Genomic DNA, 288358 nt, shown 5'->3' with positions numbered 1-288358 from the left:
CGCGATCTGATATATTTATATACAGGGTGTTACAAAAAGGTACAGAAAAACTTTCAGGAAACATTCCTCACACACAAAGAAAGAAATTATGTTATGTGGACATGTGTCCGGAAACGCTTACTTTCCATGTTAGAGCTCATTTTATTACTTCTCTTCAAATCACATTAATCATGGAATGGAAACACACAGCAACAGAACGTACCAGCGTGACTTCAAACACTTTGTTACAGGAAATGTTGAAAATGTCCTCCGTTAGCGAGGATACATGCATACACCCTCCGTCGCATGGAATCCCTGATGCGCTGATGCAGCCCTGGAGAATGGCGTATTGTATCACAACCGTCCACAATACGAGCACGAAGAGTCTCTACATTTGGTACCGGGGTTGCCTAGACAAGAGCTTTCAAATGCCCCCATAAATGAAAGTCAAGACGGTTGAGGTCAGGAGAGCGAGGAGGCCATGGAATTGTTCCGCCTCTACCAATCCATCGGTCACCGAATCTGTTGTTGAGAAGCGTACGAACATTTCGACTGAAATGTGCAGGAGCTCCATCGCGCATGAACCACATGTTGTGTCGTACTTGTAAAGGCACATGTTCTAGCAGCACAGGTAGAGTATCACGTATGAAATCATGATAACGTGCTCCATTGAGCGTAGGTGGACGAAACTAAAATGAGCTCTAACATGGACATTAAGCGTTTCCGGACACATGTCCACATAACATCTTTTCTTTATTTGTGTGTGAGGAATATTTCCTGAAAGTTTGGCCGTACCTTTTTGTAACACCCTGTAGATCACTCTGTACAAAATTATTCCAATTAGTCTTCATTTTTTCCCTTTTTCTAACCACCTTCAGAGATGTTCCTGAAACTGAATAAGTTCTGATTCACCCTGCAGACAGGCTGCTCCTTACCGCTCTTCTTAACATTCACGTAATTGTTTTGTGAATGGCCTCTTCGGATCATACAGTTTTAAAACTCGTACTTAATTGAAACCAACACCTTTCCCGTACTTAGTATTTTTTAAATAAACTGCTTGCATGTTGTCCACTTTCAATAAAATTTACATAATAATTTTTTCCTTAATAGTGGGCTATCAGTCGACCATAATATTACTGCACCTGGAAGTGAGGTCGCTTCAGTCGGCTTATATGAGTTTTTACAATATTTGAAAAAAAAATGGTTCTGAGCACTATGGGACTTAACTTCTGAGGTCATCAGTCCCCTAAAACTTAGAACTACTTAACCTAACTAACCAAAGGACATCACACACATCCATGCCTGAGGCAGGATTCGAACCTGCGACCGTAGCGGTCGCTCGGTTCCAGACTGTAGCGCCTAGAACCGCACGGCCACTCCGGCCGGCCGATAATGACAACAGAAGCGCAAGTGGAATAATATCGTGGTCGCGTAATACGTCGGTGACTACTCAAGAGACTACTACAGTACGCAAGATTGTAGATCTACCTTTTGTTATGGACACTGTAAATGCTGTTATCTTTGATGAGACATTAAAGAAATCATAGAATATTTTTCATTCAAGCTTTGTGAACACGGGAAAGTACAAAGTTTATCTAGACAATGCAGTCTAGCAACTCTTCCTCCTACCGACTTTTTAGTGACCTGCACTGCCGCTTGACAGACAATCACTGGACTACCGTGCAGAAACTTGCTCATTCAACATGAAACAAACAAAAGGAAACAAATTTTTTAATAAAGTTATTCAGAATGCAGCATAATAGCTGACGTCGCTAAAGCACAGAAATAAGGCGGCGCTTCGTATCAGAATCTGAATCACCACACATTGAACTGAAAACATCTGTACGACAGTACAAATGTCGGCGGTGTGAGCATTGTGCCTCCTTTGGTATCTAACTTGTTCCATTCATTGACGTTACTTGCTGTTGCTCTGTTCTGTTTTCTCGATAACGTTAATTGTGCGTTGTCAGTCATACGTATGTAGTTATACGCGTAGATTTTCTGATAAAACGTTGCCCTATGTGCACCTGGCGTATTGGTTTACTGAATGCAGTGTCAAAGTGGCACAACGACACTATGCTGGTTTGTTCTCGCAACGACAGCAACCCCATAACATTAATCTTGCATCTGTTCACAATATAATATCTTAAATTATTTATATACCCTTAGCTATCTATACTTGTATCTTCCTTCCGTATGTTTCAGACTGTATCATTTCCTTTTACTTTGCAATCGCCTCGAAAAATTATGTTCGCTTCGCTTCAAGGAAATGGCAACTTTGTCGAGCAAATGCTAAAGGTTGATTTGTAGATTTTTCTGTAACAAAATGTGCGGGATTTGATTAATGCAAATAAAGGACGTGGAAAGTGGTGTTTGTATTAAGAGCTCGTCCACTTATTTAAAGCTAATGTTGCAGTTCAGAAACCTCAAAATATACAGTGAGGTGACAAAAGTCATGGAATACCTCCTAATATCGTGTCGGACCTCCTTTTGCCCGCCGTAGTGCAGCAGCTGGACGTGGCATCGACTCAATAAGTCGTTGGAAGTCCCCTGCAGGAACATGGAAACATGCTGCCTCTGTATCCGTCGTTAATTGCGAAAATGTCGCCTGTACAGGATTTTGGGCACGAACTGACGTCTGGATTATGTCTCATAAATGTTCGATGGGATTCGTGTCTAGAGGTTGTAATGGTACTTGAATTACGCAACCATTACGGCACCTCACCTGAACCTGTCGATACCAGCAATGTTCTACTGTGTTTCTGTAAAGTAGTTGACATATTTCTGAGACAACATTCAGATTTGATTTCATTAATGTAGAGGTACTTTGATACATCGATAGTGTTTATATTGCAATGATATTATTCGTATGTATATTCTTTCTTTTGTCACTATGATCTTTGACGTACTTGTAACTCTGATTTTTGGGCGCGTAAGCGATTATTAGTTGTTAGAGACTCGGACCTTGAGAAGGTCAAGTCTTGGACGTCATGTTGGAAAGACGCATATTGCAGTCAGCTTAAAAAATGTGAACTTTAACAGTGAGGAAGATGTTTTCAAGTATGTTTTGTGTTGTGAAGTGATGTTTTGTGTGTTACGTGATATTGCAACAAAAGCAATAAAAAGGAAGTGTAACTTAAACTCGGAGTGCTGATTACTTTTTTACGTCACCATTGTGCTAACTTTCAAAGGTTTAATCTTCAATAATGGTTTGTGAAACACATCTATAAAACTTTTGAATATAGCAGAATAAAACCTAGGCCTCTTTGCATCCGAGCTTGGAATCACCACCACCTATATTTTCGACGATTGAGCCATGATTTTACAACGAAACCATCGTGGGAAACACGAAAAGATGAGTGCCAAGTTTATTCATTATTACATGAAATGACTTTATTAACTGTCCTCTAATGACTCCTGCTACATAATAACTTTGTTGTTGCCCGAAAATGCAGTATTTAGCAGCGTGAGCAACACCAAAATCGTTATTAAATTTAGACCTTTGTTGTGGTAGGGTTGTGGCTAAATTATTCGCTCGAACTGCACAGAACGTTCTTCAAAGCAGTCGCGCACAATGATGGCCTGGTGACATGGCACATTGTCATCCCTAAAAATTCCTTCGTTGTTTGAGAGCATGGGGCCCATAAATGGCTGCAAATGATCTCCGAGTAGCCGAACATGAACATTCCCAATCAATGATTTGTCCGGTTGGACCACAGAACCCAGTCCATTCCATGTAAACACGGCTTGCACAATGCCTTGTTGACAACTTGAGTCCATGACCTTGTGGGGACTTCGCCACACTCGAATCCTGCCACCAGCTCTCACCAGCTGAAATCGGGACGCATTTGACCAGGTCACAGTTTTCTAGTCGTCTCGGGCCCAACAGATGTGGTTATGAGCCGAGGAGAGGTTCTGCGGGCAATGTCCCGCTGCCAGCAAAGTCACTCACATCAATCGTCTGCTGCCACAGCCCTTTAACACCAGATTTCGCCGCACTCTCCTAACGAATACGTTCATCCTACGTCCCACGTTGATTATTTTACGCAGTGTTGCATGTCTGGCAGTACTGACAACTCTACGCAGACGCAGCTGCTCTCGGTCGTCAGGTGGAGGGCGTCGGCCACTGTGTCGTCCGTGGTGATATGTAATGCCGGAAATTTGGTGTTCTCGGCACACCCTTGACGCTGTGGATCTCAGAACATTGAATTCCCTATCGATTTCCGAAATGGAATGTCCCAAGCGTCTGGCTCCACCCACTATTTTGCGTTCAAAGTCTGTTAATCCCCGTCGTGCGGCCATAATCACGTCGGAAATCCTTTCACATGAATCACTTGAGTACAAATGACAGCTCCGCCAATGCACTGCCGTTTTATATTTTGTGTACGCGATACAGCCGCAATCCGCACATGTGAACATCGCTGTCCCATGACTCAGGTCACTTCAGTGTACATAATGAGTCTTTCTTGTATGCCTTCCAGAAAACAGAAGTCTACTATCTCCGTCAGGCAAAATGAGAATGGCAGCAGGGATATAACTCCTGCCGGCCGTGGTGGCCGAGCGGTTCTAGGCGCTACAGTGTGGAACCGCACGACCGCTACGGTCGCAGGTTCGAATCCTGCCTCGGGCATGGATATGTGTGATGTCCTTAGGTTAGTTAGGTTTAAGTAGTTCTAACCTCAGAAGTCCCATAGTGCTCAAAGCCATTTGAACCATTTTTCGATATAACTGCTCAAAGATAGCAAGATTACTCGAAAAACACCATCATGAAACGACATAATCTCCTGGGAATCTTAACGGAAAGATTACTGTCGATGATCGGGAGGTGTACATATCACAATAGGCGCCTACGAGAAACCTGCTACTTCTGTGTCATGTTTGGTGTTGGCATATTACCGGCGTTTTTACTGTTGTGAAGATATTTTACTTAAGGTAATAAATAGACTAACTGTCACAATTACATTATTTCCTGTAGCAAGCCACCAGAGACCACAGGTGCTTTACATTAAAATACTCAAAAAATATTCTCGAACAACCTAAGAAATTTTGTCGGTGGAGTTCGCGTTCACCCTGAATATCGTAATCTCCGCTGACAAGAAAAGTGTCTTTTAATTTGTGTTCATTACTTATCTCCTACTGATCTGAGCGCTGGATTTGCGGAACGCACTAGTGTCAAAATTAGCCATAATCAGGAATAGAGCGAAATGGTAAAACAGTGAACACACTGTTAGTGACTATAAGGTACCCTGCAAAGTAGAGTTGTGCTTTCCATATATGAAAGGAGCACTCCCTGCTCCATACAAAGACAACAGAAGAATGTTTACCGGGCTCTAAATCAGTGAACGATGTATGGACTTTCATTATAAGCACAGTGTAGCAATGTCACAAAAACACCGACTGTGCCCTATTTCACGGTTTAGATTCTTCGGACTCTTGAAACACAGAGTTGAATGTATTACGAAGTGTCATTCCCCAGCTTTTGTCGACGCTTTCGAGACAAAGCAAATGTCTGAGTAATCGCTGGGCAACAGGACCGACATCTGACCTGAATCGTCTAGAGAGATCCAGTGGTCTCTGCAAGACAATTGTATTGCAGAGCTTACAGTTGCCTAAGTTGTTGCAGTTCCCTAACAAACCACGTCTCGGCTCAAAGCATTTAGTGCGTGCGCCGTACACCCGTCTGCGTTGTCCCGTTCTAGGCAATGCATAGACGGGCCAGTATACTGCGGAGAATACGATATCAAGATCCGTCCGTGAATGAATGAAGTAATCTGTTCCTCAGTTGCTTCAGATTGTAGAATAATTCTCGTCGCATATTCGCCTGGAGAGACATTGGAACCGTGTATAATCACAGGAACATCTTGGCAAGAGACTAGTTTGGTTGTGATGATGTCCTGGTGTAGCGCCAGACATGTGGAGATCTTACGATATTCCAGAGAGAATGACTCGAAAAAGTAGACAAGCCGTGGCTGGATCAGTTTGATTCACAGGTATAGCCGTTACAGAGGCAGCGAGTGGTACGATCAATACGTCATGTGCAGCAAGACACGTGTTTGGAGCCGGAGCGGCACGAAGACCAGCTAACCGACCGAAAGAGGGGAAAGTCAACGTGCGACGTATGCATAAGCGGGGAATAGGAGGGAAACTGTGGATATTTTCGTTTAAGTGTGACCCTTGATGCGTCGATGTGCACATAGCCACGAATGCTAGACGGGCGTTCAATCAGTAAGGCAACACATATTTTTCTTGGCCAATTTGGGATGAAAAAAATGCGAAGTTTGTTGTTGGAATCGCGGAATATACCCGCTTCAGACCCTAAAGTTTCATAAAGTTGCGGTAGGTGGCGGCGCGATAAGCAGCCTTCAAAACGACGTCACTACAGCATTCCGTTGTGATTCGGCGTGAACTTAGTGAAACCTAACGGCTGAATTTGCCCAAGTACTAGCATGATATGTAATTTCGTAGTTTTAGTACTTCCTGATTACACTACTTTATAATCCTTAGTGATAGCAGTATGAAATTTCTTAAAATTTCAGAATGGTGGGTAACATCCTAGAGTATACACTCAGCGAAGGATCCATCAGTAATATAATTTTCTGGCAGCAAACATACTGGTGGAAGCTAAAAAGAAATTTAACAATTATTACTTCTAAATAGGTACATTTTATATAACAAGATGTTTTGTGTAAGGCGAGTATAACTATGGATTCCACCCAGGGTTCTAAACAAAAACATACTAAACAAAAGAGTTCCTGTCTAATAGAGCGTAAATCCTATACATATTTTATATGGTAGTACGTTTATTGTCAGCAAAAACTTACCAGTTACCTTTGGCATATTTAACAATTTTTACTTACTGAATTAATAAGCAGCAAAAGGGAAATTGTACGTCAAATTCGATGTAATCTCACATTTTCTGTTTTCTATTCCGTAATGTACTGTACACTCTCCCGAACATTTTGGTATATACTGAAGAGCCAAACAAACTGGTACACCTGCCTAATATCCTGTAGGACCCACGCGAGCACGCAGAAGTGCCGCAACACGACGTGGCATGGACTCGATTAATGCCTGAAGTTGTGCTGGAGGGAACTGACACCATGAATCCTGCAGGGCTGTCCATAAATCAGTAAGAGTACGAGTGGGTGGAGATCTCTTCTGAACAGCACGTTGCAAGGCATCCCAGACATGCTCAGTAATGTTCATGTCTGGCGAGTTTGGTGGCCAGCGGAAGTGTTTAAACTCAGAAGACTGTTCCTGGAGCTACTCTGTAGCAATTCTGGTCGTATGGGGAGTCGCATTGTCCTGCTGGAATTGCCGAAGTCTGGCGGACTGCACAATAGACATGATAAGAATGGATGCTGGTTATCAGTCAGGATGCTTATGTATGTGTCACCTGTCACATTCGTATTTAGACATATCAGAGGTCCCATATCACTCCAACTGCACACGCCCCACACCATTACAGAGCCTCCACCAGCTTGAAGAGTCATCTGCTGACATGCAGGGTCCATGGATTCATGTGTTTGTCTCCATACACGTATACGTCCATCCGCTCGATACAATTTGAAACGAGACTCGTTTGACCAGACAACATGTTTGTGTCGGTGTTGACGGGCCCAGGCGAGGCGTAAAGCTTTGTGTCGTGCAGTCATCAAGGGTACACGAGTGGGCGTTCGGTTCCGAAATTCCATATCGATTATGTTTCGCTAAATGGTTTCGCAGGCTGACACTTATCGATGGCCCAGCATTGAAATCTGCAGCAATTTGCGGAAGGATTGCACTTTTGTCTCGCAGAACGATTCTCTTTAGTCGTCGTTGGTCCCGTTCTTGCAAGATCTTTTTCCGGCCGCAGTGATGTCGTAGATTTGATATTTTTCCGGGTTCCTGATATTCATGGTGTACTCGTGAAATGGTCGTACAGGAAAATCCCCACTTTATCGCTACGTCGGAGATGGTGTGTCCCATCGCTCGTGCGCCGACTATAATACCACGTTCAAACTCACTTTTATCTTGATAACATGTTATTTTAGCAGCAGTAGTGGATCTAACAACTGCACCAGGCACTTGTTTTCTTATGTAGGCGTTGCCGACCGCAGCGCCGTATTCTGCCCGTTTACATATCTCTGTACTTGAATACGCATGCCTATGCCAGTTTCATTGCCGCTTCAGTGTATCATACACTAATAACATACAATTTTAAGAAGTTCAAGTAATGTTTTTAAATCTGACTAACGACTGACGCTTTTTAACACATCGTATACACTATCAGAGCTGAAAGCTTACATCTCGGGAACCACACAGTCTAGAAGACTCTGAATTGCTTGTTTCGATGCCCGTCTTGAAGTTGGCATTACGAATAAACAACTCATTCCTTTGCTTCTGGCATTACTTTGTTTGAAAATGATCTGCTAGCCAGTGTCTTTTGTAGGGAACTTGTATATATCGTTCTTTTATACGTATATAAAATGACCAAGCGTAAAAGAAACGCGATTTAACGTTGGCAGATACGTTAGATCTGAATTTGTGTCTGAAGCTGTAGAAAAGACTCTCGCAGACATTGAAAGAAGTGTAACTAACCAGAATATTGTTTATGAAGTGACCACACTCCATGGAGCTTGAAGTCAGCATAGGCAAGCTGAATTCTCTGGTAACTTTGACGCATTTATAAATAAACATTCTCTACCCTTGACAATAATGCAGGCAATCAAACCTATAGTCAAAGACTTGTTAAATCCAGAGATACTCAAAAATGTTTGCATGGATGACTCATAATGTGAACGTTTCCTTCAATAATGTTGTGTGGTGCTATGTGCCTAAAAATGTTTTTGTTATCCTTATCACTCTGAAGTTAGCATTTTCTGAAACTGTAATAACATTTAACTGTAGGAAGTATAAAAGTCTGAAATTTCAGGAGAAGTTAGGGCTGAGATTAGGGCAGAATATACATACAGGACTGTGAGAACTGGATGTGCCTCCTGTACGCCAAGCCGATTTTTCTGCTGAGCAGATGACAGAAGCAGCAAGAAAGTAAAGAAGCAGACGAAGAGAAGCACTGGGCGATGTGGCATTGAAGAATACAGAGAATATGGGCCAGAACAATTCTAGTCCATGAAAGAGTCAGTACTGTAGCTCTGTATAAAAATTTATAATTAAAAAAATGTTGGACTTCAATTGCTGAAAACTACGTTCTCTGCTAGAAATGGCTGGTTATCTCAGAAAGTGCTGCATGTAGAAACATGAACCTGTCACACTACGCAAAGAATAAGGTTCAACACTTGTGGAACTAGAATAATAAAAATGTCCTATGTTGTTTAGCTTTTATGTTCATTTATCTACAAAATTCAGACAGAAAAATTGTTTGAGAAAAATTTCATAACACGCCTCATAATACAAATTTTGCAACAATTCTCGTTCAGCATACCTAAAAAATACATTCATAAAGTATGGAAAACTGGAATTCGGCGTTGTAAAACTTTTCAAGAGAGTGGATCACAGAATTTGATAATTTAATATCGGTAGCTTAGGACAAATAATCTCCCATTAAGGGGACAGCCTGCTTAACTGAGAATGTTGCCATACCCTCCCCCCTTACATACATACCATACTTACATACATATGTAAGTAACGGTACGTTTACGTTTACGTGGCTATGTGCAGAGGACTCTCCATGTGTTTAAGTCTTCTACTATCTGTCTCTAATTCTCCAAGACCACAAGTTGCATCAGATTTTATCTCACTCCACCAATTCATCACTTCTTAGGTCTTCCCATTGGCCTGTTGTGTAATGGTATCCACTCCATTGCAGTTTTGGGCTATCTTGTTTCTTCTATTCTCATTACATGTCCAATCCAGTGAAATATTTTATTTGTCATCACTCCAATAACGTTAAGCTCCTTGTCTATATCTTCTAGTTCTGTGTCATGGTGCCTCCTCCATTCTCCAGTACATGGGTCCCGAAATGGTCCACACATTTTCCTGAGGACATTTCTCTCAAATGTAAACAGTCGGTTAAAGTCTCGTTTTCGAGTTCTGTAGCTTTTAGAACAGCATATGACCACGGTATTTTTGACGTTTTATACAGTTTTAGTTTTGGATGCTGAGATGTGCTTCTAGATTTTAATACAGGGTTTAGAGAATAATAGCATCTATTTCCCACCTGCAGTCTTGCTTTTATCTCTGCTTCAGTTGATGTCAGTTCTGTAAAAACGGAGCCAAGATATATTATTTGTTTCACGTGCGTATATCTGATACATTTCACTGTTAGATCTGGAGAGTTATGGCGCTTTCTTCCTATGGTCATGTACTCGGTCTTTTCAGTACCAATTTGTAGTCCGAACTTCGCTCAATGCAGGGTCTGCATACTTCTTTTCACTTCATCTTGTGTGCATGCATATTAGTGCAGTGTCATATACTCAGCCCAAATACGTAATATCTTCATTGTTGGCTTCAACACCGTGGAAGGACACCAGCATTACCTTTTCTAGAGACATTTCCAAAAGAGCATGTGATAATACATCTCTTTGTCTTAATCCTGTTTCAACTTGGAAATTTTCTGTCATTTTATTGCCTGTCTTAGTCTTGGCTTTAGCGCTATTTAAGCATATCTCCCCAAGTCTAACCAACTTCTTTACTATGCCAAACTTCGTCATGTTTTCAGTCATTTACGGTCTATGGATAGTGTCCCAAGTTTTCGTAAAGACTACAATCCTGGCCTTATTCATAAATTTTCTCACAGACCTCTTTTAAGACAAAACTCATGCCCTTGGTTGATCGTCCACATCGGAATCCTCCTGGGTACTCACCAACTATTTCTGTCACCAGGGCTTTGATTCGTTTAGTAGACAGTTGGAGAAGATTTTATAGCAAACTTTGAGTAGCCCTAAACCACTGTAGTTGTCACATACTGATTTATCTCTCTTTTTATGTACGTATGACTCAGTGTGCTTATGGATTTTGGAGCAGAGAGCTTCGTCTCAAGCCCTAGAAGTTCAGTGGGAAATCCATCCTCTCTTGGACTCTTGCCGTTTTTAAGGTTTGACGTTTTTAATTAGTTTTCGTATCTTCTCGATGGTGGCTGAAAGATACTCTGGATACATTGTTATTGGATCGTTAAACTCGAACCCTTTGTTCCTCGTAATTTAGTAGCTCCGTAAAGTTTTCCGCCCATCTTCTCACAATTCTCTGATCTTCGGTTAGCAACTTTCCACTGGCATCTTTTATGAATTTAGGTTGGTGGTTTTATCCTTCTTTAAACTTCTCCACTTTTCTACACAGCGTCTCCTAGGAGGAATGGTTAATATTCAGTTACATGACAGGAACGATAATTCAAAACTAAAGATGTCTAGCAAACATGGGCACTAAAATCCATACATTAAGAGCTATCATCACTTGTTCAGAAAAAAAGAGATGTGTTTCATAGTAGCGAATATGAGCAAGCGCTCATTGCACTTACGTTATGCATTTTAGAGTCAATATTTAGTCGACAATATTTTCTTGTTTTGGCCCATACTGCCTTCTCCCAAACCATGGAAATCGGAAGACTTGCAGTAGAAGAGGTCCACTGTTAAAAGCATCAGAACGATTCTCGCTTATCATTTTCGACTCAGTCATATTCGGGCTATCGTCCTTTAGCTGGAATTGATACATTTATCCTTCTCCATCATCATCTTCTCCTCTAAATCACCTTGTATATAAGGTGAACAGCTTAGCTGAATAACCATACTTGTGATTGATGGTCTGCGGAACTTCGGCCGTTTACTTACGTAATGAAATGAGATACCTACAGCAATCGTTTATATATTTTTTATTATATTGTAATAAGTTTCGGTGACTCAATACGCCACCTTCAGGCCTTGACCGAAGCTGAGGGTGAACTCCAATCGTAAACCCGATCCCATCAGTAGCCAACATCTACGAACTGCCTTCGGCAGAATACCATCAAAACGATGTGGTGTCCCCAACCATCAAATACCAACTACTGACTTGGTAGTTTTACGATTGGAGTTCACTCCTTTACATCAATTAAGGATTGAAGATGTTGTATTGAGTCACCGAAAGTGGTTGCAATATAATAAAATAACACCAAAACGACGCCTGTAGGTGTTTCATTTCTTTACGTAAAAATATATATTGTTAACGTGAGATATTTTTACTTAATATCATATTATTAAGCACTTCCATATGCACCCGTTAATAAACTCCAGCTGCAGTGTAACAATAATATTACAGAGGGATTCCGCCCGGAAAGGCAACGTGTGTCAAACACATCGCGCTGCCAATCATACATCGCATCAGATTTTTCTGATCATTTTGTGGAGTAGAATGCTTTTTGTTTTCAGTCGCCTACATGTAAACTGTACTAGTATCGTGTTTCCGCGTGTAATAAATTTTCGGAAATACAGTCAGCGTCCCATTTCATGGCAAAACTGAATCATCACTTTACGGTCGATGTAGTTCTGCTGGTCGTAAATAGCAAATGTCTGTGAAATAAGCAAACTGGATGTTATCGGTCACGTCATACACGGTAATAGATGGGCGGTAGCATACACCGTGCAACACTGCTTCGCGTGTTCATACCGGCATTCTGTCATAATTCTTAAAGCGTTGTCAAAATAAAAATAACAGTATTAATGTCAGTGTGGTGTAGGGCAACTGTAAAGATACCGCGTAATGATTACGGAACACTGCGGATTCGTGTTACGGTCGCATAACCCACTGATAATTGCTGTGCAATCGACTATGATGTCAGCGCGTATTGGTATTCACCTGATACTGATATGTGAAACGTAAAATGTCGTGATCCTGGAATTAGAGGATAACAGAAAACTTTGCAATGCATGAATACCTCGGTACTGAAGCATGTATATGGCTATCCCATCCAAAATGGATCTCTTGAAGCAAGCCATGGTGTGAGCCATTCGAAAGCAGTATGTATTTGTACACTTAAGCTATAGGTTTATACATTTGGAAATCATTTTCGTAGAGGAATTTTCACAAAAGAACAAAATTCTTGAGTCGACAGTTATTCGAAAAATAGCGATATGGTTCTTAGAATGACTGCTTAAATTCTTTTTAGAGGAAGAGTGAGAAATACGTCAGATCATCTAGCGGATGCGTCAGCAAAACTCTACTCTGCTTGATGACGTACAGATGTTTGAGACGCAGTTCTACCACTATAATTTATTATTTTCTGCAGTAAATCGCTGTATGCATTAGCTCCAGTGGTTTTCAAACAATGTTACGATACGTTTTTCTGCAATTTCACGGTCTAAACAGTAAAAACCGATCATTCCGAGGATTACAATATCAACATGTGATTACCATCGTAATTCACTGTACGCGATGCTATACCAACTGGATATGATAACCACAAAACATACCACTATCGAGTATCCTTGTACGCTATGTAACTGTGTTGCGAAGACACGCAGTATTTTCAAACACTACCCATTAACTAGGTAAGCTACGTCAGAGTCCCTCAGTATGAGCTACTTTCGGGATAGTATTTTTCACTTCATTAACTGCAAATGACTTACCTGCTAGAAAACGCTTATTACAGCAGATACTCATATTTAGTAAGTTTAATTTTATCTCTTACTGCTTTCGCAGAGCGAGTATACATATCCCCTTTTACTTTTGAGAAGTAATAATTTTAGATTATTTGATAATTCGATAATACAGCGACTGCAGAATCTTGACTTCCATTAAAAAAGAAAAAAGAAAACACATACGCACCTAATGTTTTATTATCTCTGACTCCTTTCTTTCATACTATATGAAACTAAAAATATTATTAGCTATTGTTATTATTACAAATATGACTGGGATATTTTACTAGTCCATCGCTTGCCGGGGTGGCCGAGCGGTTCTAGGCGCTACAGTCTGGAACCGCGCGACCGTTACCGTCGCAAGTTCGAATCCTGCCTCGGGCATGGATGTGTGTGCTGTCCTTCGATTAGTTAGGTTTAAGTAGTTCTCAGTTCTAGGGGACTGATGACCTTAGAAGTTAAGTCCCATAGTGCTCAGAGCCATTTCAACTAGTCCATCTATCACTTCTTATCTTTTTAGTTTTTATCTAGCGTAGCCTTTCTTGTCTTGATATTTTATTTATTTTGTTTGGAACATAATATTTTTTTAATATTTGATTATTTTTCTTTCTTTTTAAAAATATTTTAATAACAAGTTTTTTTTCTGTAACAAGAATATTATTTTTTCATTTCTTATATTGCACCCCGATGTGTGAACCATAGATATATACCACTTTGCCTGTAGTGTCTACCTACGCAGAATATTTTTCAAATGATACAAACTATTTTGTGCTACTCAAAAAAAAAAAAATACTTCGTCACTTCAGGCGTCAGCTTACTCGCTAATCAACTTCGCAACCTACTTCACTGATGATTCCATAAACCAGAAATTAAAGACATCGAAAATGCAGTTTAAGTCTTATAGACTGACGCAAAAGAAATCTCAGCACCAAGAAGGAGTTGTGAGAGATAAACGAAAGTTCGTAGGCGTGTTTCTACATCTGAAAGATGGCGTCTACTCCGATTTCGCGCCAGTCGCTTAAGAGTGGCGCCAGTACCGCCACTATGAGGCTGCAAAGCCGGCCGCGGTGGTCTCGCGGTTCTAGGCGCTCAGTCCGTAACTGCGAGACTGCTACGGTCGCAGGTTCGAATCCTGCCTCGGGCATGGATGTGTGTGATGTCCTTAGGTTAGTTAGGTTTAAGTAGTTCTAAGTTCTAGGGGACTGATGACCACAGATGTTAAGTCCCATAGTGCTCAGAGCCATTTGAACCATTTTGAGGCTGCAAATCAGGGTTGCTTTAAATAAACGCTGCAACGGTCGTGAGCGTTAGTTACCTTTGAGACCGGACGTAGTGCATTGATGTTAGTCAAGAATGACGTTGTTATCAACAAGTCATTGAGTGTGAACGAGATCGTGTGTATTGGCTGCGAGAAACTGGACGTTCCTTCCGCAGTATTTCTCTAGGTTCGAATGAGCAGTTGCCAGCGGGCTCGTGCGCATGCGCAGAGCTGAATTCGCGTATGAGGAGTGCCTTCCTCCCGCTTCTGGCTACTTGGAGCGTGGCTGTTTGCTGTATGAGCAGTAGCAGCAAGTAGACAGATGCTACCCGGAAAAATTTTTCCGGCACGCCCAAGCTGCCAGATTTGCGCATGCGCAGAGCAAGCTGAGTAATAATGGGGAGGGGGATCCTTCCCCACGTGACCCGTGTATATGTTTCGTGCCTTCGTAATATTGCCGGTCTCTTCGTTTACAGCACCCACGTCCAATGAAATCAAAACAGATTTCTCTTGCCGGGAGCCATCAAGTGAATTAACATACATTCTCATAACCATGAAAGACCAAAATAAGTTATTAGTTTCAATTTTCTGATTTTATATTATTTCCACGTTATTATAAATCAACCATTAATATCTTAATGAAGCTATTTCTGTCTGTTTTGTAGAGAAATTTGCTTCTACTAATTTTTTTTCCGCTGGGGCAGTTAGTTTATTTGAGATGAAGTGTTTCATTCGCACTATTGGCTACTTTCAACTTCGTTCAATTTCAAGTGCAAATTTTCATTTTCTGGGACGAATGACATTATACCATAATAATGAACCAAACATGAGAATACAGTAGTGGACCTCCGAGAAAACTGGTATCACGAAAACCACATGAAAAGCTGAATATCAGGTACTTCAGAGTGCATCTGGACATAGAAATGTGCAATTAGAGCGGAATGAAGCATTTTAGTATGGTTTATGAAATTCCGATGCTGGCTGGAGTAGTCTCTGATGTCCTGTTCCTTTTATGACACTGTAAGATCTCTTAATGCTATATACGTGCGAACAGACGTAAACATTTACTTGAAGCTGACTAAGTACGCAAATTTGGTCAGTAGTTTTGAACTAAATATTTTGTTTCAAATATAATGACAGCTGTAGCAGAATTTTAAAAATCTGCCTTCTGTGAAAGTGTTTTTCGATCACAAGGCACTTGTCTAGTACTAGAGTAGAATATAAACTGCCAGTTGTATAGTTTCTTTGCCTCACAGACAACCTTGTTAATTTTTTGCACATTTTGAATTTGAAATAGTCATGAAATTTATTGTCGTTTATTCCGGTGTAAGCTACACAAGAAACTTTTTTTTTTTGCAAGAAATTTGTATTCCATCCTACTAGCTTTTTGCAGTGCTGCCTAGACGTAAACCTGTTGGAAATGCTACATAACAACATTGCAGAGTACGGATTTAGAAAAAAAAAATCTGTCCAATTCACCCCATAGCAAAACGTTATGGTATTTCGGGCTGTGGAGTCTAATTTTGAAATGATATTTTACCATGAACTGCTTCCTTATTTGCTTCCTTTATCTGGGTGGGATATGATAAAACAATTGCTCTAAGTAGAACTCTGCATGTCCTCTCAACAACATGCCGCAGGGCTGCACATGGTCACGTGAGGCTCCACCACGCACGAAGTTCCACCAGAATTGCGACGAAAAGTGTAGGAGCAGAGCAAGCACCAAGCGCGGGCTGCCTACGTCATCGTAGCTGCGCATGTGCAGTACAGCCTGTTGTCTGGCGCTGTCTGGTAACTGCTCAAACGAATCTTCTGAGTCTTGGCAGGAATACGGCTACTATAGAGGGTGGTTATAATTAAACTTTCGCTACCTGAGAGGGCCCCTTTGCAAAACGAATGATCGTAGGACAATGAAATATGTGGAATCGTTTGTAAGGACATGCGAAAGAGTAATAACGAATAAACCATTGATAAAAACACATTTTCATTGCCACAGGAAAGGGTAACATTTGTTAACTGCGTACCATGTTAACGTTCCAGGTTAGAATTGTTGCTTAACGTGACGACCATCTGCATCTACGATAGCCGGGAACCACACTAGATGTATGATTTTACAACTGTTCGCAGCACTTTTAGAAGGGGGTGGACCATGAAATGTTCAGCTGTCGTGGACACAGCTTTTGCACTGGTTTAAGATCACACGTTGCGTCTAGAATTTTCAGCCATGGCAACAGCAACTTCTTCAACAATTTGTGGCGTAGTTGGCCATCGGTCTCTCGCAGAACAAGTTCCCAAATCGCCAGTTAATTCCATCCCCCGAATCGTGTTCTCCAACCACGGTGCGGAAATAAGATTTCTCCGTATTCCTTTAATGTGTCGATACTCGCGAAGAGAAGCAGCCCTATTGGTGTTGTTTTTATAAAACAACTTTGTGGGTAAAGCGCTGGTCACTTTGTCCAGAGCCATGTTGACTGACTGCAACTGTAGCGCATACTGATGCTTGTGTTTCAATCCTACGTCATCGTACCGGTACCGGCGCCTAACGGTAAGTCATGACACTAACACTACTAACAAGACAATCCTGCAGAGCACAGTCTGAACATCATTCATTTAAAATTGGGTACCAGTATGGCAAATAACTTTATGTCTACACTGGCTCAAGTAGCGAAACTTTAATAATAACCACCCCGTAGATCATTTTTGGCAGCGGTGGTAACGGACACACTGGCGTTTTGGTCCAGGGTGTGATTTCGTATGATAGTAGGAGCACTCTCGTAGTCATCCCAGTCACCCTGAAGGCAAGTTTGGACGTCTGCCTGATGATTCGTCCTGTTGTTCTGCCATTCAAGCCGGCCGCTGTGGCCGAGCGGTTCTAGACGCTTCAGTCCGGAACCACGCTGCTGCTACGGTCGCAGGTTCGAATCCTACCTCGGCATGAGTGTGTGTGATGTCCTTAGGTTCGTTAGGTTTAAGTAGTTCTAAGTCTAGGGGACCGATGACCTCAGATGTTAAGTCCCATAGTGCTTACAAGGGAACCTCCCCATCGCACCCCCCTCAGATTTAGTTATAAGTTGGCACAGTGGATAGGCCTTGAAAAACTGAACACACATCAATTGAGAAAACAGGAAGAAGTTGTGTGGGACTATGAAAAAATAAGCAAAATATACAAACTGAGTAGTTCATGAGAAGGTAAGCAACTTTAAGGATAATGGAAACGCAGGAGCGCCGTGGTCTCGTGGTAACGTGAGCAGCTGCGGAACAATAGGTCCTGGGTTCAAATCTTCCATCGAGTGAAAAGTTTAATTTTTTATTTTCAGTTTATGTGACAAACTCTTATTTTTTCATCACTTTTTTGGGAGTGATTATCACATCCACAAGAAAACCTAAATCGGGCAAGGTAGAAGAATCTTTTTACCCATTCACCAAGTGTACAAGTTAGGTGGGTCGACAACATATTCATGTCATGTGACGCACATGCCGTCACCAGTGTCGTATAGAATATATCAGATGTGTTTTCCTGTGGAGGAATCGGTTGACCTATGACCTTGCGATCAAATGTTTTCGGTTCCCATTGGAGAGGCACGTCCTTTCGTCTGCTAATCGCACGGTTTTGCGATGCGGTCGCACAACACAGACACTAAACTTATTACAGTGAACAGAGACGTCAATGAACGAACGGACAGATAATAATTATGCAAAAATAAAGAAAGTAAAATTTTCAGTCGAGGGAAGACTTGAACCAAGGATCTCTCGTTCAGCAGCTGCTCACGCTACCACGGGACCACGGCGCTCCTACGCTCACTTTGTCCATTATGTTGCTTATGTGGTCCATGGACTACTCAGTTTGTATATTTTGCTTATTTTTTCACAGTTCCACACAACTTCTTCCTGTTTTCTCAATTGATCTGTGTTCAGTTTTTCAAGGCCTATCCACTGTGCCAACTTATAACTAAATCTGAGGGGGGTGCGATGGGGAGGTTCCCTTGTTAGAGCCATTTGAATCATTTGAATCTACCATTCATGAACGGCATTCCAGGGGGTGTTAAACAGGATAACCCGCACTCACATACCGCTCTTGTAACCCGACAAGCTCCACCGAGTGCCGGCATGTTGCCTTGGCCTGCTCCATCACCAGATCTGTCTCCTATCGAGCACACGTGGGACACCGCCGGACGACAACTCCAGCGTCATCCTCAACCATCATTAGTCGTTCCTATATTGACCGGCTCTGTGCAGCAGGCATGGAACTCCGTCCAACAAACTGATATCCGGCACCTGTATTACACAACGCATACACGTTTGCATGCTTGCTTTCAACATTCTGGCGTTTACATCGGTTATGAATGTATCACCATTTAGCATTAATCTATGATCTTGCAACGTTAATCGCTTATATGTTACCTAGACAAATGTACTCTCGAGATTTCATTGCTCTACATTAATTATTTCTTGGCGTAGGATTTTTTTTCCCGTCAATGTACACTGCTGGCCACCGTAAATGCAACACCAAGAAAGACAAGAGGTGGCACAACAAAATTTATTTTGTAGATAACCTGTAGACCAAGTATCAAATGATTACGTTTACGGACGTCTGTGACATGTGGTTCCTGCCAGAATCAGTAGCCGGAGTAGCCGCCATTGTTGGATATCACCGCTGCCACACGTCTCGGCATTGAGTCAAAGAGACGTTGGATGTGTTCCTGGGTTACAGCAACCCAAGCAGCTTCCACACGTTGCCAAAGATCATCTGGTGTGGCAGCTGGGGATGTAATCTGGGTCACTCGTTGAGCAACCATGGACCACATATTTTCTATCGGCGAAAGATCCGGAGAGCGAGCCGGCCAGGGAAGCAGTTCAATCTGGTTATTGACGAAGAACCTTTGGACAATGCGTGCCACGTGTGGTCGCGCATTATCCTGTTGAAATATGGCTGTGGCCGAGCCCTGAAGGTAAGGAAGGACAACTGGCTCCAGCACCTCGGATATGTAGCGCCGGCTATTTAAAGTACCGGCAATGCGTACTAGAGGCGTGCGAGAGTAATATCCAATACCGCCCCATACCATAATACCCGGTGCAAGACCAGTGTGGCGGTGCATAATGCAGCTGTCCAGCATCCTCTCTCCACGGTGTCTCCACACTCGAATCCGACCATCGTGGTGCAGCAGACAGAAGCGTGCCTCGTCAGTAAAGACAACTTCATTCCATTCTGCCGTCCACATCCGTCTGTCATCACACCATTGGCGACGGAGATGTCTGTGGTTCTGCGTCAATGGTAGACGAAGCAATGGACGTCTTGCAGACAGACCACTCTGCTGTAAACGGCGTCGAATGGTACGCGCAGACACTGGGTGATGCGTTACAGACGCAATGTGCTGTGCTATGGTTCGGGATGTCACTGAGCGATCCGTCACTGCCATGCGCACAATTTGCCTATCAGCACGTGCAGTGGTGCACCGAGGTGAATGCGATCGACCACGGCGGTCCGTCGTACCCTCCTGCATCCAACGGTCACATATCCGCATTACAGTTGTTTGGTTTCGTCCAACACGACTAGCGATTTCTCTGTATGATAATCCACAATCTCGGTAAGCCACTATCCTTCCTCTGTCGAACTCGGATACTTGATCAAACGATGTTCGCTGTTGTCTACGAGGCATAACTGATCGTCTTGTGAAACAACCACAAGGTAAACACACGTGCCGAACGTACACTCGTCGAAATCGCCAAGCCTTAAATGGCGCTATGAGGTGGCGCCACAGGCGCGCGTGATGTGCGTCTGCGCTGAAATTCTAATCAGTTGCATATCTCATCGCTGCAAACCCATGGTGTAAATTTCACTTGATTCGGATGCTTCCTTCAGGGTGTTGCATTTACGGTGGCCAGCACTGTATTTCCTTAGCAATAATTTGTGAGTTGCGATTTTGTCATATGATGACGTGATTGGAGACCGTGGCTGTTATTTGAAGACAGATGTTGATGGTGTTGAGACAGCATTCAGTGACAAATCTGAAGCGCTCAATTATGCAGGTTTATGTGTGCAATGATGTGAATGCGGCGAAAACTACAAAAGTTGTCTGCTGGACGAAAACCATGAAAACAAGTACTCCAAACCGATATTTCATATGAGTCACATCCCAATGCAAATCTGTAGCTGAACCATATTCGTGAGGTGCTTATAATCATATATTATTTATACTTTAGGATAACTAATCAGTAAGAAACGCAGCACATGCTGTAATGTAAGGATCAAAGCCGTCTGATTCGTAATGATTCGAAACCGGTAACGGTACCCTTTGAATAAAGAAACTTAAAATAAATTTGTGGCTGGTGGCTGTCTCAACACCATCAACAATTGTGAACTGTCTTTCGTCAACTAACAACCACGGGCTGTTTTGTGTTTCAGATGCGGAATCAATCGACCTATAGCCTGTACATTAGTGGACATCATTACACCATTTCAAAACTCTGAGCCAAATTACGGCAATACTACATTTCAACAGTTCGGAATCCCATTGAAATTGTACAAACATTAATGAAAGTCTTAGTGTACTTATCTACTCAGCGGCGGACACAAACTTCTGCACTGAAAGTGGCTACTCCGTCTCGCTGCACTTCAGACTGTTCCAGACGAGCTCTCTACTTCACCCAATTAAAACGTCATGTCTTACAAAGCACACAACGCTTCATATCAAAGTTCCACTTGCAACTTACGTTCTAAATTATTTTGTGGATATATTCCAGTCTCTGTCCTCCCCTGCAGGTTTTACCGTCAACTGATCCCTCTAGCAGTTTGGAAATATCTCCTGATGTCTAGAAAAACGTCGTGTCATCCTGACCATTCTTCTTGTTGATGTTCTCCGTAAGTTCTTCTCGGCGCCGATTCTTCGGAGAACTTCTTCAATTCTTCTCTGATCAATCCATTTAATTTTCAACATTCTTCTGTAGCGCCACATCTCAAACGCTTCGATTTTCTTCTTTCCCGGTTTTCCCGTAGTCCATGATTCATCTCTATTTACTGCTGTGCTCGGGATGTAAATATATTATCAGAACTTCCGTCACTTCAAGGTCGATGTTTGACACTGGTGGACTTCTTTTAATAGTGGATGCCCTCTTTGCCTGTGCTAGTTTACTTTTTATGATATCATAGCCTCGCCAGTCATGGGTTATCTTGCTTCTAAGATAAAAGAATCCCTTCACCTTGTCTACGTCGGGGCCCTAATTCTGGTGTTATGTTTGTCGGTAATCTCATTTCTGCTACTCCTCAATACTTTTGTCTTTTTTCGATAAAATCTCAATGCATGGTGAGTGTTCATTAGACTATTCATTCTATCCAGCAGCTTCCATAATTCTTCTTTACTTTCTCTGAAGATAGCACTACCGTCAGTAAATCTTGACATTGATATCCTTTCACACTGAATTTTAATCCCACTCTTCAACCTTCCTTTTATTTCCGTCATTGCTTTTTTCATATATAGAATGAACAGTAGGATGCAATCACTGCATTCCTGTCTTAAACCATTTTTAATCTAAGAACTTCATTCTTGATCTTCCATTCGTATTGTTCCCTCATGATACCTGTAAATTTTATATTTTATCCCTCTTTTCCTGTAGTTTACTCCTATTTTTCTCAGAATTTCGAATGTTTTGGGCCATTTTACAATAGCGAATGCTTTTTTTAGATCGACGAATCCTATGAACGAGTCTTGATTTTTCTTCATTATTGCTTCCATCGTCAACCTCAACGTCCGAACAGCCTCTCTGGTGCCTCCACGTTTCCTGAAGTCAATCTGAGCGTCATCTAACACATCCTCAACTTTCTTTTGCAGTCTCTCGTATATTGTTCTTGTCGGCCACTTGCATACATCGGTCACTAGGCGGATTATGCAATAATTCTCCCACTTATCTGTTGTTGCTGTCTTCAGGATTGTGTGAATGATATTTTTCCGAAAGTCTGATGGTATATCTTGATTCTCATAGATTCTATACATCAACTTAAACAGCCGTTTGATTGTCGCTTCACTCAGTGTTTTTAGAAGTTCTAAAGTATTTTATCTGTATCTTCTGCCTTCTATACCTTTTGCCTTATTTCTTTGCAAATCATTCAAAGTTCTGTTAAACTCAGATTCTAATATTGCAACTCCTGTGTCTTCCATATCGAATCCCATTTATTCTTCTGTCACATCATTAAGGAAGTCCTCCCCATCATAGAGGGCTTCAACGCGCTCTTAATACTGCTTTTAATATTACCGAAGTTGTTTTGTGTTTCTATATGCAGAATAATTTTTTTTCCAAGAACATTTCTTGTTGGATCTCATCACGTTTCTCCTAAAGACATTTTTCTGTGGCTTCCCAGCACTATCTATTTATTACATTCCCAAGTGACATATTGTCGAGTTCCTATGTTTCCCAAAACATTGTATCCACCGTTCGTCGATTAGTTGACATATTTAATATATTACCAACGTTTCTTCGTAGTTAAGTTTTTTGTATCTATATTTGTCTACCTATTTCTTGTGATTTACCTGTTTATCTTTTCAAAAACGTCGATTCCTCTTCAACTGAACTGCAAATGGTATCATCGCAATATCACCAGCCTTGTAGAACGTCAAATTGATCTCTCTCTTTCCTCTCACTACAGTATACCACTTCTTTCCAAATTGATTCTTCCGGACGATACCCTTAAACTTTTCTACTCTTCGTCATTACTAAGTGGCGATCTGAGTCTGTACCTGCTTCTTAGTACGTCTTACAATGGAATATCTTTTTTCGGAATCTCTGTCTGACCATGATGTAATCCAGCTGGTATCTTTCGTATCTCCGGGAATTTTCCAAGCGTACCTCCTTTTCTTGTGATAATTAAACAAATTATTTGCTATTTTTAACTGAAATTAACTGCAGAACTCCAGTTTTCCTTTCTCTTCTCTCGTTACTAGTGCCGAGCTCGTAGTGTCCTGTTGTTCTGTCTCCTATTCCTTCCTCTATTACCATATTCCAGCTCCCTATGATTTTTCGATTATCACCACCCTTTGTCATACTGATGAGAACAACTCATTAATGAACTGTTAACTTTAACTCACTCTCCGACCTACCCCCCCTATTTCCGTTATACCATGATCTACTGAAGTTGATATTATCCTGCATTCATCTGACCAGAAATCCTTATCCTCTCTCCATGTCACGTCACATTCCACTCCCCGATTCGTAGAATGTTACAGTTTCTCATTGAAGCCTCCTTTTTGACAGTCCTATCCCGGTATCTGAATGGGGAAATAATCCGGAATCTTTTCCCAACGGAGAATTCATTAAGCTATCTCAAAATTATCGCGGGAAGATAGTACACTCATTTCGCTAGTGGAAGATGTCGAGAACGGAATACGTACGGTTTTACATAACTTTATTTTACCAAATAAAAGCGGCAAGCTTAAAAAAAGAACTGAACACCACAATAGAGGTCACCAACGGAAGCAACAATATTTCTTTACGACATGTACAGTTTAATCATTAAATTAGATACAAACCCTTGTTGGAGTACATCATCAAGCAACAGCTTGAAAATAACCGCCGGGTTCGGCCTCCCAAAATGCAATAGACTGTCTCAAGCAGAATAATTATGACATACTATTCAGTGATCTAAAACACACTTAACAAAGAATTTTAACACACGTCTTAAAATTAAATAAACAACTACATCCTTTATATTCTTAAAGAAGGAGGAACACTTTCTTGGGGAATGTTACCTGAAAACCAAGTAACGGAGCTGAAATAGATCTTAAATCAGGGGCCCCACTGAATAAAATTAGACTCCTTAACTATGATTTAAATAATTAGGTTTGCCGGCCGCAGTGGCCGAGCGGCTCTAGGCGCTTCAGTCTGGAACCGCGCGACCGCTACGGTCGCAGGTTCGAATCTTGCCTCGGGCATGGATGTGTGTGATGTCCTTAGGATAGTTAGGTTTAAGTAGTTCTAAGTTCTAGGGGACTGATGACCTAAGATGTTATGTCCCATAGTGCTCAGAGCCACTTTTTGAATTAGGTTTTCCAGTATTTTAACGAAATTTCGGATATTAAAAGATTAAAATCATTTTCCCAATATACGATTTCAAAAGCGCCTTGCATGACATGAATCACTGATTATCCAAATCTCTCGCTCTAAGGTAAACAGTTCGCAAATCTTAACCAAGAGATGAGCTATAAAAATATAATTGCCTTTAAAACAATAAAAAACCCTCAGCAAAGACAAATGTGGCCGCTCATTTCTAGTTTCTAAAGCCACAGCACCAAAAGGCATCAATATGAATACACAAAACTAAACGTTACTTAGCAAAAACAAAACACAGTTACCCACTCACAACATAGACTTGGACGCAATGCTCCCAAACACCGTGAGACTATTAAACAAGGGGATGGGCATGATTAACAACATACTTAGTACGCCGCAGTCTCAGGAAATACACTTTTATTGTTCCAAGATGACCGGTTTCAACAGTTTTATGCTCCCATCATCATTTTAAGAAGTGATGATTGTTAAAATTGTTCATCTTGGAGCAATAAAAGTTTCTATACTACGATCGCAGCGTACCAAGTGCGACCTTCATGTCTATTTAGATCGCCCCACAGCACAACATGCGTACTTTATACTATTAAACAAGATTAATCGGTGGCGTACGTTAATACCACGTACTGACAAATGTTTGCACATCAAACAGTACGGCGAAATCCAACCAAACTACCGAATGACATGAGTCGTACATGTTGTGCCTGTTGACCATTAGATAAAACAGACATCACATTCAGCGGCACGTACGCAACTCGTAATCTCGATGGAGAATTTGCTGCGCCAGCAAGCATAACACTTGCAGCTCAATGCTCAGTTTAAACTCCAAACACAATTCAAACTCTACTCTATTTGCAGGTGACCCTGCGAACATCTACTATTAATGCTGCTGCTGTGCTGTGTGTGATTTTCTAAGGGACCAAACTGCTGAGGTCATCGGTCCCTAGACTTACACACTACTTAAACTAACGCATGATAAGAACAACACACACACCCATGCCCGAGGGAGGACTCGAACCTCCGGCGGGAGGAGCCGCGCAATCCGCGACGTGACGCCACCAACCACGCGGCCACTCTGAGCGGCACTGTTAATGCTGCCACCGAACTGGCGTCCAAGGTAACACTGTGCCAACACCGCGGTATCAGGTCCACGGGAGAACTGCTATCCCTCTGTCCCGCAAGAATCACTCGCTCTTCCATTCGCTGGAGGTGACAAGAACAATAAGCCGATCCGTGTACAGCGCTTTCAATGCATCATCGCGCGACCCCACCGCCGCCAAACGGAACACAGGTGAAGCCGTTGCCACGAGACGCTGTTTTCGGTGTGTTCGAATATCGATCGCGGACCGGCTCAACCATCATCACTAGAGAGAGTTGCGCTATATCAGAGTTGAGGTTCGGTAGTTTTGATACAGTGCATAAATGACGTGCCAAATGGTGGGATCATTGGTAATGATAGAAACGTAACTGAATATATGAGAGAGAAAGTGGTACCCGACGACTCCTCTTTTTTTCCACATAAATAGAATCGTACATCGTTTAGTGTTAGTCCATTCTGTATTTTATGTCATTAAAAACTACAAACTGTATTTTGTAAGTAAAGAGAATTAGTTGATTGCGTAACTTCTGTACTCAACATACACATTTATTTCTGATGCAAGTACAGTTTACATGCACAAACATAAAAAATATATAATTATTGTTGTTATTTTTTACTCAAAGGAACGTTCTTCATTATGATCAAAGGCTAGAGTTTCCTGTTATTACTGATAAGTGTAAAAGTTGTTTATGAATAGCAGAAACGTGTTTTGTATAAGCTCAAGGAAGTATTGAAGTGATGTTTAACTTTTTTATATAGAAAATTGCATTTTCTAGAGCTATATGATAAATCTGTACAGCTTGCTTTTAATTTTTGGTATATCATCCGTCTGTTTCGTGTCATAAATCAACATCTTTCAAATAAAACCTAAATTAAACACTGACAATTTCAATTTTGCTATAAATACTGTTTATTTTTAAGTAACAGACAGGAGGATAGCTATGCATAGCAAAGATGTTCTGTAGGATACATAGCCCTTTACATATCCTCAATGTGTTTCTCGATAGTTCACCACTTCGGTTTCTAGGGGAACCTTACGAGACTGATCGCCTACGGAGACAAAGTGCTCGAAATAGGTGTGCAACACACCTAACGTACAGGTAATGCGATTACGATCTTAACTCATCAAATCTACTGGGAAAACTACAGTAGTCTACACTTTCTTCTTGTAGTTTACGGTAGCCTACGATAGCTTTACAACTCTAATCACGACACTTTTTTAAAATTAAATGCCACATATCCTATACATACACATTTTGTTATTTTAATGGAGGGGTTTCAACTGCTTTTTGCATCCTCATTCATTGCTGATTCTTTCGTCTTTTTGGAGCAGTTTCCCATCCCAAGAGCAAGGCATTGCTCTGAAACTCCGCCCGCTCCTCCGACCTCTTTGACAATATCTTTGGCAGAGGGTGTTTACTTACATCGTATGTCTTTGGCCGCCACTGTTGATAATGTTTATTGAAAATTTAAGGAGTGACAGCGCTATTAACAATAAACAAATTTTCATGCAGGTTCCGAATAAAGGGATTCATTTCTAGGTAAGCGCATGTGAGTAAGTACATTTACAGCCACGTCACGTTACCTCCGAAGCACGCTTGTATTAGGGATTTAATGAATGCATGGCGCATATGGTCCAACAAAAAAAGGTAATTCACTGTTTAGTACAACGGATACAGGAAAACTAAACAAGCATGTCAGGGAAGCCAACGTAACGGAAATCGTACTGAAGTACAACGCTTTCCACATTTTTCATTCTGTTAATTTCTTTCTTCAGATCTATTCCAATATTGCCTGCACATTGATCATTTGGAAATAAGTGCCTGTGTGAGAATGGAAAGTGGAATGGAATGTTGTAAAGTATTGACGGAGTCGGTGAGATTCTTTCATCACGAACCGTGAGAATTTAGTTGCTGCACATGGGGGATTGTCACCAATAACCCTGCTGTACTTATGTAACCAATGTATTAACCAATATTCGTCTGGAAATAAGAGAACATGATCATAAATGATTATTACGTAGGAGTTATGGGTCCCTTAATATAATGTTAGGTTGGGTGTGTAAGGCTGCAAGGTTTTTGATGTTGTATTCTTACTCACATCACAAATGTCAAAGTTGCAAACTAGGACACAAAAGAATCACGCAGTTTCATGCAAATTCGCACAGTGAAAAGGTGTGCAGCGATATTTTTCACCATAGTACTAATACCACAAGAAGAGAGCAACTGGAGAGATCAGTAGCCGCATTTAGCTCAAGTACACTCGGTGTCCAGCTTTTTATTAAAAAGAAAAAGCAGGAAAATGCATAAGGTACAATATTTCTCCCTGGGTATAGGGGTTCGTTCGGAACAGAACCCCATGCACCACCACAAAGTGCGTAGCAGCATACACAAAAACTGCGAGATCGCGAATACGTGGAGATCTTATGCTCAAAGGCCACGATGTAAACACAAAGAATGGCCTATTAAAACTGCATTAACTTTTACATGCCTCATTAACGAAACACATTTAATAAGATATGGAGCTTACAGAGCCTGACTTTGGCCCCGCGACGTGGTTGTTCAAGTCTGAACAAAGCAATGAGCATCAATTTACTCTCGGTAAAAAAATTGAATCTAATGGTCGTAATATGGGGTATCGAGACGTTTTTTGCCTAAGATAACTAGCGCTGAAACAGACCAGACTCAACGTTTCTGCAAGTCAAATTAGCACATGCAGATACTTGCATAGGCACTTGAACAAGCCAACTCTGTATAGGGTGACTGTTAACTTGCCCAGACACCGTCAGTGAGATGGGAATGGCGCCCAACTGAAAAACGGCTCAGCTTTCAAACTAGGTGGAAGGGAGGGAGGTACCACTGTGTCTGACCTACTACTACGCTACAAAGTTTGAAGGTAACGTCTATCTTGGTTCTGCTCTCAACTTTCGTTCTGTGCTAAACTATCCCATCAGGTTACGTCGGCAACGACTCCACGCCACGCATGCTTACTGTGGTTGCCCGCGAAAACATTTGAATTTCAGACACACACGCACTCTCTCATGATCAGTTGTAGGATACATGTGAAAATCAGCGCTACACGTTGACGAGATTTGTCGCGAATACATAGTTTATGAAGCGATTCTGACTGACCCGTTTCTGACGGTTCCAATTCCCCTCCGGCCACCAAGATTTAGGTTTTCCTTGATTTCCCTAAATCGTTCCAGGAAAATGCAGGGATGGTTCTTTTCAAAAAGGGCACGGCTGATTTCCTTCCTCGATCCTTCTGTAATCCGAGCTTGCGCTGCATGTATAATGACCGCGCTGTCCACGGGACGTTCAACACTAAACTTCGTCACGTTCTAGGCCAACAAATATTACAATACAACAAAACCATGTACTGACACTATATCATTCTTCTTCACGTACGTAAGATACTGCAACTCTCACACTTGTGACGTGCTCCAGGATATTTTGAACCGTCACAAACGTGAAGTCAAGCTGTAAGTGAAAGAAAAGCCTAGGGTACTTTTTCTGGCATTTGCAAATTTAACTGACTCAACAACGCATACAGGCCATTAAGATTTCATACCGAATGACTCAAGGTAGCACCTCTCATGTACTCAATAAATGACCACACTGACAAACACAATTCTGAACGAATATAATGCTACTAAACTGAATCATATTATTAATACCTACTAAGATACTCCAATGCGTCACACAAACGATAGTTATGAAAATTCCATTTTTTGTTAATTGTTTCATTGCAGAATAAATATACAGTAACTTCTGTGACACATGCTGCTGTAGATTTCCAGACAATTCCTCTCTCACACCAATGTGTTCCTTTGTCAGAACATTACGAATTTCTCGACAGAGATGACGAAAATATTAATTTAATTTGGTTAAAGCATCCAGCGTTTGATCACTTATTTCATTAGGAGTTTTCATTATAGAACAATAGCGCTCCACCTTCACTGAATCCCGAATATGAAGATCTAATGAGGTGACAACTTGCTTTCGTAATGATCATGAGGTGGAACCATTAAGCCGTAGGAAAGCCAATGTAACTGGATGTCGCTATCATGGAGTGATGGCTTACCATGTGTTATAACGTATGATAGTGTATCGTCAAAAATACCTTTTTAAGCAATAAACACGCGTTCTTCTTTCCGATGTTTATTTCGAATAACGGGTGCATTAGATATTCAGTTAAGCTTACATTACGACACAATCAAAAATATTTTGTTCGCATATTGACTTTCACTGCATATACTGATACTCGTAACATGTATAAATATGTACATTTTTAATTTTATTACTTTCCATCGGGATAAATACACTACTGGCCATTAAAATTGCTACACCATGAAGAAATGCAGATGATAAACGGGTAATTATTGGACAAATATATTATCCTAGAACTGACATGTGATTGCGTTATCACGCAATTTGGGTACATAGATCCTGAGAAATCAGTACCCACAGCAACCACCTCTGGCCGTAATAACGGCCTTGATACGCCTGGGCATTGAGCCAAACAGAGCTTCGATGGCGTGTAGAGGCACAGCTGCCCATGCAGCTTCAACACCATACCACAGTTCATCAAGAATAGTGACTGGCGTATTGTGACGAGCCAGTTGCTCGGCCACCATTGACCAGACGTTTTCAATTGGTGAGAAATCTGGAAAATGTGCTGGCCAGGGCCGCAGTCGAACATTTTCTGTATCCAGATTGGCCCGTACAGGACATGAAACATGCGGTCGTGCATTATCCTGCTGAAATGTAGGGTTTCGCAGGGATCGAATGAAGGGTAGAGCCACGGGTCGTAACACATCTGAAATGTAACGTCCACTGTTCAGAGTGCCGTCAATGCGAACAGGAGGTGATCGAGACGTGTAACAAATGGCATCACATACCATCACGCCGGGTGATACGCCAGTATGGCGATGACGAATACACGCTTGCAAAGTGCGTTCACGGCGATGTCGCAAAACACGGATTCAACCATCATGATGCTGTAAACAGAATGTGGATTCATCCGAAAACATGACGTTTTGCCATTCGTGCATCCAGGTTCGTCGTTGAGTACACCATCGCAGGCGTTCCTGTCTGTGACGCCGCGTCAAGGGTAACCGCAGCCACGGTGTCCGAGCTGATAGTCCATGTTGCTGCAAACGTCGTCGAATTGTTGTTGTAGATGGTTGTTGTCTTTCAAACGTCCCCATCTGTTGACTGAGGGATCGAGACGTGGCTGCACGATCCGTTACAGCCATGTGGGTGAAATGCCTGTCATCTCAACTGCTAGTGATACGAGGCCGTTGGGATCCAGCACAGCGTTCCGTATTACCCTCCTGAACCCACCGGTTCCATATTCTGCTAACAGTAATTGGATCTCGACCAACGTGAGCAGCAGTGTCGTGATATGATAAACCGCAATCGTGATAGGCTACAATCTCACCTTTATCAAACTCGGAAACGTGATGGTACGCATTTCTCCTCCTTACACGAGGCATCACAACAATGTTTCACCAGGAAATGCCGGTCAACTGCTGTTTGTGTATGAGAAATCGGTTGGAAACTTTCCTCATGTGAGCACGTTGTAGGTGTCGCCACCGGCGCCAACCTTGTGTGAGTGCCCTGAAAATCTAATCATTTGCATATCACAGCATCTTCTTCCTGTCGGTTAAATTTCGCGTCTGTAGCACGTCATCTTCGTGGTGTAGCAATTTTAATGGCCAATAGTATAATTTTAGTACTTTCCCGAATCCGGCAAAATTGCCTCTGTGTCACTTTTGGTAGCAAGAAGAATGTAACGTCAGAGAGGACGTTTCGCATTAGTTCATAATCTTCTCTTGTTGACTCGAAGATAAATTCTGTTGGCATCTTTGACTTTAGAGGTCAATACAGACAGTGAGCCGCATATTGGGTATCATTAATTTTTCATTTGCGCAAGCTTGTAAACGGTTAATAGCACGGGAGTTCAGTCAGATAGGCAGGAGTGTAACAAAATAACCTAAATCATATTCGTGTTCACTGGTGAGTCGTTCGTGTTGCGGATGCTGATCATCCAGTCTTCAGGATCTGTTCTTCGCGGGACAACGAAGAAGGGCTACAGCCGCGTTTGTAAACGTGATACATAGGGTTTCCCCGCTGTAAACACTGTACAAATTGGTCTCGGCGTCTGGTTATTGCGCCCCTGGTGAGCTCTGACTGGCTTATCGCCTTCAGCTACTCGGACCCGACGGCGGCATCGCCCGGATGAAGCTCTCTGTCCTCGTCTTTCTTTTTGCGTCGCCGCCGCCTAGTACAGACCTGCGCCAACGGTGCCGTAAAAGCGGAAGATTTAAAGAGAGTCGCCGGGGCGTGCTGCGAGATGAAGTAGAGCTGGGCCACGCCGCTGCTGGTATTTCGTGTGGGCAGAGTGAGGGACGGGCCACCACGTGGCGGGCCTTTTGTCCACGCGACGGCGCTAAATTATCGGGAAATCATTACAGCGCCGCTTTTGTGTCGGCTCTCTTTTCTTCACTGACCGCGCGGAAACCGGCGGCTAATTGAGCGCGCGGGCTGCGCCGCTGTCAGGGGTGTGGCTGGACCCCCTCTGTCCCTCTGGGCCCACTGCCCACTACTTTAAAGACCTCTGCAAAGACCCGCTACCAACGTCCTTCGCTATCGACGAAGTTTGTAACTTGGACATTACTGGAATTTTTATGAGCTCTCCTTCTCAGTGTGTCGTGAATAGCGTTGATCTAGCACTTTTTCAACTACAAAGTGCGAAAACTGTGGAATATATACGTCTGCATCTATATAGATACTCCCCAAGCCATCGTACGCTGCGTGGAGAAGGATACCCTGTACTATTACTACTAGTCATTTCCTTTCCTAATCTACCCGCAAACACGGCTGGTCCCGGCGGAGGTTCGAGTCCTCCCTCGGGCATGGGTGTGTGTGTTTGTTCTTAGGATAATTTAGGTTAAGTAGTGTGTATGCTTAGGTACTGATGACCTTGGCAGTTAAGTGCCATAAAATTTTACACACATTTGAACATCTTTTTTTTTTTTACTCGCAAATAGAGCGAGGGAAAATCGACTGTCTATATGCCTCCGTATGGGACCTAATTTCTCTTATCTCTGCGGTCCTTACGCGCAACGTGTGTTTGCGGCAATAAAATCGTTCGGCAGACGAGATACTGGCAGAAGTGAAGCTGTGAGGACCGGGCGTGAGTCGTGCTTCGGTAGCTCAGTTGGTAGAGCACTTGCCCGCGAAAGGCAAAGGTCTCGAGTTCGAGTCTCGGTCGGACACACAGTTTTAATCTGCCAGGAAGTTTCAGTTCTCTAATAGTTCGACAGTCAGCTTCAAATGCCGGTTCTCTAAATTTTCTCAGTACTACTTCTCGTAAAGAACATCGCCTTGCCCTCCATTTGAGTTCTCAAAGCAGCTCCGTAACACTTACGACTTGTTCGAACCTACCGCTAACAAATCTAGCAACCCCCTCTGAATTGCTTCGGTGTCTTTCTTTAATCGGAGCTGGTACGGATCCCAAATACTAGAGCAGTACTCAAGAATAGGCAGCGTCCTATATGCGGTCTCCTTTAAAGGCGAACCACTTCTTTCTAAAATTCTCGCGGTAAACCGAAGTCGACCGTTTGCCTTCCCTACCACACTTCTCACGTGCTCGTTCCATCTCGTATCGCTGTGCAGCGTTACGCTCAGGTATTTAAACGACTTGACTGTGTCAAGTGAAACACTAATAATACTGTGTCCAACCATTACAGGTTTGATCTTACTAGTCATCCGCATTGAATTACATTTTTCCACATTTAGGGGTACCTGCCATTCATCACACCAAATGGAAATTTTGTTTAAGTCGCCATGTATCTTCCTACAGCTTCATAAATATTCATCTGATTTCACAAGGCTATATCTTCTGCACCCATGCACATACATTTAGCATCAGAGCTATCATTTAACTTTAACAGATGTTCAGTCTGCCGTCCACAGTAGGAACGAGAAAAGTAGAGAACTAGAACAGGCAGAAAAGAAGTGGGCTTGTCTTAGTTTGCTAACAGTACCAATTGTGTTACATTAGATTAACATTGTCCGTTAGGAATACCATGTGTTCTACGCAGTTGTCAAAAAACAAAAAAACAAAAAAAAACAATAAAAAAGGAAGTGTGGAGAAGCCACACCATTCAGTGCTAAATGAGATTTCTTTATTTTTCGTACAGTTTTAGTGCCAAGCAAAATGCTTAGTACGCCATTGCACGACTATGAGCTGGAAAAACATTCATTGGAACATCATTACAACACCAGCGACAAAGATGATACGATGCATTTGTCTTCCAACTAACGAGAGTGAATGCTGGCTGAAATTAAGATGGCCATTAGGAAAAAAATTGAGTTGAAGGTAAATAGAGCAGTGATAAAATCTTCGATTGTGTGCATCATATGTTGTTTGATTCCATTTAGTCTTTTAACTCAAGGGGAGAATCATTTAGTAGCAGGTATGACGGACAAGACTGATGTTATCAAACAGAAATTAATCATGTAGAAAAATCACATTCAGATCCATGACCTGAAGCATTTCCCGGAACTCAGTACAGTTATTTAGAGGCAAGGCATGCCTGACTATGTTTCAATAACTGAAACATTTCATAATGAGTTCTCAAAAGAGATTCCAAGACTTTGCACGTTGAAGACTGATTTAGATTTATTTGTCAAACCGTTCTCGCTTTTGGCTGTTGGTATACCTCCTTATTGCATCCAACTTGAGTTGAGAGATGTACAGTGTGGCACTCGATTTAGTGACGTGATTGTGCAGTCGGGAAATTTACAAGAGAAATATCTTCGAATGAACACACAAGTCGCTAAAGTTATTTCAAAGTTTAGTTTAACGTATTTTTTCCGTTATAGAATTGCGACAGTCCTGCCAGCTTTCAGATTTAACAGATATTAATCTGCATAACACCATACGTTTGTGTAATGAATCATAGTTCCACATATATTACATATTATAAAATCGAAATGTGCATAAATTTATAAACATTGCAACTCAATGCTAAATATATGTATATAAAGGTTTCCGCGATTCTACTTACTGTATTACTTCTGTCTAATGTACTTATTGCATTAAATAGCAAAATTATTGCTTTGGCAGAAAAATAAAAAGCGTTAAATTAACAAGACCCAGTTTGGGTCTTTAAATGACTGTTACATTGTTTTTATTTATAGTTTTCTTCAGCGAGAGCAAATGTCGAAACTTCGAAATGGGATGCTGTGCTGCACCGAATTGTAGCAGCAACTCGGCAAAAGAGAAATGGCTATTCATATTTCCTACAGAAAACAGTGGGAGACCAAAATGATTGCAAAATTGTAGGGGAGACTAATGCAAACCAACCGTACATTCCAAGTTCTGTGAGACAAAAAATTGACTTGATAATTACAGCCATGAGGTCGTATTTTTCTGTAGAGGGTAAGTGCATGTGATTGGCTTAAGCGTCACTTTGAGGTTTCACAGCTGTAGCTTAATATAACTAAAGGAAGGAAGCTGTTAAAATGGAATGCAGTGCAATAAAATTGGTACCAGTATTTGGAAATTTCAATGTGAACCTTTTCCTGTCCCCCATCATTTGAAATGCGGATTTGTATTGAAATAGTTAAAGCAAAATCAGGACTGTTGCCCGTTTCTAGTTTAATTAATGACCAGTGAATTGCACCCTTCATTCGAAGCAAAATCCTTTGGTTTTTGCATCGATAGTATTGTATGTTCTTATAATATTACAGAAATTTTTTTAAATAATTATATTTATCGCTTTTGCTATTGGCAAAGCTTCTGAAATGGTACAATGGTGCATAGAAAAAATTTTCTTGTTGATAATGAAATTGTATTCCGCAAACCAGCATCAGATTCCCATCAGACCGACGAGAACATTGACCGACGGCATTGTTTGGAGGCCAGTGACTGATCTAAAAATTACGCAGGTTGCGTAATTACATTGCCCGGATAGTGATTGAAAAGATCGGTAAAATAGGTCTCAGGGACGCTGAAATAAAAGTTTGGTGAAGTAAATGCCGACTGAACACTAACAGCGTTCGCCTGTGGCCATCAGACAATTCGTCGGTAACTCTCCTTCGCTGCAGCCTGAAAAAGTTCTAAAATGCAACCTAATAAATTGAGATTGACATTAATGGAAGAGGAAAGTAGGTTCTAAATTCAAACACGGCTATTGTAATTATTTAACCAAAAGTTACAGATACGAGAGTGACAAATGTTGTGAAACAACCATCGAAAACAAACGAGGGAGTGTTGGGGGAGGGGGGGGGGGAGCTCTTATATATAATCCAAAAACAAATTACGGCGACTGCTTTCAACTTGCTTTACAGAGCGTAAAGTTTCAATATCGTATAAATATTTCTCTGGAACATTCTTTATCGGAACAGCAAAAAAATCCATTCCTTACATTAAATCGCGACCTTTTCTACTTTAAGGTTTATTTACACACAGGAAATTTATGTATTTTAGCCTTAATCAAACGATTGGGGCATAATCTGTTGATTATTCAGAAAGCAACATTTCATTCTGTTTTCTCTAAAGCTATATGCTAAGTTTTAATTTAGATCCTCTGTCCCTGTCTTCCAGTCACTTAGTTAAAGAAGTATGAATTAGAAAAACGTATTCGAGTGCTGTGTCTACAGAACAGTTGTGGACGGTATGTTCCACCTGCGTGCATTTAATATGCACATGTTTAGAAAAGGGGATCATTACTACTTATTTTCAAAATTTATACGTGACATATTCGTAGTTACAATACTACTATTTTGCTGTTGTTGTAAATTTGTGTTTAGATCTTATGGGTCCAACTGCTTTCATCATCGGTCCCTAAGCTTACACACTACTTAATCTAACTTAAACGAACTTACGCTATGGAAGACACACACACCCATGCCAGAGGGAGGACTCGAACCTCCGACGGGGGGAGCCGCGAGGACCGTGACAATACGCCCTAGACCGTGCGGGCCGAGACAAGACGTCCTTGACCGCGCGCCTACCCCGCTCGGCTACAATACTACAATGAAATGCATATTGTTCACTGTATGGATTATGAAGATACACATGTCATAAAACTCCTAAGCAACACTCGCAGTTTACTTTTTATGTATAGCTAGGGAAATAATCTCCTGTAAATCTTTCTTTCATAACGATGCACACAAATTTCTCGACACGAAAGCTAACGCTGTAATTTGTACCGTATTCACAATGGTTTCTATACAATGAAACGTGACAGCTACGCAATGATGGTGTACATGTGGTTGACGACTTCTTAAGTGAATTGCGATTTTTGTGTAATAAAATTACGAAATCGGCTTGATATGATGTCCACGGTTTATTTGTAAACATAGCAGTGCAAACTAACCTTACGACTTATCTTAGAAGAAAGATTAAGAAAAGGCAAACCTACGTTTCTAGCATTTGTAGACTTAGAGAAAACTTTTGACAACGTTAACTGGAATACTCTCTTTCAAATTCTGAAGGTGGCAGGGGTAAAATACAGGGAGCGAAAGGCTATTTACAATTTGTACAGAAACCAGATGGCAGTTATAAGAGTCGAGGGGCATGAAAGGGAAGCAGTGGTTGGGAAAGGAGTGAGACAGGGTTGTAGCCTCTCCCCGATGTTATTCAATCTGTATATTGAGCAAGCAGTAAAGGAAACAAAAGAAAAATTCGGAGTAGGTATTAAAATTCATGGAGAAGAAGTAAAAACTTTGAGGTTCGCCGATGACATTGTAATTCTGTCAGAGACAGCAAAGGACTTGGAAGAGCAGTTGAACGGAATGGACAGTGTCTTGAAAGGAGGATATAAGATGAACATCAACAAAAGCAAAACGAGGATAATGGAATGTAGTCAAATTAAATCGGGTGATGCTGAGGGGATTAGATTAGGAAATGAGACACTTAACGTAGTAAAGGAGTTTTGCTATTTAGGGAGTAAAATAACTGATGATGGTCGAAGTAGAGAGGATATAAAATGTAGACTGGCAATGGCAAGGAAATCGTTTCTGAAGAAGAGAAATTTGTTAACATCGAGTATAGATTTAAGTGTCAGGAAGTCGTTTCTGAAAGTATTTGTATGGAGTGTAGCCATGTATGGAAGTGAAACATGGACGATAACCAGTTTGGACAAGAAGAGAATAGAAGCTTTCGAAATGTGGTGCTACAGAAGAATGCTGAAGATAAGGTGGGTAGATCACGTAACTAATGAGGAGGTATTGAATAGGATTGGGGAGAAGAGAAGTTTGTGGCACAACTTGACTAGAAGAAGGGATCGGTTGGTAGGACATGTTTTGAGGCATCAAGGGATCACAAATTTAGCATTGGAGGACAGCGTTGAGGGTAAAAATCGTAGAGGGAGACCAAGAGATCAATACACTAAGCAGATTCAGAAGGATGTAGGTTGCAGTAGGCACTGGGAGATGAACAAGCTTGCACAGGATAGAGTAGCATGGAGAGCTGCATCAAACCAGTCTCAGGACTGAAGACCACAACAACAACAACAACAACAACAGCAGTGCAACTTACGATTCACAACTACCTACAAAGTAACACATACTGCCGAAAATAATTATCTGTTAACGTCTTTACATTGTGTCATCTGTTTTAGCCCAGATATGGAGCCTCCATAACGACCACTGGTGTCCAGCCCTCTCCATATCGTCATTGGCTATCTAACTGCATAGCGCAGACCCATTCCGATGACCAAATAAACCGTCAACTCACAACAGGCACCATGGTAAACTTTTAAATTTTGTGCGAACTCTAAAATTCACCCGAAATTTCTATCTTCATTCATGTGGAAGAAACAGTTTTGTGAAATGGGACGAGTCTTTTCGAGACGCTGTGTAGTTTTCGTGTGTTTCACGGTACTGCGATCACACATTAGAGTTGTTGAGAATGGTCCTGACAGAAATATGCGGGACGTGGACTTCGTGGTGGCTATACCATGCTCAGAAACGATCTATCAGACTCCCACAGAAATTATTTCTCATTACCGACACTCGTCAAACAGGTGTATTAACGTTATAATGTGAAGATGAACGGAGCGAAATCCCAAACAAGATTCTTGAGACGTGAATTGATTCCAAGTCTGCTTTGGTAACAGAGCTTTCCATTCTGGAGTCTAACAGTTTTTTCGCTTTACGAACGATTCTTTTGGTCGGATGGCTTCCTAACTTGCGACACACAGGATCAGCTAATAGTGGCCTCATCCTCGAGTGGTATTCCACAGCGTCCGTAACAACTGTAGCATTCCCCTTTTTTGCTTTTGTCATCACGATGCTTTCGTTTCTGGAAGTCATTAAGAACTTCACTGTCCAGTGCCGATATGTTGCTGTTGGGTGGTTTCGATTTCCGTGGCATTCTCGTCAAATCCTGTCTTACTTCTTCGATCTGTACCTTCGGAAGAGGAAACGAGGATGCTCTGACGCCACTGACAATTTCTTCTCTTAGACGTAGTTGCGAATTTCGGACTTTTGCCCAGAACTGAGACGGCGGCTTCATCGAGTTCCTCTGACAAAAGGTTCACCATTACTTATTTCGCATCCAGAATGGCGTCTGTTTTGTGTACTTTGTGTGTAAGCTTCTCGAACTTGTGTTTTCATTTCCTAACACTGAAGGTGATAATCTTGCCGGATGATTAAACGTTATACTGTTGACTTTATCCCAGTCTTAGGGTGAGAGAGTTGTCGTCAGTGAAAAATGCAAGGCAGTTAAAATGGAGCTAACATAATTGACGTCCCTGCATATTTACTGGATTCATTCACCGAAGAAGTGCTTGGCCCGCCCTATGGTAGACTCTCCTGGCTTTCACTGTCTGCACATGGTGACTAATTCTGGCTAAACTTGGGATAAACTCATTATCACGGGAAAGAAAATCCAAATCAGTAAATAATTTGCCTATTCTACTGCCTGGTTCTCCAGTCTTCTGGGGTGGTGTAAACATCTCGCCCATACAAGCAAACTTTTGTTTCTGAGGTCACTTAGCGCATAAGCATAATTCTAAGGAGAAATGGTGTACAGACCTCTTTCGTCAGTCAATACGTAATAAAAGATTTTGTTCTACACAAAAAGGATGCACTCGATTACGTCCACACCACGGGCACCTGTGAAATGATATGTGGTTACGGCAATGTGTATGGGGTGCGTCAGAGAAGTTATAAGACTGACTACACTGCGAGCGATCTGGCAACGCTGTGTTGTTCCACTTGTGTAGGCCGATGTGTTCATCCCTACCAGATGCTCAGCCCGAGTTACGGATCCGTACAACCATCACGTGATGTTTTGAGAGCTCCATCAGTGACATTGTGTTTTTGTTGTGTGCTACGAAAATGGAACAGCGGAATTTAGAGCAACGTTATGCCATCAAGCTTTGTGTAAAACTTGGGGAAACCGCGAGTGTGACCTTTGACAAGTTGGAATAGGCCTACGAGAAACATTCCTGTCCTTTGTCAATACCTTCCTTGCCGTTTCACTTACCCGCAACCCTATGAGGGGCATTCAGAGAGCAATGATCATCTCATCTGTGTAAGAGGTCGTATTACGCTTCCTTGGGACACATCCGACAGTAATTTCGTTGCTTGGAATGTTCTCCGTCCCGTGTAATGTACTTAGTTTTATTATTCAAATTTTCCTCCAGTCCACCACATGTTTGTGAAGATAATCTCATCGCATCTTGGTTAGTTGTCGTGGAGGTGGTACAGTATCGAACGTCTCACTGAAATATAGGAAGACTCAGTCTATCGGTTCTTCTGCGCTTGTTGTTTGCAAGACGCCGTCTATGAATAAAGCAAGCTGTGTTTCACACTTGTGACATTTTACGAATCGGTGCTGATTCACAGACAGAAGTTTGTTTTCCTCCAGGAAAACCATAATTTTTTAGGTCACAATAGGCTCTAGTGTAGTGCAACAGATGGACACCTGTACGTCTGTACATCCGATATATTACTCTTTCTGTAAACAGGAGAGACCTGTGCTCTCTTCCAGTCAAAAGGTACTATTCGGTGACTAAGCGATTCTCAATAAATATGAGGGCGAAAAGGAGTTAATTTCGTGGCGTATTGAATTTAAAACCTAACTGGAATCCTGTGAGGGCCTGGTACGTCCTTCACTTTAAGAATTTTTAATTTTTTCGATGTCGAATGTGCTAATATCGATATCGCTCAGACGCGAGCCTGTGTGGCGATCGCACATTGATATCGTAGTAGGATCCATCATGAATACGTTTTTAAATACGCAGTTTAAAATTTTTGCTTTCAACATGTCGTCTTCAGTATCGACGCCATAAGGTTTCACGAGAGATTGAATAGAAGGTATCATCGACACGTTGATTGACGTTACGTATGTCAAGCAAGCGGGCCGCAATAAGACCTCGGCAAGATTCTGCAAACTGGCAGTTGTGCAGATAACTCACGAGTGAAGCTGCGAGGGGCATGCAATAAGTAATACAACACATTATTTTTTCTTAGCCAATTTCGGTTAAAGAAATGAAGAATTTGCTGTGGTACATCGTGATATATTCCCGCTTCAGCCCGTCGAGTTTCATGAATTTGCGATGGGTGGCGGCGCTTTACGTAGACTTCAAATGGCTCTAAGCAGTATGGAACGTGACATCTGAGTTCATCGGTCCCCTAGAGTTAGAACTACTTAAACCTAACTAACCTAAGGACAGCACACACATCCATGCCCGAGGCAGGATTCGAACCTGCGACCGTAGCATCAGTGCAGTTCCGGAGTGAAACGCCTAGAACCGCTCGGCCCCAACGGCCGGGTACGTAGACTTAAAAATTGCGTCTGTAACGAAGGTACGTTCGAAGCAGAGAGCTGTCGTAGAGTTTCTTTTTGCGGAAAACCTGGCAGATATTCATAGGCGCTTGCAGAATGTCTACGTAGACCTGGCAGGAACAAAAGCATGGTGAGTGCTGGGCGAGCCATCTGTCATAATTATAACAAGGCCGCGCTCACGTGTCCGATCTCACATGTGCCGGCCAGCTGAACACAGCTGTGCTCCTGAAATGTTGGAACGTGTGGATTCTCTCATTCGAGGCGATCAAAAGCTCACAGTCACACACATAGCTGCTGAACTGGACGTCTCTGTTGTTAGTGCTGACAGCCGGCCGCGGTGGTCTCGCGGTTCTAGGCGCGCAGTTTGGAACCGTGCGACTGCTACGGTCGCAGGTTCGAATCCTGCCTCGGGCATGGATGTGTGTGATGTCCTTAGGTTGGTTAGGTTTAAGTAGTTCTAAGTTCTAGGGGACTGATAACCACAGCAGTTGAGTCCCATAGTGCTCAGAGCCATTTGAACCATTTTTTTGGTAGTGCTGACACACCAGTTGGGGTACTCAAATATGTGTACTCGCTGCGTTCCTTATCGCCTCACAGAATGCCGTGAAGAGCAACGAAGAACAATCTGTACGGCATGAAACTTCCTGGCAGATTAAAACCGTGTGCCCGACCGAGACTCGAACTCGGGACCTTTGCCTTTCGCGGGCAAGTGCTCTACCAACTGAGCAACCCAAGCACGACTCATGCCCCATCCTCACAGCTTTACTTCTGCCAGTATCTCGTCTCCTACCTTCCAAACTTTACAGAAGCTCTCCTGCGAACTTTGCAGAACTAGCACTCCTGAAAGAAAGGATATTCCGGAGACATGGCTTAGCCACAGCCTAGGGGATGTTTCCAGAATGAGATTTTCACTCTGCAGCGGAGTGTGCGCTGATATGAAACTTTGGAAGGTAGGAGACGAGGTACTGGCAGAAGTAAAGCTGTGAGTACTGGGCGTGAGTCGTGCTTCGGTAGCTCAGTTGGTAGAGCACTTGCCCGCGAAAGGCAAAGGTCCCGAGTTCGAGTTCGGTCGGGCACACAGTTTTAATCTGCCAGGAAGTTTCATATCAGCGCACACTCCGCTGCAGAGTGAAAATCTCATTCTGGAATCTGTACGGCATTGCTTGTGTGTTATGAGGTTGTTCCTGACAAATTTTTGTCGAACATTGTCACATCGATTCATCACTTCGAACCACACCCAGCCGATAGGGTCATGACGTCAGTCTTCTGGAAATCTGAAGGGGTAATTCTGTTGATGTCCTCCCTCATGGTGCAACAATCAACTCTGAAGTGTACTGTGATATCCTCAGGAAATTGAAGAAAGGATTTCAGTGTGTTCATTGCCACAAAAATCTAACGAACTTCCCTTCTCCTTGACAACCAAGCCGTCACACAAGTCTGCCCATCCAAGAGGAGTTCACAAGAATTCATCAGACTGTTCTCCCTCATTCACCCTACAGCCCTGAGCTCACACCTTCTGACTTTCATATGTTTAGCTCAATGAAGGATGCACTCCACGCGAAGTACTACGTGGCTGATGGGGAGGTTATTGATGCAACAAGCTGTTGGATCCATCCTGGACCAGTAGAGTGTTACCCTGCCAGTAATATGGCGTAAAGCCATCACATTGAACAGAGATTATGTGGAAAACTAGAGTTTTGTAGGCAAAAGAGTAGGGAAGAACATGGTGTTTTGGAATCCTGAATAAAACCAACCATTTTTTTAGAAAAAAAATATTGCATTGCTCACTGAACGCTCCTTGTAGCTGCCTTCACCACTTCCGCCCGTTTCTGGTAAGAGCTGAGAATGGTCTCTGAGCCGAAGCGACAAATGTCGTTGGTGCCGAAGTGAGCGACGATCTGCAGCTGACTGAAACCCGTGCTCTCAGTTGCTCCTTGAAAGCCGTCCTCCAATTGGTGGGAAGTTCCTGCCGGGATACTCAGCGTGAGTGCATCCTGTTTCTCCCCTTCCCGTGACGGTACTTTCGTCAGAGGGCCCATAATGCGTCACTCCATCTCAGAAACACTATGAAGCCGGTCGAGAGTGTCCAAGGCGGCTTCCAGCTATTTGTGGCCAACATACAACTCTTTCATCGAGATCGCACAACAGGCATATTTTATGGAGGTTTGTTGCGTACAGGTGTAGATTTGTCTAACTTCTAGCTTTGGTCAACGTTTCATTATTAATTGCTGCTTTTCCTTTCATGAAAAGTATGAGAAATATAGAGATGTCGCAGCATTAAAACCTAATACCGAAGAACATTCTGCACCTAGCAGTAGTTCGAGGGCAGTTATTAAATATTTTGTCACTTTTGTGTACGGTTCTTGAGTCTGCCGTCCGGCCACGTTTTGGAGATCTCATACTATGTGATCGAGGCAACTGCTCGACATCTTCAGTTGGTTGCTGCTGCCGCCTTGTCGGTCGCTGCTTGCCAGCAGCCGCATCACACCACATACAGCTGGTTTTGCTTCTCCCCAGTTGCTAAGGAACAGCAGTCACCAGAAGCAGCTACGAGCGGCTTTCTCGTGACTTTGTGGCAAACCCGAGAGTCGTGTATTTGACAGATCACCAGGAAAACCTGAAGTATCACATTTCGTTACGCGCTAATAACATAAATGTCTCGTTTTACAGCTATAATAAAATATGTGTTCTTCATCGCAGTTTTGGTTTAACGCAGCCTATTTCATATTTCCTTAGTAGTAGCATCTTCACAAATCGATATCCGTCATTGATATGTATTTTCGCATGGTAGCGCGTAAACCGGTTGCCCGATGACGACACAACGTGCGAAGTCTCGCGAGGAGCAGCTCCGCCTGTGGAGACTTTGTGTATGACTGACACGTATTTCCCGTACACGGAGATGAACCTTCACGTTGCGTTTAGTGCTACACAGGGATCAAAGTCGCACGTTTACATGGCAAACATTTCATATCATTTTTAGAAAATAATTTAGTCGACTCTAGCACATGTCATAATATTGCAGTCCGCAGGTGCCTCTAAGAGAACTGAAATGAATGAAATAAAATAAAACGAATGGAAATTGTTATGGTACCAGGCACAGATCCCGAATAATTTCTTCTTTCGTTTCGATGTATTCTTCCGTTTGTATGATGATGATCACGTCAAACGAACCAATTATTAACTGGTACTTCCTTTCCATTTGTACACAATGTAGCATTAAATTATTTATGAATGAAATGGATTGCAAAATTCCTAGAACATCCAGATACATGGACATTATGTTGGAGAGCTCACTGATACACCAAACCCGCTGCTCATACAAATAGGCAAAAATATCAGCTCAGTATTTGCTGCTTTGCAGACTGATGAGATCGTGTTGAAGTGTGCATCGTCAAACTCTAAAGAAACAAACTAGCGCTCTAATACCCGGCCTGGATGATGTATTTGTCCTCTATGGCATAAATGAGGGTGTCCAAGATACGATGGTTTAGCTGTAAATAAATCTTGAACAGAGATATTCATAACTACCCCCGCGGTTTCGGAAGACTACTAAATGGTTCAAATGGCTCTAAGCACTATGGGACTTAACATCTGAGGTCATCAGTCCCCTAGAACTTAAAACTGCTTAAACCTAACTAACCTACGGACATCACACACATCCATGCCCGAGGCAGGATTCGAACCTGCGACCGTAGCAGCAGCGCGGTTCCAGACTGAAGCGCCTAGAACCGCTCGACCACACCGGCAGGCCGGAAGACGACTGCGCGAAACCAGAAGATATACAGAAAAGTGACACACATCGGGCAATAGGACATCTCTCCGAGTTTCAGTTCTCGATAAGCACCCGTGACGTAGCTTCAAAGAGCACCACTATGAGGCAGGCGTGTCAGAATATGTAGACAAATCTCCCGCTCCGTATTGCTACATTGAATTAGTTTGGCCCTGAAGGTGGGCAACCAAACGAACAGGTTTGCAAAGCGGTATCCTGTCGTTGTGTACACATACACGTCGCACATACGTGTGGCCGTTTGCCACGTTGTAGAGGGTGCCCATACTGAGCAAGCAAGGGCGTCAGTAAAATCACCCCGTTCCTTGGGACGTCGATTCCCACACAATTTGTGTCCGAAAGTGATAGTTTGCAGTGCGATGAGCAATATTTAAACGTTCTCGACAATCTTTGATACTGCTGGCATCTCCCTGACACATCAACTCTTCTCTAAGGACATTGTGGCCTAGAAACGGTATTGAACGTGATCTCGCCCCTTTGGGGTGCAGTGCGACCGCAGTTTTTATCCTGATGCGCAGGCTGCAACAACTAGGAACCGTTCAGAACCATTCAACGACATTCTAGCTTGATCAGAAGTAGCAAGTGTGCTTATGCTTTCTTAGTGCCCGTGTTCCACGGACTCGTGTGCTGTGATCATGGAGGGGTGCAACATTGACACATGCATGAAGGTTTTATTGAACTGGAGGGCCACAGAGAGACCCCTTTGCCGTTGTGTTTACACATGTGTCAATGTTGCAGCCCTCTGTGATCAAGTCATACTAGAGTGTGGAACTGAAGGCCTGGAAAACATAATCACCCTTGGTTGCTTCGGATCACGTTCAAATTTCGTCGAATGGTTTTGAACTATCCATAGTGCTCCCACCCTGTGTACCAGAGCAAAACTTGCGGTCTCACTTCACTCCGGAGGGGTGAAATCAAGTTCAGTGGGGGTTGCAGCACTGTAATGTCCGTGGAGAAGACTTGAATCGCCCAGGAGGTGTCAACAGTGTCAAACATTGTCAACAACGTCGTGCTGTTGCTCATCGTACTGCGGACTGTCGTTATCGACCGGGAAATCTGGGGAAATCAATGTCTCAAGAAAAGATGGGTTTCATTGACCCCAATTGTGCCACTCCATGAACGTCTTTCGTGTCGATTCTGATCGGCGGTGTGTCTGAAAATGCTTTTCTAGGCCGCCCATAAGAAAAACACATGATTTCAACGATGGGCGTCGGAGTGCTGACCTCCCTCCCAGAAGCGTCAAAAGAAGGAATGAAATGTGGGTAAGATGATGACAAAAATGGTTCAAATGGCTCTAAGCATTATGGGACTCAACAGTCCCCTAGACTTAGAACTACTTAAACCTAACTAACCTAAGGACATCACACACATCCATGCCCGAGGCAGGATTCGAACCTGCGACCGTAGCAGCTGTGCTGTTTCGGATTGAAGCGCCTAGAACCGCTCGACCACAACCGCCTGCAAGATGATGACAACTTTCCTATCCTGTGGCAGGACCACGGTGGCGTTCAGCATAATTGTGGTGAATTTTAGAGCCAGTATATGACACCGTTAACCATCTTTAGACGTCACACAAACTTCTGAGCTCCGGTCTTTTTTCCGCATGTGGCAAAACCTTGCTGTTTAAAGCGTCGCCGAGCCTGAGGGAGATGTCGCAGGGCGCCACGCCTTTGGACTATTAGAGAGGAAGGTTATAGCCACCTGTGAACCACATTTGCAACTTGAGCGTCGCAGTGGGACACAATTACGCCGTTTCGAAAAAGTGATTCTTTAATTCTGTTGGGCAGTGTATTTGAAACTAAGCGACAAACGAACTATATTCGCTTCCAAGTGACGTGCAAAGTGTGTGTAATGAAACTTCAGAGAGGTTAAAGGTTTCTATCCCACTAGATTGTCAATGATGACTTTGTTATCCAGCGCGTAGTTTGAAACCCAAAAATAGTTATCTAATACATTTGTAAAAGCCCCATGTTCTATGAAAAAAGGTTTGTTCCTTACGACTCAAGAATTCTGGGTGTGAAGAACTGGGCACTATTGGAAACAGCTGAAGGAGTAGAAATAATGGAGAAGAAGCAAAACTGTTGCAAATATGATGAGTTGGAGATATCGCACATGTTCCAGTTACAGTAATCTTACAGAAGGACCCACTGAAAACAGAGCTCATTCAACTTGGGGTGATATCAGTTGTAGTGCTCAATATTGGCACTTAATACTGTGCGAATGGTACTAATATCCAAACAGGAATGTATAAATTCAGAAGGAGGTGCCATCCGATATACGAGGTGTGTGTGTGTGTAAACAAAAAAAAAAAAAAAAAAAAAAAAAAAAAGAGAGAGAGGCAAATTTTTTTTATTCGTATACATCAATATCATGTCCATCAAATTCGTCCTGTTAGATATTATACACTTTCGCCAGCGCTTTTCCAATCCTTGAAACACTTTTCGAGCTCGATTTCAGAAATAGCTTTCCAGCCTTCTAATCGATGTGTTTGCAATCTCGTCTACGAGGGCTTCTTTGTTTGGAGAATCAGAGAAAAGTCTCATGGGATCAAGTTGGTTCAAATGGCTCTGAGCACTATGGGACTTAACATCTGTGGTCATCAGTCCCCTAGAACTTAGAACTACTTAAACCTAACTAACCTAAGGACAGCACAAACATCCATGCCGAGGCAGGATTCGAACCTGCGACAGTAGCAGTCTCGCGGTTCCGGACTGCGCGCCTAGAACCGCTAGACCACCGCGGCCGGCCATGGGATCAAGTCTCTTGAGTTTGGAGGCAGGGGCATCTTTACAACATTTTTTGTCAAAATTTCACGATAAAGCAACGAAGTGTCTGCGGGTACATAACCGTGGTCCAGAAGCCATGAATTGTTTCGCTATAGTTCCGAGCGTGTTTCGGGATTCAAGCAAACGGCGTTAAACGTGTAGTCAGTACTCCCTATTGACAGTCTGTCCTTGTTGCAAGAACTCACTGAGTTTTATGTCGTTAAAATTGAGGAACGCAGTAAGCATAGCCTTCACATTTGACCACGCTCGTCGAGATTTTTTCAGTCTTGCCGATTCAGAATGCTTCCACTGAGATGATTAAACCTTACTTTCGACATCCGTAAACCCATGTTTCATCAGCTGTTATGACACGTTCAGTGATTCCGTATCTTTGCTGACTTTTTATAGTGATTCCTCAACAACTTGCATTCTTCGCTGCTTTTATTGGAAATCCAACAGTGTTGGTGCACGTTTTGCTGTCACATGGCTCATATCCAAAACATCCGAAAAATTTCATGTTATGAGTCTTTTGAAATGCCAATATCATTAACGACTTCTCTGACTGCGCTCGGCGATCGTTCATAATCATTTCTTTCACTTTTTCCACGGTTTGATCTGTTGATTCTGTACCGTGGAGACCAGGACGCTCATCATCATCATCTTGACACCCTTTTTGGAAACGCTTATATCACTCGTGAATCTTTGTTTTACTCATAACAGACTCACCAGAAGCAATATTTAACATTTATAAAACTTCGCCGCCCATTATTCCGTTATTATAGCAAAGATTAATGCAAATCCTCTGATCCGTTATAATACAAAATAAATAGTCAGCGATACTACCATAAAAGGTATAACGGTTTTGACTGCTGAGAACACACTAAACATCCATTACAGCCACCACTGTACAGATACTTTTGAGACATGTTTATCATCACGACGAAAATATCACGTGAATCGGATCAATATAACATGCGAAGTAAGAAAATTCTAATTACTTTTTCTAACACAACGTAGATGTTTGCTAGCGCTGCGAAATTCATTGACTTCCCACCTTATTTGTTATCTTCACTGAACAATGGAGAATAACTGGAGTACCTTGTGCATCATAGGTTAGTTCATGGTACAACTTTCTTCTTAACAGTTGATCTTAGGTAGTTATTATCAGTCATGTATTCTTATTGATATTACTAAGCTGTTTGGTTTTAAGTATTTATGCGTGATATTTAATTTTGTATTATTTGCTGAAGCTAAGATCACGACAGATTAAAATTTTAAAGCTAATCTCCACTTTATAGCATTATTTCAGTTTCTTATGTCACTTCGGAAATAACTATTTAATTCGAACTTTATGTGAAGCAAAATTGTGTTACCAGAAACTGATGCTGGAGCAAACCAGAGACAGATAGAAACTCATTTCTCTTACTTCTACGATAAATTGTTCTTGAAACTATTCTCAGAAACATTAGTATTTTGCCTTCCTCTGCCTTCTTTCTTAAGTTTCATCATACCTCAAGGTACGAGAACATTAGTTGAGGAATTGCGAACGGAGCGTCTCTTGCAGGTTTTAATTAAATTCTTCTTTGCTCTGTTTTCTGAGCACGTCCACTTCGCGCCATTGCGTCTTTTACCTTATTACTTTATTATTATCTTGCATGTCATGTGTTATTTAAATTTTACTAATTATGACTCTTACACGAAAAGAATTGCGAAGAAGATAAGATATAATTCTTATCTCATCTTCAGTGTGTTTTTAATGGCATTAAAAAGTTTCATGTACGAACCTCTGCTAGTTGTTCTGTGATCTGAATGAGAAATGCTTAACTTAAATAAGATGCCTATATTTTACGTTCGTAATTGACGACTTCTTTTTCAAGTAATGTAAAAACATGTAACTTGTTGATTTTTACTCTTGCTTGTAACTACGGAGCGGCCAATACGCAGTTTTAATTAAATAGTCAAATGGATATATTTATTATGGGATGTAGTGTTCAGTTCAAGAGACGTATTGATAGGTAGCTAACTGATATTCATTAATGGTTCATCTAAGCACGCGTCTCTGACAACTCCTGATCTAAAGCGTTATTCCTTATTCTCGTTAATTACGAGGTTTTTCTTGGAGAGGAATTAGTTCAACGAATCAGTACTACTGCTGATTCGAATTAAACAGTTTTTATGTATGACGATGTTCCCTGCTCATCAACAGCCATACGCATGTTACTGATTATTGACCAGCTCAGTAATGTCGGACGATACCAATCTGTTCTTTGTTATCCAGATTTAATTGCAGCTCGACTTTTGTTAGCCTTCCACTTCTGCTTGGTATGCAATAACAGATTCGTGTTGAGTATCAAACTGTGCTTGGTGGCTTTGACGTAAATTTCGTATAGCTGGTCCTAAATTGGCAACGGCTTGCCGCAGTGGTTACACCGGTTCCCGTGAGATCACCGAAGTTAAGCGCTGTCCGGCGTGGTGGGCACTAGGATGGGTGACCATCAAGGCCGCCATGCGCTGTTGCCATTTTTCGGGGTGCACTCAGCCTTGTGATGCCAATTGAGGAGCTACTCGACCGAATAGTAGCGGCTTCGGTCAAGAATACCATCATGACGACCGGGAGAGCGGTGTGCTGACCACACGCTCCTCCTATCCGGATCCTCCACCGAGGATGACACGGCGGTCGGATTATCCCGGTAGGCCACTCGAGGCCTGAAGGCGGAGTGCTTGTTTTGCTTTTTTTTTTTTTGGTCCAAAACAGAACGACATTAAAAAAGAGTTCTGTCAAACTCCAGATCGATTTTCCCTTCAATTTAGTTAAAGAAAGTAGCGTATTCAAATAAGGATCATTAACTACTTTTCGTTGTGAGGGACGTGAAATTAGAAGAAATTTTTTTAGTGAAATTTCAGCTTGCAATAACACAAAGAAATGTAAAAGATATGTATAATCACCATCTGAAGACGACACACGACCTTCTAAACAGGTCAAACGTATGTAAATAATAAACCATCATTTATAGCTCACACTAAATATAATCTTCAGAACCTTCTGTCGTTTCTTAGTCACGAAATTGATCTTTAGTATCTTCGCCCGCATCTCGTGGTCGTGCGGTAGCGTTCTCGCTTCCCACGCCCGGGTTCCCGCGTTCGATTCCCGGCGGGGTCAGGGATTTTCTCTGCCTCGTGATGGCTGGGTGTTGTGTGCTGTCCTTAGGTTAGTTAGGTTTAAGTAGTTCTAAGTTCTAGGGTACTTATGACCACAGCAGTTGAGTCCCATAGTGCTCAGAGCCGTTTGAACCATTTTTAGTATCTTCTTAGTGTATAAATTCTTTTTCTCCGTCTAATAAAAGGTCTTTTGATGACTGCCGGTCGAGTGTCGCTTTTATCACTTTCGAAATATTTCCAGTGGCCTAAAATACAAATTTTACCTCTTATTGTTGTATAGGATGTCCCTCCTAAGAGTCGTCAGATATTTTCTCTGATGTTTCTGCAGATATTTGCCATTTAGTTTTTGCGATGTGTAGCGAAAGTCGTCCCAAACAAATACTGTTCAATACGTCTTTCGTGTGACACCCACTGTCGACGGAAAGTGCCGGTTTATTTCTCGTTACAAACGAAATAATTATTTGAGGCAGAATTTTACGTGTCCAGTCGATCGAGCAGTTCCAGATTAGTCTAGTGCGATATTCATTTTATCAGTATATTTTAAAAGGGATAGTAAAACGGGAGCAATAACCTGTACTCCAAAAGTGACTGCCCCGCCGTGGTCCGCGCTAACTGCTCCCACCAAACAGCGGCGCTGCTCAGTCGCTGCGGCAGTACTGGTTATTCTTCTTGACGATTCCTTTACGCCTCAGTGTGAATCTGGTTTAAAAGCAGTTTTTATATGTACAAGTAGCTATAGGACATTAACAGTTTTTCGTTCTGCTTACAGTTTTGTATGGTCCTTCTGTCACATTGAGCAGGGATAAAACTGTGTTGTTATTCAGAGTGATTTTTTCAACCGTGTACAAACTGTAGGGATTGGTCGATGACACGGTACGGAACAAAAGAGGTCTAATGAACTTATGTCAGGAAATGCATGGTTTCCATGGTAGCGACCATTTATTCAATCATACATTGTTACAGAGATTACGGTCTAATATGCGTAGTACTACGCAGCCTTATTTACAGTATGTACTGAAAATGGTTTCCATGTTCCTCAACACGTGCGTGTACGCCCCGTAGTATGTTCTGTCTCACACGTTCACATCGGCCAGGATGCATCCGAACAGTGCCAAGGCAGCATGAATGCGCTGCTTCAGTGTCTCCACATCTGAAATGGACTCTGCATACTCGATACTTTTGAGATGGATACATAACCAGAAATCGCGCTGATTGAGATCCGGTGAACGAGCAGGCCATGCAATTGCACCCCTTCGTCTGATTCATCGACCAGGGAAGCCACGATTGAGATGCGTCCTGACGTTAACGGCCAAGTGGGCTGGAGCACTATCATGTAACAGCCACATAACCCTTCGAATCATCAATGGCACTTCTTCCAGCTGGGGACACAAATTCACCCGCAAGAAATGCTGATAGTTCCGGCCTGTTAGGCGACGTGGAAGGAAGCCTCGTCCCAAAATACAGTCGCAAATTGTATTGGCCCGCATACTCCGGCTGTACCGACGCTGATGACATGCTGTCACCATGCCATGGGGATTCTGCATACTATCCCACAGATTACTGCCTGTTGTGAAAGTTGAAGATATCACTCGGCGTAAAGGTGGTCCACCTGTGAATAGGATGGATGATACAGATCCTTGAATCGTGGTTGCCTGGTGAAGAAACCAGTGACAAAACTGCTCCCGATGTGGAAAGTCCGTCGCTAGTAAGCCCTGCATACGCTGTAAGTGAAAAGGGTAGTAACAATAGTCATGGAGAATATTCATACGGTCGTCTGGCTTACTGGCGGGCCACCTGTCTGGTATTGACACGGCGGTGGCCTTCCATAGTGTTAATCTCATTTTCCTCCAAGTCTGGTGTCCGAACATTTCGGGTACGTCCTTCATCATTTCTTGCTTCCTGAAACGACCATGTCTCAGACTAACGGCGAAATACTGTTACAGAGAATCAGTACTGTGGTTTTTGTCGGATAGGTCTCCTAATACAACCTTGCTCCCGCCGCCCGTTTCCATTTGCTTTTCCGTAAGTAAATACTATGTCGGCAAACTCTCGATTCGAATATGGAACCATTGTGTACAACATTGTATTACTTCCACTACGAGATGAGTCAGCAAGAGAAGTGAATTGGACACAAACTTACCAGTTACTGTGGCAGGAGAGGGCGCTAGGAAATGACGTATGAGGAACAATACCACCCTCTAGGAGGAAACCATGAATACTGTAGCTGTGGGTGCATGAAACAGCGCGTATTAGACTGCAGTCTCTGAAACAAAGTACAGGGTTATTACAAATGATTGAAGCGATTTCATAAATTCACTGTAGCTCCATTCATTGACATATGGTCACGACACACAACAGATACGTAGAAAAACTCATAGAGTTTTGTTCGGCTGAAGCCGCACTTCAGGTTTCTGCCGTCAGAGCGCTCGAGAGCGCAGTGAGACAAAATGGCGACAGGAGCCGAGAAAGCGTATGTCGTGCTTGAAACGCACTCACATCAGTCAGTCATAACAGTGCAACGACACTTCAGGACGAAATTCAACAAAGATCCACCAACTGCTAACTCCATTCGGCGATGGTATGCGCAGTTTAAAGCTTCTGGATGCCTCTGTAAGGGGAAATCAACGGGTCGGTCTGCAGTGAGCGAAGAAACGGTTGAACGCGTGCAGGCAAGTTTCACGCGTAGCCCGCGGAAAATTGGCTCATGCCACAACTGGAGACCGACAGCGCCGACTTCATCTTTCAACAGGATGGTGCTCCACCGCACTTCCATCATGATGTTCGGCATTTCTTAAACAGGAGATTGGAAAACCGATAGATCGGTCGTGGTGGAGATCATGATCAGCAATTCATGTCATGGCCTCCACGCTCTCCCGACTTAACCTCATGCGATTTCTTTCTGTGGGGTTATGTGAAAGATTCAGTGTTTAAACCTCCTCTACCAAGAAACGTGCCAGAACTGCGAGCTCGCATCAACGATGCTTTCGAACTCATTGATGGGGACATGCTGCGCCGAGTGTGGGAGGAACTTGATTATCGGCTTGATGTCTGCCGAATCACTAAAGGGGCACATATCGAACATTTGTGAATGCCTAAAAAAACTTTTTGAGTTTTTGTATGTGTGTGCAAAGCATTTTGAAAATATCTCAAATAATAAAGTTATTGTAGAGCTGTGAAATCGCTTCAATCATTTGTAATAACCCTGTATAATTGAACAAATGGTCTCTAGCATGGAAACCATACACTTCCAGACATAAGTTCATTAGAACTTCTTTCTCAGTATCCTCTCATCGATCAATCCGTAGAGTTTCTACACGGTGGAAAAAATCACCCTGTATAGAGTTCACGGGGTCCTAATCTGGATATTTCCCTGCACGTTCCTCTATGTGTACCAAGTGGTTGTAATTAAATTAGCGATGTTCTGAGTACTGCACTGCAGGCTGTATAGATCGTAGGAATCTGAAACATCGTTGATATGTTCATCACTCGGCGTGCGCGTGGAGTATGCTGAAAAAAAGGAAGTTTCATCTTCTGTCATCTGGTGAAAGATATGGCGCTGTAAGGGGTCAGAGTATGGTGTGGGTGCAGAGAAAGGGGAGAAACGACCAAACACAACATAACGGGACTTCTAGCACGTTTCCTAGGATATGTTCACAAGTCACAAAAAGTATTCGATATGGTCTCTCGATTCAGCAACATACTACATCCATAACACAGCATGGTCGACAGCTGCCTGCAGCACATCCGGTGTTATCAGAGTGACATGTCGTTGTATACTATCCTTTTGGGAAAATACCGTTCCAATGAACAATGTGAATGATATGTGGGATCAAGTATCTCACTTAAGATTTTTATCGTGATGCCCGTGGAATGCTAACGCTCTGGGGAAATTTGTAATGAAATCGGCGGAATTCATTTCTGACTTGCACTTCGAAACGGTATGCATGAGAAATGATTTAAAATTACATTTTTGAACATAGCGTATGCCGTATTGTATAAATTGGCTAAATTGTAATTCTCTGTGCCTAATCAGTAGATCAATCTTAAGTTCATGAAGTGGTTTATTGAATATAGCATATAATTTTTAACTTGGCAGCTAAACAAGAAGAAAGGTGTTAGTTATACACGCCACTCGACTTTCGTCTGGTATCTGAATGGCGGCTCGTGGGCTGATTGTATGTAGTACGAGTAAATATACTCGCCTGTTTTACTCTCGAACAGGCACTACGAAGAGAGGAAGCAGTTCCTGTAGAATAGCTCAGATCCGCAAATGTTCATCTTTGTTCAATGTAAGAGCCACGGGGGCGACCATAAATAGTGTTTGGGGAAACCCGTACACAGCATTCACCAGACTCGCCGAATTACACTCACCGGGGATGAACATCTTTCGTCGCTAGTTCAGTCTTTCGATTGATACATACTGGAAATATTCAGTTAAACATAGCTCTACACGAAAATTCGCATGGATTTCAGAAACAGCCAAAACGAATCTAACGAAAAACTGAACCAGTATCGAATTTAACTTACTGGCACTAAGTTACTAGGTGCGTGGCATGAGGAGTCTAAGTAAATATTTGTATACTGGGTGAGTGCGAATTCCATGGACAGAATTGCTGAGGTTGTTTCTGACTATTTTCTGAGGATTTTGTTACAAGGGATCCGTGGTTTGTGGTGGCTCATTTCAGAGTAGTAATGTACGAGGGCAAATCAATAAATACGTCACACATGCCAGAATACGGCATATCGTTTCAAATTTCGGGCCTATACGTATCTAGAAGGTAGCAGCACCTGTCGCGTGGAAGGTAGCCGATACATATTACTCCACGGCCAATGGCTGATAGTTACAACTGTATTTAATGCAAATTTTTGTTCAATTGGATGCAGCAAATAACAAAAACAAAACAAAAAATCACAACCCAGGAGTGCCCTGGCCGCTGTGATGGTACGTTCTTTCCCTGTCTAGGGATATTTCCCTAACACCAGGACTTATCGGTCTTGGGGCTTGCAGCAATTTAAGGAACCAAATAAGCATATTGTATTCAGAGAGGTCATTCGTTAGATGCGAACGCTGCCACAAGAATTCTACGCTGCAGGCTTTTAACGCCTTGTCGAACGATTGGATATGTACGATAATGATCGAAGCAGACGAAATGAATTAAAAGTTTGTGCTGCAGCTGGGACTCGAACGCGGTTCTTCTTGCTTGCTAGGCAGAAATGCTCAGGGAAACATTTAATTAAAAGATCTACAAGATCACCAATGGTCCAAGGACGACCCATTACGTCCAATGCTGGGGTGCTTGCCAATGGCTCTGAGCACTATGGGACTTAACAGCTATGGTCATCAGTCCCCGAGAACTTAGAACTACTGAAACCTAACTAACCTAAGGACAGCACACAACACCCAGGTGCTTGCCAATATCGGAGAGCCCTGGCAGTAGTGACAATACATAAATGAATTGAAGTTTGTGTTGGGGAGGTCACTCAGCTTAGGTAGATCGTGCTGCAATATTGACCATCGTCCTGCGGTGGTGTAATGTTTAACATTTCTGGCTAGCAAGCAAGAAGACCCGGGTTCGACTCCCGGTGGCAGCACAAACTTTTAATTCATTTCTTCTGCTTCGATCATTATCGTAGATAATTAAATGAGACTTAAATGTATCATGAAAACATTTAATTATTTAATTAATTTAATTAATTTAATTTAATTATTTAATTAAGTTTACAAAGGGAATATGTTAAAGAGGAAAACAAATTTCAGGCTAGTACACGTGGTTCTGAAGTCTTATCTCAGTTTGCGAGGTTCAAATGGCTCTAAGCGCTATGGGACTTAACATCTGAGGTCATCAGTCCCCTAGACTTAGAACTACCTAAATCTAACTAACCTAAGGACATCACACACATCCATGCCCGAGGCAGGATTCGAACCTGCGGTCGTAGCAGCCGCGTGGTCCCCGACTGAAGCGCCTAGAAGCGCTCGGCCACAGTGGCTGGCAACTCGCACCCGTAATTATGGTACATTCAACTTATTTCTGTGGAAATATCTTCACAACAGTGAAAACGACCAGCAATATATTATCACTCAAACTTTTAATGCAAATCACAGAGAAATGCAATAATCCTAAGACGAAACGCTTACATTGTGTTCCCATCACTATTAGGACAGCTCTAAATGCGTCGTTACGTCACTGTTCCATTACATTCAGTGAACACATACACGATGTACAGTCGACCAGCTCTTCATCAGGAAATGTATCCATAATGATGCACATCAATGTTAACATACAAATAACTCTGCCAAGTGAACAAACGCCGGACAGAAGCGAGCAGTAGGAAATGAAACGAAGACTAAAGTGGACATTAACATTGTCAAAAGCAAGCACCATGAGTGAATGGAATACGTTTGTTTTTAAATAAGACACACAGCGCATATTGTCAACATATGCACTGTTGTCCAAATATTTTCAATGGAATACAGGTACAATGATGAAGGGGCAAGAAAACAAACGAACTGCAATTACTCTGCAACGAGCCACCCATTAGTTCCCTTATACATCAATATTCAGAAAATAACCCTGCATAATCTCAGAAATTCTATCGGTAGAGAAGAGGTTCGCCCTGTGTTGTAATAGCAGTGTAAGAAAAATAGATTAGGATGTAGTGGTCCGTCGATGCCGACGTCATTGTAGGCAGAAAAAAAGTCCAATCGAACTATAAGATAATCACAACTGGTTGGCACTGTTAGCGTGTACCATAGATCTTAGCTCAAATCTGTTTCACCACGAGATAAAAGAAAGCTACTGAAGATCGAAGATTTCGCTTATCGCTGTTTAGCCTATGAGACAATATTACAGAGAAAATGAAATTTCGTGATAAAAAAACGGAGTGTAAATATTCCGGCCAGAATGGCATGTAAATAGACCGAGACTCACTCTTGCCTGCGAATTAGTTCGGTCACACATTGCAGAATGCAAATAGAAGCAACACGTCCAGTCGAATTACGGCTGTCCATGCATGTGAATCCATTCCGGTACTGTCTGTATTGCACACAGTGATACCGAATCTGAATATCCCTGCCATTTTCTGCTATCGCCAGGAATAGCCCATCATACGTCAGAGGTAGCTTTCACACAGCCTGCGACCTGTAATGGAATGCATGACTTGAATCTGATATCTCACTCATGCAATACGTGTTGTGCAGTTCTCACCATAGTCTAGTGATGATGTTGCAAGCGAACAGCACCAAAATTTATAATTTTTGCGCCACGAGTTTATGCAGCACTCTTACAGCCATGTTATTAAAATACATGAGCAAGCAGAAAAATCTCTAATTGACAATCGTCGAAATGAAAATGATTTTTGTTCCAATATATATTGTCGTGTTACAGTCTTAGGAAGTCAGTTGTCCTGCCTCTGAAATATGACTCTGAAAAGTTGTCACACACACTTACATTTCGATAAGCGAGCTGGTGGAAGAGGGTTCGAGATCTGGGGAGAAGGGAGAACGGTGCAACAATTTGTTCCTCGTATTCTTCGGTTTTAGAATTTCTAAAGCACCTGCTATTCTGACGTACGATGATAATTTTCGTTTGTTAGTTTAGACCTGCTATCCCTTATCCGTTCATCCAGTCGGTATAAAAGACGTGGGTAATATTCAACTGTCACCTTTTATTACGCTATATGAAGCAATCGATAGGAAAATTCTTTATACATTCCAGAAAACATTTCCTATACTTTTCCAGAAGTCTAAATCGACCTCAAAGTTTTGGCACGTCCACTTGCTTGCACTGCTGTTACGTTTAAGACGTGAGGCTGTAGACGGAGGTTCCATTCACCGTAACGAATCGGTGCACAAAAGCAATTGAATTCTTGTTAAAACGGCTGAACTGCTGAAAATTGTTTTTATTTAATTTTAGTCTGCTTTCGGGAAATACGGCACCAGTCTTGGTAAAGTTTTCTCCTCGTTTGTTCTTCGTGTTAATTTTGCTACCGTTTTTCTGGTTGTGTGCCTCGAGCGTCACTTTTTACCGGTCCCACCCGCTTCGTAACTAATTAATAAATTAAGAAGTGAGATGGAATATTCCTGCTATGACACATTACTGCATCGGACGCGCTAACCGCGCAAGTTCTGGTTTAGGAATGGTTGCTTCTGGAAGGCCAAGTTGAGCATTTCGTGAGTAAATGCTCTAGCAGTTTACCTCCGTTTCTTCCCTAGAAGAGGTTTCTTTGCGTCACTAGTTCTGAAGTTGATCGATGTCCACATTGGATGCTTCTTCGTCGACCGCAGATCCTAAAGTCGTGTGCAGTACACGGAGAATTTTGGAACGGGTCGTGGAAATATTTCGACATTAGTACAATGAAAGTATCAAAATATTGAGATGTCACCTGATTTATTGCTTCAGTCTGAAAATCAGGAAAAGAGTTTTTATAACGAATACTATCTGAGAGCCAGTCTAAAATCACTATTAACACGAAAACGGAGTCTAATAACAACTTACAACGATCATTCACAAAAACTGTCTCCACACGATTTTGATGGCAGAACGAAATTGTATATAGGATGAAAAGTATTTAAACCGACAAACTCTGGGAGGTTGTAGGGGACATCAAAACAAATATTTTTCCCGAATGCCATTTTTTCCTATGAGGATTATTTAAACCGGTGGAGGCATTATTACGCTCTTCACTTTTTAGAGGCCGTATTACGATCTTCAGTTGTAGGCAACTGCTGTCCACCAGGGTAGTAGTGCATTGTCTCTGTTTGCTAATGGAGCGATACACATGGAGTGAGTACACTGATATGGTTGGTGCGTACTACGTATCGCACCACAACGGACGAGCTGCACAGCGGGTTTATTAACAACAATATCCTAATCGCCGTATCCCGCATCATACGACCTTTGCTGCTGTGTACCAACGTCTGCGTGAGACCGGGTCATTTAGCAGGTTACCTGGACAGGGACGCCGTCACACGGTAAGAACGCTGCAATTTGAGGAAGCTGACTTACAGCATGTGGAGCAGGGTCCTTCAATCAGCACTCGTGCAATTGCACGTTAACATGGGGACGAATCAGACGACTGTAAGAACAGTCCTTCGAGAGCGATTGCTACTTCCAATTCACTTACAGCGCGTCCACAACCTGGAACCAGTTGATTATCCACCCAGAGCACAGTTTTCGCAGTGGTACCTGGAACAGTGTGAAATGCATCCTACATTTCCATCCTCTGTGTTGTTTACCGATGAAGCGGTTCTTCGTTAATGTGTGGGTCGGTGTTGTTGGGGACTGTTTAATTGGGCCGTATCTGTTACCTAGGCAATTAAATGGCAGACACTATTACAATTTTCTCGCCAGAGCATTGCCAGAATTGCTGGAAGACGTCCCGCTCCGTAAAAGACAACGCATGTGCTTCCAACATGACGGGGCGCCGGCACATTTCAGTCGTCGTGTGCGTCGATTCCTGGATCGACGGTTCCCAGAAACGTCGATTGGCAGAGGTGGTCCTGTACCATGGCCTGCTCGATCCCCAGACATGTCCCCTCTGGACTTTCTTGTGTGGGGAGAGATGCGCAAACTTGTTTACGCAACTCCTGTTGCGTCAGAAGAGAATCTGGTTGCCCGGATAGTAGCAGCAGCAGGAACAATTCACGATACTACTGGTGCTTTTGCCCGTGTCAGACAGAACAGGATCCGACGGTGTAACCTTTGTTTACGTGTCAATGGAGGCATTTTTGCAAATCTACTGTAATTGAAGTTGGGTTGTGTTAATGTGTTGTCTCTTGGTAGCAAAAAATGGAAAAGTGTTTGTTGGTTTAATTAATTTGCCGCCAGAGAAATCTTTCTCTGCCGGTTTAAATACTCCTCATAGGAAAAAATGACGTAAGGGAAAAATATTTGTTTTGATGTCCCCTACAACCTCCCAGAGTTTGTCGGTTTAAATACTTTCCACCCTGTATAAACGTACATTAAACTTTAAATTAATCTTGGTCAAACGAAACAAGTTCTCCTATCTGAACATGTTGCTTTTAAGAATTCCAATGGAAGACTGTTTTACAAACGTTTCGCAGTGTAGAATTCTACTTTAGTTCACTTTCAATAATGGAAAACCCCAGAGAGGTTACTACCTGATGTTGAGTGTGTGCCGGCCACCGTGACCGAGTGGTTCTAGGCGCTTCAGCCCGGAACTGCGCAACTGCTACGGTCGCAGGTTTGAATCCTGCCTCGGGCATAGATGTGTGTGATGTCCTTAAGTAGTTCTAAGACTAGAGGAGTGATGATCTCGCATAGTCCCATAGTGCTTAGAGCCATTTGAACCATTTGTTGAGTTTGTGTCCTTGTTAATATTGTACTATTGTTCAGCGGTAATCATACACTACAGTACAGAATGCAAGCTGTACGTACATTCCATGTTTTGTGTGCTGCTGTTGACTGTGGTGAATTACACCTTTAGGGAATACATTGACACAATGTTACTGTATGGCGAAGCTCTGTGCAGTGGGAGGACCGCTCGTCAATTGTACGCGGGACATTTTCCACATCACCAGGCACCTTCACACTCACTCTTTGCTACGTTGTACCAGCGGGCCTCGGAAACTGGTACGTTCACCTCATGGATGACCGACTGTTGTCCTCCATGGCGGCGCCGCAAATCCGTGTTTGAAGACGCTGTATTCGATACACTGGGAGAGGACGCGTCGACTACCAGAAGCGTAACAGGCAGACTGAATGATGATCTCCAAACTGTCTGGCGCGTTCTGCACGAGCAGTAGTTAAACCCGCACCATCCCCGGAAGGTACAGGCAATGCAGCCACAGGATTGTGCGTCACGAGCCCACCTCTGCGGCGGTTCTTGCGTCGTCGTGCGATGGAGCCCAACTTCCCACGGCAGATCCTTTCCACGGTTGAAGCTAAGTTCAGCAGGGAAGGTTTTGTCAGCTGCCACGTCGGGGCTGATGAAAACCCGCATGCTACGTGCCCACACTGGTTTCAGGGACGATACGGTCTGAACATATGGGCAGCTTTCATCGATAGATGTGTAACTGGGCCATACTTTCTTCCACGACATCTCACAGGTGCTGCGTAATTGCGATTCCTTGATAGCGTACTGCATGGGCTCTTGAAAAATGTCCCACTACAAGTGCGTGAAACCCGACCGCTGTGACCGAGCGGTTCTAAGCTATTCAGTCCGGGTCAAATGGTTCAAATGGCTCTGAGCACTATGGGACTCAACTGCTGAGGTCATTAGTCCCCTAGAACTTAGAACTAGTTAAACCTAACTAACCTAAGGACATCACAAACATCCATGCCCGAGGCAGGATTCGAACCTGCGACCGTAGCGGTCTTGCGGTTCCAGACTGCAGCGCCTTTAACCGCATGGCCACTTCGGCCGGCATTCAGTCCGGAACCCCGCTGCTGCTACGAACGCAGGTTCGAATTCTGCCTCGGGCATGGATATTTGTGATGTCCTCAGGTTAATTAGGTTTAAGTAGTTCTAAGTCCAGGGGACTAATGACCTCAGATGTTACGCCCCATAGTGCTTAGAGCCATTTGAACCATTTGAAGTGCGTCGAAATATGTGGTTCCAGCATGATGGCGCACCTCCTCATTTTTTACATACGGCCTGTGTTCATCTGGACCAGTGATTTAGGCAACAGTGGATAGGCCGCGGTGCCTCGATTGCTTCGCCTGAATGTTCTCCCGACTTGAACCCGCTAGACTGCTACTTGTGAGGTGACATGAAGTCGTTGACTTACCACATCCCTGTGGCATCCGAGGGAGCCCTACTGGCCCTGCGGCGGATGCTGGAGGACCAGGGCTTGGTGATCGTATATACCGGAGCGTGCTACAGCGTATGTGTGTTTATGTCGGCAGTCGTCTTGTAAGTGGACCCACACGAAATGAGCAGGAGTGAGAGTGCAATGTGTGTTGTGTGCATTTTGCGTGCAGCTGGAAAACGGCACATTCGTGGACAAGAGTTAGTATGCTAAACTTAACCGTCTTTATTCCCACTACAAGTCCCCACAGTTTGTGAAGGGAATTTAGTTACTCTTTGTGGAGGGTAAGTCATGGTTCTTGGCGGCAAGCCTAACAGGCGAACAGCTACTCTCTATATACGTGTATGTACCAATGCAACAAGCCATCGTCTGCATTCTTCCTAGCCTAAACGCCACAACCTGTTAGCTACATCTTCTGAACTGTGACCTCCAATTCTCGATATCTTCGTCTGTGGCTGCAGTCTAACGACATCATTGACGAAAGTCATCGCCAAGAGAGATACGGGAGCGTTTGAATTGAGCAAATAATTTATCAGCTATCATAAACGAAGAATCAGACTTCTTCATCATCTTTTCGTGAATTTCTGTTTTCGATAAACCAAACAAAAAAACGAGTTTAATGGCGACAGGGTATTCCTATTTATCCATTTGAGCGAAACACTCACAGCGCGTGACTACCTTAAATGTCTGCATAGGCAAAATATTTCTGTAGATCAAGCTGATACTTACGTTATTGTGCAACATATACCAACATAACAAAAGTGACATTTTCATAATGCAATGTACACATGGCTTTTCAAGGCCTATGCGCCGAACCTCTAAGGGTTGTACATCATGTCATGGGTACCAACTTTTGTTGGAGAAAAAATGTGTGCTGAAACTTCCTGGTGGCTAGCCGTCCTTCTGTATTTGTTATGCCCTTGTGAGGAGGCAAGGTCTAAGCACTCTGTAGTGTCCATATGTCATGTGTGTTGCCTATAATCCAGTCACCCGCTCCTAATGAAAGGAAGTAGTACCAGCAAAAGTAAAGCTTCTGATTATCTTCTAAAATTTCATTTTTCGCTTAGAGACACATATTCTTAAAGTTTTCTTGTTGAAAATCCCTCTATCAATTTACTGTGGTAGGTAATATGCTGCACACCTGATTAGTATCTAAAGTGCATAAGTGGTGTGCAGGCTTTTGGTGTGTTGGGCGCAAGGCATGCCACCACCCTCTACTGCACCATAGTCCAGCTCAGTGACAAAGGGAGAGTGCAGTAAGTAAATTAAATCGATGGTTTTAGCATCTGATCTGGGGTATTCAGAAAATCACCTTTCGCTTGATATGAATCTGGAGTTGATGAAATTGTTATTTCAAAAGTCGTCATAATAAATCTTTAATTATTCGATATCAAACTAATTTTACATGTCGATAGAGATCACCATCAGTTTGCCTAACCAGCGGACGATAGGCACGTGATGGGTGAGGAAGGTGGGGTGGGGTGTACATATTTTCTGGGTCCTAAATTCATTAATACTACAGTATCGCAACATGAGGAACATTGGTAGAGGCCAGCCAGCCGTTAGTTTCTAATTCAGGCCTCGGCTACTTGCCGAGGAAAGACACAATAGTACCCACCGCTTACGCGGAACTTGCTGCCACTTCAGCAGTGCCAACCCCTGGGCCTGGGCTGCAGGCTCCACCCGGCAGATTTGTGTCGAGGTCCGGTGAGCCGGCCAGTCTGTGGATGGATTTTAGGCGGTTTTCCATCTGCCTTGGCGCATGCGGGCTGGTTCCCCTTATTCCGCCTCAGCTACACTATGTCGGCGATTGCTGCGCAAACAAGTTCTCCACGTACGCGTACACCACCATTACTCTACCCCTGAGGGGAGCGGGGGGGGGGGGGGGGGGAGGAGCGATCCGTCGGTGCCCGAACCGCACAATAACCCTGTGTTCGGTGTGAGGCGGCGGAGAGGTGAAAAGTGGATTGCGGTAGTCGTCGTGGGGTTGCGGACCATTGCGGCTGCAGCGGGGACGGAGCCTCTCCGTCGTTTCTAGGTTCCCGGTTAGTATAACATAACATAAAATAGGATGGTTATACGCCCCTCTTCTTATCAGCGGAAGCTTACTGTGTCGAGGGCTTCTTGGTCGCAAAAGTGGTGAAAGATGTCGTGATCGCCCAGTTACTACTAGGGGATCCGAGTTGAATGGAGGTGAGCATTTGACGACGGCCATAAGTTTGGGACAAGCCAAAATCCTAGAGTCGGAGAGCATACTCCGTGCACCGTTTGTCTCCATGAACCGTTACACTCACGAGGATGCAGTTTAGTTAAACTTATCTGCGAGTTTACAGTCAACAGCGTTCGTAGTTATGATGTTAATCGTTAAGAATGCAGTAGACTGGGCGCTATTTGTGATGACACCAGACTAGTTGTTCGAAGCGCCGTGCCCGGGCTTCCGTTACCTCTCATGCTAGTGGAGAAAGTTCTCCGTGTTTTGTCTCCTGGAATCCTCTCACAGTTCAGGGACTGGACCGTTTTAATTCAGTGCTAGTCACACGACTGAACGCCTTATATTTGTATTCTTGTCCCACTTTGAGAAGCATTAGGAACTGGCCCTCATAAATTTACAGTTACAGTGTTGTATCAGTATTCCTCGCCAATTCATTGTTATTGGAGGCACGGTATAGTAGATGTTACTAGAACAGACGTATTATCTCTTGTTTATTGCTTCCCTCTGTTGGCCTACCCATTACGTTAACTAACCATCAATTGAACCCCTGCTAAAAGATTATTAGTATGGTGCCAACCACGATCGGGCAGGACCCGACTGGTAGGTGAGCGATAACCCTCACCACTTGCAGCGAAACAGAGAAATCGTCTGCACAAGCAATTATTTTGCTACATCTCTGGAAATGAGCATTCATCAGTATCCACGACATCGTCTACAAGTACATATTGCTAGTTCGGTGAAATTTCGTCCTCCCAGGGCCGGTGAATATTGAAGAACAGCAAAATCGCAGCGAAGTGTATGCGGCGTTTTGTCTCTAAGAAAAACTGTTCATCATGTCGTAATGTACCACCGCTAGACGTTTGACCTAAAGAGTACGAAACACCCTGTATGCCTCTGCCAGGTTGCAAAGATAATACTTTACGAGGAATGTTGGATAAGTAATACGACACATTTTTTTCTCAGCAAACCTAGGTTGGAAAAATGCGGAATTTGTTGTGGAACATGGGGGAACATTTCCGCTTAAGCCCCTCTAGTTTCATGTAGCTCCGATAGGCAGCGGCTCTGTACCAAGGCTTCAACATGGCATCTGTAACAGAGGTGCGTTCCAGACAGCTGTCATTGCGTTCTTTTGGCGGGAAACCAGAGCATCGCAGATATTCATAGGCGATTGCAAAATGTCTGCGGAGACGTGCAGTGAACAAAAGCACGGCTAGTCGCTGGGTGTGGTGTCTGTCATCATTGCAAGAAACTCGTGTAACCCTGCCCGATCCCCCGCGTGCACGTCGTCCACACACAGCTGTACCTCTTGCAATGTTGGAACGTGCGCACGCTCTCATTCGACCTGATCGACGGTCCACATTCACGCACCTCGCTGCACAACTGGACGTCTCTGCTGGTAGTATTGTCACTCGTCCACCAGTTTGGGCACTCAAAGATGTGGGCTCGCTGGGTTTCTCTCCGGTAACAGAAGACCACAAAGAGTAACGAATCTGTGCGGAAGTGCTTGCGAATTCCGAGGCCGATCGTGAGAGATTTTGTCGAGTATCGCCACAGGCGATGAAACGTACGCTCATCATTTCGATCATGAAGCAAAATGGCAATCCGTGCAATAGTGACACACCACATCTCCTCTGAGGAAAAAGTTCAAAGCTGCACCCTGAGTCAGTAGAGTCATGGCGACGGTCTTCTGGGACCCTCAAGGGGCTATTCTCTTTGACTTCCTCCCTCATGATGCAACGATCAATTCTGAAGTATACTGTGTTACCCTTAGGAAACTGAGGAAACGATTTCACCGAGTTAGTCGCCACAAAAATGCAAACAAACTTCTCCTTCTCCATGACAACGTATCGCCTCACACCAGTCTGCGCACCAGGGATTAGTTTGCAAAGCTTCATCGGACTGTTGCTCCTCATCCGCCCTTCTGCCCAGATCTAGCACCTTCCACCTGTTTGGCCCAATGAAGGATGCAGTGGGATGGAGTATGTGGATGATCTAATAGAGAGCGTCATGACGGATACAGGGATCAGTCAACACAAGGTCATTGTAGCGAGGCTCAAAACAATGTCAACCAAAACCACTAAAAATAGACGCAAAATATATCTATTTAAAACAGCAGATAAAAATTCACTTGATGCCTTCCTAAGAGAGAGTCTCCATTCCTTCCAAGCTAATTATGAGTAATGTAGACTAGATATGGCTCAAATTCAAAGATACAGTATCGACAGCAACAGATAGATTCATACCGCATAATTTAATAAGAGACGGGACTTATTCACAATTGTACACAAAACACGTTAGAACACTGTTGCAGAAGCAACGAAAAAAGCATGCCAAATTCAGAAGAACGCTAAATCCCCAAGACCGGCTATGTTTCACGGTAGCTCCAAATTTAGTGCGAACGTCAATGCGAGATGCTTTTAAGAGTTTCCACAATGAAAAATTGTCTCAAAATATGGTAGAAAACACAAAGAGATTCTGGTCGTATGTAAATTACACCAGTGGCAAAAGAACAGTCAATACCGTCACTGCGTGATAGCGATGGAAATTTTACCGATGATGGTGCTACTAAAGCGGAGTTAGTAAATACAGTTTTCCGTAATACCTTCACGAAAGGAGACGAAGTAAATATTCCAGAATTCGAAACCAGAACAGCTGTTAGCATGAGTGACATAAAAGTAGATATCTTAGGTGTTGCGGAACAACTTTAAGAAAGGCAAGTCTTCCGGTCCAGATGGTGTACCAGTCAGGTTCCTCTCAGAGTATGCAGACACAATAGCGCCTTTCTTAGCAATCATATACAACCGCACACTTGACGAAAGGTCTGTTCCTAAAGACTGGAAAGTAGCACAGGTCACACCTATATTCAAGAAGGGAAATAGGAGTAACCCATTGAATTACAGACCCATATCACTGACCACAATTTGCAGTAGGATTTTGGAGCATATACTGTACTCGAACATTATGAATCACCTTGAAGAAAATGACTTATTGATACACAACCAACACGGATTCAGAAAATATCGTTCTTGTGCAGCACAGTTAGCTCGTTATTCCCATGAAGTAATGAGTGCTGTCGACGAGGTATCTCAGATCGATTCCATATTCCTAGATTTGCAAAAGGCTTTTGATAACGTTCCTCACAAGCGACTATTAATAAAATTGCGTGCATATGGAGTATCGTCTCAGTTCTGTGACTGGATTCGTGATTTCCTCTCAGAGACGTCACAGTTCGTAGTGATAGACGGGAAATCATTGAATAGAACAGAAGTGATATCTGGCGTTCCGCAAGGTAGTGTCACAGGCCCTCTGCTGTTCCTGATTTATGTAAATGATCTAGGTGACAATCTAAGCAGCCCTCTTACATTGTTTGCAGGTGACGCTGTAATTTACCGTCTAGTAAAATCCTCAGACGATCAATTCCAGTTACAAAATGATCTAGAGAGAATTTCTGTATGGTGCGAAAAGTGGCAATTCGCACTAAACAAAGAAAAGTGCGAGGTTATCCACATGGGTACTAAAAGAAATCCGATAAATTCTGGGTATACGAAAAATCGCACAAATCTAAGGGCTATCAATTCGACTAAATACCTAGGAATTACAATTACGAGCAACTTAAATTGGAAAGACCACATAGATGATATTGTGGTGAAGGCGAAACAAAGACTGCGCTTTGTTGACAGAACACTTAGAAGATGCAACAAACCCACAAAATAGGCAGCCTAGATTACACTTGTCCGTCCTCTGCTGGGATATTACTGGGCGGTATAGGATCCTTACCAGGTAGGGTTGAAGGAGGACATCGAAAAAGTGCAAAGAAGGGCAGCTCGTTTCGTGTTATCGCGCAATAGGTGTGAGAGTGTCACTGATATGATACGCGAGTTGGGGTGGCAGTCACTGAAACAAACGAAATTTCAATCAATAATTTTCTCTCCCGAATGAATAAATATTTTGTTGCCACCTACCTAGGTAGGGAGAAATGATCATCATAATAAAATAAGAAAAATCAGAGCTCGAACGGAAAGATTTATGTGTTCCTTTTTCCCACGCGCCATTCGAAAGTGGAATGATAGAGAAGTAGTATGAAAATGGTTCAATGAACCGTCTGCCTGGCACTTAAGTGTGAATTGCAGAGTAACCATGTAGATGTAGTTGTAGACTGATACACAAAACGTTAGCTCCGACGTCGACCAGTAGAGTGGTACCATACTGGCTTAGAGACCCTCCCAGTAAAGGGGCGTAAGGCCTCGCACTGACCGAAGATTATGTTGAGAACTAGGGTCTTGAAGCGGAAAGAGTGGGGAGTAGTATGGTGTACTGGAGCTCTGAATAAAACCAACCTGCTTTCAGAAAAAAAAGTCTTGCATTAGTTATTGTCGACCGTCAAAGTGATTGAAAGACTTCCGTGCAACGACTCATGTCAAATTTATTCGTGGGAGACACCTGTCACAGATTTCCCGTAGAGTGCCGTTCCAGTCGCGGCCGACAGCACGTTCGGCCGCCGCCGTATTTCGCGTGCCTTCCTCCTGCCGCGGTGGGAAGGGCGCCAACCGCCAGCGGCCAGCCGGCACCCCGCGGTGGCGAAGCGGCGTTCCGGCGCGTTTTTTCGCGTTCTTCCTGAGGCGCGAGGCCCGCCCCCTGTCCCCTCCCGTGCGCCGGCCTGCGGTTCGCCGCGACGCTCATAAATCTCGATGCAAACAGGCGGCCACGCTTTTCTGCACCTCCTTGGACAGCGGCGCGCCTTTTTGTGAGCTCGCGGCCGAGACAAATAATAAAAAGCGAGCGGGAGTGTAGGCGCACTCCGGCGCGTGACGCCGTTCTCGCTAGGCTACGCCGCTTCTCACCGTCGTGAGACCGGAACGCCCGCCCGTACCGTAACGGGGCCTTTTGGATTCCGACCACTCTCAGTTTTGTCGTGTTCACATGGAAATACTCACCAAACGCTATAGCAGTGTTCCTGTTGGTTCGCGAGATCGTGCATCTGCTTCGACATTTGTGCTTCCAAACCACCGCACGGTGTGTAGCACGGGTTACACGCGAGAGGTGATCATAAAGTTTTAAATGTCATCTCGGAAAGAATAAAACTTACGTAACTGATTATTTGGTTGTTTCCAGGTACATCTCTACAGGACTGGAACAAACTGGAATCCCTGTACAAAATATTCGATCGGAGGAGCATCCGCAGCTGAAGAACATATCTGTAGAATAAATTCCTCTTCAGTTCCTAGTAATTGACTGTATTTGTTCAAAAAAAAAAATGGTTCAAATGGCTCTGAGCACTATGGGACTCAACTGCTGTGGTCATCTGTCCCCTAGAACTTAGAACTACTTAAACCTAACTAACCTAAGGACATCACACACATCCATGCCCGAGGCAGGATTCGAACCTGCGACCGTAGCAGTCGCACGGTTCCGGACTGCGCGCCTAGAACCGCGAGACCACCGCGGCCGGCGACTGTATTTGTTCCACGACCCTTTGGATGAAGGGTATCAGACGGATTCCATATTCCTTGACTTCCGGAAAGTTGCCGGCCGAAGTGGCCGTGCGGTTCTAGGCGCTGCAGTTTGGAACCGTGAGACCGCTACGGTCGCAGGTTCGAATCCTGCCTCGGGCATGGATGTGTGTGATGTCCTTAGGTTAGTTAGGTTTTAACTAGTTCTAAGTTCTAGGGGACTGATGACCTCAGAAGTTGAGTCCCATAGTGCTCAGAGTCATTTGAACCGGAAAGCGTTTGACTCGGTGCCCCACTGCAGACTCCTAACTAAGGTACGAGCATATGGGATTGGTTCCCAAATATGTGAGTGGCTCGAAGACTTTTTAAGTAATAGAACCCAGTACGTTGTCCTCGATGGTGGGTGTTCATCGGTGGTGAGGGTATCATCTGGAGTGCCCCAAGGAAGTGTGGTAGGTCCGTTGTTGTTTTCTATCCACATAAATGATCTTTTGGATAGGGTGGATAGCAATGTGCGGCTGTTTGCTGATGATGCTGTAGTGTACGGGAAGGTGTCGTCGTTGAGTGACTGTAGGAGGATACAAGATGACTTGGACAGAATTTGTGATTGGTGTAAAGAATGGCAGATAACTCTAAATATAGATAAATGTAAATTGATGCAAATCAATGCGAAAAAGAATCCCGTAATGTTTGAATACTCCACTAGTAGTGTAGCGCTTGACACAGTCACAACGATTAAATATCTGGGCTTACGTCGGATTGAGGGAGGACGTAGAAGCAATTCAGAGGCGGGCTGCTAGATTTGTTACTGGTAGGTTTGATCATCACGCGAGTGTAACGGAAATGCTTCAAAAATTCGGGCGGGAGTCTCTGGAGGAAAGAAAGCGTTCTTTTCGTGAATTGCTACTGAGGAAATTTAGAGAATCAGCATTTGAGGCTGATTGCAGTACAATTTTACTGCCGCCAACTTATATTTCGCGGAAAGACCACAAAGATAAGATAAGAGAGATTAGGGCTCGTACAGAGACATATAGGCAGTCATTTTTCCCTCGTTCTGTTTGGGGGTGGAACAAGGAGAGAAGATGCTAGTTGTGGTACGAGGTACCCTCCGTCACGCACCGTATCGTGGATTGCGGAGTATGTAGGTAGATGTAGATGTAGAAGTTTGAACTTTTATCTTCAGGTGCCACCAAAAGATTGTGAAGACAGGAGTGTTTAACAGTCGGGCCAGTCAGTCATTGATGATCAAACTCACGTCAAACAAGCGCATGGAAGCGTAGGACCACCAATCATGGCGCCCGCCACACGTGTCTTGCTGTCCAGGTGGGCGCTGTGGTAACTGGTCCTACGTCCCTATGCGTTTGTTTTCCATGGGTTTGGTCGCCCATGACAGACTGGACCGGCTGCCAAACCCTCGCGTCTCCTCAATCTTTTGGTGGCACCTGAAGATGAAGCTTCAAGCTTCGAAAACGGTCGTGGAACAAATTAAGAAAATTACTAGGAACTGAAGCCAATTTTTATTCTATATTAAACATAAAAAAAGACATCACCTTGCCACAGTAGCGCAGCGCGCCAGTCAAAACGTCACACCCCTCTTGGTAAAGGGGTCTATCTTGTGGTAGTTCGGTTTCGGCAGCAACGGAAATGTGGCACCTTTGTCAGGTCAATCGGCACGGCTAAATAAGCAATCTAAACTGGTATGACACAGCTCCAACATTTCCGATGCTGACAAAATGTAATTACCACGTGATACTCGACTTCACCAATGGAATGCGCCACATTTTTTTCAGCAATTCCAGGGTACAGATGGGAAAAACCGTCCAGTTAAAACGAATGCCGGTATTTTTCCATGTTTGTTTGGTCTCGCTTAGAACAGTTTTTTTTTCCTAGTAACTGGATTAAGAAAGGCGTACCTTTTGTCATAGTAGCAGTGCCACAATTTTCTATTTTTAAATACATTTTTTTAACCCAGTAATGTTTATTACTAAAATTTCCATTAGTTTAAAATACTGCAATATTATAGACACTGGGGAAAACGATGAACACTGTTTTAATAACAAAGCCTACAGTTAGAAACTATAGCCCGATTAAGCTTAGTTGACATTTCTTGTCTGTCACTAGGCACTATAGTGTTGCCACATTGACTACTGCTCTATTAAAGGCGACACGAGAATACGGCGGGTCACTTCACAAGCGCTGAAGTGCTGTTCGTTTAACGCGGAGCAACGTTCGAATTGGCTGCCGTCAGATACAGCTGGAATGCGAAATTCTGTGTCCACGTGTGATTTTAAGTGAACAATGACTGAACAGGTATAGACGACGCGTGCTGTAGCCCTGAATTTACTTTCGTCTCCTGATCTAATCACAACCTCATTATGTGCAAAGTATCGAGGTCACGGCGGTCAGCAGCCTGCGGCAGAGCCGTAAATCGCGCTTGCTTTGTTCACAGCGGTTAAAGCTGACCCGTACGAGCAAGCTCAGGATAGAACAATTTCAGTTTCAGCGCTAAAAGCGAACTGTAACTCCTAGCTTTGGCTACACGAGCTGACGCGATAGCAACCAATGATCAGTCCTGGTTGGCACTCACTTATAGGTTGAAGACGACATACGCAGAGCCCAGATGAAAAACGAATGACAGGAAGAAAGTAAGGTGAAATAAAAAGGTCAATACGATGATGAAAATGATGTGAGAAAAAGGGTCTTCTGCACCCCAGGCAGTGACTTTACCACTGCGCTATGGGAGATCTTTACATGGCAGTGTTATCTTTATTCTTCTATAGAACCAGTTGCAACGATCATTTGCTGCCTTCCAAACGTTCAGTTTCAAGCAATGACGTATGAAGCTTACCTTCTGTAGGCCCGTCTCTGTGATGATAATAACTGAATATGCGACGCCGAATCACGCCTTGTGCGGAAGGATCCAGTAATCTTTGACTAATGGTGTGTACGAAATGTGCATATTTCGTTACCACGGTTTTGTGTGTGTGTTGGTTTGGAAGTGGTTATCATGTGTGATGAAATGCGAAACAAAAGGGCCTGACTAAGGATTTAGGTCCAGACACTAGGAGAAAAAAGCCAGACAAGGAACTGGAACTGAGCTGACATTTGTCGTGGCTGTTTGGCAATGGCGAACAGTTCGGGCTCAGCCGGCCGAAGTGGCCGAGCGGTTGTAGGTGCTACAGTCTGGAACCGCGCGACCGCTACGGTCGCAGGTTCGAATCCTTCCTCGGGCATGGATGTGTGTGATGTCCTTAGGTTAGTTAGGTTTAAGTAGTTCTAAGTTCTAGGGGACTGATGACCTCAGAAGTTAAGTCCCATAGTGCTCAGAGCCATTTGAACCGTTCGGGCGCGACAGTGAGCGATGTGACTGTACGCCAGAATTTTTTCTCGGCCAATTTCGTTTGAAAAAATGCGGAATTTGTTGGGGGACATCGGGAAATATTCCTGCTTCAGCCTCAATAGTTTCATGAAGTTCCGACAAGTGACGGTACGTTACGTAGTCTTCTAAATGGCGCCTTTAAAAGATGTGCGTTTCAAGCAGAGAGCTATCACATAATTTCTTTTGGCGACAAATCAGAGGTTTACAGATATTCATAGACGCTTGCAGACCGCTTACGGAGTCCTGGCAGTGAAAGACACCACGGTGAGTGGTTGCTTGTGGCATCTATAATCATCGCAACAAGCTCGCGCAAACCTTGTAAGGTTCTCAATGTTTTCTGCTATTGTAAATAATTTACCTTTACTGTTCCGGGACAAAGACGAACGAGCGCACTCCATTGGTTGTGTATAAGATGCCTGACGCTTAGTTTAGGGTGGTTGACTTGCTAGTTAGTAGGGTTGTGCAGCCCTGTGGCATTCTTATTTGAATCATAGTAGCGAGCAGTTAAGTTTTTCAGACAAAGAAATCTGTTATTTGTGAATCTGGGAGAATGTATATGAAAACTGATACATAATACTTTCCTGTTCTTTATATTAATAGAGATGAATTTGGAGGAATTTTAATGGTATGTTTGTAATTTTTGTAATCGTAGAATCTTGTAATTGTCAGAGTCTTCTTATGTTATGCTGTCTTTTTCTCAATAATCAAAATTCGATTTCTCAAGAACGATTTCATTCAGAGTAAAACCCACCTTCATCATTTATAGTAAAGTTTACAACGTTTTGTTGTGTGCGCATCACACGTTACGCCACACGAGGTTACAGATTGTGACAAGCAAAAAGAAAGAAATTAGTTGTGAGTACTTTACTTTTCGCCGAGCGGGATTAGATTAGCGGTCCAAGGCGTTGTAGCTGTGTCGTCTAACACGCGAGCATGAAGAGCAACGACGGACAGTCTGTGCAGAATTGCGTCCGCGTTACGAGACTGAACGTGACAACTTTTTGTCGAAACTCGTCACAGGTGATGAAGCGTGGGTTCATCTCTTCGAATTGGAAACAAAACGGCAATCCATGAAGAGGCGCCACACCACGTCTACTCCGAAGTAAAAGTTCAAAGCAGCAACCTCAGCCCGTAAAGTCATGGCAACGGTCTTCTGAGACTCGGAAGGGGATATTCTTTTTGATTTCCTCCGTCACGCCGGCCGCTGTGGCCGAGCGGTTCCAGGCGCTTTAGTTCGGAACAGCGATGCTGCTACGGTCGCAGGTTCGAATCCTGCCTCGGGCATGGATGTGTATGATGTCCTTAGGTTAGTTTAAGTAGTTCTTAGTCTAGGGGACTGATGACCTCAGATGTTAAGTCCCATAATGCTTAGAGCAGGGCTTCACAACATACGTGCTCGCGGAGCAAGCTGTGAGCAGCAAGGAGCGAGCACGGAGCAGCGCGAGCACGCTACCCCCACTACCGGACCAGAGCGGAGAGTAGGGAGAGTCACGTGGGGCACACACCAGCTGCCGCCAGTCAATGTAAATCCACGGCCACCTGCAGGGATATCACTCACGAATTATTACTGCGACAAATGAGACAAATAAAGGAGAATGTACACGTGCCACATAATTTTATTAGCTTAGTGTATACCTCTGCATTCGTATTAATTTGTGAACTGTTACACAATAAAAGGTGTCACTGAAGTGTGGGATTCTCGGTTATCTTGTACTTTTTGCCCTTTAAAATTGCGTCTGCGTTCGGAGTAATTGTTATTGTGCATTGTAGGCGCAGCGTGCAGTTTAAATTTCGATCAGGCAGTGCGTTTCTCAGGCGCATCTTGTTACATTTCATTGCAGAGAACAGTTGTTCACAAACATACGTGAAACCGAACATTGATAGTATTGTAGCCGCCAGTTTGTGCAAACGAGGAAATCTATCCTGAGGGAAGTGCCTGTAGAGTTCCAAATTTTTTTCTTGTTCTGAAATTTGTCTCTTTATTCTCTGTCACACTTCAGGTCAATAATTTCTAGTTCCAGCTCAGGACGAATCTCTTCAATATTCGCTGAATATGGAGAGGAGAACAGATCAAAATCACTGTCTAGTGCTGTCGGATCTTGAAAGCGTTGATCAAATTCTTCCTTAAGGGCAACTAAACTATTTTAATAACGTTCACAGTCTTTGTGAACATCTTGCATGGATGATAATTTAGGAAAATGAGCTAGATTTCCTGTTTCCAGCTGACTCACCCAAAGTGTCAATTTCATTTTAAAAGCTTGTATTCGATCTATGAAATGAGTAATTAGCAGATCTTTATCTTGTAGTAAAATGTTCAAAGCATTCAGATGGCTAGTTAAATCTGCTAAGAACGCGAGATCACATTCAAACGTGCGCGCGCATTTCCCCTCCCTCCCCTCCCTCCCTACTCCGCGACCTTGCACCTGCTCGCGAGCACGTGCCTGAGCAGACGCGAGTACTCGCGCTCAAAACCGGCCAGTTGTTAAGCCCTGGCTTAGAGCCATTTGAACTATTTGAATCCTCCGTCACGATGGAACGATCGGCTCTGAAGAGCACTGTGCTACCCTCAGGAAACTGAAGAAGCGACTTCAGCGTGTTAGTCACGGGAAAAATTCAAACGAATTTCTTCTTTTCCATGACAAATGGTTCAAATGGATCTGAGGACTATGGGACTTAACATCTGACATCATCAGTCCCCTAGAACGTAGAACTATTTAGAACTAACTAACCTAAGGACATCACACACATCCATGCCCAAGGCAGAATTCGAACCTGCGTCCGTAGCGGTCGCGCGGTTCCAGACTGAAGCCCCTAGAACCGCTCGGCCACTCCGGCCGGCCTTTCCATGACAACGCGAGGCGTCAGACAAGTTTGTGCACCCGAGAGGAGCTCACAGTACTTCGGTGGACTGTTCTTCCTCATCCACCTTACAGCCCGGATATCGCGCCTTCCGACTTTCATCTGTTTGGCACAGTGCGTGAGTGACGGGCAGGTTATTCATACAACAATACGGAGGCTCCGACGTCGACCGGGAGAGTGGTATGATACGGTCGCAAAGGACCTATCAGTATGGTGGAGCAAGGCGGTCGCAATGAACGGAGATTACGTTGAAAAATAGCGTTTTGTAGTCAAAAGAGTGGGGAATGGTATTGTGTACTGGAATCCTGAATAAAACCAACCTGCTTTCAGGGAAGAAAGAGTTGCATTACTCTTTGACCGCCCCTCGTAGTTATGAATAACCTGTACTACTACACTTTAAAAGAGAGGTTACTTGAAACCTTTGTATGTGTGTATCGTGCCCAATAAAGGCGTCCAAAGTTATATACAGCGGAGGACGGGTAGTTTGTAGCCAGTAATCAGAGGAGACACGACAAATAAGGCTGGCCGCGCGCTCTGTTGATGGAACAAGCCTTGGGTCGGCCCCGGCTGAACTGAATTAACTCGCCACGGGAGGGGCGGGGCTGGGCTGGGCCTCAAAGCCGCCCACAGGCCGCGCCGCCGCCACGCAGTGGTAAACACGCTGCACGCTGATTGGACAAGTCGGCCGCTGCATGCAAAGTGGCTCAGCCGGGGCTCCCAGGAAAAGTATGAGACGGCGACCAGAGGAAGTAGGGCTGTGGACGGGAGGGGGAGCAATTTGGAATGGAATAATACGGGCCGGTCAAGGTCGATACCGGCGAGGGGGAAAAGTTCCGGATCCGTGACGAGCGTTTGATGAGTTCCGCAGATGAAAGATACCGCTTATTTCCGTCGGCGAGCTTCGCGCCCGCAGCAAGTTGAAATAACGCACACCTCCATTGGAGGAGATCGCCTAACTCTTCTGACAGCCCCACAGCCCCACCGCGGATGCTAATGGTATTTCATTTTCGATCCGAGATAAGAAAGGCTCTACCAAGGAGGCTTGGCTAATTTGAGAGCTTGAGACACAACTTTTAATGTCGGAGAAGTTATCTTACGCTCATTCTTGGAGTGTGACGAAGTTTACCGTCGGTCCGCGTCCGCTTATTTCTCGAGATGAAGTTACCATCGATTCGAGACCCACAAGTAAGAGTTTTCTTTTGCATTCGTTTACTGTACGATTAAAATCAAAGATTCGATGTTTTATTATAAGCATTTTGTTTCACTTCTTCGTGGTCGTCCGTCGTTACTTTCCATGCGGTTTCTTTCTTTCCACCTTCTTCGTGAACTTTTCCAACCCACTTCATTACAATGAAATGCAGAGGATCATCCATATTTTTTTTGATTTGCTGATGTCAGGAAGGCTTTTCTGGAAATACCTGCAGTGTTGTGCTCTATGGGAGTGAAACGTGAACGATAAGCAGTTCGGATAACAAGAGAATAGACTGGTTTCCTGAACCACAGTGATGAAGATTACATGGGAAAATCGAATAATTAATGAAGAGATACTGAACCTTAATTGCGAAAAAAAGGAATTTATAACACAACCCTCAGACTTCAAGAAGAATATAATAATTCCAATCCCAAAGAAAGCAGGCGTTGACAGATGCGAAAATTACCGAACTATCAGTTTAATAAGTCACAGCTGCAAAATACTAACGCGAATTATTTACAGACGAATGAAAAAACTGGTAGAAGCCGACCTCGGGGAAGATCAGTTTGGATTCCGTAGAAATATGGGAACACGTGAGGCAATACTGACCCTACGACTTATCTTAGAAGCTAGATTAATAAAAGGCAAACCTACGTTTCTAGCGTTTGTAGACTTGGAGAAAGCTTTTGACAATGTTAACTGGAATACTCTCTTTCAAATTCTGAAGGTGGCAGGGGTAAAATACAAGGAGCGAAAGGCTATTTACAATTCGTAGAGAAACCAGATGGCAGTTATAAGAGTCGAGGGACATGAAAAGGAAGCAGTGGTTGGGAAGGGAGTGAGACAGGGTTGTAGCCTCTCCCAGATGTTATTCAATCTGTATATGAGCAAGCAGTAAAGGAAACAAAAGAAAAATTCGGATTAGGTATTAAAATCCATGGAGAAGAAATAAAAATATTGAGGTTCGCCGATGACATTGTAATTCTGTCAGAGACAGCAAAGGTCTTGGAAGAGCAGTTGAATGGAATGGACACTGTCTTGAAAGGAGGATATAAGATGAACATCAACAAAAGCAAAACGAGGATAATGGATTCAAATGGTTCAAATGGATCTGAGCACTATGGGACTTAACTACTGTGGTCATCAGTCCCCTAGAACTTAGAACTACTTAAACCTATCTAACCCAAGGACATCACACACATCCATGCCCGAGGCAGGATTCGAACCCGCGACCGTAGCGGTTACGCGTTTCCAGACTGTAGCGCCTAGAACCTCTCGGCCTCTCCGGCCGGCGAGGATAATGGAATGTAGTCGAATTATGTCGGGTGATGATGAGGGAATTAAATTAGGAAATGAGACTCTTAAAGTAGTAAAGGAATTTTGCTATTTGGGGAGCAAAATAACTGATGATGGTCGAAGTAGAGAGGATATAAAATGTAGACTGGCAATGGCAAGGAAAGCGTTTCTGAAGAAGAGAAATTTGTTAACATCGAGTATAGATTTAAATGTCAGGAAGTCGCTTCTGCAAGTATTTGTATGGAGTGTAGCCATGTATGGAAGTGAGACGTGGACGATAAATAGTTTGGACAAAAAGAGAATAGAAGCTTTCGAGATGTGGTGCTACAGAAGAATGCTGAAGATTAGATGGGTAGATCACATAACTAACAAGGAGGTATTGAATGGGGTTGGGGAGAAGAGGAGTTTGTGGCACAACTTGGTAGGACATGTTCTGAGGCATCAAGGGATCACCAATTTAATATTAGAGGGCAGCATGGAGCGTAAAAATCGTAGAGGGAGACCAAGAGATGAATACACTAAGAAGATTCAGAATGATGTAGGTTGCAGTAGGTACTGGGAGATGAAGAAGCTTGCACATGATAGAGACCGAGCGAGGTGGCGCAGTGGTTAGCACACTGGACTCGCATTCGGGAGGACGACGGTTCAATCCCGTCTCCAGCCATCCTGATTTAGGTTTTCCGTGATTTCCCTAAATCGTTTCAGGCAAATGCCGGGATGGTTCCTTTGAAAGGGCACGGCCGATTTCCTTCCCAATCCTTCCCTAACCCGAGCTTGCGCTCCGTCTCTAATGACCTCGTTGTCGACGGGACGTTAAACACTAACAACCACCACCACCACCACATGATAGAGTAGCATGGAGAGCTGCATCAAACCAGTCTCAGGACTGAAGACCAAAACACAACACAACTACACTAGAAGAAGGGATCGGTTTTTTTTTCTTTATTGATTTTCAAATCCCCCCAAAGGGGGCGGGCTGGCAGCAGCTTACTACGTTGCTCTACAGCCTACAGACTTTTTTTAAATAAAGGAAGAAGAAAGAAACAAGGTAAAACAGGCGATAAAATGGTGATTTAAGGTGTAAAATGGCGTAAAAATGAGGAAAGTTAAAACAGAAGGCAAAAGGGGTTGGCAATGAAGATAAAATACACAGGAATCAGACAAGTAACATAGTAGACACACAATTAAAAAACACGGCGACAGTCTGGTTTCTGTTCGCAAGAGATAAAAGGCACACCCAGCGATAGTATGATGGCCATTCGCCATAAGTCCCAAAAAACACAACACGGAACACTCACTGTAAAACACGCACTGTAGACCACTCACTGGAGAACACTGCACGAAAGTGGCAGCACAAAGATTGACACTCCCGAGCCAAAGGCAGATGGGGGGGGGGGACCTGCAGGAGGGGGAAAAACAAGGAGGGAGGAGAGGAAAGAAAACGGAAAGGGGGGGGGGAACCAAGGAGGGAGACGACTAATGACTAATAAAGGGGGAGAAGGGCAGACGCGAGAGGGAATGAGAGGAGGGAAATGTAAAAGGACATGGGGGAGAGAAGGGGGCAAAGAGAGGGGAGGTGGGGAAGAAAGAGGATGGAAGGGGGGGAGAGGGAGCCCGGGAAAGGACAGAGGAAAGGAGGGGGAGTGAGGATCAGAGTTGATAGGAGGGATAAATGGAGGGAGAGAGGGCATCATCCAGGAGGGGGAGTTGATGGAATCCACCTTGGGAAAGGAGATGTAGGGTGTAGAGATGGAGGGTAGGGGGGACACAACGGTGAAGACGTGGCAGGGGACGGGGATTGGAGAGGAGAGGAGCAACCAGGGGGTGAGGGGGTTCAAGACGGCGGGAGGTGTAGAGGATGAGGATATGTTTGAGGAATAGGAGCAGATGGGGGAAAGGAATGAGATCATAGAGGATCCGCATGAGGGACCGGAGGCGTATACGGAAGGCGAGGCGGAGTGCATGACGCTCAAGGATCTGGAGGGACTTATAGAAAGGGATCGGCTGATACGGCACATTAAGTTATCAAGGAATCATCACTTTGGTAATGAGATGAAGTTTGACATCGTAAAAAGTGGCATGTCAAAAACTCACGCTTCATTTTGATCATAAATTTTCAGGGTGTGAATAATTCATGTGTGGATGCCTCTGTCATCCGTGACAGCGAAACTGAACTAGTGCTTACACTGATGAGCCACAACGTTATGACCACTGGCCTTCTATCGATGTGAACTCGTCCAGCCAACACCAGCGTCACATGGCGAGGAATGACCGCTAGTCAGACACACGCACGGTGTTTGTAGTGTTAGTGACGTTTCTGACTGTGTGTAGAATAGCGAAGGCGCTCTATCCATCTGAGTTTGAGTGAGGGCTTTTAGGAAATTGCACGACTTGTCGGCTGTTCGAGGAGTGCTGTGGTGAGTGTCTTCAACGGGTGGTGAAACAAAGGTGAAAACACATCCAAACGTCGTGGGTTGGGTGGTCACTTCTCTTTACAGATGTCGGACGCCGTAGGGTGGGCCGACTGGTTAAACTGGACAGGCGGCGAACTCTGGCGGAATTAACATCAGACTTTAATGCTGGGCAGAGAACAAGCGTGTCTGGACGCACAGTGACTCGAACACTCCTAACGATGGCCCCCCACAGCCGACGACTCATTAATATGCCAATGTCAACACTACGACATCGGCCATTGTGGCCGAGCGGTTCTAGGCGCTGCAGTCTGGAACCGCGCGACTGCTACGGTCGCAGGCTCGAATCCTGCCTCGGGCATGGATGGTTGTATTGCCCTTAGGTTAGTTAGGTTTAAGTAGTTGTAAGTTCTAGGGGACTGATGACCTCAGCAGTGAGGTCCCATTTGAACCATTTGAACTGAAACTGGGACGTGACCATCGGCACTGGACGTTGGTGCAGTGGCAGAGCGTTGCGTGGTCTGATGAACCCCGATATCACCTTCATCATGTCGATGCTTAGGCGTGAATTTGTCGTCTTCCAAGACAACAGCTCCTTGACACCTGTAGGGCGGGATGGAAACAAGATGGTGGCAGCTCTATTATGCTCCGGGGAACATTCACATGAGCATCCATAGGTCCAGTCGAGCTTCGTGCAAGGCACCATGACAGTCAACAGTCAAGAAGAATCGTACACTGGTTGCAAACGTCGTACACCCTTCATGACGATCATGTTTCCCACGTGGTGGCAGTGACATTTTTCAACAAGATAATGCCACAAGGCCAGGAATGTGATGGAGTGATTCGAGCAACACAGTGGCAAGTTACGGTTGATGTGCTGGCTTCCCTAACACGCCAGATCTGAACCCGATTGAACAGATCTGGGATGTGATTGCAATGCTCCTTCCCTGGATTTTCTGGAATTAGGTGACTTGTGTGTGCAGATGTGGTGCCAACTCCGTCCAGCGACCTACCAAGGCCTCATTGCTTCCATGTCATGACGCGTCGTGGATGGTCATAAATTCTCTCTGTTAAGTGTATATGGCGCACGTGAGAGTGGCGTGAAGCGAGAATGTGAGAGCAAATGCTAAAGAGACCGCTCTGTTCGATCTAGCCTATTGCCGCACGGGATTAGCCGAGCGGTCTAGGGCGCTGCTGTCATGGACTGTGCGGCTGGTCCCGGCCGAGGTTCGAGTCCTCCCTCGGGCATGGGTGTGTGTGTGTTTGTCCTTAGGATGATTTAGGTTATGTAGTGTGTAAGCTTAGGGACTGATGACCTTAGCAGTTAAGTCCCATAGTATTTCACACACATTTGAACATTTGAACATCTAGCTTATTAACTGGGCAACATCAGCGTCCGCTAGGCAGCATCGCTAGTATTCTCTACCGCTATACGAGAGTAATTGGTCCACAGAGGCAGTATTTGCACACCTGTTTACACTAATTATTATTATGTATATTGTAAACGTGAATTGTAAACATGAGCATACTGTAGTCAACTTTGTAATTTAACATTGTAAACCATTCCTTAGTTAAAGATAAAGAGCGTACTTAGTTGTTTTGTGTAACTGACTTAACGACAAAGAGACAATGTTACCAATTTTCACCAGTAAAGCCCGCATCTCGTGGTCGTGCGGTAGCGTTCTCGCTTCCCACGCCCGGGTTCCCGGGTTCGATTCCCGGCGGGGTCAGGGATTTTCTCTGCCTCGTGATGGCTGGGTGTTGTGTGCTGTCCTTAGGTTAGTTAGGTTTAAGTAGTTCTAAGTTCTAGGGGACTGATGACCATAGATGTTAAGTCCCATAGTGCTCAGAGCCCCTTTCACCAGTAAAAATGTGCACTATCGTAGAAGGGAGGACTTTGAAGCTTTTGGGGCGAGATCATCCCAGATTAGTCCACCAAAGAATTTACAAAATTTTAAGTTTTTGCCAGTGGCGGATTATGGGCCTGAATTCTGGGTAGGCTAGGAAAGGTATTGGAAACTCTTTCCTTCTGCCTTAATGTTCGCATACTTGGAAAAAATGTTCATAGTCTTTGCTGTATCACTCATGTGTTACGCTAACGTTTGCGAAAATTGAAACACGCAAGTACAACACTCCAAATGACTATAAATGTTATTATCACACCAATCCCAGTCTCTGAAAGGCCATCAGGCCAAATGCACTTAGTGTCGTGTGACTTATAGACGTAAATGTGAGCATGTCAGTTAGATCGAATGAAAATGAATCGTATGCCTCCAAGGAATGGAGAGTTCATACAGTGAAATTTTATTCTTGAACAGGGGCATAGCAATGCCTGTGTGAAACACGTGAGCAGAGGAGGACTGTCACCAGAAACGAGCGGATATGGAATAACTTGTGTCCATAGCATGGAATGACCGTCATGTTGTCCATCCGTACGACAGTAAGAGATTGCAAAGCTTCGTCAACAGTGTGGGTTCAACAGTGGAATGTTGCGAAGGATGTGGACCTATCTGCGTCGACGGAGCGACATCATCTACTACAGGCTGGACGGGTGGTCCTCGGGTGATTGGGTCAGCTTACACTGTAAGAACCACAGACCTCTCCCACTCCAACGAATACAGGAACGCTGTCGCTGTCTTAGTGAGAGCCAAAACATATTGTTTTCTGACGAATCCCGCCTCACCCTCTCCGACATTAATAAGCATGTACGTTTTAGGCCAAGGCGTGGTGACTCTAATCTGATATGCCGCACAGAGGAGAGACGGAACGGAGCAACACATCTGAGCTTTAATCTCGTGTACCGAGCACAGTCGCTACAGCAGGGAGGTTTTACAACCCAATATACTGCCCTTGGTCCACAGCTCGTGGTCTTGCGGAAGCGTTCTCGCTTCCCGCGCCCGGGGTCCCTGGTTCGCTTCCCGGCGGGGTCAGGGATTTTCCCTTTCTCGAGATGACTGGATGTTGTTGTGACGTCTTCATCATCATCATTCATCCCCATTACGGTCGGAGGAAGGCAATGGCAAACCACCTCCGCGAGGACCTTGCCTAGTCGGCGGTGCGGGTCTCCCGCATCGACTCCTACGCTCCTCGGAGTATGGGACCTCCTCATCATCATCATACTGCCCTTGGTTCAGCTAATGTTGTATACTACGATAGGGCTACGCCTGGCCTCCAGGGCTGAGAAATATGCAAGTTTTCTACGAAGAATGACAAGTAGAATTCTTCCCCGGCATATAAATTCGCCTGAATTGTCGTGTATGGAATTTGGGTCACCAGAAACTTATTTTTGAATGACTTTCAGCATCCACCGTTGATTCTCTGTGCACTTACATACGAAATGTAGGGAGGATTTTTTTAATGTCCCTCTTTAATATCATGGCACGGATAGGAGGAGGGGGGGGGGAGAGAGAGGAGAGAGGAGAGAGAGAGAGAGAGAGAGAGAGAGAGAGAGAGAGAGAGAGAGAGAAGAGGTAGCTCTGAGGTCATATAGAATTCTGTAATGGTTATCATTTACTTATTTACATGTCCCTAGTTTATAACAGAAAGATAATTTTAGTTGCATGAGCGTTCCAGGATGATTAAATGTTCACGAACATTAGGGCAGAACTACAAACAATGACTGGTAAGTGCGGTATTAATCTTGTCGTTGTACAACTCATGTGTTCACTTTCTAATACGAACATCTGTACAGCAGAGTCTCTGTAATAAGTGGCTACCTAATATGTGAAACACATATGCAGAAAATGCAGCAGGAAATTTCGAGGAAACAGGAAGAGGAGAGCTGGTACGATCCTCGGCGTTAATACTGTTTGAGCGAGAGGGAGTTATTTGAGCCATAGAGTTAAGAGAAAAGGGAAGGACAAGCTTACTACTCACGTCTGTGTCTGTTATGAAGATACTGAAAGTGGCAATGGTAACAGTATTGGTAGAACGGTTTCATTGATTTTTACTGGTCCCATTAATAACAGAGAACTGCTTATATGTACTGAGTGTTAACGACGCTTTTGACTGTACATTGACGATTGGTGCGCTAAAGGCTACAGAAGAAATAAACTGATAATGACGTAGGAGGGCATACAATTAAAAATGTTTGTTGTGTGCAACGATTGCCAAAATCATCCTTCTGTACATCATACTCCCATTAACGAGTGAAGTGTCAGGATGGAAAATTACTAATAGTGAGACATCCGGCCCTTACGGTCATCAAGATTTAGGTTTACCGTGCTTTCACTAAACTGATTGAAGCACATGGCAGAAAGTTCCTGTGAATGTACACGCCTAATCGCTCTCTCTATCCTAAGACAGTCCGAATTTGTGCTCAGTCTGTAATGACTGCGTGTGCTGTCCTTAGGTTAGTTAGGTTTAAGTAGTTCTAAGTTCTAGGGGACTGATGACCATAGATGTTAAGTCCCATAGTGCTCAGAGCCATTTGAACCAAGGGACGTTAAACCCTAATCTGCAGAAGAATACATGCTACTGACTGAGTCTTGCAGAATGTAGGAAACAGGTAGTGGCAGGTGAGAGTAATGACGTAGCGTGCCGTTAACAAAGTTAACAAGGGTCGAAAGTTCATATTTAATATCAGAGGTGAGACTGCAAGCTAGCGCCAAGAGCAAACCATAAAGCGTCTGGATGAAAGGGCCACGTTTAAGATTGACTGAATGTGACAAGACTTTGCATAAAGAGAGAGAGAGAGAGATAAATAATGAAGTATTTTACAGACTGCAAGGCTTTTCTAAGAACCGGAAGCTGAGAACTGATAGTCGATGTTTTCAAAGAAGGAAACGGAAATAAACTATATTTGCAATGGTATACGAAATAGTTCACAGTTATCTGATATAGAAGATGCCACCTTTACCAACCAGACATATGAATACGAATGCCAACGAGATAAATAACATATAACGCTTTATATGTATCGGATTCTCTAAAATGTCCACCATGGCTACGTTATGTGCGTTACAGAGAAATTCGGATGAATTGATCACTGAATACTAAGTAGTTACTATATACCAGCGGATTTTTTAGATGTTCTCATCCTTCCGCAGTCTCCGGTTTTATACCACATTTTAGTGATTTTTACAATCTGAAACGCAGCCGCTTGAGTCTTGTGTGGAAGCAGGTTGTTGGCATAACTACCACACGTTTAAACAAAAGTGAAACATCAGTCTTTCTTGAACATTTTTGGAAGGTGACTACTGACAGCCGTCAAATCATGTATAAAACACATGTTTAGCCATCAGCTGCTTTTTTATTTAAAACCCGAATATCGATTGGTTCCAGTCACTGACCATCTTCACACATTCTATCCAGAGACACAAAAAATACATGTAGTATACGAGCTATGTTACAAAATAGTTTCCAAGGAAGTGCAAAATACACATGAACAGTTACTGGGTTAAACAGTTTAGGTCACAACATCACAGCTGTCATTGCTTAGGCCTAAATAATGACCACGCCTCATATGTAGAGCATGCCATGAATTGCAGTATAACACGCATGTTCTTAGTATACGAGACCGGGCCATTATTTAAGTAATGACAAATTTGATGTTGTGGCCTAAACGGTTCTAACATAGTATTTATATATATTCTGCACCTCCTTGGAAACGATTTTGTAGCATTTCCTGTACACTGCACGTATTTTTTGTATCTTTTGATAGAATCCGTGAAGATGGTCTCTCTCTGAAACCGGTCGATATTCGGGTTTTAAATGAAACAGCAGCCGATGGTCAAACGAACGTTTTATACGTCAGTCTCTCTCTCCCTCTCTCTCTCTCTCTCTCTCTCTCTCTCTCTCTCTCTCTCTCTCCGCCTTTCTATCAATCCATCTATCTGTATATCTACGGAGGGACTGCGACTTTTAAGTTATGCGTGTTATACCATGCTAAGACCATTGCGCAACAATAGTAACGCACTGTCAGAAGACAGTACATGTTCCTGGTTCCCTGCAGACGCAGTTCTGGTCCGATATGGATAACGGATGTAAGACGGCACGACAACTGGAAAGGTATTCCAAAGTTACGCGAGACAATACGATTCTTGTGGGCAAAGCGTCTAAATCACACACAAATTCATGGTATAATTCTGGCGGTATATTTATCAAACGAATGTTGCGTCTAACACTGGTGAAATGGTTCCAAGAATTTGACCACGGCCACGCAGACGTGGCTGTTACTGGTCGGTGAGTCCAGACATTGCACCAGGCGACTTGCATCTTTTGGGGAAAGTCATGACGACGATGATGATGATGATGATGTTTGGTTTCTGGGACGCTCAACTGCGCGATCATCAGTGCCCGTACAAAGTTCCAATTTTTTCACAGTCTTTTTTTGTGCACAGTCCAATCTATTCACTGTCACGAATGATGATGATGGATGATGATGATGATAATGAAAAGATGAGGACAACACAAACACCCAGTCCCCGGGCAGAGAAAATCCCCAACCCGGCCGCGAAAGCGAACCCAGGACCCCGTGATCCAGAGGCAACAACGCTAGCCACTAGAGCACGAGCTACGGACTTTGGACAAGGTGAAAGAACATCTTATGAGAAATAGATTTTACAATGCTGAGGACGTGCAAACAGCGACTCTATAAAAGCTCCGTGACTAATGAGTGAGTTTTTATCGTCAAGGGAATGAACGATTGGAAGAATGTTCCGACCGTTGTTTATAGAGGCTTGCTGTCTATGTTAAAAAATAATGTCATACATCAGTGTTCCTTTGAAGCGTAGTGCAGCATTCAATAAAAATTACTTGGCCTGCGGTAATAACGTGTATCTTTGTTTCTGAAGTCCCCTCTATCTATCTCGTAACTTATTTTCATAAGCAACTTTATATTCGTACATGTTATATTTATAAGGCCATTCACAAGAGTGCAAGAAACCGGGTGTAACATACCATAGATTCCATATCCTCATTATAATAGATTAGTGCATGATCATTAGACTCTCCATAAACACAGATTTTGATAACATTGCAGGAGTAAATGAGAGTTGGATTGTTAAAGGGTTTATCGCAGATTTCGCCTATTGAGATCATGTATGAATAAAGACTGTTGAATGGAATTAACTCATCTAGAGCTCGGTCAGTTCTCTTCCGGTACTGTGACTATAGAAGATCAATCGGACCACTTTCTCTGAATCTTGGTTCTTATTATATTTATTTAAGAAATTATTAAAGATTTACACATACTTAATCGTTTTGTCTTAACCAGATTAACCAGCTTGTAGTGGATGAACGAAATCAGGAAACAGCAGAATGTAAACTGCTTTGATAAATTAGACTGTCACGTAGAAGAAGGTGTAATTAGATGAATGATGAACACTATCTTCACTTAACGAAGGTTTATTCAGCACTTGCACATACAAGAGCGCCGAGCGAACTGCCTCCGGCCAGAACACATGCAGTATATATACAGCTACAGAATATTCCAGTACAAGGATTCTTGACATTTGTGGATACTTCTAGAATGTGCTTGAACCGAATATAGAAATTAAAATTGTACAGTCCAGCTGACGTTTGAACTCACGACCCTCCATGCTAAAGTTTAGTACCATAACCACTACACCACGGTACTACTCATATTCTTTTGCGACAATATTATTTACACCGACAAAATTTTGTTTGCTATCAGTCTTACTGTAAAATTCCTTAAATGCTTTTTCATTATGTTCTCTGTTAAAAAGGAGGAATGAGATACTACGTTAAACTGTTCCCTTTGATCAAATTGAAAACCATAAATAATTGTTCATGGTGTTAATTACGTAATTGCTTTCTGTCGAAAGTAACGAAAAAAGTGAAGACATTATTAATGAGCGCCCCATTTCTTGCACCGGCCAAGGTTTCGCTCGATTTGCTCATCCATCACAGTCTGCTAGTCCGACAGCGAGACTCGGGTGGGATTACATACGGCTGGGCGTAGCTCACACTTCTCCCTGAAGAAGTATCCTTCCCCCATCTGTACCTCAAACTTGGAGGCGTCCATAGCGACGTGAAATACCGCGGTGGGTTGATGCCGGTTTAAATCGCGCATACGAAGTTTATCTGCGCGGTACACGTTACTTCGTAGAAGAGAAAAGTGAAGTAAATCGTGGCTGTGCCAAAGTTCTTATATACGGGTATCGGGCCACATTGCTTGATACTGAGGCCAACACATTAGGGAGTAATATTATCCATTACAGATACTGGACACTAATTTACAAAATAATTTTAGCGCTCTGTCCTCTGTGTTATTTCAACAGCAATTAACTGTGTACTAACAGATATACACTCCTGGAAATTGAAATAAGAACACCGTGAATTCATTGTCCCAGGAAGGGGAAACTTTATTGACACATTCCTGGGGTCAGATACATCACATGATCACACTGACAGAACCACAGGCACATAGACACAGACAACAGAGCATGCACAATGTCGGCACTAGTACAGTGTATATCCACCTTTCGCAGCAATGCAGGCTGCTATTCTCCCATGGAGACGATCGTATAGATGCTGGATGTAGTCCTGTGGAACGGCTTGCCATGCCATTTCCACCTGGCGCCTCAGTTGGACCAGCGTTCGTGCTGGACGTGCGGACCGCGTGAGACGACGCTTCATCCAGTCCCAAACATGCTCAATGGGGGACAGATCCGGAGATCTTGCTGGCCAGGGTAGTTGACTTACACCTTCTAGAGCACGTTGGGTGGCACGGGATACATGCGGACGTGCATTGTCCTGTTGGAACAGCAAGTTCCCTTGCCGGTCTAGGAATGGTAGAACGATGGGTTCGATGACGGTTTGGATGTACCGTGCGCTATTCAGTGTCCCCTCGACGATCACCAGTGGTGTACGGCCAGTGTAGGAGATCGCTCCCGACACCATGATGCCGGGTGTTGGCCCTGTGTGCCTCGGTCGTATGCAGTCCTGATTGTGGCGCTCACCTGCACGGCGCCAAACACGTATACGACCATCATTGGCACCAAGGCAGAAGCGACTCTCATCGCTGAAGACGACACGTCTCCATTCGTCCCTCCATTCACGCCTGTCGCGACACCACTGGAGGCGGGCTGCACGATGTTGGGGCGTGAGCGGAAGACGGCCTAACGGTGTGCGGGACCGTAGCCCAGCTTCATGGAGACGGTTGCGAATGGTCCTCGCCGATACCCCAGGAGCAACAGTGTCCCTAATTTGCTGGGAAGTGGCGGTGCGGTCCCCTACGGCACTGCGTAGGATCCTACTGTCTTGGCGTGCATCCGTGCGTCGCTGCGGTCCGGTCCCAGGTCGACGGGCACGTGCACCTTCCGCCGACCACTGGCGACAACATCGATGTACTGTGGAGACCTCACGCCCCACGTGTTGAGCAATTCGGCGGTACGTCCACCCGGCCTCCCGCATGCCCACTATACGCCCTCGCTCAAAGTCCGTCAACTGCACATACGGTTCACGTCCACGCTGTCGCGGCATGCTACCAGTGTTAAAGACTGCGATGGAGCTCCGTATGCCACGGCAAACTGGCTGACACTGACGGCGGCGGTGCACAAATGCTGCGCAGCTAGCGCCATTCGACGGCCAACACCGCGGTTCCTGGTGTGTCCGCTGTGCCGTGCGTGTGATCATTGCTTGTAGAGCCCTCTCGCAGTGTCCGGAGCAAGTATGGTGGGTCTGACACACCGGTGTCAATGTGTTCTTTTTTCCATTTCCAGGAGTGTATATCTCGTACATTTTACCGTGTATTTTTAAGAAATACATTCACATATGTCGGCATAACGTAAAATTTTACCCTCTGATAGTATAACAAATATAGAAACAACTCAAAATAATATTTACTGCCGGCCGGGGTGACCGAGCGGTTCTAGGCGCTACAGTCTGGAACCGCGCGACCGCTACGGTCGCAGGTTAGAATCCTGCCTCGGGCATGGATGTGTGTGATGTCCTTAGGTTGGTTAGGTTTAAGTAGTTCTAAGTTCTAGGGGACTGATGACCTCAGATGGAGTCCCATAGAGCTCAGAGCCATTTGAACCATTTGAATATTTACTATAATGTAAATTAAGCTTTTGTTTCGTGATCATCGTTTGATCTGTTTCTACAATAATTACTATTTTTGTATATGCGCTACGAAATGGTGTATATTCTCACATCGCGCAGTAAAGATCATCAACGTTTTAAATAGTCTTTGTGATCAACTTGATTGTTACGGTACTTTTATCTGTTACTCGAGTGGTCCTTTTATGTAGTTTGAAAATTCCGTTCATATTCCTCACATAACTCCCCCCCCCCCCTCCCCCCAACCGCCCACCCCAAAAAAACCGTAACTGAGAAACGTACTGCGTACAGTCTCTTACTAAAATGTTCTGCTTGTTTCACAGTTTGATAGAACCATAAGGATAAGGGATCCCACTTTGAGTATGTCGATTTCGCTTTAGCAATCAGTAATGACTCCTAAGAAATATGCGTTTTTATACAATGCGTAAATTTGTTGGTTAGGAGGAAGCCAGGTGAGTACATGCAACCAACCTGTTAGCGGCCTCGACACTCTGGAGCTAAGCCTCGAGTTATGGTCTGGGGTGCAATTTCGTATGACAGCAGGAGCTCTCTCGTGGTTATTCCTCGCACTCTGAGTGCAAATCTGTACGACAGTCTGACGATTCGACCTGTCGTGCTGCCAGTTATGAACAGCATTCTAGGAGTACTTTTCCAGTAGGATAACGTTCGCCGATATAACATTGTTGTAACCCCACATGCTCTGTAGAGTGTCGATATGTTGCCTTGACTTCCTTGATCACGAGATCTGTCCCCAGGCGAGCATATATGAGACATCACTGGACGATAACTCCAGCATCATCCACAACTAAAATTAACCGTCCTTGTGATGACCGACCAAATGCATCAAGCATGGAACTCCATCCCACAAATTGACGTCCGGCACCTATATAACACAATGCAAGCACGTGTCTTAAATACGTTACCTGTTAAATGCACTGCCGAAATTTCATTACAAAATGCTAATTGTTTTTTGATGTTGCGATTTTTTTTCTGTCAGTGTTGTCAGTGTGTGGGCGTTATGTTGACGAGTTGCGCAACGGATTGATCTGACAAGTACCCTTTGGCTCCTGCAAGAAGCAACTTCCACCTCAGACTACTACAGATGTCAGGCAGACGCTCCTAACGTACCAAAAGGAAATGCCTGGAAAACTTTCAGCAATAAATATCTTCTGGAGTCGTCCGCTGTAAGGAAAATACACAAAAATATTCTATTTTCTTACGTAACTAGTGAGATACTTGGGTACTGGAGTATTGCTACGTAGTGTAAGAAAAACATTAAACGAACGGAAAATATTATTTATTGCAAAATTTAAGAAAAATCAAATGAAACTTTTATTTATAAACTGATACACAAATTTCCAGGTTGTTTTCAGAATAGGGGTTACCTCTTATGGATAGGAATCCTTTTAATGACATTTATATACAAAGTGTGGGAAAGCTCTTTTAGCCAGCCGTGGTGGCCGAGCGGTTCTAGGCGCTACAGTATGGAACCGCGCGACCGGTATGGTCGCAGGTTCGAATCCTGCCTCGGGCATGGATGTGTGTGATGTCCTTAAGTTAGTTACGTTTAAGTAGTTATAAGTTCTAGGGGACTGATGACCTCAGACGTTATGTCCCATAGTGCTGAGCCATTTGAACCATTTTGAAAGCTCTTTTAAGTTATTTACTCGGCAGAATGGCTGAGAGGTGCGCCTACTCAACTTAAATAATTATACGATTGAATTTTTCTAAGTACAGTCAAGGCAGTCACATGAGATATCTAATGGAGTGACATGAATGAAGTATGTTATTTCTAATGGTAAAAGATGGGGCTTGCCTATGCTGTAGCGCACAATACCATGGCCGGCCGAAGTGGCCGTGCGGTTAAAGGCGTTGCAGTCTGGAACCACAAGACCGCTACGGTCGCAGGTTCGAATCCTGCCTCGGGCATGGATGTTTGTGATGTCCTTAGGTTAGTTAGGTTTAACTAGTTCTAAGTTCTAGGGGACTAATGACCTCAGCAGTTGAGTCCCATAGTGCTCAGAGCCATTTGAACCTTTTTTTTTTTTTTTTGCACAATACCATGAGCTGCAACAACTGCTACCTGTGTCGTTTGCTGCTGAAAAATAACAAAACTATCTCTTTCTATCTGGATTGACCTTTGCCCATCGAACTCTCACTACGCCTTGATGAAGTCAAGGACTGATATCTGCCCTTAGTCTAACTATTGGCATGGTACACCAGTCAGATAACCAGTCCACCGCAATGCCACTCAGTGTTCGGTCGCATGCGCTAACTAATACTCTGTCTGTGTTCACATCGCACATTGAGTGTCGCAGCCAACACAGTGAACAAACACTTAATCGCGAGAATCTCAGTATAGAGTATCACTCCGATTCGCTGGCAACAGAGGTGCTCTCTGAGTGCAGTACTGAGTAGAGACTTTGTTCCTTGCTCTGTGCGCACATGCACGAGCACACTGCTCCCACTACGTGTTCCCGGTACAAGAGCGTCACCGGAACGACTCTCCCTCATGCAAAAAGCGAAAGGGTATATCATCCACTGTTTTTCCCTCACTCCTCCAGCTCATTACGTCATAAATAGTCCACCAATCAGCGTTACTCTTACAAACGGGAGAATGGCTAAGCCGACCAATCCGGAAATATATAGCATCTGTGTTAGGCATTTACTGTCCACTTGTGAGAACTCTGAAACTGCGCACTAGGTCCGTCAAAAAAATGCGTATGCTGGGGCTCTCCCAAACAATACAGCGAGTTTTGCTTTTAAGGTGAACATGCAGGCCATTATTCCTTTTCTCTGGCAAAAACTGTTTTGGTCCGTGGGCGGTCGGCCGGCCGGTGCAAGTGCGTGCCAACTCACCCTCCTACGGACTTTCCAGTGGGCCGGTTGCCTCCGCCGAACAAAATCTCCTGTGGCCGTCATGTCTTGAATGTTTGTGTATGCCCGCCTCGACTTTTTAATCTCGGTGTGCACTTGCGATTTATTTATTAGATTTGTATATCGGTTAAATGAAAATATATAGAATTGACTCTACCCTATCGAGTTTGGGCTCGAATGAAACGTCTTGATACGCAGAATACAATGGTGAGGTCAGAATATGTAAGAAATGAAGGTCAGGAGACGACGACACCTTACAGCGTATTTTATGTGTTTCGGTCTCGTAAATAGTTCACCAGAAATTTAGCTTGTTGCTGGCCTGTTCCATCCAGTCGACAGCGAAATCGGGTAAAAGTCTGACTTTTATTCCTCAGAAATTGGGCGCTGTGTGAGTGATTGGACGTAGGGAGATCTCGACAATAGCGATCTCGTGGCGTTCGATTACGAATTTCTGCTGTAATTTCCGCGGTAACTAAGTAAGCGCGTTCATAATGGAAAGAAACGCAGAGCGGCCACACAGCGGGTGGTGCAGCGGCATCCGTCGAGTGCGGCGCGGCTTTTTTCATTCAATTTCGCTGGCGCGGCGCGGCGTGGCGGTGCGCAGGCCGGCTCGGCTGCATGCACCGCGCGTCCATTGTGGCGCCGCCGCCGCTGTGGTTTGCGGCGCGCGGCGGCATTTGCGACAAAGAGCGCCGCCAGAGTGAGTCCCTGACGCCACCTGCCGGCCGCCTGCGACCGCCTTTGTGGCCGGAACCCTGTTATCCCTCAGCAGCAAAAAGCTGCTCTCTTTTTTCCCCAAATTCTCATCCGCTATCTGCGGTTGGGTTTGCAGCGCCAGAAAGATGTGAATCCCCCTACTTTGGCGCTGCTCTGATCCCGACATCAACACTCCACAAATGATATGCATTTAAAAAAATGCATTTTCCGTGACGATTCCCTCTCGTTTTGTTCACGTATGGAGTGTCAGCACGAGCAGTTCATCTACAGGTGGCGTAGTTAAAAGTAGGCCGCCTCCCTTTTGACGAGAATGCAATATTTAGATTTCTGGAATTAGAGTAAACAACTACAACAATGGACAATTTTATGAAATAATCGAATGTTAGCATTCTTCTGTCAGTTTATTTCTTGGGTGAAGTCAGACGTTTCTCTCTGCAGTCGGCAAAATGACTTTCTCGACAGAAGAAATCATGGAAATTGTGTGCCCATTTGTGAAAACAGGTTCGATTAAGAAAACTCGAGAAATTTTCGTGGAAAGGTATCCGGATAGAGGACACCCAGTAAAGAGAGAATACAGAGGCTGTATAAAAACTGGCGCACCTACGGATCCGTGCAAAATGTGAAACAAGGAAATCCTTCAGTTCGCACACCTGAATTTATTGCAGACATTCACCGAAGAATTATTCGAGCCCAAAGAAGTCTACACGTAAATTGGCCCAAAGGCACCTGTAAGCAGGAGAAGTTGCCAGCGGATATTGTAATGTCTCAATTTGAAGCCATGTCGGGTGACGGTTGTGCAGCAATTATGAGAAGATGACAGTCAGAAACGTGTAGATTACTGCACGTGGTTTTTGAATAACATCAACGATGGTTTGTTAGACCTTTTCCATTGCATCATGAGTGATGAAGCATGGTTTCGTATTTTCGGCCATGATGTGAATTCACAGAACACAAGTTACTGGGCAACGGAGAACCCTAACAATGTGCATTAGCATGTGCACTCCATGACGAAAAAAAAAATCAGCGTTTGGTGCAGCGTAACAGGAACGCCCATCAATGGACCGACGTTTTTTGACTCTAGCCTCAACACGGTTGCACACATGGAAATTTTTGATTCATTTTGGGCTCAACTCACTGGATATGAAAGACAATACTGTTTCTTCCAGCAAGATGGGGAAACGTGCCACACGTCTAAGGTATCCCTGGAACGAATCCACGATGTTTTTACTGAGTAACGAACTGGCAGCAAACATTTATGGCCACCACTTCGCCGGATGTAAAAACATGTAATTTTTTCCTGTGGTGACACCTTAAGAGCAAGGTCTATGCAACAAATGCACACACAATACAGGAACTGAAAGACAGCATCAGTCGCGAAGTTGTCGTCATCGGCATCCGAACTTTACTCAGACGTGCACAGATGTGTATTGATGTTGCAGGGAGTCACTTTCAGCATCTTCTATAATTGTATTTTTCACTGTAAGTAAACGATAGGTCCATTTCAGCTCTCAGTTTCTGTAAGTTCACTGAATTTTTTTTTATAGTTACACGGGATACTTTTATATCCGCCACCCTGTTAATTTACATGGGTACTCTGTAACTGCCTCGTAGAGGGTTCTTCGAATCACCTCCAGACTATTTCTCTACCGTTACACACTCCAACAGCGCGTGGGAAAAAAGAACGCTTAAATCTTTCTGTACGAGCTCCGATCTCTCTTATCTTATTTTGTCTATCATTTCTCCCTAAGCAGGTTGGCTACAGTAAAATGTTTTCACATTCTGAGTAGAAAGTTGGTGATTGAAATTTTGTGAAAACTTTTGGCCGCAACGAACGAAAAACTCGCTTATCGCACCCGTGACGTTCTCTACCATATTTCGCGATGATACAATTCGAACCACTGCTCTCTGAACTTTTTCGACGCCCTACAACAATCCTGTATATTAAGGATCTCACACAGCACAACAGTGCCCTAACAGAGGACGTATTGTATGCGATCTCATTAGTAGATCTGTAGCATCTTGTAAGTGTTCAGCCAATAAAATCCAGTATTTGGTTCGCCTTTCGCACAACATTATCTATGTGATCGTTCCAAATTACGTTATTTGTAATAGTAATTCCCAGGTATTTAGTCGAATTGACAGGCCTTGCATTTCTGTGATTTATTGTGCATTTGATATTTAACGGATTTCTTTTCGTACCAACGTGAAGACATTGTACTTTTCCTTGTCGAGAAAGACAACTGACATTTTTCACACCATTCACACATCGAGTCTAAGTCATTTAGCAGTTTAATTTTGACCTTGTGATGACCTTACTAGATGATAAATGACAGCATCATTTGCAAACAATCTAAGGGGGCTGTTCAGATTATTTCCAAAATCGTTTACGTAGATCAGGAACAGCAGAGGGCCTATTACTGCCTTGTGGGACCCCGAATATCACTTCTCTTTTACTCGATGATTTTCCGCCGATTAATACATACTATGCCCTTTCTCAGAGGATAGTTCGGATCTACTCGCACAACTCAGGTGATACCGCATAGGGACGCAATTTCTTTACGAGTCTCTTGTGAGGAACCGTGTCGAAAGCCTTCTGAAAACCTGGAGATATGGAATCAGTTTGAGAACCCCTGTCGATAGCATTACTTCTTGTGAATGAAGAACTGTAAAGAACTAGTTATTAGTCTGATGATTATTTTATCTCAGCGGTTACTACGGAAGGCGAGGTTCAAGTGTCAGCCAGTCCAACTGTTGAGAATTTCTATTACACTCTTACCTGAGGTAAAAGCATGTCCTTACGGCAATATCTATTTTTTGTATATGCTCAGTGGCCCCTTGTAGCCCAGCTTCTGCTCTGCTGTTGCACATTGTATTTTCACACGTTGGTGCTCTCAGACATTAGTGTGACATAAATGACTCCAATTATGAATGTTTATTCGTGTACTTAAAATTTATTACCTTTCACATTTTTTAAAGTGCGTAATTTGTCTACATTAAGTGCTAATAAAGAGCTGGTATTTTGTCAATATTTGACCGTATTTTTCTACAATTTTATAATACTTTCTCGGTGGTAACCACCTCATCAGCGAAAAGTCTGCAGCGACGACAAACGTTTCCCGTTAAGTTAGTAATATGTAACATGATTGTAAATATCTCTATAACCCGTTCCTATGACGCACCAGAAAAATCTTTCATGTCTGTGGATGACTTTCCATCGAGGATAACTGGCTGTTTTCTACATATTATGGGTTATGAAATCGGTGTCAGTCCTAGCTGGTCATCACAAATTAACGGCTTCTTTTCAGCAGGCATCGCTGTGATATAGAATCTAAAGCTTCATGAATATTTAGGTACGCCGAATCCACATTGTTACCTCTACCTCTACCTCTACCCATGGTCCCACTGATACAATACTTGAACGTGTGTTAGGTTTCGCATGTTCGGAGTTTTCGTCCATCGTTCTGGTCATCATGAAGAACGCCTGTTTGCTCGAGATATTTCACTGTGCATCAGTCGAACGTTCTTCAGGCGTATTCTAGCAATACCATTGCATCTCCATCGGATTCCTGTGTTTAGCATTTTCGCTAGAAAGTTACGAGTGCGCTTGTGTCTAAACTGGAGCCGTTCGACGTTGATGACTGGTGGACAGAAAAATACACTTTCTACGTACTTACAATTTCATTCATTTCTAGGTATCTCAGGTAAATCATTGAAGATAAGAAAGTAAGAAAGTTCCATCACGTGTAGGCTGTGTGAAAAGTTTGCTTGAAACATATTAGTTCTTCAGACTTTCGTGCGACCTGCAGCAACATTCAGTTAAGTAGTTGTTACGACTGTTCACATGTTTGAATCGAGGTTTGTTTAAAGATCTAACAAAGATATTCTTTTCGCCAATTACCTGGTACATAACTTGAAAGAATAAAATTAGCTATTATCCTCTGTAACACATCACAGAATCAGTAAATAAAAAGGATGAAGAATTAACCTTGTAAACGTGGACCCAAAAATGTAATTATTTAGTCGCTTAACAAGACCGGATCCTAGCATTGTATAGATCGCGAGTGCCAGTGAAGTATCAATACTTTTTGTGAGATTAAAGTGATTGTATGAAATACCAACAGTTACTGGGTTTTTGATTCCAGGAAATAACCCAATAATGTTATATACCATTTCTGGTATCACAAATTGAAACAGTTGTTCCGAAAATTTGTGTTGTTATCGTCAGCCGGAAGCTGCCGTCGCTGATGGCTTGGCTACCAGCTATTGTCTCCTCCTGTTGTGCCGTCGTTTCTCTACAGCCCATCTTCGCCAGTAAAGTAGTTTTTCTTCCACCAGCGGTCTTCTCCTGATGCGTCACAGCCCCAAACTGGCCGGCCGTCATTCACCCTTCATAGCCCCAGCTTTTCTCTGTCTGTGTTCCGTCTGTCTGTCAAAATCATTGACACTGCGGTCCCACCTTCTGTGCATCAGGCCTTCTCCACTACACAACACAGTCCTAAAAACAAGCGCCAAAGCAGACGCCTGTCCATCTCAAACCTCATCAGTTATAGCTTGGAGATACTCCGATTTCCACAAAAAATTCCATCCCTTCCTATTCTCCATATCCTGGAGTATAACTTTCTGCATCAGTATTCATCGTCAACTCCAGGAGCAAGTGGAATGGGAATAAAATCGACAGGACCAACATAGTCACCATAAAAAGACCATAGATCGAAGTAACAATCCTGCCTCACCTTCAGTAGCAGAAGGTTCACTTTCATCACTGATAGTCATAATCCTCACAGGGTGTTGGACCTTATAACATGGTAACATTTTCATCCACAACAGCCACCATTTCCAGACCTACCTACCACAAATTACTTCCAACCATGTCCCCATCATCCGTCCCAAGAAACATAAAAAAGCACAAAAAGTCTCATTTAAGACACCGTTCCTATTCTTGACCCTAAGAAAACTCAAAGAGAAGCCGACGATGTGTAATACATACAATATCAAATGATGCAAACCGAACCCTCGTCCTCTCAGATTCATATCTTCCCTGTTTTCATCCAAACCAAAATTCCTAAACCCGTAGTTTTAGCTTTAGTTATGTCATGTTCTGTAGATAATTTTCCCAATAATTGTATCGATATGATGTGGAACAAGTCAGTTTAAAATATATATATATATATATATATATATATATATATATATATATATATATATATATATATATATATATAGTGCTAATATTAATATTACTGAAATTTTTAGTTCTATACATGCAACTACATCATTTAGAATTACCTTTTTTTACCAGTTTTGAAACAGAAACTCGTCCAGGGAATAGAAGGAGTTGTCCAAAAGAAATGATTTTAAGCTAGATTGAAAACTTGATCTGCTACTTGCCAAACACTTTATGTTGTTGGGCAAATGATCAAAGATTTTTGTTGCTGAATAATGTACTCCTTTTTGAGAAACCGACAGCTTCAATAGCGGATAGGAAAGGTCGTTATCCGTCTAGTGTTGTACGTACGAACATCACTGTTCTTCGCGAATTGAGATGGATTATTTGCAACGAATTTCATTAGCGAATATATGTACTCTGATGTCGCAGTTAAAATACCCAACTCCTTGAAAAGGTGCCTACATGACGTCCTTGGGTGAACACCACTAATTATTCTCACTGCTCTCTTTTGTGCAAACAATATTTTATGTCTAAATGGTGAGTTACCCCAGAAAACTATTCCATAAGACATTATTGAGTGGAAATATGCAAAGTACGTTAGGAGGCTGATCTGTTTATTACCAAGACTAGCAATTATACGAAGAGCGAAGGAAGCTGAACTTAGTTGTTTGAGAAGCTCAGTAATATGCTTCTTCCAGTTCAAGTTGTCATCAATGTGAACACCCAAAAATTTGGAGAAATCTATCCTGTTAACTGAGCCCTGTTCATGTGCTACATCAATTTTCGGCATGACTCCATTCGGTGTACAGAACTGGATATAGTGAGTTTCTTTTTTTTTAATTAAAGCAGAGTCCGTTTTCTGAGAACCACTTAATAATTCTTTGAAAGACATCCTTAACAATATCTTCAGCTGGTTTTTCTGGAATGGGATTTATTATAACACTTGTGTCATCTGCGAAAAATACTGGTTCCGCTTTCTGAACGTTAAGTGAGAGGTCATTCATATGAATAAGGAACAACAGAGCTCCTAAAATTGAACCCTGTGGGACTCACTTTGTGATAACTCCCCATTCACTAGAATTTACCACCCTCCCAACATTATTTGTACTATTCAGCACAACTTTTTGCTAAACTCACACCTAAAAATTCACTAGAATTTACCACCCTCCCAACATTATTTGTGCTATTCAGCACAACTTTTTGCTAATCTCATATATAAAAATCTCAAAATACATTTCTCCTTTCCCACAATCACCTCATTTCACATAAAACCTCCATCCTAATAAAATTCCCCAGCCTGACTTCAAAGCCAAACTGTCAGCTTCTCACTCTTCCTCGCAAATATCAGAGCCAAACAATCCCGACCTCCACATTAACCCATATTAACCCCCCTCCCCTTCCAAACAACACTGTGATCCAAGCGTTAGGCCCTGACATCACACCTGTAGTGGAGTTAGAACTCTGTTCCCAATATGACGAAATGAGGGAAAAACCTCCGTACTGCTCCGGCTCAATTTATCTGAATCTTGTAACTCTTCAGGCTTTCCTGGCGATCTAATGACATCTTGAGTTGTCGGGTGTTCTGCCGGATATCAGCGTCGTACTTGCACAATATTTCGGTCACGTAGCTCGTGACCTTCATCAGGTGCGACCTGAGACTGCTCCTCGAGTGGACCTGGTCCAGTATTTATGCCTATGGCCTCCCCCCTCCACCAACGGCTGCAGGCGCTTCCTCTGTGGTCCGCGCCCATTCCCTGCGACCTGCTGGAGCGTTGCTGCTCCGTTTCCCGTCCGCTGCGGTTCTAGGTGTTCCCTCTGCGGTCCGCGCCCACCAAACCCCCTCCTGGTGGTTTCATCTACGGTCTGGGGTACCAAGCGTTCCCCCTGCGGTCCGCGCCCGCTCACCACGACCTGTTGGAGCGTTGCCGCTCCGTTTTCCGTCCGCTGCGACTCTGGATGTTCCCTCTGCGGTCCGCGCCCACCAGTCCCACTTCTGGGTGTTCCATTTTCGGTCTGGTGCACCTCGCAGTCCGTCAGGGGCTCGTTTTCCATCTCCATGTCTCTGGTTCTTCTGTTTGTGTAGTGTTGCAGCTGGCCCCGTTGCTCCTTTAACAATTCCAGAGCCAGATCCCAGGCTCTGCTTAGCTGGTACCCTGTGTCACGGTTCATAAGATCGTCAGCCATTTTAATTTCTATCGATTCTCTTATAACACTGTCCCAAAATCTGGGTGTTTGTGCTAGAATCTTGGTATCCTCATACTTCATGGCATGATCTAGTTCCAGACAGTGTTCAGCAATGGCTGACTTAGTCACCTGTCTTAATCTAGTGTGCCTCTGATGTTCTTTGCACCTGATCTCCACAGTTCTTGTCGTCTGGCCAATGTAGGACATGCCACATTGACAAGGTATATTGTAAATCCGTGGTTTTTGTAACCCCAGGTCGTCTTTGACACTCCCCAGCAGTCCCCCGATCTTGTCGGATGGACAGAAAACACACTTGATATTGTGTTTACGGAGGATCCTACTGATTCTGGCAGAAATAGAGCTAGCATAGGGCAGATATGCCACCTTCTTTGCTTCATCTTGGTCTTCTTCAGGAACCTGTGGTATAGAGTGGCTGGTTGGAGTGCCCTCTCAATTTGTCTGTCCGTGTATCCATTCTTGGAGAAAACTGTTTTGAGACGTTCTATCTCTATAGGTAGATTGTCTTGGTCTGACAGGGCATGTGCTCTGTGGACCAAAGTCTTCAGAACCCCATTCTTCTCTGCAGGGTGGTGACAGCTGCTGGCCTGCAGATATAAATCAGTGTGTGTTGGTTTTCGGTGCACACTGTGGCCAGTTGATCCATCTGCTTTCCTCTGGACTAGTACATCCAGAAATGACAGCTGGCCATTCTTCTCCAGTTCCATGGTGAACTTGATATTAGGGTGGCATGAGTTAAGATGTTCAAGAAACTCATTGAGCCTGTCCATCCCATGTGGCCAGATCACGAAGGTGTCATCCACATACCTAAAGAAGCATGTGGGTTTAAATGTGGCTGTCTCCAATGCCCTCTCCTCAAAATTCTCCATAAACATGTTGGCAACCACAGGGGACAGTGGGCTGCCCATAGCTACACCTTCAGTTTGCACACACACACACACACACACACACACACACACACACACACACACACACACACACAAACAACAAAACGACAACACTCGCACACTTAAACAAGCCGGCACACTCTTCAACTACTCAATCCTGTTCTGCCACTGAAAAATATGAAAAATATGAAAATAGAAAGTAGCCATAACTACACAACAAAACAAGTAACAATAGTAACATCATTATATGCTAACCACAGACTAACTTCAAAAACCTCTTCTCATTTGCTCTCCTCCCCTCTGCTCCACAACCGAACACAGATCTAATTTAGGAAATATTACACACACAGAAACACTACACGCTCCAGCGTAAATAACCACAATTATATATTACCATATGCCAATGTTTACACCTTTAACTCTCGCCAATGCTTAAATGGCAAATGGCTCTGAGCACTATGGGACTCAACTGCTGAGGTCATTAGTCCCCTAGAACTTAGAACTAGTTAAACCTAACTAACTTAAGGACATCACAAACATCCATGCCCGAGGCAGGATTCGAACCTGCGACCGTAGTGGTCTTGCGGTTCCAGACTGCAGCGCCTTTAACCGCACGGCCACTTCGGCCGGCAATGCTTAAATCCTTATCTCTTACTGTCACCCCCAAATCTCTCCCTTAACCTCTCCTTTCCCATATTCTATTATTATAAACATTGTTAATTCTAGTACTATATACATTGAAAAACTAAAATATAACCTTGTAAATCATATCTCGTTGTTAAATTATACTACTATATACCTTGTTAAACTAAAATATAACCTTGTTAATTATAAATTGTAATACTAAATATTAATTGTTAATGACCACATCAAAAGTGCAAAAAATCTGTTAAGCACCTTTCTGCAAGCACTTTAAACTGTATTAAAAATAAAATAAAATTGTAAATCTCGCCTATGGCTAAAAAGTGCAATGCAAGCACTAGAATAGCCCGCCCTCCCCCATAAGGGAAGGGAATGAAATGTGCTAAAAAAAAAAAAAACACTCGAGGAGCAGTCTCAGGTCGCACCTGATGAAGGTCACGAGCTACGTGACCGAAATATCATGCAAGTACGACGCTGATATCCGGCAGAACACCCGACAACTCAAGATGTTATCTGAATCTTAATAGAATTCTCATCCACCGCAAATTATCTAATAATCCATCGATTCTTACTATAAGATACTAAGAGTAATCTTTGTCGTGTTGGAGATGGTCCTTATATCTTTAGTGACGATGTATGTCAGTACCTGCTGCTCAGAACCCCGAACCAAGTGTCACCTGACAGTATTAGGCGAAGCTTCTAGCACAGTGGCGTTGATGTGTTGCAGACTAATTACACAAGCTAACAGCTTAACATTATGGCAGATTGTAGTGATATCTCACAGTAAATGTTTGTTGTGGTACGTCCTGACTGCCTGTTGTCAGGTGGCACCGAAGTTCAATCGCCGCCATTTATGTTTTCAAAATTTTCTTCGAATCATTCTACGGAACACTGGGATGATACACTCAACAACACCACGGGCGCATCTTTCCTGTCTTCTCCTCTCCGTCGCTTAAACAAATTTCTGAATATAATTCCCTCATTGCCGAATGAAAATCAAAATTCTAGGAACTGCAAATGCTGAGTACCGTAATTTCCATCATTCTTCTACCTCTATTAATCTTACGGGCTATACCAACTACAGAAATTAGTGTTTTAAAATCCAATATAAATATATGAAAAATGAATGTATCGGGTCCAGAAATGCTTACGGAAAAGCTGAAAAAGAATGAGAAACACAAAGTGCACCCCACTCTCAGTATGATCCAGTAAGCAGGTGATGTATTCCAGCAGCTAAAATCGGCACTGTAAATATGTGAAATTTTGTATTCAGTTCTCTGTTTCATAATGTTCTTATGGGACCTGATAAAACTTCCACATTTAATGTAAATACACTCCTGGAAATTGAAATAAGAACACCGTGAATTCATTGTCCCAGGAAGGGGAAACTTTATTGGCACATTCCTGGGGTCAGATACATCACATGATCACACTGACAGAACCACAGGCACATAGACACAGGCAGCAGAGCATGCACAATGTCGGCACTAGTACAGTGTATATCCACCTTTCGCAGCAATGCAGGCTGCTATTCTCCCATGGAGACGATCGTAGAGATGCTGGATGTAGTCCTGTGGAACGGCTTGCCATGCCATTTCCACCTGGCGCCTCAGTTGGACCAGCGTTCGTGCTGGACGTGCAGACCGCGTGAGACGACGCTTCATCCAGTCCCAAACATGCTCAATGGGGGACAGATCCGGAGATCTTGCTGGCCAGGGTAGTTGACTTACACCTTCTAGAGCACGTTGGGTGGCACGGGATACATGCGGACGTGCATTGTCCTGTTGGAACAGCAAGTTCCCTTGCCGGTCTAGGAATGGTAGAACGATGGGTTCGATGACGGTTTGGATGTACCGTGCACTATTCAGTGTCCCCTCGACGATCACCAGTGGTGTACGGCCAGTGTAGGAGATCGCTCCCCACACCATGATGCCGGGTGTTGGCCCTGTGTGCCTCGGTCGTATGCAGTCCTGATTGTGGCGCTCACCTGCACGGCGCCAAACACGCATACGACCATCATTGGCACCAAGGCAGAAGCGACTCTCATCGCTGAAGACGACACGTCTCCATTCATCCCTCCATTCACGCCTGTCGCGACACCACTGGAGGCGGGCTGCACGATGTTGGGGCGTGAGCGGAAGACGGCCTAACGGTGTGCGGGGCCGTAGCCCAGCTTCATGGAGACGGTTGCGAATGGTCCTCGCCGATACCCCAGGAGCAACAGTGTCCCTAATTTGCTGGGAAGTGGCGGTGCGGTCCCCTACGGCACTGCGTAGGATCCTACGGTCTTGGCGTGCATCCGTGCGTCGCTGCGGTCCGGTCCCAGGTCGACGGGCACGTGCACCTTCCGCCGACCACTGGCGACAACATCGATGTACTGTGGAGACCTCACGCCCCACGTGTTGAGCAATTCGGCGGTACGTCCACCCGGCCTCCCGCATGCCCACTATACGCCCTCGCTCAAAGTCCGTCAACTGCACATACGGTTCACGTCCACGCTATCGCGGCATGCTACCAGTGTTAAAGACTGCGATGGAGTTCCGTATGCCACGGCAAACTGGCTGACACTGACGGTGGCGGTGCACAAATGCTGCGCAGCTAGCGCCATTCGACGGCCAACACCGCGGTTCCTGGTGTGTCCGCTGTGCCGTGCGTGTGATCATTGCTTGTACAGCCCTCTCGCAGTGTCCGGAGCAAGTATGGTGGGTCTGACACACCGGTGTCAATGTGTTCTTTTTTCCATTTCCAGGAGTGTAAGTATTACACTTGGAACACTTTTTGTACTGCGTTATAGAAGCATTTAATTCTTGCGTACTAAGCGAAGCTTGCACGGTGGTTCAGACTCACCTAAGTATACAACTGTACCTCTTAAGCCACATAGGGTGGATGGAATGGGATGTCTGATATTAGTATCTCCTGTCTTCTTTTGCAACTAGCAGACAATGTCCGGGAAGCATCGACATGGTTAATTTTTCAGTACACCTTCACTTGACTCTTTATATCATAGCTACAGATTGAAATATGTGTTGGAGAAAGTAAGAGTTTGCGATACGCTAACTCAAAATTTTAAGATCATGCTACGTGAGAGTTCATAGGGACGCAGGAGGTTAAACTTCGCCTCCCGTCATTTAATATGTAAACAGATTCGCAGTATTGTCACCGTGACAGTTCCTAGCTGGACCTCTCCCCTCTGACTTTAATTTCCGTATCTTGGGCTAAGATTTAAATTATGCGCAATAACCAACTCCAACGTTAACTCCTGGCCGGGTAAATGGACGTTGATGTCGAAATGTTTGGTTAAATCAGTAGAGTGTGGCACAAATTTCTAAAATCTTTTATGACAATGATTCTGCTGTAGCCTTACATGTTATGAGTAAATAAATTTATGTTAGTTTTGCGACTGTCGTTTCAATAAAGCCAAACAAAGGTCCTCGCTGCATCCCTGACCAAGCGAGCTAGTGGCCAAATTCTTGTCGCTTCGATGTAACGCACCTATCAGCGTGATTAAGTGTGGTCACTACCGAAGAATCAGGATGCATAAAGGGTGATTCGAAATAGAGGAACAGATTTCAGTCGTTTATTACAGACAAACTGTGAAAGATCGAAACACATTGCCCATATCACTGGATAGATGAAGGTTCGAAGTTTTTTCTCGCATAAACAATGTACTACACACTCAACAGGAGCACCATGCATTCCTCGAGAAACACTGTGACAGTAGTTCATTTCATTCTAAAGACGAATCAGCACGTCCCTGCTTACTGAACCGACAGCTTCAACAATTCGGCATCTCAGATCAAAAAAATGTTCAAATGTGTGTGAAATCTTATGAGAGTTAACTGCTTAGGTCATCAGTCCCTAAGCTTATACACTACTTAACCTAAATTAACCTAAGGACAAACACACACACACCCATTCCCGAGGGAGGGACTCGAACTTCCGCCGGGATCAGCAGCACAGTCCATGACTCTTCTCAGATCTCGGAGAGCAGCTGCCATAGATGGAACAAAGACTCTGTCTTTTATGTACCCCACAGAAAAAAGAATCACGAGGAGTGAAGTCTGGTGACCTGTGAGGCCAAAAACATTGATCAAGATCTTGTTATCTACCTCTTCCAGTCCAACGTAGTGTGATGGTGTTGTTAACACCGCACCTCAAGTTGACAGTGAGGCTGGGCGTCGTTATGCATACAAATGAAATTATTGGCATTTTCGTGAAGTTAAGGAAACAAGTAATTTTGCAGCATGTCGACCTGTGACATCCTAGTCACAGTTTCCTCCGAAAATAAGAAAGGTCCATAAACTTTGTGAACAGAAACGGGACAAAACACAGTCAGTTTCCGTGAGTCTTCCATGTTCGACGACGACGATAAGATATTGTGACCCCCAAATTCTCACATTATGGCGATTTAGTTTACCTGATAAATGAATCGTCGATTCATGCGAAAAGACGAGTCTTTCGGAAGAAGTGTCTCCTGCGATATCCTGGAGAAATGAAACGCAAAATTCGTACCTTCTGTTATGGTTCTCTGGAACACAATTACTACAGTAACTGCAACTTGTAAGGCTTCATATACATATGTCTCTGCAGAAAACTCGTCACCATTGTTTGAGGGAGATGAAGTTTCTGGCCTGCCCGTGTTGTGAAATTCCAAGGGCTCCGTGTAAACGCATCTCGGCTGTTCTCAACATTTTCGTGAGACATGCGTGGCCGACCAGTGCTCTGCACTTGGCATATACAAGCAACTTTCAAGACTCTTGGATGACAGTCATAAACGGGAATCGATGGTGGAATGCATGTTGCACTTGAGAAAGTGGATTGACTTCGCGCAAGTTCCAACACACAAACTGATTTCTCTTGAGGTGTAGCCACCATTTTGCTACAAACAAGCAACACAGCTGTGTCAATTTTTGAGCGTTCCTCTAGCCAGTGACATGCGCAATCTATTTGTATTATAGCTTGCCTGTCATAAACAACTGAAATCTGAAACTTCCTGGCAGATTAAATCTGTGTGCTGACCGAGACTCGAACTCGGGACCTTTGCCTATGTCGGGCAATTGCTCTACCATCTGAGCTACCGAAGCACGACTCACTCCCGGTACTCACAGCTTTAATTCCGCCAGTACCTCGTCTCCTACCTTCCAAACTGCACAGAAGCTCTCCTGCGAACCTTGCAGAACTAGCACTCCTGGGAGAAAGGATAGTGCGGAGACATGGCTTAGCCACAGCCTGGGGAATGTCTCCGCAATATCCTTTCTTGTATTAATGCTAGTTCTGCGAGGTTCGCAGGAGAGCTTCTGTGAAGTTTGGAAGGTAGGAGACGAGGTACTGGCGGAATTAAAGCTGTGAGTACCGGGAGTGAGTCGTGCTTCGGTAGCTCAGATGGTAGAGCAATTGCCCGACATAGGCAAAGGTTCCGAGTTCGACTCTCGGTCGGGTACACAGTTTTAATCTGCCAGGAGTTCCATTTGAGCGCACACTCCGCTTTAGAATGGAAATTTCACTCTAGCAACTGAAATCTGTTCTTTCTTTTTGAATCAACATGTACGTATTGAATAATTTGATGCCGGGGCAACGGGACCTAAACTCTACAGGTTTTATTTGATCGCTAGTAAACCCAGTCGGATCAGAATCTTTCATGCTACGAGCCTGGCGTGTTTCACTGTAACGTAGGCAGTATATTTGAATCCCGCTATCGCGACTACGTCAGGGTCAATGGGTTGGCGTGTTCTGGACGTTAATTCGTTTGTCACTGCGCGCCCGTTGCTGCATGCGTTCGTGCGCTCATGTGATATGCCGCGCCAACGGTACGGCGTATGCGTTCCGCGCCCTGCTGGCGGAATTCTGCTCGTACGGCGATACCTTGCGATGTGGCGCAGTGGTTAGCACACTGGACTCGTATTCGGGAGGACGACGGTTCAATCCTGTCTCCGGCCATCCTGATTTAGGTTTTCCGTGATTTCCCTAAATCGTTTCAGGCAAATGCCGGGATGGTTCCTTTGAAAGGGCACGGCCGATTTCCTTCCCAATCCTTCCCTAACCCGAGCTTGCGCTCCGTCTCTAATTACCTCGTTGTCGACGGGACGTTAAACACTAACCACCACCACCACCACCACCACCATGTACGGCGATGCCGTCGGTCAGACGGCTAGTATAATTTCCGCTATGTGGAATTAACCGGAATGAGAAAAAGGAAGTCGCAAAATCGATAGTGCGGCTTTTACAGAGCACAATGCGGACGTTTTGGTAATGGATCATGATTGCAGCTGCCTCGGTTTTACTGCACCGTGTACTACAGAGGCAGCCGTCCTTGCCTGCAACAAGATGGAACGGTCACTACGTTTTGATGTAGCAGCCCACAAAACGACATCGATTTCCACAGCTTGCTACACATATGTTTCCAAGACGGGTGACGTACGCGCCGAAATTTTTACTGAAATAACGAATTGTAATCTTCGTACCCAAAGTTGGGTTTCTGCTTATTGTCATCCATATTATGCTTTATCGCTTCTAGCAGGAATTCAAATCGTATATGCTAGTTATTTTTGAGATTTCCAAGAAATTTTATGAGATTTTTCTTTACCTGAGTATACAAATTCTGTTATTGATGATATAAACATGTCAGTGGGCACGAAGAACGTGCTCAGTTTCAGTGGAATACGAGAAGAAATTGTGTCCTGCTCTATTTAAGGAAATCTTTGTAGCAACCACATGATACGTTACAGCAAAACATTCGCTGAGCTTCAAAATGTGAACGAGTGTCCCGTATCTGCATAATGTCTCCACCGAAAACGATTCAGTCGTTGGTAGTGTGAGCATGTAAATGAAATAGTATTTGAACATTTCTATCGTTGTCCTTCAAAAAATGTTCATATGTGTGTGAAATCTTATGGGACTTAACTGGCTGGCTCTGAGCACTATGGGACTCAAATTCTGAGGTCATTTGTCCCCTAGAACTTAGAACGAGTTAAACCTAACTAACCTAAGGACATCACACACATCCATGCCCGAGGCAGGATTCGAACCTGCGACCGTAGCGGTCTCGCGGTTCCAGACTGCAGCGCCTAGAACCGCACGGCCACTTCGGCCGGCTATGGGACTTAACTGCTAAGGTCATCAGTCCCTAAGCTTACACACTACTTAACCTAAATTATCCTAAGGACAAACACACACAGCCATGCCCGAGGGAGGACTCGAACCTCCGGCGGGACCAGCCGGACAGTCCATGATTGCAGCGCCCTAGACCGCTCGGCTAATCCCGCGCGGCCGTTGTCCTTCCTTTGTGGAAATAAAACTTATGGTGATGTACTTTTGGACTGGAAATACAAACATTTAAACACTGTTTCTGTAAACCAAGGGTGATTTCACGGCTAGCAGAAAGATAATGATAACATATTTGATATGTGATTCATTTGCGAATCGTCATATCAATGTCTTAACTAATAGGGTGACATCCTGTTTTCATTTCGGAAGCTGAGACCGTAGTGGAGACAGTAGGTACCATCACCAGTAATTTGCCGCCAGCTTTAGATCCTAAGGTAAACACCAGTGCTCGCTACAATGTCCCGTTTTTGCGCTATGTGATACTGCTACCGATGGCGCATCTGTTGCCGACAGGTTTGATGGCATCTCTGACGCTTTTCGAGCGGGCAGATAGTTGGCCTATATGAAGTTCCTACCTCTGTCATCATTTCATTCGCATAACAATGTATACCACCCCAAATACAGCACTACACTGCCCAAGCACTCATAACAGACACTCTAGTGTTAATAGAGTATCAGGTCGTAATACTATTACCTTCAGTTTTCGAAGGAAATTGTGTAGTATATTTCAGTTATCTAAGGAAGTCAGCTTTCTTCAGACACAATTTATTTTTCAAGTTTCCGATCACAGAATCAGCAATAAACAACAAGAAAATAAAATTGACACTTCTAAGCCACCGTAGTAAACGGGTTATGCTTTAACTACCAACTAACGAAGATAACATGACGATATGGTATATGTACAGAAGAGTTTAATTATACGGCTGAAATATTAGTAGACAGAGAAACTACTGCCTTCGTCGTAATGCACTAATACGAACCTACCTACCTACTATAGGTCACGAGATATGATCTCATAAAAAAATGATATGCGTGAAAAGCTGCCGCATCATGCATGACGTTTAAACGTATTACCTCCGTGCTACTAGCTACATTCGTGATAAATTTCGCAGGCAGTATTCACTTAAGCCGCTATTTGCAACTGCGGAAGTATATCATGGTACCACACTTAGTTCCGGAGATATGTCATAGAAACTGATATTCGTAAAATACTGCCGCATTGCATGTGACGTTTAAATTTATTACTTCTTTTCTACTAACTCTGTTCGCAACATATTCACTTACAGTATCCACATACGCCGCTGAATGTACCTACAAAATTATATCATTGTACAATACATAGGTCAAGAGATACGACATACGTGAAAAATGGACCATCAGGCATGAAGTTTTAATCCATTTATTCCTTACTACTAAGACACTACTACAGTCGAGTCAGCTTAAGGAAATTCCTGACATCTGGCAGCGCTTTTGATAGTTTTCAATATCAAACCACGAACGGCTGTAGGCGAAAACGATAGCGCTATGAAAAGGCATTGTCATAGAAACGTTTACAAAATCGCGTTGTAGAGACGCGAATCAGCAGTGTCCAGAGTACAGAAGCCGTCTAGGATCGCGTTTCTTAATGTGGAAACCGTACTTATACATTTACACGTTATGGACATTTCTTTGTACAATTGTTATATAATTTCGAACGTGATTCCGTGAATGCATGGAAATGAAATTCTTTTGGTACTTCATTACAAATACTATACATTTTTTGTTTTGGTTTATAATAGAAAATTGGCAGATGGTATTGTAAATAAATCCGTCGATGTTTTAGTCGTTTTTTAAATGTTTGGATTTGAGGTTTACACAGGCACCTCATACAAACTACGGACACAACGCGTAGTACGGAAATAGCCAACTAAAATGGTGGCAAAATATCACACGTTGCAGATTCCAAGGAATCAGACTCTCTCTGGAGACTTATCAACGGGACAGTAAGGTTGGATCAGATAATACCTTAAAACAAAAAGTGGAAATTTTGTACCTGCATAGTTCTCGAAATGCTGAAGAAAGCGAAAGACGAGTACATAGCCACGATAGAAAAAACGGTACAGGAGCTCCGTAATATGACTGCAATAAGAGTATGCACTTATCCCGCGCGTAGTTTTAAGTTCTCTTCTGTGTGGCCATGATAATGAAGGCGAATGTTAGTACGAACTAAACATCGTAGATACGTAGAATCTAAATCACTCTGTCCTACCATCAGCCGCAACTTCATCAATTCACTAAAACTGTCAATACCGTCAATGTTTTAAAACATACTGAAAACCTGGATATAGTAATAAAGAACAGAGTAAAATATGAAACTCAGGAAAATGTGTCTACTTGATCAGTTACATAAAAACCGAATCAGTAAACCACGTGAAACATAGTAAAATTTTGTCCCTAACAGTTTAGGGTGACGAATAAATATTTCACAAAACCTGAAAAGTTGTACCACATTCGTCTGCTGAAATTGATAGCAGATCGACAGATAAACTTGTCTCTAGCCTTTTGTCTGTATCAAAAACAGCACTACAAACTACTCGGTCCTCTGTCATAACACAAAGCCTTGCTTCACTGGAATACGCACAGTTCGTAACAGCGTTAGGACGACTTCATCCCGCTTAAGCGGCCGAGAGGATGTGCCAGTCGGCCTAAAGGCAGTCTTAGCCAGTCACAGCTTATTCACCATCATTTCGAGTCACCCTTTTTCCCACTGACGCTTCACAGTACCCTCAATCGTAACTTAGCAGTGGTGAATGGGATGGGACCTTAATCTTTGAGGTTTTCGGTAAATTCTTTTTCTGCTGTCACACATGCTAAGAGGTTTCCCTGAATTTCTATGGGGTCTGATATGCAACAGAATAACACAACTGTCACCAGCTTTTGAAGGTGAATAACGGGATCATAGATATTATGGATTTTTATATATTCTAGGTTTTTATTTATTATGCCTTGTATAGATTAAGGCACACGGAGAGTAGGAGCAGGTGCAAAGTTTCTTAGTATGAGAACGTCTCACCTCACAGTCTTGCGTATAACTCTGCACCAAACGCTGCAAACCCATTTGCTAAGATCATCTTGAGAGGGAACGAACGGAAAACATTAGAACTGCCAGGAGAGTCCTCGTGCATAGATCCACCTGTTAGCGTTCAGGTGTTCCTTTTCAGTCTCACGAAAAATAAATTTAAAAACGTACCCAGGAATGCAGTCACTCCCCTGTCTCAGCAAATACGAAATAATTCTGGACCTTTTCTATAACCACGGTAGAGGTCTACTCTAACCAATGTTCAAGGTTACTATTTGTCTCGCTCCAAGTACAAGTGCGTGCTTTGCCTGGTACCTAAATGACCTAGTAACTGACGGGCGATTTGTGAAAATCTATTCCACAACACGACGAGCAACGATTGTCCCAAGGACAGGATTTAGAAGGTTTCCCACGGTTATAAGGCCGAAGTCCCTAACCGATAATCTCTTTCAAAATTTACCTAATTGGGAAGCCATCTGCCATCTGCTCAATTCCCATATCACTGAGATCGGTTGAAAATAACCGGGTCCAGCCAGATCTCAAAAAAGCTTCTATCCATAGGGATAGAATTAAAAAAAAGTGCATCCGTGATTCTGGAACATTTATGGACTTACGTGCCCGACGCACCAAACGGAGGTGCCGCTGCATGTTACGTAACAGTTCAATGGCCGCTGGGTTAAACTTATATTTTGCACTGGTCCCATATACGCTAGTGAACACCGTGCTTCTCTCATGGGATAAGGTCGATGATTTTGACGTACGTACCTTTCGCTGATTCGCATAATGTGCTTACGTAATGTACCTATGGTCGAACAAAAGCATTATAAAAATGAATCGGTGCTGGTCTCCATTCTTCCTACGACTTACGGCTGAGGCATGTTCAGTGTCTTGTGGGACCTTGTGATTAAGATCCCTTGACTTGTAAAAATTCAAATGGCTCTGAGAACTATGGGACTTAACTGCTGAGGTCATTAGTCCCCTAGAACTTAGAAATGCTTAAACCTAACTTAAGGACATCACACACATCCATGCCCGAGGCAGGATTCGAACCTGCGACCGTAGCGGTTGCGCAGCTCCAGACTGAAGCGCCTAGAACCGCTCGGCCACTGCGGCCGGCAACTTGTTGTAATTACGAAATCTTTGAATCATAGGGTGCAGATACCTCACATAATCCTTGAAATATCTTTCATATACCATTCACGTAAAATAAAAATAAGACTACATCATTTGCCACGCTTGCGCTCGTACGTGCGCACCCCCCCCCCCCCCACCCCCACATGCACATATGCACGCGCGCGCTGATAGCGGCGAGTAAAATTGCCCTCTTCCCTGTGTCAATTCGTCTTTTAATTCCTCTTTTTGTTATGTCGCTGCGGCGGAACATCCTTACATGGTGTTGTAAAGCTCTGTTTCGATAGATTATTCGTCAACCGAGTTTGCTGCTTGATTTCTGGTGATGTGTTTGGAGGTCAGCGTTACTACTAGCATAATCCAGTTTCATAACCATTTCAGTAGCTTTAAAGTTCCGACAGTCACCTCAAGATCCTTTTTAGAAATACAAGAGTGATACATTTTCGAAATGACCTTGCCGCCGTTTCACGTTCAGAAACATTTTGAGACAAGCTGTTTTTGTCCCTTTAGTGATGTCTGCGGACTGCTTTTCTGCGAATTTTTCAGATGGGATTGTTATTAGAGCCTTCTCTGGTGGCTGAGTATTGATGCTCAAAAGGGGGACACGCTTCCTACAGGAATCTGAAGGAACTGAGTTTGAACGTTCCATCTTCATTCCAAAATTATCTGTGGCTCAATGCAGATAGAACTCCATTTATCTTGAAGAGTTGGGGTGGAACATTTGTCTTAGAGGTTTCCTGATAATGGCACTTTCACCTCAACATCTGTGTACACACAAATTCATTTTTGTACCACACTCCTGACTTGGGGTGGTTAAACCAATATCTTGTTCTTGGTAGCACACAATGTTCCACTGCACGCTTCATGGAAGATGATGAAGTTTTCCAGAGTTTAATTATAGAAACCTTGAAAAGAACTGTCGTCTTCAAAATCTCAACCTAAGTTGTTATAATTTGCTAGTTGTTTACAGCTGCTTTTCTGTCAAGCCCAAGCAAATACGCATCTGACTGTTATTTGCACATGGCGACAATAGTTACCAATCATATGCACAACGGAAATCAGACTCTTGCGTATCAGCAGGATGTGTGTGCTGACTCCACGAAAAGGGTTGACAGAAGGACTGCAGTCTCCGGAGGAAAAGTTCGTTCTCACAGTAAACTACCAAGAGTGGCCATGCGATGGTCCACGAGGAAGTGGTTCGTCTTTGGCCGATTATGAGTAACAATGTGCTCCGACATATCATATAGGATAACACCTTGCTGTTCTATTGAAACCTCTAGTAGCTCGGTGTGAATTCCACACTAAGAATGCGGCGGATTTCTTACGTCGATTAGAGGGAATGAGTTTGTATGACTCTGATATTTTACTAAGTTTTGATGTGGTCTTCCTCTTCACTCGCGTTCCTCTGTCTAATTTGTTACGGTTAACTGAGGTTATATTTTGCGTTGAATTAACGAACCTATTTTGACATGTGTTGAGTTCCACTTCCAGACTATGAGCAGACTGTGAGCAGACAGGTGGAGCCCGTTGTCACGTACTATTGCCAGTCTGTTTGTGGATGGCTTCGAGGAACGTGCCTTGGAGTCGGCGGCTTTGAAACGTATGTTTTTCAGATACGTAGAAGATACTTTTGATCTTAAGCCTCATGACAGTGGGAATTTGCACCACTTTTTACACTGAAGAGCCAAAGAAAGTGGTACACCTGCCTAATATCCTGTAGGGCTCCCGCGAGCACGTAGAAGTGCCACAACACGACGTGACTTGGACTCAACTAATGTCTGAATTAGTGCTGGAGGGAACTGACAACATGAATCCTTCAGCGCTGGCCGTAAATCCGTAAGAGTACGAGATGATAGAGATCTCTTCTGAACAGCACATTGCAAGGCATTCCTGATATGCTCAATAATCTTCATGTGTGGCGAGTTTGGTGGCGAGCAGAAGTGTTTAAACTCAGAAGAGTGTTCCTGGGGCGACTCTGTAGCAATTCTGGGCGTGTGGGGTGTCACATTATCCTGCTAGAATTCCCCAAGTCCGTCGGAAAGCACAATGGACATGAATTGATTTAGGTGATCAGGCAGGATGCTTACGCACGTGTCACCTGTCAGAGTCGTATCTAGACGTATCAGGTGTCCCATATCACTCCATATGCACACGCCCCACACCATTACAGAGCCTCCACCAACCTGAACAGTCACCTGCTGACGTGCAGGGTAGATGGATTCATGTGGTTGTCTCCATACCCGTATACGTCCATCCGCTCGATATAATTTGAAACAAGACTCGTTCGACCAGGCGACATGTTTCCAGTCATCTACAGTCCAGTGTCGGTCTTGACGGCCCAGGTGAGGCGTAAGGCATTGTGTCTTGCAGTTATGAAGGGCACACGAGTGGGCCTTCTGCTAGGAAAGCCCATATCGATGATGTTTCGTTGAATGGTTCGCACGCTGACACGTGTTGATGGCCCAGTATTCAAATCTGGAGCAGTATGCGGAAGCGTTGCACTTCTGTCGCGTTGAACGATTCTCTTCAGTCGTCGTTGGTCCTCGGAGACGCTGTGTCCCATCGCTCGTGCGCCGACTATAACACTACGTTCAAACCCACTTAAATCTTGACAGCCTGCCCTTATAGCAGCAGTAACCGATCTATCAACTGCACCAGACACTTGGTCTCTTATATAGGCGTTGTCGACCGCAGCGCCGTATTCTGCCTGTTTACACATCTCTGTGTTTGAATACGCATGCCTATACCAGTTTCTTTGGCGCATCACTGTAGAATACCTGAAATCAATCCACTCGCGTATTTGTTTTAGAGCCGGCCGCTGTGGCCGAGCTGTTCTAGGTGCTTCAATCCGGAACCGCGCTGCTGCTACGGTCGCAGGTTCGAATCCTGCCTCGGGCATGGATGTGTGTGATGTCCTTAGGTTAGTTAGTTCTAAGTCTAGGGGACTGATGACCTCAGATGTAGAGTCCCACAGTGCTAGGAGCCATATTTGTTTTAGAGTAGAGATGGAAAAGCGTGTCTATCTTCCCTTCTTTGATATGTTGATCAGGTGTGTGGACGATAGTACGTTGGGACATTGCGACATGTGATTTATATGAAGCCAAATCACACTGATTTGTATCTACAGGATAGCACCATCCGGCTCAGATTCAAGGGAGTAATTCGTACTTTGGTTCACAGCGCACACGTTATCTACAACCCTGAGAATTTGTCAGCTGAGTTAGCCCATCCGAGGGTCACCTTTCGTCAGAATGGTTATAGTTTAAGGCCGGTCAGACGTGCCTCGCGCTGCATGCACCAGCTGAGATGATAATACCGAGGTGGCACCAAAATCTACAGCCTCTTTGCCTTACACAAGGAGCATTTCTAGCATGATTGGTCGTGTTTTGCAGTGATATGTTGTGAAATGTGTTTTTCAACCACCACCTAAGATTATGCTCGCTTCAGGTTCAATAAAGCACGACCTCGGTCTGTATAAGGCGGGTGTGTATCGTGTTCCTTGCGGTTGTGACATGTCACATACTGCTCAGACTATCCGGACTGTGGAGGACCGGTGTACTGAGCCTAGTTCTAAGGGGACTGATGACTACTGATGTTATGTCCCATAGTGCTCAGAGCCAGTTGAATGCTGGATTACTCAATGGTTATTGATTTTCACTATTGATAAGTTCTGACGTCGGTCAGCTTTGGATTTGTGATGGCACTAGTGTTTACAGTGTGTGTGTGTGTGTGTGTGTGTGTGTGTGTGTGTGTGTGTGTGTGTGTGTTTGTTTCCGAAGTTTCTCTGCAAACCGAGGTTTAAACCCCGTTGCACAGCGCTTACTTGCTACAGTTTTGGCTTCCTAATGACACGTTGTGCACCTTTCGAAATGTTGGCGGTTGTCGACGGCGTCAAGCGGCTGTACTGCCGTAAGTTATATGAATACTGTATAAGCCTGGAGAAACTCTTGTGCATAAACGTGTTTGTAACCTGATAAATTTAAAACATTAAATGTTGTTTATGTGTAATCTGTATATTTCTGGTAAAATGGTGGGTATCATCAAAACAAAACTGAAAAATGAAAGATGGCAAACCAACTTCACTCGGATCTTGCCCAGGAAAATAAAGAAGATTTCCTGCATTGTTCTCTGTACTCTCTGTCACTAGATTTCTTTTTGTAGAGTCACTTTCGTGAAACATTAATCAGACGTCAGCTGTGGGGGAGGTTAGAGAATGCTTTCCATCCTTGCACTGCATCCTAGCTATCTAAAAAGTCGATTTTAAAATCACTGATGCAAATACGAAAACGTTCGTAGATACGGAAAATCGTAACTTTCGCTGACGTTGATGGTTAACATATCTGTGAACAGAGAGAGGAAACCTAAAAACTAAAAAAAAAAAAAAAATTTAAAGCGAGAGCCGGCGCAGTTTTTCTTTCGCATGCCTGGGGAAACGAGACCGCTTGTGCGTGTGATAAACGAGCTCGCTCCTGCGGCTGGGAGATAACAACGCATGAGAGCAAAGTGTGAGCATCGCCCCAAACTCTGCTTCCGCCGCAGCGTCGCTTTCAGCATGTCTCACCAACCAGAACAGCGTCTCTCAGGCCAGTGGAGCATAACTAGTCACATCATTGCCATTAAAACTGTTTGTTACTCGATGCCGCCGAGTTTAACGTCTCAGTTTAACAGACGGATAATCATAAACAGGTCACATAAAGCAGGAGATACTGCCGCGTTCCGTGTCGGTCAAATATTGGCGATGAAACTTTATCACGATTCTAACAGGCTTATTCAGAGTCGAGCAGCACTGTACAGCTGTATATAAGCTAGCTTATACGTCTTAATTCTTCACTGAAAGAAATACCTTGTTGATGCAACCCTTTAATTACTAATCGGTTGTAGCAGATATTGGAATTAATTCAACTTAAGTGATGTGGGTACTTTGTATCACACTATCGAAGTCAACTTTTTCTGTGACAGTCTCGTTAGAATATCAAGATTCCTCGAGTCCGTGTTCCTTCAAACACGGAGTTGTTGACTGCGCAACATTTTATACCATTGTTAGTACGGTCGTCAGCCTAGCGAGATAGTTAATCTCCTTCTTTGACCTGGCAGGCAGTCTTGGCTTTTACGTTGTGTTTGGTAGCAATGATGGCCACAGAGCAGCTGAGCCGCATCCACGTTTTTTCGACCTGAATGCAGTCCACCTTCGTAGCACGCCGGCACGGTAGCTCAGCGTTTTCGGTCAGAGGGTTAGCTGCCACTCTTTAATAAAAAACTAAGTGAATATATCAACGATGAACTTGAAGGGCGTCAAGGTATGTCCGCCCAGAGCAAATGCAATGAACATTATCGAACAAAATAAGATTTAAAAAAATAGCGCCGCGGTAGCGTTACCACCTACCATGCACGGGAGCCCGGGTTCGATTCCCGGCAGAGGACTTGGTGTCGTGTGTCCATCATCATCATTTTCATCATCATTGGCACGCAAGTCGCCGAACTGGCGTCATCTAAAAGGACTTGCAATATGGCGGCCGAACCCCGAAGGAGATATCCCCGCCAATAACTGTTACACGATCATTTCATTTTGACCTGAATACGGTATACAAGTGAGACCTTCTTGTCGCCTTGACAACCCTGTACTCCACACTAAATAGTCCGTCAGTCACTCTTGTAGCGAGTAACGTAAACATTGTTCTTCGTGCAGTTCCTTCTTTAGTCGAGGAATGTTGGTACATACTACTGAAAGTAACTCGCTGTATTTCCTAACAGTTATGTGTTAGGATACATAATTAATATTCCATTACTTAAGAATATAGAGTATGACCTATATAGAATGTTACTTTTACCATCCAAAGCGGTGATCGGCAAGGGACAGTATGCATATACAGAGCCACAGAAATATTATTTTTGATAGGTAACTCTACTAACAAGGGAACCTCCCCATCGCACCCCCCTCAGATTTAGTTATAAGTTGGCACTGTGGATAGACCTTGAAAAACTGAACACAGATCAATTGAGAAAACAGGAAGAAGTTGTGAGGAACTGTGAAAAAATAAGCAAAATATACAAACTGAGTAGTTCATGGGAAGATAGGCAACATCAAGGACACAGGGACCGCAGAAGCGCCGTGGTCTCGTGGTAACGTGAGCAGCTGCGGAACGAAAGGTCCTTGGTTCAAATCTTCCATCGACAGAAAACTTTTCTTTTTTATTTTCAGTTTATGTGACAAAACTCTTATGTTTTCATCACTTTTTTGGGAGTGATTATCACATCCACAAGAAAACCTAAATCGGTCAAGGTAGAAGAATCTTTTTACCCATTCGCCAAGTGTAAAAGTTAGGTGGGTCGACAACATATTCTTGTCATGTGACGCACATGCCGTCACCAGTGTCGTATAGAATATATCAGATGTGTTTTCCTGTGGAGGAATCTGTTGACCTATGACCTTGCGATCAAATGTTTTCGGTTCCCATTGGAGAGGTACGTCCTTTCGTCTACTAATCGCACGGTTTTGCGGTGCGGTCGCAAAACACAGACACTAAACTTATTACAGTGAACAGAGACGTCAATGAACGAACGGACAGATAATAACTATGCACAAATAAAGAAGGTAAAATATTCACTGGTGTGAAGACTTGAACCAAGGACCTCTCCTTCTGCAGCTGCTCACGCTACCACGGGACCACGTCGGACCTGAGCTCACGTTCTTCTTGATGTTGCTTATATGGCCCATGGACTACTAAGTTTGTATATTTTGCTTCTTTTTTCACAGTTCCACACAACTTCTTCCTGTTTTCTCAGTTGATCTGTGTTCAGTTTATCAAGGCCTATCCACTGTGCCAAGTTATAACTAAATCTGAGGGGGGTGCGATGGGGAGGTTCCCTTGTAAGTTACGCGCAAAGCTATTACCTGGTCATTTAGGATGTAAGGAGAACAGGTAAGAAAAATAAAATGTGTGAATAAACTTCTGCGTTAATTTCGGTGAATGTCCAAGAACACTGGGAAATGAGGTTATTAAAAGCAGGTTCTTACCTAACAGCTGTATTAAGAAAATAGTTGTGTTTGATACGAGATTGTGGACACATTCAAGTGTCAACGAATGCTTGTTTTCATTTAAGTAAAGAAAATAACCTAAGATTCATAAATTCTCTGTTTCAGATTAAACGTTAGTCATAATGACACACACAGACAACATCCTTGATATTTTAGCATTGCCGATTCAGTTTTTCTTATTCATTCACATAATCCATTCCAAACGTCAAAGACAAAAAAAACTCTAGCCAAGACACATTTAATATTGTAATAAAGGAATTTTTCGTAGACGGACATTTTAATATGACTTTCTGTGAATATGTTTCTCTGCGAAGAATTTGAAATTTCCGCATACAGATAACAACTTATGCTGTCTCCTGTGCTACTCTCTGCTGTTACTAGTTCTGCCTTCGTTTGTTTCATGTTATCTGTATTACTAAACACCTGTACCGGTTCATGGTTCTTCTTACACTTGCAGAGTGCCCATCTAACGGCTTCCAAGGGGAAAAAAGACTATATTCAATATTTCGCGTATTTACTGACCTAATTTAAAAATTTAAAATGCTGTGATAATCTACTTATCTTACATTAATCGTTTAACACAATATTGTAAGTATAACAGTTAGAAACGGTGTATAGGTCTTGAGGAAACGTAAAGTCACCGCAACGGAAATATCCTGATTATAGACTGAGGTGATAAAAGTCATGGCATAGAGATACGCACATATACAGAGGGCAGCAGTATAGCATACACGAGGTACAAGAGGGCAGCTCATTGGCGGAGCCGCCATTTGTACTGAGGTGATTCATGTGAAAAGATTTCTGACATGATTATGACCGCACCACGGGAATTAATAGACTTTGAATGCGAAATGGTAGTTGGAAGTAGGCGCATCAGACATTTCATTTTGGAAATCGTTAGGGAATTCGATATTCTGAGATTAATTGTGTCTAGTGTGTGCCGAGAATGCCAAATTTGAGGCCTTACCTCGCAGTGGCCGACGGCCTTCACTTAACGATCGAGAGCAGCAGCCTTTGCGTAAAGTTGTCGGTAGTAAAAGACAAGCAACACTGCGACAAACAGCAGCAGAAATCAATGTGAGGCGTATCACGAACGTATCAGTCAGGAAAGTGCAACGAAATTCAGCATTACTGAGGTATGGAAGCAGACACCCGACCCAAGAACCTTTGCCAACAGTACGACATCGCCTCCAGTGCCTCTTCTGGGCTCGTGATCATATCGGTTGGACCCTAGAAGACTGGAAAATCGTCGCCTGGTCAGATGAGTCCCGATTTCAGTTGGTAAGAGCTGATGGTAGGTTTAGAGTGCGGCGCAGACCCTACGAAGCCATAGACACAAGTTATCAACGAGGCACTCTTCAAGCTCCATAATGGTGTGGACTGTGTTTACATGCAAATTACTAGGTCGTCTGATCAAAATGAAGCGGTCACTGGCTGCAAATTGATACGTCCGGCTACTTGGAGGCCATTTTTAACCATTCGTGGAATTCATGTTGCTAAACAACGATGGAATTTTTGTGGATGACAATGCGCCGTGTCTCCGGGCCATAGTTGTTCACGATTGATTTGTAATACGTTCTGGACAATTCGAGGGAATGATTTGGCTACGCTGATCGCCCGGTATGGGATGTAATCGAGAGGTCAGTTCGTGTACAAAGTCCAGCACCGGCAGCTCTTTAGCAAATACGGACAGCTATAGAGGCGGCATGGCTTAATATTTCTGCAGGGGACTTCCAGCCATTTGTGGACTCCGTGCCACGTTGAATTGCTGCGCTGTGCCGGGGAAAAGTGGGGTCCAACACGATGTTATGGGATATCTCGTGCCTTTTGTCGTTTCAGTGTATTCATCCAGAATTTGAGAATAAGAGCATTTAGTGACTTCCAACAAACCTTACCCATAACTTCAAATCTTTTCGAAACTTTTAACGCTGACACCAGCCACAAAATGATGAACGTAAAGAAGTATATCGTTTACTACATTTCCGCTGTCTGTGCAGTAGAAATGCCGCATTAGGCATGACGCTTTGATTTATTACTTTTTTACTATTGACTCTATTCGCAAAATATTGTGCATGCAGTATCGACAGATATCACTGAATGTACCTGCACGATTGCGTCATTGTACGACCGTTATTTCAGTAAATATGACGTCATAAGCACTGCGATGCGTGGAGAAGCAGCTTTTGACTGAAACTAAGCTTAAATTACCCATACTATACTCATCCAGCGTTTGAAAGGGAGAACACTTAGTGACTTACAACATAACTTGAAATCTACCTCAAATTTTTTTATTGCTTACAAGCCTAACTTCAAAAATTTAACACATTAACTCATCTGTAAAGCAATTACACGTTTTAAGCTGTTTTATACATAAGAGTTTGATTCTTTAAAGACTAGGGTGTTTACTGATTACGCTTAGAATGTGCTTGCACCGACTGGTACATGCCTCTTCCGGCACTGCGCGCCGAAAATTATTTACATACAAAAACAGGAAAGTTCTAATTGACTTCTCATCCCCTCTCATACTCGTATTTAAATTAATTGTACTTCGTTTAAATTTTAGTGCCTTATTTATATTGTTTCGAAACATCCATTCCGAACTTCTGTGAGGAAATGCACTAGGGGAACGGATAAAAATTTTCGATGCGTCTTGGTGCTATGTTAACAATCGTTGGATGTAAATATGTATTTTGTATGTACAGTTATTTCATCTTAGGCATTGCACTTTTGTATCGCTAGTGTTCGTATTCCTTTCCGTTTATTTCTTAAATATGTGGTGGCAGAAGAACTATCTTTGACGAACTACCCTGTAAAATTTTCACACCAAGAGAAACGCTTCTGTTAACCGTGACTTAGTACATTTATCTCTTTGCTACAGCACCATCATAAATCGTTAATATATTACATTGTTCCTCTGTCTTTTCTTTTAAATTAACCAAACGCATTGTACAATGGTTTATGTATATGGCAATCAACAGTAGGCTTAAATAGACCTTTGTTAATCTCGCATATGTATGATCTGGTATTATGTCATCACTTTACGATTTGTACGATATGTCAGTTATTCACCTGTTAGCTGCTTAAATACCCGTTATTGGCCGAAGGCCAAATAAAAAATAAAAGGCAGATAACAAACACTGATATGTGGGCCTTTAAATGCTATCGCATCATATCCTGATTTCATACCTTCCCACTATATTATTTACAGAGAACGTATGACATCAAAATAGTTTCAGTACTGATATGTTGCGTAGATAATTCTCTAAAACGCCAGCTACATCATCCAAACTCAAAACTCGTGGACAGTTATGGAACGATCTGGTTATTCATAGTCACTAGAAATGAAGCAATAACAACGACTTAGGCCCGGCATAACCGAGGTCACAAAAGTCATGGGATACCTCCAAATATCGTGTCCGAAATTCTTTTACCCCCAAGTAGTGCAGCAGCTCGACTCGGCATGGACCCAACAATCCGTTGAAAGCCCCCTGGAGAAATATTAAGCCATGCTGTCTCTATAGGCGTCCATAATTGCGAAAGGGTTATCGATGCTGGATTTTGAGCACGAACTGACCTCTCGATTATGTCTCATAAATATTAGATGGGATTCATTTATGGTGATCTGGGTGCCAAAATCATTCGCTCGAATTGTCCAGAATGCTCTTTAGATCAACCGAGGTGTGTCCGGTGATATGGCGCATTGTCATCCATAACAGTTCCATCGTTGTTTGGTTGCAATTGGTCTCTAAGTAGCCGAACGTAACCATTCCTTGACAATCATCGATTCGGTGGAACCAGAGCACCCAGTCCGTTCCATGTAAACATATCCCACGCCATTATGGAGCCATCACCAATTTGCACAGTGCTTGTTGAAAACTAGGGTCCATTGCTTCGTGGGGACATCCGCCACACTCGAACACTACCATCAGCTCTTACCGAACGGAATCTGGACTCTTCTGACCAGGCCACGTTTTTCCAGACGTCTAGGGTCCAACTGAGATGCCCACGAGTCCAGGAGAGGCGCTGCAGGCTATGTCGTGCTGTCATCAAGGCACTCGCATCGGTCGTCTGCTGCCATAATCCATTAACGCCAAAATTCGCATACTGTCCTAACGGAAACGTTCGGCGTACCTCCCGCATTGATTTCTGCGGTTATTTCATGCTGTGTTGCTTGACTGTCAGTACTGACAACTCTAAGCAAACGTAGCTGCTCTCGGTCGTTAAGTGGAGGTCGTCGGCCACTTCATTGTCCGTGTTGAGAAATAATACCTGAAATTTGGTATTCTCGGCACACTCTTGACACAGTGGAATTGGGAATATTGAATTCTCTAACAGTGTTCGAAATAGAATATCCCATGCATCTATCTCTAACTGCCATTCCGCGTTCGAAGTCTGTTAGTTGACGTCGTGAGGTCATAATCACGTCGGAATCCGTTTCAGATGAATCGGCTCGGTACAAACGACACCTCCGCCGACTCATTGCCCTTTTTACCTGTTGGACGCGATACCACCGCCACCTGTATATGTGCACATCTCAATCTCATGATTTTTGTCACCTCAATGCAGTTGGCAATCTAGAACAATGTAACTACTGACATCGTTTTTAAATAGTGCTTTTCCTGTGAATAAGTGAAGCGAGCTTTAGAATGCACTCTGGCTCTAGTACGTAAAGGAAAGTATGACAGTTTAACAGAAATGAAAAACACTTCATAACTTTCAGAAAAAATGTACAAGTGCTTGTAATTGACGCTTCTGTATAATCTCTCTGGAATGTTGGTTTGGTGGCTATGATAACAGAAAGTTATTCAGAAGCAGTAGATAAACTGTGTAAAATGCGAAACGGCTCTGTTAGATCGCAAAATATGAAATTTGCATATATATATATATATATATATATATATATATATATATATATATATATATATAGGGCTATTACAAATGATTGAAGCGATTTCGTAAATTCACTGTTGCTCCATTCATTGACATGTGGTCACGACACACTACAGATACGTAGAAAAACTCATAAAGTTTTGTTCGGCTGAAGCCGCACTTCATGTTTCTGCCGCCAGAGCGCTCGAGAGCGCTGTGAGACAAAATGGCGACAGGAGTCGAGAAAGCGTATGTCGTGCTTGAAATGCACTCACATCAGTCAGTCATAACAGTGCAACGACACTTCAGGACGAAGTTCAACAAAGATACACCAACTGCTAACTCCATTCGGCGATGGTATGCGCAGTTTAAAGCTTCTGGATGCCTCTGTAAGGGGAAATCAATGGGTCGGCCTGCAGTGAGCGCCGAGTGTGGGAGGAACTTGATTATCGGCTTGATGTCTGCCGAATCACTAAAGGGGCACATATGGAACATTTGTGAATGCCTAAAAAAACTTTTTCAGTTTTTGTATGTGTGTGCAAAGCATTGTGAAAATATCTCAAATAATAAAGTTATTGTAGAGCTGTGAAATCGCTTCAATCATTTGTAATAACCCTGTATATATATATATATATATATATATATATATATATATATATATATATATTTGGAGAATTCCACTCGAGATACGTGTGCATAAGTATGACGCGAGCACAGGCTAAAGCGAAACATATTTTGTTTACAAACATTTACTTTCAAAACCAAAACAAAACTCTCCAATTTATGCTCTCGTGCTCTATAAGCATACATCTCACGAAAAGGATAATTTCAACATGGACAGTATGGTATATGTAGGCTCAGCAGCGTGTAGAGCTGTGGTCGTCAAAAGTTTTTTGCTCGAAAGCTAATTCTTACATTGCGGTGTAGTACCTCGTTCCGCAAATGTACCGATCTTATTATTTAGCGGTAAATGGTTCAAATGGCTCTGAGCACTATGGGACTCAACTGCCGAGGTCATTAGTCCCCTAGAACTTAGAACTAGTTAAACCTAACTAACCTAAGGACATCACACACATCCATGCCCGAGGCAGGATTCGAACCTGCGACCGTAGCGGTCTCGCGGTTCCAGACTGCAGCGCCAGAACCGCGCGGCCACTTCGGCCGGCGATTTAGCGGTAACCAACATATATTTGTTTATTGTGAACCCTCAACAGACTAGACACAGAAAGGGCAGGGTAAGCTGGCCGACGACCCCCAAATACTGATCGTTAAAAGTCGGCACCGTTCGGATCACTTCGTGCCGACTGTCCTCTGTTTCAGATAGCTGCTGCTCTCAGTGACCGCGAAACAATGACACTATAGGTGCCTGACGATGCTTTGTTGTGATATCTGTCTGAAATTATGATTAACTAATTACTAACAGTAATTGTACTTACATTTAAATGCATTATGCAGTATAAGACACAACCAAAAATGTTTACAAAATGTTTTGAATGTAATTTTTCTTCTACTCTTTATGTTGCGTTACAGCAGATTTAAGTCTTATGCTCTACTAAAAATGTTTACCACGTTTGAAAATGATCATTTCTATCACGAACCCATGATACTTCTATTACAATTTACACCATAGCACCTGATCAGTACAAAGTAAACAAGTGTTTGAATTGGCAGCACTAGAAGAAAATTAAAACAAAAGACATTGCCACTATTGGGTTTCCTCCTCATGCAATAAAAAGCCCATCTGATCCTGCACCCAATTTCGCTCCTGAGGTGACCAGCCAACTTTTTGCATGCCTCCAGTATATTTTTGATTTGACGAAAGAGGTACAGCTGACAGTTGCAAATGGTAAATATTTATTCATTACTGGTTTCAGATATATGTAAATTATCATTCTTCTGAAACTGTTCAACCTTAACACCTGTCCGCAGCTCGTGGTCGTGCGGCAGCGTTCTCGCTTCCCACACCCATGTTCCCGGGTTCGATTCCCGGTGGGGTCAGGGATTTTCTCTGCCTCGTAATGACTGGGTGTTGTGTGATGTCCTTAGGTTAGTTAGGTTTAAATAGTTCTAAGTTCTAGGGGACTGATGACCATAGATGTTAAGTCCCATAGTGCTCAGAACCATTTGAACCATTTGAACCTTAACACCTCCTACAAATGGAAATGTATTTTCGAAACTGGTGAAGAATAAATAATTTGCCACAAGTTGGCTGTACCTGACTCCTCCTTAAAATAAAATTATTTTGCAGTTCCTGACAAAGATTAGCCATGTTTATGATATTAAAATCCTACAATATAAGGAACAGGTATTTTAGATTTTCATACATCTAGTTTTACAACAATTAGATTTTCACTGATATATTCATGGGAGTCTAGTGTTAATGTGATAAGCAATGTTTCTTTAATGTTTAATATTGTTTGTGATTAATTAAAATTTATTCTGATTGCTTAGCAGAAGAACACCCCATTCTACACATAAATCCCGGCAGGGTCGCCATTTTAATGCAAGATACTGACTGAACTGGAAAGATAGTTGCTTACTGAATACAAACCATGGTACAATCGAGCCTGAACTTTTTCAAAGTCCTGAAATCCTGCCCTGCAGACAGAATCTTACCATTTGCGTGCCAGAAACTTTAGCTGAAATATATGGTTTCCACAACTGGATGAGCACCAAATATCAGCTGAGGGATCACCAGATTTCCCAGGTTTCAGATGTCTTTCTACGTCTCCAATTCATCAGCGCGAAAGTCCAGAGCGATTGCATACACTGAGCTGACAGTCATGGGATACCTCCTAATATCGTGTCGGACCTCCTTTTGCCCGGTGTTGTGCAACAACTCGACGAGGCGAGGACTCAACAAGTCGTTGGAAATCCCCTGCAGAAATATTGAGTCATGCTGCCTCTACTGCCGTCCATAATTGCGAAAGTGTTACTGGAGCAGGATTTTGTGCACGAGCTGACCTCTCGATTATGTTAGATGCGGTTCGTGTCGAGCAATCTGGCTGATCAAGTCATTCACCCGAATTTTCCAGAATATTTTTGAAACAAATAGTGAACAATTGTGGCCAGAAGACTTGGCCCACTGTCATTCATAAAAATTACATCTTTGTTTGGTAACATGACGTCCATTAATAGCTGCAAACGGTGGCCAAGTAGCCAAATATAACCTCTTTCAGTCAATAATCGGTCCAGTTGGACCAGAGGACCCAGACAATTGTTGACAACTTGAGTCCCAGGCTTCGTGGGGTCTGTGCCACACTCGAAACCTATCATCAGCTCTTACCAACTGAAACCGGGACTCATCTGACCAGGCCACGATTTTCCAGTCGAGTAGGGCCCAATCGATAAGGCCACGGGGCCAGAAGAGGCTTTGCAAACAATGTCGTGCTATTAGCAAAGGCACTCGCCTCGGTCATCTGTTGCTATAGACCATTAACGCCAGATTTCGCCATACGTTGATCGAACGTCCCACATTGATTTCTGCGGTTATTTCAATCATTGTTGTTTATATGTTAACACTGACAACTCTATGCAAACGTTGCTGGTCTCGGTTGTTAAGTGAAGTCCATCAGCCACTTTGTTGTCCGTGGTGAGAGTTAATGGCTGAAATTTCGTGTTTTAATTACACTCTTGACACTGTAGATCGCGGAACATTGAATTCCTTAACGTTATTCGAAATGAAATGTCCCATGCGTCTGACTTCAGATCCGTTAATCCATTCGTGAGGCCATAATCACGTCGGAAACATTTCACGTGAATCATCAGCTTCTGTCCAATGGAATTTTCAATAACAAAGTTAGATCTTCCACCTACATAAATTTTCTGAATGAGCCGAGGGGCTGCGTTTCCGCGTACAGAGGAACGAGCCCTCAAATCTTTACCAGGATAGGTGCCCGACTAGTGCCGAAACAGAAAACAAAACATAGCGCAAAGTGGCGTCTGCTTCTTATACGACTTAGAAAGATGTTCTCTTGGTGAAAACATTTTCAACAAGCACTCCTAGAACATTCCCTTTTAACGACGAACTGCGTTTGTGTAATTTACAGCCAGAGGGCATCCTCCGAAAAACATGATATTGTAATGTATCCTTCTTTGGGTAGCAGTGAGCAGATATGAAAATGACAAAGTTAAATGAATCTGCTCTGTAGTTTACAGTGCATGGACTACAGGTTTGCCGTCGGAAGGATAGATCACAGAAACGATAGCAAGACGTATTGGATTTACATCCAAACATCTGAAAATCTTTATTATCTCACTGAGTAGTCATGTGTATGAATGTAAGAAAAATTATATCGTTGTCACTTACTGACTGATGAGTGCATCAGGCCGTTGGAGCTGATGAAGTACCGTTGTTCGCTAAGCAGATTGATTGTACAATGCCATACTTTAATTTCCACGTCAAACAGTGGTAGCAAAACTGTATCGGACTTCGTATTTAAAGATGCAGGTTTTATTCGGAATACAGTGGTCAAACAGCAAAACGCGATCCGCAATCGGTCTGATTGCTTTCGAACAATGTACGTTACCCTTCTTGACACACTGTCCCTAAAACAAAACATACACAACATAAAAAGATATGTGGGAAACCTGTAGATGACTATACGAGGTGCGGCTAGAAAAAAAACGGACTAATGCTGGAAAAAACATTTATTTACAATTATTTACAATTTCATGTTATCTCCTTCAATGTACTCTCCTCCTCGGTCTCTACACCGCTCCATACGAATTTTCCACTGTTCATAGCAATGCTGCAGATCATTTTCGGTAAGTCCATACATTACTTCCGTCGCTTTTTCTTTTACTGCTTCAACAGTCTCAAATCTAGTTCCTTTCAAAGCTGACTTGACTTTAGGGAAAAGAAAAAAGTCACCGGGGGCCAAATCAGGTGAGTAAGGTGGATGATCTAAGATGGGAATGTTGTGTTTTGCCAAAAACGTCTTCACTGACAACGCACTGTGAGCTGGGGCATTGTCTTGGTGAAGGATCCATGACTTTTTTCTCCACAAATCGTTCCGTTTTCTCCGTACTCGCTCACGTAGGGTAGCCAGGACGCTAATGTAGTAATGCTGATTCACTGTTTGTCCCTCTGGTACCCAATCAATGTGCACAATCCCTTTGATGTCAAAAAAAACAATCATCATTGCCTTGAATTTCGATTTTGACATTCGTGCTTTTTTTTGTCGTGGAGAACCAGGAGTTTTCCAACGCATCGATTGGCGTTTAGTTTCGGGATCGTAAGTAAAAAACCACGATTCATCGCAAGTAATAACATTTTGTAAGGAGGTGGGATCACTTTCAATGTTTTCCAGGATGTCAGAACAAATCATTCTTCGGCGTTCCTTCTGTTCAATTGTGAGACACTTTGGAACCATTTTTGAACACACTTTGTTCATGTTGAAACTTTCATGAAGAATCTGCCTAACACTTTCCTTGTCAACTCCTGTTAACTCAGACACTGCTCTGATTGGTAAACGGCGATCTTGTCGAACGAGTTTACCGATTTTTTCAATGTTTGCATCAGTTTTTGCTGACAATGGTCTGCCAGTGCGAGTGTCATCACTGGTGTCTTCGCGGCCATCTTTAAATCGTTTAAACCACTCAAACACTTGTGTTCGCGATAAACAATCATCGCCGTACACTTGTTGTAACATTACAAACGTTTCACTTGCAGATTTTCCTAGTTTGAAACAAAATTTGATGTTAACACGCTGTTCTTTCTGTACACTCAACATTTTCCGACGCACAGACAAAACGTCAACTACTTAAAACAGACGCCACGGGCAGACTGAGTGCAGGAGGCAGATGAAACTCGAGCAGTAGGCGGAGCGAGAGTCACGTGACAGGCCACGCGACTTTCAGCCTTATTGCATTAGTTTTATTGTTTCACCAGTTCTACTCCGGTTTTTTTCTAGCCACACCTCGTATTATTGGTAGATACTTTTGTAAACATGCCTGGTTTTTATTCAGAGCAATATAAAGTACAAGATTTGCCAGTTACTCACACCTATGTCTTTACTGCAAGGCAAGACAAACGAGAGCGGTTAACGGGAAGGAGCTTATTCCCTCAACAAACTTCTACTGCTTAGCAACTAACAGAAAAGTTTTGTTATCTGTCGATACATTTATCTACATTTTATACACTTACATAAATAGTTCTTGCGTTTTTACTCTTACTGAAGCGTCTATTCTCTTTTTATCTAATGCTTGGATGTGTGTACATTTTATTATGACAGTATGGTTAAACAAAATGAGTCACATTCTTTAATTCCTTACACTTGAATATGGACCATCCGAAACGCAAGCATTGTCCGCCTCTGCATTACTTCATACGGCCTCATATCAGCTTGGTCTACTCCCTTGTACAAGTGTTCCACCTCCCCCCCCCCCCCTCCCTGACAGCATCATTCTGGCTCCCACTAATGCAACGCTTGGAACGGCTGGTAGGTAAACCTCAACCAGCTTGCCCCTTCCACCACTTATTCCCGTAGCTGACACAGAGCCAAGAAACTAGCATGCAGTTGGCGTTGCTTAAAAAACAAAAAAAAGGTACTTGAATTCTGAAGAAATTATAAGAGATGAAGTGAAACTGCGTATGAATCATGTAATCACTCATCAATTCCCACGAATCAGTTTTATATCAGAAGCTTGATACCATTACTTACAAAATTAGCATATCAGCAAGAAGAAATGAATCAAACCTGAGAGGCGGCATCCCAGCTTCAGGCTGACATTTCTCAAGTTTGGCAGATGGCACGTGCTTTTAGTCAAAAATTAAACTAGACAACTTAGGAATCGCCTTGGAAAGAGACCTGAGAAAGTCAATGCACCATAAGCATTTCAGACATACAAAACAGTAACAAGTGGTCGCAGAGCTCTGGGTTAACACAAACTGATCCCTTACAAACTAGTGGTATGAACCGATTCACCAACTCAGATAATGTTGCTCTGCGTCAGTACTGTAACTGACTATTGCATTCTGGTCATGATGGCGAGGTTCATCCTGAAATGGTCTTTTTATGTTGAAGCTGGGCTGCGTTTATTAGGGTCTGTGAACTCGCAGAACAATCGACAATGCAGTTACGAAGGTCTTCATTAGTTACATCAAGTTTCTCTCCATGACATAAAAGTAGGGGTGATTTGTGCAAATAGTACGGCACGAATTATTGTATTGATCTTTTTCACCAAACGGTAACTTATAATAGGTATATGAACAGTATATCGCAATCTTTATTAAGGGCACTAACAGCTAACGAAAAGATCGACTGTTATTTCTTGTAGGATATTTGAAGAGCACCCGCTACCAACGCATCAATAGAAGAACTAGAACATTTGGATGACAGGATAGTTGACTGGCATCCTCTTCCTCCTACATATAAACCGATACTATTTTTATCCTTGGGGGTTTGTTCAAAGATAAGGTGTAAGCAAACAATCCACACATACCCAAAGTGTTTGAAGACAGTATTCATCATGTGATTTCAAGAATTTCGCCACCCTAAATTCGGCGAGAGCTTTGACAATGTGTTCAGGTATTAGGCTCTTCTTGCCGCCGGAGGACGTCATTTTGACCAGCTGTTGTAGATAAATGTACGCTTAATTTAGTCACGTTACATCTCAACGGAGTAGACCGGGGAGACCCTCGAGTTTGAGAATGATATTCATTACTTTTTCAATAAAATAACAAACAAATTACAAAACCAACTGTAGATCTTCACTGTACGCTCTTAAGATTTTCTTTAAAAAAACTTGCACCCAGAGGACAATAGATGACATCGACGAAAGGCTTCCGCGTAGTGTGGCAGCGGTTGATGGGAGCTCTGAACACGACATTTTTCATTCTACAGAAAAATTTCAGAAAATGCTTTGAAACTGATGATACTGTCTAGCGCAGTACGTAGGGGTATTTTTTAAAGAATGGTTTGTAACAAATGGCGGCATTCTGAAGTGAAAGTCAATTCTTTAGACGAAAACTCGTTATAAAGACCTGCTGCAAGAAACGAGATTAAAATATATCTCACAGTAGAAAAAACGCCGACTCGTAAGTTACAAAACGGTATAATGTGACTGAATGTATATTTCTTGAGTTACAGCTCATGCCAACTTGAAAAATGTTGTTTTGGAAAAACAGTTTTCAAAATTTCAACTTGTATTTTTTTTAATAACAATATTGAACAAGAGTGCAGCTGTCCTTTTTTCCCCGATGTCGAAACATTCTTCCGCTTACCCATAGAAGTGTTCTTTGCACGACTGGGATTACTTTTCGAACCTTTTCTAACCGTATAAATACGTTTCTTCGTCATCTTCAGGCACCCACGTTTTACTTCGTGGTAAAAATAAGCCAGATGACAAGTTAAACAGACGCGAGACAGGCACCTGCTTTTAGACTGTTTTCCGTGAAGGAATTATGCTACAGAGAGAAATATTGTTGTGAATAGTATTTTAGTTGACACTGATATCCTCTGTGATACCATCCGAAACATATTCCGTTGGTAATAATTATAGCACTACATCTGGTGCATTCGAGCTCCCGGATGCGCCATACCCCATGCAGGAAATCGCGGTTTTAACGTATTTCAATATACATAACACAACTTATGTGAATAAATTTTAAAAATAGGCTCTCTAAGGAACATTTTAAGCAGTAAAAAGTAGGCTACCCTCCATTTAGAGGCTGTTGCACGCAGCGACCGTTATTTTGATTTGTAGATAATAGATTTCAGCTATCAGTCGTTCTGTGGAATATTTATTGGTAGATCTAAATTTCGGCTAGCAACTAGCCATTCTCAATACACTATCCTTTTTTGGTCAATGCACGTAGTGCCTGTTGGCCTGGCTTTGTACACAGTTCATGGAAGTATTCCATACCCTCCACTGCTAGCGCTGCTCCCTTCTATCTGGGAGTGGTTCTTGCACGTCGACGTCGTACATGGGTGGTAGTCACGTCAATGTGGGTGAACTGTGTACATCTTATCGCCTCATTGAGAGATGTGCCCAGAGTTATCTGTCGACTGTGAGATGATTAGAAGCGAAGTGGCAATAGGTAATTTTAATCAGCAGGCTTAGATAACAGAATCAGACATGTCGTCGCTGGTAGCATAATTCAAGCTTTCACCTGAAACGGCTTGTAATAACTACGGAAAATGAACTTAAGGATTAATGGACATATACTAGATTCGTTTTACTCACGGAAACAAGGCCATTGTGGTAATCATCTTGATAGGATTATCAGCATACGAGGGGCGTCTGAAAAGTTCGTGCAAAGTCCGAGAGATGGCACCACCGGCGCGCATCGAGATCATGTTTAGTTAGTAGCATCTTTGGAAAGAACGCACACCAAGTTTCAGCCATATTAGTCTATTTATTTGAGTTTGGCATTCGTGTGAATCAAGGAAGTCGAGTGGTTGTCAAAAAATGGGCGAAGAAGAATTTTGTGTGGTGATTAAACATTACTTTATGAAAGGTAAAACGCCTCAGGAGATAAAAGAGAAGCTTGATAAACATTACAGTGACTCTTCACCTTCGATTAGAACAATTTATAAGTGGTTTCAAAATTTTCTCAGTGCCCATATGGGCGCAAGAGACGCTGAACTTTGTCGACGCCCTGTGGAGGTTACTACTCCAGAAATCATTGACAAAATCCATGATATGGTGATGGATGACAAAAGAGTTGAGGTGCGTGAAATTGATGGTGCTGTGGGAATCTCGAATGAACGGGTACATAATATTTTGCATAAACATTTGGACATGAGAAAGCTATCCGCAAGATGGGTTCCGCGATTGCTCACGCGTGACCAAAAACGGAATCCTGTGAACTGTTGGAAGGATGGTTTGCAGCTGTTCAGGAAGAATCCGCAGGACTTTAAGCGTCGTTTCGTCACTGTGGATGAAACATGGATAAATTAATGTACTCTTGAGACCAAACAACAATCTAAACAATGGGTTACCAAGGGAGAATCTGCACCCAAAAAGGCCAAGACCAGGCCATCTGCCGGAAAGGTTATGGTGACTGTCTTTTGGGATTCGTAACAGTTAATCCTCATCGACTATCTGGAAAAGGGTAAAACTATTACAGGTGCATGTTATTAATCGTTATTGGACAGTTTGAAAACCGAGCTGCAAGGAAAACGCCGCCGATTGGACCGCAAAAAAGTCCTTTTCCATCACGACAATGCACCAACACACACCTCAGCAGTTGTGGTCGCAGAATCAATGAAAATAGTATTCCAACTCGTTTCACATCCCCCCTATTCTCCAGACTTGGCTCCCTTGGACTACTATTTGTTCCCCAATTTGAAGAAATGGCTGGCGGGACAAAGATTTTATTCAAATGAGGAGGTGATTGCAGCAACTAATAGCTATTTTGCAGTCTTGGACAATTCCTCTTATCCGGAAGGCCGGCCGGTGTGGCAATGCGGTTCTAAGCGCTTCAGTTTGGAACCGCGTGACCGCTACGGTCGCAGGTTCGAATCCTGCCTCGGGCATGGATGTGTGTGATGTGCTTAGGTTAGTTAGGTTTAAGTAGTTCTAAGTTCTAGGGGACTGATGACCTCAGAAGTTAAGTCTCATAGTGCTCAGAGCCATTTTTTTTATTCGGAAGGGATGTCGAAAAATAGAAAAAGGTTTACCCCAAACACGTAAGTAGTTTTTATTTTTTCACAGACCTCTCAAACACCCCACGTAGAAGGTAATAGTCTGAGAAATATCAGCGTAAGGAGAATGTAGAGAGAAAGAGTTTAAAAACTGACAAAAAGGCACAAGCGAAGGTAATTTTCAGTGCTCAGTGTGGACAAGTGACATCAGTTTATAAAAATATGAGAAAGCAGTAACAAAATTCATGATACACGTATTGGACAGAAGGTGAGGCAGGAAGCTGTAGCGTAGCGGCGGTGGCAAGGTAGCCGTAACTGCGGGCAGAGACACGGGCAGGTGGTAATTGCAGGTCTTTGGCCAGGTCGCCGTCGCCGTCCGGCCAGTGGCGGCGTGGGCGCCGGCGCCCTATCAGGCACACAGGGCTCGCCGGCCTCCATTATTCATGGCCCACTTGCCGCTGTCATGGGGCACGCACGCTCGTCCATCATTTTTATTGCGATGCATGCGTCCGTCGCCACTCCGCCGCTCAGTGCTCGTCCTGCTGCCGTGCTACACATAACCTTCTTTCATCCCCGCACGATCCTCTTCTCTAGCCTGTTGCTTACAATGCTCTTATCGGAGGCCGTGATTTTTGTTTTTGAAAATTTGACACTTTTGTAGTAATCGTTTTCCCTCAAACTTCCGATTCAAGGTCTGTTTCACCAAGCCTGTAACGCGCTGCGCAAAAACGGGGAATGCACCTGTGTAATGGTCAGGAAAGCCATTAGTACCCATTACAGTGGTACCCATCCATTTAATATTTATGTATTCGTAAATCAGGAATTCTTATTCTATAGTTACGATCACTATCGCGCGCTAGATTAGTGACGCTAAGCAGGAGCTTTGTATTTGAAAATCATGTGGCGAACAAACTGCTTTGTACACCCCTCACGACCTGTACAGTAAGTGATTTGTTATTCCTTTTTATCTGAAGCATCTTTGTCAATAGTTTTGTGATCACCAGAAATCCCTACGAGATATGTTCAGTAAGTAATGCAACACATCTTTTTATTAATTTTTCAACATAATCTCCGTTCAATGTGACGTCCTTACGCCACCTTACTGGGAGGACCTCTATGCCCGCATGGTACCACTCTACTGCTTGACGTTGGAGCAAACGTCTAGTTGCTTCAATAACCTCCTTGTCATTCACGTACTGCCCGCCCCCGGTAGCTGAGCAGTCAGCGCAACAGAATATCAATTCTAAGGGCCCGGGTTCGATTACCGGCTGGGTCGGAGATTTTTCCGAACAGGGACTCGGTGTTGTGTTGTCCTAATCATGATCATTTCATCTCCATCGACGCGCAAGTCGCCGAAGTGGCGTCAAAGCGAAAGACTTGCACCCGGCGAACTGTCTACCCGACGGTAGGCCCTAGCCACACGATATCGGATCGGATACGGTGCAGGAAACCCGTTGACATTCTTACATCACTCTTCCTGCAAAATAATGACAATGTCAAATAATGGTGGCGGAGGTGAGTGGGGATCATGCAACCTTCTCTCTAAAGCGGAAGACAAAATTTCAGTAGTATTGATGTGGGGTCCTGCCAGGAGGCCCTAGTCACACGACATTTTGTACGTACTGCTCCCTGCTGAGTGCATCCATAATTGGCCCACACGGATCGAAATCTGTAGGTGCGGAAGGTGTGAGTTAGGGGCTGTAGGGTGGATGAGGAAGAACTGTCCAATGAAGTTTTGTGACCTCTTCTCGGGTGTGAAGACATATGAGACCCCTTGTACTGTCGTGGAGACGGAGAAGTTCTTTTGTATTTTTGTGGCGACGGAAACGCTGAAATCGTTTCTTCAATTTGCTGAGGGTAGCACAAGAGAAAACCGAATATATGGAAATAGGTCGAGTCATAAACCCAAATCCTTACTTTGAAATTGAGCACCATTCTAAATTGAGAAAGCCGCGCGGGATTAGCTGGGCGGTCTGAGGCGCTGCAGTCATGGACTGTGCGGCTGATCCCGGCGGAGGTTTGAGTCCTCCCTCGGGCATGGGTGTGTGTGTGTGTTTGTCCTTAGGATAATTCAGGTTTAGTAATGTGTAAGCTTAGGGACTGATGATTGGTTCAAATGGCTCTGAGCACTATGGGACTCAACATCTTAGGTCATAAGTCCCCTAGAACTTAGAACTACTTAAACCTAACTAACCTAAGGACATCACACACACCCATGCCCGAGGCAGGATTCGAACCTGCGACCGTAGCAGTCCCGCGGTTCCGGACTGCAGCGCCAGAACCGCTAGACCACCGCGGCCGGCGGGACTGATGACCTTAGCAGTTAAGTCCCATAAGATTTCACACACATTTGAATTTTTTTAAAAAATTCAGAGATGTTCTCCAGTTTAAATACCTTGGATCACGTTACAACGGTAAAAATATCATAACAATGGATATAAATGAAAGAGTCAAGATGTCTGTACTCACTAACCAATCCACTAGAGTGGAAAACAACAAAATCACCAAGAAAGCATTTGAAGGAACTCTCCAGGCAACAAGACTATTGGGCCGACCCAGTACCAGGTGGAAACATAACACAGAGAAGGACATCGCAGTATTAGGAATTTCCGCAGGGTGGAGAGAGGCTGCGAGAGATAGAAGGCGGTGGAAACAGGTCGTTGATGCAGCGCGTGGTCTACAGGACTTGTGATCGCTCAGAAGAGAGAGAGAGAGAGAGAGAGAGAGAGAGAGAGAGAGAGAGAGAGAGAGAGAGAGCACAATACACTTCCAAGTTGATCGTTACACCGTGACGAAGGACGTCAAACGAATAACCCCTTCAGTGTCCCAGAAGGCTACAACTTTACCGGCTGGGGATGCGGCTTTGATCTTTTTCTTCGGAGGAGGGGTGGTGTGGCGCCACTACGTGGACTGCTGTTTTGTTTCCAGTTCGAAGCTATGAACCCATATTTCATTGCTTGTGACGATGTTTGACAAAAAATTGTCACGATGAGTCTCGTAACCGCGCCAGCAATTCCGCACAGATGGTCCTTCGCTGCTTTTGTGGAACTCCGTTAGATGGCGACGACCCAAGAGGGCACACACCCGCGAGTACTCCAACTGGGCGGAAGATCGGACAGGATTGCGCGACTTTGTTTCGGTGGTGACAAACGTCTCGTCCAACGACTCACTGTGCTTTTGTCCACTGCGATGTTTCCGTAAACATTCTGCAAGCGCCTACGATTATCAGCGATGCTCTGGTTTTTCACCAAAAACTCAATAACAACTCTCTGCATGGAACGCGCCACACTTGCAGACGGCATTTTGAAGACCATGTATAACGTTGCCATCTCTCGGAATTTCATGAAACTATTGTTTTCAACAGAAACTGGCCAAGAAAAAACGACCCTCGTCGCTATGTACGTCCACCTATGTGGTGGATGTTAATGTAAACCTGTTCACTAGAACGCACAGTGTCTCCAACCGGGGTGTGCACAACGAGGCTCATGTACGCCTTTGAGTCGGTCTACAGGAGTCAAAAGAAAATTTCAAGCTTGCATGGAACGCGCATTGCTACTTTACGGGAAGAAGGATTGCCAACACTGGAATTTACCAGCGCGTTACCCAACAGCGGCCTCATTCGAACATTCTACCGCTTTACTGAGACACAAGACAATAGAGATCTGCTTCGTAGTGGTCCCGCTACGGTGAGCAAAATCATCCGATAACCGCTACCTATAAATTATGCCACGTACTTACCCAGGCAGAAAACAACAGAACTGCGCTCTTCCTTTCTGGAGGCCACTAGGAGAGTTGTGTCGTTCTGGACAGTACGCATCTTTCTCCACACGATCAATTCGGCCTCTATGCGAACTTTAAAACAGGAGCAGAAATTTCTCAGAACCATGATCCAGGGATCATCTATAACGGACCCTACATCAATGACGTTACGCTTTGGTTCAAATGGTTCAAATGGCTCTGAGCACTATGGGACTTAACATCTATGGTCATCAGTGCCCTGGGCTTAGAACTACTTAAACCTAACTAACCTAACGACATCACAAATATCCATGCCCGAGGCAGGATTCGAACCTGCGACCGCAGCGGCCGCGCGGTTCCAGACTGAATCGCCTAGAACCGCTCTGCCACAGTGGCGGCGAAACGTTTGGCTTTCTTCACTGACATATGCGGCGTTAGTCTAACGCCAGATGACCGTTGTAGAAGAGTGCTCTAGCGGCCAGATACGTATGCGTCGCTGAGACAAGCAATACCACAGATTGAGCAGGAAAGAGGGTCCCGTTATGTTTTGGGTCAGTATCACGAACGGTTGTCGGACGCCCCTCTTCGCTGTGGAGCGTAATTTGAAGATTGCACGGTATGTGGACCAGGTTCCTCATCCTATTGTCCATCAGTATAGTCCACATTTCTGCGAAGGGTACGTCTTTAAAGACGATAGTAAAGGAACACACCACAGCCACGTTTTAAACGCCTTCCTCTACGAGGCAGGAATGTAGCCAACGGATTCATCTGCTGTATCTGCTGATTTGAAAGGTATTACTAGATATTGGTTGATGTGGTCACTGCAACCAATATCTACTAATACCCGTATTTCTGGCCCCTATTTTGATCACAATCGAGGTAGATTATTCCTACACGTCGGTCAGGGGCCTGAAGATGGTGTAGTAAAACGCTGAAACTGGTTGCCCAATAAAATAAGGTTGAAAACTGACGGTTGAAATGCATTTAGCTTGACATCCTCTATCAAACAGCTGAGCTACAGAAAAATAGGATTGACTGTTATGAAATGCAGCTGTGGCAGGCAGTATTTAAATGATTTTCGAGTCTTCTTATGCTATAACTTGTGCCGGATCAGGTAAAAATTGAAACGTATCTGTGGTTAGCGTAACAGACAGTCTATAGTATCAGAACGAAGTAAAAATTTGCAGTTGTCTATGCGACAATAACAGTCGTTTACACAGGGTGTCCTGGCAGGAATGGTCAATATTCAGGGATACGAGAAGAATGAGAATTCGAAGCAAAAAACAATAGTAATTATGGACTCTAAAATGCGTATCTTAAGAGCCATGAGCACATGTTCATTAGGAGAGATGTGTTTCACAGTGCCGAAGATGAACAAGTGTTTATAGTTATTACGGTATACGCTTTAGAGCGTGTGTTTACTGAACACCTTTTCTTGTTTTAGTCTATATTTTCATCTTTCAAAATGTGGAAAACAAAGAGCTCGCAGTAAAAAGATTTGTTTCCTAGTATCCGAGATGAAGAAGTGTTCATAGCAGTTAAGGTATGCGTTTTAGAATCCATATTTGCTAGACTTTTGTGCTGGGACACTGTAACCTAATCGTACCTCTCCAGAACGCTCGGACACTCGGTTTGCACTCTGGACAGTTACTGCTCACGATCGAGTCCATGCTAATAGTTCTACAGTAGAACTAAATTTCCAAGAGTATTATTAACAAAATACGGGCGACATCAATGAGCATTGAAGCAGAACAGAAATCAAATTATAACAACATTCACACAGACAAAATGGTTCAAATGGCTCTGAGCACTATGGGACTTAACATCTTAGGTCATCAGTCCCCTAGAACTTAGAACTACTTAAACCTAACTAACCTAAGGACATCACACAACACCCAGTCATCACAAGGCAGAGAAAATCCCTGATCCCGCCGGGAATCGAACCCGGGAACCCGGGCGCGGGAAGCGAGAACGCTACCGCACGACTACGAGCTGCGGACATTATATTTATTATTTCTTGGTATTATGGGATACGTACTTTATTCGTACGTTTTTATTTCAAGTGTGTGAAAATGCTCAACTTTTGTCATTACTATTGCTTTTTATTTCATTTCTTAAATATCTAAGGGGATAAAAAATGGACGTTCGTAAATGCAGCCAGCAACGAGAAACGATGATTTTTGGTCACAACTATGAACACCAGAGAGAAATAGGTACTACCAGTCACAGTGACAATTTGATACTTGACATATCGTTGTGTGGATAATATTAATGGGCAGATCTCATTTAGCGAATACAACTGAGATGATCAGAAACGGCTTGGAAACGTTGCAGATACGTTATACAATGTATTAAAGAAAGTCAAATGAAATATGTGAGTTAATTTTTTTTTCATTTCAAATTTAGATCTAATTTTACGTTTGTTATTTTCAGCTACTACGATCATCCGATCCAAACGTGAAGCTTGTTCAAAAATGGCTCTAAGCACTATGCGACTTAACTTCTGAGGTCATCAGTCCCCTATAACTTAGAACTAATTAAACCTAACTAACCTAAGGATATCACACACATCCATGCCCGAGGCAGGATTCGAACCTGCGACCGTAGCGGCCGCTCGGTTCCAGACTGTAGCGCCTAGAACCGCACGGTCACTCCGGCCGGTTTGAAACTTGTTATTAGTTGGTTGTATTGCACCTCCTTTCAGTAGTTCTAAGTTTTAATCTCGACAGTGGCAATTGCCAAAACATGTCTGAGATAATGTAATAAATGAAAAACCACTAAGCTATGTGGAATATATGTAGCGCAAAAACATATTTATCTCCATGGAAGAAATATGTTTACTAATATTTTACTCCTCGTGTCACCGAATACACGAAAGTCAAATGGCCAAGTCTTTCATCTATACGTGTACTCCGCAAGCCGTGTAACTTCTTTAAGGCACATGTTCAATTGTTCCCCAGCCAGAGAGTATTTCGAAATTTCTTCATAGTTTGAAAGTGAGTGCTGTTCTTGCTGGCTGAGCTATTGAGGTGCACCTCTCAAGCTTCGGAATACAATCGGGCTACCTGTACCTATGTCCGACATTCCCATGTCTGAAGGGTGAGTCGCCGGCCGTTGTAGCCGAGCGGTTCTAGACGCTTCAGTCTGGAACCGCGCGACCGCTACGGCCGCAAGTTCGAATCCTGTTTCGGGCATGGATGTGTGTTGTATGCTTAGGTTTGTTAGGTTTAAGTAGTTCTAAGTTGTAGGGGAGTGATGACCTCAGATGCTAAGTCCCATAGTGCTCAGAGCCATTTGAACAATTTTGAAGGGTTAGTCCAGCGTAAGAGCTGAGAAGTTAGGAGCGTTCTGGAGAGGTACGATTAGGTTGCAGTTGTTGGTAGGGTCACTAGCCTTTAAGGCATGTCTGGATAACTCAGCCGGTGAGGGCATTTCCCGCGAAGGTCAAGAGTATGGGTTCGAAATTCAGTCCGCCACACTTCTTTACTCTCTCAGGAAGTTTCACAATAGCAGACAGTCAGCGTCAGAGTGTGTTCTGTTTCACTGAAACGTTTGTGTATGCGCCGTGGACACGTTACGGGAACCAGTACGACTATAACTGTCATTATAGTGGTACAGAGTCAACATCTTTTCCCTGTCAAAACCAATGAGCTTTTTTGTTCGTTAGAGGAGAACTTTCCTCAAAATCACAAACTGTCGAGCCGTATCTGCAAAGCGAGAAGTGTGCTGCAGGAGATTTCTTGTTGGCAGTGGCGCGATACTTGAAGTGAAACTTCGCTCCATCTGTCTGAATTTCGCACTGTTATTGGTGTACTCTCAGCGCAGCGCTAGAAATTAATGCCCTGAAAGTAACGAATTTACTGCGCCGCATGTGGAGCAAATGCGGCCCAACCGTCGCCTGGTGCTGCCCGAGTTTGCAAGTTTCGCCGAACCGCTCTTGTTCCCAGCTACCCGCCATTATTGTCTCTTTTCGAAAACTGTACGAAATGACCTCATCCAGCACTTGCGTTTTCTTTTCCTTGTATTCGTCGTATGAGTTTATTTCATTTGGGTTGCACTTCTAAAGAGCACTTAAATTTTGTTTACTTTCATACCAGTTAATATGGACACCTCAAATTTTTGAAGATGCAGCGTAGTTTCATCCCATTTAGACGTTCTTTTCGACGTAATGAGGATCTAACTGAGCTCCTTTAGGAGACGTAAGTCTCACTATCTTCACATTTCGTCGCAAACCTTGAGAAAGCTTTGACTGCAGACATTGTCATTTGTTATATCACTTTACTCGTCTTTTCACGGTGCTACCGAATATCATAAATGCGTACCGTACCTCAGTTCGGTAAAAATAAACGAAGTGCTTGTGAATATTTGCCGTAAAACAAGATACTCGCCCATTTGCATAATATTTTCTTGTTGTCATATATCGGATACCTTTGAGTTGTGCGCGTGTGCTACGTGCAACATACTACATAAAACCTCCTAAGTGTTCTTGTCCCCCCCCTCCCTCCCTCCCTCCCCCCCCCTCTCTCTCTCTCTCTCTCACTCTCTCTCTCTCCTTCTCTCTCTCTCTCCAACCCATCTTTCGATAAATACGATAGTTACAGTAAAAATTTCTGCGTTAATATGTGAAATACCCGTTATTCAGGTGTCTGCATCTGACGTTATTGACAAGTTGTGAAACACGCGCTAGATTGTATTGGCAGCAGTGAGATCCAATTTTTCCGTTTGCGCCCGCATGCATACGCACGAGTTTCGTAAACAGTCTACAAAACTTATTCATCTGATTAATTACCTTTATTTGTTTTTGTGTACTGCCTACACTGATTGTAACATGGTACTTGCCGAATTGTGCGGAAGCGCTTAGAAGCACACTACGCGAGTCCTCGATAAAAGTAATTTCGAACAGGTATCTCATTAGAAATTTCTGTTCATAGAAATTTCCTTTCATTAATCTAATTTCCAGTTTCTTCGCCAATATGTGTATGCTGTATGATATTTAATAAGCTAAGTAGGTAATAAGTGACGGACGAGACAACTGACAAAGCATACTGATAAAAAAATCATATCGTGTTCTCGTTGTGACAGTTTCGTATAAATCATGACTCTGCCTCTTTTTCGTAATGGATGTGATAGTGAAGCTGAAATGTGCACGGTAAACATACATAAAATACGAAATACTGTATCTGCATAATAGATATTTCTTCAAAGTTCGCTTAGTGTTACATTTTCAGTAAACAGTTCACAATACTTTCAGATAATGTTCTAATTAGCATAGTCAGTGTACCCCGTCTGACGGCCGGAGACTAAAGAATCTGAAGGCTCTGTATTCCAGTCCGATTTTTGTAAATATGGTTCAAATTGCTCTGAGCACTATGGGTTCTAACATCTGAGGTCATCAGTCCCCTAGAACTTAGAACTACTTAAACCTAACTAACCTAAGTACACTACACACAACCATGCCCGAGGGAGGATTCGAACCTGCGACCGTATCGGTCGCGCGGTTCCAGACTGAAGCGCCTAGAACCGCACGGCCACTCCGGCCGGCCAGATTTTTGTAGATTCAGTTCATCTACTACCCGTCATTGTTTCGAAACGTTACAGGATTTTTATCTCAAGCATCGTTTTTAACTAAAAGAATTATCGATGCATAATCCTTGTAATTGCGTGAAAAATAACTTTGTTTGAAGGTGCTTGCAGCAGGATAGGGAAACTCTTCTGCTTTAGATCTCTCTTTTCTTCTTCAGCTGTGAATGTCTCAAAGAGTCTGCCTCAATTTGGCAATATTTTGCAATATTCTCGTTTATCGCTTCAGTAGTAATAATAGTAATAAACTGTTAAGGCAGTGCACTTGTATCAATGGGATGCGACAGAGTAGAGTGAAGTAATAGTTTGCACACTGTACTCACATTCGGGAGAAGTGGGATTTAAATGTCCACCCGTCATCCAGAGATGTGTTGTTTATGGTTTCCATAAATATATGAAGGTGAATGCCAGGATCTTTCATTGGAAATGACCCTGGCCATTTCCTTCTCCCATCACTGCTCTGACGAAAAGGATTCTTCGTTTTTAATAACCTCGCCTCCAGTGGAACACTAACTTCCAACTTCCTTCATATAATGTAATAACAAAACTTCCTTAGTATACTTATTTAACGAACTCTCAGTACAGTTTTCTTGCACACTTATTTTGAATTGCTCTGAATCTTTATGCTTTGTGTTATTCGAGGTTTCCAGCTAAATTTCTTAGCCGGCCGGAGTGGACGAGCGGTTCTAGGCGCTTCAGTCTGGAACCGCGCGACCGCTACGACCGCAGGTTCGAATCCTGCCCCGGGCATGGATGTGTGTGATGTACTTAGGTTAGTTAGGTTTAAGTAGTTCCAAGTTCTAGAGGACTGATGAGGTCAGATGTTAAGTCCCATAGTGCTCAGAGCCATTTGAACCATTTTAAATTTCGTAATAGCGGTTATTATCCCTTATGTATAGCCGATGTTCCTTCGCAGAACAATCTAAAAATTTAAAAGAAAAATAAAGCTTAAGGTGGACTTCATCGTGGAAAATGCAGTGCTTGTGGAGCTTAGATTAACTTCGTGGCTTATATTTTTTAGGTTTCTGTTTTAAGAACTGAATACTAAAACCGAAGAACTTTTCTGGAGACAGGAACCCCATCGACATTGTTACTGCTCATAATATCGCGAGTAGGAGCATTCTAATGCACTTCACGGCTATTGATTAATTTGTGTTGGTCACAAAAACTGTTCGCTAGAAATGAAAAATTGTTACTTGAAGAATATGTTTAGAACAATGAAGAAAATACGGAGACCTATAGTACGTATCAGAAATTGAAATTATTTACAATAATACTAGAAGACCCTGTAAGATTCCTATATACGCCCAAAGTACGTAGTGTTTATGCCAACAGTGTTCACTCTTTTGCGTTATTCTGATGAAGATATTCCATTCTTGCAGAGCAGAATCACCTAGCAACTCTCTGCAGAACATCGCAATAGCGTAGTTCGTGATCACAGCTGTGGGATGTTAGTTTTATATTTGTTGGGCACGTAGTTAGCCGGCTTAATTAGATTCTCACACGCAAATAAGGCATTAAAATTAATTGACGTTTCAATCACGCTGCGATTTAATCTGAATAATGAAGAAGATATGCAAATTTATATGCACAGCGTATATTGCTGCATTCTGCAGTCAACCTTGTTTCTCGGCACCCACACACAGACTGATGTGCGTATTTTATAAGCGGTTGCAGAAGTGCCACTCGTTTGGCATTATTTGAGTGTTATGGAGGATGATCGGGTTCGTTACGTTCGTAATTTTTAAGCCCTGATTAACATGGTTCTTATGTACTTGTTAAGTTACATACAGTTAGGCTTCCAAACAACCACACTCAGCATTTCTCTTAGCTTCCAAACTACAATATACTCATACACTCAATAAAAACTCCTGGAAACAGAGCTGGTTACAACCGAAAAGTTATGGACGCAAAATAGTTGTTTGCTCTATGACCCTTCAATGCTAAACTTGGCATGACTCCCACGAGCAATTGCAATTGAGCTAGAGATAGTTGTTGGAGAGAGAGAGAGAGAGAGAGAGAGAGAGAGAGAGAGGGAGAGAGAGGGAGAGAGAGTGAGAGAGAGAGAGAGAGAGGGAGAGAGAGAGAGAGAGAGAGAGGGAGGGAGGGAGGGAGGGAGAGAGAGAGAGAGAGAGAGAGAGAGAGGGAGGGAGGTAGGTAGGTAGAGAGGGAGAGCTCCTATTGCCACGACAAACGGAATAGCTAGGTGCTTCACCTGATTGAATTGTCTTCGGTTCATGTGCAAGCCATCGGCTTGATAGTCGAGCGCATTAGATCGCACGATATCAACTGATGTAATCGCTGCCAATGCGTTAGTACCATACCCGTGGATACTCCGTCGCCGAGGTAGTAGAGACACTTCCGAATTGCAATTGCCACCGTGTCTAAGGAGTGCCGTGAAAATTTCGCTTCGAAGTAGCAATCCTGGCCGGATTCAACGGCACCAGGCAACTGCGTTTCTATAGCACTCAACGTCGAAGTCTAAGGCTGATTGTAACAGCGGATCGCTGGGTCACAGTGCGTCAAGTCACTTGCCAGTAGATGCTGGACTCTTGCGGCTCGGATGGTACAGGCCTCTTCTGATTGATGCCGTTTGGGCGTCTGGAGAGGCGGATGTGTTATGGGTAACTGTCTAGTGTAGATGATTTTAGTGAGTATGTGCGTAATATAGTGTTGTGCGATGATGAGAGAGCCTACTCCCCTCAAAAAGAATAAGTGAATCCACCAAACTTAATTTCTCTAACCGACGCATGGACCACCATCAACAGCGACAGGCGCCCTTGCTTCGTGAGACATTGCGGGGATACTCGGGATGAAGCCCAGAGCATTGACGTACAACCTGGTAAACAGAAATTTCCTGACCCTATCTCTTCTTCTAGTATCTGACGAATCCTGATGGTTAATATTTATGTGTTAGTTTTCTTTTTCCATAGGTCTCCAACCAGGTCTCTCCGAGTTGAGCAGCGTTGCATAAATGTGTATTAGTATCCATTACTAAGCAGGCTGTGGGTGGTCACAGTAGTGCCAGGTAACTTAAGTCGTAGTATTCAGCACAATTTCGTTGGTTTGGACATGGAAACCACCACCCAAACCCACAATCTCTGCTCACCACACAGCATAGTGGACTTAGATAAGTATGAACGCAGAAATACCGCTGTTGGGCGCCAAGCGAATGGTGAAAGGTCACCCGAACTGATAAGTTAGTTCATGTTTGTACACATTGATGGCAGAATACGAATACGTCAGGAACTGCATGAGGCGATTTATGAGGCAACCATTCAAGTAGATGGCCGAGGTATTCTCAGTCGAGGTTTTCACATGGGCGGAGTGCGGCTCACGGTATGTGTGCTACATTCTTTCAACGTCGAACGATACACGAATCTACTTTCCGATTATGTGTTCCCCAATAGCAACCTGGATGTGAACTGTATCTTCAGCATGACAGTGGACCCCTTCATCGGTCTCACTTGGCTAAGAATGTGTTGAAGGACTCTAGGAGCCGGCCGGGGTGGCCGAGCGTTTCTAGGCGCTACAGTCTGGAACCGCGCGACCGCTGCGGTCGCAGGTTCGAATCCTGCCTCGGGCATGGATGTGTGTGATGTCCTTAGGTTAGTTAGGTTTAAGTAGTTCTAAGTTCTAGGGGACTGATGACTTCAGAAGTTAAGTCCCATAGTGCTCAGAGCCATTTGAACCATTTTGAACTCTCTAGGGCATGAAGGTGCTTGTGTGGCTCCCAGATCACGTGAGTCCTTAGTTTTAGTGCTCGCACATGGTATATCATCGAGTAAGATGCGTTTGCCTCGAAACCGGCTACAGTCAATTTCCCTAGGTTGTGGAGACCGTTATGCGCTCACGGAGAAGAAGGACTCCCCATGTTTTCCACGTCTCGGAAACTCATGCTACCACACTGCGCCACCGTCATCAGGGCGAAAGTAGTTACTTCTCGCTAACTGGAAGATGTCTCGAATTTTGCTCGTGATTCTTCTCCGGCGTATTTAGAACGTCCTACAAATATGCGAAAAACTGCGGATAACTGCGAGAAAAAAACAACCAGTCATTATGTTCTTTTTTCATTTTCTAACTAAATCTGAAGTTTTGTACTCCATGCAAACATGGACATGAAATAGTCTCTAGTGATCTGTAAATGTCACCATGTGATAGTGAGCCTTGTGAACTTTCAAAACTAGTAATAACAAGCAAATGTTTCATTAGATGCACTAAAGAGATGAAGAGAGAGAAGAAAACGCTATTGGTTGGTGTTTCTTTTAAAGCAACGGTTAATTTATGTCAGATCTACTTTGGAAGAGATTAACGTTACTTCCTGTCGGCTAAGTATGGAATCCGAACACTATTCCTGCATTGTGAGATCTCCTAACATTGACCGAGTCTCTTAGCATAGTAAGAGTAAATGTCTGACCACGGTGGCTGAGTGGTCAGTGCGACAGAATGTCAACCCTAAGGACCCGGGTTCGATTCCCGGCTGGGTCGGAGATGTTCAAATGTTCAAATGTGTGTGAAAGCTTATGGGACTTTACTGCTATGGTCATCAGTCCCTACGCTGACACACTACTTAACCTAAACTAGCCTAAGGACAAACACACACACCCATGCCCGAGGGAGGATTCGAACCTGCGCCGGGACCAGCCGCACAGTTCCTGACTGCAGCGCCTTAAACCGCTCGGCTAATATCGCGCAGCCGGGTCGGAGATTTTCTCTGCCCAGGGACTGGGTGTTGTGTTGTCCTAATCACCATCATTTCATCCCCATCGACGCGCAAGTCTCCGAAGTGGCGTCAAATCGAAAGACTTGCACAAGGCGAACAGTCTACCCGACGGAAGGCCGTAGTCATACGACATTTACATCTAATAAGAGGAAACTTAGGAACTTCTTTGATGAAAAAGATAAATATAAAAAATGGATATACCACTTCCTGTACAAAGCATTGGCGAACCTGAATATTGTTACTGCCCCGTGGTACACAGTTAATTGATCTGGTTTCTCCACAAAAGGAAAGAGAAAAGACATTTAGAAAAATAATCAATATGCATTTTTGCATTTTACATGGTAGCGTTGCTGAAAATAGAATCTAATACTTCGTCATAGTAAATTTTCTAACCTATTCGTCCGCAACAGGGTAAAAGTATTATATAAAATTGTTTCTCAAATTTCAACTGTGAACATTGATAAGGTCATCGTAAATAATCCTTAATACCTTGATAAATACAAAAAGGTTGTGGTAGAAAAATTTATAAAACTAGTAAAATTGTTTATTACTTGTCATTCTCCCTTCTTTTTCGTTTTATCGATGTTCTAATTGGCACACAATACCTAGAAGTACGTCTCTTGTTTAAAAAGAGAAGATGCAGAATCGTAAATTTGGTTATACGTGAACGTTAAAATGATATTTTGCGAAGATTTTTCTTTTCATTATTTCAATCATATAATACTCTGTTTTTAGTAACACATCGTTTCACACAAACTCTTGAATTACTTTAAAATTTTCTTTAAGAATATCTGTCCGGGTAGCACATTAGCAGTTGGCTGTCTTTCTCAACAAGAACTGCGTCATACGCGCCAAAAGGGCAAAGAAACCAGCAATGCATTTCGCCCTACAAAGATACAAGCATGACATTTTTGTGTAATTAATACTTTTCATAATTGACTTATAAATGTTATAAGAGAACGTACTAAATTGCAGAAATAACAGTAATAATAATCATTCGATCTTCTACCTGAAACAACTTCTCAAAACAAGTTTTTACATTCGAATATGACCAAATTATACTTTACCATCAGTTTAAACGTAAATGCAAATCAAAATTTTGTTTTGTGTGAAAAATGTCGTTGGATGAGGTGGTGAATGTGTCAAATTGTATCATAGAAATTAAAGTACGAGAGGTGTTCAATAAGTAATTCAACCCTCTTTCTCTCTGCTAAATTCGGTTGAAAAAATACAGAATTTGTTAAAGTACATCCTGGAATATTTCCGTTTCAGCCCACATAATTTCATAAAGTTCCGATTGGTGGCAGCGCTACACGTATCCTCCAAAACGACGTCTGCAACGGAGGTACGTTCCCAGGAGAGAGCTGTGACTGAGTTTCTTTTGAGGGAAAACCAGAGGATTGTAGATATTCATAGGCACTTTTAGAATGTCTAAGGAGACCTGGAAGTGAACAAAAGCACGGTGAGTCGTTGGGTGAGGCGTCTGTCATGATGGAACCTGCGAACGCTTTTATTCGAGATGATCGACGGGTCGCAATCACGCGGCTCGCTTCATAACTGGACGTCTCTGTTGGTAGAGCTGACTCACTAGTCCACCAATTGGGATACTTACAGGTGCGTGACCGCCGGGTAACTCACCGCTTAACAGAAGACCATAAAGAGCAACGAAGGGTCATCTATGAGGAACTGTTTGCGCGTTACGGGGCTGATCGAGGCAGCTTTCTGTCGCTCCTCGTTACAGACGATGAAGTGGCTCTGAGCACTATGGGACTCAACTGCTGTGGTCATAAGTCCCCTAGAACTTAGAACTACTTAAACCTAACTAACCTAAGGACAGCACACAACACCCAGCCATCACGAGACAGAGAAAATCCCTGACCCCGCCGGGAATCGAACCCGGGAACCCACAGACGATGAAACATGGGTTCATCAGTTCTAACCTGAAACAAAACGGCAATCCATTGAGTTGCGCCACATCACATTATAACACTACCGTCCACTTTAATGGTACACCATAATCTCAAAGCTGAAGGCAGTTCGTACAATGAAATTATTTTTATTCAAGCAGTTATGGTATAGAGTAACAGAGCAGTGTTACCCTCTGAGAGGAATTTCGTTATGTTGACCGTGTTGTACCAAACGAAGGTGGCTTATCGGAAGTGAAAGTCAAAATTACGTAAATATTTAAACAGCAAACAATGTTTTACCTATGTACACTGTTCAAAGAATAAAGAAAACGGTCGCCAGCCTAATTAGGCAAGAGAATGATTGACATTCTTGATCAAGAAAATCGGTATGAGTAACTTTAACGGACAAACACAACCTATACTTTGCCACACGGGAGTGCAATGAACTCTGGCACCTGAATACAGTATGTTCACGTTAAGGTTGGAGCTAAGAGATCAGAAAAAACTATTTACATAAATATAACAGATAACAAAACACACTATTACCTTGAGGACTTAGTCAAAGTAAATGGTCTCAATAACATTACTATTAATATTCACTGTAGAATCGTAAATTGGACATAGGTTTAATATTACTTTTAAAACAAATTCCTATCTGACATGAAATATGGATATGGTCCACAGCAAATTTAGTTACTGTGCATAGATTAAGTCTTTTACTACTAAACACCTTTCTACTTAGAATGCAAATTAAATGGAATTCACTGATAGATTACTCCTCACTGTCTTTGAATAAAGAAGTTACTGTTTTCATAGATAGATGTCTTTCTGTTCATCGTTATGTAGCATGATAGCATGAGCACAATAGACAAACTGTGGATCCTGTTACAACATTAATATGCACTTGTAATACACAAAAGGAACCCAATATTGTTCAGAATTTGACTTGAATAGCAAGAGTAATTGGAACTTCCTATACTTAAGTAAATTTGTACATTTAAACTACTTTCAATGGAGGGGGGCTCTTAATCTTGACCACTGTAGCAGAGCAAACTAAACACACTTTCATCATATCAGTGAAACAAGCACTTAGCAAGCATGAAAATACAACTCTCAACAGTTGCAGTTCTGAACTTTTACTGCATTGAAACACACAATTGAGATATTTGTAAAATCCTTTCAACAAACAATATTAAATTTAGCACACTCTATTGCTATAGCAATTTTAATATGCTTTCAATGAAAGACACTCGGTAATCGTTTAAGCATGGAAAGGACCCTCAGTGGTTGTGTGACTAGGGATAAAAAACCAAAGTAGGTAAAAGAGTTCGAGTATAAGTTACCTTATATTTGCGCACACTAAAACATCCAATGAGCTGATCCTTCACTGTACATTACTATAGTGTTCCATTACAGTGATTGCGCAATGTGGTGGCGATTGCATGTTGGTAGGTGGATTTGCAGGTAGAATTGCTGGTCTCTGTCATTTCTTGGTGGCGATGATAGATACCAATTCCAGAATAGTTCCAGCTGTTTATCCATCCATCCGAGGCATTGGAAAGCGTCAGGAAAAGCCTCTATCTGAACCAGCACAATACACAACTATTACATGAGCAGTTGATAGTTTGGTAGCTCGTGCCCGACTGACTCTTAATTCCGCCTTTTCTACCTATGCCAACCACAATTTGCGCGCGCTGCATGCTTCCGTTCCCGAGGGGAACCACAACACCTTTTACATGCAAAATAACTAAGAACCGTAAGTGAGCATCAGAAATTACATAACAACAACCAAACATATTAAATAAAACAGAACATTTGCACATATTGGTAGTTCTACCAAAAATTATTTAAATAAAATTATTTAATTTTAAAGATAACCAATGACATTATATGACAAAGCCAAAACATATAATTCGCTCATAATGCACACATTACAGAGATTACATTTCCTACACTCTAAAAGACATCAAAGTTTTTGCAGGGGAAAGAGCGAACACTTTTGTGCTATTAATGCAATCAAACAATATTTACAATATCTTAATAACAGAAGGTAGAACAGACAAAACAAAAAAAATTATGTCAGTAGATCTATGGAGCTCTCGTGTTACAACATCTCTTCAAAGCTGCACCCTCAGCCGGTAAATTCAAGCGGACTATCTTTGGGACTCTGAAGAGGTTATTCTGTTTGATTTCCTTCTCACGGTGCAACGATCTACTCAGAAGTGTATTGAAGATACGACTTCAGCATGTTCTTCGCCACAAAAATGCAAACGAACTTCTCCTTCTCCATTACAAGGCAAAGCCTCACGCAAAACTTCTTCTTCTCCATTACAAGGCAAAGACTCACGCAAGTCTGTACATATGAGCGGAGGTCACAAAACATCATTGAACTGTTCTTCCTCATCTACCCTGCAGCCCTGATGTCGTACCTTCCGGTCTCCGTTTGTTTGGCCCATTGAAGAATACACTACACGGAAAGGAGTGTGTAGGTGATGGGAAGGTTATTGATGCAGCAAGGCCATGGCTCCGACGTCGAGCAGTAGAGTGGTACCATGCAGGCATACAGACCCTCTCAGTAAGGTGGCGTAATGCCGCCACATTGAACGCAGATTATCTCGAAAAATAGCGTTTTGTAGCCGAATGAGTGGGGTATAATATGGTGTATTGAAATTTTGCATAAAACCAACTTGCTTTCATAAAAAAAGATACTACATTACTTACCGAAAGCCTCTCGTATATCACCGACCACTTCATCAGCTCCATTACTTCTACTGACTCACCATGGACTGTTTCAACGTTGCTCCCGTTCAAACTCAAAAACAGATTACCTCACAAAACTCTTCTTCATCAACTGTTTGCACGACACTGTTTTGATCCCTCTAATACAGCGCTACTCTACTGTGGAGCGGCCGGCCGTTGTCGCCGAGCGGTTCTAGGCGCTTGAGTCCGGAACCGCGCGACTGCTACGGTCGCATATTCGCATCCTGCCTCGGGCATGGTTGTGTGTGATGTCCTTACGTTAGTTAGGTTTGAGTAGTTTTAAGTTCTAGGGGACTGATGACCTCAGATTTTAAGTCCCATAATGCTCAGAGCCATTTGAACCAATTGAACTGTGGAGCGGGGATTCTAGTATGTGCTTCGACTGCAGAGAGTTACCTACAGCCAAGCAAAAAATTAATTACAATGAATTTGTTTAAGGATTTTTACCATGCTGGGATGTTAGAGGATCAGCAAATTGTGATACTCTATCAATACGACGAACTGCCAAAGTTGCAAAACAGCCCTTTTTATTACTTGACGATAACTAGTATCGTGTTTTTGTTCGTAACCCATTCTCAAATCATCCTGAGAAACAATAACCTAAAATTACATTTGGTTACATAAAGTACCAAAAAGCCAACGCGTGTGACAAAGCGCAATTACTTTGCTGTATTGATGGTGATTATATTGTGCAATAAAGGCTTCCGTAAAGGTTCGATAGGGGCACCACCTGCGGGAAAGTTTAGTCATGCCGAATGAGATTAGGCTGTCACTTTTCGTTTGTACCCGATACAAAGGTCACTTTCATAGTACTCCTTTGGTTGACGATTGTCATGATTTTTTTTTTCAGTGTGGAGTAATATTTATTCTGACTGGATGGTACGTATTTTCATAGTTTATATAGACATTGCACTTTGTGATACGCATTAGCTGTTTGGTGCTTTATGCAACAAAGTGTAATTTTAGCATGTTGTATCACGTGATGATTTGAGAATGGGTTATGAATAAAAACCTGGACTAGTCATCATTAAGTAATAAAAAGATCTGTTTTGAAATATCGGCTGTTTGTTGCATTGAAATAAAGCTATTGTTTCTAGGTGGTAATTAAAACTTTGACTACCTCTGGAACAACTAGAACCGATTACTCAGGGCCATCACGACATTTGAGAGACTTAAAAGGGGAGGCCACAACGTTTTGAATGCGGATTTACTGCAAATTCGTACACTAGTAGTACTCCGTGAGGACAACAAAATGTGTAAGCAGTAGCGCGTCCTTCTCAAGCGTTATTGAGAAAATCGCAAGATAATTTCGGTCGTCAAACATGTACCTGTGCGTGGCCATTTTTACCATGAAGCGGCGGCAGCCGCTTGGTCAGCGTTCAAGCCCCGTAATCGCTGGGTCAATGGATCGAGTCCCGTTCGTCAGTTTTTTTATTTCTAACACAGTCGTTTTCTTTACTGTTTATATTAAAATTGATATAATGGGGAAAATACGTGTAATCGAATGAACTTTTATTAAATTTACAATGTTATTTAGTAGTCTACAAATTTTTATTATCACAAATAATATAATATTCATAACTATCGACTAGTAAACGACCAAACGCATAAAGTGATACTGAAAATGTATGCTTGTCCGTGTCTTCAAAATTGCTCGTATTTAATCGAAAGAGGACGAGAAACTGCTTCTCGTGAAGACGCTATTAAAATACAGTCGAGCGCCGATATTTAAGGAAATGTTGTGTTATGCATAGTTTGCTTTCAAATTATCGTCTGAAAGAGACGTTTTTGAAAATGTTAACGAGGTTTGCTTTTCCACGGAAAACCTCAAAACACCTTGCGTGTTCGGAAACATAGCATTTATTCAATACATCTGGTGCCGTTTAACTTTACGTTTTCCACGTTTTTACGAAAAATACCACATCCTGAAACTTGTAATGTCAAAAGCGACGATTAATTGTACATCTTTGGAAAGCTGTCTGTGCCGGTCAAAACTTGGAGCTAACAAGTAGTTTCGGACTCCTACCAGGTATAAGGGATTTCTCAAATCACGGAGAAGCATACTTTTTCAGTATCACTTTATGCGTTTGGTCGTTTACTAGTCTACAGTTACAAATATTATATTATTTGTCATAATAAAAATTTGTAGACTGCCAAATAACATTGTACATTTAATAATCGTTCATCTGATTACACGTATTTTTCCCATTATATCAATTGTAATGTAAATAGTAAAGACAATGACTGTGTTAGAAATAAAAAAAAACTGACGAACGGGACTCGATCCATCGATCCAGCGAACACGCGGCTGCCGCAGCTTCATAGTAAAAATAGTTACCCACAGGTATTTACACTACTGGCCATTAAAATTGCTACACCATGAAGATGAGGTGGTACAGATGCGAAATTTAACCGAAAGGATGAAGAAGCTGTAATATGCAAATGATTAGCTTTTCAGAGCATTCACACAAGGTTGGCACCGGTGGCGGCACCCACAACGTGCTGACATGAGGAAAGTTTCCAACCGATTTATCATACACAAACAGCAGTTGACCGGCGTTGCCTGGTGAAACGTTGTTGTGATGCCTCGTGTAAGGAGGAGAAATACGTACCATCACATTTCCGACTCTGATAAAGGTCGGATTATAGCCTTTCGCGATTGCGTTTTATCGTATCGCGACATTGCTGCTCGCGTTGGTCGAGATCCAATGACTGTTTGCAGAATATGGAATATGTGGGTTGAGAATGGTAATACGGAACGCCGTGCTGGATCCCAACGGCCTCGTATCACTAGCAGTCGAGATGACAGGCATCTTATCCGTATGGCTGTAACGTATCGTGCAGCCATGTCTCGATCCCTTAGTAAACAGATGGGGACGATTGCAAGACAACAACCATCTGCACGAACAGTTCGACGACGTTTTCAGCAGCATGGACTATCAGCTGGGAGACCATGACTGCGGTTACGCTTGACGCTGCATCACAGACAGGAGCGCCGGCGAAGGTGTACTCATCGACGAACCTGGGTGCACGAATGGCAAAACGTCATTTTTTCGGATGAATCCAGGTTCTGTTTACAGCATCATGATGATCGCATCCGTGTTTGGCGACATCGCGGTGAACGCACATTGGAAGCGTGTATTCGTCATCGCCATACTGGCATATCACCCGGCATGGGGTGCCATTGGTGACACGTCTCGGTCACCTCCTGTTCGCACTGACTGCACTTTGAACAGTGGACGTTACATTTCAGATGCGTTACGACCCGTGGCTCTACCCTTCATTCGATCCTTGCGAAACCCTACATTTCAGCAGGATAATGCACGACCGTATTTTGCAGGTCCTGTACGGGCCTTTCTGGATACAGAAAATGTTCGACTGCCGCCCTGGCCAGCACATTCTCCAGATCTCTCTGCAATTGAAAACGTCTGGTCAATGGTGGCCGAGCAACTGGCTCGTCACAATACGCCAGTCAGTACTCTTGATGAACTGTGGTATCGTGTTGAAGCTGCATGGGAGGCTGTATCTGTACACGCCATCCAAGCTCCCTGACTCAATGCCCAGGCGTACCAAGGCCGTTATTACAGCGAGAGGTGGTTGTTGTGGGTACTGATTTTTCAGGATCTATGCACCGAAATTGCGTGAAAATGTCAGTTCTAGTATATCTGTCCAATGAATACCCGTTTATCATCTGCATTTCTTCTTGGTGTAGCAATATAATGGCCAGTAGTGTATGTAAATTTCGCAGATGGTCTGAAGACTGCTATGTAGCCGAAATAGATTCATTACAGTAAAACCATTAAATTACTATAGCAGCTATCCCGACATCATTACATAATGCCTCTAAGAGATACCTTCATCGCCGGGGCCATTAGATAGTAAACCTGTTTGATATTGCTGATTAGCAGGAGGGAAGGTAAAGCCTCGGAACAGGAGCTTGCTTTATTGGAGCGGGCCCTGTGAGAGTTGCTAAGCGACCGGTAAGCGGTAAGCCTGCGGTATGTATCATTACGGACGTTATCACAGAGCCGTGCCGGGAATGCCGTCTGCGGGCTTCGAACAGGTGTCCGCCGTGGGGCGGGCCCTGCCTGCCCGCGCCGTGTGCCGAGCTGCGCGCTGCAGCTGGTCAATAGGAGGGCAGACTGGCAAGCCGATTACGGCTGCCCGCGGCCCGTGGGCGTGGCGTGGCGTCCGCGGCGCTGCCGCCCCAGCCCGGGAGCCCCGCCGGCGGAGCTCTGTCATTTGTGCCGACCGCACCAAAGCGGCCGGCATCCGGCGATCGTGTTGCCCGGGCGCCGCGGCCTGCTCGCCCATCTGCTCCCGCTCCCACTCACCTTAATGTCTGCGCCTCCCTATGCCACGTTCAGGGAAACCTCCAAACTTAAACAAACAAGGGGAGGCCACAACGTTTGGAACGTGGATATTCTGCAAACTTCGTACATTCGCAGTACTCCATGAGGACAACAAAATGTGTAGGCCGAAGCTCGTACTTCTCAAGCGTTAATCAGAAAATCGCAAGACAATTTCGGTCGTCAAATACACTACTCGCCACTAAAATTGCTACACCAAGAAGAAATGCAGATGATAAGCGGATATTCATTGGACAAATATATTATACTAGAACTGACATGTGATTACATTTTCACGCAATTTGGGTGCATAGATACTGAGAAATCAGTACCCAGGACAACCACCTCTGGCCGTAATAACGGCCTTGATACGCCTGGGCATTGAGTCAAACAGAGCTTGGATGGCGTGTACAGGTACAGCTGTCCATGCAGCTTCAACACGATACCACAGTTCATCAAGAGTAGTGACTGGCGTATTGTGACGAGCCAGTTGCTCGGCCACCATTGACCAGACGTTTTCAATTGCAGAGAGATCTGGAGAATGTGCTGGCCAGGGCACCAGTCGAATATTTTCTGTATCCAGAAAGGCCCGTACGGGACCTGCAACATGCAGTCGTGCATTATCCTGCTGAAATGTAGCGTTTCGCAGGGATCGAATGAACGGTAGAGCCACGGGTCGTAACAAATCTGAAATTTAACGTCCACTGTTCAAAGTGCCGTCAATGCGAACAAGAGGTGACCGAGAAGTGTAACCAATGGCACCCCATACCATCAGGCCGGGTGATACGCCAGTATGGCGATGACGAATACACGCTTCCATTCGTGCACCCAGGTTTGTCGTTGAGTACACCATTGCTGGCGCTCCTGTCTGTGATGCAGCGTCAAGGGTAACCGCAGTCGTTGTCTCCGAGCTGATAGTCCATGCTGCTGCAAACGTCGTCGAACTGTTCTTGCAGATGGTTGTTGTCTTGAAAACGTTCCATCTGTTGACTCAGGGATCGAGACGTGGCTGCACGATCCGTTACAGCCATGCGGATAAGATGCCTGTCATCTCGACTGCCAGTGATACGAGGCCGTTGGGATCCAGCACGGCGTTCCGTAATACCCTCCTGAACCCACCGATTCCATATTCTGTTAACAGTCATTGGATCTCGACCGAGGCGAGCAGAAATGTCGCGATACGATAATTCGCAATCGCGATAGGCTACAATACGACCTTTATCAAAGTCGAAAACGTGATGGTACGCATTTCTCCTTCTTACATGAGACATCACAACAACGTTTCACCAGACAACGGCGGTCGCTGTTTGTGTATGGTAAATCGGTTGGAAACTTTCTTCATGTCAGCACGTTGTAGGTGTCGCCACCGGCGCCAACCTTGTGTGAATGCTCTGAAAAGCTAATCATTTGCATATCACAGCATCTTCTCCCTGTCGGTTAAATTTCGCGTCTGTAGCACGTCATTTCCGTGGTGTAGCAATTTTAATTGCCGGTAGTGTAATATTCTTTTTACTTCATGATATTTCTGCTTTACAATGAAGAGCCAAAGAAACTGGCACACTTCCCTAATATCGTGTAGGGCCCCTGCGAGCACGGAGAAGTTCCGTAACGTGACTTGGCATGGACTCGACTAATATCTGAAGTAGTGCTGTATCGTACTGGCTCCATGAATCCTGCAGGGCTGTCCGCAAGAGTACGAGTGGGTGGAGATCGCTTGTGAACAGCATGTTGCAAGGCATCCCAGATACCCTCGGTAATATTCATGTCTGGGCGGTTTGGAGGCCAGTGGAAATGTTTAAACTCAGAAGAGTGTTCCTGGAGCCAATCTGTAGCAATCCTGGACGTTTGAGATGTCGCGTTGTCCAGCTAGAATTGCCCAAGTCCGTCTGAATACACAATGGACATAAATGGATGCAGGTGGTCAGACAGGATGCTTGGTTACGTGTCACCTGTCAGATGTATCAGGGGTGCCATATCACTCCAACTGCACGCGCCCCACACCATTACAGAGCCTCCACCAGTTTGAATAGTCCCCTGCTGACATGCAGGGTCCATGCATTCATGAGTTTGTTTCCATACCCATTCACGTCCATCCGCTTGATACAATTTAAAAAGAGACTCGTCTGACCAGCAATATGTTTCCAGTCATCAACAGTCCAATGTCGGTCTTGACGGGCCCAGGCGAGGCGTAAAGCTTTATGTCGTGCAGTCATCAAGGGCACACGAGTAGGTCTTCGGCTCCGAAATGTCATATCAATGATGTTTCGTTGAATGGTTCGCACGCTGACACTGGCTTAGCATTGATATCTGCAATAATTTGCGGAAGGGCTGCATGTCACTCACGTTGAACGATTCTCTTGAGTCGTCGTTGGTTCCGTTCTTGCAAGATCTTTTTCCGGCCGCAGCGAAGTCGAAGTTGATATATATTATCAGGTTCCTGATATTCACGATACACTCGTGAAATGGTCGTACGGGAAAATCCCCACTTCATCCCTACCTCATCGCTGGTGCGCCGAGTGTAACACCACGTTCAAACTCACTTAAATCTTGATAACCTGCATTTGTAGCAGCTGTAACCGATCTAACAACCACGCCAGACACTCAGTGTCTTATATAGGGGTTGCCGACCGCAGCGCCGTATTCTTCCTGTTTACATATCTCTGTATTTGAATGTGCATGCCTATACCAGTTTCTTTGGTGCTTCAGTGTATATATCACCTCTGTCTTGAATTCCTGTTGGATCGATTTGTGCTTTTTTTAGGTCGGGTTTTTACTTTTATGATCCGTGGTACTGTTGGCCTGTCCCCTTAAACATATTTCAGAATTCTGTTGGTGAATCTTGTTGGTGGTAGCCTGCTGATGTGCCCGTAGATCTTTAACCTTCTTTTTTAACATCTGCTGCTAGGTTTGACATCTTATATGTGGCTTTCCTGTATTCTCGGCCCAAGGATGACAGGAGGAGAGGGATACAGATTACCCTGTACGAAATTCACAGGGAAGATGTCAAACCTAGCAGCACATGTTAGAAAAAGAAGGTTAAAGTTCTACGGGCACATCAGCAGGCTACGACCAACAACTCACAAACAGAATTCTGAAATACGTGCAAGGGGTCAAGTAAACAGTTCCATGGAACACACGAATTCAACTTGACCAAGAAAATGTACAAATGAATGAAGACAGAAACATATACAGCGACAAGATACACAAGTGGAATGTTATGTCAGAGAATGAAGTCCCAAGCAGACCAGAGAGAAAGTGGACTGATGATAGAAAGACACTCCATGGAGGAAAATTGAGAGAATCGTGGAAGGTCAGACAGAATGCTCAAATGAGGCAGAATGCTTTGCACGGTCCTACAGGATCCCAGCGCATATAATACATATAAAGTGTCCCAAAGAGCCGGCCGGAGTGGCCGAGCGGTTCTAGGCGCTACAGTCTGGAACCGCGCGACCGCTGCGGATATTTTCGTCAGTCACCGGCAGCAGTTGCTCACATCTCACCATCGCTTGCCCACATACGATCTATTTTGTGGAACGCAGTTATGTACAGATGGAACTACCGATTACCACGACGCTAACGGTACGTGATATACAGTATATCGCATCTTGACTCGAGAACGACCGAGTAATGCCGAAGAGAGGCGGCAACCAACAGTGACATGGTCAGTGGTATGGCGTACAGTGTACCACGTACACCTTGACAAGGGGAAGCGCGCACTGTAGTGTCAGGTAGTAAATGGGAAATATGTGGTTCGTTCCACGTAACATACATTTCACATGACGGACACTCCACTACGTCCACAGTGCAAAGTTTAGACACAGATGATCATCGCCTGATATGCGAGACTTCGGCGGCAGTGTGGTGTTTGGTCCAAAAAATGGTCGCCTTCCTTCTCCTGGTAGTATCGGAGGCAATAGAACCACGGATACTAATTCTCCCAGAAATGACATATTTTGCCAGAACTAAGACCAACGCAGTGACTTGCATTCGAGGTCTGACTGTACTTACCTTTTGCGAGAGGGCGATAAGAATGTGCTAGACTTTTGGGCCTTACTATAAGAACGTCACTCTGATTATGCAAAATCTGAGACGTCGAACATAAAAATGTTCAAATGTGTGTGGAATCTTATGGGACTTAACTGCTAAGATCATCAGTCCCTAAGCTTACACACTACTTAACCTAAATTATCCGAAGGACAGACACACACATCCATGCCCGAGGGAGGACTCGAACCTCCGCCGGGACCAGCCGCACAACCCATGACTGCAACATCCTAGACCGCTCGGCTAATCCCGCGCGGCTGTCGAACATATTACGCTAATTTTTTAGGGAGTGCCTTGCTTGACCCCGCACCCAGTTGGGATGTACCGGGTAGAGAATGTGGTTATTGCATGTAATTATTCTGAACAAGAAAGGACCAGGACACTGGAGAGGATCCACCACCATACGTGAAGACGTACCCGGCACCAACACGAGGTACAACGGTATCGGCGAGGAACGCGCTCACGAAGAGAGACGTGGTCCGTTATTGGTTTGTACTGAACGAAGCAGTTTAGGTTTATTGTTGTTACACCAATGATGTTGAAAAAAAAAGGCGAGGATCCCTGGTTTGAGTCCCATTCTAGAACACGGTTTTAATGTGCTAGGAAGTTTCAAATCAGTGCACACTCAACTACGAAGTGAACTTTTGTTTTGGTGACTTCGAACCTAAGTTTGTGGGTTGAGGTTAGGAGAGGTCGAGTCGTTGTTTCGTGTAACGTTACTAATTTTAAATGTGCCACACTCCTAAAGAAAGGGAGCCACGTAGGAAAAAAACGTTATGTATTAGAGGGAATTCAGTTCCTTTCCCTTCTTCAAACTTGATTGCTTTCTGGTCAAACTACACTACTGGCCATTGAAATTGCTACAAGATGACGTGCTACAGCCGCGAAATTTAACTGACAGGAAGAAGATGCTGTGCTATGCAAATTATTAGATTTTCAGAGCATTCACATAAGGTTGGCGCCGGTGGCGACACCTACAACGTGTTGACATGAGGAAAGTTTCCAACTGATTTCTCATACACAAACAGCAGTTAACCGGCGTTACCTGGTGAAACTTTGTTGTGATGCCTGGTGTAAGGATGAGAAATTCGTACCTTCACGTTTCCGACTTTGATAAAGGTCGCATTGTAGCCTATCGCGAATGCGGTTTGTCGTATGGCGACATTGCTGTTCGCGTTGGTCGAGATCCAATGACTGTTGCCAGAATATGGAATCGGTGGGTTCAGGAGGGTAATACGGAACGCCGTGCTGGATCCCAACGGCCTCGTATCACTAGCAGCCGAGATGACAGGCATCTTATCCGCATGGCTATAACGGATCGTGCAGCCACGTCTCGATCCCTGAGTCAACAGATGGAGACGTTTGCAAGACAACAACCATCTGCACGAACAGTTCATAAGACGTTTGCAGCGGCATGGACTACCAGCTCGGAGATTATGGCTGCGGCTACCCTTGACGCTGCATCACAGACTGGAGCGCATGCGATGGTGTACTCAACGACGAACCTGGGTGCACGAATGGCATAACGTCATTTTTTCGGATAAATCCAGGTTCTGTTTGCAGCATCATGATGGTCGCACCCGTGTTTGGCGACATTGCGGTGAACGCACAATGGAAGCGTGTATTCGTCATCGTCATCCTGGCTTATCACCCGGCGTGATGGTATGGGGTGCCATTGGTTACACGTATCGGTCACCTCTTGTTCGCATTGACGGCACTTTGAACAGTGGACGTTACATTTCAGATATGTTACGACCCGTGGCTCTACCCTCCCTGCAACTGGCTCGTCACAATACGCTAGTCACTACTCTTGATGAACTGTGGTATCGTGTTGAAGCTGCATGGGCAGCTGTACCTGCACACGCCATCCAAGCTCTGTTTGACTCAATGCCCAGGCGTATCAAGGCCGTTATTACGGCCAGAGGTGGTTGTTCTCGGTACTGATTTCTCAGGATCTATGCACCCAAATTGCGTGAAAATGTAATCACATGTCAGTTGTAGTATAATATATTTGTCCGATGAATACCCGTTTATCATCTGCATTTCTTCTTGGTGTAGCAATTTTAATGGCCAGTAGTGTATTTCCTTATGTCAGTAAGACGAAATTTCATCATGTTGGTTAAAACACCTATCACAAACACTGGTTAAATTCTGTCACGGATGCATCGTCGTGATAGATTTGTGAATCTTCGCCATCGCTCCAAATAACTGCTATGTCGTGGACCACCGAGACTAATTACGCTTCCTAACGCTTTCAGGGAAATTCGCCTCTTTGGCATCTTCTCCAAAGCAGTTTCTTCTCCGAAGCAGTTTTCCTTTCGTCTTTGACGCGGCCCCTAGGTACAGTTTCTTAAAAGAGTTTCGAAGGCGGAGTCCGCCTGATTATTGGGCTGGCGTATCTGAGAAGAAGCGAGCTTATTTCCGCTCGCTGTTGCCTCCTTAGCGTCTAACGTGGCGTGATTATCCCGCACACAAGGGCAGTGCAAAAACCTTTGACAGTGGATGTCCTCGTTGGCGAATGTTTTGCCAGCTCGGAGGAACTCATGTTCGTCGCAGACCGGCAACTGGCTCTATCATCTTCCTTTCTGTTTGCTCTAATAAGGTTTAGTATTTTCCATAGTGTACACTATCGTCTAAATGTAACCATTACGGTAGAGCTAAGTGTACAGAAGCTTGTACGGTTTTTCTTAATATATTCCTTTCTATGCTGCATGCGTAGTTATAAATTGAGATACCTGAGCTGAACTGGAAATTAGTTTTTAACAACTTAGAGGCGCATATATTCAGTAGAAAATGGATGATTCCACGAATTCTTTGGACTCACTGAAGTCGTCATTTATATCTATATTTGCACTAATGTTCTATATGATTTGTAGAAGATGTATTACAGTTTCTGTTTTCTGCATGTGTAACGAAATGTTTACGGTCCGCTTCCTGCTTTATTTCAATAACGGACAAACATAATACACGCCTTCATTTGTTTGTTGTATAACATTCAATTTCTTAACTTGCACTATTCATTATTAACGACAGTTCTTAATTTATGGGCTGCATCACAGGTAGAAGTCTAACACAGATCAATATGGTTCTCAACAAATATCACGTTTGTATAGAAGTTAGCGAGACGCAATGAAACAGAAAATCTTTGATCTGATCTGATTGATTTAGACAGATACGGGCGACGTGATTGCACATTACTAAAGACCAGCCATGCGTAGCCAACCTATAATAAAAAAAACAAAATAAAAGTTTATATGGGCCTCAATCCACCGCAATTTTTCCGATTTTCCTCCCCTTTGAAGGCTTGTGTGTCTGTTTCTCTACAAATATTCAAGCAGCTTCTCATTCGTGCTAGACAGACACGAGACTGGGTTATCGTTCTATCAGCGACGTATCGGCAGCAAAGGGCGCAAGTGTATTGGCGAACAGTCTGATCGTAGCCTCTCAGAAAACACTTGACACATCTTGAGTCAGGCGAGTTACTGTCCTTTATAAAATATTAGGCGTTTCTTTATATTATCCATTATGTACAGTTTTTATTCTTTTGAGGTGCCAGATAAATCGCCGTAGGCAAACATTTTGATTTGGAGTTGCGCCCAGATTTGTTCGCCTTTCACTCCCTGACGTTGCAATTTTCCATTTCCCTTCTTCTGTTCCGTCTTTCTCCCCTACATACCCCTTCCTGACGTCTGCCCTACTCTCATCTTTTTTGCCTCCTCTACACGCGGCTCGTAACTCTGAATTCCATTACGAGTTATTGCTGTTTCGGTTCGCGACAGTTGTAAACTCCAAGAAATTAAGAATCTTTCCGGCCAGTTGGACAGGCGCGTGCTGATACTGTTTGCGTCTGGCAGCTACGGCACAAACGTTTCTGCTGCCGATTTTTCTGTCTTATTTGCTGCAGCGAATGGTAGTTCCAGTTAAATGGCTTCTGTCACGGCGTAAATACGCAAGTTACTACAATGTTACTCTGATTTCACACTCCACCGTGTCTAATCTAAGGAAAATCATCTACTTTCTTTTCTTGAGTTAACCGTTTCTTTAAGCATGGACCCACCCTTTCGGGGAATTTTTCTCAACAGACGACTAGAGCACAGGACTCTTGAGCGCACAAATTTTGTTCATGACCACATGAAATCTCTAGCATGCCTATAATCGTCTTACGTATTCAGGTTGAGCATCAACACACAGAACGACTCAAACAAGAGTAGCAGTTATTTGTAGATATCAAACAAATGTGTCACTGTGTTCCTTGAAGTTTTCCCGGCGGATCGAATATTCCATCATCTTTCGGGCGAGCATCCCCGATATTATTGATTATTGTTCCGATACTTCGGTTGACAACCTTTCAGCCATTTTCAATGTGAGTCGTATGTAAGATTTTTACATCACTTTACACAATACTGATGAATAACCGCCATGTGTGATTACTCAACTGTGTTGTATAACGTGATTTAAAAATCTTGCAATCGAGTCACCTTGAGAATGACTTTAAGGTTGACAGCCGAAATATCGGAGCAACAATTAATAATATCCCGGATGCTCGCCCGAAATATGATGGAATTTTGTCACTGTTATCGATTTGGTGCCACTTTCAGACGATCGCTGACGTTCGCTTTAGTCCCGAATGAGTGACAAATTTCTTGAAGCAACTTTATAAAGCAGTAGCGGCTATGGATTTAACCGGAAGAGTGGTGAAACAGCACACACAGTCTCGCGAAGGAGAAGGCAGACACCTTCCGAATGACCGAAAGAAATTTCTTTGATCTGTGCACGAGATGGGCTGCCCAGTTCACCGGAGTTACCATGGCTTGTTGCCCATCAGTATACTCTGTGCAACAATACTCGCTACATTGGCAACGTGGGTGTCAGCGAGGTTCGGAAGACAGTAGGAACATAATGCGACTGTTGTACCGTTTGTTATGCATGCACTGTTTCCAGTTCGTTGCTATCGATGTGGAATGAAGTCGGTAGCACGTTCTTGCCTTTCTTGTACATTTGTCGACCATTTTTTGTGATTACATAGATTATTACAAAGTTATTCAGTGACCAGTCTCTGACGGCAATCAAATCAAACTATAGTGACATCGTAGGCGACCCAGACACCAGGGATTACATTGTCAGAGTCTGAGCTGTAATGGTGTGGCAGCCTATCGTAAACGATTTGGCTGGCTTCCAGGTGTCACTCAATGAGCACTGAAATCTCATATTCGTACACAGTAAGTTGCTGTTTCTCTAAAGCTACTTTAAAACTGTACATTTTAGCGTTATAACTAACGTCCTACGCGGCAAGAATGTCATTCAACTGCCACGGATAATTGATCATGCCACTTCTGCCGCACTGATGTCATAGAATTACTCCATTTAATATTTGGATTCAGAAACGAAGGCTGTGTGTACCATCACCTAATTTGTGGGCTGTGCAGTGCTTATTTCAATGAGCGCCACGCGTTCTTCTTAACTCGCAATACGTCTTTAATTCATTATGTCTTTGTATATCTTAGCTAGCTGGAGATAATGACATTCTCGTAAGTTTGTGAACTGTTCCGCAATAAGTATTTTTTCTTATTTTGTATTTTATTGTAATGTGGTACTCAAGTTATTAGTAGTTGTGTGCTCTGTGTAACACCTTTGCGAAGTTTGATTGAAGCAATGCAGTTCGTTGTTTTCTTTTTTTCTCTTTTTATTAAAAAAACTGGTGTATGTGATGTTCACCCATTCGCCAGATAATGGTTTGGTGGCTATGACATGATTAATAGTTTCTGATCAATCCATTAATGAATCACATAACAATACAATTTTTTTTCCTTTTTTGTCCACAAATTTTCTCGACTGTCTTGTAACACGAGTGTTTCTTTTTCAGGTAAGTTTAAAACGATCAGTCTCTGATTGGAGTCATGGACGAAAGCAAGGTAAGGCAAGCATGAAAAATGTAATAAGCACACTAGGGTAGTTGTACTGCTTATTAATAAGAAGGAGTTCTAAGACGGTGATGATTGCGGACTTGCTAATATTAATCACTTTCACTCCACGGCCTCTCTGAACTAGCGATATTGAGTATTGTGTTGCCGTTTCATTCCATCTTGTCTGCAACGCTACGACGTCTTTATAACAGGGCGACACCCTTTCTTCAGAGCAAAGATCTAGAATAAATGTTTGTGTTCCATCAGCGAAGTGAGTGCTATAGCGCTTTCCAGTACCCCTACGTAGGAATTTCGATGTTCTTTGAAACTCTTTTGTCTTTAGTGTTCATTGATTACCACGGCAAGATATTCCTTTGATCTTTTGTATTTGCCCGTAGGAGGTAAGGCTGAAATTCTACGAATTAAAACAGAAACAGCATAACTGTAAAGGCTTTTACAGAAGGATTTCAAAGCGAGTTCCTTTGTGTGTTTCTCGTGCGTTCACGTGCAAATCTCGCACATAAGGAAATTAACCTGATTGACGTATTTAGGAATACCATGCAACACTATTGTGAAACGGAACCGCGCGACCGCTACGGTCCGCGCGACCGCAGGTTCGAATCCTGCCTCGGGCATGGATGTGTGTGTTGTCCTTAGGTTAGTTAGGTTTAAGTAGTTCTAAGTTCTAGGGGACTTATGACCTCAGCAGTTGAGTCCCATAGTGCTCAGAGCCATTTGAACCATTTGAACCTATTGTGAAACGGTGTATCCTTGTTTAGGCGCTGCGGGCAACCACTCTGTTGACGCTATCGTTCAGGTGATATACTGAATATTTGCCCCCATTCTTTCCCTAGCGAGGAACAGTGGTTGCAAGTAGTAAACGTTGAGGTTCCTTTCATTACAAGTCTTTGTATAGTGTCATAACATTGGCTTATTATTAATGAACAAGTTTACGGAAATTCCGTGGAATTTTAAAACCATTTTATTTCTTTATGAAACTAAATTGTTAACGTAAACCTACTTACCTAATCTCCGATGTAACACCACCTCTATTTCTTTGCAGTTCAGGCAGAACTCGTCTCTTTTAATCCATAATTAAGGTCCTAGCGAGCCCAACGTTTAACCATTTTTAACAACACAAAACGGGGTATGGGGAAAACACATTTCCTATCACTGAATTTATTCCTTGACGCAACATCGCTTTCTGGCAAAAAAAATTACTTTATTATGAATTCAAATTCCAGCCAGACTCTACGCCAAATCAGCCTTGGTATTGCCTGTAATCAAAATTTGAACGGAGACAACGATTAGAGAGGAAACAATAGAATAAATCTGTTTTCAGGTTGCCGGCCGGAGTGGCCGAACGGTTAAAGGCGCTACAGTCTGGAACCGCACGACCGCTACGGTCGCAGGTTCGAATCCTGCCTCGGGCATGGATGTGTGTGATGTCCTTAGGTTAGTTAGGTTTAAGTAGTTCTAAGTTCTAGGGGACTTATGACCACAGCAGTTGAGTCCCATAGTGCTCAGAGCCATTTTTTTGTTTTTGTTTTCAGGTTTATATTTAAAAACGGGACCGAGAATCAGAGATTGCACATACTTAAAAAAAAAGAATCAAGATCATTAAATGTCTGTGTTTAGTATAGAAAGAGACTAACAATATACACACAAATAACAGGGTAGTGGCAACCGGTTCCAATAGGAAGCTAATCGCTTGGGACAGTAAAGAGCGAGTGTAAAATCGACGAAATTCACACTTTCCTGAAATTATACATTAAACGAAAAAATACGATCGTCGCACTATATTACTTGATTTTTTTCTGCGAGATTTGGATACAGTAAGTAAGACGCGCGTTCTTGTCACATGCAAAACAGAATAACGTATTATTGCGTTCTTAGAACTCAAGCCACTCGTTATTAGAACAGATGTTTATAACAGTTGACTTTCAGGTCTGTGTGTTATTTACTGACAAGACTTCTTACCAGAGCAAAGGAATTTCAAGCAGCAAGATCTGATGTTTGTGAAAATATGGTTATCTTTACGCAACCGCAGCGAGATATCATCAACCGAGATATGCAGAAAAGAGTAGGATTTCATTGCACATGATCATCTCTTTGAACTTTTTCCATTGATTAACGTGCTATGTCCAGAAAATTACATTGTATTTGTATTTGTTACCAGAATGGTTGAGAAATACGTCACGGAAAGAGAACAGTCACGGTCTATGTATGCCTGCTCGCCTTGAGATTGGACATCTACTTAATGTTTATTTACACAGTCCTTGCATTGGCAGGAATGGACGACCAACCGTAAGTCGACTCTATCGACCGCCCTTGAGATTCCTTAACGTGGTGGCCAACATGTATCGCCTGATGTTTAGGACCCCAACAGATCTGCGTAGAGTGTTGATTGGCAACATTGTTGGAACTGCAGTGATTATTTGTAGGAATGTGTGTAGGACAGCCTTAAAGAAACATTTCTTCATCTCCAATTTTAATCCCAACCATTGCAGAGCAACTTTCTATTTTATTCCTTTATGCATTTATTTTATCTGACAAGTTTACGGTCTTCTGGCCCTCTCTTACGTGTACCAAGATTTCCTTAGTAATTAATACCAACATTCGCGCTGTCGACAGGGTATTAAACTCTCATATCTCTAAACTAACACTACAGTATACCAAGTACATGAGCAACACATACTTCTTCTACTGCTACTACTACTACTACTACTACTATTTACTACCACTACCATCACCACCACCACAAACAATGACGATGACATGTACTGAATATATGGTGTTTCGGGTTATCAGTCTATTTAACACTACCCTAAGTAATCTCATTTTGTTTTTGCTGGGTTTGATTAACCATCTCTAACACAAATGTATTACAGCAGGATGGATTGAATAAAAACCGAAAAAGAAGTTGAGTGATCTGGGGAAGAGCGAGAAGTAATACAGTAATACAGTAAGGTCAGCAGATCAGATGGAGGAGCCGGCCGAAGTGGCCGTGCGGTTAAAGGCGCTGCAGTCTGGAACCGCAAGACCGCTACGGTCGCAGGTTCGAATCCTGCCTCGGGCATGGATGTTTGTGATGTCCTTAGGTTAGTTAGGTTTAACTAGTTCTAAGTTCTAGGGGACTAATGACCTCAGCAGTTGAGTCCCATAGTGCTCAGAGCCATTTGAACCATTTTTCAGATGGAGGAAAAATGCGGAAATGGATATGACTGCGGGAAACATGTATAGAATTGCCACTATGACAGGGATGCTGGTTCACTTCAGAAGACTTTCAGCTGAAGTCAAAAAAAATACAGAAAAAACTGTTTCACATAGGCGTAGCCAGGTTGTAAGGTTGCAATAAGTATTAGATCCTGTATTTCAATCGTCGAATGTTGACAGATGTGTGATGTCCGAGATTAGTGGCTTCTAGTAGATATTTAACAGTAACTTAACTAATAAAAATGGACCCTCAAAAGGAACATCGATTATTCTTAGGTTTTGCTGGTAATTATTTTTGCAGTATCATCTATAATGAGTCAAGAAATAAAGCAGCAGCCACTGTTTCCAAACTTTACCGGTGGATAACGAACCCAGCAAATGGTGATACTGTGTCTTAACACACAAAGAAAGTCACGAAGTGTTACTCATGGATTTTAGTGGAGGCACCTCTTTGAAGCCGGAGTACAGAAAGGGAGGCTATTTCCTTGAAATTTCATTCACAGACCTCACCCCCGTGCCGCTGCATCGCATCCCTAGCCGCCACCTGCTGTTGTCGGAAGGAACATATCGGTATTTTGCCGACTTCCGCGCAGGAGCTGACTGGAAGCTTTATCGACTGTTTCGTCGGCGGCTACACGGACGCCTAACACTGTTACCGAGGCACACGCCTGCCCCGCACTACAACCGAGCTGTGGCGACGCCGAGTAAATACAATTGCCCTCTAGATTCGACGAAGACGTTCACGCCAGTCTGCACCTCACACGTATACCAGAGTATACACTGATCCTCCGTATTCCTCGGCTTTGTGCTTACAGAGTTTGTGCTGATAAACACGTGTTCGCTTATAAGAAAAACATGGTAAAAATAATGTCTCATAGTCGGGGAACTAACGTGGCTCACACAAAATATTTGGTGCGTTTAACATTACAATAGTACACTATTGGCCATTAAAATTGCTACACCAAGAAGAAATGCAGATGATAAACGGGTATTCTTGGACAAGTATATTATACTAGAACTGACATGTGATTACATTTTCACGCAATTTGGGTGCATAGATCCTGAGAAATCAGTACCCAGAACAAGCACCTCTGGCCGTAATAACGGCCTTGATACGCTTGGGCATTGAGTCAAACAGAGCTTGGATGGCGTGTACAGCTACAGCTGCCCATGCAACTTCAAAACGATACCATAGTTCATCAAGAGTAGTGACTAGCGTATTGTGACGAGCCAGTTGAAATGTAACGTCCACTGTTCAAAGTGCCGTCAATGCGAACAAGAGGTGACCGATACGTGTAACCAATGGCACCCCATGCCATCACGCCGGGTGATAAGCCAGGATGACGATGACGAATACACGCTTCCATTGTGCGTTCACCGCAATGTCGCCAAACACGGGTGCGACCATCATGATGCTGCAAACAGAATCTGGATTCATCTGATAAAATGACGTTTTGCCATTCGTGCACACAGGTTCGTCGTTGAGTACACCATCGCAGGCGCTCCTGTCTGTGATGCAGCGTCAAGGGTAACCGAAGCCATGGTCACCGAGCTGATAGTCCATGCTGCTGCAAATGTAATCGAACTGTTCGTGCAGCTGGTTGTTGTCTTGCAAACGTTCCATCTGTTGACTCAGGGATCGAGACGTGGCTGCACGATCCGTTACAGCCATGCGGATAAGATGCCTGTCATCTCGACTGCCAGTGATACGAGGCCGTTGGGATCCAGCACGGCGTTCCGTAATACCCTCCTGAACCCACCGATTCCATATTCTGCTAACAGTCATTGGATCTCGACCGAGGCGAGCAGAAATGTCGCGATACGATAAACCGCAATCGCGATAGGCTACAATCCGACCTTTATCAGAGTCGGAAACGTGATGGTGCGCATTTCTCCTCCTTACACGAGGCATTACAACAACGTTTCACCAGGCAACGGCGGTCAACTGCTGTCTGTGTATGAGAAATCGGTTGGAAACTTCCCCCATGTCAGCACGTTGTAGGTGTCGCCACCAGCGCCAACCTTGTGTGAATGCTCTGAAAAGCTAATCATTTGCATATCACAGCATCTTCTTCCTGTCGGTTAAATTTCGCGTCTGTAGCACGTCATCCTCGTGGTGTAGAAATTTTAATGGCCAGTAGTTAGGAATGTTAGAAAAAAAGTGAATGCACTCGTAACCAATACAAGAAGTACTTATTAATAAGTGGAAAGAGTGGCAGCAAAGCCTTGTTTAGCCAGAAAAGTACAGGTAATTATAGATACACACTATTATTTCTATGCATGGAGCATATTCACATGCTTTGCACCTAGAAAGAGCTAAATGTCGTCAGTACATCCTTTCTTTTTTAATATTCCTCGGGTTTTAGCTTAAGACACACGGACGGATCTGACGGAAACTAAAGCTCTACACAGTCAAGGCGTCACTGGATGCACATGGCAGATTCACCCAATTCGACCGCCTGCGGAATACCGGACAGGATGGACATCGTCTTTGCTGTGGAGAAGCGGGCGGCATATGGCACTTGGTTCGACGAAGCCTGGCCCACTTTCTCCGAGTAACACTGCCGAATATTGTCCCATAGGTCGTCGTCCTTTTCACGCACGATACCTATCACCGTCGTACGAAAGCCAAAGACGTCGCATGGATCAAAGGACACGCAATTCATTACCTGTTTCGGAATGATGCCAAAGACGTCTTGGACTTCTGGAATTACTTGTAACAAAGGCATACCAAAATTGTCCGCAACCCAAAGTATCATTAGTTCCGTAGACAGTGCTTTCCGCGAGCCTCGGTGAAGCTGGAACTTCCCGGGTAGGAGACGACACCCGTCGACGAACTGAATACTTCCACCATGCAGAGCCACGCTCTGGGGAACTAATACATCTTTCCGTGAAGACGCACCTGATGGGTCCAGCGCCGGGTGCACGACGCGGCAGGGATCGCTAAGCGCGCTAGCTTGTCTGCCCCACTGGAGAAACTTTCATTGTTTGTTTCTTATTCTTTCCTTTTCATTATCAACTTACTTAGGTTGTATCCGTTGAAAACAAAAATCTTCTTTCTCTGTATTTTCAGTAGGCTTTACCCTTTATTCATTCCCGAAGTCAGTCTCGGCAGTTGGAGTTTCGGTGGACACTGATGCCAGGCTTCGAGATCGGAGCCCTGCCCCTTCTCTTCGTTCCAGAGGGCACGTCCTATTTTTTTCGCCATACTTCCCTAAACTGACGTTTTACTCCAGCCTAATGAGCTCATCACCAAAAGGATGAGAAACTCTACTCTTACCGGCCTTGGTGACCGAGCGGTTCTAGGCGCTACAGTCTGGAACCGCGCGACCGCTACGGTCGCAGGTTCGAATCCTGCCTCGGGCATGGATGTTTGTGATGTCCTTAGGTTAGTTAGGTTTAAGTAGTTCTACGTTGTAGGGGACTGATGACCTCAGAAGTTAAGTCCCATAGTGCTCAGAGCCATTTGGACCATTTTGAACTCTACTCTTGTCCCTTCTTTCCAGTCTTCCATCAAACTACAAGATATTTTTGGATATGCTAGTAATAGAGCGCTGTCAAAACCTAGATATCTATGGTCGAGTCCATGCCAGCGAAGTTATTTAGTGGGTGATGAGCGTTTCTGATGTGAAACGCTTTCTCTTTAAGTATATGCTAGACCATAAATCCAAAGGTGCGGTGTTCGATCCGCTGTCGTTCCAAGGCTTTTTGTTTCGCATTTGCCGCTTCTTTCTCCAATTATCTTTAATGTCAAAAATGTCGATTTGTAGCCTACATCGGAGCCCACGTTAAACTCTAGATCCTCCTGCAACTGCCTGATAGGTCACTTCAGTAATCGGAGAAAGCAAATGCGTACCACCTCTAACAGGGACATCCCTAGTAAAGTACTGCAGTGTCAAACGAGGAGAGGTCCAACTTTAGAGAATTATTGTAAGCAGAGTTTATAGCTTAGGCCGCAGACATTTTTTCACTATTTACATGCCAGAGATAAGAACAAGTTAGAGTTAGAGATAGTGTTTGTACGTTCTTCAATACTGAGCCATTATTCTTTAAACATGTGCAAAGCGATCTCAGAATCAAGGTGCACTGGGGATGACACACACTAACAGAAATAAAAATTGCAGCACCAAGAAGAAGTTGTGGGATGTGAACGAAAGTTGGTAGGCATGTTTCTACATCTGAAAGATGATGCCTGTTCAAATTTCTCGCCGGTCGCGTCAGTTCGGCACTAGTAACGACACTATGAGGATTCAAATCAGGTTTGCTTTAAATACTCTTTGTAACGGTCGGGAGCTTTAGTTACCTTTGAAATTTGACGTGATGTAGAGAAGACTGCCTTTAAGGCGACAAAGACGCCATTATGAAAACCTCACTCAGTTTGGACAGGGCGTGTAATACGCCACGCTTGCATTTCATTCACTCCAAAGTACCGACATTTTCGACCTCAGTTGTGCCAAGCGAGAGCTCGTTGGAGGGCAAGGTGTTTTCTGTTCACAGCTGGTTCTGCCTCGGAGCCAGTGATGGCCGTGTGTTGGTGAGGAGGAGGTCAGTTGAGAGCCTGTAACCAACTTGTCTGTGTGCTGGACACGCTGGATCCACATCTCGATTTAAGATGTGGAGTGCAGTTTCGTACAGTAGCAGGAACACTCTCATGATCGTCCTTCACAACCTGACTGCAAATTGTACGTTGGACTAGTGAATCGATCTGTCGTGCTACCATTCATGAACAGCATTCCATGGTCTGCTTTTCCATAGGATAACCTTCGCCCACATACCTCTGTTGTGACCCAGCATGCTCTACAATAGTGTCCACATGTTTTCCACTTCTCGAGTCATCAGACCTGTCCCCAGCGTTGCACGTATGGGACGTCATCGGTCGGCGACTCCAGCGTCATCCACAACCAGCAATGACCGTCCCTGTATTGACCTTCCAAGTGCAACAGGCATGGAATTCCATCCCACAAACTGAAATCCGCCTCCTGCACAACACAATGCATGCACGTATGCATGCTTGCATTCAACATTCTGGCGGTCGCGCCTGTTATTGATGTACCTGAGTTCCACATTTGCTATGGCTTATGTCGCGCCTACATTGACCTGTGATCTTGAAATGTTAAACACTTACATATGGTACTTAGACAAATGTATTGCCAGAAATTTCATTACACTACATTAAATATTTTTGGCGTTATATTTTTTTTTTCCTTTAGGGTACTATTTTCCATTATACATACATCAAAAACAGTTTTGCATCTACCCGGTTCCCAGAACTCCTGAAGATAGACAATGACTGTGGATTTGTGTCACAGACACAGTCCCTTTAACTGTTCGGATATGTCACTAAACCGCCCAAAGATGTAAACAAATGGTTCAAATGGCTCCAAGCGCTATGGAACTTAACATCTGAGGTTATCAGTCCCCTAGACTTAGAACTACTTAAACCTAACTAACCTAAGGACATCACACACATGCATGCCCGAGGCAGGATTCGAACCTGCGACCGTAGCAGCATCGCGGTTCCGGACTGAAGCGCCTAGAACCGCTCGGCCACAGCGGCCGGCAGATGTAAACAACCATGCATGAGCAGCGCCTATTAGAGAGAGGAGGTCCGACAGCCGATCACTTCCAGTCATTCCACCAGGAAGGAGGTACACGGCTCGTGTTGTCTGTAGTTTAACCATGCCTAGACGGTCAATGCCGCGGTTCGATCACGTCCGCAATGTTACTTTGTGCCAGGAAGGGCTCTCAAAGGGAAGTCTCCAGGCGTCTAGGAGTGAACCAAAGCAATGTTGTTCGGACATGGAGGAGATACAGAGAGACAGGAACTGTCGATGACATCCCTCGCTCAGGCCTCCCAAGGGCTACTACTGTAGTGGATGACAGCTACCTATGGATTATGCCTCTGAGGAACCTTCACAGCAACGCCACCATGTTGAATAATGCTTTTGGTGCAGCCATAGCGCGTCGCGTTACGACTCAAACTGAGCGAAATAGACTGCATGATGCGCAACTTCACTTCCGACGTCCATGGCGATGTCCATCTTTGCATCCACGACACCTTTCCGCGCGGTACAGAGGGGCCCAATAACATGCCGAATGGACTGCTCAGGACTGACATCACGTTCTCTTCACCGATGAGTGTCTCATATACCTTCAACCAGACAATCATCGGAGACGTATTTGGAGGAAACTCGATCAGTCTGAACGCCTTAGACACACTGTCCAGCCAGTGCAGTAAGGTGGAAGTTCCCTGCTGTTTTGAGGTGGCATTATGTGGGGCCGACGTACGCCGCTGATGGTCATGGAAGGCGCCGCAACGGCTGACGATACGTGAATGCCATCCTAGGACCGGAAGTGCAACCATATCAGCAGCATATTGGCGAGGCATTCGCCTTCATGGACGACAATTCGTGCCCCCGTCGTGCACATCTCGTGAATGACTTCCTTCAGGATAATGACGTCGCTCGACTAGAATGGCCAGCATGTCTTCCAGATATGAACCCTATCGAACAGGCCTGGGATAGATTGAAAAGGGCTGTTTATGGCCGTCGTGACCCACAAACCACTCTGAGGGATCTACGCCGAATCGCCATTGAGGAGTCGGAGAATCTGGACCAACAGTGCCTTCATTAACTTATGGATAGTATGCCACGACGAATACAGGAATGCATCAATGCAGGAGGACGTGCCACTGGATATTGAGGGTGCCGATGTTTATAGCAGTCTGGACCACCACCTCCGAAGGTCTCGCTGTATGGTGGAACAACATGCAATGCATCGATAAAATTGAAGTATCTGCTAGTCTGTTTAACTTATCACTTAGCGACTGGAAAAGAAGTAGTTTTGGATTATTGTCTACATGACTACTAACGCAGATTCTATGATTCATTAGTCTTTAAAAATAAATTGTTACATAGTTGTGTACATTACCCGGCCTGGGCCCAGTCTGAGTCATCCGTTTTGAAAAGGGAGAAACTTTGTGCTATGGCTAAACAGAATTCGTTCTTGTTGCGCCACATGGTCTTTGTACATTTTGTAGGCTTAATGCACAAATACGTGAAAATTAAATTAGTGTTTGGAACCTAACGAATTGTTGCAATGATAAAAAATGGATTGCCTTTTGGAAGAGCAACAATTCTGAATTTTTTTCTAGTGGTTAGAATAATATTGTTATTAATGCCACGAACATATCCTTCCCCTGCTCGATTAAACACGGATGGCGTCACGCACGACTCTTAAATATCGTCGAGAGCAAGCGCATGTATACTATAAAGTGAACTGAAGCACGAACTTTTTTTTTAAATTTATTTATTAAAAAATAAATAAATCATCTACCAGTTCACTTTATGAATGTGACTCCCATAGTATAAATAGACTCGGGTTCTCTTCTAGATTTTCACCGAGAGACTCGGCATTCGTTCCACGAAATCGCTGCTTTGCAGAAGGAAGACCCTCTCTCAGTTTGGCGAGTATAGCAGTATTGATGCAATACGCTGGTCACGAGAATTCACTTTCCTTGCATAACGCGATGCCGACAGGGTGCGCCGTGAACGGACGCAATCGGAAATTCCATTCTGTGGGGCGCACTCGATACTAGCCGGAAGACGAGTTTCCGCGAACGGGCGCCTGCCGGAATTCCAGATGCACACGTCTGCGTGAGCACACACATGCCTCTCTTGCGCTGTCTGCGTCTCCCTTGGTAAACGGTGGCGTGCTGCTGCTGCTTAACCTGCTGCTGTGATTTCCTAGTAGGGCACACAACGTGCACCCCATTGTCATAGCCGATTTCCTGCCGTGTCTCAATCTTCGCGTGTTCCCGAAAGAAGCCGTACACGGTCTGTGCACGAGAGACAATATTTTCTGTGAATTACTGAACCACATTGGCAACTACATCCAAACCAGTAAACCGCCGGTACTTTAAGGAATCAAACTCTCATTATGAAACAGTCTCAAATGTCCGAAAATTTTACAAGCGAGTTAAGTGTTATACAGGGTGGTCCATTGATCGTGACCAAATATCTCACGAAATAAGCGTCAAACGAAAGAACTACAAAGAACGACACTTGTCTAGCTTGAAGGGGGAAACCAGATGGCGCTATGGTTGGCCCGCTAGATGGATCTGCCATAGGTCAAACGGATATCAACTGCGTTTTTTAAAAATAGGAACCCACATTTTTATTACATATTCGTGCAGTACGTAAAGAAATATGAATGTTTTAGTTGGAACACTTTCTTCGCTTTGTGATAGATGGCGCTGTAATAGTCACAAACATATGACACGCAATTTTAGACGAACAGTGGGTAACAGGTAGGTTTTTTAAATTAAAATACAGAACGTAGGTCGTTTGAACATTTTATTTCGGTTGTTCCGATGTGATACATGTACCTTTGTGAACTTATCATTTTTGAGAACACATGCTGTTGCAGCATGATTACATGTAAATACCAAATTAATGCACTAAATGCTCAAAATGATGTCCGTCAACCCCAATGCATTTGGCAATACGTGTAACGACATTCCTCTCAACAGCGAGTAGTTCGCCTTCTGCAATGTTCACACATGCATTGACAGTGCGTTGACGCATGTTGTCAGGCGTTGCCGGCGGATCACGATAGCAAATATCCTTCAACATTCGCCACAGAAAGAAATCCAGGGACGTCAGATCCGGTGAACGTGCGGGCCATGGTACAGTGCTTCGACGATCAATCCACCTGTCATGAAATATGCTATTCAGTACCGCTTAAACCGCACGCGAGCTAAGTGCCGGACATCCATCATGCCGGAAGTACATCGCCATTCTGTCATGCAGTGAAACATATTGTAGTAACATTGGTAGAAAATTACGTAGGAAATCAGCATTCATGGCACCATTTAGATTGTCATCAATAAAATGGGGGGCAATTATCCTTCCTTCCATAATACCGCACCATACATTAACCCACCAAGGTCGCTGATGTTCCACTTGTTGCAGCCATCGTGGATTTTCCGTTGCCCAATAGTGCATATTATGCCGGTTTACGTTACCGCTGTTGGTGAATGACGTTTCGTCGCTAAATAGAACGCGTGCAAAAAAATCTGTCATCGTCCCGTAATTTCTCTTGTGCCCAGTGGCAGAACCGTACACGACTTCCAAAGTCGTCGCCATGCAATTCCTAGTGCATAGAAATATGGTACGGGTGCAATCGATGTTGATGTAGCATTCTCAACACCGGCGTTTTTGAGATTTCCGATTCTCGTGCAATTGGTCTGCTCCTGTTGTGTGGATTAGACGCGACAGCAGCTAAAATACCTACTTGGGCATTATCATGTGTTGCAGGTCGTGGTTGCCGTTTCACATGTAGCTGAACACTTCCTGTTTCCTTAAATAACGTAACTTTCCGTCGAACGGTCCGGACACTTGGATGATGTCGTCCAGTATACCGAGCAGCATACATATCACACGCCCGTTGGGCATTTTGATCACAGTAGCCATACATCAACAAGATGTCGACCTTTTCCGCAATTGGTAAACGGTCCATTTTAACACAGGTAATGTATCACGAAGCAAATACCGTCCCCACTGGCGGAATATTACGTGATACCACGTACTTATACATTTCTGACTATTACAGCGCCATCTATCACAAAGCGAAAAAATTGGTCCAACTAAAACATTCATATTTCTTTACGTGCTACACGAATATGTAATAAAAATGGGGATAACTATTTTAAATAACGCTGTTGATATCTGTTTGACCTATGGGAGCGCCATCTAGCGGGCCAACCATACCGCCATCTGGTTTCCCCCTTCAAGCTAGACTACTTTCGTTCTTTGTAGTTTTTTCGTTTGATGCTTATTTCGTGATATATTTGGCCCGGTCACTATCAGTGGACCACCATGTATATATTACGTTAAGCACCCAAGCATGAAAACATGTAGAAAAGGTTTGACATTATGGATGAAGTTTATTGGAAGTATCCAACCGTTGTTATTCCGAAACAATGGATGAATATAGTCTGGATGATTGTGTTCCATTTGAAGCCAATGCAAGTTTTTGACGGATCTCGATGTTTGTGACATTACATCTTGTGAACCTTACGTCGTCCAGTGATATCATTTTGCAGGTACCCTCAGTGATATACTCTGAAGAATCAAACAAAATGGTACAGCTGCCTAATATCGTGTAGGTCCCCACAGGCACGCCGAAGTCCCGCATCACGACGTGGCATGGGTTCGACTAATGTCTGAAGTAGTGCTGGAGGGAACTGACATCATGAATCCTCAATGGCTGTCCATAAATCCGTAAGAGTTCGAGGGGTGGAGATCTCTTCTGACCATCACTTTGCAAGGAATTCCAGATATGCTAAACAATCGTCATGTCTGGGGAGTTTGGTGGCCGGCGTAACTGTTTGAACTCAGAAGAGTGTTCCTGGAGCCACACTGTAGCAATTATGGACGTGTGGGGTATCGTATCGTCCTTCTGAAATTGTCCAAGTCCGTCGAAATGTACAGTGGACATGAATGGATGCAGGTGATAAGACGGGATGCTTACGTATGTGTCACCTGTCGGAGTCGTATCTAGACGTATCAGGGATCCCATATTACTCAAACTCCACACGCCCCACACCATTACAGAGCCTCCACCACCTTGTACAGTCACCTGCTGACACGCAGGGTCGATTGATTCGAGAGGCTGTCTCCATACCCTTACACGTCCATCCAACCGACACAATTTGAAACGAGACTCGTCCGACCAGGCAACATGTTTCCAGTCATTAACAGTCCAATGTCGGTGTTGACGGGCCCAGGCGAGCTGTAATGCTTTGTGTCGTGCAGTCATCAAAGGTACACGAATAGGCCTTCGGCTCCGAGAGCCAATGTCGATGATGTTTCGTTGAATGGTTCGCCAGCTGACAGTTGTTGATGGCTCAACATTTGAATCTGCAGCAGTTTGCGGATAGGTTGCATTTCCCTCACGTTGAAGGATTCTCTTCAGTCGCCGTTGGTCCCGTACTTGCAGGATCTTTTCCGACCGCGGCATTGTCGGAGATCATATGTTTTACCGAATTCCTAATATTCACGGTACACTAGTGGAATGGTCATACGGGAAAATCCCCACTTCATCGCTACTTCAGACACGCTGTGTCCCATCGCTCGTGTGCCGACTATAACACAACGTTCAAACTCACTTAAATCTTGATAAGCTGCTATTGTAGCAGTAGCAGAAAAGGTAAAGGCACCAGAGAGTCAATTCTGACGTTTCTGTTGATAATGTAAGCAAAACTAAAGAGAAATGAAGACACATTCATAGTATCTGTTGGCCTGGAAAAAGCGTTCGATAGTGTCAAATGGTGCAAGATGTTCGACATGCTCAGGAAAATAGGGGTAAGACAGGCGTATAAGGATGTCGTATTTCGCCCCTATTGTCAATCTTTACATCCAAGAACAGTGATGGAAATAAAAGAAAGGTTCAGGAGTGGGATTAAAATTCAAGGTGAAAGGATATCAATGATACCATCGGTGATGACATTGCTATCCTGAGTGAATGTGAAGAAGAATTACATGATGGTGAATGGAATGAACAGACTGATGAGTACGGAATATGGACTAAGAGTAAATCGAAGAAAGACGAAAGTAATGAGAAGTAGCAGAAATGAGAACAGTGAGAAACTTAAAATCAGGACTGATGGTCACGAAGTAGATGAAGTTAAGGAATTCTGCTACCTCGGCAGCAAAATAACCAACGACGGACGGAGCAAGGAGGACATCAAAAGTACACTAACACTGGCAGAAAGGCTATTTCTGGCCAAGAGAAGTCTACTAGTACCAAACATTGGCCTTAATTTGAGGAAGAAAGTTCTGAGAACGCATACGTTTGGTGCACAGCATTGTATGGCAGTGAAACGTGGACTGTGGAAAAACCGGAACAGAAGAGAATCGAAGCATTTGAAATGTGGTGTTACAGACGAATGTCGAAAATTAGGTGGACTGATAAGGTAAGAAATGAGGAGGTTCTGCGAAGAATGGGAGAGGAAAGGAATATGTGGATAACACTGACAAGGAGGAGGAACAGGATGATAGCATATGTGTTAAGACATCAGGGGACGTTTCCAAAATGAAATTTTCACTCTGCAGCGGAGTCTGATTTGAATCTTCCTCGCTTTCAGATCAGCGCACACTCCGCTGCATAGTGAAAATTTCATTCTGGAAACATCCCCCAGGATGTGGCTAAGCCATGTCTCCGCAATATTCTTTCTTCCAGTAGGGCTAGTCGTGCAAGTTTCACAGGAGAGCTCCAGTGAACTTTGGAAGGTAGGAGACGAGATACTGGCGGAAGTAAAATTGTGAGGACGGGTCGTGAGTCGTGCTTGGGTAGTTCAATTGGTAGAGCACTTGTCCGCGGAAGCAAACGCCTCGAGTTCGAGTCTCATTCCGGCACAAAGTGTTAATCTGCCAGGAGGTTTCAACATCAGGGGATGACTTCCATGGTACAAGAGGAGGCTATAGATGGAAAAACTGTAGAATCAGGCACAGGCTGGCATATATCCAGCAAATAATTGACGACGTAAGTTGCAAGTGCTACTCTGAGGTGAAGAGGTTGGCACAGGAGAGGAGTTCGTGGCGGGCAGTCAGAAGACTGATGATCCAACAAAAAAAAAAAAAAAGGAAAGAAACACTTCTAACGTAAGATTGTACCTCTTAGTTAGAAGATTAGTAGATACCTCTTAATGAGTAGATTACGACTGCATTTTAAATTTTGAAACTCGGTCAGTAATTACGCGAAATATTGAAAATAACTTGTTGTTCCTCTTGTAAGACTTAAGACAGGAAACATGCAGCTGATACAGGGTTCCGTTATAGTCTGTTGGTAACACAAATAAAATTTCCCTGACTAGTTTGCTTTACAGGATCATGTCCTTTGACTGGTTGTAGATAGCGTGTCCGTAAACTGGAAGTAATGTATGTTAGTCATTAAATTGCAAGAGCTAATTTTAAAATGTATTAATATTGCAGCAATATTTTACACTCTTCAAATAATGAACTGTAATACACATGTGCAATTAATTGGCCTGTCTGTTTCCGTTGACTGTGATTGACGTTTCTACTGCTGGTAATTAGCAGTAGTTAAATCATTAATGTGGGTCTGTAGCACCGCCAGGTAGCTCCAATCACCTCTCGCAATGGCAGTTTATTGGAACAAAAACTTATTCTACATTCTAACTGAGACTGTCTGAACTGTTTATTAGCAGTCAAAATCCTTTTTCGTGTCTGCTACTAGTTTTCATGACGTCTTCGACAGCCAGTCAGTATCTTTTGAGCTTCTCAGTGACGGACTTCTACTTTTCTTCCGTGTGAAATGTAATTCCCTGCAGCAGACCGTTTCTCTCAGAATACTGACAGCTCGAAAATAATATTTGAATTCCTAATGTAGCGAAATGAAATTTCCCTGCCTGTACTTGTATACAACGATTCACCATATAAATTGATAGTCAGTTTCTGTGTTAGGGTAGCATCTGAAACAATCTATCTGGAATCCATCTGAAATTGGTTCCTTTTATCTCTTTCCAACAAATCCTTCGTCATTTTCTTATTTTTCCAGGGAATTTACGATTAAGGTTGTACGTTTCGACATCTCACAAAAAATAGTTTCTTCAAACAACGGCTGGAATAACTATGGTATAGTAGTTCGTCCCTCGGAATAAAGATGTGGTCTAACACAGTTTCATAGCAACGCAATTTCCTGAATATAACATCTCTGTCACTACCATTAGTCTCCAAACTCATGTTACAAGGGGTTGAATTAAAACTTCGTTCAGCTCTCTTGATCAAACCTATTTATTTATAGGTTATGTCTATTTCAATTAAAACTATTCCGTCCACACTCACGATATTTTTACTTTCTAGTTACTGTCCAATGCGTCTCGGAGTAATTATACATAAAAATATTTTGTCTGAAGACAGAATATTGTTAATCAATATACCCTTAACCCAGAAGTTACATCATGGACAGCACACGGCTTATGTCTGTTAATAACTATTTATGTTTTACTTTCCACCTGCTTAGCTGGGTGATAACGTGCTCACCTCTCATGCAAGATGACCCGAGTTCAGTTCCCGGCCGGGTTGGAGATTTTCTCCGCTCGTGGACTGGCTGTTGTGTTGTGTTGTCCTCATCATCATTTCATCCTTATCACCGGCGCGAAAGTTGCCCAATGTGGCGTCGACTGAAATAAGACTTGCACTTGGCTGCTGAACTTCCCCGAATAGGGGCCTCCCGGCCAACGATACCATACGCGCATTTGAATTTTCATGTTTTACTAAATGATACCTGTTGCAAAATAAATTAGTTTATTTTTACATTTGTTAACGGACGATACATGTGCATTGGCAAACGAGATTATTGCGCCCTTGTTATCTCTTTCTCCCCCTCTCCCCCGTACCCCCTCCCCACCTACACCCTAAAAATGATGGAATACAAACTAACTTTTATGAAGCTGTTGTGAATATATTAGTGGAATGATCTATTTCACAGTTGCTTGGAAAAGTAGTGTAAGCTATTGAGTTACTTACATCTGGCACTCTGAAACAACATAGCCAAGTAATTTGGTCCCTCTCAGGTACTTTTCAAGAAGGGCTAATATTAACGATGAAAGCCTTCCACTAGTGTTTGCTTTGATCTGTGAGTTTATAAGAGACTGTGGCCTCAGTTTTTATGCCATGAAACGTTACCCCTTCATATATAATCTAACTCATACGTGAGTAAACGCGGTGTGAATAATGTCGCATGGCAAGAACTTCCGCAAAGAGCATCGGAAAGACTAAAAGGGGCTTTAATAAGAGTTAACCAGGACAAAGTTGAAATTATCATCCTTACAACATACCTAATGCATCTACTCGCTAAACGTCTCACAGATGCAATTCGTGCTATGCATATGCTTTTTCACTCTGTATCCTACAATGTTTAATAAATTGAAAAGACAAACTTCCATGTATAGTTGAAACCTTATTTATTAAAGCCCTCATCACTGCTTAAGGAGAGGTAATCCTTGTCCGCTTTAAATGCAATTAAAGTGAAAGTGGTGCATTCGAAGACGTAGTTTGTAAGTCAACATATGCGGAAGCATGGTATGCTTGGGTACGTTAACATGAACACTGACCAAAGTGAACTAAAATAAGCTCGTAAGAATCCCAGATTGTTTCCACATTTTGTGTGCTGCTCACTAATTAAAAATACGATATTACATATTTAGTATACAAATTCAGTTCAACGGACCATGTGTTTTGCATTACCATCCATAAACAAGAGACAAAAGAAAATTACCACGTTTTAGTATTATCGTCGAAAATAATATTTGATGAATGTAGGAGCAATTAAAACATTGGGTGATTAAAATACAGTTCGATATTGATCCCACATTTTTTGAAAAATTTGTGGACGAACAAAGACATTACATTTACGACGTTAACCTCGACTGCCAAAATACATCGCGGAGAGAAATCTCTTGCTGTATAATCTGAAAATCGAGTAATGTATGATCACGTAAATCCAACGCAGGCATGCGAGCCAGTAACCATCTTACCATAATCCAAAGCGAAGTTGGTTGAATGTGTCCAATTGACTACCACAGGGAAAGCGGTTTTGCTACGATCTAGACTAAGCATGTCGACATTACAGCAGCAAGTGGAAGACAAGAGCGGAGACGGAAGAGTACCGAGTACCCCCTTATCTCCGGCAATTACTCGTATCTCTTGCTAACTGATTTTGGCCCCAAGCTTTCCTCTGGCTCAGTCCCGTCATAGCTCGTACGACCTACTGAGACATAACCCACGATTTTCACCAAACACATAGACCATTCACAAAGAGGCTGTGGAATGTTATTTAGGGCTACCTGCGATGCCACGCTGTACTATTGGCTGGCACGTTTTGTGTAAATGTTCTTCGGTTCAGGGACAACGTATATAAAGTGTCCATGCGCAATAGTTAGAGGCTCCTGCGACTTACTCATCTACTCTCTTACCAAATCAACAACTGCAAATCCGCCATTTTTCTCTACCTTGATCTCGAAAAAGCGTATGACCGTCTGTGTCATCCCAGCCTCTTCTTTCAAGCTCCAGACCTATGCACTTCCCATAATTATATCCGCTTCATTGCATCCTTTCCCTCAAGCCGCCCGTCTTTGTCACAATCAATGACACTACTCCCGCGTCTTCCATCCTCCTCCAGGTGTTACGCAACATTCTCTCCTCTCTCCTTTCCTGAGTGCCCTCTACACTGCTAATATGCCAAAGCCCTCTCCTCGTTTCCGTCTCCTCCACTATACCGATGACCCGCCTTCTACGCGCTCTACCCTACCTTCCAGAAATCCCGACGATTCCTCGAGCTCCATCCCAATCAGTTCACCTCCTGATCAACCAGTGGTTCCTCAAAATCAACGCTGCCAAAACCCAGGCAATAAGTACAGGCCGAACGACCCGCAGCTTCCGCCCCCACAACTTTTACGTTAACATTTACCACCATTTCATCCAGTTACTACCTCGTTCTGGCACTTGGTCGTAGACTAACATAAAGGCCCCATCTTCTAACCATTCTACAGAAAGTCCACAGTAGACCAAAATTCATAAAACTACTAACTGGCCGATCATGCGGATTGTACCCTTCCATAGTCCTGCGCACGTATAAATCTCTGATCAGACACATCCTCTGCTATGTTGACGTGGTGTGGACTTCTGCTGCTCCTTCCTTTTATCACGCCTGTACAGATCCTCGAACGCCATGCACTTTGTCTAGCCTTTCGGATCCATTTCTCCTCCCCCACCCACATTCTCTACCAAGTTATAAAATTCTCCACCCAAATTCTTCTTCCTGAACAAGTACCCAATCCGTATTTTACCTGCAAACTAGAAACTGCCCTCCACTTATTGCCTTCCACCCTCCACCCGCTCACTGATACTGCTACTCTGTCGCGCCTCTACCACTACATTCCCCGACGCTGCACCTCCACGCTCTCCACTTCCTCTTCCAACCAAACTCCAATCGCCTCCGCCCTCATATACGTCCTATACGTCCTACCAGAACCCACCCCACTTCCCGCGGTGAGAGCTCTCTTTCTCTCCACTCGTCTTCACCCACATCCGGAGGCTTGGTCTGGAACAGCATCCCTCTTCACTCTCACGAAACCTTCCTCCAAGCATCCGACCACACCAACACCCTCTTACGCGCTACCCCCAACTGGTGCATTCTCATGGTACCCCTCTAAATGATTCAAATGGCTCTGAGCACTATGCGACTTAACAACATCTGAGATCATCAGTCTCCTAGAACTTAGAACTACTTAAACCTAACTAACCTAAGGACATAACACACATCCATGCCCGAGGCAGGATTCGAACCAGCGACAGTAGCAGTCACGCGGTTCCGGACTGAAGTGCCTAGAACCGCTCGGGCACAGCGGCCGGCGATACCCCTCAAGTTGGCGGTCTAGGCCCACTTATTGCTTCACTCGTCTACGTCTATACCTTAATCAGTCAACAAGTCGGCTTCTTACATTTTTAACTTATACAGCTGTCTGTCTGTCTTTTCTGTTTTGTGTAATATCCATTTGAAATTTCATCTGTGTCAATATTTTAATTAATGAACAAATCCGCCTTTTTATATTTTAAATTATGCAACTGACAGTCTGTCTTCTTATTGTGTCAAACATTCATATGGTCAAGCGCCGTGTCCAAATTTTTCCTCCCATATGGCTGAAAAGCGGCGACTTGTATCTGCTGACAGCCCTTCCCCCACCCATATGAGGCAAGAGAATGAAATTACAATAAAAGAAAAAAATATATATACTGGTTATACTGCCTACAGCTATCATTATTAAACGCTAATAGCTGACAGTTACTTCGTGATTTCCTTACACTCTGTCATGTATCACGTTTTTTTTTGTTTTGAGTACACAAAACGTGTTAGAGAGTTGTTCGCTTTTCTTCAGTCTCGTCGCGAGGTTGCCTCTCTGTGGTATCCTGTCTCTTTTCTGCCCATCCACAGATGTCATACCCAAGCAGACGGACATGTGACAGCATATCTTTTTGATACAGGCTAATGCCTATCGTCGCGCGCGAATACGCGTCTCGAAAGATGTCGAAAGACAGACTTCTCCCAACCGTAATGACAATTTTCCTTCGCTGTGACTGTATTACATTAAAAGTTACACAGGTTTCCCCCAAGAGTGTTGAATATTTATTAATTATATAGGTATAATTTTCTCAACTCCAGCACCATGGTCTTGGAACATTTCGCGAGAAAAAACATGTGATTAATAATAATTCGACGTTCTGACTAGTTGAGGAAAACATTCGTTAAATTGCTTTGTAAAGTTGACAACATCCTTGACGTACAATAAAAACACCAATTAGATGAAGATCGGGTTTCCCCTGGACGTCTTTTGAGAACCTTAAGTCATAATTCTTACTTGATTTGCGCTCGTAGTTTGACCTCGAATGACTTATTCTCGTTATTAGTTATCACCCACGTCACTGCCTCCCTGACAGGCTCCACGGGTTTCAGTTATCGTTCCCACCTTGGACCCAGTCGTAATCAGACAATTTAGTTATCTCGAAACTTCAAGTTAAAATCTTCACATTTAAACTTATTCTTTTGTTTTGCATCGTCTCTGCCTTTTCTTCTTTACGAATGTAAATTAAGTTGTGAAAATATTTTGCTCCGGATGCCAAGAAAGTTAATAAGTGTGGAGTATGCGTATTAACTGTACTCGCGAGAGTCAAATAAAATTTTAATTTTCTATTTCCACAATGTTTCTTGGCGCAGTGGTGCATACATTAGACTCGCACACGGGAGGACAATAGTTTGGCAGACCGTCCTGTGGTTTCTTCTAAATCATTCAAGCCAAAGAAAGGTGATTCTTTCACAGCGAATATTCCCTCACTGTCGACGTCAATATTGACGAAATTTTTAAGCAGCTTTTCGTCCTTCATTTAGCTTTTGAAACCATTATGCAAATTGTTTGATTTCATTCCGACTCCCGGATGTACAAGCAAACTTCCAGCATAAATGCAACAGAAATCAATTGGACGTTCGTCTGCAAGTCACGATGTAGTTAATAATATTAGAGGAAAAAAAAAACTTCGCCAGTCAAACTCACGCAGTCACTACACAGTGGAGGCCGGCTCTCTAGCAGGAGAGCCTCTGGCAATGGTACGGAGGGACGTATTCTCAGGATACCGCTATCCGAGTAGTAGTCAGCTTTCCAAGCCTAGGAGCCGCTTCTTCCCAGTCAAGGAGCTCCTCTATTGGCTTCACGAAGCAGAGTGCACTTACGTCCCGTCCTACCAGGAACGAAACGTCACTGGCAGTACCGCAAATCTAATCTGGTTCCTCCGCATAGCAGTCACAGGCGATGGCTACTCAGCCGCTTTCGAGGACAGCGAAAAGTATTAGCAGTTTTATTTCTTGTGTGGAGTTCCACTCAGCTTACTAGTTTAATATAAATTCCGAAATTTTGATCATGTGAATATATTTCCATTGTTGTTATTTTTTCGTTTGATGCGCGATTTATTTATCATGACTTAAATCATTTCCAAGCGATTGACTATTGTAGTAGTATCGTTCAAGATAACGCTGTACGGTTCCTTCAAAATAAATATTGCATTACGACATCGAAAATTCAGACGCAGAGCCGTGCGGTTAAAGGCGCTGCAGTCTGGAACCGCAAGACCGCTACGGTCGCAGGTTCGAATCCTGCCTCGGGCATGGATGTTTGTGATGTCCTTAGGTTAGTTAGGTTTAACTAGTTCTAAGTTCTAGGGGACTAATGACCTCAGCAGTTGAGTCCCATAGTGCTCAGAGCCATCAGACGCAGAAACGGATCTTTCATATTCAGTTGTGTGTTCTTCTTCATGTCACAACGCAGTTAAAAATATTAAAAAGAAAAAAAATATTAATGTTTTTTTGTCGGTATTTTGATCCAAATATATATGTTTCGAAGAGGATTCTACTTGGACCAAATGCAATTTTCTTCATTTTTACCCATACATATTTCGATGAAGTTTTACAGTCGTCAGCAGATTCATTTTATTTTCTGTCTATTAACATGGTTATGCATAATAGCATGGATGTGAACCATAGGCCACCAGACATTATCATTCATCTAAAATTCTTTAAATGCAGCAACAGTCCTCCACAGAAATAATGAATTGAAGAAAACTTGCCCTATACGAAAAGCCATAACAGAGGGAAAGACAATAATAAGTTTGCAGTGGATCTGTGTTTCTGCTCTCAAGGAACTGCCGCAGTACACAAAAGTCATATAACACATGATAAAGCCGAAGTTCCCTCTCTAGCTCCTCGCCCCTCCCCCCCTCCACACCTCTCTCTCTCTCTCTCTCTCTCTCTCTCTCTCTCTGTGTTCGTCTTTCTTTCTCCAAATATATCTATCGAAGCTTGCCGTCAAAATCTTCGAAATTCCCCCTCACCATCCATAGCATATGAAACGAATATTTCGCAAGTACAGTTTCATAGAGCTGCCATACTGAGAAAACAGTAAATAGGAACAAATTATATACGACCCCCACACCCGCTCACTGACCAATTTACAAAGCAACCACAAGAAACATCTCCTCAAAACTAATATGCAGAAACGTTTTCTAAAATAATTACAATAACCTAAGAAATAAGCATTAAAAGACAGTTAAAGTATAATACGTAAATAATTGCAATAATATAACACAGAAAAGCGCAAACTAAACAAAACACTAATAGTTTTGTTTTAGGCCTAACATTTTTTTTCGATGTAAGCAACGTAAGCAAGTATACTTATTCGTTACAGACTGCAAACTATATCAAAACGTCACCTATACTACAGACGACAGATACATAAATATCAGAATGGGCCATTAAGGTATATATTTTATTAAAAAACTTACGAATGTAATGACAATATCCCTAAACTATACATCAACTGACAGAAAAAATCACAACCCTAAGGAGGAGTTGCGCAACATAAATGGAAGTTGGTAGCCGTGTTTGCCGGCCGCTGTGGCCGAGCGGTTCTAGGCGCTTCAGTCCGAAACCGCGCTGCTGCTACAGTCGCAGGTTCGAATCCTGCCTCGGGCATGGAGGGGTGTAATGTCCTTAAGTTAGTTAGGTTTAAGTAATTCTAAGTATAGGGGACGGATGACCTCAGATGTTAAGTCCCGTAGTGCTTGGAGCCATTTGAACCATTTTAGCCGTGTTTTACATCTGATGTCTGTTCATATTTCACGCCAGTCACATAAGAGTGACGATCGTAGCGCTACTATGAGAATGCAAATAGTGTCGTGAACGTTAGTTACCTTTGAGATTGGACATGGTGAGTTTGATGTTAGTCAAGAATGCCTTTAAGGCGACAAAGACGCTGTTCTCAACACCCACTGTGTTTGAACGACGTCGTGTAATATGGCTACGAGAAGCTGGATGTTCCTTCTGCGATATTGCAGAAAGACTTGGCAGGAATGTAGCCGCTGTACATTAATGCTGGCAGTAGTGGTCATCAGGCTCCAGACAGCTACGTGGCACTACCGAGAGGGAAGTCCATCGTGTTCGGCGTATGGCTCTGGCGCATCATACTGCATGTACAGTAGCAATTTCAGCAGCAGTCGACATCACAGTGACTCAACGAAATTTAACAATCGGGTACTTCAAGGACAAAAAATGGTTCAAATGCCTCTGAGCACTATGGGACTTAACATCTATGGTCATCAGTCCCCTAGAACTTAGAACTACCTAAACCTAACTAACCTAAGGACATCACACAACACCGAGCCATCACGAGGCAGAGAAAATCCCTGACCCCGCCGGGAATCGAACCCGGGAACCCGGGCGTGGGAAGCGAGAACGCTACCACACGACCACGAGCTGCGGGTATTCAAGGATAGCTCCGATCCAGAAGCCCTGTAGCGCGCATTCCACTGATGCCGAACCACCGCCATTTGCGACTTCAGTGGTGTCAAGTGAGAGCTCATTGGAGGACAGGATGAAGGTCTGTTGTGTTTTCTGATCGGAACTGGTTCTGCGTCGGTGCGTGTGATGGCCGTGTGTTGGTTAGGAGCAGATCAGTCGAGAGCCTGCAACCAACCTGTCTGCATGCTAGAACTACACCTGGAGTAATGGTCTGGGGTGCGATATCGTATGGCAGTAAGTTCATTCTTGTAGTTATCTGACGTACCCTGACTGCAAACTAATCTGGTGTTGTGCTGCCATTCGTGAATGGCATACCAGGAGGTGTTTTCCAACAGGATACTTCTCGGCCACACATCGCTGTTGTAACCCACCATGCTCTACAGCGTGTCGACACGTTGCCTTGGCCTGCTTGTTCACCAGATCAGAATCCAATCGAGCACATATGGGACGTCATCGGACGACAACGCCAGGATCATTCACAAACTGCATTAATCGTCCCTGTACTGCCGGAGAGCAAGAGGCATGGAAATGACATCCGGCACCTGTGCAACACATTATATGCGCGTTTGCATTCTTGGATACAATATACTGACGTTTACGCCGGGTATCAGTGTACCAGTATTTCACATTTTCAATGATTTACCTCGCGCTTGCATTAACAAGTGATCTTGCAATGCTAATCACTTAAATATGTTACCTAGACAAATGTAATCCAGAAATTTCGTTACTCTACATTAATTACTTTTGTTGGTACGACTTTTTTTTCCTTAGCCATGTGCGACAGAAAAAACAGTTGTCGTGTACATATACACTTCTGTGATGGCTTGGTTCAAATGGCTCTGAGCACTACGGGACTTCTGAGGTCATCAGTCCCCTATAACTTAGAACTACTTAAACCTAACTAACCTAAGGACATCACACACATCCATGCCCGAGGCAGGATTCGAACCTGCGACCGTAGCGGTCACGCGGTTCGAGACTGTAGCACCTAGAACCGCTCGGCCACTTCGGCCGGCTTCTGTGATGGCTCCGTGACATTTACATTAGTACGGATTGACTAATCTCGTCCGAACACTCACGAGAATCAATAATTTGATAGAAGGCGGTCAATGATTGAGGAATGGCAGAAGTGACTAAGGTAACCGCTAATGAGAAGCAGTACATCTGGGTTCGAGTCCCGGTCCGGCACAAATTTTCAGCTTTCGCCAGTGCTTTTTCACAATATCACGTGCAGCTGGAAGTCAGTAGTTTCCCATCCACCTTCCTCCTCTCCTTCTCATTCGCCTGTCTCATTTACGAGAAATTATCATGTTACAAACTCTGTTTTTTCTTCCATAATCACTGGTGTTTGATCTAAGTGAGCATAAATTTTCCGTGGAAGCCAGGAATTAATGTAATGTAGATAGCTGATAACGCGAACATGACCTCTGGTGTGCAGTTTGCAGTATGCAAACAGTGCCGAGACGCTAAGAGTCGTCTTCATGGAGCGTCTTCATACATAATGCACAGGGTGTACAGAGGGTGGAGGTTCGCTTCGGGTGGTGCTGCTGAGCGTACAGAGAGAGACCACGGTGGCGCCCGTGGGTCCAGGCGCGGCGTGCGTACCTCCGTTGTCGGCACGGCCGGACCATTATCGGACTGTGGTGTTCCTCTAGTACCTTGGCCGGCGTACATCGCTGCTGGCCCGCCGGCACTCAGCCCGGGCTGCACGGGAGCTGTGTCGCGGGTTGCGCGCCAGAAGGGGTCTGCCGCTCCGCTCATTAATTAGGTCGGTGTGCCTGGCCGCGCTTGCTCCGCGGGATCGGTTGTCAGAGTACAGACAGCTCCGCGCTGCATCTGACTGCGGCCCGAGCATGTGTCTGCGGCAGACAAGTACGCTGTTTACATTCTTCGCGGGTCTGCGTTCGAAGAATTCAGGCCATTGCAGACGTGGCACAGCAGTCGCAAACACTCACTGTCCATTACCTACAGGTATTTGTTGGGATTTTTAATAATCAGCGGACCACCACACGACCTACTAGTTTGATGGCAACTGTGTTCGTAGCTATGGTGAAATTTTTAAATGAAATCATTCCGCTTTTGGCTCTCAGAACATTATTTATTGCGACTGCAATTTCGACATGTTGTTATTTTCAGGCATTCCGAAAACAATGAGTCGTCAAATACAATACACGTAACTATGAAACTGACAAAAATTGAAAGTCAAAATTTAAAAGCTACTTACATGGGTTGTTGTAACACAGTAATATAAAGCTAAGACGTGCTCTGTAAGGGAAGTTGCATGAGGTGTTTTAAATTTATCATCTGTTCCATATGCCATATACGTTATAGAGCTGGTAAAATAATTATGTAAACACTGAAGTTTAAACTTGTTGTAGTAGGCTTGGTAGCTACATCACAAATGCAGCAAAGATGCAACATGCAAAGGGTATAAGCTTTGGAGTCCAAAGATGATACTACATGGAGTTGATATCACGAGGTTTATGAAATGTGTGCGTAGAAAAGAGAAAAGTGATGAAAATATCTGTGAAATAAAAACTAACAACACGTTATGTCTGACCATACATCGCAGTGTCCAACACAATAAACCTTACACACTCTATGGAGTTCATAAAATCAGCTGTGGCGAAGTCAATAACTTTTATGTAGAACAAACTGGTAGAAGTTGTAACATTCGTTTTAAATAACACAGTAGCACCAGTGATAATAGTAAATCATCCATTGAGAACCATATTTGGACGACTAGATTCAAGTTAAATAACAATGAGAACTCTTCAGAAATTTTCCCTAAAATAGAAAAAAGGAAGCAGCTTGATTATTCAGGAGATATCCAAATTTATAGAGGGGTTCCAGACCAAACATAATACATTTTAAATGAACAAAAAAACGGTTCAAATGGCTCTCAGCACTATGGGACTTAACATCTGAGGTCATCAGTCCCCTAGAACTTAGAAATACTTAAACCTAACTAACCTAAGGACATCACACATGCATGCCCGAGGCAGGATTCGAACCTGCCACCGTAGCTGTCGCGCGGTTCCAGACTTACGTATGTAGAATCCTACTTTCACCTGTATGAGATTTTAGACCCTCTTCTCTATTTGTATTTTTGAATATTGTTTTATTTTGACCTGATAGTCACTTCATCTTTTTACCCACTTTTAAACAATATTCTCAGTAGCATTTGTAGATTCCATTTTTATTTCAAAATATTTCCTTCACTTTTCTACCCATACGTTTCAAAATCACATCATATCGACTCCATATATTAATATCTTTGGACACCATACCTCATACATCTTTGCCGCTATTGTGATCCATTTACCACGTCCACTACATGGAATTTAAACTTCAGTGCTTACATCAGCTCTACAGTGTACATGCTGTATGAATCAATTAATAAATTCATAACACCTCATGCAACTGTTCTTACACAGCATGTCACAGGTTTATATTAGTCAGTGCGTTACAACATCCCACGTAAGCAGATCTAAAACGTTTGTCAGTTTCATAATTATGTTTATTACATTTGACGACCAAATTTTTTTTTTCAGAATGCTTGAAAATGATAACGTGTCGAAATAGCAATCGCAATAAATAATGTTTTAACTGCGGAATGATTTAATAAAAAAAATCACGACCTGTTCTAGTACAACTTCCCCTCCCTCTCTCTGTCTCCCCCCTCCCTCCCCTCTCCCCTCTCCCCTCTCCCCTCTCTCTCTCTCTCTCTCTCTCTCTGTCTCTCTCTCTCTCTCTCTCTCTCTCTCTCTCACACACACACACACACACACACACACACTCCCACTCCCACACACACACCCTCACACCCACCCACTCACACACACTTTTTCACCCGCGCACAGTGCAGTTCAGTTGCAGTAAAGCCACGATAATTGTTTCGAAAATTAGGAAAAAACCACTTTCGTTCTTGGTAAACCGTGGCAGAGAACCGAAATTTTCTCTTTTTCCCCGAGGCGTAAAAGCTTCAAACCGGCATCCATCCTTATCGGTTAAAGATCACAGTATCAACGATCTTACGTATCCCGTACTGGAGCCCGCTGCCTTCGCCCTGGCCTGTCTCTGCGCACACAGGAGCACCACCCGAAACGAATTCGAATCCTCTGTATACTCTTTCCGTAAAACTTTCGTGGTCGATGGGATATACGCTTTGTATCTCATATCTGTCAAATGCTGTCTTGTATGTTTATTATTTACATGTGACACAGTGCGTCTGTTACACGAAAATCAGACCGAATCACCATCTTCCCCTTTCCAAAACTGTCTGAAATGACTAACTGTATTTTCTTATACATCATAGACATTATTTTGAAACAATACTACACACCTTAGTAATTCTACTGGTTTAAACGTACTTTGTGTGTAGTGGGCCGCATATACCACAGAATGTAGAAAAAATGGTTCAAATGGCTCTGAGCACTATGGGACTCAACATCTTAGGTCATACGTCCCCTAGAACTTAGAACTACTTAAACCTAACTAACCTAAGGACATCACACACACCCATGCCCGAAGCAGGATTCGAACCTGCGACCGCAGCAGTCCCGCGGTTCCCAGAATGTAGAAACATTGGTGAGTGGTTTGTCAAAGCCATCTTCAAATTTTATGTTGAAAATCTATCTGCGATATTTTGTGTATCTCATTGTTAGGAGAATAAGCACGTTTTGTGACTGATTTGTTACACTTCTTTCTATAACTGTCATTTTGATAAAAATCATTCTAAAATTAATGTTTTAACTCTGAAAATCCTTGGTTCACATGAAAACATGGACCTAGTCAGGTTCGTGGAACACATGTATTCCACTTCACCAATTTTCAAACTCATTCAGCTTAAAATTTTTGTTAGTGAGAGTGTATTATTCGTCATAAAGGAAGATAGTGTTTGACCTTTTATTTTTCAACCATATGCAGAATAAATTTTAACCATGGAACGGTTAAATTTGTTGTTTTGAATTTCGGGCCAGTTCGTTAGACAGCCGAATTTCTTCCCCATATTGTCCAATCTGAGCCTGTGATCAGTGTGCAGACTAACACGATGTCGACAGGGCATTTCAGTCTATTCTTTACTTGCATTATATTTTGAGAATATCCTCCGTAAACAGTTGTTATTAGCTGTTGTTCTTTCCCGTTCTTCATTGTTACTGTTAGACGAATTTACTCGACTGCCGAAATTTAAATCCATATAAGGAAATCATTCGCTGCTATGTTGCTGCTGTCCGGCTGTGGAACAATATACCCTGCACTCTGAGCAGAATCAAATGTCCCGTTACATTTAAGAAAAAGCTGAAGCAGGTCCTTTTGACAACCTCATTTTCAACACACACACGATCAGTTTTCTCTCTTTCAAAAATTAAAGCAAACGCTATCTTCTCCCAGTTGTGCTTTTTCTCTTTTCGCTTCGCAACCAAGTCACGTCCCTTTCTTTCCCCTCTATTCATTACTTGCGTTCTATCAGTTTCGTCTTCCTCGCCTTCTCCCACTTTCTCGACTGAGATTTTGCTAACATCTTCAATTTAGATGTATCTAATTGTAATTTGCTCTTGTTGTTCTATTTGCCATGCACTAACATTTACTGATTTTTTTAATACCTTAGCTGCTACTGTTTTCCTTCATTATCTTGCAGTCATTTCTAAGTGTTGTTGTAAGATGCTGTCGTTGTGAAAGTAATGTAAAATATGACGAAGGGCTGTTTAGATATAAGAAAGAGAGGGGCATCAGGCCTACTCTTACGTGTAAAATGGTTCAAATGGCTCTGAGCACTATGCGACTTAACTTCTGAGGTCATCAGTCGCCTAGAACTTAGAACTACTTAAACCTAACTAACCTAAGGACATCACACACATCCATGCCCGAGGCAGGATTCGAACCTGTGACCGTAGCGGTCGCCCGGCTCCAGACTGTAGCGCCTAGAACCGCAAGGCCACTCTGGCCGGCACTCTTACGTGTAAACAGATATTCTATACATTTTACATTATTTTCATCTTCCCGAGAAACAAATGTAAATGAATAATTAAATTTTGCCGGCCGCGGTGGTCTCGCGGTTCTAGGCGCGCAGTCCGGAACCGTGCGACTGCTACGGTCGCAGGTTCGAATCCTGCTTCGGGCATGGATGTGTGTGATGTCCTTAGGTTAGTTAGGTTTAAGTAGTTCTAAGTTCTAGGGGACTGATAACCACAGCAGTTGAGTCCCATAGTGCTCAGAGCCATTTTAGCCAATTAAATTTTCCGCACTAATTTTAAAGTCAGTTTCTTTACTTTAACATAGTCCACACTCGACTTTCTAATTCCCTTTTTTATAATCCACACAATTCAGGTACTCGGACAATAAATGTACAACTGCGAGAAAAAATTTCACTCACTTGTAGAAACTGTAATCATCCACGTATTGGAAGAAAAAATGGACATTTTAATTGACAGAGGAATCACCTTAGCGATAAAATTTCTGTGTGACAGTTCCATAAATGCACAGTGATGTGTAGGTTACGGCCGTCTCCCGTGCACTACTTCTAACGATCACTGTCGCACTGCAGACACAGAAGTATTGATATTTGACTTTATTATTGCGCTTTCAAAGTAGAGAAAATCAAAGGCACGTATCAGTAACTCCGGCTACGTTTTACTCGTCTCACCGAGCAAAGTGACGAGGTGGTGAGACGATGAACTTGCAATCGGTAGAATGCCGGTTCAAACTCCTACTCTGTCATCTTATATCAGGTTTTCCGTGATTTTCCCAGTTCGCTTAAACCAAATACCGATATGGATCATTTGAAAAGCACCTAGCCGATTGCCTCTCCTCTCTTTTCCACATCACGAGCTTCTCTTCTGTCTCTAATGACCTCTTCACCGACGGAACGTTAAACCCTTATGTTCCCACTTTACCAGTATGAATGACTCTCTCTCCTTATTCGTTTCCAACATTGATCAGAACCTTGAATCGAAGACAAAATAGACTAATTACTACGCACACAGGAGTGTCAGCAGTCCATCTCGCGCTCCATGCGCGACAAAGAACTGTAAGAAACCCTAGTGCGTGCTCCAGTAGAAAATCCTCTGTCATGCGCTTCACGGTGGTTTCTGAGTATGGCTGTATATTACTAAAATCTATTCGCCTTTCCACCCCTTTAAGTCAGTTATTTTCTGCAATACGTACAATTTACGAAAGAAAACGCTATTTTCTACTTGGTGATCGTTTTCAGATGTCTGCCCGTCGGTATTTCAGACGAGCATATTTCATCTGTCTGTAACGAGATATGGAGCAGTACTTAGTTAGCGACCTCACAGAGTGTGTAATACACATTTATATTTAATTATGTGACATTGCGTCACGATTAAATACTGTTTATAATGCTTCAAAACGAAACTTTAAAAACTTTACCAACGAGGAGAACACGGCAAGTGCCACAATCCGATTACCCAAAGACTTCACTCATTAGAAGAGGAGATCAAATAAGCGAACACATATCTCGGCTTATCCATAGGCACTCGACCATTTCTAAGAAAACGACAGTCAAAGGTTTCGACGTAATTTAGATGCTTTTTAGCACTTGATAATATCATCCGAAATGGTGGCTCACAGGCTAGCGTCACGATCTCTCATTTTTGCGCCCCGTGTTCGAAACCCGATTATTGCTTTCATTTATTTTATTTTATTTACATGTTTATTTCTTTATTTATTATTCATTTATTTACCCATGTCCGTAAGAGGCTACTACGTGAATTTTTCTTATCAAGTGAGGGGATACAAGGGCATTATATTAATTGTAAGATTACAACTGGGTTTCACAATAAGTGTCATAGATTTATTATTTAATACATGTGTGGGTGGTACAATTTTTTTATATTCTCGTATTCTTATATTGATTGTTATGTCAATTCTCATATTAATTCTTATATTTTATAGTTATATTTATTTTTCCGGACGATTCGGTGCATTCTCTTGGATGACACTGATCGTACAAACATTCTAAATATAGGAATTCTGAATACCACGCAAGTATCTCGCCAAGGAAAGTTTGCCACAGTGACATTTCTTCGAATGAATCTCACTCGGGAAACAAAGATCGTTACCAATGCTGAATATTTCACGCGTTGGTAATAATTTCGCGGCAAACAACACATAACGGATCAATTTACCGAAAACTGGCACTTGCAGCTGATTACGAATCAAGATACACTACAGAAATTTCACGGATAACAATTTCAAATAATTTTCTCATTCATTCATTGTTTCTTTCTTTTTTAATTCATTCACCAGACATATAATTATTATGCGAATAAGTACAATTACTAGACGAAAAAGGACAACGTTATTTTAATGTGCATTGGAAAACATTAGCGTAGTAGATAAAGGAAAAATAATAATAATCAAGTTTCGAATACGGGACGCAAAAGTGTGAAACCGCGATGTTAGTCACAACGTCACCGATTTGCCTGAACTGTTAACCTGATAAATGGCACATAATGTACCTATAAAACTTTGACCGTCGTCTTCTCAGAATAGATCGAATATCCACGGATAAGCCGAGAGTTTCGGAGTTTCTGGGAAATTGTTTCATGCCACTTCCCGTGTTCTCATCGTAAACACCTATAGTCAGATAACGCGAGGAGAAAACATGTCTGTGGTTCTGCTTCGAGACAACTTACGTAATATTTTACAGGTAGAATGTAGTAAAGTATACGATGATCTGCATATATGGTAAATGCGTACTCTACGTGTATGATAATAACGATTTTATGCGTTTCATAAAGTGAAACGAGCAGAAACTTGGCAACCTAACATGGGTGTAATCAAACTTTCCGCTTGTCAAGTAGCAATGCACTCGTAAATTGCCAAGTTCATAAATAAGTTTTGAAGAAGCAATGCTACTGTACTTCACGTTCATGTTTCTTTGTATCTTTCTCATCATCGACTGTAATTCTCCTGTACCTCATTGCCTGTCGAAAAGTGATCTCTACTGCATCTCTCGCTTACGTGGAAAACAAATTCCAAATTAGTTCCCTAAGTGGATAGTCTGCTGGGTTTTATCTATCTAGCATGGAAATCGGTTAACCTAACAACTATACCAGAATGATTCGTCGTGAACAAGTTTATGAATATGATGTAGCGATATCGTAGCGGAGAAGGTGAAGACTCGCTTGCCCAGTACTGTAACAGAAGTAGCGTGTTGCTGCTTCCTCCCCGAAACTACAATTCGTGCAATCGGGAATATTTACCTACGATTCTAAGAACAGAATTTCACAGGCTTTAGCGAAGATATTTAGCACACTACTGCGTCTGCGCTTGCTCTAAATAAGTTATGGTATTCATCGTAAATGTATAAAGCCTGTTGAATAGGGGAACAGAATCCGGCGGCACCGTTAGACGGTTTCATTGTTTCTACTGCATAGACTTCAGTGTTTCCGTTCTCCTGTTCATGTTCTTTTTAGACGTAGCTTATTGAATTGCAAATGAGTGGAGTTTATAACCAAAGTTTTCTTCGGTTCCGTCACAGGAATCTTTTAACTGACTACAGCTTTACTTGTTGGTGGACTTTCGAGTTTTTGTCGTGGAAAATCTTTTATTGCGTTGGTAGGTTACCATTTTCGAAGTATATACCTCAGAGTGTAATACACACGCTATTTTATTGGATAGGTCATCGTGATATGCACCACCATAGAAAACCTCGTTGACGTCCAGTCATGCGTAACTATTGTGTACGGTTCATCCACTCAGAGATTTGGCGTATGTAATTTGAAGTGGAACTCATCCATTTCTCATCTTTAACATTTCCTACTGCAGGAGTTATTCGGAGGTGAAGAAGCCTACACAGGGCAGAGCATGGAGAACTGCACGAAACCATTCTTCGGATTGAAGATCACAGCATCAAAGATGTCCCCTAATCAGCTACAAATTTAATCTTTCTTTTTACTATAGTGAACACACACCATAAGTAAAGCTTCGTTATTTGTTGTTCTTTCTGGTGTTGCAATTTTAATTGAGAAACAGTACGGTATGTTCATTCTAGTCATAGAAATGTTATTATATTTTGGTTGTTGCAATTTTATTTTGAGGAACAGCATGTTGATTCTAGCCGTAGTGACATTATTATATTTTCGTTGAGAGTAAGTGATCAGAAAGATACAGCACTTTGCGATTGTGGTCACCTCTACAGGTGCAGTTTCATACCTGAGATAAGTACAATTTAATATTTATTTTAATCGTCGTAGATGAAGTCACAAAAAATCATGAATACGCTCAATGTGCAATACTAGTAATGACTGAATGCAAGGAAGGAGTTAAGAAATGTAACCATTTACCGTATAATAGATCTGTTGTGTTGTCAAGGGACACTAAACATAGACTGTAAACGTTGCTGACCTTTTGGACGCTGCCATTCTTCAGAGCAAACTAATACAAAACACGCAAGCACACACATGAACAGACACAAGCACAGCTACAATACGACCGCGGCCGACAACATTAGGCTGCTAGACCTGTAGCGCTGGGACAACGTAGTCAGCCGCACAATGTAGACGTGCGTGTTTAGGGTGTGCACCTGTGTTTGGTACGAATTAGCTCACGAGAAGTACATTTCACGAAAACTAAGTAATGTTTTTACTCTTGGTTTTGTGCCTATCAATCGTTCAACAGCTCATCTACACAGAGAATAGTAGACGAGACTAATAGTGAAACTATTATAGCCGACCGCGGTGTCCATGCGGTTCTAGGCGCTGCAGTTCGGAACCGCGCGACTGCTACGGTCGCAGGTTCGAATCCTGCCTTGGGCATGGATGTGTGTGATGTCCTTAGGTTAGTTAGGTTGAAGTAGTTCTAAGTTCTGTGGCTTCCCCCATGAACCATGGACCTTGCCGATGGTGGGGAGGCTTGCGTGCCTCAGCGATACAGATAGCCGTACCGTAGGTACAACCACAACGGAGGGGTATCTGTTGAGAGGCCAGACAAACGTGTGGTTCCTGAAGAGGGGCAGCAGCCTTTTCAGTAGTTGCAAGGGCAACAGTCTGGATGATTGACTGATCTGGCCTTGTAACAATAACCAAGACGGCCTTGCTGTGCTGGTACTGCGAACGGCTGAAAGCAAGGGGAAACTACGGCCGTAATTTTTCCAGAGGGCATGCAGCTTTACTGTATGATTAAATGATGATGGCGTACTCTTGGGTAAAATATTCCGGAGGCAAAATAGACCCCCATTCGGATCTCCGGGCGGGGACTACTCAAGAGGATGTCGTTATCAGGAGAAAGAAAACTGGCGTTCTACGGATCGGAGCGTGGAATGTCAGATTCCTAAATCGGGCAGGTAGGTTAGAAAATTTGAAAAGGGAAATGGATAGGTTAAAGTTAGATATAGTGGGAATTAGTGAAGTTCGGTGGCAGGAGGAACAAGACTTATGGTCAGGTGACTACAGGGTTATAAACACAAAGTCAAATAGGGGTAATGCAGGAGTAGGTTTAATAATGAATAGGAAAATAGGAATGCGGGTAAGCTACTACAAACAGCATAGTGAACGCATTATTGTGGCCAAGATAGACACGAAGCCCACACCTACCACAGTAGTACAAGTTTATATGCCAACTAGCTCTGCAGATGAGGAAGAAATTGAAGAAATGTATGATGAAATAAAAGAAATTATTCAGATAGTGAAGGGAGACGAAAATTTAATAGTCATGGGTGACTGGAATTCGAGTGTAGGAAAAGGGAAAGAAGGAAACGTAGTAGGTGAATATGGATTGGGGATAAGAAATGAAAGAGGAAGCCGCCTGGTAGAATTTTGCACAGAGCACAACTTAATCATAGCTAACACTTGGTTTAAGAATCATGATAGAAGGTTGTATACATGGAAGAACCCTGGAGATACTAAAAGGTATCAGATAGATTATATAATGGTAAGACAGAGATTTAGGAACCAGGTTTTAAATTGCAAGACATTTCCAGGGGCAGATGTGGACTCTGACCACAATCTATTGGTTATGACCTGTAGATTAAAACTGAAGAAACTGCAAAAAGGTAGGAATTTAAGGAGATGGGACCTGAATAAACTGAAAGAACCAGAGGTTGTAGAGAGTTTCAGGGAGAGCATAAGGGAACAATTGACAGGAATGGTGGAAAGAAATACAGTAGAAGAAGAATGGGTAGCTTTGAGGGATGAAGTAGTGAAGGCAGCAGAGGATCAAGTAGGTAAAAAGACGAGGGCTAGTAGAAACCCTTGGGTAACAGAAGAAATATTGAATTTAATTGATGAAAGGAGAAAATATAAAAATGCGGTAAATGAAGCAGGCAAAAGGGAATACAAACGTCTCAAAAATGAGATCGACAGGAAGTGCAAAATGGCTAACCAGGGATGGCTAGAGGACAAATGTGAGGATGTAGAGGCTTATCACACTAGGGGTAAGATAGATACTGCCTACAGGAAAATTAAAGAGACCTTTGGATATAAGAGAACCACTTGTATGAACATCAAGAGCTCAGATGGAAACCCAGTTCTAAGCAAAGAAGGGAAAGCAGAAAGGTGGAAGGAGTATATAGAGGGTCTATACAAGGGCGATGCACTTGAGGACAATATTATGGAAATGGAAGAGGATGTAGATGAAGATGAAATGGGAGATACGATACTGCGTGAAGAGTTTGACAGAGCACTGAAAGACCTGAGTCGAAACAAGGCCCCCGGAGTAGACAACATTCCATCGGAACTACTGACGGCCTTGGGAGAGCCAGTCCTGACAAAACTCTACAATCTAGTGAGCAAGATGTATGAAACAGGCGAAATACCCTCAGACTTCAAGAACAATATAATAATTCCAATCCCAAAGAAAGCAGGTGTTGACAGATGTGAGAATTACTGAACAATCAGTTTAATAAGCCACAGCTGCAAAATACTAACACGAATTCTTTACAGACGAATGGAAAAACTAGTAGAAGCCGACCTCGGGGAAGATCAGTTTGGATTCCGTAGAAATACTGGAACACGTGAGGCAATACTGACCTTACAACTTATCTTAGAAGAAAGATTAAGGAAAGGCAAACCTACGTTTCTAGCATTTGTAGACTTAGAGAAAGTTTTTGACAATGTTGACTGGAATACTCTCTTTCAAATTCTAAAGGTGGCAGGGGTGAAATACAGGGAGCGAAAGGCTATTTACAATTTCTACAGAAACCAGATGGCAGTTATAAGAGTCGAGGGACATGAAAGGGAAGCAGTGGTTGGGAAGGGAGTAAGACAGGGTTGTAGCCTCTCCCCGATGTTATTCAATCTGTATATTGAGCAAGCAGTAAAGGAAACAAAAGAAAAATTCGGAGTAGGTATTAAAATCCATGGAGAAGAAATAAAAAAATAAAAACTTTGAGGTTCGCCGATGACATTGTAATTCTGTCAGAGACAGCAAAGGACTTGGAAGAGCAGTTGAAAGGAATGGATGGTGTCTTGAAGGGAGGATATAAGATGAACATCAACAAAAGCAAAACGAGGATAATGGAATGTAGTCGAAGTATGTCGGGTGATGCTGAGGGTATTAGATTAGGAAATGAGACACTTAAAGTAGTAAAGGAGTTTTGCTATTTGGGGAGCAAAACAACTGATGATGGTCGAAGTAGAGAGGATATCAAATGTAGACTGGCAATGGCAAGGAAAGCGTTTCTGAAGAAGAGAAATTTGTTAACATCGAGTATAGATTTAAGTGTCAGGAAGTCATTTCTGAAAGTACACTCCTGGAAATGGAAAAAAGAACACATTGACACCGGTGTGTCAGACCCACCATACTTGCTCCGGACACTGCGAGAGGGCTGTACAAGCAATGATCACACGCACGGCACAGCGGACACACGAGGAACCGCGGTGTTGGCCGTCGAATGGCGCTAGCTGCGCAGCATTTGTGCACCGCCGCCGTCAGTGTCAGCCAGTTTGCCGTGGCATACGGAGCTCCATCGCAGTCTTTAACACTGGTAGCATACCGCGACAGCGTGGACGTGAACCGTATGTGCAGTTGACGGACTTTGAGCGAGGGCGTATAGTGGGCATGCGGGAGGCCGGGTGGACGTACCGCCGAATTGCTCAACACGTGGGGCGTGAGGTCTCCACAGTACATCGATGTTGTCGCCAGTGGTCGGCGGAAGGTGCACGTGCCCGTCGACCTGGGACCGGACCGCAGCGACGCACGGATGCACGCCAAGACCGTAGGATCCTACGCAGTGCCGTAGGGGACCGCACCGCCACTTCCCAGCAAATTAGGGACACTGTTGCTCCTGGGGTATCGGCGAGGACCATTCGCAACCGTCTCCATGAAGATGGGCTACGGTCCCGCACACCGTTAGGCCGTCTTCCGCTCACGCCCCAACATCGTGCAGCCCGCCTCCAGTGGTGTCGCGACAGGCGTGAATGGAGGGACGAATGGAGACGTGTCGTCTTCAGCGATGAGAGTCGCTACTGCCTTGGTGCCAATGATGGTCGTATGCGTGTTTGGCGCCGTGTAGGTGAGCGCCAAGGGAACTTGCTGTTCCAACAGGACAATGCACGTCCGCATGTATCCCGTGCCACCCAACGTGCTCTAGAAGGTGTAAGTCAACTACCCTGGCCAGCAAGATCTCTGGATCTGTCCCCCATTGAGCATGTTTGGGCCTGGATGAAGCGTCGTCTCACGCGGTCTGCACGTCCAGCACGAACGCTGGTCCAACTGAGGCGCCAGGTGGAAATGGCATGGCAAGCCGTTCCACAGGACTACATCCAGCATCTCTACGATCGTCTCCATGGGAGAATAGCAGCCTGCATTGCTGCGAAAGGTGGATATACACTGTACTAGTGCCGATATTGTGCATGCTCTGTTGCCTGTGTCTATGTGCCTGTGGTTCTGTCAGTGTGATCATGTGATGTATCTGACCCCAGGAATGTGTCAATAAAGTTTCCCCTTCCTGGGACAATGAATTCACGGTGTTCTTATTTCAATTTCCAGGAGTGTATTTGTATGGAGTGTAGCCATGTATGGAAGTGAAACATGGACGGTAAATAGTTCGGACAAGAAGAGAATTGAAGCTTTCGAAATGTGGTGCTACAGAAGAATGCTGAAGATTAGATTGGTAGATCACATAACTAATGAGGAGGTACTGAATAGGATTGGGGAGAAGAGGAGTTTGTGGCGCAACTTGACCAGAAGGAGGGATCGGTTGGTAGGACATGTTCTGAGGCATCAAGGGATCACCAATTTAGTATTGGAGGGCAGCGTGGAGGGTAAAAATCGTAGGGGGAAACCAAGAGATGAATACACTAAGCAGATTCAGAAGGATGTAGGTTGCAGTAGGTACTGGGAGATGAAGAAGCTTGCACAGGATAGAGTAGCATGGAGAGCTGCATCAAACCAGTCTCAGGACTGAAGGCCACAACAACAACAACAACACAGTTCTGTGGGACTGATGACCTCAGAAGTTAAGTCCCATAGTGCTCAGAAACATTTGAAACTATTATGATTTTTTACTGTCCTTCTCATATTTATTATTGCTGCCACAAGGGAATATTCAGTCCAACAAAATAGTAGGAACACGAAATGCGATAAATGGAATACCGTATACTGTGTCCAGACGCACTGAAATCCAATTGTAGTGATTACGGTTTTACATGATATGTAAATGTTGATGAATTAAGTTTGACCCTGCTGTGATATCCTTATTATTGCTTACTAGTGTGTAGTAAGGATAATTGCGTACTTGTTAACACGGTGTGTTTCTGAACTCTGAAGCAGACAGGAATAACCAGTAAATTCAGACAAATTTGATCGTCAGGCGTAACTAATGCCTATTTCAGCCTCGCTGGAAAGCACTTAGTTCAAAGGAACAACCGTAACATAGTTAATGCGAGATTAATTCAGCTCCAAACTCAATACAAAACTTGACGGGCATTCTCTCATGTCGTGGGCTTTGTTCTGCTTCAGCGGTTTCGTCTGCTTTCCGTTGTCAGCTCAACTCACGTCCGCATCGACTATCCGTAGGGGTGAGTAACACACACGTGATGCTCCTTTTTTTTTATAAGCTAACGACACTGCCCGGCTTCGCAAGGGTAGCACAAAGTACAGTATCTACGACCAGATGACATGACTGGCGTAGCGTATTTTGTCTGCGGGCTACTGGTAAAATTATTCAGAGAACAACATTAAGTAAACGAAAATCATCACCTTTATACAACTTACACGATGTTAGCAGGAAACTTGTCTAGAAGCATGAATGTTATACACTACTGGCCATTAAAATTGCTACACCAAGAAGAAATGTAGATGATAAACGGGTATTCATTGGACAAATATATTATACTACAACTGACATGTGATTACATTTTCACGCAATTTGGGTGCATAGATCCTGAGAAATCAGTACCCAGAACAACCACCACAGGCCGTAATAACTGCCTTGATACGCCTGGGCATTGAATCAAACAGAGCTTGGATGGCGTGTACAGGCACAGCTGCCCACGCAGCTTCAACACGATACCACAGTTCATCAAGAGTAGTGACTGGCGTATTGTGACGAGCCAGTTGCTCGGCCACCATTCACCAGACGTTTACAATTAGTGAAAGAACTGGAGAATGTGCCGAACAGGGCAGCAGTCGAACATTTTCTGTATCCAGAAAGGCCCGTACAGGTCCTGCAACATGCGGCCGTGCATTATCCTGCTGAAATGTAGGGTTCGCAGGGATCGAATGAAGGATAGAGCCACGGGTCGCAACACACCTGAAATGTAACGTCCACTGTTCAAAGTGCCGTCAATGCGAACAAGAGGTGACCAAGATGTGTAACCAATGGCACCCCATACCATGACGCCTGGTGATACGCCAGTATGGCAATGACGAATACAGGCTTCCAATGTGCGTTCACCACGATGTCGCCAAACACGGATGCGACCATCATGACTGTAAACAGAACCTGGATTCATCCGAAAAAATGACGTTTTGCCACTCGTGCACCCAGGTTCCTCGTTGAGTACACCATCGCATGCGCTCCCGTCTGTGATGCAGCGTGAAGGGTAACCGCAGCCATGGTCTTCGAGCTGATAGTCCATGTTTCTGCCAACGTCGTCGAACTGTTCGTGCAGATGGTTGTTGTCTTGCAAACGCCCCCATGTGTGGACTCAGGAATCGAGACGTGGCTGCACGATCCGTTACAGCCATGCGGATAAGATGCCTGTCATCTCGACTGCTAGTGATACGAGGCCGTTGGGATCCAGCACGGCGTTCCGTATTACCCTCCTGAACTCACCGATTCCATATTCTGCTACCAGTCATTGGATCTCCACCAACGCGAGCAACAATGTCGCGATACGATAAACCGCAATCGCGATAGGCTACAATCCGACCTTTATCAAAGTCGGAAACGTGATGGTACGCATTTCTCCTCCTTACACGAGGCATCACAACAACGTTTTACCAGGCAACGCCGGTCAACTGCTGTTTGTGTATGAGAAATCGGTTGGAAACTTTCCTCATGTCAGCCTACAACGGTGTCGCTACCGGCGCCAACCTTGTGTGAATGGTCTGAAAAGCTAATCATTTGCATATCACAGTATCTTCTTCCTGTCGGTTAAATTTCGCGTCTGTAGCACGTCATCTTCGTGGTGTAGCAATTTTAATGGCCAGTAGTGTCTGTTCAGTGCAGAATTAGAGTGTGCAGAGACGTCTCATGACAATTATGGGAACACATCGTGATGTAGATCATACACTGAAGAGCCAAAGAAACTGGTACACTTGCCTAATATCGGAGCATTGGATTCGTGGGCTGAAATAAGCATTTGAAAATGTGTAGTAAGTTCCTATGCGACCAAACTGTTGAGGTCATCGGTCCCTAGGCTTACACATTACTTAATCTAACTTACCCTAAGGACAACACATACACCTATGCCTGAGGGAGGACCCGAATGTCCGACGGGGGCCGCGCGTGAATCGTGGCAAGACTCCGAGACAGCGCGGCAACCCCGCGTGGCGACGTGGCATGAACTCGACTAACATGTGAAGGAGTGCTGGAGGGAATTGACACGATGAATCCTGTAGGGCTGTCCATAAACACACAAGAGTACGAGGCGGTGGAGATCTCTTCTGAACAGCACGTTGCGAGGAATCCCAGATATGCTCAACAATGTTCATTTCTGGGGAGTTTGGTGGCCGGCGTAACTGTTTAAATTCAGAAGAGTGTTCCTGGAGCCACTATGTAGCAATGCTGGACGTGCGGTGTGTCGCATTGTCCTACAGGAATTGCCCATGTGTGTAGGAATGTACAATGGACATGAATGTACGCAGGTGATCAGACATAATGCTTACGTACGTGTCACCTGTCACAGTCGTATCTAGACGTATCAGGGATCCCCATAACTTCAACTGCACACGTCCAACACCATTACAGAGCCTCCATCAGCTTGAACAGTCCCCTGCTTGCATGCAGGGTTCACGGATTCATAAGGTTGTCTCCACACCCGTACATGTCCATCCGCTCAATACAATTTGAAACGAGACTCGTTCTATCAGGCAACATGTTCGTCAACAGTCCAATGTCGGTGCTGACGAGTCCAGGCGAGGCGTAAAGCCTATGTCTTGCAGTCATCAAGGGTACACGAATAAGACTTTGGCTCCGAAAGCCCATATCAATCATGTTTCGTTGAATGGTTCACATGCTGACACTTGTTGATGACCCAGCATTGAAATGTGCAGCCGTTAGCGGAAGGGTTGCACTTATGTCACGTTGAACAACTCCCTTCATTCCTCGTTGGTCCCGTTCTTACAGGATCTTTTTCCAGCTGCAGCGATGTCGGACATTTGATGTGTTGCCAGATTCCTGACATTTACGGTACACTCGTGAAATGGGAAAGTCCCCACTTCAACGCTACCTCGGATTCGCTGTGTCTCATCGGTCGTGTACCGACTATAACACCACATTCAAACTCACTTAAATCTTGATAACCTGCCATTGTAGCAGCAGTAACCGATCTAACAACTGCATCAGACACTTGTTGTGTTACATAGGCGTTGCCGAAAGCAGCGCCGTATTCTACCTGTATACATATCTCTGTATTTGAATACACATTCCTATAGAAGTTTCTTTGGCGCCGGCCGAAGTGGCCGTGCGGTTAAAGGCGCTGCAGTCTGGAACCGCAAGACCGCTACGGTCGCGGGTTCGAATCCTGCCTCGGGCATGGATGTTTGTGATGTCCTTAGGTTAGTTAGGTTTAACTAGTTCTAAGTTCTAGGGGACTAATGACCTCAGCAGTTGAGTCCCATAGTGCTCAGAGCCATTTGAACCATTTTTTTCTTTGGCGCTTCAATGTATATTTACAACTAATTTAAACGCTGAATGCGAATAATGGATGCACATATGTGTGAATGGTTCAGTAAGTATTGGAGAGTGGCTGAAGTGGCGAAAGTAAACTAAAAGTAAAAAAAAAAAAAACGAGAGTACGCAGGATGTACATGTTAATTTCGTGTTATAGCTCGCGTGAAGCTTAGTACACACTACGATGCATTATCGAGACTCATTGCTGCAGTTCTTTGTCGCGGAGTCTTTATGGCAGACTTCTTCCCCGTGCCACGCAAAGTATCGTGTCCACCTCCGGGTTAGATTCAAGGAAGGCAGAAAGGTGAAAGCTGACACATCTCCTGCGCTGTTTAATAAACGTTCTGCTCGTAAATGAAGCAAAGTTGATGAAATAGTTTTTTGGGAAACGTTTTACTTGAAGCACAAAAATAGAACACCTAATATTTAGGATTCGCAGGTTTTTTGCTATGAAATTGCTCTCAAACTATTGTTTAAAAATATTTGTTTATTTCAAATTATAACTCTCACAACACTTGATGTGTTATTGGTCATATTTATTACTGTACTTGAATTTGAGTAACTCACTGCCCATATTCCGATGAATTGCGATTGCAAATTTGAGAGAAGTAAAAATTGCCTGTCTGAAATTCTCGTCATATTTCGAAATGCGTCCCTCAACCGTTTGCAGAAGTATTTCGAAATCATGTGTACTCATCCTCAAGGAATTTATGAGTCCCATTCAAGAACATCATGCCCATGTCTTTATCATCTTAAAAAGGCCTAAATCTCTTTCTCGCCTGTGAAAATTTGTTTACCAGTCTTCTGTATAATTTGAAAGCGTCTAAGCCAATAATATCTTTCGCCCCACCAGAGAATCGTGTTCGCATCTATGTTTGACACAAGGAGAGGAGAAAGCTGAAAGTTGAGTCATATGCTGCGCCGCTGCAAAAGCACTTTATATAAACAAAGAATGCTGCGTTTTACTTCACGCATGAGGAATTGAAAACCACAGGTCTTTGATACGCAAATGTTCTCTTCTATGCAGTTGTTCCGAAACGAAAGCAATCAACTGGTTGTCATTAAGTGATTTTCACGACCCTAGCCAGTCATCGAACCGGTAAAAAGTGGCTACAGTGGAACGTGGAATTCGAGGCGCGTTTCCGATCTCCACATCATTGAGAGGTGAATGCTAGGTTAATAAGGAATGTGAATAAATGTGACCCAGACGGGATTCGAACCTTCATGGCTAGATGCTCTACCGTTAGACCACCGGCATCAGATGTGAAACGAGTCACTCTTCCTGCTTTCTCATCTCACTGATCCTCCCTCGAGTTATGGCCACTGCTCGCTAGTGGCAATGGCGCCGTTTTCACAACTTAATTGCTCATATTTTAGATAATCTGTTCGAAATACTTATAAATTAGGTACAGAAACCTCCTTTGTGAATCATTGTATTTGTTACACAAAACCAGATCAAAATCCCTACACCAATATTGAGGTTAACCTGAGCACAAACAGGGATGCAAGGAGGCGACTTCAATTTATATAATGAGAGATAAATCGATTGTAAAAGAGGCTCCTTGTAATATAAAAGTGAATAGGTTTACTGTTGGAGAATTGGCCAGTATGCACCACGGGTATGGGCTCACTGAATACAATACAGGAGCGTCACAGTGACTCTATACTGAACTGTACCCGCAGCTATGTGACTGGTGTTGTACTACTCACTGTTTTGTGTTAGTGTTTTGGAGCTTACGTATTACTGGATTTTCACTGTTTTGAATATATTCCACATTTTGTGATAGCTTGAGCCGTTCTGAAAGGCCGACATCAGGCGTACACTATTCTCTGCCGTTTCAAAATAACATTACATGAACTGTGTGTAGGTCCTTACTTTCAGCATTAGGTAATGATCTGTGGTACTGATTAAGAAGCAGAGCTTACAGTAAACTAGTGTCATCGTCGTCGTCGTCGTCGTCATCGTTGTTGTTGTTGTTGTTGTTGTTGTGGTCTTCAGTCTGAAGATTGGTTTGGTGCAGCTCTTCATGTTACTCTGTCCTGTGAAAGCCTCTTCATTTCCGAGTAACTACTGCAACCTGTAGGCATCTGCTTACTGTATTCTTCTCTTGGTCTCCCTCTACTATTTTTAATGTTCAAATGTGTGTGAAATCTTATGGGACTTAACTGCTAAGGTCATCAGTCCCTAAGCTTACACACTACTATACCTAAATTATCCTAAGGACAAACACACACACACCCATGCCCGAGGGAGGACTCGAACCTCCGCCGGTCAGCCGCACAGTCCATGACTGCAGCGCCCAAGACCGTTCGGCTAATCCCGCACTGCCTACTATTTTTACCCCCCAAACGTACAAATGGTTCAAATTGCTCTGAGCACTATGCGACTCAACTTCTGAGGTCATCAGTCGCCTAGAACTTAGAACCAATTAAACCTAACTAACCTAAGGACATCACACACATCCATGCCCAAGGCAGGATTCGAACCTGCGACCGTAGCGGTCACGCGGTTCCAGACTGAAGCGCCTTTAACCGCACGGCCACACCGGCCGGCCCCAAACGTACATCCAATAATTAATTGATGATCCCTTGATGTCTCAGAATGTGTCCTACCAACAGATCAAACAGATCTCTTCTTTTAGTCAAATTGTGTCACAAATTCTTTTTCTCCCCAATTCTGTTCAGCATCTGCTCATTAGTTATACGATCTACCCATCTAATCTTCAGCTTTCTTCTGTAGCACCAAATTTCAAAAGTTTTTTTCTCTTCTTGTTTAAATTTTTTATCGTCCACGTAAATACGTAAAACGAAAATAAGTCACTTTTTTGAATATTTATTTATTTTATCATTAAATGTTTTTCAAACCTTTCTATGTTCACCTTTAGACGGTTTTCTGGAAGTTACATCACTGTTGTATAGCACATGCTGGATCCTGACAAAGCTTTGCTACAGTGTTAATGTATACAGATTGTGTAAAAGAGTGTGGAGTGATGTACAAATTGGCCATCAAAATGGAAATAGACAGATGGACACTAAAAGAACAAAGCCGCCCATACTGTCGCAATCCAGCACCCAGAATTATGTTAGAAATAGTGATGCAACTTCCAGAAAACCATCCGAAGATGAGCCTAAAAAGGTTCTAAAACTGGTTCATATAATAATTAATAGCTATTCAAAAAAGTAACTCGTTGCAGGTTTATATATTTACATTTAATTAACAGTTATGGGTTCTAAAATATTCGTAATAGATAAGCTTAATCGGTTTATCTTCCATATTTCACTGTCGTACATGGCTACACTCCAGAGAAATACCTTCAGAAAAGGCTTTCTAACACTTAAGTCTATATTTGATGTTCACAAACACTTTTCATGCCATTGCAAGTCTACATTTTATGTCGGCTCTACTTCGGTCATCGTCAGTTATTTTGTTGCCCAAATAGCAAAACTCATCTGCTACTTTAAGGATCTTATTTCCTGATCTAATTCGCTCAGAATCACCTAATATAATTCGCCTACATTCCATTTTCCTTGTTTCGATGTCGTTGATATTCATATTCTATCCTGCTTTCAAGCCACTGTCCATTTCGTTCAGCTGCTCTTCCAGTTCCCTTGCTGCCTCTAACAAAATTACAGTGGCATCGGCGAAGCTCAAAGATTTTTTTTATTCCCCCTGAACTTTAATTCCTACTCCACATTTTTCTTTGATTTCCTTCACTGCTTGCTCAATAGGTTGAATAATATATGGGATAAGCTACAACACAGTCTCACTCCCTTCGTAACCACTGCTTTCCTTTCATGTCCCTTGACTCTCGTAACTGCTGTCTGGTATCTGTACAAGTGGTAAATAACCTTTCGCTTCCTTTATTTTACCCCTGCCAGCTTTAGAATTGCAAAAAGAGCAGTTCGGTTAATACTGTTAAAAGCATTCTCTAAGTCTACGAACGTTATAAACGTACATTTGTCTTTTTTTAACCTATCTTCTAAGATATGTGGTTGGGTCAATAATGCCTCGCGTGATCTTACATTTCTCCGAATTACAAACTGTTCTTCTCCGAGGCCGGTTTCTATCGGTTCTTCCATTCTTCTGTAATTGTGTTAGTATTTTGCAACCATGACTTATTAAACTGATCGCTCGGAAATTCTAGCACCTGTCAGCCCCTACTTTCTTTGTAATTGGAAGCATTGCATTCTTCTTGAAGTGTGAATGTATTTCGACTGTCTCATTCATCTTTCACGCCAGATGGGAGAGTTTTGTCATTGCTGGCTCGCCCAAAGCTATCAGCAGTTCCGACGGAATGTCGTCTACTCCCAGGGCCTTGTTTCCACTTAGGTCTTTCAGAGCTCTGTCAAGTTCTTCTCGCAGTATCATATCTTCCGTCTTATTTTCATCTACGTCGTGCCCCATTTTTGTAATATTGACTTCAAGTTAATCTTGTATAGGCCGTCTACGTATTCCTTTCACCTTTCAGCTTTCCCTTCTTTGCTTAGGACTGATTTTTCATCCGAGCTCTTGATATTCATACAACTGCTACTCTTTGCTCCAAATGCATCTTTAATTTTCCGGTATTCGGTATCTGTCTTTTTTCCTAGAGAATTATACTTCTAAATCCTTACATCTGTGCTCTAGCCACTCTTGTTTAGCCATTTTGCACTTCCTATTAATCGCATTTTTTAGACGTGTGTATTCCATTTCACCTACTTCATGTCCTGCTTTTTATATTTTCTCGTTTCATCAATTAAATCCAATATCTCCTATGTTATCAAAGTATATCTACTAGGCCTTGTCTTTTTACTTATGTGATCCTCTGGTACCTTCACTATTTCATCTCTTAAGGATACTCATTTGTATTCTACTGTATACCTTTCCCCTGTTCTAGTCAACCGTTGCCTAATGCTCCGTCTGAAACTCTTAACAGCCTCTGGTTCCTTCAAGTTATCCATGTCCCATCTTCTAAATTTCCTACCTTTCTGGAATTTCCTTAGTTTTAATCTCCCATAAATTATGGTCAGAGTCCACAACTGCCTCTGGGAAAGACTTATAATTTACAATTTGGTTCCTAAATCTCTGTCCTATCATTATACAGTCAGTCTGAAACGTTAAGTCTCTTCTACGTATACATCCTTCGTTCACGATTTTTAAAACAACTGTTAGCGATGATTTAATTATGCACTGTGCAAAATTCTACCAGGCGACTTCCTCTTTCATTGCCTTCCCCTCACTCCATATTAACCTGCTACTTTTCTCTCTCTTCCTTTTCCTACTATCGAATTCCAGTTTCCCATCATAACTAAATTTTCGTTCTCCTTCAACTATTTGAATAATTTCTTTTATCTCGCCATACATTTCTTCAATCTCTTCGTCATCTGCGGAGCTAGTTGGCATATAAATGTGTACTACTGTGTTACGCGTTGCCTCGGTGTCTATCTATTGCTACAATAATGCGTTTCTTATGCTGTTCGTAGGAGCTTACCCGCATTCCTATTTTCTTATTTACTATTAAACCAACTCCTGCATTTCCTCTATTTGATTTCGTATTTATACCCCTGTATTCACCTGACCAGAAGTCCTGTTCCTCCTGCTACCGAACTTCACTACTTCCCACCAAATCTAACATGAACTTTTCTATATCCCTTTTTAAATTTTCTAACCTACCTGCTCGATTAAGGGATATAATATTCCACGCTCCTATCCGTAAACGCCAGTTTTGTTTCTGCTGATGACAACATCCTCCTGAATAGCCCCGCCCCGGTTCCGAATTAGGGACTATTTTACGTCCCGAATATTTTACTCATAAGGGTGCCATCATCATTTAACCACATAGTAGAGCTGCATGCCCATGGGAAAAAATACGATTGCAGTTTCCCCTTGCTTTCATCAAGGCGTTTTGGTTGATGTTACAAGGCAAGATCAATCAATCATCCAGACTGTTGCCCCTGCAAGCACTGAAATGGCTGTTTCTCCTGTTATGGAACCACATATTTGTATGGCCTCTTAACAGATACCCCTTCGTTCTGGTTGCACTTACGGTACGGCTATCTGTATCACTGAGGCACGCAAGCCACCCCAACAACTGCAAGGCCCACAAACGGTTCAAATGGCTCTGAGCACTACGGGACTTAACATCTGAGGTCATCAGTCCCCTAGAACTTAGTACTACTTAAACCTAACTAACCTAAGGACATCACACACATCCATGCCCGAGGCAGGATTCGAACCTGGGACCGTAGCGGTCGTACGGTTCCAGACACCGGCCGGCACTGTAAGTTCCGTGGTTAGGGAGGGAAACAAGCGTTAACAGGCGATAAACTGTTTACTATGTATTTTAAATATGTATGAACACGATAAAGATGGATGTTGTGAAATAAGCTGCGATTAACTATACGTCATCTGTCTAGGAGCTTCAAATTCCTTTGCAGCTGGTGATTACGTTTTTGAACTTGATGTGCAGATGCAGGTTATCATTAAAAACTATGCGTAAATCCTCTGTGTATTTATAATCATCTACACTGTTTCCATTCCTGGCAGCTCCTATAGCTACAACTTTCGAGCCATTGAGAACGCATGATGATATTTTCACTTCAGAAGGGTCCGTAAAATTACGTTCTAATAAATGTCCGCTCTCTCCAGATAAACTTACATCCAGTGTCCACATGAAACACTATAACTGAATTTATAAGTGTAAATAACCCACACCGCGGAATAGAATCTGAACCAGCTAGATGGAAATAACAGAAATAACGAATGTAACCTAGAAGGAAGGGAAATTCAATTTATGAGACAATATACAAAGCAAATATAAATTGATGATGCTACGGGTGCTCGAGATGTCAGAAGAGCTAACAGAAAAATATGACGTCGCGTTTTTAAATGAAATGGCTCGTCAATTCGTATTTGGAAAAGAGCAACAAGTGACCCGCTGAAAAAGAGCGCACGAATGAACATTACGAACAGAATGGGAAAAGAAAAAGAATAGACAGAGAATTTGGGGCAAGTGTATTACAATATTCTGCTTGTTTACGTTGGATATACAACCCACGATGCCTGGGGCCATTGTAACGTTGCTTACAAGCGTACGTTTCAAAAAGATTGTATGCAGAGCAACTTTTTATATGACCCTATAATAATTTTTCTTCCTTTTCCTTCATAAGAAATATTGCATTTTCCTTTTTCCTTTCGAGCCTCGTGTAGCGATTCTTCTCTTGCACAGTACCAGCGTCCTCGGGTACGATATGTCAGATTCTCGAGTGGACACGTGGATTACGGGAGTGATCGTTTAATTATTGGATTACATCTCGCAATATTTTGTTTGTTCGTTCGATAGTTAATGCAAAACTGAACAACTTACAGTGTATACTGCCTGACAGTGTAACTAACAGAGGAGTTTTGTTTCCCTTGGAACAGAAGCTGTATTTCACATAATTTTTCATACCACATTGTAAGATTAAAGAAGTCACTCGTTGCACATTCCAAATGCCGTTATTGACTACCATATTGTCCTTTTTGAAACATCCCGTACGTTACTTTCCCTTTAACAATGAGACTATTTTTGCAAATAGGAATATTAATAAGACAGTATTCCTCCTAGGTGGGTATTAATTTTTTTTCAGATTACGCTGATGTAAATTTGATACACTTGACAAGTCATCGGAAGATCAAAGCTAATTGCAAAATGGTTTAGGAAAAATATCTGTATGGTGTGAAAAGTGGCAACTGATTCTAAATAATGAAAAGTGTGAAGTCATTCACACGCGCAATAAAAAGGGACCCGCTAAATTTCGGTTACTCGATAAATCACACAAATCTAAAGACCGTCATTCAGATAAATACTTAGGGATTATAATTACGAATAACTTAAATTTGGACGACCATATGTCTGTATGGTCGGAACACTTAAAAGATGCAATAGGTCTGCTAAACTTACTACCTACGTTACGCTTGTCCGTTCTATTCTGGAGTATTGCTGTACTATATGGGATCTGCATCAGGTAGAATTGACGGAGGGTATCGAAACAGTTCATAGAAGGGCAGTTCGTTTCGTATTATCGCAAAATAGGGAAGAAAGTGTCACGGATATGACATGTGAGATGGGGTGTCTTCCGTTAACACAAAGGCACTTTTCGTTGCAACAGGATCAGTCACCAACTTTCTCCTTCGAATGTCAAAATATATTTTTGGCCCCACCTTATCACGTGTGAGTTATTGTGAAAAGTAATGAAATAAGACAAATCAGAACTCGCACGATAAGATTCAGATGTTCATTTTTCCTGCGAGCTGTTCGAGAGTGGAACTGTGGAGAAACAACTTGAAGGTGCTTCGATGAACCATCTCACAGGCACTTAATTGTGTATTATTATTGCAGAGTAATCATTTGGATGTACATTTACAGGAAACTGAGGCCATCATGGATCGGTTCTGAGTGTAACCGTCTTTGCCATCGGTATCAATGGCATCGTGACTACAGTAGGATCCACGGTCTAACGGTCATTGTATGTGGACGACTTTTGCCTGTCATCTCCATCATGGACACAGCAGGACGCCAACTAAAACAGACCGTACAGAAAGTATATAATTGGGCCTTGAATCACAGATATCAATTTTCTTTCGCGAAAACTCGCGTCGTGCACTTTTCTTGACTCAGGACTGTGCATCTGCGCCCAAAACTTTGCCTCAGTAAACAGTTACTTGAAGTCGTCGAAATTTTCAAATTTTTAGGCCTTTTCTATGGTAAGTTAACATGTTTACCATATGTACACCAGCCCAAGGAAAAATTCATGAGGAAGCTTTATACCCTCAGAGTTCTTAGCTGCACATGCTGGGGTGCAGGTCTGATTTTATCCCAACTGGACTACGGATGTGTGGCCTACAGTTCGGCAGCAGTACTTCATCTGTTAGACCTGACCCACCACAGTGGTGAGAGTTTGGCAACTGGAGCCTTCCATACGAACCCTGCAGACAGCTTCCTGATGTTAGCTAGTGTCTTATACTGAAGGTCAGACGCCAGCTACTCTTGGTGAAATAAGCGGTCACAATCTGTCATATGCCTACCCATCTGTGATACTCGACTCTGTTCCACAACCGACAGTCCAGGTTGCTTACGAATCACCAAGAATGGTTAGATCATTTGGAATACGATTGGATGCTCTGTGCAGTGACCTTCAACTGCCCTTTCATGTCAGCGTTCATAGAGTCCCTCTCAGCACCCCTTGTTGAATTTACCGAGTCGTATGATTCGGATGGACCTCTTGCGTAGTCCTAAGAAAAATGCTGATCCGACCATTCATAGACAACTGTAACGTTCGGTTCTCCATGAGAACCAAAATCCCAATTGCATCTACACAGATGGATTGAAAGATAAATGTAGGGTCTGTTTTGTTTCTGCACACCAACGGAGGCACGAGAAGTATAAATTTTTATTTATGGGATGTCCACAACTGTTCTGCAACGCGTTATGGTACACAAATCAGCTACAGCTATAAAATGCTTTTATTGACGGAAGTCTTACACGACAGTAGTCACTGTAAACTAACACAGTTTTGAGCTCCATCATCAGATGTATCTGGAATTTAAAGTAAAACAAAAGTTGTTATCTACTCCTGTAAACAGTTTAAAAAAATAAAAATTAAATTTAGAACATAGAAAAACAAAGTGATTAAAAACTATTCTGTCCGTAGGAGGACGTCATGTACATGCAAAATAACTAGAAGGGAAACATCTACAGTAGGTAGACCGTCATAATAGCATTCCAAATTGTGGCTGTAAAGAAGTCCATCTTTCAAACGTGGCCTGGAAAAATGCCTCTTGTCCCAAAATTTCCACTGGAAACGTACACAGCCTACAAAAATAAATCCACCATAGGACGTTAGGTGAAAGTCACCTTGCAGTCATGATTTGGGATGCTATTATTTACATGTTTTTTTTTTTTTTTTTTGAAATGTAGTAGGCCATATAAACAATGGAGCGTTTTCCTTAAGGACTTTGGAGGAATGTAACTAGGTCCAACCTTGCAGTGCATAACTGCCTCTTTCCGTTGCTGATACTCTGACTGGTTAATTTTGTAGCTCACAGCAACATCTGATACGACACATGTACTTGTGTTCGGATTTTCCATGACGATTACAGAGTACTGACTGAGTTGAAGAAGAATAAGAGATAGACTGGCACGTGGCCTTTATTGGAAATGTTGTCTTACCTGTTTTTACTTTCCCTCTTGATTGTGGAAGCTCACTGCTGTAATTGTATATTTTTTAGTAAGAGAAAATACCTCCTGTATCTGTGAGAAAATGTAGCCGTTCCTTATCAATTAGATCAAGAGGATAAAAGGGAGACACGATCTAACAATAATGGTTTTGAACAGTATATATGACAGCAGTGGTATGTGCTGAATTCTTAGTAACTTCTTGTCGGCGTATTCACATTTAACGTGGCGTGGGACCTGTTCTTTGCTTTTCTGAGAGAGTTTGGGAAGCTCATGCACGATGGACTCAGGACAGGTGACGCAGGGACTGAAAGAAAAACAGGGCCTGGTATGTAGCAGGGACACATGTATTCATGAGAATGGCACTCTGCCAGGTTGCAGGCAGGCAGAAACATGCTGCGTGGGTGTTCAAAGTTGCATCACCGGGTAGCCCCTAGTGGACGACAGCTATTGCTTAGTTTTGTAGTGTGACTTTACATCCAACACACATGAGGTTCAGCAAAAGAGTTGCTCAGAGTGTCTCCTAAATTGTTTACTTATATTAGTAACAGCAGAGGGCCTATAACACTTCCTTGTGGAACGCCAGATCTCGCTTGTATTTTACTCGATGACTTTGTGTCAGTTACTAGGAAACGTGTCGTTGCTGGCAAGAAATCATGAATGCAGTCCCGCAACTGCGATGATACTCACCAGATACGCCACTGATTGGAGATCAGTTGTGAGGAATGGTGTCAAAGCCTTGTGGAAATCTAGAAATACGGAATCAGTTTGAGATCCCCTATCGATAGCATTCAGTACTTCGTGTGTATAACGAGTTAATTGTGTTTCACAGGAACGATATTTTTCTGAATCTGTGCTGATTATTTGTCAATACGTCGTTTTCTTCGAGGTAATTTATAATGTTCGAACACAGTATATCTTACAAAATCGTACCGCACATCGAAGTCAGTGTTAAGAGTTGTAAATCAGCGGTTCACTCCTATTTTCTTCACTGAGTATTGATGTGACCTTGCTATTTTCCAATTTTTATGCACGGGCCTCGCATCGAAGGAGCCGTTTTATATGATCGCTCAGTATAGAGATAATGTGTGCTATCAGCATACTCTGAAAAGAACGTATCCGGTGTACAATCTGGACAAGAGGACTTGCTTTCATTAAGTGATTAAAGCCGCTTAGCTACACCAAATTGCTCATACTGGCAGCTGTTCTTAATCTGGATCCTGGAATATTTACTCCGTTGGCTATGGTGAAGGAATTCCTGAAAACCATGTTTACTAACTCCCCTTTAATGCCACTGTCATCGGTAATATTATCATTGATTAGGTATTGATTGTGCCTTGATGGTGGTGTACCTTACATACTACCAGAATCTCTTTGGATTTTCTGCCAGTTTTCTAGATAGAATGTTGTTGTGGAAGCTATTAAAAGCATTTCGCATTGAAATCCGCGCTAAATGTCAATCTTCAGTAAAACATCCCCAGTCTTGGAGATTTTGCATTCTTCTAAATTTGGTAAGTTTTTTTCATCGCTTCTGCGAAAGTATTCTGACCTGTTTTGTGTAGCATGGGGGGTCAATACCATCTCTTATTCAAAAAAATGGCTCTGAGCACTATGGGACTTAACTTCTAAGTCATCAGTCCCCTAGAACTTAGAACTAATTAAACCTAACTAACCTAAGGACATCACACACAGCCATGCCCGAGGCAGGATTCGAACCTGCGACCGTAGCGGTTGCGCGGTTCCAGACTGTAGCGCCTAGAACCGCTCGGTCACCCCGGCCGCCCATCTCTTATTGTTTTAAATTTAAGCCACATGTGGTCTTCGTTTACATAGATGGTTTGAAAGAAGCGGAGAACGTTTCTTAGAAGGGCATTAAGCAAAATCTTATTATTTAAGCAGATATATTTTCCTTTATTTTTGGTGGATTTGGATGTTACGTTATTAAGTCTACCTTGTAGGCACTAATAGCTATGTCCATCATGATGCTTGATATTTACCCAGGATTATTTGTTGCGATGAGGTCAAGTATGTTTTCGCAACAATTCACACTTAGAGTGGGCTTGTGAACAAACTGTTCAAAATACTTTTCAGAGGAAGCATTCAATAGGACTTCGAACGACATTTTATGCTTATCACCGACTTTAAACGTATTAGTGCCGACGGAGGAACCTATCCGGAGCCAGTGTGTCAGCGCGATAGGAAATTCGTTAAAAGTGGGTGAAGAGCCCCGGCATTGTAGTGTCGATGTGATGATGCCAGGTGGTATTCCATGCCTCCTGCAGGTCAAAGAACGCAGCGATCAGGTGTTGGTGATACACGAAAGCATTGCACGCTGCACGTTCCAGATGAATCAGTCGGTATGTTTTGGACCAGAATTCCCGAATGCCACTTTGAAATTATAATTTATGTCGTCTGGCCTTCAAGCACCGACACAGTTGTCGGTTCTTTCGATAACTGCACAGCACAGAGATTGATAGGTAGTAAGTCAAAATTTGAAGGTTTTTTCCCGGTTTCAGGATAGGAATAATGATACGCACCCACCATTGCGGGGAGGGGGGGGGGGTTGGAATCGCCTCCCACCAAATACGATTGAAAACCCCTAGGATGTGTTACATGCTGACGTTGCTAAGATACTGATTAATAATTTGTTTATGAAATTTACTGTGTGCAGGGGCTATGCCTCTACGCTTTTCCAAGGGTCTGCGGAACTCCCATTCACTAAATGGAGCATTGCACGATTCAAAGAGTTGTGTATGGAAGGATAAGGAATTTCATTCCGCCGGGTGGTTCCGGGTCAGGAAATTAGGTTGGGAATTACAGCAAGCGGACACTTTGACGAAGTGTGCCGCGAAACACTCAGCTTTGACGGCACGATCAAGACAGACGTCAACATTGAGGGAGATGCCAGGAACTACTGTGGACAGTGTGTGGCCGCCAGTGCGACGGAATTCAGCCCATACTTAAGATGTGGAAGTGTGGACTCCCATAGATACACAATGTTCCCACCATACCTGCTTTCTCTTCTTCATTAAAAATCGTGCCTACGCTCGAATTTTCTTCTGTACTATACACAGAGGGATGACACATGTGTTGTTGAAGAGCCTTGCGACGCTCTCTGATAGCTGAAGCCATTTCTTCCGACCACCATGGCACCGGAGTCCACCGAGAAGAACCTGAAGAATAGGGTATTGTTGCTTCCATACAGTGTGTAATCACGTCAATAGCATCTTGTACCACTCCTTTGATATCCTTCTCTAGACTCATTTTAGAAGTTTCTGAGGAGGTGAAAGCTGGCTTTTCGAGTGACCGACGTAGTGCATGTTCCATTAGTCTATGGTTTGAGAAAGAGAGAGTGAAAGGAAAATAGTCGTTGTTGTAGAGATGGCCATGGATGGACCATTGCATTAAGGGTGAGATGCTCAGACTACAGACTGTAATATCTGTGGCTTAGTATGTTCCATGGGCTGTAGTGAAGTATGTTGCAGCTCTGTTGTTAAGGAGACAGACTTTAAGTTTAGTAATTAATTGTTCTATTAATTGGTCCTCTCTAGATGTGATCTGGCTGCTTCTCATTGCACTGTGGGAACTGAAGTGCCCCAGTAGGAAGAAAAGTGAAGACAGTTGTTCCACTACCTCCACCAGCTCGTGATATGGTGTAGCTCTGTCTGGGCGTAGATAGATATTACACACTATTACCCTAACTGACAGGTAGACGCGAGCAACGACGGGTCCTAATGCACTGGATTGTAGCACCTGCTCACTGAAAGTGTCAGATCGAATGAGCGTGAAGACTCCTCCAAATACTTTCTCGGTATTACACGATTTATACAGTAGGAGTCGTAATTTTTAGAAGCCGGAATTTGGATTTCTGAGAATTAGGTCTCCTGAACTGCAACACCAACCGCAGAGTAAGGAACTATTAACTGACAGAGTTTGGCCAAAAGGCTATGCTGTTACAGTTCCGCTAAAGAAACATGAGATAGGGATCTGAGAAAGCAGAGAAGGAGAAATGGGAGACAAAATACTTCGCTACTGAGTCATACTCCACCTGAATGTGCAGTTGTTTGTCGGTATTCACAAACTCGACCTAGGCGAGATGTGGTTCCTGATCGAAAGGAGGAGCAGAATTCGATTTAACTTTCGATATATACTTTTCTTTCCTGCGAGGTTACGGTTTTCGTATGGATTTTGCTGTCTTATCTTCAGGAAGAGAAGAAAATCATTCTTTTCCACGACCCACAACCTGTGGCTTTGCCGGGTTCCGAGTGGTGGCAGACTGCTGATTCGTTCCGTCTTGGTGGTTCTGGGGGCGGGGGGGAAATGAGGCAAAAGGGATACCCTGGCTGACATCCTCTTCTCTGGTAATGCCAGAAGAGGTCGATGCAATTCCGGCTACCACAATGGGGTGGTTATCACCAGAGCTGGTCGAGGGAGCTTGTGTTCCATTCCTCCCTAAGAAACGGGCAATGACATTTGGTTAGGGCCAGAAGTTGTTCGAGCCTTATCATCGCGCTAGGTGTCAATTTTGACACAGTGTTAGCGAAATTTTACGTCATATGCTTCGGAAGGGGCGTTCAAACATTTTTCAGTGTTTTGGTGAGACAAGCGGTCAAATGTTTTATGTTTCTGGCTTTTCTTTTGTGTCTTGTAAACTGAACATGTTGGAGAACTACGGGGATGGTATTCTGGGCAGTTTACATTTGCGAGGGTTCTTCACAACATGCGTTGTACTACCACACCCCTCACAAGTAGCCTTATTAACACAGCGGAACGACGTGTGTTCAAACCCCTGACACCGAAAACATCTCAGACAGAAGGGAAATAGTGCTTGACGTCACACCTATAAACTATGACCTTAACTTTCTCATGTAAACATTTCCAGTGAATGCTAGGATGAAAACACTTGTGTCCACCCTATTATCCTTAGGTTCCTCTCAGCATACATGGCGAGGTTATAGCTCAGGCATGAATAGTGTGATCCCTGTGTTATCAGGGGGCTACACTCATGAGGTTACATGACCGTCGCCCATGAAAGATTGGCTACAGCACAGGATTTTGGATGTGGACACAAATACACTCTAACAGCAGGTACAGAAGATCACGTTGCTCAGTGTACAGATTATGCACCATGTTAGGTTCCCTTCCCCAACCTGATTGCACTTCTACGAAGTGTAGGAAAGTGAACGTCAAAGCCTAAAGAGGGATCATAAGTAATTAAGCCATAAAGGTTGAGGGCAAGATTGTGAAATGGGCTATAACTGGTGGGTTTCCTGATAATGGCAGAGTCGTCAACGTAAAACAACAGGCAAAGAATAAGCACTGATCTGCTGTAGCCTCTGACACTGCAGGAGGTTGGGAGTGTTACAAAGGCGGTTGACAATCGGGAATATTCTGGAGGAGTTTTCTATCTGAAACACAGAGTGAGGTGGCGCATTAGTGAGCACACTGGACTCGCATTCTGGACGACGATGGCTCAAACCCCATCCAGACTTAAGTTCTCCATGATTTTCCTTAATCGCTCCAGACAAATCCTGGGATGATTTCTTCGAAAAGCGCTCGGATTATATCCTTCACCATTCTTTTGTAATCGGAACTTTACTTTCGTCTCTAATGACCTCGCTATCGATGAGATGTTAAAATCTAGTCTTGCCTCCTTCATTTCTATTCGGGACTTCACCTGAAAACCTACAGACGCTTCGCAAGAGTCCTGGACGAGAACCAGGGCACTGAATCTGAACTGTACACTTACTTTAACGTGACCATATGCGAAAAGCCCAAATAAGCCAGGAGAGTACGGTAAATTGATCCTGGTGCTCTTGGAATCACGCACATACTATGTGACCTGTGTGACACGTTGCTTTTGCCTGCTTTTAAATGTTGTCGTGCCGAGTAAAAACAAACTGCATGTAAGGGTGAACATGGTCACCAAGGATAGATGCATGCTTGTGTTGATACATTGTACCTCCCAGAAAAACTAAGTCTCCCATGGAATGCCACGGACGCAGACCCCAAGCCATAAGCTCCCTCCTGCGCTCTTGAGGCCTGATCTTTCAGACGCTTCACGCCAACAGCCATTAATTTGACGTAGTATAAAACGCACTTAATCCGAAAAGGCTACATGGAAGTCCAGTTGCGGTATTGGCGTGAAAATTCCGGCATTCGACGCCAATAATAGCAGTCAACATGGGTGTATGAACCAGGTTCCTGCTACGGAGGCCCATATGCTGCAATAATCACTGAACGGTCGTTGATGAGACACTGTTGATAGTCCCTTGATTGATCTGGGCGACCAGTTGCTCCTCAGTTGACGTCTGTTCGGCAGTACACATCTCCGCAACCGTCGATCATCCCTGTCATCTCTGGCCTGTGGCGCACCAAATTTGCCTCGACGCCGGTTTTGGATAGTGCACGGCATACTTTCACCATGACGGCATGCTAAGAGTTTCCAAACTAGCCGTTTCCAAAATACTTCCACCCTTTGCCCAAAAGCCAATAACCATACCCTCCTGGACATCAGATAAATCGCTCCGTTTCCTCATTATTTATTTATTTATTTAACATGACAAGATTAGGGCCATTAGGCCCTCTCTTACATCTAACCAGGCATTCTACTTATTTTACATTCATATGTTTTAGTAGGCATGTTAAACTACATCTAGTACAAAAAGTGAAATAAACAATTAGAAAGGCACACCTGGAAAAATACATACATGTAGAGTTTATATTCGTAGTACTGTTATAATTAGACATAATTGAAGAGACAGATTTTAGATAGGAGTGCTAGCAGCAGGGAGTATGAGGGAGACTCATGGTGAAGAGAAAAGAAGAATAGAGAGACATGATGAAACATAATTAAGGAAATATAAAGGAAAAAAAGATTGCGTGGCTAATAGAGAGAGATGAAGAGGAAGGCATCTCAGGAGCAAGATAGGAGACGCTAGCTTTGCTATTTGACAGATGAGAGGATTGGCCTTGTACATTAATTTTGTGGAGAACGTTATGAGGATGATAGTAGGAAATGCTTCAACTTCTTCTTAAAAGCAGCTGGAGATTGAATTTTGCGCAAGGTAAGGGGCAGTTTGGTCCAGAGGCGGACAGCGGCAGTACGACAACTACTGAAATGTTTCCCACGTCCCCCATCACGATTACACACTGAGCTGATACAAGTCTTGAGATATCTACTAATATCCAATCGGACCTTCCTTTGCCCGGTGTAGTGCAACAACTCGATTTCAAAATGGCTCTAAGCACTATGGGACTTAACATCTGAGGTCATCAGTCCCCTAGACTTAGAACTACTTAAACCTAGGACATTACACACATCCATGCCCGAGGCAGGATTCGAACCTGCGACCGTAGCAGCAGCGCGGTTCCGGACTGAAGTGCCCATAACCGCTCCGCCACAGCGGCCGGCCAACTCGACTTCGTCTGCACTCAGCAAGTCGTTGAAAGTCCCCTGCAGAAATATTGAGCCATGCTGCCCCTATAGCTATCCATAATTGCGAAAGTGTTGCCAACAGTGTAGGATTTTCTGCGCGGAATTACCTCTCGACTATGCCCCACAAATTTTCGCTGGGTGGCCAGATCATTTGCATGAACTGCCCAGAATGTTCTTAAACTAATAGCGAACATCTGTGGCCCAGTGACACCCGTAAAACTTTTATTTGTAAACTTGAAGTCTATGGATGGCTGCAAATAGTCTCCAAGTTGCTTATGGTGTCCTACACAGTTCCCCCTCCCATGAATACACAGCACAGAACGATTATACAGCAATGTGAACCTGTCAGAGAAGTTGCCTTTTCGTTTGATTTCTGCACTTCGTCGTTTGTGGTTGGTTAGTATTCTTAACTTGAAGTTTCGTCAACAGCGATAATTTCTTCCGGAAAAGAATTGTTTGCGTTTTGGATTCGAATCAAGTCGCAGCAGGCGTCCTGCTATCGTTGTTTTTGATAGTGAATCAAGGTCTGCGGTACAAACTTTGCACACACTTTTCTCTTCTTAAAAACATTCTGGAGAATGTTTCAAACGAAGTTCGGAATATCGGAACAGATTCCCAGATACATGAGTGGCTCAAAGACTCCTCAAGTCGTAAAACACATTACATTGTCTTTGAGTTTTCACCAGAGAGAAGGATATCGTCACTAGTGGCCGACAGAAGTGTTATAGGACCACTCTTGTTCTATAAACACATAACTAATCTGACGCATTGCGTGACCAGCAATCTGCGACTGTTTGCTGATGACACTGTAGTATACGGACAAGTATCGTTGTGGAGTGACTGTAGAAGGACGTAGGATGACTTACATAGAATTTCTATTTGATATGATGAATGGCAGCTAGCTCTAAATAAAAAAAAGTAAGTTAATGCAGATGAGTACGAAAAACAGTCCTATAATGTTCGAATACGGTGTTAGTAGTGTACTGTTTGACACAGTTACGTCGATGAACTACACTGAAGAGCCAAAAAAACTGGTACACTTGCCTAATATCGTGTAGGACTGCCGCGAGCACTCAGAAATGCCGCTACACGACCTAGCATGGACTTGACTAAAGTCTGAAGTAGTGCTGGAGGGAACTGACACCATGAAGCCTGCAGGGCTGTCCATAAATCCGTAAAAGTACGAGCGTTGAATGGTTCACACGCTGACACTTGTTGACGGCTCAGCATTCATATCTGCAACAATTTGCGGAAGCGTTACACTTCTGTCACGTTGACCGATTCTCTTCGGTCGTCGTTGGTCCCGTTCTTGCAGGATCTTTTACCGGTCGCAGCGATGTCGGAGGTTTGATGTTTTCCCGGGATCCTGATATTCACGGTACACTAGTGAAAAGGTCGTACGGGAAATGCCCGCTTCATCGCAACCTAAGAGATGATGTGTCCAATCGCTCGTACGCCAACTATAACACCACGTTCAAACTCACTTAAATCTTGACAACCCGCCATTGTAGCAGCAGTAACGATTCTAACAACTGCACCAGACCCTTATTATCTTTATCCGGCCGCGGTGGTCTAGCGGTTCTAGGCGCTCAGTCCGGAGCCGCGCGACTGCTACGGTCGCAGGTTCGAATCCTGCCTCGGGCATGGATGTGTGTGATGTCCTTAGGTTAGTTAGGTTTAAGTAGTTCTAAGTTCTAGGGGACTGATGACCACAGATGTTAAGTCCCATAGTGCTCAGAGCCATTTGAACCATTATTATCTTTTATAGGTGTTGCCGACCCAGGAGCCGCAGTGTACGCAGCTCGTGGTCTAGTGGCCAGAGTTGCTACCTCTGGATCACGGAGTCCCGGATTCGATGCCCGGCCGGGTTGAGATTTTCTCTGCCGAGGGATTGGGTATTTGTGTTGTCCCTATCATCACTCGTGGCAGTGGCTAGATTGGACTGAGTACAAATTGGACTGTGTCAAAATTGGAACTTTGTTCGGGAGCTGATGACCGCGCAGTTGAGCGTCCCTCCAACCAAACATCATCATCAGCTTCGTAATCGGCCTGTTTACATATCTCTGTATTGCTGTATTGCTATACCAGCTATACCTGTATTGCTATACCACTTTCTTGGCGCTTCAGTGTATATAGACGTAACGCTGCAGAACGAAATGAAATAGAGCGAACACTTCAGGACGTTACCAGGAGAGGCGAATGGTCGACTTCGGTTTACTGCGCGAATTTTAGGGATATGTAACTCATCTTTAAAAGAGACTGCGCTGTACACTAGTGCGACTCAATCTTGAGTACTTTTCGTGTGTACCGGATTCCAACCAGATCAAATTACCTTTAAGTTCAGTGAACACCGAGTATTATGGAAATGAACCGTGAACTAAAATGGGAATCCGTGAAGGGAAGGCGACTTTATTTTCGTGAAGCTCTTTTGGGAGAAATTCAGAGAACCGACATTTGCAGCTGACTCCAGAACAATTCTCCTGACGCCAAAGTACATTTCGCCTAAGGACAGTGAAGATCAGGTAAGAGGAATTAGGGTTCGTATAGAGGCAGTTAGAAAGTAGTTTTTCAATCGATGTATTTGCGATTGGAACTTGGAAGGAAGTGACTAGTAGTGGTACAAGGTACACTCTGCCACGCATTATATAGTGGCTTGCAAAGTATGAATGACGATGGAGATTTAGAGATGTGTTTCTTTCGCGATTTGTGACATAACAACATTGACACTAAGATCGCACGTCCACTCCTTAATAGTGCGTGTTCATAACTGATAGCTCGATTACAAACCTGTTGTTTACATTTGTTAGCTCAATCTCGCACCGTAGTTATTGCTTTGACGTCGCTTGTATACGCATTGGAACTTTTGGACGAGCGATGCATACAGGGTGAACGCCAACTCCACTTACAAAATTACGGAGTTTATTACGAGATGTTTTCCGAGATTTTGGTATAGGGGACACATAGTATCTGTTGAATCATTAAAGAGTGATGATGTAAATAATATTCATCGGTCTTTTAACCTCGTTGCTGTGAAAATAAGTTCGCAACAGGAAAAGCTGTAATACGCTATCACCAAAACATACAACAGAAAATACAGGGTAATGAAGCAACCATCAGATGCGAAAGTTCTGTGATGTGATTGCACAAACGTATCGTTCTGCAGTTCTCTCATTGCAAAAAAATGGTTCAAATGGCTCTGAGAACTATGGGACTTAACTTCTGAGGTCATCAGTCCCCTAGAACTTAGAACTACTTAAACCTAACTAACCTAAGGACATCACACACATACATGCCCGAGGCAGGATTCGAACCTGCGACCGTAGTGGTCGCGCGGTTCCAGACTGTAGCGCTTAGAACCGCTTGGCCACTCCGTCCGGCTCTTATGTTGCATTTAGCGGTCCTACACACGAGTCGCATATCGGACAACTCTTCATCTCTAAGTGTACCTGTACTACAGTTTATCACTATTAACGTACAACTAACACTGACGGTAAAACAAAGCAGAGACAGAACAAAGTAGTAGTAAATGGAAGCCTGGAGTCGAAAAGTGTAGTGGTTTTTACTGTAGTCACCAACAAGTGCAGAAAATATATTCACAGTTGCCAATATGAACCACCTCCAGCTGTGTATTGGAATGACGACAGTGAAATATTATGCCCGACCGGGACTCGAATCCAAATTTCTTTCTTTATGCGAGAAGTCGCCTTAACCACTTCGGATATCAGTGCACAAATCACGGCCTGACGCACGTTACGTATATTCGCGTCCCGGAAGGACGTATTTGTTGAGAGTGTCGAGGGACTGGTATTGGCGAATAAATACGAAATAGCAGTGCCTGTATTATTAATAAGTACGATGCATTGTTCCTTCAGACATGCATGCATGCATTGATGTGCAAAGAAACAATGTGTCGTACCTCTCAATAACATAGACAATGCCCTTTTCTATCAACGAGTACCACCAGTGAATGCGACAAGTTCTTTTCGAAACAAGACTCACTATTTGCACTCTAGTGCAGGTATTTCCAGTGCAATACAGACACACAGACAAATATGAGTAAGAGTTAAAACGAATATAATTACTGTGTAACCAGCCACGGAAGACCACGGGTCTCTTATAATAAAGTAGTGGCAAAATATCCGCGAGAAACCTCCGAAATTTTGTCGGTGAAATTCAGGTGCAACCTGTATGTGTGAAGGAGAAAAGGCATTGATTTACTCCACATGTTATGGTACGAAGAAACTCTCAGTCAATTTGAAATTTTCGTCATTTCAGGATTCTGATGACGTTTCTGTGGTGTCACTGCCAGACACCACACTTGCTAGGTGGTAGCCTTTAAATCGGCCGCGGTCCGGTAGTATACGTCGGACCCGCGTGTCGCCGCTGTCAGTGATTGCAGACCGAGCGCCACCACACTGCAGGTCTAGAGAGAAGTCCTAGCACTCGCACCAGTTGTACAGCCGACTTTGCTAGGAAAGGTTCACTGACAAATACGCTCTCATTTGCCGAGACGATAGTTAGCATAGCCTTCAGCTACGTCATTTGCTACGACCTAGCAAGGCGCCATTACCAGTTTATATTGAGATTATAAATTATGTATCATCAAGAGCGATGTTCTCCAATTATGGATTAAAGTTAAGTATTCCAAGATCTTCGTACTTTATTTGCAATTCTCAAGACATTGTCCTGTTCCAGACCTCACGCCAGTCTGCGTGAGCTTAAACGCGTGCCTTTCGGCTACCTCCGAGTGGCTTGGCTGTCTTGCCAAGTCACTACAGTTTCCTTCTGTTGTTTAAGATCTAGTCCTTCCTTTACTCTGACAAACATCTGCGCTAACGTTCCTGTTAGGGATTAATTAATGAAATGTTTCGTAGACGTCTCGGAAGGTTTGAGTAAACTGCGCGGATCTCGGGCCGGGCGGGCCGTCGCTTGGGGCAGGTTGCGGAGGGAGCGAGGCGACAGCGGCGCCGACGCGGGCGCCCCTGGCGGCGGCCGCGGGAGGCTCCGCCCGGCCGCGGCGCGTCGCGACGCTGGGCGTCGTGCAGTGTGACGCTCGCGCTCCAGCACGTGGCTGCCCGCCGCCAGCCTACCGCCGAGGCGTTCGCCAGCGAGTGCTCCGCACGCGACCCAACACACCGGCCTGCGTCCTACATCGGCGGTGTCGCGGGAGTGACAGCGGTTTATGCGACTCGCCTGTGGCTATGCTCTCGCGAGGCACCCGAAGTGTGTTTGTAGTGTTCTATAAAACGGATGTGTGAAGGCTGCAACGCTGGAAAATGTAGACGAAGTGCAGTTCTTCTCGACGCGGGAATCTTTTCGCTCCTCCGATGTTCCATCAATTAGGTATAAACATCTCAACTACGCCAATTAAATGTTTACCCTACTATACGACAAAGCAGTGTCGCAGGTGACTAGTATGAGCGACTACATCGAATATAATCACTACACGTCATCTGTCATTTGCTATTATCATTTTTTTCAGAGGAGCTGCACCGCTGACATAATTAAATCCTATGGGCGGCAATATCTGACTGAATTACGTGAACGCACTGTTCTGTGTATCTTCCATTGCCGTCTGGTGATGCTTATTCGTAGTAATGTCGACGTCATTTTTATTTATTTATTTATTTATTTATTTATTTTATTTATTTATTTATTTTAATCCGACAGCAGGCTCCCCTCCATTCGTCTTCACAGTATTTAGTGTAGCAGTTAACAAATATTACAGATAACCTATATTTGTTCAAAACCTGTTTCACGTTGTTTTTCACTGATTCTCACGTTAGAAATGCATTTGGTGGATCCAGGATTATTTGATCTGTTACAACAATAACCCATCTGCAAAGCTGTGAGCTGAGCTTCTAAGGTGTACGTGAAACATCACGTGAGCTACTGTTATGAATGTCTTTAACTGCTACTATTGACTACGTTCATTGAACATTTTCATGAGACAGGTGGCTATTATCTTGCGGACTGGCTTGGTACACATGTAAATTTCAGTAGCATGTGAATTTTTCCCTAGCCTCAAGATAGAATACTGACAAGTATAAATCAGACTGCAGCATAATGAGGACTAACAACGTAGAACATGCACTAAATTATTTAGAAGCTCAACGCCAAATCCTGCGAGTTACCGTCACAAAGGCAAAGAAAAAGATTACGTGATTCAGTGTTTCAGGTCTATTTATATTTTCAATCGGTGATCTAACCGCAATGTTCATAATATTCCTTTGGTCACCTTAAAGTGCAGTACCTATTTTTGGAACCTAAACACTGAAATACATGGCAGTTTTTGCCTCCGTCATCGACTAGAAATCGTAATTCACGAGTAATGTTTGGTCATTAAATTTCGTCGTTTACAATATAACTGAATAGTCGTAAACATCACGGCACTTTATTGTTTACAAAATCTCGATTTCATTTTTATTAAAAAGAAAAACATCTCCAAACAAAATTATCCTGAGGAATCCACTAAGAAAGACAACACCCCACGTTTTAGCTGTGTATCGGAATTTGCTGCAGTTCTGAGCAAAGAATTCACTTTGCACGAGATTTAACTGAATTACTGCAACCGTTCGCTGCCGAGAACGTGACTTGAAACCGCGCGCCCGTCTCCTGGGATATTATGGATTGCATCCATTCACCAAATTGACGTTGACATCTTAATTGAATGCTCGTCACTGTGATTACTTCACTGCCTTTATTCGGATTTCAATAGCACAAACACAGTGCCACTGCCATTAGGCTCATTGTAGTGACCAAATAACAAATACGAACGCAAATGGACGCTACAAGAGAGTCATGTCCCACTAGAAAAAGTATGCATTGTCTGTTCCCTAAAATTAAACAACACTAGTAAAGCACAGTAAATACGTTCATCTATCGCTGACCCCTGATCCCGAAACTACCTGCCGCTATAGCGCTCAAAGAGCATTAATTGCGAAAATATTAGATATATGTTTGACGCAGGAGTAATCTCACTGGTGGAAGTGTCACAATAGTAATCTATTCGAATGTGCCATAAATGTAATGGATTTTTAAATGTTGGTTCAAGAACCTGACAGAAATTTGTGCAAATATGTAGAGTATCACATAATACAGGATGTTCCAGTAGAAATGGTCTATATGCAGTGATATGACAGAGAAACTCTTCGAAGCAAAAAATCCTAGTAAACAAGGGCTCTAAAATACATACCTTAATAGCTAAGTGTCTAGCAAACATGGCCATTAAAATACATACGTTAATGGATCTGAGCACTTGTTCAATAGAAGAAATGTGTGTCACAGTTGCGAGAATGAGTAAGTGCTCATTGCTCTTAAGGGATTCACCTTAGAGCCCATATCAATGGACATTTTTTCTATTTTTGACATACACAAAACACGGCAAGTAAAGGGTTTGCTATAAAAGATATGCTCCACAGTGTGGCAGGTGAAAAAGTGCTCATAGACCTTAAGGTATACATTTTAGAACTCATGTTTACGGGACTTTTTTGCTTCGAATCACCGTTCCTGTCATATCCCTGAATATTGGCCATTCCCGCTGGGACACCCTACACATGGGACACCGTTTCGTGTTTATTGAGTTATATGACACTAGTAAAACAGTGAACTTTAATGGAGGGAACTGCATAGCAATCGTTTTTTAAGGGCGAAGAAACTCACGAAATTTTACGTCTCTATCGAAAATACTAAGTATCATAAACGAAAATACAACAGGGGGAATATATTAAGTCAATGGAATTTTATTCAGTCGGAGAAGAGATATACAGAGTGTTTTACGAAGTTACGCAAATATTTTAATATGTTATTCTACAAGTAAAACTAAAGAAAAAAGTTATATAAACATAGGTCCGTAAATGTTTTGTTACAGAGTTACGGCTAATAAAAGATTTTGCCTAAAATTTAGCAAATTCACTAACATGAAGCCATCGAAAAACTGTATGAGCTTAAAGTAAAGCACGATATCAATTTATTTTGTATTTATTGGTCTGGTGAGTCTAATAAAACATGTCCCAGACGTGTATCAGCAGTAGTTTTCCAGAACATCCAGAGAAGCAAAGATTATTATACAAGTAAATTTATTTACTTTCCATTAAGAATGTAGAAACGATTATGTCATTGTTTCAGTGGTTTCCTAACCTTGAAACGTGTTAGTTTCTATATTGTTCAGTGAAAGAACATAATAACAACAGTGCATATAAGTGAAACCACATAGTAACTGTTGTAGTTTGTAGATTATTTATGAAATAGGGATACCTTTCAAATTTACGACCCAGGAATATGCCGATATTGTGTTTATTTATGGCAGATGTGATGGTAATGCTACGGCTGCAATCAACTAATATCACGCATGTTATCCAACTTGGAGGATTCCGAATTCACGAACCATCACTGAAGTATTTCGAATGTTACGAGAGACAGATTCTCTACGTAGCATTCATAATCAGTACGAGCGCTATATACGTGAAGACGATGATGACGATATTATGGATGCTGTTCACCGTAGCCGGGTACCGTAAACGACGCATCTCTCAACGATTAGGCATTTCACAATCTGATGTATGGCGTTTACTGAAGTACAATAGTCTGTATCCTTATAACGTTAACGTTATTACCATCGATTTTCGACGATTAAATTCTCTTCAACATCTGTTGAAAACTTTGTGCAGTTGTCTGGAATTTAAAAAACAAATTCGTCCAAGTAGCTAATAAATTTAAAATTTTACGAAATTGCTTCTTTATTACCAGTAACTCTGTAACTAAACATTTACGGACCTGCGTTTATATAAACTTTCTCTCTAGTTTTACTTGTAGAATAACATACTAAAATATTCGCATATCTTCGTGAATCACACTGTATAATTTTATGCTCTTCTAAGTTTTGCCGTATCCGAGCATCTAAGAACTATTTCATGTATCTCGTGCTAACATACGAATGCACCAAGCTGTTATTGAAGGTTCCAGATCCACAGCATACTTCCTAAACAGAATCTCTGTAATAAAATGAATCAGTATGTCAACGGAATTTTTTGTATCTGCGTATTCTTAACATACTGCGCATTTGTGGATAACCGACCCCAATTCATATACCGCGAGATTCTAATTTTGTACATAAGTGATGTAACAGGACATTCAAAAAATTCAGTATACATTTGCGCAGTTTGTAAGTAATAGGTACAAATGGCCTAACATTAAAATTGTGCGACAGTGAACTTAATACACCGCGTTGGCATAATGAAAATTTCATTCGAATCTTGTTTTTCTATTTTAATGAAGACATTTTAGGTAAGCTTTGATCGTAACATTTATGATTATCTGTTGAAACTACAAATTACTGCATCCAGTAACATTTATTATATTGTACATTACACTAGGGTTTCGGAGGATTATACCTCAATCATCACATTTCAATTAATGAGGCATGAATGTACTGTGTGTACGAATTTCTGGTAGCGTGTGCCTCTGTCTGGCATAGACATAACTTTGAATTTTGTTATGAAATAGTTCTTTGTCCTTTGCTGCCAGACAGTGCCACAGGATACCCAAAAGTCGTACATACCATACATCAGTGACTTATCATTTGAAATTAAAATGATAGTATTATAATGTTCCGAAACGCATACTGGGAAGTATAATAAATGTGATTTGGTTACAGTAATTTTTAATTTAAACCGATATTCTTATGAAATTTCACGTCATTTTCCTTTGTTTAGGAGCACGCTTTTGGCGTGTTGTTTCCTACAACTTTGTTGCTATCACATCTTCTAACCAACGCCAACGATAGTGTAAATAATTTCATGTGACCCGTATTGTTAGATCTTCTTGACTAGTGATCTGTATTCTCACTGATTTTCAGCGATCTTTATTTAAAAGAGATCACAGTTTTCGCTTCGCCAAATTGTTTTTTGCAGAACCCTTAACTATCGTATCATAGATCAATTTTCCAACTGCTTGTCTAAATGTCTTCTTTTTACAATTAGTGTGTTCGTACGTATTGATGAGAATATTTACCTCGAGAATGAAGCTCAGTCACTCTTGTGTGTGTGTTTGCTTGAAAACGAATTTGTTTTTGGGTAATCTACGTTAGACATCGAGTAAATAAAATTCTTTCCTCTTTTTTACACATACATGTTTTGCTGAAGCTACAGCATTTCCAGTGTGGTTTTTTATTTTCTTTCTTCCAGATAATAGATTTTTACTATGGGTAGATAAACAAGTTTAGCTTTTAAAGTAAAGTACGCCCATTCATAAACTGAAAGCGACAACAGTTAAACGTTGCAGAAGTAATTTTTGATATAAATAAGTTCTCGATATTAAGTTCTCTGTGATTGTAGTTGACGAATTGTAAAAGAATGACAGCGATGTTTCATAGTACAGAAAGTAACAGAAACCACACCATGTGCTAACATGGTATAATTTCTTTTCGGTTTGTGAATACTTTACTTTGAAAACTAAAATCATGTATATACACACAGACATTAAAAAGCAATTTTTCGTGTTATTTGGTGGAAAGAAAATAAAAAAGCACTGAAGATACTCTAACTTTAGTGGAACATGTATGTTTAAAAAAAGAAGAAAAATTGTGTTCTCACGAGTCGAAAATTATATAGAAAAACAAATTGATGGGAATAGTTTGTCAAAAACAATTCTGCTAGTTTAGGGCTAATTTCGCATATACTACTTTCAAATTTGTTTCAGTGTTCAGCTACGCTTTACTATAGCGCCCACAACAAAAACATGCAATGCTTCAGTACGGTTTTACGTCATAGCTGGTAAATCTTTGCCCAGATCGATACCGCCATGATAGATAGGAGACATTCTCTTTATGCAGTATCCTGTGCCTTCACCAATGATGCAAGTGTTGTTTATTTGTGTCCGTACGCATTTCCACTCGTATCTTACGTTCCTTAGTAAGTCACAAACCCTAGCAGTGGATAGGATCGGTAGCAGCTGACACATTGTTGCTGAGATAAGCACACACAGGATGAGGCGCGATATTCGGTAAGGCTTTCCTCATCTCAAAGAGACGGCCACTTCAGCAAAGTGGGCTCACAATTCGATAAAGTGCTGAAAGAGATCACTGCTGTAGTAAGGGAACGGTGCATTTGGCACGCCTCACTGCGGATTCGAAACGCAAATAAAAGAGAATCTCCGCTCTGTATGATGAGTCGTTTTCTGAGCATGAACTCTCTATGGGATGAACTGCACACAGAGGCATTTCTCTGCAGCCCCTAACAATGTTCGCCAACAGCAGTACTTCGGATAAAAGCAGAACACAACTGTAGGAGCAAAGTTTTTGCGCTTTCCCTCTGGAGGTACTGAAATTAAATGCTCAGTGTTGTTTTGTGGCCGTGTGAACAATGTTGCAGAATTCCTATAAATACCGTAACTTGCGGACGGCGCGTTTTAACTGTATGAATTTCATCGTGTGGAGAGCCCGGATCTTTATAGCATCTGCAAATTTTATGCTCACTTGGAACTTTTCCGCCGAATCAGAGAAAAACTTTTTTCATATTCACGAAATAGTTCGTATGCGGGTCTGCGCATTTAAGTTCCTCAGCGCGCTCTCGGGAGATCAGATCTAACTCATATATGTGCCAGGAGTTTACCTTACAGATTTCAGGTTTGTTATTCACGTCCGATTTCGAAATTGGTTCATTGCTTAAAATCAAATAAAGTTACGAGAGGTTCCTTTTTATTTTTTAGCTATAACATATGATTGATGAAGATCCGTTTCCTGTCGTATCTGTTTCTTTTACGATCTTCCGCTTTTCCAGATTAACATGTTGGATTTAAACAATAAGACTGACTCAGACTGACTCCGTACCTCAAATAACTATTGCCTCTGTTTTATTTGTGCCCGCAAAAAACATCTACGAGAGGAGCAATCCATTCATAAAAAAATATAATTGTGCTATGAAGACCATGAAATCGAATTCAGGGATATCTGAGATAAGAAATGAAGACGTTACGCGATTTCTTTAAATCACTCTAGGCTATTTCTGGTGTGGTTCCATCGATGAGAGCACATGCCGTTTTCTTCCTTCTTCCTCTTCACTGAGTAAGTGTTTTGTCTTTAATGGTGGCGACGTCAGTGAGATGGTAAACTTATATTTATCTTTCATGTGACAAACATACGAGACATATGTGTTGTGTGTGACAGTTTAATATAGTATGACTGGACGGGACTCGGACCCAGACCCGTGCTTTTCGCGGACAGAGTGTTTACAAACGTGTCCTCCGAGCAGCCTCATCGCCGATACAAAACTCTGCCTTGCCACAAACTTTTCCCTTTTCCTCGCAAACACTGAAGAGGTTCTCATATACTGCTCATTTGTCTATCCACAACATAAGGATTATTGTTGATCCAGTTTGTCGCAGATGCTAGTCCCACAACACGAGGGAGTACCGACGCTGAGAGAGAAATGTGGAGAGGATCGTAACAAATTAGGGCTTTGCATCGGTCCATGGTGCGTACTCAGGTGGCGCAGTAGGTAGCATATTGTCTGTCCAGCACACTGTTTTAAGTGGACACACAAATTAACGCAGCGTATACTCCACATAGATTGATAGATTTAATTTTTGTACTAATTAGAAATTAAGATAGAAAACTGAACCAGATGTATTGTTAAAACCCTTGTTACAGTCTTTGAAAATTAAATGTTAACTGATAAACAGTACTGACGACTTAGAAATAATACGCTGGGTATCCCAATTAGTTCTTTGATTTGAAATGTGTTTCCCCTAGTTAACGAGACTGTTAATGTGTTTTCGACTAAATAATTTCAAGTGTCCAGTGAATTTCGAAACCTTATGAAACGTGATACAGGTATGACCGAGAAAAATATACTTAAACTATAATGTTAATTAATTACCAGGTAATTCAGTCCGTGATTAACACCAGATCGTACTACTGATGTCATGAATGTAACTATGATAATTTTATCAGTTGCTTTAGTGTCATAAGAGGTAGTAAACAAAAAAACTTCTCATACATTACTATCCAGTTTTGAGGTTAGGATTGAAGAACGAATACTTACAATCCTTTCTACATCTACATCAACATGGATACTCTGAAAATCACATTTAAGTGCCTGGCAGAGGGTTCATCGAACCAACTTCATAATTCTCTATTATTCCAATCTCGTACAGCGCGCGGAAAGAACGAACACCTATATCTTTACGTGCGAGCTCTGATTTCCCTTATTTTATCGTGGTGATCGTTTTTCCCTATGAAGGTTAGTGTCAACAAAATATTTTCACATTCGGAGGAGAAAGTTGGTGATTGGAATTTCGTGAGATGATACCGTCGCAACGAAAAACGCCTTTCTTTTAATGATGTCCAGTCCAGATCCTGTATCATTTCAGTAACACTCTCTCCCCTATTTCGTGATAATACAAAACGTGCTGCCCTTCTTTGAAATTTTTCGATTTACTCCGTCAATCCTCTCAAGTAAGGATCCCAAACCGGGCAGCAGTATTCTAAGAGGACGGACAAGCGTAGTGTAGGCAGTCTCCTTAGTAGATCTGTTACATTTCCCAAGTGTCCTGCCAATAAAACGTAGTCTTTTGTTAGCCTTTCCCACAACATTCTCTATGTGTTCCTTCCAATTTAAGTTATTCGTAATTGTAATACCTAGGTATTTAGTTGAATTTACGGCTCTTAGATTTGACTGATTTATCGTGTAAACGAAATTTAACGAATTCCTTTTAGATGTTCTATAAGGAATAATTAGAAGCTGCGGAGCAGTAAGTGTTCAAAATTTTTACAAAAAAAGTTGTTTCAGTACGCGCATTTTTTTAACTTAAGCCAGAATTCAGTGCGATCTCCAGATGGGTGTTTTTTTCGCGTCGTATCGTCCGTCACATCATTTACTGCATCGCTCAAAGTGACATTCAGTAGAAATTACGCCTTAATTTAAAAACAACAGTCACGCTGCTCCCACACAGTGTGAAATATTGTTGATCAGCTGTTCATCTGAATCAAACCATGTCAACCGCACCGCTAACTGCACCATCCTCCCTGTAACCAGAGGATCGTGACTTAGGTTTGCGCCATTGCCAGGGATGTACAAGTTAAACATTACATCCTTTGTTTGCCTAATGTCTTCTCTTGTATTCTGCCTTCGGCCAACCATATTTCTTGCTCCATCGCCATACAAGACATCTGAGGAAATGGCAGGAGGTTGCAATAACATTGCATGAATGTAAGTAGATAAAAAAATCAGAAACGATTCGAAGGATGGGGCTTATCGATCACTCTATCACACTGACATTTAATTTCACATGTCTCTTAGATATCCGCACCTCTTCATGTTTATCAAACATTGAATTTGTCTTTCTTCGATATCGTATTTGTATTCCAACCACTTTCAGTGAATTCTTTTACTTACGTCTATCTTGCGTATGTTGAGCTGTTTTTAAACGTCAGGCGAGAAACTATTTTCGAGTAAATATTAGCGGCAAATAGCTAGAGGACACGATCAAATACTTTTACTTTCTCGTTAAAGGAACATACAATGCAATAGAACAGTGAAATCCCATACGGAAAACAGCAAACACGATGTTATGGTTCCTTGGCGGACTTTGGTGAGATCTTACTCATCCTCCGAAAAAATTGCAGGATGTGTCTCAAAAATGTACTGTCGGCACAAAAGCGAGGGATTTTCAACAAAATCCAGCGAGCAGGACTACAAGAAAGATGTTATGCATTATGTATAATAATCCCCTAAACCCAGAAAACTTGTCGTCATAAAAGATTCTGAGCACATATTACGCTCGACAAGAAAACAATAACATTATTAAATATTTACGTCTATTTGGTATTCACGTGCGACCTCAGAAAACAGCTTTGTTGTGTCTTCGGCAGGAAACTTTACATTTCTTCACATTATTTCTTTACATATTGAGCCTTACGGTATTCTTATGAACTAGGCCTTCATCATTTTGAAAACTAGTGTAGTCTAGTTCAATACGTTGTACTAAGTGTGTTCTTTCACTTTCTGATTGACTGACCAGCAACTTCAGTGATACTGCCTTTCACTTAGAAAAGATGATACAGAACACGCGTTTTAATACTTTCTGAGTTACTATCAATGAAGTTTCCCCGTTATAGTGCCTATTTACAGTGCGCAGCAAGTAAATTAAACGCTCTACAATCGTTTTCACATCTCCAGGGTGCAAAATATGGTTTTTATGTGCCAACTGGTTTTAATGCAATAGATTTTAAACACTATTTCTATTAATGCAGTAATTTTGTGTGTTTTGTACGGATGTCATATCTACATTTAATGTCTCACTGTTCGATTATACGATTTAAATTATTCATTTATTTGGCGAAATAAAACAAAATTGGAGCACTACTTTGTTAATTGCATTTTTTTTAGTAAACACGCCATGTAGGTTTCGTCTGCTCCTCGTGTATTATTTCTAAATAGCTTGCGGTTAACGTTTAGAAAAGTGCTTCGTCCATACTTAAATGATGTCGTTATAAAAAGGCAAGATTTAGTGCTAATTACTTTACAAGTAATACCTCAAATGAATGGGAGATCGGACGTTTATTAAATGGCAAGATAATGAAGTTTCTGTATCATCGCTACGGCCATAAACTGGGGTGGGGACACCATAAATTCTACTGCTGCTTAGGACCGCTAATGTTTTGTCCTGAGATTCATTGGGGAAACAAGAAGTCTACTCTAGCAATTTATGGTGCAGTACTTGCCGTGAGCACTGCGGTGTGAGGGCATGCTAATGGTACCGAAATCTGCGCCGCTGTAGAAACTATGCTTACTGTTTCCTTTTTCCTAGGCTTCAGTGAATCAAGACCAACATAGAGGTTTCCACTTATTTGCCATGACTTTATCTACTTACGTGGAATTTTATATCACTGTGTGCTGTGATCCGCTTCAGCGTAGTCCAATTATAAGAATTTGCTTGGTTTCAAATACACAATCGTGGTATGTTTACTAGCAAGTGCTAACTTTTTGAATTGGATATATGTCGTAGTCCTAGCTTCCATTGCAGTTTATATTCTGTTTCCCGTATCTGGTAAAGAATTACTAATTTCCGTTCAATACATCTTATTAGGTCTCCAGCATAAATCGCTTTGGTAAATTATGATTACTTTTCATACGACTTTATCTCATCTCATAGGAATAAAATCGTTAATCATTTCATAGTAATGGTACAGATGGCTCTAAGCACTATGGGACTTAACATCTGAGGTCATCAGTCCCCTAGACTTAGAACTACTTAAACCCAACTAACCCAAGGACATCACACACATCCATGCCCGAGGGAGGATTGGAACCTACGACCGTAGCAGCAGCGCGGTTCTGGACTGAAGGACCTAGAATCGCTCGGCCACAGCGGCCGGCTTCCACAGTAATCTCCATTGGTCACAACACACTTCTTTCACTGTTTACAACGCTCTTTCATACTGTCACGAAAGGCCTTCTTTAAAATCGATGAAAACGTTGTTATCACAAGACTTTGGTGTCGGTGGAAATGTCATGCGCACTTCTGTTGTGATTATTCCCCAACCAACGACTTCCATTCGTGTTGCCTTCTGCACGTTAGGTAATCTGTGTAGCAAAAGGGGGAGGGGGAACAGACATTTCGGTTACCCAAACTTTAGATTAATGATCCTTTAACACAGCCTTTGTTAACACTGAATAAGTCAGATATTACTCTCAAAAGATAAATGCTGAATTCCTATAAACGTACGTAGCAAGCTCTGGGTGTATCTGTTGGTAAGCATGTTGATGTCAGACTTGAACGTATCAACATTTTCTCTTCCGAACACTACAGTAGCATCAGCACAACATATATGAGTATTCCTGTTACTGTTTCTGCTATATTTGATGATTTTGCTTTCACAAGTTGCGACATTGTCGCCAATAAAACAGTGACCCGCATATACAACAAGTTTCCTTTAATTTACATCTATGGTCACAAACTTTTTGTGAACAGATTACCGGATTCGGTCTATAATGACCATCATCAGATCTGCAGCAAAAAATGGGAAAACATAAATACACTCGCAGGTTGTCTACAGCTTAAAAAACAATAAATAGACCACAATGAAAAGTACTACTGACAAATATATGCATTTGTGAGCTTTAAGTATGAAGAGGCATACCTGTTCTATAAAACAAAGTCCCATTGTAGTACAGCCATAGTGGCTTCGTCAAATGTTAAATGCAGAATCAGCACCAGCATCGTCAAATATACACAAATAACATAAAGTGCACGACTCATGTTGTCAGTAGCACTACTGTTTAAAACAAGCTGCCGTACAGTAGCCACAAGATGTTTGTGTTGTAAATTCACCTGAAGTCGATAATGTCGGCATACACTAGTTTTCAATAATTAATTGAACAGCGAAAGTAAAGGGGGATACAATAGTTAAAGTCTGTAATAAGCTTATAACGTATACAGTAATAAAAAGCAATGAAATAGAACACGAGAAAAATAAGATTGTTAAAAAGAGGAAGTGTTAAGAAACAGTAGTTGACATATGCACTAGTGCCAATATTTTAGATAATAACACTATTGTGTCCCCCTATATTTTCGCTGTTCAATTAATTATTGACTACTAGTGTATGCCGACATTAGCGACATCTGGTGAACTTACAACACAAACATCTTGTGGCTACTGTACGGCAGCTTGTTTTAAACAGTAGTGCTGCTGACAACATGAGTCGTGCACATTATGTTATTTGTGTATATTTGACGATGCTGGTGCTGATTCTGCATTTAACATTTGACGAAGCCACTATGGCTGTACTACAATAGGACTTTGTTTTATAAAACAGGTATGCCTCTTCATACTTAAAGCTCACAAATGCATATATTTGTCAGTAGTTCTTTTCATTATGGTCTATTTATTGTTTTTTAAGCTGTAGACAATCTGCGAGTGTATTTATGCCTTCCCATTTTTTGCTGCAGATCTGAAGATGGTCATTATAGACCGAAACCGGTAATCTGTTAACAAAAAGTTTATAACCATAGACGTAGATCAAAGGAAACTTATTGATGATTTTGCGTTGTTTATTGCTCTATGAAACGAGTTATGAAAGCTCACTGGTTTCTGCTGCCCTAACAAAGGATCTAAGGCGTAATTAGTTCGATAATACGTAACTGTATCTTCTGGAGCCAGAAGAAATGTCAAACTGTGAAAGGAAAGCACGTGTAACACAAAACGTAAGTACCAGGAGAACCACAGGTTGTGGTCAGAAGGTATACATGTACAAAACTTTGTTTTTCAAATGCCGAATGAACACACACCACATACACTGATGAGCCAAAACATAATGCCCATTGCCCAACGCGGGGTTGTAAGTTGCCTGTTGGCGCTGGGGCACGTGACACGGTAAGGGAAGTGTATGAGCGGAGCAGAGACGAATGGGCAATGGTTCTAGCGACGATAAGTGGCGAAAATGCGGAAATCCGCTGGCTTAAGCTACTCTGACAAAAGCCAGATTGTGGTGGCCGAGTGCCTGGGAGCGAGCATCTCGGAAAAGGCGAAGACGGTAGGTTATCCGCCTGCTGATGTTGTGAGGATCTATGGAAAGTGGTTGAAGAATGCTGAAACCACGAGTAGGCGACAAAAAGTTGGACGTTGATACCTCACGACAGATATTAGGGATCGGAGGCTTTACCGCTCTCTAAAGCAGGATAGGCGGCGATCTGTGGCAGATCTGACGACAGTGTACAGTGCTGACGCACCTTTCAGCGTACAGTGTTGAACATAATGTTCCGCAGCAGAGGACCCCCTACGTGTTTTACACCTACATCTACATTTATACACCGCAAGCCACCCAACGGTGTGTGGCGGAGGGCACTTTACGTGCCACTGTCATTACCTCCCTTTCCTGTTCCAGTCGCGTATGGTTCGCGGGAAGAACGACTGCCGGAAAGCCTCCTGCGCTCTCGAATCTCTCTAATTTTACATTCGTGATCTCCTCGGGAGGTATAAGTAGGGGGAAGCAATATATTCGATACCTCATCCAGAAACGCCGCACCCTCTCGAAACCTGAGCAGCAAGCTACACCGCGACGCAGAGCGCCTCTCTTCCATAGTCTGCCACTTGAGTTTGCTAAACATCTCCGTAACGCTATCACGCACACCAAATAACCCTGTGATGAAACGCGCCGCTCTTCTTTGGATCTTCTCTATCTCCTCTGTCAACCCGACCTGGTACGGATCCCACACTGAAGAGCAATACTCAAGTATAGGTCGAACGAGTGTTTTGTAAGCCACCTCCTTTGTTGATGGACTACATTTTCTAAGGACTCTCCCAATGAATCTCAACCTGGCACCCGCCTTACCAACAATTAATTTTATATGATCATTCCTCTTCAAATCGTTGGGTACGCATACTCCCAGATATTTTACAGAAGTATCTGCTACCAGTGTTTGTTCTGCTCTCATATACTCATACAATAAAGGATCCTTCTTTCTATGTATTCGCAATACATTACATTTGTCTATGTTAAGGGTCAGTTGTTCCCGTGTTCACTCAACAACATCGTCAGTTATGATGACGGTGGGCATGGGATCATGGAGATTAGACCGCGGATCAATGCAACTGTGTCGCCTGGTTGGATAAATTCCGTTTATAGTTAAATCAGGTCGATGGGCGTGTTCAGACACGATGTCATCCATCCGGACGGCTTCTCGCTACATGCAGCGTACCACGGACGCAGGCCGGTGTGAGCACCATTATGTTATGGGGGACATTCACCTGGGACTCCATGGGACCAGCGGTAGTAATCGAAGGCACCATGACAGCTGCACACAACATGAACATTATTAGGGACCACCTGTAACCCCGTATGCTTGATGTCTTCCCCAACAGCTATGGTATCTTCCAGCAGGATAATTGTTGGTGTCACAAGGCCAGAGTCGTGCTGCAGTCGTTTGAGGAGCATGGCAGGGAACTCATGTTAATGTCTTGGCCATCAGATTCGGTTTATGCGAATCCGATGAAACCCAACTGGGACGCTATAGGGCAGCAGCTCCGCTCCCACAAACCAACCACCCGTAAATTACGGGAAGCGTGTGACCCGTGCTTAGGCAGCTGGTGCCACAAAACTCTTGGAACGTCTCTGGTAATTGTCGAATCCATGGCACGCAGAATCACCGCTGAACTGCGTTCCAGAGGTGAATCAAAACGCTGTTAAGAAGGTGGTTATAATATTTTGGTTCATCAGTTTATATACGTGTATCCACAGAGTGCCCTAAAATTCACCTTACGAACTTTTAGGATTTGTAGAGGGGATTGAGTAGACAATAATTTGAATTGGAACCCACGTCCAGAAACATGTTTGCTAGATAGGGATGCAACAGGGTAGTCACGGTGGGGGATACGGGGGGGGGGGGGGGGTGGAGGTGGGAGGTGCTTACGTCGGATCGGCTGATGAGATTTGATGTCTATTCTACCTCTCTGACATGTCTAGAGCATCAGCCACGTGTTTGTGGGTGTTGGAGCAACATTCCTGTAGAAATGGAAGAAGGTCTGGTGGCATGAGTTGTGGTCACTGCAGCACAGATTGGAGGGACACCAGCTGTAACAGAGCGTATGTATTACATCTTTGGAAGGCACAATGTGTGTGCCGACCTTTGAACCGTGCGGGGTGCCGAGCGCTCAGGGGCGCCTTGTCATGGTCCGTGCGGCTCCCCCGTCGGAGGTTCGAGTCCTCCCTCGGGCATGGGTGTGTGTGTTGTCCATAGCGTAAGTGAGTTTAAGTTAGATTAAGTAGTGTGTAGGCTTAGGGACCCTACCACAAATTTCCAGATTGTTTTTACGAACTTGGTGGTCGCCACATCAAACCCTACTTGTTCAAATGGTTCAAATGGCTCTGATCACTTTGGGACTCAACTGCTGTGGTCATCAGTCCCCTAGAACTGAGAAATACTTAAACCTAACTAACCTAAGGACATCACACACATCCACGCCCGAGGCAGGATTCGAACCTGCGACCGTAGCAGTCGCACGGTTCCGGACTGCGCGCCTAGAACCGCGAGACCACCGCGGCCGGCAAACCCTACTTGTGGTGGATCACAATGTTAACCCTCGTTCGAAAAGTACGAAAACTGTTTGGCAGTAGACAGCAGTGTTTGTCAAAACTGATTAAGTTTCCTTTTTGTTGCTTTCGTTATTAAAGAGAAGAATTGTAAAACAAGCGATGAACTGGATCACGCCTAATAAATCATTTGTAATAGTGGTCGCGTTACTAACCTGTTTTCAAATGGTTGTAGCACGTAAACTGTACGTTTCCTGACCCGGGTTCCATTTCAAAATATTATCTACTCCGTCCTCTCTACATGTTCTAGAAGTTTGAAGGGGGAATTTTTGTGCACCCTGTATAAGGTACGACGACCAAAGATCCATTTTTCCGTGTGCATGTATACCAAGCCCTATCTCGTGTGAGAGAACCTAAACGGCGAGTAATGTGTAACAGGCTCGTAATTTGGGGCGGAGTTCGAGTCACCATCCGGCACAAATTGTCACCTGTTACCATTGACTCATTTCAATTCCCGAATGTGGCTAACTTCATTAAAAACCTTTGAACAGTATTTGTATGGCCGCTGTATCACATAAGGTGTCAGTGCTTTTCAACGTGTCCGATAGAACAGACATAATATCAGCATATACGCTTATACGCTGACGACAGTATTCGTGGATGTCTTTGTCGCTATCGTCTTTCTAACAGAAAATCGTACAAAACGTAGATTACTTAACAACGTAACCACGTTCACATCGAAACCTACATGTATACCCCACAAGCAACTTTACGGTATGTGGCCGTTGGTACTTCGTGTACCACTGTCAATTTCCCCCTTTCCTGTTCCATAAGGGAATGGTGCGTGAGATAAAAGACCGTTGATAAGCTTTCGTATGATGAAACTTCCTGGCAGGTTAAAACTGTGTGCCCGACCGAGACTCGAACTCGGGACCTTTGCCTTTCGCGGGCAAGTGCTCTACCGTTTGAGCTACCGAAGCACGACTCACGCCCGGTCCTCACAGCTTTAATTCTGCCAGTACCTCGTCTCCTACCTTCCAAACTTTACAGAAGCTCTCCTGCGAACCTTGCAGAACTAGCACTCCTGAAAGAAAGGATACTGCGGAGACATGGCTTAGCCACAGCCTGGGGGATGTTTCCAGAATGAGATTTTCACTCTCCAGCGGAGTGTGCACTGATATGAAACTTCCTGGCAGATTAAAACTGTGTGCCCGTCCGAGACTCGAACTCGGGACCTTTGCCTTTCGCGGGCAAGTGCTCTATCATCTGAGCTACCGAAGCACGACTCACGCCCGGTCCTCACAGCTTTAATTCTGCCAGTATCTCGTCTCCTTCCTTCCAAACTTTACTTTTACTTTTACTTTTTTCGTATGATGTCAGATCTCTCCGATTTCATCGTCAGGGTCATTTCGTGCGATATATTTTGGAAAACAATGTAATGATTACTCTTCTGCGACCGTACACACTCTTGCAACGTGTGTGCCTCTGTAATTGAATGAACGTCTCTCCGGCCCTTTCAACTCACTAAGCAAAACGTGAATAACGCACTGCTCTCTTTTTGATCTGCTCTGTTTCCTCCATCAATCCTACCTGGCAAGGGGACCAGTCTGAGCAGCACGGTTCAAGTATCGGTCGAGCCAGGGTTTTATTAGGTACCACCTCACCGGGTCCACTACACAATCGAAGAACACTTCCAGTGGATCTCAGTCAGGCATCTGCCTTTTAGTTTTATGCGCGCGTTCCACTACAATTCGTACCGTACTCGGGTTGCCAGACATTTAATGGATATGACATGTTCCCAGTGGATGCTTGGAAATTGTGTTCAATAGATGGAGACTTTTTCTCATCGATTTCGCATTGAAATGCATTGTGAAGTAGAAGGCGTTTCACCGTCATTATTTCTGCTCTGCGACCTTTAATTTCCTAGGTACTGTAGAGAAACTGAGGAAAATGTAAACATGTATAGTCGCATATATTTTGTCACGTGTTCCATACAAAAAAAAGTATTATGGAGTTTTAATGTATAGTCGACGACGACGACGACGGTAGAAGACATCGGATTGGAGAAATCTGGGCACCACTCAAAAATTTATATAGCTCAGATGAAAGTAAAGGTGAAACACTAGAAATTAATTGTGTTTCGAACTTTTTATGATAATTAGTGTTGCTGGAAACGGAAGTATGATTTATTTTCTGACTGTTTTTTTCGATGAAGGTATTAAAATCGTTAAAGGGAATGATTAGCTGTCATTTAAATCTAATCTACACTCCTGGAAATTGAAATAAGAACACCGTGAATTCATTGTCCCAGGAAGGGGAAACTTTATTGACACATTCCTGGGGTCAGATACATCACATGATCACACTGACAGAACCACAGGCACATAGACACAGGCAACAGAGCATGCACAATGTCGGCACTAGTACAGTGTATATCCACCTTTCGCAGCAATGCAGGCTGCTATTCTCCCATGGAATTTTAGAACATGTTTTTTGCTCGAGTATCATGTCGTTTTTGGAAACCCAGAATCTACTATGTAGGAATCAACATGGATTCCGGAAACAGCGATCGTGTGAGACCCAACTCGCGTTATTTGTTCATGAGACCCAGAAAATATTAGATAAAGGCTCCCAGGTAGATGCTATTTTTCTTGACTTCCGGAAGGCGTTCGATACAGTTCCGCACTGTCGCCTGATAAACAAAGTAAGAGCCCACGGAATATCAGACCAGCTGTGTGGCTGGATTGAAGAGTTTTTAGCAAACAGAACACAGCATGTTGTTATCAATGGAGAGACGTCTACAGACGTTAAGGTAACCTCTGGCGTGCCACAGGGGAGCGTTATGGGACCATTGCTTTTCACAATATATATAAATGACTTAGTAGATAGTGTCGGAAGTTCCATGCGGCTTTTCGCGGATGATGCTGTAGTATACAGAGAAGTTGCAGCATTAGAAAATTGTAGCGAAATGCAGGAAGATCTGCAGCGGATAGGCACTTGGTGCAGGGAGTGGCAACTGTCCCTTAACATAGACAAATGTAATGTATTGCGAATACATAGAAAGAAGGATCCTTTATTGTATGAGTATATGAGAGCAGAACAAACACTGGTAGCAGTTACATCTGTAAAATATCTGGGAGTATGCGTGCGGAACGATTTGAAGTGGAATGATCATATAAAATTAATTGTTGGTAAGGCGGGTACCAGGTTGAGATTCATTGGGAGAGTGCTTAGAAAATGTAGTCCAGCAACAAAGGAGGTGGCTTACAAAATACTCGTTCGACCTATACTTGAGTATTGCTCATCAGTGAGGGGATCCGTACCAGATCGGGTTGACGGAGGAGATAGAGAAGATCCAAAGAAGAGCGGCGCGTTTCGTCACAGGGTTATTTGGTAACCGTGATAGCGTTACGGAGATGTTTAATAAACTCAAGTGGCAGACTCTGCAAGAGAGGCGCTCTGCATCGCGGTGCAGCTTGCTCGCCAGGTTTCGAGAGGGTGCGTTTCTGGACGAGGTATCGAGTATATTGCTTCCCCCTACTTATACCTCCCGAGGAGATCACGAATGTAAAATTAGAGAGATTAGAGCGCGCACGGAGGCTTTCAGACAGTCGTTCTTCCCGCGAACCATACGCGACTGGAACAGGAAAGGGAGGTAATGACAGTGGCACGTAAGGTGCCCTCCGCCACACACCGTTGGGTGGCTTGCGGAGTATGAATGTAGATGTAGATGTAGACCGTAGAGATGCTGGATGTAGTCCTGTGGAACGGCTTGCCATGCCATTTCCACCTGGCGCCTCAGTTGGACCAGCGTTCGTGCTCGACGTGCAGACCGCGTGAGACGACGCTTCGTCCAGTCCCAAACATGCTCAATGGGGGACAGATCCGGAGATCTTGCTGGCCAGGGTAGTTGACTTACACCTTCTAGAGCACGTTGGGTGGCACGGGATACATGCGGACGTGCATTGTCCTGTTGGAACAGCAAGTTCCCTTGCCGGTCTAGGAATGGTAGAACGATGGGTTCGATGACGGTTTGGAGGTACCGTGCACTATTCAGTGTCCCCTCGACGATCACCAGTGGTGTACGGCCAGTGTAGGAGACCGCTCCCCACACCATGATGCCGGGTGTTGGCCCTGTGTGCCTCGGTCGTATGCAGTCCTGATTGTGGCGCTCACCTGCACGGCGCCAAACACGCATACGACCATCATTGGCACCAAGGCAGAAGCGACTCTCATCGCTGAAGACGACACGTCTCCATTCGTCCCTCCATTCACGCCTGTCGCGACACCACTGGAGGCGGGCTGCACGATGTTGGGGCGTGAGCGGAAGACGGCCTAACGGTGTGCGGGACCGTAGCCCAGCTTCATGGAGACGGTTGCGAATGGTCCTCGCCGATACCCCAGGAGCAACAGTGTCCCTAATTTGCTGGGAAGTGGCGGTGCGGTCCCCTACGGCACTGCGTAGGATCCTACGGTCTTGGCGTGCATCCGTGCGTCGCTGCGGTCCGGTCCCAGGTCGACGGGCACGTGCACCTTCCGCCGACCACTGGCGACAACATCGATGTACTGTGGAGACCTCACGCCCCACGTGTTGAGCAATTCAGCGGTACGTCCACCCGGCCTCCCGCATGCCCACTATACGCCCTCGCTCAAAGTCCGTCAACTGCACATACGGTTCACGTCCACGCTGTCGCGGCATGCTACCAGTGTTAAAGACTGCGATGGAGCTCCGTATGCCACGGCAAACTGGCTGACTCTGACGGCGGCGGTGCACAAATGCTGCGCAGCTAGCGCCATTCGACGGCCAACACCGCGGTTCCTGGTGTGTCCGCTGTGCCGTGCGTGTGATCATTGCTTGTACAGCCCTCTCGCAGTGTCCGGAGCAAGTATGGTGGGTCTGACACACCGGTGTCAATGTGTTCTTTTTTCCATTTCCAGGAGTGTATGTTGTGCTGTTGTCCTTGTGGGATGTTTCCATGTCAACCAGCTAATGTTTCTGGCATCATCAAGGACACGCGATTAGCAATCTTCAATCTCTACCGTTTATATCGGAATTCGGAACTGATGCCGCAAGTTTTCTTCCACTTAGCTCGTCAGTTGTCATCATGAAACTGAATGAACCCACTCTACGGTAGTCACATATCCACATATGCCGAACATTTTGTAAAATAATATTAAACATTTACTTTAATTCCTAACGTCATGCTTCATTTTTACGCAAATCACCCACACCTAAGTAATAATTAACAGAGTAACGTTTACACTAGATGTTACTTTTTAAAAGCTTTTGAATGGTTTTGGATGACATATACCTGAAAAACTTTTTAACTTATAGGAGACTGCATCTTTCTGATTGTCTTTTTGCTTTTTCCGAGAAGAGCGGTGAGCATTGTAATTCTCGCATTAACAGAGAATGTCACTGGATTCTACTTATTAATTTCCTTGATCTTCAGCAACTGTTCGTCACCACCTCAAATTCAGAGGATTGGAACTCAAATAGGAGTCTAATCACCATGGTTTACATTTCCTTGGTTTCTTAAAATTAGTTCCAACATATATTGTGATGGATGCTAACTTAAACACGCGGCCTAACCGACTGATCTCTCTAGCGGTGCAATGGACGTGGATAAGATTTATTTTTCGTAAGATGTTCAAGGTATCTAAACAAAATTATTACAAGTGATAGTACCAAAATGACGAGTATTTTGCTCTTGTATGATTGAGCAGCTGCGCTTTTTTAATGGAACGATGTACTTGTTTTATCTGTATTCGACAGCTCTTAGAAAGGGGAGTATTTCAGTAAGAGGGACGCTATTGCTTTTACTGGACTGTTTCACAAAATGGGACTATAATGGTGTGAAGAACGAGGCAAACGGCCCAATAACCTCACTTCTCACTGTTACGCGAACTTTGGATAACGGGATGATAACGGTACTGTACCGGAATTCGTGGCCTTCAAATTTGAGGAAACCTGGCACGCCTTCTGTAGCAAACTGCTCTATCAGCATTATCAATCACTGTATCATTGTACTAAAACTTTTACGAGATATCAAATGCTGCTACAGAAATAAATCGTTTCATGTAGAAAGAAACACTTGTTCAGTATCGCAGTAAAGAAAAATATTATTAGTGTTAACCATTTAGAAAACACTGGGTTGGGGTGGGTTGTTTGGGGGAAGAGACCAAACAGCGAAGTCATCGGTCTCATCGGATTAGGGAAGGACGGGAAAGGAAGTCGGCCGTGCCCTTTCAAAGGAACCATCCCGGCATTTGCCTGGAGCGATTTAGGGAAATCACGGAAAACCTAAATCGGGATGGGTGGACGTCGGATTGAGCCGTCGTCCTTCCGAATGCGTGTCCAGTGTGCTAACCACTGCGCCACCTCGCTCGGTAGAAAACACTGAATCATTTCTTAAATACACAAATCGAAAATAAAAACTGCCAACTTTATAGACATGGTCTAGAAAAGTGGTGAATATGCTGTTACAATATGTTAATTTTTTCCATTAATGCCACGTTTACCACAGACCGAGCGCAGCGACTCGAAGCGCTGCGATGTGGTCAGAGAATGAACCACAAAATGCTTTGCTCTTTGGCGACCGACTCAAAGAGAGCGCTTTTCTTTCCAACTACACACCAGGTAAATAAGCATCGTAGATCAAAGACGTCGGCCTGAGTGAGTCCATTTCATGCAATGAACTTGTCATAATGTGAGCTTGCACAGCCCTTACGAAGAAATTCCATCACATCGGATTTTAGATCTCAGCCTTACATTAATATTAGTGACGACGAAATTGAAATTCCGACTTTAGCCGCAATGGGGAACTGAAATATATTCTATGGCAACAAATAAAATTTTGTGGCGGGCCACGACTTCAACCCCTATTTACGCTTTACTCGAACGGTCGTATTAACCATTTTTTCTATGCGGACACGCTTCACGACCAACCCAGATTCCCAACTTGTCGCACACTACATACGCAGTGTCCGCTGCCCATTACCCTCATTGCTCGCAGCCACTCGGTGATTCCCGCAACAGGACTGACGAACAGCGCATCTGCACCGAATATGTTTCATTACTGTCAAGACGCATTTATTTATATGAGTGTTGTCTGGTCTTTCGGACATGTCCGAAATAACAGATACCATTAGTGCCGGCTTTTCAAGAAAGGTGTTCAAGCTCTTAGACCTAGTTCCGACGGAGCGACGTGGTGCAGTGGTCAGCACACTGAACATACAATCTGAAGGACGACGGTTCAAAGTCGCGTCCGGCCTACCTGATTTAGTTTTTCCGTGATTTCCCTACATCCTTTCAGGTAAGCGCCGGGATGGTTCCTGTAAAAGGGTACGGCCGTCTTCCTTCCCAATCCTTCCCCAGTCTGGTGGGACCTATGACCTCACTGTTTGGTCCCCTACCCGACATCAGACAACCCAGTTCTCAACGGAATTGGCGTGCAAATTCGTGCCTGGACCGTCATATAAGACAAGTAGCTTTTGCGTAGCCTTTGCACGGCAACCGCCGATGAATCAGCCAGAACCATGAGGACGTGAATCTTAGGAGTCTTGTCATATATCAGCTATTGACAGCCCCCAATCGATGCTGTAGAGGAAGACGCAAGTGTACGGATTGAATGCACAAAATCATTTTTATTGATGAGATTGTATTCTGCTTTGGCGTTAGTGATAGTCATTTGCGCTAGGGACGTCACCAGGAGAGCGGCAAGTACTGTAATGCGTCAGGCATCGAGTTACAGAACGAACCCCGGACTTCGTGGTGTGGGACGGTATACCACTAATATCTGATAAGCATGCCGACACAGTAAAAGATAGGTACAGTTTATGATGCAGCCAATTCTAATGCCGTTTCTTTAACGTCAGGATCGCCGGCCGGGGTGGCCAAGCGGTTAAAGGCGCTACAGTCTGGAACCGCGCTGCCGCTACGGTCGCAGGTTCGAATCCTGCCTCGGGCATGGATGTGTGTGATGTCCTTAGGTTAGTTAGGTTTAAGTAGTTCTAAGTTCTAGGGGACTGATGATCTTAGAAGTTAAGTCCCATAGTGCTCAGAGCCATTTTTTTTAACGTCAGGATCAAACCCACGCGTACATATTATCCCACTTTCTTCACCAGATAGGTGAACTAACGTAAAATTTTCGGATTTTGATTCGTATGATGTGGTGTTTCAATGAGTGTCACTCGCTTCATCTTATGCCTCCCGCAACCTGCTTCTCATTCTCACTCATTCTGCGGCACTGAAATGGAGCGGACAGCCGCCCCCCCCCCCCCCCCCCTCCCTTATGACAAAGACGCCACTCCAAAATTTTACCAGTAGATGGTGAGAGCGACGCTCATCGAATGTCACATTATTTCAACCAGTTCATTCGGCAGGAAACGAGAGAAAGAGAAACTTATTAACTAACTCATGTGTAACATCCACCACTACCTGTCGATCACTCCAAGATGTTCGTAAACTTCCTTTGGCACCATAATAACCGAATCTGTTCTCTGCTGAGTAAATGTGGGACATGGTGCGATGTCATCTCTTTCAGCCAACGTTACTGACAAATTCCCTTGACCATTTGCAACAGCAATGGAAATAATGCAGGTCGCTGTTCTTCCAGATGTGACAGCATCTGTGCACCTTTGTAGAATGAAATCGTAACTAAAGGAAGCCATACACTACATAATGCAATCGTGCTGATAACAGACTTGGCCGCTGCGAGAACCGGCGCAGGAGCATTATCCCATACGCGTGCTGTAGTCTTTTTAGCAGCACGCGTACCCACTGGCGAATCGGCCCAAGCGGGTTGCATCATGCAGCCTCGCAGGCCGTCAGCGGCCAACGCGGCACTATGTTTTCGATTTTTTTCCAATTGCATCCTTTAGCCCCCGTTCACCAGATCAGACTTTATTAAAAATTAAAGTACAGGGTTACATCACCGGTTACAGTTAAATTCTCGGCAAGTACACCAAGTCCTTTCATCCATACATGTATTTTCTTTTTTTTCGCCGGCCGCGGTGGTCTCGCGGTTCTAGGCGCGCAGTCCGGAACCGTGCGACTGCTACGGTCGCAGGTTCGAATCCTGCCTCGGGCATGGATGTGTGTGATGTCCTTAGGTTAGTTAGGTTTAAGTAGTTCTAAGTTCTAGGGGACTGATGACCACCGATGTTAAGTCCCATAGTGCTCAGAGCCATTTGAACCATTTGATTAATTTTTAGGGAAATCAGCTGTGGACCGAAACAAGAAAAAGGTCTAGTAAACAAGGACTGTAAAGTGCATACCTTAAGATCTACGAGCATATGTTCATCTCCGATATTGAAACACGTCTCTTCAGCTGAAAGACCATTGGTTTCCATATTTTTGGAGGAGATAGTGTGGAGCAAAAGAATAAGAAAAGTCCAATAAATATGGAGTCTAGAATGTATACCTTAAGAGTTTGGTAGAAGAAATGTTTATCTCAGTATCGATAACGAACAAGTGTTCACAGCTCTTAAGGTATACATTTTTTGGTCCATGTTTCCTGGGCATTTTTTTCTTATTTTGGTCCATAGCAACACCTCTGAAAGTTGCATATCCTACATTCTCGGCAACAGCAGTACCGGTACGTGTATTCCACTGTCAGCGGTGTCAAAATGGTTTCCAGACCAAGGTATCTTACCTGCAGTTGACACATTTATCGTTCTCCCTCATCCCTGAAAGCTTGTAACATCATCACGGACTCACCCTGTACAACAGGAGAGTGAAACGTAATTCATGTAGGACCGTTACTTCTTTTTTTTATCAAAGAAAAATCACCAAACATCCGTATGTTCCTGAAGTTATCATTTTATTTACACGACCAGTTTCAACATCTCATTAATGGCATCTTCAGGCCCCTATGCACTCCATGTATACATCGATGCTTGCAAAACTCGAGTCATTAATACTTGGTATCCGTGAAATCCTCACTCCACAAAAATTTCACAGAATTCAGATATTGGTGGCTCCAGTTACGCATGCATCGACGTATCTGATTGTCTATGCATAAAGTGCATAGACGCCTGAAAATGCATTGATGAGATGCCGAATCTGGTTTTGTAAATAAAATAACAACTTCTGGAAACATATGATTCCATATGGCATCATATTTTGGGACAATTCGTCATTAATAGAGAAAGTATTCATTGCACAAAGGCGTGTAATCAGAATAATAACTGGAGCCCACCGAAGATCACCTTGCAGACATTTATTTAAGGAACTCGGGATATTCACAGTACCTTCGCAATACATATATTCACTTATGAAATTTGTCATTAATAACCAATCGTAATTCAAAACTAACAGCGAAGTGCATAGCTACAACACTAGAAGAAGGGATGATATTCACTATTCTGGATTAAATCTCACTTTGGCAAAGAAAGGGATAAATTACGCTGCCATAAAAATCTTTGGTCATTTGCCAATCGTATTAAAAGTCTGACAGATAGCCAACCAACATTTAAAAGCAAATTAAAAGAATTTCTGAATGACAACTCCTTCTACTCAGTAGATGAATTCCTAGATATGAAGTAGTAACTGTAAGAAAAAAATTTATTAATTAATTAATTTTGTGTAAAGAAAACTTATGTTAAAGTGACACGTTCCACATCATTACGAAATGTCGTATTCATGATCTATGGAACAAGGATTCATGTATGTACGAGTATATATGTACATACGGCTATTTAGCGATTTTTCTTTGGTAAATATCTGTCTGGCCACTATCCGTTTCCACGATGGATCAACAGATTACTTCACTGTGTTGAGTTTACATTTTCACCAGTGTAACAGGGTACATGTTATTTAGGACACTCCTTGTAGGGAGCTTAAATGATTTGGCTTGACAAATATTCATTGGCGATTAATTATTACCGAAGTCGCGTCATTCTCGTTATTTCTTCCTGTACGGTAGGACTCTCATTGACAGTAAGAGTACCGAATTACTAACGTCGCTCACCTTCAGCAAAGTTTACCTGTAAACAGCGTATCGGACAGACTGCAGTTATGGAACGTCTGCTGGAGGACTGTTTGGTAAATATCGCTGTTGGCATACCTATCTCAGTTCACTGTTTGCGATCTTTGCCAGCTTTCGTTCAGGTCTTCGGGAGATTGCAAGGGTGGTTCTTGACTTTAGGCGAGCATTTATTTACTGCGCGTTTTGTGTGCAATGTAACCAAACGCTTCATCGTGGACTGTGACAACCTGGTGGCCAAATTGAACACTAAAAGATGAGGAGAATAGGAGGAACACGCAATGACTGGCAGCTGGACGCGGGCGCTGCTGCTACGCACAAATGCCCCGATCAGAAGAGACAAAGCCAGCCTGTGATCACACGCGCACCGCTTCCGCCGCTAATGTGCACGCCTACCTGTGGGCCAGCGGGGCCATCGCCTGCACCCCCGCCCCCCCCCCTCCCCCTTGCGTCGTACCAGCGCACACAGACGGGCCGCCGAGCGGCAACGCTCGACAATTGATTGTTGCGCGTAAACAGCGCGGCCGGAATTACGCCGTCACAGCAAACACGGGGATCATGCTCGTATTTTTCTACCCGTTAGAGGTGCAGTTTCATTTTTGTTCCGCGTCCCCGTCCCATCTGGCCTCCGTGTCCACCTGTGCGACTCGTAAATACATTATTAAAATCTGTATTTACTGTGAACAGCTTTATTTTTCCCCCATTTATTGCCTGGGAGCGCGCGCAGAAGTCGATATTTCGCCAGGGATGCTGACTGGAATGAGTTGCTGCGGTAGCTCAGAGCAATTTTCTGTGCAAGCACTTTGTCATTTCACCGCCCCAGGTGGCGCAGCGATGATACACTATGTGATCAAAAGTAACCGGACACTCCCAAAAACTTACGTTTTTCATATTAGGTGCATTGTGCTGCCACCTACTGCCAGGTACTCCACATCAGCGACCTTAGTAGTCATTAGACATCGTGAGAAAGCAGCGGACTTCGGATGTGGTCACGTGATCGGGTGTCACTTGTGTCATACGCCTGTACGCGCGATTTCCACACTCCTAAACATCCTTACGTCCACTTTTTCCGATGTGATAGTGAAGTGGAAACGTGAAGGGACACGTACAGCACAAAAGCGTACAGTCCGACCATTATTGTTAAAATTCCGAGAGAGTACGTTGTCAGAAGAATCAACCTTTATATTGCTTCCTCCTACGCATGTCTCGCGAAAAGACCATGAAGGTAAAATTACAGATATTCAAGTTCACGCGAGGGCTTGCCAACATGCGTTCTTCCAGTTGAACATACGCCACTGCAACAGGACAGGGGGAAGTAACAGTAGTATGCAAAGCACGCTACACCACACACCATAAGTTGTCTTGCGGTTGTAGATGTAGAAGCAGAGTTTTGTTGTCTCTAGCAGAATTATCTTTAAGAATGGATTATAAATAGTCTGGGAGACCAGTAGGGATATAGTTTTTCAAGCTAAGAGAGGTGTAATGAACCCGACGGTTGTGTTATCTAGACGAAGAGACAAATATCCACATAGATAATAGAAATACCAGAACGGTTATATTGTGTACGTAATCTTTTCCCCTGTGTCTCAGATGTTCATACACGAAGCAGTTAAATCTGAATGGACGACCTTGGATTTGCGTGCAACAGCCTAGAGCCCTACTGTTGTGCTGCCTCGTTCGATGTTAAAGAACCAAGGAAACTTTCTAATGAAATCAGCATTCAATTTCGTGTCACCATCTTTGTTGCCAGATCAGTGAAGTCAAAGTTGTCAGTGGGAAATTCAAAAGAGCGCAACGAACTTCATATGAATTGCACATTCCTCGCTAAGAACGTCAGATCGAGCATATGATTAGGTTCTTCGTGGTGACTTTACTGTCCCATTGCTGTTATAAGCAGACTTCAAAATGGTTCAAATGGCTCTGAGCACTAAGCGACTTAACTTCTGAGGTCATCAGTCGCCTAGAACTTAGAACTACTTAAACCTAACTAACCTAAGGACATCACACACATCCATGCCCGAGGCAGGATTCGAACCTTCGACCGTAGCGGTCGCTCGGTTCCTGACTGCAGCCCCTAGAAACCACACGACCACTCCGGCCGGCAAGCAGACTTCCTCACCCGCATTTTCGTGTCACTTTCTTTAAATACGTATGTCCGATGTTTGCAAAATAAAGCCAGGTGCGCCTGTGTGCTGTCAGGTGATATACAAGTTTTCCTTTTCCAGGCCACGGCCATAGCTGCAGCTGGCTGTAGTAATCTTAGTTTTACATACTGGCAAGTGAGCACTATGTTTGGTGCAACAACGTATATCCGATCCTCAAAATCCGTAGCTGCATGTCGAGAACAGTTCCATAAATTTCGAAGTACAACTCTTCTTCAAGTTGCAAAAACCATTGTAAAAAAAGGGAAACATCGGAATACAGCTGTTTCTAGTAGCTAGAGTTAGTTTTGAAAACCTTTTAATTTAAGTATTCACTGTTTAAAAACACATGCTAATCAGTTCTACTATTGTCATCGATATCAAAGCAATATTGCTGTAATGCGGTTACTCATACTGAATAATGCAGATTTTTAATATTACATCTACTGGACCGAAAGCGCTGAAAATGCAGCTATGTAGCCGCTTGTGAGTTCAGTGAATCATATCTCCCTAACAAACAGCTCTGGGTTGTGTTCAAACTGCTGGGATGCATCACACCTGATAATACCCCTTACATCGGCAGCTAAGAAAAAGTCAAAGCAGTTGTCTACGAGATTGTCAGATAAGGAGAGGACGTAGGCATTGTCTCTGTTTTCACATCTAGTGCACTAATTGAGCAATATGTTTCTGACTGTGATTCGTCCATACTTCAATGCGACTTCGTACTAGTTGAGCTAGTCAGTTACTGTCCGTACCACCTGCGGCTTAGCCTTTTATTAGGCCCGAATTTTTCTCAAGAGATGGTGGATCATTAAGATCCAGAAAAGTATTCTCCAACTCGGAGTAGAGTGTCGCCATTATGCGATATGCCATCAAGCAACGGCTTATCTAAAGGGGACGTAATTATACGAGAAAAGCAGAAACTCAGTATTAGAACTGGGATCATGGTGTGAGGAATTCCCTTACTTTTCTGTCCAGTCGTCCTTACTGAATAGCTCAAAAGACTGGCTTTGACTTTGCCTCAACGAATAATATTTCAAAATTTACACTCATTAACCAATACGAATACACACCCGTTCCACTACGATTTTCGAAAGCAAGGATGAATCATAATTTTTTCCGTTTTTCTTCTGAAGCTTACAAAGAAATCGCTTCATATTTAGTGATTTACAGAACTAATTAAAGATCAAAAGAACCGAGAGCTAACTTGAGTAAGAGATGTGGGTCTACATTCTTCAACAACATCAACTGTAAATGTACCAGTCAAAGTTTTTCATGATTATATTCCTCTAATTAAGGATGAATAAAGGACTCACGGTGGGAAGAGTCTATAGCAGACTTATTTTATACCAGGCTATTGAAAATTTATATATCGTTCAGTTTTCTTCGAGTGCTTTAAGACTTACTAGAAAAGTTATTAACACAATCTCATGTTCGAATTTACTTCAACTTTTTTCGCTACTGAGAAACTCTTTATGATTGCTGACATTAGAAATACATACAATTTCAAAAGAAAACACAAGGAAATTTGTTCGTAATTGATACAGGATGCACTTTTAGACTTTCTATAGAAAATTATGGCGGAGCAAGGATTATAAACGTTGTCCTGACAAATGCAGGTCGATTGTTGTAACTACTGCACCGCATTGCTCGACGATTTTAGTCGAATGAGAATAATTTTGTTCGGGTTTGCTTTGTGAAGGAACATTTAAAGAAGGCCTTCCGCACTTCGGCTTTCGTTTTTTATGTTAGTCAATACCAGAACGAAAGTCATGAAAGGTTCAAATGTGGAGCGTCTGCTATGCATAATGCAAATAAGGAAAAACAGCAGAGGGACTGCTTATCTGATCTCGCGGGAATCTAATAAAATATTTACGAAATTCGTACATAATGTATTTCAAGCTTAAGTCACATAAATGGTATCAGGACCTCTTACTGCTTCTTAAATCGTCAGATGATGAGTTTGAATAGAAAGGTTTTTTGGAGGTAGCAAAACATTAGAAAACTATTTATAAAATCAAACTCGCTTCCATAGAGCAGTTCACGCACCTGAATATGCTACATAGTAACTTTTCAAAATGCAGCTGATCTGGTCAGGAGAGGCTGTCACGCTCTGAAAGGTTTATTCTATCCTCCCTCACGGTGAAACGATCAACTCTGAAGTATATGCGTTACCCTCAGAAAATTGAAGAGACGACTTCACTGTGTTCGTCGTCATAAAAATGTAAACGAGTTTCTCCTTCTACATGACAATGCAAGGCCTCACACAAGTGTGTGCACCCGAGAGGAACTCACAAAACTTCATTGGACCGTTCTTCCTCATCCGTCCTACAGCCAGAATTTCGCACCTTCCGACTTCCATCCGTTTTGGCTAACGGAGGATGCGCTCCGCGGGATTCAGTACGTGGATGATGGGCAGGTTACTGATGCAGCAAGGCGTCGCATCCGACGTCGGCCAGTAGAGTGGTACGATGTGGGCATACTGGGCTTCCCAGGTCCTGTAAGGTGGCGTAAGGTCGTCCGAGTTTATGTTGAAAAATAGTTTTGTACCCAAAAGAGTGGAGAATGATGCGGCGTAATGGAATTCAGATTGAAACCTAACTGCTACCAGAAAAAAATTGTTGCCTTACTTATTGAGCGATCCTCGTATCTGTAGCGTGTGATCTGAACGCTTGCCTCGTGCGGTGTATGTTTATGGTTTGTGAAGATAGCTGCAAACTGCATCAAAGTCCGTGCGGTTCTGTGTGGAAACCAGGGCGGTTATTCCACGACTGCCTTCCAAGAATTTGCTGAACAAAAATGGTTCAAATGGCTCTTAGCACTATGCGACTTAACTTCTAAGGTCATCAGTCCCCTAGAACTTAGAACTACTTAAACCTAACTAACCTAAGGGCATCACACACATCCATGCCAGACTGTAGCGCCTAGAACCGCTCGGCCACTACGGCCGGCAATAAGACAGAAGCTTCCTAAGTACTTCGCTATGAAAATCATTCTTACTTGTGGTTTCTCAATTGAGTGATTATTTAATGTTGAAAAATGTGTAGATAACAAGATCGAAAGTATCTGAACATATATTAGAGCACATTAATATAGGGACGCGCGGGGTAGCCGCGCGGTGTAAGGGCACCTTGCCACGGTTCGCGCAGCTCCTCCCGTGGGAGGTTGAGTCCTTCCTCGGGCATGAATGTGTGTGTTGTGCTTAGCGTAAGTTACTTCAAGTTAGATTAGTGTGTAAGACTACGGACCGATGAACTCAGCAGTTTGTTCCCATAGGAACTTATCACAAATTTCCAAATTAATAGAGGTTGTGTCCAGCATCCGCCTTTATAATCGCTTGAACTCTACTGGGAACTCTTTCAGTGAGGTTTCTGAATGTCTGTGGCGGAATGGAAGCCCATTCTTCCTCAAGAACCGAAACTATAGAAGGTAGTGATACTGGACACTGAGGTGTGCAGCGAAATCGACGTTCTGACTCAACCCGAAGGTGTTCCATTGGTTAGAGGTCGGAACTGTGGCCAGGCCATGCGATTTCTGGAGTGTTGTCCACAGACCACTGCCTCACAGATGCTGCTTTGTGTCAGGATGCGCTGCCACGCTGATACAAATAATCATCGTCTCTGTACTTTTCCTGTAATTTACGTAGTGCACTGTGCTGTAAAACGTTTTCCTATCCTTCCACATTTTGCGTTTTCTTATGCACAATAAGGAGACCACTTCCTAACTACAAAAACATTCCCACGACGTATCACCAAGTCCTCCGCACTTCAGTGTTAGACAATACATACAATAGCAAGTAGCTTTTTCAGGCGTTCGCGAAACGCAAACTCTTCCATCGGATTGCCGCAGGGTATAATGTGACTCATCACTCGAAATCGCTGGTTTCCGGTCAACCACTGTCCATCAGTGAAGCTCTTTACGCCATCTCGCGTCTCGCTTAGCCATGTGTGATTGTTGAGGAGCTGCTCGCACGTTGTACCCCATCACTCCCTACGCATAGTGATTGTGGTAGTTGGAATACTGGTAGCATTTGGAGCTAATATCTGAGTCCTTTCGATGCGTTCATGTGATTTGTTACAACCATTCTCCTCATTGCTCGAGTGCCCCTGTCCATCAGGACATGAGCTCTGCCTGTTCCTGGCTTGGCTGTGGTTGTTCGTGCGTGATTCCACTTCGCAATCGCATCGCTGTCGACTTGGGCAGCTTTAGAAATGCTCAAATGTCACTGATGCACATCCAATGATTAGTCCACGTTCGAAGTCCCTAGGCCGGCGGCTGTGGTCGAGCGGTTCTAGGCGCTTCAGCCCGGAACCACGCGGCTGCTACGGTCGCAGGTTCGAATCCTGCCTCGGGCATGCATGTGTGTGATGTCCTTAGGTTAGTTAGGTTTAAGTAGTTCTAAGTCTAGGGGACTGATGACCTCAGATGTTAAGTCCCATCGTGCTTAGAGCCATTTCAAGTCCCTAGTCCCTCCTGATCCACCCGTTCAGCTATTCCTTTCATACTGGCACGAACGCCTCTCGTGACACATCTCGTGACATCTAGTGGTCAATTCCGCTTTACACAGGGGTATCTGGCTACTTAACAGCTACCGCTCTAACGAACAAGGTGGTGACGTCAGCGCCAGCGCCACCGGCCTTCTGTCATGTCTCAGTGTTCGTAGTGCATTCTGGGAAGCATCTTGCCTCCAGCGGCTGCTGGTTTATTTTTTTTTTTTTTATGTTCGCCAGTATGCAGCGTCGTGTTGGCCGAACCGAATATGAACAACTTTAAACTATACGTGATGTGCTGAACTTTGTTTTATTTCATCATTCGCGATGGAATGTTCTCGCAAGCTATTAGTGCTAATGAGAAACTAAGTAGACAACATCGGCCAGTTTTATTACTATTCAGTGACCAGAATTTATATACTGAACTTTAATTTCCGATTTTGTTAAAGTTAAGGCGCTTTGGAACTCTTAAATTGAGCGCCCACGTATGGTGTGAAACTGCTGTTACAGTTCGCTGTCTTCAAATGTGACGTATTGCTGGCTTCACTCTGCGCATTTATGAACTTTTCTGACTAGTCAACAATAGCTGATCACGTCAACACTACTTTTATTTTATTTCTCGGGCTGGAAGATCACCATTCGCAGGTGATTTCGGTTTTATTTAGTAAAACTAATTCTGTTAAATATCGATCACAAATGCTTCTCGCCCATTTCCTTATGTTAGCTATCCTACTTTAGCAATCTAACTCGCAAGTACCACCATATTTCGCAGTTCTCACCAATTTATCAATAAAAATTCAGCGATTCTTCAGCTAGGTTGGCCGAAAAGTGGTAGGGGAAGTGATGTGTTCGCCTTCTTAGACGTGTTTTCGAGACACATTTTCTGCTAAGTTACAAGTCTGCTCTACCCATTACAATTTCGACCACAGCTTTCAAAACTAATTTTGTTGATCGAAAGAGCTAGGAATCTCACATCATGATATACAAGGTGTTCGAAAATTCCCGCTACAAACTCCTACGACTTGTAGAGTGTAGTGATTACAGAACATTTTGAATAAGGACTCATGTCCGGAAACGTACCTTTTCCATTCTAGCGACGGTTTCAACTCAGATTTTTAACTCATCCAATTCTGCTTGAGAAACTGAATTAGGCGTGAACTTAACATCTGAGGTCATCAGTCTCCTAGAGTTTACTTAAACCTAACTAACGAAGGACATGACACACATCCATGCCCGACGCAGGATTCGAACCTGCGACCGTAGCAGCAGCGCGGTTCCGGACTGAAGCGCCTAGAACCACTCGGCCACAGCGGCCGGCTCCGTAGAACAGAAACGCCACGTTTCCAGACTTGCCTCCCTCCTCAGAATATTACGTACTCGGTCCCCTCTAGAAGTCCTAGAAGTTTGTAACGGGAATTTCCGAACACCCTATACCTAAAGCCCATTCATACGATTTTCTTCGCATTTACCACCGTCCAGTTGCCTTACAGCATCTTTGTGCTTCTGCTGTTGTCACAGAGTCACGGAGTTCTTCTGTTGTACATCAATTTTTTATATTAGTACCGTCTGCGAAACACATTTTCCTTTCTGCTGAAAGGAAGTAGGGTAAATCATTTATAAAACTCAAGAATAAGATCGGGTTCGATCCCCGGCGGGGTCAGGGATTTTGAGCTGCCTCGAGATGACTGGGTGTTTGTGTTTTCCTCATCATTTCATCATCATTCATGATGGACTGAGCGAAGGTTGGGAATTTGTACAGGCGCTGATAACCGCGTAGTTGAGTGCCCCACAAAGCCAGCATCATCAAAATGGTTCAAATGGCTCTGAGCACTATGGGAGTTAACTTCTAAGGTTATCAGTCCCCTAGAATTTAGAACCACTTAAACCTAACTAACCTAAGGACATCACACACATCCATGCCCGAGGCAGGATTCGAACCTGCAACCGTAGCGGTCCTCCGGTTCCAGACTGTAGCACCTAGAACCGCACGGCCACCCCGGCCGGCCCCAGCAACATCATCATAATCAAGAATAAGAGAGGGCCTTTACTGTATCCTGAAAAGAATAAGAGAGACCTTATATGGAGCCTTGAATTAGTCCATAATTAACTTTTCTATGGCCTGAAAAGTAATTTTTATTTTGGTGACATATTTATACCTCTGGTAATATTCCTGCATGCTCATTTTTGGTGACAGTGTAGCCTGATGAAAGTGTCAATTAACTTGCGATGAGCCGCCGTGAGCTGGGGGTGCCACACCGCTGCCGTGCCGGCGTCAAGTGTGCTGCAGGATTGGCTGCGGCCGGCAGCGCGCGATAAGACGGATGCCGCAGCGTTAACGACGCCTTCATTACGGGGCAGGGGGCGCTGGGGTGCGCCAACAGAGGACGCCTTGTTAGCCGCCCCGCTCAAAATTAATCCACTCATTACCGAAAGATTTATAATTTGCAAAGGAGTTGCCGTTTCGCCGTATTCTTGTAAAACTAGCCCTAACCGCGGTGGAGGAGCAAACGAAAGAAATTAGCGCACCACCAGTCTGCGGCAACCACGGTGCTCGCTGTAGAATGGAAGATCACATTTTAATTATTTCCTGTTGAGGGCTTAAGCGCCCCGTAATCGGCTCACTGTGTGCGCCAGTGATTAGGCTTCCGCGGTAACGTCAGATCGGGATTAATCCTCGCCTGTGTGCATCATCTAGGTCCAATTATAATCAGTTGTGGTACGCCCGCGCGATGCCACTTTATTTAAGCCTTCCGGGCAGCAACGGGGAACAATGCACAGCTGTTGTACTGTTGTGGCACACATTTCAGCCTCAACATATTCCCTACTGTGGTGATTATATTTGAACTTGTCCGTTTCCCTTAATGAGAACCGAAACCTTCCAGGTTTGGTATAATACTGTACAGGAGTCCCCGATGCTAGCTTACGAAGAGTCACTTGCGTTGCAAAGTTGTTGTTGATGAAAGGGTCCTCTTGAACGAAGAACCTGGACCTTTAAGCATTGCGTTGCCTTGCTTAGAATGAAAACAATATTAGCGAAACTGTAGCCAGTTGGCGTTTTTGACTGATGTCTAAAATAAAATAGATGAGTTAACCATTCGCTATCCATGAAAACTTTCTCCCAGAGAAACTTCCTGGCAGATTAAAACTGTGTGCCCGACCGAGACTCGAACTCGGGACCTTTGCCTTTCGCGGGCAAGTGCTCTACCAACTGAGCTAGTTCTGCAAGGTTCGCCGGAGAGCTTCTGTAAAGTTTGGAAGGTAGGAGACGAGGTACTGGCAGAAGTAAAGCTGTGAGTAGCGGGCGTGAGTCGTGCTTCGGTAGCTCAGTTGGTAGAGCACTTGCCCGCGAAAGGCAAAGGTTCCGAGTTCGAGTCTCGGTCGGGCACACAGTTTTAATCTGCCAGGAAGTTTCATATCAGCGCACACTCCGCTGCAGAGTGAAAATCTCATTCTGGAAACATCCCCCAGGCTGTGGCTCAGCCATGTCTCCGCAATATCCTTTCTTTCAGGAGTGCTAGTTCTGCAAGGTTCGCAGGAGAGCTTCTGTAAAGTTTGGAAGGTAGCAGACGAGGTACTGGCAGAAGTAAAGCTGTGAGTAGCGGGCGTGAGTCGTGCTTCGGTAGCTCAGTTGGTAGAGCACTTGCCCGCGAAAGGCAAAGGTCCCGAGTTCGAGTCTCGGTCGGGCACACAGTTTTAATCTGCCAGGAAGTTTCATATCAGCGCACACTCCGCTGCAGAGTGAAAATCTCATTCTGGAAACATCCCCCAGGCTGTGGCTAAGCCATGTCTCCGCAATATCCTTTCTTTCAGGAGTGCTAGTTCTGCAAGGTTCGCAGGAGACCTTCTGTAAAGTTTGGAAGGTAGGAGACGAGGCACTGGCGGAAGTAAAGCTCTGAGTACCGTGCGTGAGTCGTGCTTCGGTAGCTCAGTTGGTAGAGCACTTGCCCGCGAAAGGCAAAGGTCCCGAGTTCGAGTCTCGGTCGGGCACACAGTTTTAATCTGCCAGGAAGTTTCATATCAGCGCACACTCCGCTGCAGAGTGAAAATCTCATTCTGGAAACTTTCTCCCAGAGAGTTTACGCTGAGGCGACAAAAGCTGCGCGGAGTGGACGCGAGGTCTCCGGCGCCATGTCACGGATTGTGCGGCCCGTCCCCCTGGAGGTTAGTGTCCTCCCTCAGGCATGTGTGTGAGTGTTGTACTTAGCGTAAGTTAGTTTAAGTAGTGGGCCAGTCTAGGGACCGATGACCTCAATGGTTTGGTCCCTTAGGAATTCACACACATTTGAAAATTTTTGAGGCGACAAAAGTCATTGGACAGCTATATCCACATAGACAGATGGCGGTAGTATCGCATACACAAGGTATAAAAGGGCATTGCATTGGCAGATCTGTCATTTGTAGTCATGTGATTCATGTGAAAAAGTTTCCGACGTGATTACGGCCACACGACGGAAATTAACAGACTTTTAATGCGGAATGGTATTTGTAACTACAAGCATGGGATATTCCATTTCAGAGATCGCTACGGAATTTAATATTCCGAGAGCCGACAACTCCAAATTTCAGACATTACCTCTCACCATAGACAACGGAGTCGCCGACCCTTCACTTATAACAGAGGCTTTTGAATAGAGTTGTCAGTGCTAATGGAATGGCAACATTGCGTGAGAGAACCGCAGACGTGAGACGTACAACGAACGTATTGGGTAGGACAGTGCGGCGAAATTTTGCAATAATGCGCTACGGCAGCAAACGACCGACGCGAGTGCTTTTACTAACAGCACGACGTCGCCTGCAGTGCCGGTCCTAGGCTTGTGACCATATGGGTGAGACGATAGGCGATTGGAAAACCATTGCCTGGTCGGTTTCAGTTAGTAAGAGCTGGTGGTACGGTTCGAGAGTGGCACAGACCCAACGAAGCCATGGACACAAGTTGTCAACAAGGCACTGTGCGAGCTGGTGGTGGGTCCATAATGGTGTGGGCTATGTTTACATGGATCATTGATTGGAAGTGGTTATGTTTGGCTACTTGGAGACCATTTGCAATCATACATGGACTTCATGTTCCCAAAAAACGATGGAATTTTTATGTATGACAATATGCCATGTCACCGGGCTACAATTGTTAGCGATTGGTTTGAAGAATATTGTGGACAATTCGAGTGAATCGTTTGGCCACCCAGGCCGCCCGAGATGAGTCCCCTCGACCGATTATAGGACATCATGGAGAGGTCAGTTCGTGCACAAAATGCTGAATCGAGAACACTTACGCAGTTATGGACGGCTAGAGAAGCAGCAAGGCTCAATATTTCTGCAGGCCAACAACTTGCTAAGTCCATGCCACGTCGAGTTCAGGCACTATGACCGGCCAAAGGAGGCCCGACACGAAATTAGGAGGTATCCCATCACTTTCGTCACCTGAGTCTTTACAGGTGTTCAGACAAGCACAAAATCTTAAAATGTGTATCGCACTAGTTCCGTAGTCAGTCAAAACAGGGATTACGCCACAGTAAAATTTACTGTTCGCTCGCCCTCCATTATAGGACAGTACCCATATAGAAATGGGCCACTGATCGAAAGAAAGTATATTTAGACAAGGAAGATGCTTTCTTCGGCTACATAGCTATTCTTCCTCGCAAAGTGGCATGAACTTAATCAACAATGTAATGGTCGCCTTCAGGGCATTCATCTTTGTAAAAGCGTACCAACACGTGAAAATATAACCTACTAATCACGCCGAAAAAACTTCATAAATCATTTCACATATCAACATGTACTATTTTGATGGCGAATTGTTTTCAAAGTCGTCAGATGAGAGTCAAAAACACTTGCTACACAGTTTTATGGGAACTGTTCATCTGGTAACGTTATATTAATCTGACGCCCCGACTCAGAAAATATAATTGCTGAACAGTTGAAAGAAAACTTCAGTCTCATTTCGAATAGATATCCCACTCGCACAATTACTGTCGGTGGTGACTTCAATCCGCCTCCGATATGCTGGAAGAATTATACGTTTAACGCCGGCGGCAGGCATAAAACGTCATCCGAAATTGTACTGAACGCTTTCTCAGAAAATTATCTTGAACAATTAGTTCACGAGTCCACGCGAAGCGTAAATGGTTGCGAAAGCATACTTGGCCTCTTAGCAACAAATAATCCTGGACAAATAGTGAGTATAGTGACGAATACAGGGATTAGCGATCACAAAGCGGTTGCTGCTAGACTGAATACCGTAGCACCTACAACCATCAAAAATAAACGCAAAGTATAGGATTTAAAAAAGCTGATAAAAATGCTGTTAGCGCCTTTTTTTAAGAGACAGTCTTCATTCCTTCCGATCTGATAATGTAAGCTTAGAAAAGATGTGGACTGCTTTCCAAGAGACACTATCGACGGCAATTGAGAGACACATATCACATAAATTAATGAGTGATGGTACTGATCCCCCATGTTACACAAAACGGGTCAGATCACTGTTGCAGAAGCAGCGGAAAAAGCATGCCAAATTTAAAATAACGCAAAATCCCCAAGATCGGCAAAGTTTTGCAGAAGTTCGAAATATAGCGCGGACTTCAATGCGAGATGCTTTTAATAATTTCCACAACGAAACCCTGTATCGGAATCTGGCAGGAAACCCAAAGAGGTTCTGATCATACATAAAGCACACCTGTGGCAAGACGCAATCAATACCTTCACTGCCGGTCGGGGTGGCTGAGCGGTTCTAGGTGGTACAGTCTGGAACCGCGCGACCGCTTCGGTTGCAGGTTCGAATCCTGCCTCGGGCATGGATGTGCGTGATGTCCTTAGGTTAGTTATGTTTAAGTAGTTCTAAGTTCTAGGGGACTGATGACCTTAGAAGTTAATTCCCATATTGCTCAGAGCCATTTATCGGAATCTGGCAGGAAACCCAAAGAGGTTCTGATCATACATAAAGCACACCACTGGCAAGACGCAATCAATACCTTCACTGCCGGCCGGGGTGGCTGAGCGGTTCTAGGCGCTACAGTCTGGAACCGCGCGACCGCTTCGGTCGCAGGTTCGAATCCTGCCTCGGGCATGGATGTGCGTGATGTCCTTAGGTTAGTTAGATTTAAGTAGTTCTACGTTCTAGGGGACTGATGACCTTAGAAGTTAATTCCCATATTGCTCAGAGCCATTTGAACCATTTGAATACCTTCACTGCGTGAAAACAAAGATGAAGTAACTGATGACAGTGCCACTAAAGCAGAGCTATTAGACACGGTTTTCGGAAACTCCTTCACCACAGAATACGAAGTAAATATTCCAGAATTCCAACCAAGAACAACTGGCAAGATGACAAACATAGAAGTAGATATCCTCGGTGTATCAAAGCACCTTAAATCAGTTAATAAAAGCAAGGCCTCCGGCCCAGATAGTATACCAGTCAGATTCCTTTCAGAGTTTGCTGATACAATATCTCCATATCTAGCGATTATGTACAACCGCTCGCTCCCAGAAAGATCCGTTCCTAAGACTGTCAAATTGCTCAAGTCACATCAATACCCAAAAAGGGAAATTGGACTAACCCGCTGAATTACAGGCCCATTTCACTTACGTCGATTTGCAGTAGGGTTTTGGAAATATACTGTGTTAGAACATTATGAATTATCTCGAAGAAAACGATTTATTGACACATAGTCAGTACGGATTCAGAAAATATCGTTATTGTGAAAACACAACTATCCCTTAATATCTTTAGGTTTCCAGAAGGCTTTCGACACCGTTCTTCACAAGCGTCTTCTAACCGAACTGCGTGCCTATGGAATATTGCCTCAGTTGTGCGCCTGGATTTGTTATTTCCTGTCAGAAAGGTTACAGTTCGTAGTAATAGAGGGAAAGTCCTCGAGTAAAATGGATGTAATATCCGGCGTTCCGCAAGGAAGGGGTATAGGCCCTTTATAGTTCCTGATCTATATTAACGATACAGGAGACAACGTGAGTAGCTGTCTTAGATTGTTTGCAGATGATGGTGTCATTTACCATATTGTTAAGTCATCAAATAACCAAAACAAATTTTAAAACGATTTAGATAAGATATGTCTATGGTGCGAAAAGTGGCATTTGTCTCTGAATTTAAAAAAAAAGGGTCAAGTAATCCAAATGAGTACTTAAAGAAATCCGCTAAATTTCGATTAAGCTATACGTCACATAAATTTGAAGACTGTAAATTCAACTAAACACTTAGGGATTTCAATCACAAATAACCTAAATTGGAACGATGACATAGATAATGTGATAGAGCAAACTGCGATTCATTGGCGTAACACTTAGAAGGTGCAACAGGTCTACTAAAGAGACTGCTTACATCACGCTTGTCCGCCCTATTTTGCAGTATTGCTGTGCGGTGTGGGATCCGCATCAGGTGGGACTGACTGATACATCGAAAAAGTTCAAAGAAGGGCAGCTCGTTTTGTATTATAGCGATATAGGGCAGATAGTTCCACAGACATTATACGTAAATTGGAGTGGCAATCATTAAAGCTAAGGAGTTTTTCGTTGCGATAGGATCTTCTCATGAAATTTCCATCACCAGTTTTCTCCTCAGATTGCGAAAACATTCTGTTGGCACCCACCTACATACAGAGAAATGATCATCACGGTAAAATAAGAGAAATCAGGGCTCTCACAGAAAAATTGAAGCGCTCGTTTTTCCCGCGTGCCGTTCGAGAGTGGAACAATAGAGAGACAACTTGAAGCTGGTTCATTTAACTCTGTGCCAGGCACTTTATTGTGAATAGCAGAGTAATCACGTAGATGTAGATTTCTTCATCTTATCTTTTGCAAATGATGTCCTACGTTCTTTATGGTGCCACAACACCATCGTTGCAATATGTATGGCGGCTGCCAGCATCGCCGTGACTTGGGACTTTATGGAATTCAGTTCTTGGCAATACTGCTACTCAAAGAGGTGCGACAGACACTCCATCAAAGTTCTTGCAGAAATAACTGCCGATATCTTGACAGCTGCAGCCTTCATTTGCACCTCCCTTGTTCCATCAGTGCAGTTCATCTAAGAATAAGCTGAGAACTTTGGACCTCCCTTCGACGAGACTTTTGAATTGTGGTTTGTCTCAGTGGCAGAGTACCTCGATGGCCCAGCCAACAGGTACATAACCCATTCGCTTATCGGAGGCGGTGGGTATTGATCGCTGTCGTCTTAAGCACCCACTGGGTCGCAAAGAGCTTATCGTTCGCTGTACGGCCACACTACGTTTCTAGGCTTAATGGACGCACATCCAACTCAAATATTAGATTACCGCACCAAAAAATTATTTCCGTACTCATTTCTTTAGTAGTTTATCTAATTCATCTGTCGTAGCGCAGAATCCCCATTGAAAGGGTAAACCGTGTAAGGTGGTTCTTGGTAAACGTGGTACCAGTCACCTTCCAATGCAGTTAACGCATTTTCAAAAATTGTTGCAATGCACACGTAAATCGGTTAGTTATTCGCTACTCTAACAACTCCTTCAAAGTCTGGTGACAAAATTGTTGCTTCGTTTGCTACCAGTTGACCTAAACAGTAATCACTCTGTTTCACAGCATAATATATACTCTAACAAGAGTACTCTGAATTTCTGAATGGTTGTACCGCGGCTCATCTTACAAAACGTAAGGGAGAGTTGACATATCTTTAACGTAAGGGATATGATACTCAGTATCGAGCATGGGCAGGGGATACACGATCTTAGGATGAAAGTAATAGAAATCAAAATTACACTTTGCTAAATATAAAAAACTGGAGAAGCAGACAAGAAGTCAAACAGGAGGAGATAATCGAAGCAAAGAATATATCAGAAATACATTGGTCTGTGTGTTGTAATAAGGTTCCAGCAACAAATTAGCTCTGCCAACTGTCTGCGGGAAACGCCAGAGGAAAACTACTACATCTATGAGTAGTTAATTCCGCTGTCAAGGAAGTACTGAGCATGTAAGGTAGATCATCGTGGTTGATGGGTGTGTGGATAAATAAAGAAGAAACAGGTAGCACGAAACACATGAATTGCATATAACCAGACGAAAGACTGATTTTTAGACATAGTAGAGCTTGTTCGAAGAGATATCTGGATTGCAGTCGCTCGTCGTAAACTTCACTCCACTATATTTCAACAGGACACCTGAAAGTCGTCTTCAGGCGAACCATCGCAGACAGTCTTCTATGGCTCACCTGCCAGTCGGCAGATGTTCAGTTGAAATATTGGAGTGAAGTTTACGACGACCGACTGCAACCCCGAAATCTCTTTTTCGAACATTCAATTCACCGCGAAAATTTTAAATTTCACGAAGTAGGGCTTGCTAAACTGTCGATTTACTACTTAGAACCCTATAGCAAGTTACAATGTTTGTAACGGATTTTAGTTTTGCAGAGAATTTCAAATACGGGGAGAAGCGAAACAGTCGCCGTAAAAGCCTTGTTTGTAGTTTCCTGTTTTGTGGACTACACGTGTCTTGTTATTTTCTACTATCTGAGAAAGGAAAAACTGGTAGAAACTATAAAAAAATGGATGGAACAGGCTTCATCTTTTGAAAAAATAATTACCTTTGATCAGGATAGTGCATACTCTTGCGCTTCTATCTATATTGGTCCAGAGTTGGTACACTCTACTGTTAAATACGCGTCATTGTAAAATTGTGAATAACGAGAAGTATGTGAAGAATTGTAGCGCAATGTATCGGTATGCCACAAAACATTACACTCTCGTCCACAACACAGACTCGGTTTCGTAACCGCATGTGATGCATGACTCAACGACAGCAGAGAAATCGATTTGTGGCCTGTTGTGCTAACTACGACATGAATACGCAAATTATCGTTAGAAACTTCCTGACAAACAACATTTTCAGTTCGCCTGTGCCTGTGGTATCTCTGAAAAAATAATGCTGCAAATTGTAGCAGAAACTACACAGCGATATGCGACGCTGTTAGACGTAAGGCAACGGTAATACATGTTAACAACAAATGGGGTTACGTCTCTAAATAACACGGCAAGAGAAGAAAAACTATATAACCGTAAAATCACCCATAAATAGTGCCTTCAAATCTGAAACTGTTAATTTTTGGAAATTCAAGTAAGTGTCATCTCTAGTCCAATAATCTGTATGGCACATTTTATAATTAATCGAGTAATTTTCAAGATGCACCATTTGTGACAGCTGAGTGAAAACCTTTCAGAATTTTCCTAGAGAGATGTGAGGAATTTAGTTAACAAGTCACATACATTTTCAATCAGCTCACTTGCTGTTAGATGGCCTCTCTGGAACATGTCCAAGATCTTCGTTCTAATGCCTCTTTTGTTGACGAGTTGTTTAAAAGAAGTTTTAGGTTGTGTGATGGGGAATGATAAGAATGTTTTCGTCATTAGGGCGCATATAAAATCTATTGTACGACTGAAACTCACTGGGAAAATTTTGGGTTTCAGTGGTGCATCGGGAAACAATACTTCGTGCACCACTGCTGAGAACCCAATATGCACTTGACGCTGGAGTAATGCTCTTCACCACTTCCGATTCAAAAGGAGACTGATCCAGTCAGCAGGAGAGCTTTCGGGCGTTACCTGAGGATATTTTAATGAAAAACGTCATTACTGTTCCGGTGCTTTGCGCGGATAGTTTAGAGATCTATTGGCTGTCGTGCATTTTCCAGAACGATGTATTACCACTAAAAGCGTAACATCCATCATTCAATACGTACCCTCTTAAAAAAGTAAACGATCAGTCAGTCAAGAAAGATTCTAACAGTGATGCCGTTTATTAAAAATCTACTACTCGAAAGATTCCATCATTAGGTCTCATTTTTGGACGATATGATAAGTTACACTAAATTTCGTACAGAAGTGAAGAATCATTTTTTATCGTACCGTGAATTGTGGTGAATAGAACCAGTTCTCACCGTTAAAAGAAAAAAAATCATAATTTTAAAAAGAAACGTGGAAACCAAAATCATGTAGGTTTACAGGTCTTGTACCTAAATTTAAACTTACAGTTAAATTTGTGACGAAGCCACTATTATATAATCAAGAAACAAAAATTTGTTGTTTCCATTAACCCCGCAGAAAGCGGTTAATAAAAACGACGGTGTTAACCTTATTACTTTTTCATTTTTATTTGCCCTTCGGGTGAAAAAGGATATTTTTTTAATCTTTTTTGGACCAAGGAGAACAAGAAACAAAATATATCTGGTTCAAAAAAGTTTTTTTAATACAAAACCTACAATTAATTAATGAATTTTGGCATTTTATTCCGTTTCTGAGTGAAGAACCTTCTATATCTAATTACGTAAATGTAACATTACCATGACTACCATGGTTTGTTTTTTAATACATTTAGTCACTGACATCAGGTTTAAGAACGATGTCTTTGAATCTAGAATTCTTACCTCAGAAGTAACGAAGAGCTTTCGAGCATCATCTCCTTGCCTAAAAAATGACCCCTCATCTGTTAAAGTAAACTAATTCAGTTGGCCTTGTTTTTCCAATTTGCTTTCTAAATAACAAATTGTGCATGTACACAATTCAAATGACTGCTTACATTTTCCACATACTTCAGTTACTGCATAATCACCTGGGTTGAGAACGGTGCCACGTAGTTTTTCATTTCCGTCCAATTCCCGGTCTTCTTCTGAAGGAACACTGACTGTGTTTCTGTTCACCCCACAAATTCCGAAAATACAACACTACAGTTTCATTTAGTGTAAACACAAATCAGATTAAAGTACGCTTTGAAGCTGAACATTCGGTCAATTAATCGAGATTGCAAATTTGCTTACTATGTACTTAAATTAAAACAACATAGCTTACACTGGTACTTATAAATGAAGTTCGAAATAAGGAAAGTCATCATCATATCCGAGTTTTGTCATATAGTGTACGAAACGTCAGCTGACAGCGTTGCCAAATCAGAAATTCATGATTTCCCTGTTATATTGATCCACTACCAACCTAGATAAACAAGTCTTTGAATGATATTGCCATTTGTCTTCCGACGCAATACCATAAAACATTTTTGGAAGTTTTGTTTCTATTCACGCCATTGTTTCCAGTCACTCCACTTTATCGCACCAGTCACGAGTTAACACTAAAGTAACACTATGGAGAATCCATAGTGACTCATTGTTGCCGTGTCCGTCTATAAGGTAGCTGTAGTTCAGTAAGGAACCTTCTGCAGATACGCTAACTCACTAATAATGTGCCCTAAACTTCTTTACAGTTTTTGCTACTAGTTCTTACAGCGCTACTGAAGATGCCTTGGATTCACAGGTAGACTGCAAACAGTCTCTCATGTTGCCTCGTGCGCTCTCGTGTTCCTATCGCTAATTGCTTTCAGCGCTTCGCACGAGTCTCAAAACCACATTGCCGAGCATTCGAGGTCGTGTGTGCCAAAATAATTAATCTGGACCTTATTGTTAAAGCAGTCGGATATCAGTTAAATGCTCTGAGCGAATAGGAACGGATTTGCCACGCTGAGTGTGTCGGATGATTCTGCGGGGTCAAAGCGACGGAAACTGAATGTCGCGTTCCACCGCGTGGTGGCTATTGAAGGCGGCGAGCAACTTCGGACGTCGCAGGAAATCCGGCAGAGTTCAGAAACTTAGTAAACCTGCGGAACGGCACCGTGTCACGAGAAGGATACGACCACCCAAGTTCATTCACTTCGACAAGTTCGTAGCGGAATTCAATAAGTCGAGGAAAGTCGAATGTTACATTTTACGCCTGTTCGAAGTCTGAAATGTTTTTACGACATAAATGTTTACTACAAGAATTAATCTGTTCTTATCGTTTAAGTTTCAAACTTATCAATAAAAATACGTCGTTTTTGGTGACCAACTGATGTAACTGTGAAAAAGTAACTTTTTCAGATCGCTACTTATCCAGTTTGAGACGTTTGTATAATGCGCAAATATATTTTTGTTGCTTCTTTCTGAGGAGACTCGTCGGCTGCCCAATAGTTTCCACGCCACGAACCAGTTAAGAATATTGGAGCATAATTACTGGAAAGGTCAATGGACATCTTGAATGAGAGGTATGAATGTCTAAGTTTGACGCGTACTTAATAAACTGTGTTGTACAATGTTAAAAAACTCATTCTTACAGAAAATAATATGCAACAAAAATTTGATAAGTACTATATAAAGCTCGAAACTATTTGGGTTGTGAAATCGTAATAATATCCTTTGCCAGACGTTCCAGTTTGCTAATAGTGCTCGTGTAAACAGGTACTAAATCATCAAGATATTCTAATTGTTCTCCTATGAGTCTTACAACTATGGGACAGATCATGGTACGTGTTATGTAAAGTTGTTAGAACTTAGCGTCTTGCGAAAACAGAAGTGGCACTACGTATTAAAACCGAAGGGCTATGATGCCTATCTACGGTACATTTCTTGGCTGGTAGAATTTCTCGTTTTCTTTTTTCTGTTTTACTGAGCCTTTAGGAATTGGTCTGTAGAAACTGTTATAAGGAGCAGAAAGGGGTTCATTTATTTCTCAAGCTAAATTACAAAAGTCACGTTGAGTCTACTCACCGTTTATAAAAAATTTTCTGAAATTAAGTAAAGAGAGAAAATTTCTTTAAATTTGCGACATATATAAGATTTTTCCTAACTATGTCCATTTACTACGCGCAAGAAAAGTCTAAGATTTACAAAAAAATATTTAGTAATTGAATTATAGGAACTGATAGTACAACAACAGCGATAACTAACTCCATTTTCATCAGTATTTGAAATTCTTCCTTCCGAACAGCACAGTTGACCGGTGATTATTCGTTCCATGAGCAAAATATATTGCAATGCTTACATAAATTATTCAGTAGTACAATTCTTCAAAATATAAAAATAAAGAAAACTTTAAAGTTACGTCAGCTCCATAGCTGTTTGAGTGTATCTCCATTTGGATCTCCTTGCATCCCGTCACAAATGAATATACAGAAAAGCGGATTACCAGTATCCAATTTCTTTCACTCAGATTCCCTCTCGTAGAGCCCGAAGGTGACGGAATTTAGTTCTGCATACAAAGGAGAAGTGTTTCTTTTTTTTTTGCGACATTACAATTTTCCAGAAAATACTGATGTGTCATGAAAAAAGTTTTAATGTTGTCTTTTACACTTTAAGAATTCAAAGATACGTCTCGGCGAACATCAAATACCACAATACCGTAAAGGTAATAGGTATCGCTAACGCCAGAAATTCTGCCACTTTCTACTACAAAGCAAAAATATTATTTTTAACGAAATAGTCCTGTGGAGCTAATATTTTGTGCTGACTGTAGTTATAGTTGATTATGCTGTAGCACAACATGATGAAATGGAAAATGGAAAATAAACAAGCAGTTTTGTAGCAGTGTCGTTGACAGAAGGCATTCATTTTTATTGTAAAATGTGGTATAGGTATAGACTAGAAAGTTTCCCATCTATTATAAATGGCGTAGGCAGGGTTTTTTGTATCGTTTATCTACGTTTTGTGTGACATGTGTCTGTATTTCTCTCTCCTGAGTTTCTAACGACATTCATTCTCCATTTATGTTTTTTTGTCTCATAATTGCGTTACATTGTGGTGTAACTGTAACTTACCTGATGGCGCGGTTTGATTGGAGCAAAACAAAACGAATAATGAAAATGCGAGCAATTTATTTTGAACTTCAGTACTTCATTTAACAAATACACAACAAAAACAAACCTTAAACCTTACAGTTGAATACCAGAATTTTCTCTTAATTTCAAGAAATTTAAACGGATTAACGACTGCTTTAGTAACTGACGAGTTCCCCTTGCTGACTCCGCAAAATAGCCAACGTTAAAAGCCTCTTTCACAGTTTAAACAATCAGTAACATATGCAGTAAGACAATACTCACACTTTTTAACATGAAATAATCAAATAAAATATCCTAAAAGCTTTTTTTTTTAAAAAAAAGAGGTACTAAGAATTAAGGCAGTTACTTTGTTAACTAATATCTGTTACTAGCTGGCTCATCAAAAAAAAAAAAAAAAAAAGGTTCAAATGGCTCTGAGGACTATGGGACTCAACTGCTGTGGTCATAAGTCCCCTAGAACTTAGAACTACTTAAACCTAACTAACCTAAGGACAGCACACAACACCCAGCCATCACGAGGCAGAGAAAATCCCTGACCCCGCCGGGAATCGAACCTGGGAACCCGGGCGTGGGAAGCGAGAACGCTACCGCACGACCACGAGATGCGGGCAGGCTCATCAAAACAGGCACCCTTAAAGTCTTTCCCTAACCTGAACAGTATTTTTAGCATA

The sequence above is a fragment of the Schistocerca nitens genome, chromosome 6 (genome assembly GCF_023898315.1).
Source record: "Schistocerca nitens isolate TAMUIC-IGC-003100 chromosome 6, iqSchNite1.1, whole genome shotgun sequence".
Classification (NCBI taxonomy): Eukaryota; Metazoa; Arthropoda; class Insecta; order Orthoptera; family Acrididae; genus Schistocerca; species Schistocerca nitens.
The sequence above is the reverse complement of the archived record's forward strand: the minus strand, read 5'-3'. Positions refer to the sequence as shown.